The sequence below is a fragment of the Aulonocara sp. 'chitande type north' Nkhata Bay genome, linkage group LG11, assembly GCF_057382095.1.
Source record: "Aulonocara sp. 'chitande type north' Nkhata Bay isolate Kocher_YH1m ecotype deep benthic linkage group LG11, A_spYH_male_GT1.1, whole genome shotgun sequence".
In the NCBI taxonomy this organism is placed as follows: domain Eukaryota; kingdom Metazoa; phylum Chordata; class Actinopteri; order Cichliformes; family Cichlidae; genus Aulonocara; species Aulonocara sp. 'chitande type north' Nkhata Bay.
This window is the reverse complement of record NC_141354.1, coordinates 40,228,191-40,458,190: the sequence shown is the minus strand read 5'-3', so window position 1 is coordinate 40,458,190 and position 230,000 is coordinate 40,228,191. Positions and strand designations below refer to the sequence as shown.

General features: G+C 44.8%; 15 protein-coding genes and 2 long non-coding RNA genes across 43 annotated transcripts in view; 6 read left to right on the top strand and 11 right to left on the bottom strand.

The window, feature by feature from the left end:
* The window catches only part of tg (thyroglobulin), a 19,840-nt gene extending 336 nt beyond the window's left edge, over positions 1–19,504 (top strand). The window contains exons 2-48 of one of the 2 annotated variants that reach the window (XM_086312790.1): positions 519–627; positions 805–902; positions 1,709–1,864; positions 2,166–2,328; positions 3,289–3,395; positions 3,524–3,667; positions 4,090–4,275; positions 4,395–4,903; positions 5,091–5,475; positions 5,840–5,878; positions 6,419–6,649; positions 7,304–7,408; positions 7,492–7,569; positions 7,670–7,773; positions 8,418–8,529; positions 8,619–8,780; positions 8,953–9,144; positions 9,249–9,376; positions 9,536–9,686; positions 10,142–10,291; positions 10,525–10,668; positions 10,969–11,133; positions 11,260–11,364; positions 11,488–11,597; positions 11,686–11,791; positions 11,871–12,068; positions 12,152–12,322; positions 12,410–12,496; positions 13,405–13,470; positions 13,561–13,698; positions 13,972–14,148; positions 14,283–14,397; positions 14,506–14,585; positions 14,897–15,043; positions 15,183–15,248; positions 15,352–15,486; positions 15,566–15,956; positions 16,136–16,223; positions 16,310–16,460; positions 16,540–16,733; positions 16,880–17,035; positions 17,112–17,249; positions 17,332–17,519; positions 17,601–17,705; positions 17,928–18,068; positions 18,141–18,322; positions 19,287–19,504. In XM_086312790.1, the coding sequence (XP_086168916.1) occupies positions 519–627; positions 805–902; positions 1,709–1,864; positions 2,166–2,328; positions 3,289–3,395; positions 3,524–3,667; positions 4,090–4,275; positions 4,395–4,903; positions 5,091–5,475; positions 5,840–5,878; positions 6,419–6,649; positions 7,304–7,408; positions 7,492–7,569; positions 7,670–7,773; positions 8,418–8,529; positions 8,619–8,780; positions 8,953–9,144; positions 9,249–9,376; positions 9,536–9,686; positions 10,142–10,291; positions 10,525–10,668; positions 10,969–11,133; positions 11,260–11,364; positions 11,488–11,597; positions 11,686–11,791; positions 11,871–12,068; positions 12,152–12,322; positions 12,410–12,496; positions 13,405–13,470; positions 13,561–13,698; positions 13,972–14,148; positions 14,283–14,397; positions 14,506–14,585; positions 14,897–15,043; positions 15,183–15,248; positions 15,352–15,486; positions 15,566–15,956; positions 16,136–16,223; positions 16,310–16,460; positions 16,540–16,733; positions 16,880–17,035; positions 17,112–17,249; positions 17,332–17,519; positions 17,601–17,705; positions 17,928–18,068; positions 18,141–18,322; positions 19,287–19,387 (7,154 nt within the window). In that variant the 3' untranslated portion in view covers positions 19,388–19,504. Of the gene's footprint in view, positions 1–518; positions 628–804; positions 903–1,708; positions 1,865–2,165; positions 2,329–3,288; positions 3,396–3,523; positions 3,668–4,089; positions 4,276–4,394; positions 4,904–5,090; positions 5,476–5,839; positions 5,879–6,418; positions 6,650–7,303; positions 7,409–7,491; positions 7,570–7,669; positions 7,774–8,417; positions 8,530–8,618; positions 8,781–8,952; positions 9,145–9,248; positions 9,377–9,535; positions 9,687–10,141; positions 10,292–10,524; positions 10,669–10,968; positions 11,134–11,259; positions 11,365–11,487; positions 11,598–11,685; positions 11,792–11,870; positions 12,069–12,151; positions 12,323–12,409; positions 12,497–13,404; positions 13,471–13,560; positions 13,699–13,971; positions 14,149–14,282; positions 14,398–14,505; positions 14,586–14,896; positions 15,044–15,182; positions 15,249–15,351; positions 15,487–15,565; positions 15,957–16,135; positions 16,224–16,309; positions 16,461–16,539; positions 16,734–16,879; positions 17,036–17,111; positions 17,250–17,331; positions 17,520–17,600; positions 17,706–17,927; positions 18,069–18,140; positions 18,323–19,286 lie in introns of those variants that run through there. The other variant, XR_015131624.1, reaches the window with a different exon arrangement.
* A 2,496-nt stretch (positions 19,505–22,000) lies between these two features.
* LOC147319919 (uncharacterized) lies at positions 22,001–30,162 on the top strand. Its single transcript, XM_086310111.1, has 4 exons — positions 22,001–22,108; positions 23,014–23,525; positions 25,566–25,694; positions 27,893–30,162. Exons 1-4 carry the CDS (start codon positions 22,060–22,062, stop codon positions 27,914–27,916), a joined length of 714 nt encoding a protein of 237 aa, XP_086166237.1. The 5' UTR covers positions 22,001–22,059; the 3' UTR covers positions 27,917–30,162.
* Positions 30,163–34,963: 4,801 nt separating this feature from the next.
* nudt17 (nudix (nucleoside diphosphate linked moiety X)-type motif 17) lies at positions 34,964–40,594 on the bottom strand. Of its 4 annotated transcripts, none has more exons than XM_086312789.1 (9): positions 40,487–40,594; positions 37,614–37,726; positions 37,413–37,529; positions 37,111–37,294; positions 36,952–36,977; positions 36,733–36,825; positions 36,523–36,621; positions 36,111–36,244; positions 34,964–35,742 (listed from the first exon to the last, which is right to left on the bottom strand). In XM_086312789.1, exons 2-9 carry the CDS (start codon positions 37,686–37,688, stop codon positions 35,577–35,579), a joined length of 894 nt encoding a protein of 297 aa, XP_086168915.1. In that variant the 5' UTR covers positions 37,689–37,726; positions 40,487–40,594; the 3' UTR covers positions 34,964–35,576. The 4 variants fall into 4 exon arrangements, with proteins under 4 accessions (XP_086168915.1, XP_086168912.1, XP_086168914.1 ...); XM_086312786.1 differs by lacking the exon at positions 40,487–40,594 and adding an exon at positions 40,015–40,122; XM_086312788.1 differs by lacking the exon at positions 40,487–40,594 and adding an exon at positions 40,015–40,089 and having other exon boundaries at positions 37,614–37,749.
* Positions 40,595–40,982: 388 nt separating this feature from the next.
* Positions 40,983–46,687, bottom strand: LOC147319917 (membrane-spanning 4-domains subfamily A member 4A). 2 transcript variants are annotated; one of them, XM_086310110.1, is made up of 7 exons: positions 46,560–46,658; positions 45,327–45,569; positions 44,734–44,835; positions 44,587–44,643; positions 44,075–44,260; positions 43,821–43,943; positions 40,983–41,628 (listed from the first exon to the last, which is right to left on the bottom strand). In XM_086310110.1, the coding sequence occupies exons 2-7, from the start codon at positions 45,528–45,530 to the stop codon at positions 41,581–41,583; spliced, it is 720 nt and encodes a 239-aa protein (XP_086166236.1). In that variant the 5' UTR covers positions 45,531–45,569; positions 46,560–46,658; the 3' UTR covers positions 40,983–41,580. The 2 variants fall into 2 exon arrangements, with proteins under 2 accessions (XP_086166236.1, XP_086166235.1); XM_086310109.1 differs by having other exon boundaries at positions 40,986–41,628; positions 46,593–46,687.
* Positions 46,688–49,690: 3,003 nt separating this feature from the next.
* LOC147319916 (semaphorin-4B-like) lies at positions 49,691–66,456 on the bottom strand. Of its 2 annotated transcripts, none has more exons than XM_086312784.1 (14): positions 61,565–61,742; positions 59,693–59,853; positions 59,535–59,597; positions 59,075–59,173; positions 58,850–58,940; positions 57,703–57,825; positions 55,690–55,817; positions 55,421–55,602; positions 54,504–54,642; positions 54,045–54,234; positions 53,759–53,874; positions 53,337–53,500; positions 52,491–52,561; positions 49,691–52,381 (listed from the first exon to the last, which is right to left on the bottom strand). In XM_086312784.1, the coding sequence occupies exons 1-14, from the start codon at positions 61,656–61,658 to the stop codon at positions 51,672–51,674; spliced, it is 2,331 nt and encodes a 776-aa protein (XP_086168910.1). In that variant the 5' UTR covers positions 61,659–61,742; the 3' UTR covers positions 49,691–51,671. The 2 variants fall into 2 exon arrangements, with proteins under 2 accessions (XP_086168910.1, XP_086168911.1); XM_086312785.1 differs by lacking the exon at positions 61,565–61,742 and adding an exon at positions 66,275–66,456 and having other exon boundaries at positions 49,692–52,381.
* A 3,312-nt stretch (positions 66,457–69,768) lies between these two features.
* On the bottom strand, positions 69,769–96,527 carry adam15 (ADAM metallopeptidase domain 15). 9 transcript variants are annotated; one of them, XM_086312774.1, is made up of 26 exons: positions 95,921–96,527; positions 94,094–94,185; positions 86,647–86,723; positions 86,086–86,164; positions 85,920–85,996; positions 84,241–84,496; positions 83,582–83,647; positions 82,484–82,555; positions 82,226–82,395; positions 82,065–82,149; positions 81,743–81,891; positions 80,580–80,757; positions 80,337–80,429; positions 80,055–80,250; positions 79,535–79,643; positions 79,111–79,306; positions 78,696–78,773; positions 77,092–77,203; positions 76,851–77,004; positions 76,547–76,600; positions 75,526–75,634; positions 74,745–74,813; positions 73,726–73,794; positions 72,824–72,889; positions 72,265–72,416; positions 69,769–71,659 (listed from the first exon to the last, which is right to left on the bottom strand). In XM_086312774.1, exons 1-26 carry the CDS (start codon positions 96,069–96,071, stop codon positions 71,593–71,595), a joined length of 2,976 nt encoding a protein of 991 aa, XP_086168900.1. In that variant the 5' UTR covers positions 96,072–96,527; the 3' UTR covers positions 69,769–71,592. The 9 variants fall into 9 exon arrangements, 8 of the variants coding, with proteins under 8 accessions (XP_086168900.1, XP_086168897.1, XP_086168901.1 ...); XM_086312775.1 differs by lacking the exon at positions 76,547–76,600 and having other exon boundaries at positions 69,770–71,659; positions 95,921–96,526; XM_086312771.1 differs by lacking the exons at positions 72,824–72,889; positions 73,726–73,794 and having other exon boundaries at positions 96,160–96,527.
* LOC147319914 (uncharacterized) lies at positions 94,150–100,207 on the top strand. Of its 4 annotated transcripts, none has more exons than XR_015131623.1 (4): positions 94,150–95,230; positions 99,129–99,294; positions 99,403–99,742; positions 99,958–100,207. It is a non-coding gene; the product is annotated as an uncharacterized LOC147319914 (long non-coding RNA). The 4 variants fall into 4 exon arrangements; XR_015131621.1 differs by lacking the exon at positions 94,150–95,230 and adding an exon at positions 98,053–98,310; XR_015131620.1 differs by lacking the exon at positions 94,150–95,230 and adding an exon at positions 98,053–98,398.
* On the bottom strand, positions 99,054–110,727 carry dcst1 (DC-STAMP domain containing 1). The gene is made up of 16 exons (XM_086312782.1): positions 110,405–110,727; positions 110,172–110,297; positions 109,702–109,776; positions 109,492–109,620; positions 107,938–108,077; positions 107,656–107,824; positions 107,298–107,441; positions 106,520–106,641; positions 106,279–106,433; positions 106,106–106,205; positions 105,930–106,025; positions 103,592–103,718; positions 102,908–103,024; positions 102,387–102,529; positions 99,466–99,564; positions 99,054–99,204 (listed from the first exon to the last, which is right to left on the bottom strand). Exons 1-16 carry the CDS (start codon positions 110,433–110,435, stop codon positions 99,121–99,123), a joined length of 1,857 nt encoding a protein of 618 aa, XP_086168908.1. The 5' UTR covers positions 110,436–110,727; the 3' UTR covers positions 99,054–99,120.
* Positions 110,113–127,376, top strand: dcst2 (DC-STAMP domain containing 2). Of its 6 annotated transcripts, none has more exons than XM_086312776.1 (17): positions 110,113–110,299; positions 110,557–110,695; positions 111,653–111,912; positions 114,413–114,583; positions 114,812–114,913; positions 115,664–115,858; positions 116,140–116,205; positions 116,278–116,491; positions 118,285–118,442; positions 118,571–118,735; positions 118,814–118,981; positions 120,810–120,910; positions 123,291–123,424; positions 124,313–124,440; positions 125,226–125,319; positions 126,128–126,304; positions 126,441–127,371. In XM_086312776.1, exons 2-17 carry the CDS (start codon positions 110,589–110,591, stop codon positions 126,628–126,630), a joined length of 2,430 nt encoding a protein of 809 aa, XP_086168902.1. In that variant the 5' UTR covers positions 110,113–110,299; positions 110,557–110,588; the 3' UTR covers positions 126,631–127,371. The 6 variants fall into 6 exon arrangements, with proteins under 6 accessions (XP_086168902.1, XP_086168904.1, XP_086168903.1 ...); XM_086312778.1 differs by lacking the exon at positions 110,113–110,299 and having other exon boundaries at positions 110,308–110,695; positions 111,653–111,710; positions 111,789–111,912; positions 126,441–127,373; XM_086312777.1 differs by lacking the exon at positions 110,113–110,299 and having other exon boundaries at positions 110,308–110,695; positions 116,290–116,491; positions 126,441–127,373.
* Positions 127,377–129,166: 1,790 nt separating this feature from the next.
* LOC147319911 (uncharacterized) lies at positions 129,167–137,909 on the top strand. The gene is made up of 3 exons (XM_086312766.1): positions 129,167–129,423; positions 134,482–134,610; positions 136,706–137,909. Exons 1-3 carry the CDS (start codon positions 129,412–129,414, stop codon positions 136,874–136,876), a joined length of 312 nt encoding a protein of 103 aa, XP_086168892.1. The 5' UTR covers positions 129,167–129,411; the 3' UTR covers positions 136,877–137,909.
* Positions 133,959–142,838, bottom strand: LOC147319910 (uncharacterized). The gene is made up of 3 exons (XR_015131618.1): positions 142,703–142,838; positions 139,839–140,109; positions 133,959–139,729 (listed from the first exon to the last, which is right to left on the bottom strand). It is a non-coding gene; the product is annotated as an uncharacterized LOC147319910 (long non-coding RNA).
* A 3,711-nt stretch (positions 142,839–146,549) lies between these two features.
* Positions 146,550–152,632, bottom strand: LOC147319909 (macrophage mannose receptor 1-like). 2 transcript variants are annotated; one of them, XM_086312765.1, is made up of 6 exons: positions 152,560–152,632; positions 152,231–152,284; positions 150,907–151,266; positions 150,495–150,821; positions 147,670–147,767; positions 146,550–147,279 (listed from the first exon to the last, which is right to left on the bottom strand). In XM_086312765.1, exons 2-6 carry the CDS (start codon positions 152,265–152,267, stop codon positions 147,142–147,144), a joined length of 960 nt encoding a protein of 319 aa, XP_086168891.1. In that variant the 5' UTR covers positions 152,268–152,284; positions 152,560–152,632; the 3' UTR covers positions 146,550–147,141. The 2 variants fall into 2 exon arrangements, with proteins under 2 accessions (XP_086168891.1, XP_086168890.1); XM_086312764.1 differs by lacking the exon at positions 152,560–152,632 and having other exon boundaries at positions 146,551–147,279; positions 152,231–152,531.
* Positions 152,633–166,590: 13,958 nt separating this feature from the next.
* LOC147319908 (C-type mannose receptor 2-like) lies at positions 166,591–172,659 on the bottom strand. 2 transcript variants are annotated; one of them, XM_086312763.1, is made up of 6 exons: positions 172,596–172,659; positions 172,267–172,320; positions 170,943–171,302; positions 170,531–170,857; positions 167,706–167,803; positions 166,591–167,315 (listed from the first exon to the last, which is right to left on the bottom strand). In XM_086312763.1, exons 2-6 carry the CDS (start codon positions 172,301–172,303, stop codon positions 167,175–167,177), a joined length of 963 nt encoding a protein of 320 aa, XP_086168889.1. In that variant the 5' UTR covers positions 172,304–172,320; positions 172,596–172,659; the 3' UTR covers positions 166,591–167,174. The 2 variants fall into 2 exon arrangements, with proteins under 2 accessions (XP_086168889.1, XP_086168888.1); XM_086312762.1 differs by lacking the exon at positions 172,596–172,659 and having other exon boundaries at positions 166,592–167,315; positions 172,267–172,567.
* Positions 172,660–186,700: 14,041 nt separating this feature from the next.
* On the bottom strand, positions 186,701–192,686 carry LOC147319907 (putative C-type lectin domain family 20 member A). Of its 2 annotated transcripts, XM_086312759.1 has the most exons (6): positions 192,628–192,686; positions 192,299–192,352; positions 190,975–191,334; positions 190,563–190,889; positions 187,739–187,836; positions 186,701–187,348 (listed from the first exon to the last, which is right to left on the bottom strand). In XM_086312759.1, the coding sequence occupies exons 2-6, from the start codon at positions 192,333–192,335 to the stop codon at positions 187,211–187,213; spliced, it is 960 nt and encodes a 319-aa protein (XP_086168885.1). In that variant the 5' UTR covers positions 192,336–192,352; positions 192,628–192,686; the 3' UTR covers positions 186,701–187,210. The 2 variants fall into 2 exon arrangements, with proteins under 2 accessions (XP_086168885.1, XP_086168884.1); XM_086312758.1 differs by lacking the exon at positions 192,628–192,686 and having other exon boundaries at positions 192,299–192,599.
* Positions 192,687–196,106: 3,420 nt separating this feature from the next.
* Positions 196,107–197,628, bottom strand: LOC147319906 (uncharacterized). Its single transcript, XM_086312760.1, has 2 exons — positions 196,357–197,628; positions 196,107–196,163 (listed from the first exon to the last, which is right to left on the bottom strand). The coding sequence occupies exon 1, from the start codon at positions 197,626–197,628 to the stop codon at positions 196,699–196,701; it is 930 nt and encodes a 309-aa protein (XP_086168886.1). The 3' UTR covers positions 196,107–196,163; positions 196,357–196,698.
* A 14,461-nt stretch (positions 197,629–212,089) lies between these two features.
* On the bottom strand, positions 212,090–219,818 carry LOC147319905 (C-type mannose receptor 2-like). Of its 2 annotated transcripts, XM_086312757.1 has the most exons (6): positions 218,085–219,818; positions 217,760–217,826; positions 216,439–216,795; positions 216,027–216,353; positions 213,204–213,301; positions 212,090–212,813 (listed from the first exon to the last, which is right to left on the bottom strand). In XM_086312757.1, the coding sequence occupies exons 1-6, from the start codon at positions 218,136–218,138 to the stop codon at positions 212,676–212,678; spliced, it is 1,041 nt and encodes a 346-aa protein (XP_086168883.1). In that variant the 5' UTR covers positions 218,139–219,818; the 3' UTR covers positions 212,090–212,675. The 2 variants fall into 2 exon arrangements, with proteins under 2 accessions (XP_086168883.1, XP_086168882.1); XM_086312756.1 differs by lacking the exon at positions 218,085–219,818 and having other exon boundaries at positions 212,091–212,813; positions 217,760–218,060.
* A 5,246-nt stretch (positions 219,819–225,064) lies between these two features.
* Positions 225,065–227,644, top strand: LOC147319904 (putative C-type lectin domain family 20 member A). Its single transcript, XM_086309817.1, has 5 exons — positions 225,065–225,143; positions 226,048–226,401; positions 226,635–227,003; positions 227,074–227,174; positions 227,507–227,644. Exons 1-5 carry the CDS (start codon positions 225,065–225,067, stop codon positions 227,642–227,644), a joined length of 1,041 nt encoding a protein of 346 aa, XP_086165943.1.
* The last annotated feature ends 2,356 nt before the right edge of the window (positions 227,645–230,000 follow it).

The following is a 230,000-nucleotide window of genomic DNA, read 5'->3' as shown; positions in this document are numbered from 1 at the left end:
GGGAGGTGAAACTGAGATTAGATTTTAAGGACAGACGGGCACAGCTGAACTGTCCAAAAGGACGTATTCTACCAAAATTCAGATCCACCTTTTAATCAGACTGTGGATCCAGCAGTCTCACCTGCTGCAGGTGCTCGTTTATCAACGTTTAAATCAGTGTTTATGGCTGTTACAGAACACAAGGTTTAGTGTTACTGACAGTGAACAGCAGAGAGCCGGTTGTTAGCGAGATGTGGACGACTGCAGTAACTCTCTGCTTCTGGCTTTCAGCACAGCTCCTTCCTTCTGTTAACCTCTATCAGAACCAGGCTGTGGCAGATTTTCACCTCAAATTATTTTTCAGGTGAACTGTAATCAAAGTTCAGGCAAATCCACTTAAAGCCTTCTTCTGTGTTTTTAGCATTTTCCCTGTTTTGCACGTCGTCCCCGTCACGGTTGGACAGACGGCGCTGCTGAAGGCGCTCCTCTGTCCTTCCTGTTGCTGTTTATTGATGACGATGTTTCCTGTCGTTGTTCAGAGTACCAGCTGGAGTCAGAGACACTGAGCCGATGTGAGCTGCTGAGAGGCGTCGCTGTTGCCAAAGAGCGAGATGAGATCCCTCACTGCACTGAGGACGGCAGCTTCAGGTGCTGGATTTGTTTTTTTTATAATCGTGATGAAGAAATATCAGCAGCACCTCTGAGCCACAATATGAACGCTCATAATATTTAAAAAGTTCAACTTATGAAGCACGAACAGCCTCAAACGTTTTATTTTTACCAGCCAGATTAACAGTTTCTGTGTGTGTGCGCGTGTGTGTGTAGACCTGTGCAGTGCAGTGGGCGGGGTCAGGAGTGTTGGTGTGTCGACACTGAAGGTCAGGAGGTCACTGGGACTCGAACCAGCGGCTCAGCTCCTCATTGTGAGAAACACCAAAACACACACGTCTGACATCACAGATCACATGATGCAGGAAGTCTGGAAATCAGCTGTAAACCTTCTTCTCTGCTCTTAACATCACGTTTAATTCTCGTGCTGGAGATGTATGATGGTAATAATTATAATTGTGTGGAAAATAAATGAACATATAACAGCACAGACAGGCCCAAATAAGCTATAAAGTAGGAAAGTATAAAAATAATAATAAAACAAATTACGTCATACTTTTGAAAATTGCTCATTCATATAAAAATAAACATAAGTAGCTTAAACATTACTGTAATCTTTCTTAACGTGTTTTTTCTTGCATATTTCAATATTTACCTTCAGGAAAATGAAGCTCTGAGAATCTTTTATTTATAATCATTAAAGGATTAAAGGACATTTGGATTTTATATACACAAATTTACAATCCTAAACACATTTTTCTTAATAATATCCTGCTTTCTTCTCCTTTTTTTATTTTTTAATAATAATACATTTTATTTGTGCCTTTCAGAACACTCAACAACACAGCAGAATAATAAAAGCAACATAAGAGCAAGCGGTATGCGACATAAAACAAATTTAAAATAGCAGAGTTTATGTGGGATGAGCTATTTTGCTATTATCGCAGTTAAAATTGACACTTTATAAAAATTTCAATCTATATAAATAAAAACAGAAGATGAAGAATAAGAAATTCACGGATCTCCATTCAGAGAAGCAGTCAGTGGAACAAAAGAGCATACAAGACACCAAGAACAAGAAGTTAGGAGGAGGAACAGTAACGCGAGTCTGTGTGCGCAGGCCCGTCTCCCTGCCAGCTGCAGGCCGTCCTGCGGTGTTCACCTTCAGGCCTCTTTGAGCCAGTTCAGTGTGACTCCAGCAGGGGGCAGTGCTGGTGTGTGGATCAGGACGGCATGGAGCTCTACGGGACCAGACAAGACGGGAGGCCCCGCCGCTGTAAGTTTTCCAGAGTGGGTGTGAAATCGGCTGCTTAGCGCTGCAGCTCTGAGTGTTCGGGTGTTGCTGGAGCTCTGTGGGCTGTTTTCTCTCTTCACTGGAAGCTGGAATGAAGTTTAAAGCACGTGGTGCATGTGGCTAATCTTTGTTTATCTGAACACCAAGTTTTTAACTTACCAGCTTATACAAACCTGTTACTCTGTCTCCTCCTCCCGCCTCCTGCTCTGATTTCTGTTAAACTGCGTTTGCTGGATTGTCTGAGATCATCAGACTCATCGACCTGCTGACCTCTGACCTTCAGGTCCCGGCGGCTGTGAAGTGAGGTCCAGGCGGCTCCTTCACAGCTCCTCCAGGTCGTCTTCTCCTCCTCAGTGTGCTGAAGATGGCAGCTTCCTCCCGGTCCAGTGTCAATTCATCAACACCACAGACAGAACAGAGCTGGACCTGCTGCACGCCTTCAACAGGTAACGTACCTGCCTGCACACCTGCCCGCACACCTGCCTGCACCTTCACACAAATGCGATGATGCCTGGAAGCATTTTAAGTCTTGCTCTGTAAACAGTGATGAGCCGACTGGTCACATGATCTGTGACCTCACTCATCCTCCTGATGAGTTTATGGTCTCAGTCGCTGTTTTAGTTCTTATTGAATAAAACTTGATGAGATTTTGGAAATGATGCTTCCATCAGAGCCAGAAAGGACCAGGAGGCGGGCGCTGGGTGAGGGCGGAGCTTGTGCGCCTGTGCAGTTGTCTTGGCTTCTTTCCACATTTGATCAGTTTCATGTTTTTATCATCTCTGTAAATATGAAACATAAATATGTAAAGATGATTATTATGTAAATATTATAGGTACAGTAACAATGAGCGTCCTGTTGCTGCGGCTTTGAAGACGTGACACTAGTTCAAAATTAACGTTGAAGGTTGGCGTTTAAACTGAAAGCAGCAGCTGCTGACGTCATCATGCTTTTGGACTGGATCTCCTGCGACCTGCAGGCGGAGCTTTAGCTGGTCCTGCAGCTGCTTTTGTTTATTTCATTAAACTTTAAGTGATCTTGTGAGCTGAACTCCTGTTAGCAACATTAATCCTTTTGAAAGAATGTTTCCTGCTGTGGTTAAAGGATCAGTGATGGTTTTATTGAAGTCGTGTCCTCATGTCTACACCAACAGTGTGAGACAAGTCAGACAGTAGAGAGCAGAAAACCCTTGAATCCATGTCTGAGGTCATATAGTGCATATAAAAGATCATAACGGGACAGTGAGGGAAACAAAGCCAAACATGAAAACATGGGAAAGCAGAGTGACGGGTGGTGCAGAAAACTGGTGGTGAAAAGAACAACTGGTGGAATTAAAGCCCCCTGTGCAACAAAACAAAGATTTCAAAATAAAACAGGAAGTGGTGCTGTGAGTGTGTTTGTTGTTTCAGGTTTCCAGAAGCCTTTGAGACGTTCAGCAGCTTCAGGAAGTTTTTCCCGCTGGTTTCCTCCTACTGCTTCTGCTCAGACAGCCGAGGCCGAGAGCTGGAGAACACAGGTACACACTCAAACTAACAAAATTTATTTATTCATCAAGAAAATCTTCATCAGACAGAATCATCAGGTCCGTAAGGATGATGATGATAACAGCGGTGACTGTGATGAAGGTGTGCTCTTTCTGCCCAGGTGTGGAGCTCCTCCTGTCTGAGGTGTACGACTCGGCGTTCTCTGGTCTTCGCTCCGGTCACTCCTTCTCTCAAACCAACATCTACCGAGTCCTGCAGAGGAGGATGCTGGGAGTCCGCCTCGCCCTCACCGGACACTTCAGATGTAAAATTATTTAGAAAAACGTCTCCTGCTGGTTCAATCTTTTCAAACTGAGTTATGGCTGCTGTACGGTGGAGACACTGGTCAGAGCTGGTTGGGTTAGCTGGATTGGTTTGGACTGTGATTTAGTTTAAAGTAGTTTTATTGTAGGTTAACTGTGACGTGTCCAACTGTGTAAGTCAGGCGAGTGTTTCATGTTGTTGTGGAGGTCAGGCCATTGTTGCACCTGGACAAACACCTTGCTGCGATATCAGAGCTTTCCTCCTCCACTGGCAGTGTTGGAGGTAGAATGGAACGGCTTCATGGAAAGTTTGCTGTTCGTGCATCATCTCGTTTTAAAAAGTGTAGAAGGAGGTGACGGCTGGATCAGATAACACTGGTCTAAACACGCATGTGACCTCCACCCATCCTGCTCTCTGTCTCAGGCCCATCTCCCTGTGAGGAGGAGCGGCGAGCAGCGATGGAGGCGAACAGCGTATTCATCCCATCCTGTGAGAGCGGAGGAGCCTTCGCCTCCAAACAGTGCCAGCAGGGGGGGCAGTGCTGGTGCGTTGACCCTGCGGGGAGAGAGCTTCCTGGGACTCGGCAGCACGGAGACTCCCTGACCTGCAGTGAGTGTTTGAGCTCTGTGTCCAAATTTTTCTTACACTTCTTCTCATTTGTCTCAGTTTCTGCATCTGTCTTCAGAGCTCCTGATGCCTTATCTCGTTTATCTTTTCTCCTCCTCCAGGTTCAGGTCCGGCTGACTGCCGCTCTCAGCGCCGTCTGGCTCTGTCCCGTCTCTTCTCTGGTCCCGTTGAGCCTCCTTTTCAGGCCTCCTCTGGTAGCCCTCCAGCCTCCTGTCTCTCCCTCCTCCAGCCTCTCAGGGACCTCCTCCCAGTGGACTCTGACCCCACCTCTTTTCTGTCTCAGCTGGTCAAAGTCCTGCATGGCCTGTTCCCCTCTGTGGGCGGGGCTCTGCAGGCTCTGACTCGCTCCTCCCCCCGGCGCTTCCAGGAGAATCTGTTCGGAGGGAAGTTCCTGAAAAACGCAGCAGCTTTCAACTTCAGTGGGGCGGTGGGATCTCGGGGAGCTCTCAGTCTGGACCCGCCGTCCTCTCAGAGCCTCGCTGTCCGCCTGCAGCGGAACCAGGACCTGGTCCAATCTGTCAGCAGAGCCCTGGAGGACCCCGCCTTCCTCTCCACCCTCCAGCAGACGCTGACGGGTCTCAGCAGCTCTCAGTCTGCCTCCGTGGAACAGGTGACGTTTTTACGCTGCCGTGCATTTGTGACACACACCTGAACATCCTGCCTGGTTCTGCTTTTAAAGAGAAGCTGGAACAACATCAGCGTCTAACCTGCCGATCCAGTTCATCCCATCATCTTCTGGTGACTCGTGCGCATCTAGTTTCTCTCCATCATCACTTAAAAATGTTGATATTTTCCAGGTCCTCACTCCTCTGCTGCGCTCCTGCTCCACGGATGATGACGATGACCTGGCGGCCATCTTTGTTCCCAGCTGCACACAGAGCGGTGCTTTCCAGGAGGTCCAGTGTCAGGGTGCAGAGTGTTGGTGTGTTGACCCTCAGGGGCGGGAGGTGAAGGGGTCTCAGACCGTCACTCGACGACCTCGCTGTCCGTCCCCCTGTGAGAGAGCGCGAGCGGCGGCCCTCGAGGTGAGATCGAACATGGCGGCCAGTGCTGAAATCCACATCCCGGCGTGCTCGCGGGATGGAGACTTCCTGCCGCTGCAGTGCGTTGGCTCACGGTGCTTCTGCGTGGACACTGAGGGGAAGACAATGACTGTCGGGCCAGCAGGGGGCGCTGTCACCTGTAAGACTCAGAAATATTTCAGCTCAGAGATATTTGTATTTTTTATGTTGGAATAAAAAAACAGGAAGAAAAATAAATCTTTTTAAAGTGCAAGAAGAAGCGTAAAAGCAGCAGGCGATCATTAAACACTCGCTCATCATCAGATTGAATTCTGAGCAGCTGCTGTGCACGGACGCTCTAACCACGGACTCGCTTTTTCCTCCAGCAGTGCTTCAAGAGTTTTACCTTGAAAAAACTCAGATTGCAGCAGTTCTAAACTATAAGTAGTTCTTCTGTAAAGATCCGGTTTTGTCTTGTTTTGGGTTTTTTGTATTTTATACTTTGTGTTCACAAAGTTACAGGATGCTCTGTTGTTTCGTTTCAGGTCCAGAGAGAAAAGCAGAGACGCTTCGATCCTCTGCAGGTCAGATCAAACCTGACGCCTGAGTCCAATCAGACCCAAAGTTCAGCCTCAATTTTGGGACATTAAACATAAACTGTTTCATTCATTTATGTGACAAATTGTTTTTGTGCTTAATGAACTTTGTCTTTCACGTGAATTTTCTTTCTTTCTTTCTTGGATTGTTTAAATTTCCTGACTCACAGTCAGGCGGTTACAGTTATTTTAACTCGGCGCTTCATCTCTCTCGCTGTCGTCTGACTGAACGACGTGTCTGTCGATACGTTTGTTGCAAATCAGGCAAAAAGAACAAAGAATGTTTTAAAAAATAAATAGAAAACAGTGAAAAAATACAGAAATACAAAAGTATTTATAAACGATAAATGTTCTATAAATGAAAACAAAGATAAATAAAAGTAAATGTCAGCTTATGTCGCACTAAAGTGATAAAAAGTCATTTTTAGGTCATGTGACATACATTTATTTGATGAGTTAGTTATTTAGTTTTGATTTTGGCAGTTTTTGTCCTCCACCGTCTGGACGAGTCTGTTGTGGTCTCTGCAGGTCGGTGCTCGCAGGCGTCGGCCGAGGTCGAGACCTTCAGACAAGAAGTGAAGAGCATCGTCTCGCTCTCTAACTCCTCCCACATCCCTCTGGGATATGGATTCCTACTGGCCGAAGGTCTGCGTCTGACCCGTGAGGAACTCCAGATCAGCCAATCAGAGGAGGAACTGCAAGTTTCTGAGACGCTACTGAGGCGCCCCAGAGCTGCTCTGCGATTGGCTGCTTTCTCCAGTGAGTCACAGACTTTCAAAAGGATTTAAATCAATATATAAAAATACTTTTATTGTGGAATAAAAATGTAGTTACGGTCGTGCTTCCTGTAGTCCCAGGAACTGTTCTCAAGGCACTAAAACAACAAAACAAAAGAAAAGTTTGATCATTTTCTAACTGGACCTGAACCATGTTCAGGTTTTTAACCCTGGAGCCGACCCCATTGGTTCTCCAGGGTTAAACGAGAGTCACACAAGTCTAAGGAGCTTGCAAAGAAAAGCGTCTGGACTTCTTTAAGTTGCTTGAAGACGTTTCACCTCTCATCCGAGAAGCTTCTTCAGTTCTAAGGTCAAATGGTGGAGAGTCCCAGATTTAAACCTAGTGGGAGTGACCCCCCACAGAGGGACAAAAGGACCCCTGATGATCCTCTAGTCGCCTGAGCCAAGGTGTGAAACTGGGTGTGGGTCACAATCAGCCAGAGTTTCGGGTCACACCGAGAGTCACACAAGCACAATTTTAAAAAAGGCCTCAAAGGATCCAGATGAACAAAATGACAAAGAGCTGAAAGACAGAGAAAACGTTCCTCGAGCACATTTTCCTTAATTATCTGAATAAACAAAGAGGCGTGTCCCGCCTTCGTGTCGTCGCACTGACGCTGGTCTTCTTCCTGCTCAGCTGTTCAGATGCTGCTGCCTCGTCAGCGTCGCTCGTACCAGCCGTTTACTCCTCAGTGTGACGCCGACGGACGCTGGCTGCTCACGCAGTGTTACCACAGCACAGGTCTGTCTCTCTGACACACACACACACACACACACACACACACACACACACACACTTTTTTACAGAATAAATGTGTTTTTCAGGTCAGTGTTGGTGTGTCGATGAAGACGGACAGTACATCTCTGATTCTCTGACCAGCCGCTCGCTCAGCCTGCCCAAATGTAAGACACACACACACACACACACACACACACACAAAGTTCACTTATCCACCTCAGTCTTTGTTGCAATCATAACCTTTGTGTGTTTGTTTCCCTGCAGGTTTGACTCGCTGTCAGAGAGCAAAGGCTCGCTCCCTGCTCTCCGGTTGGATGAAAGGCTCTGACATCACCATCTCCTCACCTTACCACCCAACCTGTGAGCAGGTATTAGCCCACAAACATGCATACACCCTTTTCCCAGCAAGCTGACAGGGATTAAACTTTGTCACATCTGTCTCAGCAACTGTGAGATTCTGATGAGAACAACAGAGCTACTGCAGGTGGGGCGTAAAGACCAGTGAAACCACTGAAACCACTGAATATGACTTTTGTAGAGAAACAAACCAAGAAAAATACTTTCTGGTTGGATTCCAGCCGGAGACTCAAATCCTCGTTGGGGTGTTGTCAGGAAGGGCGTCCGGTGAAAACAAAATCAAAGATGCGGAGCTGACGTCTGTGGCAGGAGAGCAGCTGAAAGTAGCTTTCAGTGTTTTCCAACCTTCAGCTGCTCAAACTGCCTTTACTTAGATAAAGTTGGATTTCATCTGAGGGCTCTTACTCTTATCTGAAAACACATTTTTATTTACTGGCTTTTAATACAGCATGAGAGTTATTTGTTAATTCATATTTGGTGTTATTTTATTAGGTATGTTGTATTCTTGTGCAGCACTTTGGTCAACGCTCCTGTTGTGATTAAATGTGCTATATAAATAAATAAGCTCTAACTGTAACCATCTAAACTCTGTGTGTGTGTGTGTGTGTGTGTGTGTGTGTGTGTGTGTGTGTGTGTGTGTGCATGTTTGTTTCAGGACGGTCGTTTCTCGGTGCTGCAGACAGGGGGCGCTGCAGGCTGGTGTGTGAACCCTCTGACTGGAGGGACGATACAAACGGCAACACCAAACGCAACAGGACAGCTGACATGTACACACACACACACACACACACACACACTCCTCTTAGTGATGCATTCACTGTCTTGTTTAACGCTGCAAACTGTGTGGTGCGTTCAGGTCCCAGCTGGTGTCAGCTACAAGGACTCCAGTGTCGCCCTGATGGCTCCTTCGCTCCTCTTCAGTGTGATGTCACTTCCTGCTGGTGTGTCTCCGAGAATGGACAAGAAGTGGGCGGGACGAGAACATCTCGACAGACAGGCCGCACGCCATCATGTGACCGTAAGAACTAGCTAAGCTCTGTGGCGGGATGGTGCATTTCCTTCCTGTGTCAGTTTGCGTTGATGAACCTCACTCGCAGCTCATCAGCGCCCTCTGCGTGAATTGTTACTATCACAGTAACCGTAGGATCAACAGGAAGTGGCTTGGCTCTGATGGTATATGCCTTCTCCAGGTCCTCTGTGCCCCACCCCCATCATTACCCATGGTGCGCTGGTGTGCCGCCCACCAGCTGATGGACGCCAGAGCTGTGACCTTACTTGTTACCATGGCTACCAGAACTCACTTGCTATCAGCAGTTTCCTGTGTGAGACTGCGAGTCGGAGATGGGATGGAGACCAGAAGCCGCTGAGCGGAGCCTGTCAAAGTGAGACGCCTGACCTCTGACCCCCTTGAAGGGCTACACTGCTTTTAAGCAAACCCGTTTTCTATTTTGCTCTTTTTAAAATCAACCTTTATTCTGTTGTTCAGTCTCTCGGCCTCCGCAGTCCGTGTCCTCCACGCAGCTCTGGGTGTTGCCCTCGGCCTGCTCTCAGATCAGCCGGTTACAGTCTCTGCTGTTCAACACAATGACCAGCAGGGGGCTCTGTTCTGCACAGGTGACCTTACCTGCACTATGCCTTCTTTTCCTAATACTGACTGTTTACAGTCTGTATATTCATTTTCTCTAGTGTTGGTGATGCAGAATGCAGGTCTCATTGTGTGTGTGTGCGTGTGTGTGTGTGTGTGTGTGTGTGTGTGTGTGTGTGTGTGTGTAGCTTCCCTCATCAGGCCGCGCTGTGTCGCTATGTGACGACTCCTCGGTGACTCTGCAGTGTGACGGTGACGACTCGCTGAGGTTGATGGTGAGATGGAGCGCTGCTCTCTATGACCTCCCGACCTCTGACCTCCCAGACCTCCATGACGTTGGTGAGCAGACCATAGACTGTATACAAAAGATGGCCATAACCACTGTGACCCATTTGTTTTTGGACTTTCACATGATTTCACTGTTTTTTTTAGCGCAGAGGTCAAACTCATATTCTTTTCAACCCTGACATTTACATTTAATAGCCAATCAGGAGACAGTTGGGAGGAGCTTAAACAGCTCATTTCAAATCGAGGACGACGCAAAGCTGCTCTAGTTGAGCCCAAGAATAAAAGCATGTAAATAAGACGGAGACATCCACTGGAAACTTTTTAGCTCATCGAGTATTTAAATTTCAATTCAACGACCTGTTGACCTGTTACGACCTTTGATGGCATCACAGGGTCTAAAGTTTAGCACAATGAGTGAAATCGTTTAAATGGCTACAAATTTGGTTTTATTCTAGAAAACTTTTTTCTCATAAAATTACATTTTGAGTTTATTTTTATTATTGCAGGTGTCTTCCTGAATGAGTCCAGACTTCTGGAGGGACTTCAGGGAATTCTGCGCTCCGTGTTGTCATCAGAGCCCAAACTGGTTTCTGTGACTACACCGAGCTTCGGCTGTTCCCGTGGTTACCATCTGGACAGCGACAGCGAGGGCTGTGGTGAGTCTCTGTTCAGCTCAGACATCCAGACTCTGGACCGCAGAGTGTTTCAGAGTGTGGGATCTCCTTCACTCAAACTTTGGTGCCCATAGTTTGAGCCACGTTTGATCCTTGTGGCTTATATCAGAATAAAATCAGGTGTGTCTTCACCTGGAGCTCGGTAAGAGGTGTGCCCCCCCGTCTCTGCAGTCGTCTGTTTGTCCCGTAACTCAGTCTAGTTTCTCTGTTTCCAGTCGTTTGTCCTGCTGGCAGTTTCTCCCAGGAGGGGGTGTGTCATCTGTGTCTTCAGGGGACCTATCAGGACGAAGAGGGGCGGGACTTCTGCAACAGGTGTCCCACAGGGTCGTCACCTGCTGGAGCATCATCTGTCAAGGAATGTGAGTGTTTTTAAACCAGGATTCATTTATTACGTGACTGAAACCAAACCGGGAGATTTCGTGTTTTAGGCGAAAGTTTAAACTACATCATGAAGCCACTTCCTGTTAATGTGTTTATTATATTCATGTTTCATTCTATCTTCCTCAGATGGCTCAAAATATTTCTGTCATTTTATTCTAAAAGTATTGAAAACTGCATGTTTTACAAACTCGTTAAAGATCTCTTAAGTCTGACCATCAAACCTTAATAGAGAGACGCGTGAGTGTCGAACACTTTGTGTTTGTGTATGCGTGCATCAGGTGTGACCGAGTGCCAGAGGCGGGGCCTGCGGTGTTCGCAGCGAGGTGACTTCCTGCCAGCGCAGCCGGATGTCCTCGCGGGCAGGTGGAGGTGCTTCAACAGCGAGGGGGTGGAGCTCGAGTGGAGCAGCAGTGACAAGGTTCTGACTGATGACGAGTGCTCAGGTGAAGATGTAGCAGCCAATCAGAGAGCAGCTGTTCACAAGTTTGTTTTTGAGCGTTCTCTTTAGTGTGTGTGTGTGTGTGTGTGTGTGTGTGTGTGTGTGTGTGTGTGTGTGTTGCGTGTTGCAGTCCTCAGCAGGTTTCAAGCTGTTCCCACATCAGACCTGATTGTTGGAGCTGCAGATGCTGAAGTGCTGCAGACGATGACCTCTGACCTCCCTGCCTGTGTCCGGGGTAATGCACGTGTCTCTTATTTTCCTGCTCTGGATCCAGCCTCAGCGATCTGACCTGTAACTCTGGAGGATTTTTGGTTTGTGGTGTAAAAACTCATCAACACTGCTGCTGTTTCTCTCACAGCGTGTGCAGCACAGCCTTCCTGCCACCATGTGGCGCTGTTCAACAGCCAGACTCAGTGTGAACTGTACAGCACACACAGCCTGAACACACACTGCAACACCTCCCAGCAGGTACACACCTACACACACCTGCACACACACATAAACACACATCCTTAGAAATAACAGATTTACATAAATAAACACAAATTTTTTTTAGTCCAGAGGTTTTCTGGGTAATGCTCAGGCTGAGCTGTTTGATTCGCTAAGCTGCTATCTGAGAGTGAGGGGCGGAGCTTCAGATCTGCTGGTCATCAGGAAGAAAGGTACTGCTATCATCAGAGCCATGTGAGGTGTGCTGCAGCTGCGTGTACCTGTGTGCTCAGTCTGGTGTGTGTGCTTCAGGTGCAGAGTTTTCCTCGCAGCAGCAGCACAGTTTTGTGAGGATGAGGATGATGAAGGCGGTCTCAGGTGTGTTCAGGACTCAGGTGTTCTCCTCCAGGCGGACCTCTCTTTCCGACGCTCATCGTTTCTGTCAGGACGGCTGCAGCCGCGACACCTGCTGCGACGGATTCATCCTCAACCAGAACAGCCTGGAGGGAGGTATGTTACCATGGAGACCATGGAGACACGGACAGGTGATAGCTGATGAATGAGAGCGCCTCGTGTCGTCTTCTCTCTGTCAGGGTCCCTACTCTGTGGCTGGTTGAGAGCTCCATCAGTGCTGACGTGCGGGGACCGGGACTGGGATGTGATTGGTCAGGGAGCGGCCAAACGCACTTGCGGGGCGGGGCTTACCTACAACGAGCAGCAGCGCAGCTTCATGTTTGACTTTGGAGGACAGGAGTTCACCATCAGTAAGAAAAATCAAGTCACGGCTAAAATCCGTCACTCATAAAACAGGTAACCACGCGACTAAAGCACTTCCTGTTTCCTCCTTCCAGCTGATTCTGCTCTGCCAGCTGGCAGCAAGAACAGGAAGGACTATCAGGCCTCCATCATCAGCTTCCAAGCCATCTACCTGAACACTGGTACCTGTTAGAGGACATATTTTAGCACTTCATGACAAATGCATACAGAGACCTATGATCAGCTGTCTCTCCAGCTCTGCTGTCGGGTGTCTGATAGAGAGGCGGTCCTCATTCTGTGAGCTGGGTGAACCACAGGCCACAGCAGATCTCCAGAGCAGGACTGGCTATAAACCAGCTGCAGGACGAGCTCCTCTCTGAGGAAGCAGAGCTGCTGTGGGAGAAACTGGCTACAATTACACCAGAATAATTATTTACACCTGCAAGAAAAAAAGACCAGACTGGCAGTACTGAACGAGTTGAGCAAAGTTTGAGTTACGTGACTGTTTGGTTTCACTTAACGCGCCTTATAATCCTTTGACGTCGACACTGTTGTGTTTGTCGTCTTCTGCTAGCGAAGATTTATGTAAATTTGACAAGCTGGGTGGATTCTGTACTGTACAGGAGACACGGCACGAGACTGATTGAAAATGGTCTACAGCCAATCAGGACGCAAAACACAATGTGCTGTGAAAAAAAAAAAAATGTGCAAAATTGCACCAAAAAAAATCTGTGAAACAGTGAAGCTGTGAAAAGTGCCCACTATGTATATACATATGTATTTATACTGAAACAGCAGTGATGGCTGAATAAACTTAAACAAGCTCAAGAGCGCCCCCTATGGAACAGGTAGACCAGATATTAGAAATGATTATCAGTTCTCAGATCAAAAAGGACCACCACAAAGAGCTATCCAGTAATGAAACCATGAGACAGGAAGGGACAACTAAAGTTTCAAAATAAAACTGAGGCGACTGTCACTTACTGTTATTCTCTCAGAAAGACTCAAAAATGTGCTAAAATAATTTGTTTAAGTCACTCGCTGACGACACTGTTTGTCTCAGTTCTGCTTGTTTGTTGTTGTGATGCAGCTTCGGCCGACGGCGGTTCTGGTTCTTCTTCGTGTGCTGCAGCTGAGCTCAGCCCTCCTCTGGACGGTTTGTACAAACAGAGCAAAAGTCTGAAGTTTCTGTTGGATGGTTGGCGACGTGTCACTGATGCTTTTATGGGCTCTGTTTGTGTTGCAGCTTCAGTTCAGCTGAAGTTTGCGTCTCTGTCTGAGGACGACGTTCTCGTGGATCCTCAGAGGAAGCTCCCCGCTCTCTCCTTCTGGCTCAACAAGAACAACTACAACTCCCAGCAGGCACAGCTCTGGTGTCTCACGCGTATGTGAAGCTGTCTTCTCGTCCTGAATACAAAAATGGAGATTCTGGTTTTCTGGGTTCTGCTTGTTGTAAAAGTCCAATTGACCAATAATGTAGCAGCTTCAGTTCTCTGCATGTGGAGGTCATTAGCCATGCTGTTTATACGCTGGAACCCCTGAAAAATGCTCGGACGGGTTAGTGCCTGTGTCGGGACAGCTGCCTCAGTCTTTCAGGTCACGCTGGCATCACGTCGGCGGTTTCCTCCATCAGTCCTGAGACGCTGTGTGGTTTCAGGTTGTGACGAGGAGCCGCAGTGCTCGGTTGCTGACCTCAGAGATGCTGACTCAGCAGGTTTCTTCAGCTGCTCGTTGTATCCGGACAGCAGAGTTTGTGGAGCTTACGATAAACCTCTGAGACGACCCTGCAGCCCCCTGCTGGACAGAGCGCCCAACAACACCTACAGCAAGAAGGGTAAAGAGGGGAGCTCAGAGAGTCACTGTCATGACTTCATAGCTGCTCCTGCTGTTTTTAAACACCGTGTGTGTGTGTGTGTGTGTGTGTGTGTGTGTGTGTGTGTGTGTGTGTGTGTGTGTGTGTGCATTTAGTCGCTCTGTCTGGACCAGTGAAGAGCTTCTATGAGAGGGTTTCCTTCAAGAAGATGGTTTCTTACTCTGTACGCAGCCGAGTCAGCCTGGGAGAAAACACACCGCTGTCTGAGGGGTAACCCACACACACACACACACACAACAAAATGTGTTTGGTCTCGTGTTGAAAGGTTTCAGAAAATACTTTAAATAGTAAAACCTCAGTGTGTTGGATCTGCTGCAGGTTCATGGAGTGCGAGCGCCGTTGCGACGAGGATCCCTGCTGCCGTGGCGTCGGCTTTGTCGGTGACACCAAATCCAGAGGTATCCATAAAGCTGTATGAGCGTTGTTTTTTAATCTTCATACTTTATAACGGTAACTCTTCTGGTTGCAACATGACTTTGTAGAAGTCTTACAGCTTAAGCCGTCTGTGACCTCAGTAAACTGAATATAACACGACGAGCATCCAGTAAATTATTCACCTCAGTGGAGTCAGACCAGTCAGACCCACTCTGTGCACAACGTCGGCAAAGAGCAGGCAAAATGAGGGACATCAACGCTGGTGTGTGTGTGTGTGTGTGTGTGTGTGTGTGTGTGTGTGTGTGTGTGTGTGTGTGTGTGTGTGTGTGTGCAGGAGGCTCTGATGTGGTGTGTTTAGCTCTGATTAGTCTCGGGGTTCAGACCTGCAGCGAAGACGACGTGACGACCTGGAGGACTCAGGACTGCAGACCATCAGCAGTGAAGACCACACCGGACCCCTTTGGCTGGTACCAGAAACCCGGTACTGAAAACACACACACACACACACACACACACACACACACACACACACTTTAAGGCAGCAGGCCTTCAGTTTATCTGAACATGAGGCTGAAGGAGGCGAAGCTCTGTGTGAATAAAGGCTGTGTTCTGCTTTGCAGTGAATCAGTGGAGTTCGTCTCCTGCTCTCTGTCCTCCGTTCAGCCTGCCACCGACCAAAACCAACAGTAAGACTCCACCCACATGCAGATACTCGCAGTAATACTGTCAAAAGTACTTAAAGTACTGCCATTACTTCTTTTATCGCTCACCCCTGAGTATTTTTCACAGTTTCGCTGGACGACTGGAGTCTCCTCGCCGACTCTTCAGTCCTCGTCGACCCATCTCTCTCTACCTATGATGTCATCCACGTGAGCGGTGATGTCGCCAATGACAGAGATATGACCAGGGACTGGTGTCTCCATGGTAACCATATGTGGGGGTTTTTAACTACTCTTTGGTGTACCTCACTGTCAGATCCTGACTCTGCTCTGCTTCCCATCAGCCTGCCAGGAGGCGGAGTCTTGTGCAGCTGTGTCACTCAGTGAGGTGGAGTCCGCCACGCGCTGCGTTCTGTACCCTGACACAATAGTCTGTGGCCTAAGCTCCGCCCCTGAATCCCCCGCCTCGTCTTCCTGTCGACTGGTCGTGAGAGAGCCCGCCCCCCAGGTGTACCTGAGACGCGGTGTTTTCTCAGAGCTGTCACAGACGTCCGTTTCTATCCCGGGCCAGGGGGTGCTGCAAGGCGTCGCCGTGGAAACAGCACTGGCATCAGACAGGAGGACAGTCGTTCAGTTCCTCGGAGTCCCGTACGCTCGTCCTCCAATAGGATCGCTCCGCTTTGAAGCAGCTCAGCCGGCTGAGTGGATGGGAACCTGGGACGCCACCAAACCACGGTAACTACCCGTGTGACCACAAACGCCTGTCCTACAGCACGTGGTCACCCAAGGCACCCACAACCAGGATATAGTGAAAAACAGCGGCCTCACCTGTACAGGAAGTGGCATTGTCCATCGGCAGATTCCAGATATGAATTAACCCGATCAATGATCATCTTTATCTCTTCACCCGTCAGCCCCAGCTGCATCCAGCCTGGTGACGTAGCCTCTGCAGCCTCCAGTGAGGACTGTCTCTACCTCAACATCTTCACTCCTGCTGACCTGGTGAAAACTCAGCGCACTCGTTATTTCATTTATTCACGTTTAATTTTCTTTGATCACATTTTTTCTGTTGTTTGCTGTTAAACCAGAGGGGGCGTGTTCCAGTCCTGGTTTTCTTCTTCAACCCTTCAGCCAATGAGAACCCAGGACTGTTGGATGGCTCCATCCTCGCTGCTATGGGTAATATCGTCGTGGTAACAGCGAGTTACCGGACGGCGGCGCTGGGATTCCTGAGCACAGGTGACTTAAAAACAAAGAAAGAGAGAAAAACGTACACGCTAAATGACTCACCTGGCCTCCTGTCCACCCCTTTCTCCAGGTGAGTCTGGTCTCCATGGTAACTACGGCCTCTCGGACCAGGAGGCAGCGCTGCGCTGGGTCAAAGACCACATCTGGCTGATGGGCGGAGACAACAGCAGAGTGACGGTGGGGGCGGAGCGTGGTGGTGCTGACATCACCAGCCTTCACCTCCTGTCTTCGTCTCGTCCTCTGTTCCAGAGGATGATGCTGATGGTGAGACCTCGAGTCGTCCTTCCTTCCTCCAGACAGCAGGCGGAGACTAACAGTTGTTTTATCAGCAGTGGAGCAGATGCTCTGAAGAGGAACGATGACCACGAGCCAACCTCAAAGTTCTTCATCGCTTTTATCTCCTCCTGCAGGGCGGGTCAGCGTTTTCTCCATCACTGGTTCAGACTCCGTCCACCTCCAGACGTCAGGCCCTCGATCTGGCCAAGGAGCTCGGCTGTGTGACCTCTGACCTCGCGGCCTGCCTCAGAGCGTCATCTGTCCACACGCTCAACGCCGCTCAGACAAAGGTAGACGTCCCGGACAGTTTGCGCTGGTGCAAGTCCTCGTGTCACGTGTCTCACCTGCGCTGTGTTCGCCCCGCAGCTGTTGGCGGTCAGCGGGCCGTTTCAGTCCTGGTCTCCGGTCCGTCAGTCCGTCTCTCGGTCGTCCTTCCACAGAGTGGACCTGCTGCTGGGAACATCAGAGCACGATGGTCTGATCAGCCGTGCTCGCAAGATAAAGGTCAGAGGTCACGCTTAAACTACCTGTAAATCTACTCAAGAGGTTCAGTTTAAGAAAGTAACGGCGGCATAATTTTCATCAGGACTTTGAGTCTCTGCAGGGCAGAGCTGACAGCAAGACGGCGTTTTACGAGGCTCTGAGCCGCTCGCTGGGCGGAGCCACGGGAAATGAGCTGCTGAAGGAGGCGGCGGCGTGGTTCTACTCGCTGGATCACAGTCCCTCAGCTGCTGGATACAACCTGTTCTCCAGAGCGCTCAACAACGCCACCAGGTCAGAACCGACACGCACACACGCACGCACGCACACTGTTGTCGTGTTTCTGGTGAACGCTTTCATGTGTTTGCTTTGCAGAGACCTGTTCATCATCTGTCCCACGCTCCAGATGGCGAGGCACTGGGCAGAGAACAGAGCTAGCGTCTTCCTGTACCACCAACCGGCCTCCAGCGCTCACAACAGGTGCGCATTTCTACCTCAACGCTAAACATCAATGTTCCTCCGTCGCCTCTAACACAGAACATACTTGAAAGGAGGGCGGAGTTGTACAGATAAACCCTGGATGTCACTTCCTGGACCATCCGTTCCTCACAGCAGACCTCACCCAGCGTTATGATGGTGACCTACACTGTCTGCATCAGAGGGGCTGTTGGGTGTAAAAGGCTCTCCTGTGTGTGTCTGCAGGGCCGACGTGTACCTTCCTCTGGATGTTCAGCTCGCCTTCGGGACACCTCATCATCCAATGAGCTCTCAGCGCTTCGCCTCCTCTGATCGGCGCCTCTCTCTTGCCATGATGACCTACGTCTCCAGCTTCATACGGAGCGGGTGAGGCTAACGCTCGAACCTCCGAGTCCTGCGTCTGGAGCCGATTTATTCATTTTTTTTTTTTGCTCTCAGGAACCCAAACCCATCCCAATCGTGGGCAGAGTCAGTTCTGCCCCGCTGGCAGCCAGTGCTGTCCTCAGAGGCTCCGCCCACCTACCTGGAGCTAAGCACTAACCTCCATCATCAGCGGGGTTTGAGTCAGAGCTCCTGCTCCTTCTGGACCCAACTGGCACCCAAACTGACGAGTCTGACAGGTGACAGAGATTTCTACTGGTTTCTACTGGTTTCACCTGTGCCCTCAGTTTGCTCCTCTGCTGTCTCACCTGAGGTCCTTTCGCCTCGTTCAGCGCTCTGTTCGATTCAAATCTTCCTGTTTCCTGTTTGTGACGGAGTGACCCGTCTCAAGGCAGAGTCCGCTGAGTATGGCACCGCCACCATTAGATCGCCACCATTAGTTCGATTTGGCACCCGGGGCGGCGTATCTTTCTGACGACCGAGTAGAGGAATAAAAGGGGTGAGGAGCAAGTTGTGAGCCGCATCGGGGGTGGCTAGATTTTGGTTCCCACTTACTTGTTAAGGGTGTCGGTCGGGGAGACGTGCGGGGGATCGCCAATCGTGCAGGGTGACGCAAGCCGATGGTATGGGGGTGTGGGGTTTAAATAATGAGTTCACGTGTGTCTGGACCGTCATGAGAATGGCCTCATTACGTGGGCCGTTAATGTGTATATGAAGTCGGGTAGACTTCTGGGAAATAGTTGAGAGCCTGTATCAATGTATATGTTTTGTGAGTGTATAATGAAAAAGAAATTCTGGGGGAGGGAGACGGGGATTAAAGTTAGAATAAAGAATTGGTGGTGACGCCAAGGGGGAGGGGTTACGGGATATAAGAGACGGCGAGCCGGATATGAGGGGGAGTGTGTTGTAACATACAGGCTGTGTAGCGCGGATCTCAGTTTTATGTCTTTGCAACCATCTTTTTATGCACTGGGGAGGCCATTTCAAATAAAGTATCCACACTAATACCTTACCGACTACGCCTGTGTTTGTCCGGGAGAGGTCTGGAAGGGGACCCCGTGACACTGTTAAATCTACTTTTCTTCACCTTTACAGAGTTTATCGGATTATCATTGTAAACTTTGACTCACAGCTCAGAGCAGTGACGCAGCAGAGAGTAAGGGAAACCATCTTTCTGACTTTTCTTTTTCCTTTGGTTTCCAGGTGCATCGGGGGCGGAGCCTGTTCAGCCTGCACTGACCCCTGAACCCCCAGTGGCTGCTCCATCCAGCCAACCCCAGACTGAGAAAGATGCCTACAGCTAAACTAATGACATCATCACCCACTAAGGGGACTTCACAGTTTCATCTCCCATAATTCACTTTGATTCAGATGGTTGCTGTTGATCAGTTTTGCTCATAATCATTAATAAAAAGCATCTCAAACTCTCAGCTGTGCTTCTCGTTTGATCAGGGTTCAGTGTTGAGTTGAGTTCAGTCATCCAGCTTTGTTCAGTGTGAGGTTTGTTAACTCAGGCTTTCTGCCTCCGGTAAAAAGGGGCTTGCATGGCTAAAGTAGCATGAAAGTCCAATCGTGTCAGACATCTGTGGAACGGGTGCCAGAGATTAATGCAGAAAAACCCATAAATAAGTCATTTATCCCCTGCAGATATTAGCATATGTTTATGTTCTAGCATATTTGAGCACATCATAACTCATTCGTCTGCTTCGTTGCGCACCCCTGTGAGGCCAATGACTTCCTGTGTAAGACGAGTGTGTGCTGTGTTTACCTGTGGATAATCAGCCAATCACAGTCAGCTGCTCTGCGGCTCCACCCTGTTCACCTCACCTGAATCAGGCAGCAACATGAGACATGGACACTTAGTGCAGCTTTGTTTCAAAGAACAAAGATTTTGTGACTGCGTCACAATTTTCAGGCAGTATGTCAAAAAGGGAACGACCTGCATTCTTTCTCACAGCCAGCAGGGGGCGACTCCTCTGGTTGTTTAAAGATGTTTGATTGTGAATCTGTGAAAACGACTGCATTTCTCACCAACCTTTGACCTCAGTTGACGCTTTGCTGATGTCTTTACGCCCTCGGTGTTACTAAAACTGCATGAATGTTATTTTGCACCTCGTTGTCTCGTTTGGAGTGAAGCTGCGCGCGTGATGATGCATGTAGACATTTTAAGACTTCACTGTGGGGTTTCACAAATTAAATCCTGACTTGATGGTGGCCACAGCCATCTTTAATATACAGTCTACAGTTAAATCAGCTTTCAGTTTGTACTGATTTAGTTTAATACTGTAATACTAGTTACAGTATTAAACTAGTAGTTACAGATACAGAAGCAAGTCTAAAGAGGAACACGGGCGCACTGCACCACATTTACCTCAAAGCTTTAGTAACTTTATTTTTCATGAGACTTATTGGTTATACTAACTAAATGACACTAATATTTAAAAAATCTAAAAATAAAAAGCTTGTTTTTTCTTTGTAGGCAGGGAAAATATTCCTGGGGGAATAAAACGGTAAGCATCTGACCCGACGCTGTTAGCCGCAGGTCTGCAACCAAACAACTGCACATGATTTTCTTGAGTGTTTCTTACAGATTTTTACTCCCTGAAACCAGAAAAATATTTTTAAAATCCTCGTCAGGATTTCTCGCAGGTTTCTAGTTTAATTAAGCGTACAGTTTCCCTTTTTAAACTGAAATCTGTGTTCAGAAACAAAGACTTTTTCATTGCTGTTGTGCTTTATTAAATGGAAACTCTTCACGTTTGCAGAAAACCCTGTACGTGATGGAGGGAAATGGAAATTTTTTGGATTCAGCGCCCTAAAAAACACCAAATTTACCAAAAAGATCCCACGCAGCTGCAAAATGTTGTTGCAGAGCTGTGACACCATCATGTCTGCTTTCTGCAGCATTAAACATTTCATCCAAGCACGGCACACACCTCAGCTCACACACACACACACACTTCATCGATGGACTCACAGCTAGCTGAAGCATTAATGTCCACTCGTTTTTCTTACGGTGGAAAAATGGAAACACGTTTGAATGTCAACATTTCTTCTGAGTTATTGTTCGAAGCACTGAAATGTTGTCTTCCACCTTAAGCTTGAAAAGTGAAGTGAAATTGCTCCTTGACTAAAAAAACAAACACGTCCTCATAAATGTACCAGTTTTGTGTGATGCATCAATCACAGCTACACACAAAACAGCAACAATGTTCCAACGTTTGTTAACTTCAGTGAAACTGGAAAATGTCCTTTATTGAACAGTTTGTGATGTATAAATGCAAACAGACGACTCGGCTGCTCTTCGTCCAGCTAACCTCCCGTCTGTGAGGGGAACACCCCGCTCAGTGCGGCCACGCATGCCCGAAGCATCGACTCAGCCAGCCGGTGAAACCTGGCAACCTTCAGTCTGTGTCGAGCGACAGTTTCTCCTAAACCGACTGTTTTAATCAGAAGGTAAAAATTCATAGAAAGTAAACAAAGATGAGTTGAAAGATAAACAGAAGCGTTTTTCCGCATGCGTTGACACAAATCTGAAAAACTGTGTGGCACAAACACACTTCTGTACAATCTACACTTAACGGGCTGCTGACGCTGGTGAGTGTGCGATTATTTCCATATTGATCTATGACGTTATGGATCCATCCCTAAAGCTGCAGCGCTCCGTGTCGGCACACTCGGATCACAGATTCCTCGTTGGGTTTGTTTTTATCTCTCGGGTTTAAACAGCTGCACAAACAGGCAAATAAGAATGAAACAGGAAACTGAGCTGCGACCACAGAGTGGAGCTCTGCTGTTGCTGAAACCCAAAGGCATGTTGGGAGGCGGAGGAACGCAGCCCCTCCCCCCTCTCTCTCCCCCACCTGTGTGCAGGTGAGGCGGGTGTATAAAGGAGTCTTTCTCTGGATGGAAACAGACTCCGGCGGCCGCTCACACTGAGATCTTTGTCACAAACTTTCGGATTTCCTGCAGAAAGATGGAGAAACTGCTCGCGCTCTGCTTGGCTCTCAGCCTCACCGCCTCAGGTTGGAAAACTACACCTAAACTACACCTTTTTAGATCTTCTGTTTTACTCTTTTCTGTTCCGTCTCAGACTCGAAACAAAATAGAAATCGAGCATCAGAGGAACACAAACATGTTAAACAATGGAAACTAAAGCTGTCAAAGATATAAAAGAGAAAGAATAGTCCTTTAGTTTAGCGACGGTCTGCAGCTGAGCTCACTCGGTCTGATTGTTTCCATCATTTATTAACCTGCTGATTGATAAACTGTCCAGAAATAGTTACATTCAGATTTCTAAGGTTTTCTTTTGTGTGTGAGTCTCAGCCTCGAACCCTGAGATTCGCCTTGCTCATGTTTCAGTGCAGCACAGAGCGCCTTTCTATGGTCTGTTGTCTTCATCATTTACTTCATCGTTAGTATTTTAACCTCAAAAATCAGCAAACCTCAGCATGTGAGAGATGCATCAGATATTTTGGGAGGCTTCACGTGTGGTGGTGAAGCCTCGTCAGGAGGAAAGATGCTACAGACTCGATCTCTGTTTTATTTGGTGTTTAACAGCTGTTAGTGTGAAAGAAGTGATCTGACGGAAGCAACACAGGATGTTATTTTGCAACAGTCGGTGAGATAGATATTTTTTTCGCTTTACCTTGTGGGAAGATCTATCTAAAACTTCTAAAGTTCATCATCCTCCATGATCACGTTTTCCCTATAATTGCAGCATGATTTCATGTTGTTTTATTCATTAAAACTAGTGATTGTTTACTGAGCTCACAGGTGAGGTGAGCAGAGTGAAATGAAGGCAGTGGAGTAGCATACACGGCACTTTGCAGCCTCATTAAACTCCCACATCGATACCTTTGATTCCTGCCTCGGTCACAGTCATCATAAGATTGACTGAGTTTATTTAAAACTGTTCTTGTTCCATTAGTGGCCTCTGGAACAGACTCAAACAACACAACACCAACCCTCAGCACCTCTTCTAACAACGCAACAACATCTGCTGGACTCAACACCACCAGTACATCTGTTCCCAGTGCCACCAACACCACCAGTACATCTGTTCCCAGCGCCACCAACACCACCAGTACATCTGTTCCCAGTGCCACCAACACCACCGCAGTGACGACGAACCCGACAACCGCCTCTCTGAATGTCACGACCCCGCACAACAGCTCTTCAGCAAACAACACAACCTCTACAACCGCTTCGCCCGGTAACGGCACCAACACCAATTCCTCCGCGACATCCCCCCCTTCCACAGAGAGCAACGGAACGGCCACAAACCAGTCGACCACAACTCCGAGCACGTCCACGAGTACGACCCAGAGCACAGCGGCGTCTGCGGCCGGCAGCAGTGCGGGGGTTCCTGGGTGGGGCATAGCTCTGCTGGTCCTGGCGGCTGTGGTTCTGCTGCTGCTGCTCCTGCTGCTGATCGGACTGGTGAGTGCACACATTTCACCTTCACTCCAGGAAGTCAAATCACATCTTTATAGACACCCCACAATCCATCTCAGCAAATATGGAGACCAACACACTGCCTCTGGTTCGCGGTGCGTTCAGGGACTGCGCCACATTCGGTAACCGCTGCGTTGCCACTGCCAGGGTTTCAAATAGCAGCATTTTATCAAAGCTGCATCTCACAGACACACCCGAAGCATCCTCCGCATCATGTTTCTGGCCTCATTAGGTCAGGGCATCATCACAATTTGAATTCAGTCAATTCAGTCGTTCAACATTTATTTTCGTAAACTACGAATCAAGTGTTTCCTTTACAGAGGTGCACTTTGGTCCTGCAATCCCAAACACAACACAAACCCAAAAGGTTGACTCTGTTCACCTGGACGTTTTCAGTGGGAGAAACCTTTCGTCACTCATCCAGGCGACTCCTTCCCCAATATTATAAACTGTACATTTGCACAATGACTGAAACTGGCAGCCCTGCATGAACAATGTGCTGGGAGGTCAGTTCCTTGATCATTAATATGAAAATCCTCATGACCACTGATCAATGGTCATGAGAACCACAGAGTTGGGAAATGGCGGCAATCACAACCCAACTTTTCACAAAGGGTACCCACGGTCACAACACTGCTGCCTCACAGTGGCTGCTCTAAGACGTCGGCCTGTACAAACTTTAAGTATTGTTGAAATAATATTTTTTACACTCTAACAGGAACCGATCAGCAGTAAAGTTTGCATCTCGTCTTTTCAGACAGAATCTGGACGTTTCGTGTATCCATGACACCCGACTTATTATTTCCATTTGATCTACTGCCACTGTCACATTTACCATCATAAATGCCATTATAGTTCATTGTTAGGTGGTTGCCGGGCAACATGCCAGCATTAAAATGTCATATATCATAACATTAAAGTTAAATTAGACATTAATGTTACGAAATTCAAATAAAATGTTTCTCTAATGTTTTCTATCTGAAGAATTGCTAAATAAATGTAATGTTATCCTGTTGGTCGGTGGTTGCTGGGCAACATGGTGACATTGTTGTAATTAGAGCACAAATTGAACAATCTGTGCAGTGTATCAGATCCTCGGGCCCGAGACCAAACCAGTTATTACCTTACATGCTTCTAGCAGGTCTTTGGACTTCTCCGCTTTCTTTCCGTCTAGTTTTAAATATCCTCTTTGTCTTCAGAGTTACTGCAGTCAGCTCAGGGTTGCCTTTTTTTAACCACTAAGAAATCAACACAAATTTGCTGAGCTTTCATCCCAGTAATCAAAGCGTGTCTGAAAGGTGCGGGTGACATCTGCAGCCTGCTGCGGTCTCAGCACATTCTTCCTCCAGAGTAACGTGCTCGTTATTTGAGTCCTGCATGTTCTTCAGGACTTGCTGCTTAATTCAATCATTGCTCACCCTGTAGATTTTTATCAGCACCAACTTTACATTTTAGCTTTACATCCTGATTGTTTTGCTGACTGAGAAATCTGAGGCAGCAGAAAAAAGAAAGAAAAGAAAAAAAGGCAAATGCCCCCGAGGTTTGAGCGATTATAAGAAACACCACACTTCTGACTCATGGACGAGGACTACAGGACTTTTATTCTTCGCTGCCAGAGCAATGATCAGCAGTGAAACGCGACACCGGCATTTAGCGTTTGCCCCGGAGCTGGACCAAAGTCAGAGCGTTTTCCATTAGGGGATAAAATACTGACTCAGAGTTCACTGAATTCACACAAATCTGAGACTGAAACAGCCACTCCCCATAGTGGCAGCAGAAATGCTTCTTTATTACTGAGGAAAACTTCAGATTCTGTGCATTTATGTGGCAACAACAATAACAAACACTGATCGGAGCACATGATTGGCACGAGCGCCCTCAGCAGACAGTCTAAGTTTCTGCCTGATGGCCATGTATATTTGCACGCAGCAAACATATGTCGTGTTTAATAAGCTTCCTCCTTTCATCATCACTGTGGATTTTAAACATTCAGACTGAGTCAGGCTAATTGTTTTGTCTCTCCAGCTGGTGTGGTGCTGCTGCTACAGGGGGCGCTCCCAAGGCTTCAGTCCCTACGACCACCTGAACAGCAGAGACGACATCCCTCTCTACACCACTCACGGGCGCTTTGAAGCCACCAATGGGAGACAATACGTAAGTCCAAACGTACAAATATTTGAAGGGTTCACGTAAAATTAATCATGTGCTCACAAAGAGGGCCACAGTAACCTCTCGGAAGTCCTCAGAGGCCACCCGCCTGTTCGCCCCTGATGCTCGTGAGGACATGTCACACTGTGTCCTCACATTGGATATTTGTCACTGGTTTTTCGTAGGCCAGCTCAGAAGTTAGCATCATCCTGGATCCCTGAGCAAAGACCCGACAGGCTCATGCAGAAAATAATCTGTGTACAAGTTCCTCCACGTTCAGTGACATTAAACACATGAATGAACACATTTCATCACCATACATCAACATCTGTCATCATGTTACGTAAGGCCCAAAATGGCCTCCATACGAGGAAGTAGTAGCTCTAACATTGACCAGTAAGGAACCACCACACGCACACTGCAATGGGGTACGCAAGATTTATTTTTTCTTTCTCCTGGTCAAACTACTGGCTGAAGACACAACTCTGGCCAGGAATCCAAGGCCCAAAGCCACCGCGGTCAGGGTTCTTTCAGGGATCGTTTCCATTAAAATGTGCAAACTTCATCCTGGAATCTTCGAGGCTTCCCTGCTGCACCAGTGTCCTACTAAAAGACAACAACAACCCCCACTTCCTGTTTCCTCTCCCCTTCATAGAGAAGGGCTCCAGTCCTCCCCAATCAGCTGCTCCCTGTACTCAACTCCAAACAGCTGGCAGCTGGACTAGAGTAGAGTCTGCACTCCCACGTGGGTGTGGCCCACACCTCACACCAAACACAAAGAAACGCCAAAGCATGCAATTAATACAAAAAAAGTCTAAAGTAATGCCAACCCAAAAGCTTAGTGGGGATTCTCACCATGCTGTACTCCGTAACAATCACACCTCAGGGACACGTCGCATGTTCCAACTTTAGGTCCCGGTATCTAAAGGTCTCTAACCTGTTAACTACAGACCTTATTAGCACACAATGACCTGAGACAGCGGACACACATGTGACATCATCGATCGGCCCGTCCATCAGAGAGAGAAGGTGGAGTTATCGGCTCGTGCTACGCAGGCTATGTTAACCTGTAAACGTCTTCTCGAGCTGCTGGACAGATGTTAGGTTTAGGATATTAGCGATAGAGACATTTTTATGGAAGCCCGTTTCCGCCACTAAAAAAAAGGATCCATAACTCAAAATTTCGAGTTACTTTCTCGAAATTTCGACATATTAACTCAAAATTTCGATTTATTAACTCAAAATTTTGAGAAAAGCAACTCGAAATTTCGAGTTAGCGCTGCTAATCAGTAATCTACGTGAATGACGTCATTTCCTTGTTACCCGGAAGCTGAAGCCCTCAGCTACAAATGCTACAGCTAAGCTACCGGTAATACATCCAGTCGTGAATGCACAGATTGCTGAGTGTTTTCAGCCTGGCTTCAAATGATGAAATCCCCGTGTTATTAGCTGAATCACACGGTGTTACTATCAGCAAACGTACTCGCCAAAGCGCCAATTTGTTGGGATCCGTTTTTGAGTGCGCTCCTCTGCACCATATGCTTCCGGGTAACAAGAAAGCGACCTCATTCACGTATATTTTTGATTGGCAGAGCTAACTCGAAATTTTGAGTTATATTTCTCGAAATGTCGAGTTATGGATACTAGCTTTTTTGTTTTTATTTAGTGGCGGAAACGGGCTTCCATACATTTTGTATCACGCACTAAACAGACTGACTCACTGCTGGCACCTCTAGTGGACGTTAGAGAAACTGCAGATTGTGGACTGGGATAGTCACAGTCAACTGAAGTTTAAACTGGAAATGTAAAAAATCCAGGTCGAACCTTCCCATAATTTAATAAAGTGACTATGACTGAAAGGAGTTGGACAAACAAGGGCTGAGTGAATATTGGTTTTAGTAAATATTTTAAAAACCCAGCCACTAAAATACTTTAGCTTTTGTTATCAGCGCTGGGTAAAGTGACGCCTTTTCATACGTCTGTAAATCATTCCTGCCAGTCACAGTTTACATTCTCCACCTTTTCCCCCTTTATGACCCCGATGACGGTGCAGGATTTATGACACTTATTGTCACTTTCCAAAATCAATAACTAAGATAATATTCACTGCTTCCGCCCACAGTTGTTGTGTTATTGGTGAATAAGTGAGGAACGAGTGCTGCTTAAATAATCTCGATGCTCATCCCGTCGTCCGTCTTTTCCAGGAGCAGACCGAGCGGCCGAGCTAGACGCCCACTCATCGAGGATCAGACCAACGCAACACGTTTACTTTGTATCTCTCAGTCTTTTTTACAAACATCTGTCATAATTACTGTTTTAATGTCATGAACATTAATTTATTCTCTGAACAAAAACTGTTGTTGTTGCTTTGCTGTTTTTTTAAAGGTCTCAACAAAAAGCAGAAAATACAATTTTATTTAAAGGGAAACAAAACAGAAAAATCAGAAACGCAGTTGCACTGATCGGTGGATTTAGGCGCATTTATATTTTACTTTTGTTATCATATTTTTATTATGTTGTCACAATTATAACACAAATTTTACATGTATCTGATTTCCATTCCTTCCAGTCTGTCACATTTTGCAATCTTTAGAAAAATCTTCCATATTTACGTTCCTATTTGACCAGTATTACTTTGGCTTTGTTTCCTCTTACAAATCAAAATCATTTCACATTAGTTTTAATTCCTAAGTTGATGTTGTGACTATCGTGAGGCTAGATTACCTTTTATTTCTCTTCTTATTCTTTATCTTTTGTCATTTTTTGCGACAGGATGTACCCTCACTTGCCATTGCATTAGGTACACCAGTTAGGCTCATCCAAATATCTAATCAGCCAATCACATGGCTCCAACTCAGTGCGTTCACACATCTGGACATGCTCAAGCCAGGCTGAAGTGATTTAAGTGACTTTGGTCTGAGCATTTCAGAAAAAGGAGATGTGCTGGGATGTTGCCACACCACCATCTCCAAGTTCACAGAGAACGGTCCAAAAGCGAGAAAACAGCAGTGAGCAGCTGGGAGACACCGCCAGAGGTCCATGAGAATGGACACCTCTCAGCTGATAAAAGCAACAGTCTCTCCAGCGTCCACACGTCGAAGCTCGAAGCAGATGGGCTTCAGCAGCCCACACCGGGGGCCCCTTCTGTCAGCTAAGAACAGGAAACAGAAGCTACAGCTCACAAACACTCACCAAAAACAAAAACACTGATCTACCGAGTCCGTAGGATCAGAACTGGGTGTAAACAGCATGAACGCATGGATCCGCCCTGCCGTATTAACGGTTCACGCTGCCGGTGGTGTGATGGACTGGGGGATATTTTCTGGGCACACTTTGGGCCCCTTGGTACCGACCGAGCATCGTTTCAACTCCATGCCGACCCGAGTCTTGTCACTGACCGTGTCCAAACCTTTATGACCACATTCACCATCTTCTGATTGGCTGCTCGTGTCACACAGCTCAGATCGTCTCAAACTGGTTTCTTGAACATGACGATGAATTCACGGTGCCCAGATGACGTCCACAGTCACAGATCTCAGTCCCACTGAGCGCCTTTGAGATGTGGAGGAAGCTGTACGATGATGTCACATCGACATGGACCAAAATCTGGTTTCCAGGAACGTTTCCAGGTGTACCTAATGAAGTGGCTGCTGAGGTGCAGTTCCAGTGCATAAATACACTTTAAACATTTCATACATGTATTTTCCCTCCTTACTGTTGGAGAATTAATGTCTCACCTACTCAGCAGCCATTTAATTATATAATTATTGATATAAAAAGCTACAGAATACAAAACGTGGTTTTCTATACAAACACACTGTTGTGCCTGTAATTATATATGCTCCATGTTTTCACTGTTTCTATAGCTGCCAGTGACACTGACAGTTCACATGATATGAAGCTGTTTCCACTTGTGTCCCATGGTACTCTTCTTTTTACACCTAAATCAATTCTTCGTGTTATTTTTCAGACTATTGAGGGTTTTTGAAAAATGTTCGTGCTTCTTTTTCCCACTGTTTTTCTTTCCTGGTAATAACTTTGCTATTATTTGTAGTTTTATTGCGTGTGTTGGTTTGGCAGCGGCTCCAATGTCCCACTTTTTTTGTTTGTTATGTTTGCAGCAGGACAATCGTGGCCTGAAAGCAAATCCTCATTGTTGCAGGTTTGATTCATCTTTTCAAACCAAAGTCTAAGTTTATTCTTTCCAACAAAGCAGCTCGGTCACAAAGACAGAAAGAGAATGCGGGCGTGGAGCGGGCGGAGCTGTGGAGGAATGTATGAACTTGGGAGCGTTTAGCAGGAGTGATAAAGCCGATATCAACATAAAGAGGCTGGGATGGGCTCTGAACTGAGTCAGCATCACAGCAACCGTTACCAGCAAAGAGAAACACGCTCACTCGTTTTAGGTTTCCATTTCTCTGGGCTTTTTTAAAATCTTTTATATTTTATCTGAATAAACAAATCTGCAAAAGTTTATTGTATCGTTGTTTGTCATCATGTGTATTTATCTTGTTACAAATTTGTCTTTGTTTAACTTTAACGCATCGTTTCCACAGCATCAATATCTTATATTCATCTAAATGTAGAAGGTACCACGTTACAGATGAAGCCTTCAGTTCAATTCAATTTTATGTACACAGCGCCAAATCACAACAACAGTCTCCTCAAGGAGCTTTATATTGTAAGGTAGATCCTACAATAATACATACAGAGAAAAACCCAACAATCATATGATCCCCTATGAGCAGCACTTTGGCGACAGTGGGAAGGAAAAACTCTCTTTTAACAGGAAGAAACCTCCGGCAGAACCAGGCTCAGGGAGGGGCGGGGCCATCTGCTGTGATTGGTTGGGGTGAGAGAAGGAAGACAGGATAAAGACATGCTGTGGAAGAGAGACAGAGGTTAATAACAGATATGATTCAGTGCAGAGAGGTCTGTGAACACATAGTGAGTGAAGAAGAAACACCCAGTGCATCATGGGAATCCCCGGCAGCCTACGTCTATTGCAGCATAACTAAGGGAGGATTCAGGGTCACCTGGTCCAGCCCTAACTATATGCTTTAGCAAAAAGGAAAGTTTGAAGCCTAATCTTGAAAGTAGAGATAGTGTCTGTCTCCTGAATCCAAACTGGAAGCTGGTTCCACAGAAGAGGGGCCTGAAAACTGAAGGCTCTGCCTCCCATTCTACTTTTAAATACTAACATATTTCTGACATATGTAAGTGCCATAAACATCAGCCATCAATAAAAAATATAAAACAGCATTTGAACAAACAGTCCTGCCAATGGCAGAATTGGTTCTCTGACAGCAGCACAACTTTTATTTCAGAGCTGTTTTTAAACCGAGACGATGCTGAGAGACGACCTCAGCTGACGTTGGTCAGGGTGGAAATGTTTGCTGGGTGGGTCGTTCGGGCAAATCTGGACTCTAAATCCAAATCCAGCTTTAACATCTCATAACAGGAAACATGTCAGGCCCTCTGTAATCAGTGCTATAAACGCCCTTAGATATAACACATGTGTAATGCGCTTGAGGGCTCGGGTTTCATGATGACTGACAGGCTGATAGGTATTCATCTGCCTGACTCACCTGAGCGAATGCTTTGAAAGGAAGCTCGTATGACCGCGACAGGGCTCGGCCGTTCTGTTGACTTTTACTTTTTATTCACCTCAGGAACACAACAGCCCGAGCTCGGACAGCTCGGGAGTGTCTGCCTTTCCACAAACCTCCCTATGGATGCTGACGTCAGGGCAGGAACTTTGTTACACAATCGAATTATTTTCTCTTTTCAAAAAGTCACATTCAGTTTATTGAGCAGCCAAAAGTCGCCCTTTACCTTTCAAGTACCAAACTATGAACGAGTATGTAGGACAAATCCTTTTCATCTAAATGTTAAAAACAGCTAGCTATAAATAAAGCTATTAGTGTTCCTTATTATAAGAAATAACACAAAAGATTTCGGTGGACGAGAAGATGTAGTGATGTTGGGTTAATGTGGAGTAATCATATACAGATATCTACAAGGCTACGTTCACTCTGCAGGTCTTGATGCTCAATTCCGATTTTTTGATCAAATCCGATTTTTTTGTCTGCTCGTTCACACTACAAATAAAATGCGACAGCAAACGCGCTCTAGTGTGAACGCTCAAAGCGGCCGCATGCGCAAAAGAAGATGTCACACACAACGCGCTCTGTTTAGACCCAGAGCAACAGTATGTTTGACTGATGGCCCTTAATATAAAGACTTCGGACTTCACGTTTCCCAATTTTTGCTTTAAGTTATTTTGTTATTTACATAATGATGTAGATAACCTAATAATGATCCTTATTGCTGTTTTAGAGGAGCGCTGCTTCAAAGGATAGCTGCAGATTTCTGTCAGAATCTGCAGATTATGTAGTACAAATAAAATGTTCACGTTTCTCCAACGTTGTCTTCCCAGCAGTTTCACGGGATGGACAGGAAGCGTTCGCGATGTCTTCTCCGGCGCTGATAATTGGCGTCTGTCTTGTGTCAGTGACGTAAAAGACGGATTTAATGCGACATGACCATCAAACAGCAGTCGCTTTCTGAAACATCAGATATGTATCGGATTCAGCACCACATACGAAAGTGACCCAGATCAGATTTGAAAATATCGGATTTGTGCCGTTCACACTGTCAGACCATGATCGGATAGATGGTCGCAGAGGGTCAAAAAAATCGGATTTGATGCGCTTTCGCCTGCAGTGTGAACGCAGCCTAAGTGGTGTGATTTTAAAAATCCATCATCTTTGTGTTTCTGCAGATTTTTAGGAGCTTTTATGTGCCACGCATGTAGGAGGGAGCATGAACACACATACAGCCACATATGATTGTTCTCATCAGCATTTCCTGTTTTATTTTTCTTCTTTATCACTTCAATGATTTCCGATTCTGCAGTGATGCACCTGAACGCCTCGCACTGTTGAACTTGATGCTCTCTGGCGTATGGAACAATGATGCTTTATTCAAAATGGAAAACAATACAAAACTATGAATCGAAATGATTTCGGTGGATTTAAGTGCTAAAAATAACTTCTTGTAAAATACAAAATATTCTGCCAGGAACATCCTGTCGTGTTGTCCTGTCACCTGACCGCCAGAATCAGCTGACGTGTTTTCTACAGTAACTTTAGTATATTTACTGAAGCCATGAAAAATGTCACCTTCACACTTTGAACAGTTTCACAGTGACGGCTCATCCAGGTCTAGACTGGTTCAGCTTCTGACTTATAACCAAACTTTCTTATGGTGTGTTCAGTGCTGCTCAGAAATCAGTTCATCCTCAGACAAACTCTTATTGAACACGTGACCATCAATGTTGCTGTTGCACAGCTGTGAGCTTTGTTAAAAGAGGAAAATCGAGGGATTTATGACCAGGAGCCATCAAATATGACACAACTTGATTAAGCAGCCACCGAGGCCACACGATGTCTCCTCAAAGTTTACCCAAGTTTGATTGATTTTACATGGAATGAACCTGGAACACTTCGGGTTTATTCCTCCTATGAAGCTGGGCTTTGTAACAGTTTTTCAGACTTCCCTGTTGGATTCAAGGTCATTATTTAAGCAGACTAATGAGATTCGACACATGCTGAGCGACGCTGTGTGCGGTCTTACTCTCTCCGGCCTCCTCTCGGCTCTGCTTCTGTGTCTGATCAGAATTGAACTTTCTCCATGACTTTCCACACCCACCATCCCTGCTGTTCTCCTGTGGGACAGGAGCTGGGAGTATCACAGGTTGCCATTTGTTTGAGATCGTGCTGTCATGCCATTGTCTCCATTACAACACCACACAGAGGCCAGTGGTTGCTCTTATTACTGCATGAATAAGCGATGCACCTGTACCGCGCACTGGGACACTTTAAGGAAAAGATATAAACATAAGTTGGTCTGTAGCCCGGCTTGAAATCACACGTGGGTGTCCCCAAATCTGGCTCAGGCGCAGCTCTTTCTTGGCAGCAGTGTGAAATTTTACTCTGGAGCTTTTTTAAAAACAAAATGTAGGTCAGGACTATTGAATCCCAGTGAGACCGGTCCAGGTTAGACAGGGCTGCGGAGTCACAGAGTCATGTGTGACAGCGGCGTCTCCTGCAAAACATATGAAAGTAGTGAAACACAGAGTGGGAGGGTGGTGCACCTCAGGCACTGTGGATGGAAAGGCTCCACCCTGGGAGGGAAGTGATAACACTTCTGATCCAAACTGATGTCATTCCTGGTTTCGTTGGTTAAAGGTGTGGCCAACCACCGCAACCACAGCTGGTTATCTGAAACTGAGCCAGGTCACAAACATCGTGCTTAGTACACCTGTACAGCGCCGCGTGTTCACAGCGCACACAGGAAGTCACTTATTCTCAAGATTCATAAAAGAATTTTAAAGCAGCTTTACTTGATTCTCACCTCTTTACTTAATGTCTTGGGCTCTACTAGAATAAATATGCAAGATTCAGTTTAAAAAAAAAAAAATTATCATCCAACAGCAGGACTTGAGTTGATCTCAGTTCACCTTCCATGTGAACTTGAGGTCTCCTTATAAACCAACTTCCTTCTGATTGGCTGCCCCTCACAAACAGAAGGTTTGGAGAGCAGGTGGGGCTTCTTTTTGAAACAGGAAGTCAGCTCTTGTCACTGTCTTGATCGAGTTCACCTGGGCCTCATTCTCTCTGCAGTCTCTTTAGTCTGTTGTACTCCCTCAGTCTTATTCGGGTTCCTCCTTCATATTGTCTACCTGCTTGTTTTGCTTTGAAGCTGATGGAAACAACAGAAAGCCAAACAGAGAGGCTGTCAGGTTTCCATCCTGTGCGACAGGAAGAAGATATGATTCATGAAAAAGAGCTGAAACTCTGCACGTCTGCCTTAGAAACAGAAATTAACTGCAGAAGATGGTTGGAGGGACGCAGTTTTAACTCTTCGATTTCCCCCAAACTTTACTGATATAGTCACAAATTAAAATAGTATATAAATGTAAATCGTTCAGCTAAAACGTCTACGTTCAATCTGAATGGAAATATAGAATTTTACGTGTCAATAATTTCAGATCAGATATTCTCCGACTCTGTTCTTTGCTTAGTTGTCACAACACTGGTTTCCATGCGTTGGCTCCTGTTTTATCCTTGAATGAGGTCAGCGTGGTTCAACAAAGACAAAACACTGGTCTGTAACTGCTCAGGCACGAGGACTGACAGTGAGTGAAAGAGCAGAGAGGCCGGCTCTGAAAAGCTAAATATTAAAACAAGAAATAAATATAACCAGAAGAGTTCAGGACAGAATATTTATTGCAGTGTCAAAAAACAAACTAAGCAAACATCCAGTTTTTACGTTTCCACAGTCCACGAGCTTCCTCTGCCCGTGATGAGGTATGCTGTGCAGTGCAAACTACTAAAAATCGAATTTATGTGAAAAGGAAACAGATTTTCATTTGAATGACATGATCGTTCCAGATAATAAGTCCAGGACGTCGTACTCCGAAACAGGATTTTGGAAAACTCGTCTTCTCGGACGTCTCTGAGGAGACGCCACAACCAAAAATACGGGTTTATTATATCATTTCTACAGAAATGTGACGCTGCGAACACGAGCACCTTCAGAGTGACACCTGATAAAAGTTTGTACATTAATATGTTTTACTGTTTTTACATGAGACTGAAAGATGAGCTCATTAAACAGCCACCTGTGTGACCCCCTCCTCTCCTGTGTTAAACAGCCACCTGTGCACTGGCCTTCACCGCCCCCTGCTGGCCTGAAGTAAAACACACATGACTTGCAGTGTTTCAGTGAAGAACAGCAGTGGGATCCACAGCGGCACCATTTTTCTCGTCCCTGTGCGTCCTTCTTGATGTCTGCAGGGTGGGCTTTTACAGGGGGTCGGGGTCACAGGTCAGGGACATCGAGGCTCCTCAGCCACAGCTCCAGGGCGAACTTGGTCCCGGTGCTGACCCGCTCCACGTCGGGACCGCTGGCTGGAGCGCGACTGGTGAAGACCGCCAGAGGCATCGAAGACTCGGTCAGAGCTCCGTCTGCAGAGACCTGCGACACGCTGGAGACACAGAAGGGCTCAGAGAAGAAGCACATGCCCGTGCCGTGACACATCCAGCTCGCAGTTTGTGCTGCATTGATGTCAGTGTCTGCAGGTTTTGTGAGGGCACCATGCTTTTTTTGTCTCTGAGCTGTCAGGCCAGGACGCCACACAAAGCCTCACATACATAACAGGCAAGAACACAATTTACAGGATGCACAGCATCCTCTCTGTTCCTGTAGAAAACAACTACAAAACAAGCTGTGCTTCATAACACAAGCAGCTGAGCTCTAATGGACTCACAAGCACATCTCAGGTATTGACATCAGCACAAACTCTGTGAGCTGGAAGCTTCGTGGCGTCCAGCTCTGCATCTAAACCCGTGATACCTGATGCTGCTCGGCAGGTCGTCCAGCTGAACGCTGGCGTCGTCTCCGTCCACAGCAGACACGATGGCTCTGACCAGCCGGCTGTCCGCCCACAGACACGCGCTGACCTCAGCAGGCGAAGGCCTGAGAGAGGGCTGCGGGTGCAGACAACGAGAGGAATCACACAAGAGGCCAGCTCACTTTAAAATAACAGCAGAGGGGATCATTCACAACGAGACAAATGTTAGAGACAGAGGGGCAACCTCACAAAAACATTAAAGTAACAGCCGAGTTGTGCCTGCTGGGTCCATTTTATCATCATCCAACATCAAGTAGACAAAAGATCATGTCAAATCATTCATTAGGTGCCAAAATGATCCAAAATCACATCCACCATGAGAGGGGAGGCAGCCCGAGCCCCCGTAGCTGTTACCTGTAACTGCAGGTGAGTGAGAGACGAGTGCAGCAGCATGTAGACGACTACGTGGTGTCTCTGAGGAAGTCCTCTGGACAGCATGGGAGGAAACGCCGACTGACGGTCAGACAGAACACACAGAGGGCTGTGACATATATAACCTCACAGCGTACGATGTAAATAAGAGCAGCAGGCAGTGACTAAAAGACACTCGGGTCACCGTCTCACCTCCCACAGGCCCAGCACTGTTGGAGACACCTGCTCCGGCTCCAGTTTGAGTCCAGTTTCCTCGTGCAGCTCTCTCAGACCTGCACCCAGCAGCTTCACATGTTACAGGAATAAAGTTCACACAGTTACTTTGTGTTAACCTCGTTTGCCTTGTTGTAGAAGTCGTCGCACTGACTAAACGACACGTAAAATGATGCTGGGAGCAAAGGAAACATGTACCGTCTCATCTAGCTCCACGTGACCTCCTAAATATCAACACAATACATGAAGAGCGTTACAAAACAAGAAAACCCGTAACAACGAGTGTGTGTGTGTGTGTGTGTGTGTGTGTGTGTGTGTGTTTAATAATGTGTGCAAACACAGATCTGTGTGCTGAACCTGGAGGAACCCAGACGTTGGGAAATATGCGAAGCTCCTTTGCCCGCCGTGTCAGCAACACTCTCTGATTGGCTGTCTGCAGGAGGATAGCCACACCCACATCCACTCCACGCTGTTGGATGTCCAATGGGATTGCAGCTGCGTCCGTGGCTGACAGGTGTTTGATGGGACAGAAAGCAGGCCTCTGAGAGAGAAACAGCAGGAAACCCTGAGCTGTTGTTGTGAAACTTGCCGTATAAATACAACCGAATTAAATTGAACTGAGTGTGGATGCAGAGGAGCGAATGCTCAGCGTGTCTGACCTTCAGCGGGACCCCTCGCCCTCTGTCTCCTTTGTAAAGAATGAACTGATTTTTCTCCAGCGTGCAGCTCACCTCCACCTCATCCTCGCCGCTGTCAGTGAAGTGACCCGTTACACTCTGACACACATCAAGAAGAAGAAAGATGAGAACAGCGCCCCCTCTGTTGCTCTAAAGATGGTGTGAGACGACATCTGCACCAACCTGAACAAACTGAGCTCGCTGTGGAGCCGCTCGCTCTTTGCACACACACACCAGGATCCTCCTCACTTTATCCATGGCGACCCCTCGACCCCGACCACGTCCGTCTGCGGGAGCTGAACACGTGACCACAACACGCCTTGAAAGGACAGTCCACTCCCTTTTAATCAGTGTTGGGCAAGTTACTTTGAAAAAGTAATTAATTATAGTTACTAGTTACTTCTTCAAAAAAGTAACTGAGTTAGTAACTGAGTTAATTAGTTACTTGAAAAGTAACTATTGCGTTCCTCCACATTTCACCTTTAAAAGCTGTTTCCTTTGCCTTGTTTGGTCTCATCAGCACAGCCTCACGTGTCTGAATCTACAGGCATGTTTTCATTTTGACAAACTGTAACACAACTGATCTCAAATCAGACAAAAAACATAAAACCCGAGTAAAAAAGTGATATTTTTACTGTAACAACCACAAACATGTTTAATGAATCATATTTCACAACTTCAAATGCAAACATAAACTGACAGTTTTAAAATTATATGCACACGTTTTGCAAACAACATCACAGCCTGATGCCTGCAGGTCTGACAGCAGCAGGTGTGTCACTCCTGTTTCTACCTGGAGACAGCAGCCGCCTCATTGTTCTGACACACAACACAGAACTATCCACAACACTAACTACACAAGACAACACGTCACTCCTAAAACTTCCCCTCTTTGCTCGTGATCGCCATCCGCGGGAGCGCAGCTGCTTAAAGCTGCAGCGTCCAGATTACTTACAGCTACTTCCTGCAGCTGATATAAGCTGCTGTAAACTGAACACAGCTTCAACCGTCTGTTGGTTGAAAAATAGTCACGGACCGCGTTTTCTTGTTAGTAACTGTAACGGCATTGTAACGATAGGAATAGTAATTAGTTAGATTACTCGTTACTGAAAAAGTAACTCCGTTACTTGTAACGCCGTTAATCCCATCACTGATTTTAATACATAACACACAGAGTTTAAGCTAAAATGACCGTAAACATGTAATAAATCCAAAAACATTAACATGTTTGTCCCACCTGACGCCTCACAATCAGCTGATCTTTGCTCAATTTCACCTCTATACTCCAAATACTAGAATACGAAGTGCATAAAATGGGACGAAATTTAGAGTTTTTTAAATTCATTAAGTTTTCAGCATTTTTGATCTCTCATAATATCATCAGTGCAGAATGTATCCACACAAAAACACATTGCAGCTCCGCTAAAACGGTTTTTGGTTCATTATTTTTTCTGTGACTCAGTTAAGCATCCACATCCTGATGGACGCATCAATAACTAACTGCACCGATCCCCAGGATATTTGATCTGCTGATCTTTCACTGGAGAAAGTGCATTTTAATTAAACTGGAAGGATCATATCACTATGTGGGAGACGTGGCTGGTCAGAACATATTCAGGACTCCTTTTACTTTTTTAATGTAGTGGCAAAAGTAAATCATCAAAACACGAAAGCATCAGACTGTGAAGATCTACAGATCCTGAGAGCCTCGGTGATCCTGCAGGAAGCTTCTGCAGGACCTCGAGGTGTTGGATCAGTGTCATGTTTCCAAACTATCACACAGCACAGCAACATTGCTTCTCTATGTCAGGGCCTAGAAATGCTGGAATGACTCACACTCAGCACAAGTGTGAAAAGGGAGAAAGAGAAATATTTAAAAGGGCAGCGAGATCGCGGTGTTGTGCTAAGAAGGGATTTGTGACGGTTCTGTGTGTTTTTAGTGTATTTTAAATATCTGATATTGATAACTTCTGAGAGCGTTTTATATAAAATAAAGATATTACTTGTTTTGTAGGTGTCTTCATGATTCTGATTTACTGTAGATCCGGTCTTTTTTAGCCACTCAAACACCTTTATTGAAACGGTTAATGTTATATTTGTTGTCATTTGTGCGGCCCTCTTGGCCTGGTCTGTCTTGAATGAGACATGTTTAACTTCAGTCAGTTTTACGTTCGTTATTAAAGGACGTATAAAAGTACTTTGCGAATAAAAACATAGCGCTGGGAAAAAGCAGACATGAGCCATTTCAAAAGAAAACACGTTATATTATTGATTATATTCATTCAAACAACCAAGTGTTCATTAAGCAGCTCATTTTCATAACTTTAGTGCCGAGTCCAGCTGTTTAAACCAGACAAATACAGACCGCCTGTTAGCAGAACAGCTGTCAACAGCTGGGACTTTGGGCTCAAACTGTGCACAAAGCTAACTAACTTTAGCTAACACCCTCGTTTAGCGGAAGTAAAACGCTCTGGAAAAAACAACTTCCTGCACATTAACCTGCACATGTGTTAGTGAAGGGATTACGGGTTAACCCCGATACACAGGCTCGCTCAGAAACACAGCAGAAGAAGCAGAAACCTACTGAAAAAGAGAAGAAGGCGCTCGCTAACTCCTGCAGGTCGTTTCAGTCGGATCCAACTTCCGCTTCCATACTTCAAAATAAAAGCCTTCCTTCTTCGTTTTGGTCGAACTGATTCAATCTTCGTATTTTTTATTGTTTATGGAAAAATCCTGAACCATTAATTTCCCCCATCATGGTATTATACAGAAACTTAATGTTTTGGGGATTTTTTTGTAATTGAAGTAAAATGTTGTGTGCGCCAGATTAAATAAATTATAATAGTTAGCAGCTGCTCGCCTGCTAACTACCAAACAGAGAGCATATAACTAGGGGTGGGTTTTGATAATCGAATCGAATCGATTCTAGAAATCAGTGATGATACCCAGCCCTACGTATAACCCCAGTTTTAGCTTCTCTGCACTGGCTTCTCGTCTCCTACAGGATCCAATTTACACTTTGACTTTTTGTTTTTAACGCCCGAGCCCCTTCCTACCTGTCTGAGCTCCTTTCTGTTTCTGTTCCAGGAAAAACCCTGAGGTGTAGCTCAAAATTAATGCTGTCCATCCCACGGACTAATCTCAAATGCGATGGAGCCTTCTGTGGCAGGTCCCAGACTTTGGAATAGTCTCCCCTTAAATATTAGATCGGCACAAACACGTGATCATTGTACTAAAGACACATTTTTATGCCCTGGCTTTTAACACACTGTGAGTATACCTTCGTTGTTTATGAAATCCTGTCATTGAAACTTTTGTCAGAAAATGGAAAAGGTATATCGGGGAAACTTTTTTATTGAGAGCATTTTTTTCGGGGTGGCTTTAACTCAGGAGGTAGAGCTGGTCACCTACTGATCGGAAGGTTGAGGTTCGATACCTGGCTCCTCCAGGTATCCTTGGGCAAGATACTAATCCCAAGTTGCTCTCTGATGCATCCATTGAAGTTTGACTGTGTGTGTGAATGTTGTTAGCACTCAGTTTAGAGTCAGTGCTTGTGAGGATGGGTGTGACTGGGTGAATGTGGCATGTTGTATAGAGCGCTTTGAGTACTCCGGCAGAGTAGAACACTTTATAAGAATCAGTCCATTTCTCTTCTTGTTATTTGGCTCTAAAACAGCTGGAGACAATTAATCCTGTTACTGACATTCTGAAGGTTTTTTGCAGTTTGAAAGACAGAAAATGTATTCAGTGCAAATACTGTAAGTGACAGGTGTTTAATTCTTAGATGATGCAGAGAAATCAGAGACTGGGAGGCTGTGGAGGCTCAGCTGCCTCACATTCAAACATGACTTTGACTGGGTTTCCAGCCTCCCTTTAAAAAGTGCAATTATAATGCAGCTCTGTTGCATTATAATTGCATAAAAACAATTTATTGTAGTGTTAACGTTACAATACAAGAGTGTGATTTGAAATGACTGTCAGTAATAATGATGATTACGGTTTGATTACACTAACATGGCAGATTTCCCCCTAAATTACCCAGAATGCTGTGCAACAGTTGCCAGTGACACCTCAGTAAAAAAAAAGCAAGAAAAGACAGACGGAGTCAGACTCCTGCAGCATCTGAAGTGCTCTCAGATGATTCCTCCTCTCAGGGCGAGTAGGGCGGCAGCAGACCTCTGCGATCATCAGACTCCGCCTGCGGGTCAAAGGTCAGACGACATCAACATCGGCTGTTCTGGAAATGTTCTCAAAAACAAACATTTAAAATGCTTCATACCTGAGAATAAAGTTTTTTTCCCTTGTAAATGTTTGACTATAATTTTTGATATTTTATGTTTTCATGATTTTATTTCTCTCTCTTAAACCTGCAAAAGCCTCATTAACCAATCACAGATCATTTTCAGTTAAAGGGATTCAATGAGTTAATAAGCTGAATATTTCAGGTTTTGAATCCTTTAGGTGTGAATAATGGACGTTTCCATTCCTCCGTCACTGCAGGAGGCGTAGTTACACATTTTTGGTGATCAGACATCAAACCGAAACATTTCAATTTGTCGGCTAGTGGTGCAACGGATCACAAGTCTCACGGTTCGGATCGGATCGCGTTTTTTCTTCGTCGCGGATCGGATCAATTTTCGGATCAGCAGAAGAAAAAAAAAGAAGCCAAAAATTTAACTCACCATTTACTTATTTAAGTATTTTTTGCCTATTAAAAAACATTCAACTCAAGACTCATTCCGCACAAATTAAGATGCAGTATAGGGCAGTGCAGGGCTTTGTATCTACCACTCCGCTCTGATATAATGAGCGGTCACGTAGCTTTCCGTTGCCCTGGAGCTCCACCCATTTGTAGTTAGGGCAACAGAAGATGCCTGGGACAGCTCAGCCATAACTTTAAACTTTTCCTGCTCATGCATGCTTGGAAGGATCTTGTCACTGAAGCAGATGCGCGACGGGATATCATAGCGTGGCTCAAGCACGCTCATCATAGTTTAAACTAGTGCTGTCAGCATAAATCTAGTTAAAATGACGTTAATGCCATAACTGCATTAATGCGGCAAATCTCCGTTAACTAGTTACCGCGGATCGCCCGTGCATGGGGCTGCACGGCGTCAATGCATTAACTAACACGTTGACTAGTTTAAACCCCTTGTTTTGCACAACAGAATACGGCCTCCGTCTTCAGCCAAACACCCCAACAGCTTTTGTAACAGCTTTAACCCGGTCGGATTGGGTAGCAAAGGGCTGCTTAAATCAACCGTGATCCGTTGCACCACTAACATCGGCCCTTCAGTCTTCTTGTGCACCATGAGATCAATTTTGATGCTCTTGATATTTTTTAATCACTTGCTGAATTTCGCGTTCTGACCGCGTGCACATCAGCGTCTGTGATGTGCACGCGATTTCTTCTACTGCGTCAAAATAGAAATCTTTCAACTTGAATTTCATTTTAGGAAATGAACCTGCGGCGATGCCTTCAGGCTCAGACACACGACATAAAAGTCGGGTCTGTTTGAGACGGGAGCTGAAAGGACCAAAGTAAAACTTATTCTATATATAAATCATTTCCTGACAGTCCAGCACGTCAGCGTGTCAGTAATCTGTATAAAGTTTTCTGGGTGGTGAAAGCGCTCTGCACTTCAGTTTTATCTCTGGCTATCTGATAATTCATCCATCCATCCATTCACTTCCGCTTATCCTTTTCAGGGTCGCAGGGGGCGCTGGAGCCTATCCCAGCTGTCATAGGGCAAGAGGCGGGGTACACCCTGGACAGGTCGCCAGTCTGTCGCAGGGCCAACACACAAGGACAGACAACCATTCGCACTCACATTCACTCGCACATTCAAACTTAGTGGCAATTTGGATTATCCAATTAACCTATCCCCACAAGCTGCATATCTTTGGATGGTGGGAGGAATTGATAATTCAATTCAATTTTATTTATATAGCGCCAAATCACAACAAAAGTCGCCTCAAGGTGCTTCATAGATACAGAGAAAAACCCAGCAATCATATGACCCCCTATGAGCAGCACTTTGGCGACATTGGGAAGGAAAAACTCCCTTTTAACAGGAAGAAACCTCCAGCAGAACCAGGCTCAGGGAGGGGCGGGGCCATCTGCTGTGATTGGTTGGGGTGAGAGAAGGAAGACAGGATAAGAAAAAATATATTTAAAGCAGGAGGAAATAATAATAATCCCAGTTTACAAAGACTGAAAATATTTTTCAGATTCATCAAATCTTTTTATGCAAGAAAAGCTGATATTAAAAATGTATTTCAGCAGGTCTTATTATTATTTTGCTAATTTTCTTTTTTTCTCTCTTGCGACTGAACACATCAGCATTTCTTGAGAGGCGGAGTTAATATTATTGGTAGGAGGAGTCTTACGCTGAGAGAAGAAGGTGTGCGGAGCCTGATGGCTTTGCCAGAGAAAACACAGACGACGATGGTGACGCAGGTCTGCAGGACGAGGAGAACCAGGAAGAGGCCGAGCAGCCCGTAAAGAACCACCTGAAACAGGAAATATGAAACAGGAAATACACACAAAGAACAACCTGCTCCTGTGCTCAGGGAAGACCCCGGGACCAGATCTGAGGTGCACCGAGAGTCCGGCCTTGAAGACCAGACAGAGATAAACTTACATTCAGCATATAAACATTTTGGCTGCATTTCCTCCTCAGGCCTTCTACGTCCTTGAACTCGATGAAGCTCTGTCGGTCACAGAAGCGATCGGAGGGGGGGCATTCGGCCAGCAGCCAACAGGTGTAGGCCACACCGACCAGGCCAATCAGGACGCTTATCACGTTGGACACCAGGGACCCCCAAACCTGCACAAACACCAGATATGGCTAAACTAACAGCGGCTAACAAACTACAATGGCTTCATCCATCTTTGATACACAGTCTGTGACTTTAACCGAAGCTCCAGAGGAATCACACCGCTGCAGCTAACCGTCCCTGAAATGGACCATTTTTAATGACATCATCTGACCAACAATATGGCTGCTGTGAGGTCACGGCACTAACAGACGGTCCAAGAAGGAGGAGCTGCAGCTTTGGTATTTCATTAGTTTGTCATTCAGCTGTAATCAGCAGGTCTGAGTTTGCTGACCTGTCACTCACACATCCTCTTTCTGGTTTCTCTAAAACTCACCAGTGAGATGGAAGTGCGTCTCCCTGCCGCCACGGCCACCGAGCCGGAGACGACAAACTGCACGACAGCAGAGAGGCGTGGTTAGACGACACATGACCCCTGTGAGGCTTTACCTGAAGATTATTAATCATGTTTGTGTGTACGTACAGCGGCGCCGAGGGCGAATGGAGAGTAGGCGATCATGGCCCACGAGGAGATGGCGGTCAGACTGAACAGGATGCACAGCAGCCCGATCATGATCTGAACGACCTGAGGACACAGACGGAGACGCAACATGAGCAAAGATGAAAAATAATGCAGATTTTAAAGTTCTTGTTAAAACACCACCAAACTGAAAAACAGCATCAAAGATGACCTGTGTGCAGGCTGAGAGCAGCCTGTGGTGTCACAGGTCACAGGCGCTTCTGGCAGCTTCATTAAACCTTTATTATTACAATAAAATCTGATCCATGTGCGTCTTCCTTTAGCTCAACCTACCTTTAACGATTTAAAGTTAAATAAAGCCAAAGCTTTATTTAACTGAATTACGTAGATTTACCATAAGCCATTCTGATCACATGACTTAGTGAGCCTCCTATTACTCTGAAACTGAAGAACAGCTAAAAACTGTCAGGAAAGTTTATTCTGGTTGGTCAGAGGTGATGACATCATCATGACGTGTAAGTCGCTCTGACTGTGAAAACGTGTTTGTGTCTGTGCTTTGTTGCGATGAATATGATGGTCAGAGTCCAGACGCTCACCCCGAGAGCGTGCGGCTGTCCCCGCATGAAGGCGACGGTTATGTCGTCCATCTTGACTGGGATGGGTGTGGTCTTTTTCACAGGGGGAGGGGCCGGTGCAGTGGAGCTGCTGGCATTCTGGAGCTGGATGGAGCCGTCATCCTTGGGAATGACCTGAGTCACGACCATCACTCCCCCGATGGTGGTGATAGATGTGGATGCCATGATAAAGGTCAGAGGTCACAGAAGCTCAGAGGGAAAATTCTGGAAAAACCACAAGTGCAAACAATGAGGGAGGGGCCAACAATGTTTGAGTATTAGGGAGGAGAAGGGAATTTGCAGCAGCTGATCGACTTTAGCTTCCAGATGTTCTTCAGACAGACTTACAGGAGAAAATGATTCTGGTTTAGCAATAATTCTCTGAATTTTGCCTTTATGACATTTTAAGAATCTAAAAGAGCTCCACATTCAGGGGTGGCCAAATGGGGGCCACCAAAAACACAGTTTTCAGGTTTATGATGCTGGTATCAAATATCGATAACAAACACAGAGAAAGTTAACTTCCTGCTTTAAAGTTGATGTCGGTGAAAAGAGGTATTTACGAAAACCCGAAAGACTTTGAAATCATTAATAACCTGTTTTAATTGATTGACTGGAAGTCTCGCTTTAATGATTCAGCTGAAGCAGCTGAAGGGCGACTGAGGAGCTGAAGAGCAAAGACAACACGTGTAAGGACGCGCGTCTTACATTATCACCAGTATTACAGTCAACACGGGAATGATAGCAAACTAATAATCAAATGAAATATGAGCTTATGGCTGCTGCTCAGCGCGCTTCTTCCTCTTTGTTTGACATTTTAAGATGATAACATGTATCCACTGGTCACTCATCAAACTTTCAAACGTTGCTATAAAATCTTTTGTTAAACAAAAGTCCCCGAATTTAACGCGGATTCTGGTTCGGAGTTTCTCACTGCGTGATAAGGAAGTGCGGTTACCGGAAAATAAAACGGCTGTTTGTTTTTTAGTTCGACGCTAAATATCAGACTTTTGAAATCGCAGTTATGTCTACACGAGAGCTTTTCAACGTTTTTCTTTGTTTTATTTATTTATTTATTTTTAAGATAAGAATCGCGCGAACAAATCTCGATAAACTAACCGGAAATACATCTGCGCATTAGATCAAAAACATCGACTAACAATCATCTCGAGGCTGAGCTGCTCTCTGAAACATCTGCAAACACGCACGGATTACCTGACCACGCTGAGGATTACTCCTGAGCATTACCTGCAATCAGGTGGACACGCGGAAGTTCTCTGACCTGAACAACAGCTGCTGTTGCTTCTGTTCAGGATCAAGTTAGGCTGCCTTCAGGAGCAAACTGTAAACTCGGAATTCTGATTTACCAAACACTTGTCGGAAAGACCATAATGTGATAAAGTTCCAGTCCAATTTAATTAAACGATGAAATATTGCTTCAAATACAATAACATAAATAAACTGAGCTGTTTCTTTGGATTTTCTTTCTGACCTTTTTGAAAAACATTAGAAGGAATGATTTCAGAAGATTCAGTCTTCAATCACTGTGTGTAACTTTTAAAAAGACACTTTCAGGTGTTGTTGTTGTTGTTGTTTTAAATAATTAAATTATAACTTTTAAATCACGAACATGCTTTTCCTGTGTGCGGATCTGCTGGATATGAAGGGAAATTTCGGCATAATTCCAACAACACCTGAAGGCAGCACAAGGAAACCACAACATTTCCCATAATCAACGTGAAAAAGCAGCTTTGCAACAACCTTCCCTGCCTCCTTTTAAGGGGACCTATCGTTTTTATCATACATTCACATGCCACTTCATTAGTTACACTCTTTAAACAGCCCCCACAGTTCTGCTCGGATTCAACAGGGTGCTGCAGACACTCGTGGGAGATTTTGATGTTTCACAACATCTCAACATCTGAATACACAGCCACTGCCACTGCGGCTGTGTATTCATTCCCAAAGATGTGTCTCACACTGTGAAAGTATTAACCCAAATTTCTGGTCCCAGACAATGAAAGGTTCAGGATCCCAGCGGAAAAACCTCGAAGTGAGACTCCACAGGCTGTTTCAGCGACAAACAGCTGATGACCCTTTAGTTTGGGGGCACCCTCTGTGTACAAGTAGTGCTGCTCATAACAACTGCCCCTTGGCTGGCTTCCACAAGTTGGCCAATCACAGGAACGCAGACTTTTAAAGGAGCAAATCATGAAGGTAAATATGCTGCAAAAGGCGAGAGCTTGAACTTGAGACAGAAGCTAAATACAGGGCCCAGATACGCTTTTAAATTAAATAAAAACACAGAGCAGGAACTGAGCAGAAGAGCGCCCCCTTTCACAGCCTGTTTGTCTGTGACAAACACACAAGTCAACACTCACATGCTTCTGGGGAAAAACAAGACGGCGTGTTTGCACAGGTTTAACAGACCTTTATTACTGACGAGCAGATGACAGCATCGGAGCTCTTATGTGCTTCTTCTCCTCCAGGATTCACATACGTGTCTTGGGATCAGGACGCAAAGGTTTCACACTCTACAAGAGCCAAACATTGCCTTTAGAATTTTATTCAATGAAGGTATTTACAAAAACAGAACAAAGTCCTGCTCGTGATTTATTGATGACTGTTCACATTTTGGAGATCAAATATTGATGAAGGTGATTTCAACTCATAAAGGACATTCAGCATCATTCATTCAACATCTTAACTCAGTCTCGACAAGTTCACGTGTGTAGTTCACTTACGCCACAAGGGGGCGACATTCATTCATACCTACAATCATAAAGCATGGATTTATTGACTGTTTTATTGAATCTTAGCCCGTGTTACATTCAAAGCAGGTTTCACATTGTTTAATACATTTTTTTGTTGTTGTTGTTGTTTTACGATTGTTTGCAATATTTTATTTTAATTTTTCAATATAGAAAACCCCATCAACAAACAAATACAGCTCAGATGCTAAGGCAAGAAGACAAGAAATATCACTGTGATGATAAGAACTACCAGTATCCAGAGTACATCAAATATCATAAATACGTAACAAACATGGTACATGTTCATACAATCGGAGCTTTCCCAAGTTAATTCAAAAATGGAGTCCAGGATTTTGAGAAAACATTTGCTGCAGAAGTTTGTAGGTATAGAATATTTTCCATTTTATGAGTGATAGCATGTCATTGAGCCAGACAGTGAAGGAGGGAGGAACAGCAGACTTTCATTCCTTTAGGATACGTCTTTTTGCAACCATCATCATCGACTGACACCTGCATAGTTGCAGGAATAGTTCTGGAACATACGCAGCCAAAAACTGCAATTTCTGGATTGGGTGTGATGAAGATTTCATAAGCTTTAGAGTACCAATCAAATATTCTGGAATTAGTCATGAACCAATGTGCGATCTGTCACATACGGGGGAAGTCGAAGAACAAATTTTGTGTAGTCCAACCTTGGAGTAATGGAGCCGATGGACAACTTTAAATTGTATTCATTAATGTCAGCCGTTAACAGAGCAGGAATGAATTTTTGATAAGCATTTGTCCCACATTTATTCCGGTATTTCTATACCCAGTTCCTCCCTCCGGGCGTCTCTTATCCTCGTAGTCCGCGCCTCAACACTTTCATCAAACAAATGTACAACTGCAGAGATCCGATGTTTGGAGTAAGGACGGCTCAGGAGCACATTAAAGAAGTTGTGTTCATTCGGAATATCTCGATAATTCTTGATATTGGATTGCACAAAATGCCTAATTTGTAGGTAACGGTAAAAATGTGAATGCGTTAAAATGAAATTTTGCCCAAGCTGATAAAATGATGCAAATTTTCCAAATATATAAAGATCTTTGAATTTGATTAAGCCCTTCTCCCTCCAAACGTGGTGGATTTATCACCCAGGGGAGGCAAAAGAGCATATCGGTGCCTGCACAGAGGAGTTTGACAATTCAAGGACACCTCTAATTGGTTTAAAATACGCACAGATTGTTTTGGAACAAACCCTAGTTTCTTAAAAACCTCAGCTTTCCCCACTCTGGAGAAAAGCAGGGCCTCTAAAGAGGAGTCCCTTACTACGTCAGCCTCCATTATAACCCAAAGGGGGGTGTTAGAATTAGTAAGATCTGGGGATGTCTGGTGCCAGAAGGTCAACGCTCGTAGATTTGTCTATTCTAGGATTCTTGTTGTTCCATATGTAAGACGTGATAATCGAGTCCAATTCCTTAAAGAAAGAGGAAGTGAGATAAAGAGGAAGATTCTGGCAAAGATGCAAAAATCTAGGAAGAGAGACCATTTTTATGGAATTTATACGACCAATCGTGGATAAGGGAAGAATTTTCCATGACTCCATATTATGCTTTAATATGGATAAAAATAATTTGGGATCATTAGGGACAGTCAATCCAAGATATGTGAAATTGTCATTAACAGGTTTTAGATGAAGGCATATCCTGAAATTTTGCCAAATGAGGTGATCAAATTAAGATAAATCTTCTGCTCGCGATTTATCGACGACTGTTCACATTTTGGAGATCAAGTAACGATGGAGGTGATTTCAACTCATAGAGGACATTCAACATTAGGCCTGAGCAACACCAGATTATCTTACGCCAACATACCAGGAAAGAAATGACCAGTCGCCTCATTTCTTAACCTCGACAAGTTCACGTGTGTAGTTCACTTACACCACAAGGGGGCGACATTCATTCATACCTACAATCATAAAGCATGGATTTATTGACTGTTTTATTGAATCTTAGCCCGTGTTACATTCAAAGCAGGTTTCACATTTAACAGTTTACATACATTCGTTCACATACAGTGACTGACAACTGTGCACATTCATTTAACACAAATATATTCTTCTAGTAGCCTAAATCTTTGCAATGCATATAGATGATTTATCCGAGTATTCACACATAAAAACATCAGTCCTTCAACATGCATCGGATTCACTAACACTAGATTCAATTTTGCCTGAGTTACAGAGAAATTCTGTAGCGTGCAAAAAATCCACACGGAAATCACGTCACTGAGAAAAATAACCAAAAACTAAAATACAACTTAAAACAAACAATTAAAACATCGTCTCAAGAACAGGAAGAGGAAATGTTAAATAGAAAAAAGTGAGCTTTTTCTTGATATGAGGCAAGATTTTATAAAAACTGAACAGTTTCACACAAAAAATAAATCCTTGTCCTGGTTAAGTCGACCTGCCTTGTAAATTCAAAAGAGATCTTATTAAATAAAAAATGTAAAAGATTAAAACGAGTGCGTGTAAGCAGGATGATTTGTTCAATCCATTCTTAAAGACATCGTTAATGTCAACTAATAAAACACACCCGCTGCCTTTATCACCGTTTTCAAAGCCCTGAGTTAAAACAGAAAAGTGGTTCCACAACCGACATTTAAAATCAAAGAATATTAACAGACACAAAACACAAAACTCCTAAAAACATCAGGAAATAAAAGGACCCTGAAACTCAAGCATCAACAGAAACAATTCAAATGTTTTCTTAAATTTCATATCAAGCAGCAGATGCATTAAAGGTTCCCGTGGACCTCAAGAGACAACCTCAGAGAACGTGTCTGTACCAAACTCTGCAGTTTCTGTGGTAGCTGCTTGCTTCTGTCGGCACAGGGGGGACGTGTTTGTATACCAGCCATTTATAAACTGCACTGAGACTCAAAGCTTTACACTTTACACCACTTTAAAGAAAAGCAGGTACCTCTTTGTCTTGTTCAGCAGGCAAACCTTTGCCAAAATGAGCGTATTTAATATTAAAGTAAATAAGAAGAGCTAGCTTCACAGCATTAGCCTCTGAGACCTCAGACTTCAGACTTATTCCATTTCCTCTATAATTATTACAGAACTGTAGCTCATGGGGCTGAAAGGTGCTTTACGCCTGCAGTCTTTTAATTCGCCAGCAGGGGGTGAAAACGAGTCCAATCATGTAGACGTCTGAATCATCTGAAAACAACGCTCTGTTCCGTTGATATGTGAGCTCAGCCAACTCTTTCCTGATGAGTTTACGGTCTTATTGAATAAAACACGATGTTCACTTTGGAAATAAAGGTCCCATCATTATGCTTTAGCTTGGAGCCATCTTGGGTTAAGGTGCTGCTGTAAGACTGTGAGGTATCCCCCTGTGTCTCAGTCACATCTGCGACACGCTCGCGACGTTTGGTTTTAGGCTGCGGTAAAAACACGACTCAAATACTGAGGTAAACATTAAAAATCTCAAACTGCTTTCCAAGGATTCTTACACTCTCCTACTTTCACGATGTCTTTGGCGATAACTGTCCGGCTAAACCAGCTGCAAGTTAAGGCGTCTTCAGTTACTCCACCACCTTCAGCTCAGGCTCGAGCTCCGCCCGGCTGCTCAGAGAGCAGATCTCCACAGGCCTGTTTATGCTGGCGCCCTCCTCCGGAGTGACCAGTGGATCCTTCCCGAGACTAACTTTCCTTTTTTGCCACATGTGGAGCGATCCGAGAATCATGATGCAGATGCACAAGGCCAGCATGAGTGAAACACCTACGAGCTCACCGTAGTAACTCTTCTCCTTCGGAGTCACATCGTCGAGCTGCACTCCGTACTGTGTGTCAGAACTACTGCTCTGAAGGTTCCTGTTTGTTCCGCGATGTTCTTTGGAGGTCACCTTGCCCGTAGGACTGGTTGTAAATCCATTCTTTCTGTCATCGGTGGTGTATTCATTGGTGTGTATGAGCCGTGTCGGAGACATTGTTGGATCGTCGGTAACAATGCTCTCGTAGGTCTCGTCCGGCCCTGCAGTTTCATGGGTTCTTGGGGTCAAGTTAGAGCGCATCAGCTGTACGTCATAGCTTTCAACTACTTGTTTGTACCCGGCTTCCTCTGCCTCACAGCGGTAGACCCCTGAAGTGTCGTTAGTGACGACGAAGCTGAGACTGCCGTCATCTGATTGGATGAAGAGCTTCTCTGACTGAGGGAAGGCCCAGGTCAGAGTGGCCAAGTTGGAAGGTGTCAGACACGAAAGCCTCACCACTTCATTCATGTGAGCGCGGACCACTGCAGGCAGCAATGTTACAGCATCAAGGTTAAAACTCTGAGCTTGTTTCCAGAATACGTTCAACAGAATTTCTCAGTCTCCGTATCTGCCAACAGATTTGTACATCACCTGTGATCTTCTCGGCCTCGGTTTGCCCCTGACATTTGTCGTCCACATTACTGTCTTCCAGGTTCTGAACCCTGAAAAGGAAAACAACATTGTGTGTGAACCTTTAGCTTCTCACGACAACAAAAAATCCTCGAACATTTTTTACATCTTCATGTTTTGCAGATTGTCCGTTGGTTGTAGAGCTGTTGGCCCTTTGCTTCCACATTCATCCTTTCACAGGACATGCTCCACCTGCAGCTTTAAGCATGGTCGAAGCTCCAGCTCACCCATTCATCACCTAATTTAATGTCCCCACATTAAATAAAGCCCTCTTTCTCAGGTGGTTGCAGCTTTGTTAAATTAGAGAATGTATTGCTTTTGTGCAGTTTCTTTAAATGTGTACAATGACAATAAAGGGCTATTCTATTTTACTCTAGTCCTAAAATAAACACAGGTGATAGTTTTCGAGCTGCAGCGACGTGTACATTTTGATGGTCTACGTGTCAGAAACACCAGAGAGTATCTGCTATATGTGGCATCACTCTCAGCGCTGCAAAGACAACTCCGATGAATGAATAGCGACAATTACAATTATTACAACAACGGTTGCCAGAGTCCTGCGGCTGAATTGTTGCTGAAATAATTTTAACTAAAATCAGGGTTTCAGAAATGTTAGTGTTATTTATCCAGGGCTGAAAAGCCGGCGATGGTTTCATCTAAAGCATCTAATCATTTCAAGACTCATTTCTTAAAGTGTAGTAGATAAAAAGACAAATATCAATCAGGAATCTTAAAGAAAGCTGATGGTTTATTTTGTATGTGCAGGTCACATCTGTTCTGGACTATCTCAGAGTGAGTTTTACTTACATGTCCTCATGACCACCATGCACACGGGCACAGGCCCTGCTAGCGCGGCTCCATCCACACAGAGGATCTCTGGCCAGGAGACACTGACTGCAGGTTGTGTAGGTCGAGCAGTTGGCCACGGGTACGGCAGTCACGCCTTCAGATGTCCCCACATAGAGGACTCCCTGCAGGAGCAGAGAAACAGTCAGCCGGACGAATGCGAATCTGACAGATCTCTCAGGTTTCAGAGCGCAGGTGTTCAAATCTGTGAGACGCAGTCGTCCTGTACACATCTCTACCTGCACCCGCGTGAAGGCTCGTGCTTCCCAGTAGTTCTCTAAGATTAACTTTTGATCTTTTTATTTTTTGGGTGCGAGTCAAAAACATTTGAATGTGAACAGGATGCTTTGTTTGCTGATCAGTCAATGAATTGTGCAGTTTACCTTGGAGGTGGAGAGGACCACGCTTTGGACCGTCTGAGGCTGGGCGAAGAGCTGAATCTCCTCAATGACCCAAGGACCCTGATCAAGCAAAACCACTTTGTGGAGAAATCCAGACTCTTGGACAGTAGAGAGAAGCGATAAGTCGTTTTAAGTCATGCAAGAACCACAACAACCCTTCAAAGCTCGTTACTACAAGCAGGATGTGACCGTTTACATCACTGAACTATCATTTTGATCACATGTCCATGCACTGACTGCTTGGGCTCGTCTATGTTCACAGTCTCACCTGTGATGAGGAAGAGGAGGGTATGCTGTTCATCGTTGGCTGCGCGTGCTCTCATCACAGCCACGCGACTGTACTGCTGCTCCGATGAGACGACGACCGGACCTTTGTCGACAGGCGTCACAGGGTTTGTGGTCAGGAAACTCTTCTTCACTTCCCCCAAAACAGCGTCAGTAGAATTGCCAAGTCCACACTGTCAGGAGAACATAGAGGGTCAAACAGTAAGATCTGGAAACACAGCTCGTTTTATGACAAACGGCATTAAATCATTTTTGTTTTTATGGCATTTTCTGCTGCATCTTATTCTCCTCGAGCAGGTTAATGAAGAAACGTTTTTAGTAAAGTGCAGATGGAAACTTGAAAGGTGCTTACAGTATGTCTGACATAAATTAGCAAATCTATCTTTGATTTTACGATTGCTTTGAGGATTCAGGAAGTCTAGAAAGAAATGAACCCCCCCACCGTTCCCAGGTAGCTGTGCGTTTCCTGTTGCGTACTCCACTGGTGGGTCCCCGTTACGAAGGTCCTGTAGCTCCCCTTGAACACGTCTTTGATGTCCTCAAGTCTGAAGACACAAACTGCAGACTCTGGACCTCTGGACCTGAAATAAACCAGATTGCAGCGGTTACCTCGACGTCCTTAAGACAGATTTGAGACGTCCTGACTTGAACAGGTACGTTTAGAAACAGAGCTAACGTGCTAAAGTTGTGGGTTTGTTTTATTTGAGTCAACAATGATTGGCCTAAAACCAGGACATACACGAGATCCTGCTGAATTTGATGGTTCTGTTGCTTTCGCTGCCATGGTTACCAAATATCCCATACATTAAAGGAAAATGTGCCCAAAGACGCAGTTCAAGAAAGAATCTCATGTCAGCCCAGCGATGATCCAGTGAAGACTCCTCTGATCTTCCACTGTTTATTTTAACGTGACTGTCTCTTAAAAACTTGGTTTATTGAAATTGTCTCACGCATGAACATAAAGACGGCACAAATTTGCTCTTGTACAGTAAATCTCTCAGCTGTGAAGGGGGTCTCTGGGGTATCGGGCCCCCTGGGCAGGCAGGAAGGGACCATTTTTCTTTTTCTGCTACTAGTTTGTGTTTGTCGACCATGGAGCCATGCCACCCTGGCTCATGTGGTTTTCATCGCTCAGTCCCAAATAAGTAATTGGCAGAACCACAGCATGGAAAACGCTTTGTAAGAGCAGCCACCAATCACTCATCTGAACATCCAAGCTGGGAAATTCGGGGGTTGACCCTCAGCTGTTTATTTGGCAGTAACTAGATGTAAACATGGCTTTAATAAAAAATGTGACAGTTAAAACATTTAAGACCAGAACAATCCAAACATCATCCCTCTTATTTCCTGTTTACCTACCACTGAGTCGTGAAGACACCGTAGAACAGAGTGTCAGCAATGTCGCCGCCCTCTGGTGGCGGGAGGGTGAACACATCCTGGAGAATATTGAAGGGAAGCTGTTTCTCAAACTGACAGAGCAGAGTGGCTTTGGTAAAGGACGTCCATTTCTTCTGCAGAGTCCTCACTCCACCAACATCATCCTGTAAAACCAGCACAGAACAATCCTTCATGTAATATTAATGGTAATACGCACATTCACATTATGCGCTCTCGCTGTTTGCTGTCACCTTGCAGACTTGAGCCACCCGAGCGGTTTTCAGATCCTCTACGTAACTGAACTCTTTTCCAACTTCACTAAAGAAGAAGTAGAGTTTCCCCTCTGCTGGGTCCAGTGATGAGCTGACAAATGTAGGCTCTGAAATACAGAAGTGCAGGAAGTGAGTACAGAACAGAGTCTGTGCCATGTGGTCTGAATACATCTGGAGGGTACAAAGTGTCTGAATACATCTGGAGCGTACAAAGTACTCAGCTGACAGACCGATGGGTGGAGAAAGAGTCAACACATAATATGATGTGTTTATGTGCAGCAGACATAACTTTTTAAAACGACAAAGACACTGCGACGTCTAAGACAAAGAGGAAATGAGCAGCTGGAGACAGAACGCAGGGAATTCTGCAGACCTCACAGCTGTGGTTTGGTTGAAAGTATTTGAGCTGACACAAACATGTCTGATCCATGTTTACGAGGTTTTTGTGGTTTTTCCATGTCAGTGTTTTAAAGAACAGTAGTTATGACCAACATCTAAGTGTTGGCAGAGTCACTGCCTCGATGTGTAAGACGCTGATTCACATCGAGGCTACTGCAGCAGGTTATGGGAAGCTTTTTCTGCTTCTTCATTAATAAAAATGTAGTTTAAATGTCAGGAACACGTCTCTTGAGTTACTTCACAACAACCTCATCACAGGAATATCCGAGCTTTAGTAGGCGGACCTAATAATTGAGGATTTTGCTTGTGGATGCTCAGGAGGAGCAGCAGCTCCAACAAAGACGCAGAGTAGCTTTGAACCGGACAGAACCTTTGCTGTTTCGGACCCCATAGACCCAACCTCCAAGGGCCAAGAAGAGTTTGTCCATTTGTACAAAACCTGGCACTGAATGTGCAACGATTTATATTTGCCACTAAGGCTTTGGCCTCCCTGCCCTACCATGCCCATGCAGGATGCTGCAGCATAAACACTGTGCCCTGGCTGACATTGGTCAGCTGGATGTGTAGAAGAGTGACGTCCTTCATCCTGGTCTTTAGTGGCACCAAATGTTATATGTGGAACCTGTTTAAACAGGAACAATGAAGAGACACCTAGGCTCCGGTAACTGGACAGGTGCTTTGGTTTGTGCGTCGAGTGGACAGTTTTACTGAGATGCTGACGAAGACTCAGATATGAGAAGATGAGACCTGAACACCAGTGTGGATGACTCCAGTCCCATCTTTGCACAGTTCTGAGTCCAGGATAGATTATAAAGCTACTTTTTTTAACATATTAAAGATCGGACACCCCAATCATTACACTGCATATGTCAACTGCACTCCAACTTGAGGCTGGAAACCAAGGCCTGAGTTTCACCTGCTCAAAAACTAAAGTAATCCCACACACGTGGCTTTTTTAAATAATTCTCTTTCACCACCTTGAGTTTGGGGGTGTGACAGGACTCCTACGCGTGCTCCTATATTAGTGGTGGTTTCAGCGGTGAGACATATCACATTATCACAGATATGCATTTAGGTGTGTGAGACAGATGTCAGTAATTATTTTTACCATTTGTGGCCAACAGCCCACATTCGATGACACTGATGCAGATCCATGAGTGTGATATGGACTAAAGCGTGATGCAGTTACAGCCACACGTGGTGACATCTACCAAACATCAGGGTAACAGCAGAAGCTTACACATAACACTACACTTAGATTAGTCCTTCTTTAAATATATGAGTTTTCTGCTTTCCTTGCTTGATGAGCTAAGAGGTGAAAAAGGGGCGGAGCAAGCCTATATGTAGACCTGCAAAGTGGGTCATACCACAACTCTGGGTCATCGGGGGGAAATGGAATTTGTTACGCTAGTTTCAGTCCGGTTCTTGTGTGTTTGTGATGCCATATTTTAGGGTTTTTCATTTGCCTGAAATTGCAGTGAAATTCAGGTGTAAAGCAGAAAAGTCCAGTTTGTTCTTTTAGTTTCTGCACCCATTAGTTTCTTTGTGACAAAGCTTTTTACAGCTTGATTTATCCTGATCATGTTCGCTCACCTTCCAGTAGGCGGATCGACGTCTCCAGGCTGACGTCTGGACGGCCGTCTTTGCTGAAGTATCGCAAAATCTGTGGTTTGATTCCTCTGAAGTCGGTTTTTGTGGCTGTGAACAGCTCGCCGTCTGCACATAAATAAACAGGAGAGCTCCGGGTGTTTGTTTTAAAGCACATATTAACGTGAGAACATACAACAAATGCTGCTCTGCTTTGGTCAAATAACAACACAGTACACATTATGTACTGTGTATTATTCATGTGTGCCAACTCGCACATCAGTGTTAATATTCCTCGCATTAGTGATCGTAGTAACCAGTGTGTCGTGAAAACAGCCGTACATCTGATACATTTTTAAATATATTTTTGGCTCTTTTATTAGATTGATGCAGTGCATGCAGGAGATAACACAGTACGCGCTGCTGTGCACAGGGAAGGACATGACGCTCCGTGTCAGAGAGTAAACCCTGCTGCTGTTTGGTTTGTGGGTCACAGCCAGTGACACCATGCCACCCACAGATGCTGTGCTTCATATGAAATTCTCTCATGCAACTGTGGTTTGTGCAAAAGGTGAAACAAAACTTTTTTTATTGCAACTGACATCCAACGTGAATCAGATAGTTTTCCACTTGTTTTTGAAAGCATTGCATCCTACACATTAAAGGTCACAAAGTTAAGGCTACAGATTTCTCCACTGAAACTTATATTGCAACAAAAACACAAGAAAATATGGAAATTAAGTGAGAAATAACGTTTCATTTATAATGTAATTAAAGCTAAACTTTTGGCTCAAACTGAATACTCCATTACTGCGTTTTTATTTTAAAAAAAGAACCGAAGTAAAACTGTGACTGAAACTTAATAAAAGCTAAACATTCACTCTCAGTTACTCTGAAACTAAACTGAAATGTGTAAAAAAAAAAAAAAAAACTCTGGAAAGAACTGAAACTAAACTTCTGCAAAACAAAAGGAAGATAAAAAACAAAATAATGAAAAGTAGTTTAAATTCAGATTCAAATTTTGCAGCACTCCTCATCCCCAAAATATCAACTCTGCAAAGATTCTTGCTGAGTTACGTGCAAACAGCTTGAGGTTTGACCACTTTATCGCTGAATGCGAGCCCAGCGGAAAGTTGCAACTCAGCACACTGACCTGCGATGACGACGGCGCTCCTCTCGAAGGGGCTGAACGGACAGCGACCTTTAGCGCTGACTTTTTTGACAATGGAGAAGCTTTGGGTGTCCTGATGAAGACAAACAAAAGCTCAGCTGAACATCCAACTGTGTCTGAGCTGTTAGGAAGCATTTATATAGGACATAAGATTTTTCTCATCTGGTTAATAGACTTGGTTGAAGCTGACAGCATGTATGAACTTACAATGTACGCTTCTTGGGGGCTGTAAGCGTAGCTGCCACAGGTGTAGAGATGGGTGGAGTTTAGAGGTTGCAACACGTGGATAAAGTTTGGACATTCATTCTGCAAAACAACAGAAACTGAATAAAATCTCTACATTTTTCCTTTACGTCCTCTCCCATACGTACTCCTGTTGACTCCTCCGCAGCTTTAAACAGTACGAAGCTCTTCTGGTTAAAATATCTCAAAGTTTTATCTTTGGTGGGTGTTCTTGCTTTTTTATATCCAGCTACATTAGGGCCAGGTAGAAAAGGGAGGGACCAACGTGGAGTGAAGCGATGTGGTCCAGGAATCGGGGTTTCAATTCTCTGCAGCGTTAAATACATTTGGATTGTTCCTTACTGGTGAAAATTCACCATACAGTGAAAAGAAAAAGTGTTCATATTCATACACAATTGCTGCTGTGTGTGGATTTTATATTTACCATTAAATCCTTTCCTTTCCCCGTGCAATCCGATGTCTCTTTATCAGACGGACTCCACTGCACCTGAACAAAACACAGACGAACTGTTGGGCATCACGGGACCTCAGCAGTAAAAGTAATAATATTTCAGTAAAATTCAAACAGTTTCTTCTGAGCACCTTCTTGTTCAGTCTGATGACATCACTCTGGTTAACGTCCAGTGACAGGATGGCGTTTTGTGCACCAACGTAAAGAGTGGAGCTGTCGCTGCTCAGCAGCAGAGCGGTGGTGTTGTGGAGGTCACCGTGGCCAAAGTGGAGCAGAGGTCTCTCCGTGGAGTCTGGACACAAACACACAGAAACCACAGCAGCTGTTACCGTCTGAGGAAACTCCAGGTTGCACAGGAGCTGGACTCAAGACGACACTCGGGGCTGGATGCACAGCAGATTCAAAGAGAAATCTAACCTGAGGATCTCAGCAAACACTTGGAGGAAGCTAATATTAAGCAAACATAAGGGCCTTGCTCTACAAGCTCACACGCAGGGTGATTCAGGCGCAGCGTGTCTGAGCCGTGTGTGGGAAAACGCTCTGTAACCTTTAAGGACGCCGCAGAAGGGTCATTACACGGGGCGGGTCAATTTAAAGAGATACGTTTAGATAAGTGTTAGTCAGAAGTGCAAACAGAGCAAAGAAAGCAAGTTTATCAAACATGAAAACATCGAAACAAAGTTCCTGCGATTTCTTTTGAAGTTTTACAGCTTCGCTCTGCGCTGTGGTTTCTGCTGAGCTTATCTTCAGACAGGGATAAATAAAGACGGAGACTACAACAGGAGGTGAGAGGACGCAGCTCAGCGAGCACCCGCAACATGTGTGCACTTCACTCACCAGCTGACCGGCACAGAGACAGCAGCACTGCCTGTTTGTGAGGCTGCAGGTTTGGAGAGGATGTGGTTCAGAGCTGCAGAGAAACTCTCCACATATGAACGATAAGATTTAAAAATAAGAAACATCTCAGCAGCAGATTTCTCAGTAGACTTGTTTACAGTGTCTCAGTCGCACTGCTGCCATCTCTGCAATATTTCTGATCACGTGACATTTTATTGATTTACTCCTTTAAGCTTGAGTAAAGATGGCCCCTTCTTACTGACGTGACTCACTTGTACTGCTTTCTGCTCGTTAGAGTTTTGAATGTTACATCTGAACGCTTTTAAGAACTTAACAGGAAGCTGGCTCAGTACTTCCTGCGCTTCCTGGCTATTATTTATGAATGCAGATATATTTGTGCAAAGGCTACGTCCACACATAAACGCCAAAAACGAAGGAAAACGCTGCCAGAAACATACCAAGCAACAGGTGGCGATATATTCCTAACCTGTAGAAATGTTGGCCAATCAGAAACAGTAAAACAAGTAAACAAAGATGGCGCATAGAAGCAGCACTGAGTCGTTTAAACGCTGCAGAGAGTAAAATTAACAGTATTGTAGAAATTCATTTCACCGAAACAATAACGTGGTGCACAGCGTGACGTCACAAAAGGCGCACACCTTTGACGCTGCGTTTTCTGCGTTTTCCTCGTCCGCACGTAAACGTGAAAACAGTTTTTTTAAATCTCCATCCTGGCAGGAGTTTTTAAAAATCTGTTTTCAGTGACCGAAAACGCCGTTTACGTGTGGAAGAAAGCTGCGAACGCATCAGAAAAATCAGCTTTTTCAAAAATACGCGTGTAGGCGTGGACGTAGCCGAAGACAATAAAACGTAAAGTCGCCATCAGCTAACGGGACCCTCGTTTGCGTCGCAGACTTTTAGCCTAACAGGGTGACCATATTTGGATTTCCAAAGGCACGAAGAGCTTTAATACTATTGTTTGCTTAAAGAAAACGTTAACACACCTAAACAATGCTTTCTCTGTGCGGTTAATGAATAAAAACTGTCATGTAGGCTTTTTGCTCAACAATTGCAAAAAAAGAGGCCGGTTGGGGACGTACTTTTAGCTTGCATGCAACCAAAGCATGACTCACACTCGCAATGTAACGAGCAACCAGAAATCTTACCAGATATTTCAATCTTTTCACAGAGATTAGTTTGATACCAACAACTCAAATAAAATAACTGAACAGCAAACTGCCAGGAGCCACTGAAGGTCATAAAACCTGAAAATTATCTGAAAGCTGGAGGATTTGAGAATCTGTGACATACAAAATAAGGAAATGTTTCTGTCAGCAGAGAACCTGAAGCAGTGACCACGTTAACTTTGTCCTGAAACAGCCGTCCGACGATCGACCCACCGGAGGCTTGTTCACCTCAAACGTGCCTGATCGATGACGTCACCTTCACAGGATATTCACTAAAACATCAACGCAAAACCACAGATGTGTGTCCATTCTGTGTTTCAAGAGAAATATAAAGAAATGAGGGGCAGCTCAAAGACTTTTGCACAGTACTGGGGTGAAAATGTGAGCGCTGATGAATTCCTGCAACCTTTCACAGGTTTTTAAGGACTCTGCACCCACTGAACTTGTTTTTAATAGTTCAGCACGTGTGCTTTTTTAATTGTTTTTGTTTGTTTGTTTGTTTGTTTTTTGTTGTTATAATCTGAATGCTTGAAAGTAATAAGAAGCATCAGAAAAAAGAAAAAGTGTCCGATTTTATTCTGACCGAAGAGGGACGGTCTGAAACTGCTCAGTGGAGCCACTTCAGGACCAAAAGAATGCTCATCATCTGAACACCAACAGATCAAACTGACAGAAAAGCGTCTCCTAATCACAAACACCAGACTCCGATCAGCAGAAGTCCTGTCAGAGGAAGTTTGTCTGGTCTCAGAGGACGAGGAGCGCCGGTGAACAGCTTTCCAAGAAGCGCCGCTCAGGGCAGCTCAGACATGTCGCAATTCACAGCGAAGGACAGAAAAGTGAAGCGAATCCTTGCTGAGGATCAGTGACGGCAACAAAACGCCTCTCACTGTTTTCTGCTTTTGTTCGCTGTTCCCTTCACAGCTTCTTCCTTTGTGTTTTCCCTCGACTTCTCTCTTCTTTAACTAAATCTGCTTTTTGTTTGAAGCCTCACTCTAGCTCATAACCTGGTGAAAATATAAACCCTCTCATTATCACACATGCCACAGAGTGGTTGATTATGGTTTTTAATATATATATACGTTTCCCCATGACAGCGACCGCGAGAACATGCAGTCATCTCAGCCTCAGCTGACCTCATTTTGTTGTGATAGAAGAACTAAATAAACCAGATCCGAGTTCTGAGTTGATCCGATTGTTGGAGCAGTCGCAGAGAGGCCTGGCAGGATCAGTTCAAACAACTTGATCACCTGGAGGAGGGGTGGGCAACTCCAGGCGTCAGGTTTTAGGTGTTTCAGCTGATTTAAACGGCTGAATGAGCTCCTCAACATGTCCTGAAGTTCTCCAGAGGCCTGGTAATGAACTAATCATGAGATTCAGGTGTGCTGACCCAGGGTGATCTCAAACCTGCAGCATGTTGTAACTTGGAGACTGTTGACAGGTGACTTCATTAAATTTAGTAAAGTGGCTTATCGAGTTTCACAGTTTGAAACATTAATGCTTGGCAGTGAAATCTTCCTTAAATCTTGCTAAACTGTGTCTTATACGCAGTTCTGGTTTCATCACAACTTACTTCTGCTTTCCAATCTCACCGCAGGCATGAATGAACGTCTGTTACCATAGTTACGCTGACTCAGACTGGTTTTTATGGGTTTTTATGTGTCACTAAATGCCCGCATGAATAACGATCTGATGGCCACAAAAGTCCCGAAAACACTAAGACGAACGGCTTGATGTGAGGTGTGCTGCAGTTTTAGGAGCCAGCGTGCGCTGACAGATTTATGATGTCATAGTGTCCCCCGCCGTCCTCTCCAGCATTCACAGCAGAGCGTTTAAACACACCTCATCTAATCAAAGACATTAAAGAGCCGCTGAAGGAGTCCTGAGTGGAAAACTAGAGAATTCTGCAGCAGTTCTGCAAAGAGCCAATCAGCAGCCTGACCGGGAAACTCATGAGCCAATGGCGTGGCTGCAGCGATGCACCCCACACGGTCACAGGTGTGTGTTGGCAGAGAGAGGAAAGATGTTTAATGTGCTCATCCACTGATTGCTGTGCCGTCGTCCTCGTTGATCTGCTCTCCTCTGATTCGGTGTTGGTGCTGAGTCCAGCGCTTGGTTTCTGCTCTTCGTTTTTCTCGGGCTCCCTTGTTTGTGTTTGACCTTTATAACAAATTTGTTGCACATTCAAAAGTTTCTTAAAGTGCAGCATTGCTCCAAGGTTTTGAATATGGATTCAGGAGCTTAACAGATGTACAAAAGTTTTCTCACCAACCTTTTCTCAGCGTGCTTTAATTAGCCGTTTGTTGTTGTTGTTTCAAGCTCTGGGGGGAGATGTGAGAGACTTTCATCACGTCGTCACTGTGGCTGCGTGAGGCTGTGTGAAACACGGCGCTAGCCACCATAACCAGAACCATAACCATGTGAAAAGGCTGTCAAAGTCGCAGGCTTTTGAAACTGGCCGAGCGTGAGACAGAAGAGACTGATACAGGCCGGACGAGCCAGCCATCGGTGAACTGCAGCCAGTCTGGAGAGGCTGGAAGATGATCTAGCAAATGAGAAAGTCACCATACCTTGCTGCTGCGCACCAAGCAACACTGTAAAGGAAGAACTTCTGGACAGACTCCAGGGTTGTACTTGGGTACATCAACAACATGTATATGTGTGTGTATATATATATATATATATATATATATATATATATATATATATATATATATATACACACAGTATGTATTGCAGTTGTCAACTCACTGTGGGATGTTTCTAGAAGGGATCTGAATGTTTGGTGACAGTCATCGAACAGGCAGGAACAAGTGGAGATCAACGATTTGACTCGTGGACCAGAAAATGAGAAAGGAGGGAGGACGATGTGACAGGAAGTGTATTGTTGCTCTCAGGGGCTGTTTAAGACAACGACTACATCCTTTACTGAATAAAGGCTTCATGCACAGATTATTCTGTTTCCATTTTGTAAAAAGCCTCAGGCTTTAAGGTCATTCTGAGTTTAGAAGTCATCAGTGTTACATTTCTCTTTTTTGTGTAAATGGCCTTTAAATGGTCAGACATATTTGAGATATATTTTCACATATATTTGTTTTAAAAAGTTTCTGCTTCAGTTTAAAGTAGGAAAAAGGAGAAGCAGAAAGAAACGCATGTTACCTGTTAACAAGAAGCTGGCTGGCAGTGGCACGAGCTTCATCCATCCTTTAATAAGTGATAGCAAACTGTTGTTTAACAGAGTTTATGTGGAGCTGTAAACTAGTGAGATGATATAGTGACGCTTTGGGATATAATAAATTTACCAATAAATCGATTAACCAAAGCTAGTGGTTTACTTGATGCCATTGCTCAACTCGATAAAGGCCCAACTTCTTTTCTGAAATGGAGAAGTGACTGTTGCACCAAGCTCTGAGTGCAGGCCTCCTGCTGAAGGTGCCGGGGGTCGTTTTGCACCCACACTGCTGTTACTGAGACTCGGAAGCTGTCGTGTGCCGTTCAGCCCGACGCTTCTCTCCGCAAACTTAGCCTGTCTCCAACTTCTGGAGCCTGACAGGATGCTGTCACGTCTGTCATCCTGCCTGTCAGCAGCAGTGTTAACTTACGTGACTGGTTCCAGTGAGCTGGAGCTGGCGGAGGTGCGAGTCTGTCCTCCAGCAGCTGTGTTTTTACACTGAAGGTGACAGAGGCTGCTCCCGATGGGGTTTGCATCATTTACATATGAATCAGAAGCAAAGAATGGAGAATGATGAAGTTCGCTCGGATTACGGGTTTGGGTGGGAGAATCTGGAAGTGCGGAGGTTCCCGCGAGAGTTGATGATGAATCCCAGCTGCTTCGATCCCACTGCTGTAAACACGTATACACGTTTCCAGCGTGCGAAGCCAAACGATTGCACAAACTCTCCTGGAAAACTCGCGGCCACAGCTGCAGCCTACAGAAAGCGATAGCTCTGAAAGTCCGTCCAGCTGACACAACATCTGGCACGACTCCTCTGTGCGTCCACGCCCCGCACAGCACAGCTTTGACCCGGCTGCATGTGACTGCACAACAGAAAAACACTGTGTGGACCGAGTTGGTGTCAGAAACGTGAAATACATCAGTTTGCACGCAGCGTGGGTGAAGTGCGGCGCCGGTGTAAGACAACGAAGGATTATTCCGCAGTGCGCGCTGGTGCGTTAATGTTTGCAACATGCAGCTATGTGTGAAATCTTTCCTGTTAGATCATTTTCCTGTTTTCAGACAAACTCGTCATATTCACGAGTCTCAGCTGAACATGTGACCGAACTCTGTTTCACAAGCTCGGAATGAGGACAGATCCCCGGGGAAGTGAACGCATCACAGCAGATATTACAAAGATAAGACCTTAGATGGTTCGTGCAAAGCGCCATCAGGCCGAACAGACGCATCTCTGCCGTGCAGGCGGACAGAAAATCAGCTGACTTTGAAGCAACAAAAAAAGCTTTTACATTGTTTTTCCAAGACAAACAGATGTGAAAACATCACCTCTCACATCACAGTAATCATTATTAACCCCGCACTGAGAAAATCTGCTTTTGGGAGCAAAACTAAAAAACATCCAAAGATTTCATAAACTTTTTTCCCTTTAAAGAAAAAACAGAACCGTCCAATAAAAAAGGAGGGACGGAGACTCTGCGAGACTCAAGCACAAAATTAAAACAAAGCGTTGGACTTACTGAGAGCGAAGGAGATCCGCGGAGGAGAGAGGGAACCCTCGGAGCTCAACAGGAGGTGGAGGAGGAGGAGGAGGACGGCTGGGAGAGCCATGATGGATGAGCTGGTGAAGGTGATGGAGCAGAGCTTTGTTAAACGTGCAGCTCGTCTGTCGCCTCTGCCGAGCTCTGAGTCAATGCGGCTCTGATCACTGAGCAACACGACCACAGCTTCCTCCTCGCAGCGGTCGGAGGTCAGAGGGAGGAGGGTGGAAGCTTCTCTGCACAGCCTCAGTGCTGGGCTGAGCTGGCTCGAGTCACGCTGTGCAGATAACACTTATTTTCACCAAAGACGCCAAAATGAGAGTCTCGTTTGTTCCTCTGAAAGCTGATCAGGAGACTTTGGTTTTCTCTTTGCTTCTCGTGTTCCTCTGCGGTGCTTCACCTTATTTCACATCCGCCCTCATCAACTCACTGCTTTTCCGTTTCACCCCATGGGGCACGCATGTACAGGAAGAAAAAGCATTGACCTACAAACCAGCGCGGTGGAGACGAGCGCTGAAGACCACTTCAACTAGTTTCTGCTCCAACGCGAAGAAGCCACCGAGCACGAGTGATGACCTTTAAAATGCAACTTACAACACTCACACGCCAATTTGTTAGTTACACCTGGTTTGAGTCCTTCCACCTTCAGACCTGCATTAATTCTTCATGGCAGAGATTCATCTAAACGCTGGAAACATCAGCAGAGCACCACGCAGCTGCTGCAGTGCTCTGCTGGGCAGGCGTCTGTTTGAGGTGCTGTGTGCTGGAAGCGCTCATCAGAAGATGTGCACACTGTGTGGTCTTCTGCTGCTATGGCCCATCATGCTGTGCATTCAGACATGCTCTTCTGCAGACCCGAGCTGTAACTTTGTTCCCATCAGCTCATTTTCTCGTAAGAAAACCGCTGCTCACTGGATCTTTTTGTCTTTTGTGGATCTTTCTGTGGAAACTCTACAAATGTTTACGAGGGGAAATCCCAGCAGATCAGCAGTGTCTGACTCCAGCTAACACGCCACACTCACCTGCTGCTCAGTTTGAACTTTATCATTTCCACATGGATGGAGTGGCTTCCATTAGATGTTTTCTTTCACGAGCAGTGGAACAGGTGTACCTAACAAAGTGGCGGGTGACTGTGAAGTCATGCGTGAAGCTTTGCGTTCACCATCTGATGTTGAAAACAGAGCCCTTCACGAGCTGAATCTGAGACTCGAGCGTGTGCTGGGAGGTAACACAGGAAGGAAATTCCTGCTTCCGAGCTCGTTTGTGTTGGACGGCAGTGATGCGGCTCGGGGAGGGAAGTCTCCGGTGGGACCCGAGCCCGCTGTAAGTGCTCTTTGCTTGGTTTTCCTGCGGCAGAGGCGAGAGAGAGACTTTCACAGTCTGCTGGACTCTTTAATGGACGTGAAGATCGATGTGAGGATGCTTTCAGTCAGACCGGGAGATGTTGTCTTGCTCCGAGGAACCGAGGAGTTCTATTAGATGTGGTAGGAGAGGAGGCGGTGATGGACGGAGGTGGATGTGGGGGTTTACAAAGTTACAGGTCGCCGTGGAGACAAACATGGTAAATGGCCTGTATTTGTATAGCGCTTTACTAGTCCCTAAGGACCCCAAAGCACTTTACATATCCAGTCATCCACCCATTCACACACTGGTGATGGCAGCTACATTGTAGCCACAGCCAGCAGAGGCGAGGCTGCCGGACACTGGCGCCACCGGGCCCTCTGACCACCACCAGTAGGCAACGGCTGAAGCGTCTTGCCCAAGGACACAACGACCGAGACTGTCCAAGCCGGGGCTCGAACCGGCAACCTTCCGATTACAAGACGAACTCCCAACTCTTGAGCCACGATCGCCCCAACATGTGCAATACAAACAAATCTTAGGCTGTTTCCCCCATAATCTCTTTAACCCCTCATAATTACAGCAGCTCACGGCATCTGCAACATGATCAGTGTCATGGAGTGATTCCACACTCTGTAAATACTCTTAATATCAGCCAGTTTTCAGTCTGCAGCCAACATCTAATCTAACATCTGCAGGAAGTCTTCTGATGTCCGAGCATTACAGCTGTTTTTATTTATTTATTTGAGAGAGATTGAATCTGACTTTTTCGTCGTTTTCACATCCTCCATGAGACAGTTTATTTACAGTGGAGTTCATAATTCTGCAGAAAGTCGCCCGCGTCAGGAAAAGCGAGAGCTTTTGTTCCCCACGTTATTCAGATTCACTTCTACAAAGAAGCCAGACAAACAGACGCTGCTGTGAAATTCAGGGGAGACAGAAAAATCCCTCTGGAAACAAGAAAAAGTACAGACGACGAAGAAACAAACGAGCCAGAAACTGAGAAAGGAGAAGCTCGTCAGTGCCTGGACTTCACCTTCCTGCCTTTGAATGTGAGCTTGTTCTTTTTCTTGTTTTTATTCCCACACTTTTAAAGAAAGTGATCTGGATCAGCAGACCTCAGAGGTTTCATGACGTTTGGCTTCATAAACATTAACGAGGCTTCAGCGACCTGCAGGGCTGAGATTTATTTAAGGCTTAAAGTTTGCATTGCAAAGGGCGTGGCCTCTCTGAGTGACTCTGTTTGTGCTGTCCAAGCATTTTAATGTAATTATTATTGTAATGTACTAACAAGCAGTGACATTCAGGGATCTCTGCACTGATCAGCAGGAGTCAGTGTCTGCACCCTTTGTCCAGATGTGGTCACTCAAGTCCAAAACACTCGCAGTAAAGCTTCAAAGTGCAAAAACCAGTGGGTGACGTCACATGAGTGTCACCCACCCGTCGCCTACTGGTGGTGGTCAGAGGGCCCAGTGTCCTCTTTCATATACAGTCTATGTATATTGGGGGGCGACAGTGGCTCAGGGGGTTGGGAAGCACATCTGTAACCAGAAGGTTGCCGGTTCGATCCCCGGGCTCTCTGTCCTGGTCGTTGTGTCCTTGGGCAAGACACTTTACCTTTCTGCCTACTGGTGTTGGCCAGAGGGGCCGATGGCGCGACATGGCAGCCTGGCTTCTGTCAGTCTGCCCCAGGGCAGCTGTGGCTACAACTGTAGCTGCCTCCACCAGTGTGTGAATGTGAGAGTGAATGAATAGTGGCATTGTAAAGCGCTCTATAAATGCAATCCATTATTATTATTCTGTGTCGACAGTCCGTGGTTCCTGCGGTCGCGCAGGAGGCTTAGAGATGATCTGACCTCAGCGACACTTCCTGAGTTCAGGGTCTCAGGTCAAACTGAGAAAAGCAAAGTGCATTTTGTAGCTTCTGCTCGTTCTAGTGAAGCAGGAGGAATAACCAGGTTTTTCAGTCACTTGGTGCAGACCGAGTCACTCAAACCCGACGACAGCCCGAGGCTTCAGACTCGGGGTTTTACCCTCCATGCTTCTTGCGTTGGTTTTTCATAATAAATGAAAAAAAAAGTGCACATCCGCTCTTACTCTAGAAGAAAGGCCAGGCTGTTTCAAATATATATATCTTTTATTGATATGTTTATTTTACTGTAGGTTTATGTGAATCTGCTCTGAATACAGCAGCTGTCTGTTCTATTGAACACCACCTAGAAACATTTATTCACTGTGGGGACAAAATAACTGAAGTTGAGGCGTCAGACTTTCTTTTATTCACATCACTGCAGTTTAATCTAATAGCAGGCACACAGGCTGGACAGGAATCAACCCCCAGCCCTCTCGGGGTGACTGGGGACCGCTCGGTCCACCTCCAGGATCCAAGGACAGAAACTACAAAAAGGCAACAGTCACGTTTTCTCAGATGTCTTTAAATTGAAGCACGTCACACAGCTGCAAGCGAGAAGGCGACGAGGCGATGGTTAAACTGCAAACTGCTCCTTTAGCAGCTCACATCAACCTTCCTCTGAATCTTCATCGCTTTAGTCTCCCAGCGTTTCTTTGGTGTCACGTTACAAACGATCGGCGCACATTCCTGCTGTCTCTGCTCTCAAGGCGGGTTCAGAAAATAAAAAAAACACGAGCCAGCAAAATTAAACACAGTCAGCAGGTGTAGAAACATGCGGGCGAAGGCGAGAGAGGTGTGGCGAACATTTAAGAAAAGAACAAAAACCTCAGATTTTCACAATAAAGTCAAAGTACACACGTACATAAAAAGCACTAAAATAAAACCTGCAAAGCTGAAAAGACCGACGCCATCAGAGCAGCGTTTGTACAGTAGAAACCTTAAAAAAACAAAAGCTCACTGACATTACGTAACAGCATAAAGTCCTGATCCTTTATTGTGACATTTGGAAAATAAAGGCTGAAGCTCTGAGATCAAAGTGATGACGGCCAAAAGCCTCGTCTTACTTTATTCCTGTGAATACGTGAAAGTTAGGATGGAGACATTTTCAGAATAAAGTCAGCACAGTTAGCAGCGTTACAGCTTTATTCGCAGTCGCTCTTCCTGACAGCGGCGTTTCCTGCACAGTGACGCTGCATATGCGGCATCAGTGAGGCAGGAAGTCACGCATGGATCACAACGCACCGGACCGCTGCTCTGTGCCCACTCTGTGCCAGGAGGAGCCGTCGTCAGCCGCCTCTCCTCTGACTGTGGCGGAGCTCAGCTGGTGATTGCACTTCCTGTACACCTGCTGCAGGGTGTGATTGGTCGCTCGTCCAGCTCACTGTGTATCCCAGGAGAGGGAGGAGCACAGAGTCATCGCCAGCTGCGGACGCAGAGACGGCGTCTGTAGGGAAACACGAGCTGGGCTCGGGTCAGCAGCAGTGCAGCTTTCAAAATAAGAGCGAGGATGTTGTCCAATAGCGACTCGAGCCTGTGTGTGGGAATCTTCATAAAAATATTCAGAGCAAAGTGGAAAAATCTGTTTTCTCTGTAAAAGAAAATAAAACGTAGCAAATCTGTGACTCATCTCCTGCTGCCCACTCGAACATTCATCCAAGTCTTTGTTGATCAGAAGATCCTGGAGCAGGCAGGAAGTCTGTCCGGGCGCATACGCGTTTATTTAAAAAAAACAAAGTTTCACTAAAAACAACGTCTTAAAAAAAACAACCGAAACGTCTGCAGATGGGCCGCGGACCACAGTTTGGAAACCACTAATCATAGGTCGGTGCGAGGGTCTTTAAGCAAGGCACTGAATGAACGTGACGTCACCCAAACATCCACATTAACCGCTGCCGAGGTGCTGCTGAGCAAGGCACTGAACTCCAGAGATACAGCAGCGCTCATTAATACTCGTGAGGATGAAATCCGGTGACAGCGAGTCTCCATCATCTCCATCATCTCCACCTTCAGCTGCTCTGTGATCAGTCAAAGGTCACCCGGGGGGTCAGAGCGGAGGAGAGGACTCCACCTTCAGAGGGACGGCGGGTCGCAGCGGAGGAAGAGGAGGCCGTCTGCACAGAGGAGAGAAGACGTTACTGCTCACGGCTCACTTTTACATTAAGGCTAACATCAGAGACGGCCTTCGGCGGAGCAAACAGCTCCTGCACACGTTTCAAATTCAGTTTCAACACGTTTACATCTTCAAACCGTTTCAGGCCTAAAAATCTCCCGCCCAAAACTGGCGCCTGTGACTCTGGTTTCTCAGGTTTTATTGTTTATGCTTGACGCTGTTTTAGTTTCATGTGCTGAGAGGTGTGATGCTGAATCAAATTTGCAGAGATTCCTGCGAGTTCAGCGCCTCCGCCCTGCTGCATACCCGCCACAGGAAGCCGCCACCCTCACTCGCACGTTTTCACGCCCTGGCATTTGTGCAACACTTTACAAAAAGAGCAGCTTCCTGTTAAAAAGTCACAACTGTACATGTTGAACGATTAGCTCCACTCTTCGTCTGCTGGACGAGCGGATTGGCTCAAACACAGCTGCAATTTCACTCATGATGCAAACATGTCCTCGTGTCTCTTCCTGTCAGATTACAGGAAACCTTGAGGAAGTACACTTACGTCATCATCTTAGATCAGAAAGCTTTAAGAAAGAGACAAAAAGCTGTCGGGTGTACCTGTTGGGTCCGGCAGCAGCAGGTGCGACTGCCCCGTGTGGCGGCGGTTTACTGTTGGAGTTGTAGACTGGGTGTGGCGGAAGGTAGGGGTTGGACGGCATGGCTGGAGGGCGGGGCTTTTTTGGGACTAGAGGTTTGAGTGGAACAGAAACCTGCAGAAAGAAACAAATGAGTGTCACCTGTAACTGCTCGGCTGGCTCAAAGGAAATGTGACATCACGGAGAAGCTTGGAGGATTTTTTAAATCAAAACGGCTGATTGGTTTCCTCTTTACGAATGAATCAGCTGCAGCTTTGAAACTTACCAAGTCTGAAATGATAAAACAGGTGATTCTATCCAATCAGGAGCCTGCATGCCCAACGCTCACCTGCGTTCCTGAACGCCTCATTAATGTTGGGCATGATTCCAGCCAACCAATCACATCACACCCTCACACAGCCAGTCTGACCATCAGCTCTCAGTAATCACAGTGATTGATCCATCTCATCACCATTTCAGCTCCTAGCACTACTATATGCTCTCTATGTACTAGCAGCTAGCAGCATGCAGGTAGGGCGTACCTGTCCAGGTGTGATGGGGTCAGGGGGGAGAGGCTTGTTGGGCGGAGCTGGTCGACTCACCAGCTGCTGGAGGGTTAGCGAGGAAGAAGAGAGGAAGAAGAGTGAAGCTTCAGCAACAAAGACGAGGAAACGTGAGGAGGAAACAGAGCACAGCAGGTGGCGAGGACTCGAGGTCGTTGAGCTTTATTTTGAAATTCTCTGTTGACTGACGTGAAACCGAGAGGTCTGACTCACTAATGAGATGTTATTTCATATCAGACTGATAGCGCAGCATGCAGGCAGGAAAGACATGGGTCAGACAAACTAGGCTGTCAGGCAGATGTTTCACCTGCTGATTGGCACCAACAGTTTCCTGGAACTTCAGATTAACTTGACCACCTGCTGCATTAGGGGAGGTGTGAGGGGGTATTTCTATTTCTTATTTGTGTTTTTCGATTTAAATATTTTAGAGTTTTATGACTCGACTGGAGCGGCGGGACCTGAAAATGAAGCACCAGCAGCTGCAGTTCCTCTGACATCCAGCAGAGGCAGCAGTGAGTCAGTCCAGGGTGAATTCTGCTAATTTGTATTTAAGGATTAAAGTTTGCACTTTTAGGGGCGTGGCCTCTTTGACTGACAGGTATCTGCTAGCTTCACCTGAACTGGACCTCTGGACCGTGTTTGTGCTGCTGGCGCCTTTTTATTGACATCATCCAACCAATAACATGGCTGCTGTGAGGTCACTGTACTAACAGACCAAGAAGGCGGAGCTCCAGTTTTGCTGAGTGGGGTTCTGTTTTAACTTCAGCGCTACATCAGCAGTGACAACACGTTCCAACAGACGACACACACACACACACACACACACACGTACTGCAGACAAACGGGACGGACAGTAACACTACACACTACAGGTAGCGTACCTGGTTGGAGGGGGCGGGGGGGTCAGGGGGCAGAGGCTTGGTGGGGGGGGCCGGTCGCTGTTTGACCAACTGAAGCAGCAGAAATATAAAGTCAGAAGAACATCGAGTCAGTGTTTGGAGGTGGAGACGAGGCCGAGCTGAGTCAGCGAGGAAGAGTTCAACATTTTAGGGAATCCTCAAAATTCCTCGTTAAGGCTGCTCTGCAGGTGAGCATCCACCTGAGCTGACGAAGTCGGCTTCTGTACTTCAGCTATGAAAATTAATAACGTGCTCCTAATTATGTGGCATTTGTGGCGGCTCACACCCAAAACACTTTCGTGCTAGCAAACAAACACTGAAGTCGTTCGCAGTCCTGGAGAGTTATTGATCGACTCCTCAGAAAACAACACGCCGTGTTTGGCTGCACTTCTGCTGGGAAGCTTTCGCTGCTGCAGGAAAGGAGGGAGAAGCAGCAGCAGATTGCAGCGCGTTTGGTTTGTCCAGGATCCACTTCAGCTGAACACCTCATCGAGCCAACACATCTACCTGTGCAGGTGTGTGAGGGCCTGAAACCGGGCATGAAGAGCGCCTTCTCAAGCCTTTGCTGTTTGGAAATGCAGCTGACCGCCATCCTCCGGCTGCTCAATTAGTGTCATGTTTAAGGAAAAGTAGACGAGTCCACACGCACCAGCACGCCTCACTCTCCTCACGTAGCCGGTGCTTCCTGTCGCTGCTGCTCGTTGTGTTCACTGATGCCGTCTTTGGTTTATTTTCCCTGCTGACCGTCTCTTACAGAGTCCCGCCCAGAGCGACACGTTAGACGACCTCAGCTGATTTTATTTCTGAGGTCTCGGGGACGCAGAGAATCTGAGGATCTTTTAAAATGCTGAACTTTTCCTGCTTTTCCACTGAACACTTAAATCTGCACGAATGATTCGCTACGACTAAGACGACACGACTCACACACATCATGCATCACGACGACACGCAGACACACTCAGGACACCTGAACACGCACACACCTAGAGGGGAGCGGTTACCTGCGGTGGAGGTTTTAGAGCAGGGTCTGGGGGGAGTGGCTTAGTGGGAGGAGCAGGTCTGTCATGAACCTGATTGGAGAGGAAACAGGAAGCAGAAGCAGAGTGACAGCTGACAGACTCAGAGGTCAGAGGCCAAACGGGCAGGTGTGTTAATGTCAGACAGAAGAGGAAAAGGTGCTGGAGCGTGCCACTTCCTCTGAGCCGTCGGCGACGTTTCACTTCATGTTTCTGCGAAGCCTCGCTCGCTTCTGCTCGAGTCTCAGTATTAATTTTACTCACTGCAGACAGGAAGTTTACTCAGAACGGAGCAGGGCGAAGGAAGCGGCGCCACAGCGCACACAGTCATATATGCTCAAAGTAACACCGTCTGTGATGTCATTCGATACAAGAAGAGAAATATGGAAATATATTTTGGGAGCTTACAAGAAACCTTTTCAAGAGATTAAGGGCGATGCCTTTGAAAGAGTCTAATATTTAGCAGGATGAGGTTTAGAAGAACTGGGTGCGTTTTAAAGGAAACGTAGGAGGTGTTCGTGGATTAAAATAAAGAAAAACCCCAAACCACGAGTGGTAGACCTCACTCACAGAAAATCAACAAAACCTCCACAGTTCGCTTCAAATCTTTACTATTAAAAAGACCGATTTCAAAAATACAAAATTCGCTCTCCACACACACATCTTAATTCCCTTAATGCTCGCTCAGGCGGTTTGCCATGGCGTGCTGCACCTCTCCAGCTGCAAACAGTCAGTGTCGGCGTGTCTGTGCGGTTACTCTGGTTACCTCTTTTTGGGGCGGGGTCAGCGGGATGTCCGTCTGAGGGTTCAGGTGGTATCTGAGAGGTCGGACCTGCTCTCCGTTCCTGCCGTCCACTCGCTCCATCGCCGGAGTCCTGGACGAGAAGGTGAGTAAATCAAAGAGACACGGGCAGCTCAGGTGTGGACTCGTCCTCAGAATCTCTGTGATGCTCTTATTTTATTACAGTTTGTATGTTTTAGAACAGCTGATCTAAAGTCACCGCACCTACAGGCCACAAACACAACACCAGCCGCACCAGTTCAAGCTGCTGCAGGTTTGTGGAGGGTGGACACGAGGAGCTCGGGGTTTTTTACATGTGTTTAATCACCTGAGCCGCTCTACAGGCTGGACACTACACCATCACTCTGCTTTGTGTTTGATTCCTGGCTGTGAAAATCAAAGCTCTGTGTTTACACAGGCTTTCCCATATATGAGAAGTTTCATTTAAAAAGTCTGTTTACTGAGCAGCTCCAGCTGTGCAGCATCATAGACAACCAGACGTTTCATTGGGTGTTTGTTTTAATGAAGGTGATTTTGGCCAAATTTAACAGCACAACGTTCGTTTTTTAGATCTATAAATCATCACTAGAACAAACATTACGAGGCCCTGCTGCTCAGTTTGCTGACTGGAAAAACAGATTTTTGAGACATTTTTCACGTCAGTGCTGAGGAAAAGAAACAGCTGATTGTGAGGAGTCAGGTGGGAAGGATCCAGGTAAGACTTAAAGCTGCGCCAGGAAAGCGCGTCCTGAGACGTGCTTGAAGGAGCCTCAAACTCTGACTTTGTTTAGTTTCTGCAGGAGGAGACGTGGACCCGCACAGCTTTAAGCCCTGACCTGGTTCTGCTCCACAGGTGAGAGCAGACAGTCAGTGAGGTGAAGGAAGCGGGCGAGCATGTCAACGACAGCAGAGACACTTTATCAGCATCCATCGGTCCAGCGCTTCATCACCTCTCTGACTCTAACGGGACAGAGCACAGAGCAGGACCCTGCAGGTCCAGCAGTACCTGGAGACGTGAGTGGGCGTTACCTCCAAACCCCACATCTCACAGTCAGCCACACTGCATCGTGGGTAAGAAAGAGCACATCAGAACCAGGCTGGAGGTGGAGAGAGGCGGTACAACTGAGATGAAGCTAACTGTTTCACATGAGGAAGACTGCACTGGTTTAACTGATCTTCATCAGTAACACACACACACACACACGCACGCACGCACGCACACACGCACGCACACGCACACACGCACGCACGCACGCACGCACACACACACACGCACGCACGCACGCACGCACACACACACACAGGGTTACCGGTTGTGCTGTCGAGCTTTATGAAATGGGCTGTTCGGTCCCAGGCAGAAGAGACGCTGACGGAAACCAGGGAACCGAAGAGCGAGGAAGAGGAGGACCACCGGCAGGATGAAGAGGAAGATGACAAGCAGGGCGACTCGAACGGGATCCGATTCTGAACGCAAAAACACGAAGGATTAACGGGCGCTGCGGAGAAGACGAGGATCGTCTCATTTTTGGATGGTTTCTCAGAGCGAAGCACCTCGAGGCGCTCGGGCCGGGCCGCTGTCCACGCTGCCGCCGTGACCCGAGTACCTGCAGTCGGGCGGAGCCCAGCCCACCTCGCAGTGACAGTTCCTGTTGCTGTTACACACCTGCAACACAAACACACAAAACAGACTCACACTGTCACCAAGAACAGCAGGGACCCGGTTGTAGTTACAGTCTGTGGTAGCAGGCGGAGGTCTAACTGCTGCTTCTGCCTCCACCGCCTCAGCTGGAGGTGTGCAAGGAAACAGAGCTCATCGAAGGACACTACGGTCTCATCTGGATCCAAGTTTCTGGACCTTGTTGGTGGAGTCGGTGGAGTTTTTCATGTGATGGGGGGTGTTCACCACTAGGATGGTGGCGAGGTGGAAATGTTGTAGGTGGCTGAGTTTATGCTAACAATGGGACTCCTTCTTTTATGGGACTTTGGAGGTAAATACCATATTATCCATCGTTGATCAGCACACGTCTGCTGCCACGGACATCGCTGTCACGAGACACTCTCACAAACATAAATCAGTTTAGTAACGCAGCGTGCTTATGTGAAAGTAACAGTAATCTAATTACTTTTTTGCAATAGTAATCCCTTAGTTTACGTGTTACTTGAAAAAAATAATTTGATTACGCGTTACTGCCCATCGCTGCTCCTGACCGTCTCTGGCGGTGGCGTCTCCCTGTTCTTGTCTGTACGGCCGACGCATCGACTCAGAATTATAAGATTGTGTTTAGAATTACAGAGTTTCTGAGGTTGTTGTTCTTTTGCCTCAAAACTGTAAATACAAAAAAGTTGCACAAACTAGTTTCCCACCACAGGAAATTTATTTTGAGTGTCTTCATAGTTTTATTTTTGAAATACACCAATTTTTATACACTGCAGGAAAAATGAAAATAAATATTATAATGCAAATTTGCAAAAAAAACAGCAAATGCATCAAAATAAACTATTTCCAGCAGTGCAATATGAGTCCTCAGCATCCCAGAAACGACACAGGAAGTCATGAAGTCAAACATAACTTTTAAAAACACCAGTATAGGCTCATGAGATCCTGGTGGTAAAAAACTACATTTCCACAAAATGACGTCACTTCCGGTTTCGGGCAGGTCATGGCGGACATGCGATAGTTCGCGCTGATGGATGTAGGAAGTGTTACAAACAGCTGATCAGATCACAAAGCCTGTTTCTGGAATATTATGTTTTTGTTGCTGCAAGTGCTTTTATGCAGTTTTTGCAAAGCTACATGTGGAAGGAAACCGTGACCGAGGACAAGCTGATGGCATAAGATGTAAGTACAACTCCTCCGGTTTCATATGCAAAAAAATTTATTGCGCTAGCTTACAGGGTTGCAGAGCTACTGGGATTTAAAAATAGTTACGCAAACTGGAGCGTGCTGCTCCGACCGGCTTTAAAGGGTTAATGTGAAGGATCCTCCCAAAGTGCAAGGCAGTACGTCTTTCTCATGACCAGCAGGGGGCGACTCCTCAGCACATAAATCATGACCTCAGTAAACTGATGAGTTTATTTGGTCTCATGTGAAATTATGGTGGAAACCTCTGTCTTTGTGCCAACGTATACCTCACACATTTTTAAACGTGACTCACCCCGTGGCCGTTGCATTTCCTGCGACACTCGTCCACACCGAACACTGACACATCCTGACACTTCTGGTTCAAACAGGCCTGAAACAGCAACAAAATCACACTTCTACAAAAGTTTGTTTCAAGAAATTCTCACAAAAATCTTACAAAACTCGGAATATTTGGAACTTCAGTGGAACATTCGGTTTTATCTATCTAAGGAGCTTGGAGAGAAAAGCCACTGGACTTCTTTAAGTTTCTTTGAAACTTTGTTTTTCTTTCCCAGCTGCTTCGATAACCATGACCTGGAAGACTGCGAACCTACACAGACGCTTTGCTTTTAATCCTTTTTTGTTGTTGCATAATTAAAATTACTGCAACTAAAGAGAATTAATTCAAATACAAACTGTCCCCCAGCCTGTAGGAGGCGCTGTCTGACCTTGCCGCGGCCGCATGCGGTGCCGTGGGCCACGGTGGCGGGGTCGGACACGTCGTCACCCAGGTGGAAGAAGGTGCCTCTGCAGACCAGGTCGCTGTTGTTGAAGTGGACCCTGGTGGTGAGGATCTCTGCGTTGGTGCCCAGCAGGGGGCGGTCCCTCCCACCCTGACACTGGATCCTGCCGCAGTGAACGTCCCTGCATCGGCAAGCAAACGTGACAGGAAGTGAAGTGCGGGAAAAGCTGGAATTTTGGTTCCCATAAGCATAGCAAACGTCCAATTTTTGGTCTCCAAAAGAAGATATGAACACACACACACACACACACACACACACACACACACACACACACACGGGCATGATGGGATTTGTAGGCCTGCAGTACAGTAACGCAGCAGTGACCGTGACAGTGCCCCTGTGGACTCACGAGTTCCTGCAGGGGATGTAGGAGCCGTTGGTCAGCTGACCACAGTTTCCATATTTGTTTCCCTTTTTGTTCACAGACGAGAAACAGACGGTGGGAGCGCTGGTGGCATCTGAAGACAGAAATAAAAAGCAGTCACAAATGCACGTTTTAAACTGGTTTAAACCAAAAGAGCCAAAGTTTAGTCAGAGTACAACAGAAACCAGGCTTCAAACAGGAGCTGGCTCAGTGCAAACTGGTTTAAGCTTTGTTGGCTTCAGTGTTGTTCACTGTGCGGGTCAAACTCACTCCAGGTCGCTGGTACGTGAGGTGCAATCAGATTTAGGCTAAAATAAGCTGTGACAAATTGTGATTGATAGGAGATTTAGACTCGGTTTAAATCTATCTGCTCATTCTCAGCTGTGTCGTCCTCACACAGCTTTAAGTCCTCATTTGTGGCTCACAGTGATCATTTCCTCCATGTTTAATATAAACATCCAGCACAGGACAGGAAATGAGGGACAGGTACAGACTGGAGTCTTACTGGGTCCCCACAGCGTCTGGCACTGGCTGTGCATGCTGGCGCAGACTCCTCCATAGCAGTAGGAGGCGCCCTCCTCACAGGGTTCCCCGTTCTGCAGAAATACATTGGGGGGGCAGTAGGGGGAGGAGCCTGTGCAGTACTCAGGGAGGTCACATTCCCCGAGAGGCTCACGACACACCGAACCCGCCGCTCGCAGCTGATGGAGGAGGAAGAGGAGGAGTTAGATGAAAATACTGCAGGAAACATTGTTTTTATATTTGTGGGCATCGACGTCAGCCTGACCTTACAGTCCTGGCAGCAGATACCATCAGATGAGCACTGAGCTCCAGGAACCAGCTTACAGGTGGAGGCGTTACAGCAGGGGTCCTCACACTCCTGACCAATCAGAGCACAGCAGCACATCATCAAGAAGGAGAACAAACCAAAGTAACGTGTGTGACCTTCATCACTGCTAGGAGTGACGAAGAGTAACTGTGACTGAAACTGAAGCAAACGTGCTGCAGAAGCAGGTGAACAGGCGAGTACCTCCAGCAGGCCGCAGTCACACTCCTCTCCTTTCTCCACGTAGAGGTTTCCACAGCGAGGTCCTCCCAGCAGGTGCTCCGGCTGTGGCACGTTGAACAGACACATACCGCCGCCGTGCAGCAGGCTGACGGACAGATCTGCAGCGCTGCAGCTGCTGAATAGCTGACCCGGCATGAACCTGAGGTCAGAGGTCACAGGACACTGGTATTACACGGCTAAAAACGAACCAGGAAAGCCTCAGGACTGAAAAATGACACCGAAACTGAACCTGCGGCTCCTCTAATGGCCACTTGAGGCTCCAGCAGAGAGCCAGTAAACAACAGACACATTAAGGCTGCGTCACACGCAAACGGCGTTTTCGATCACTGATAACTGAGATTCTTTAAAACTCCTGCCACGGTGCAGATTTTCAAAAACTCAGTTTTTGCGTTTACGTGTGGACGAGGAAAACTGAGAGTTAGTCACGCAACGTCAAAGCTGTGCGCCTTGTTTGATGTGGCGCTCTGCGCCACATTGTTGTTTACATCAGATTATTTCTACAATGGCGGATAGAGACAAAATACGATGGCTGTTAATCCGACTATCTGCAGTTTTGTCGTGCTTACATTTACACACACAAAGAAACAAAAACGGAAAATCTGTGTTTTCAAAAATACCCGTGTTCATGTGGACGTAGCCTAGGAAGTCCAACTTTACAGCATATTTACAGCCTGATGCAAAAACCAAACGCTTTGGTCTCTGTGGATAATTTCATTTAGGCTTTATCGGGTTTTTTAAACGACAGACTGAGCTGATCGAACAGGAAACACGATCCAGCACCGGAGCTAAGGTCACGGTTCACCTTTGTTTTCAGCCTGAAGTGCGAACTCTGACCTGACGGGTCCGAGGGCGTAATAAGAGGTACTTATTGAAAATGAATAGAAAATTCAATAACCTTATTTAACTTTATTTGACCGGGCGAGACATTAAGAGCACATTCTTTGGGAAAAGGGGGAACGACTAAAAGCAGCTGTGCTCCTGCTGAGACGAGACCTTTAAGACTTCAGAGATGTAAAGCAGTTAAAGCACAGAGTAAAGAGAGAAGCAGGACTCGAGCGATGAGTCTCAGCAGGGTTGGGGGTTCTGGTCTGATGCTGACCCGGGTTAAACAGTCTGGCACTGACCCGGTTGAGGGCTCCATGATGCAGCCCCCGAGCCGCGGCTCGTTCTGGCAGGAGCAGTGGCGCTCCGCGGTGTCGTGGCTCATCCCGAGGTTGTGACCCAGCTCGTGAGCAACAGTTGAAGCCACGCCCAGAACACTGACCAGGTGATCCTGACAGGAAGAGAGAAATCGCTTCGTTTTTATGGAGCCAAGTATTTTGTCAGTAAAGTGTAAAAAGATCAAAATGTTTTACACTAAAATCTTGTTTGGCTAAAAATGTAAACGAATCACTAAATCACAGTGACACAGGAAGTAAACGGAGCTCGACGCGAAGGCCGACTCACCACGTTGACGCCGCCCGACCTGTCTCTGGAGCACATGGATGACTGAGACGCCATCCCCACTGTGGTGCCGTCAAAGGACCCGCCCCTGTGAAGAAGAAACGAACACGTGACGACCCGAACCAGGAGCGATGCGAGACTTTTATTTTGGTAAGTGCTCCTACATGACGAGCTGGGCGTTGTCATGGCGAAGGCGTGGCAGCAGGTCTCTGGTCCTCCACTCCAGGAAGTTGCTTAGGGTGTCGGTCGGGCTCTTCTCCACACGGATCTTGTCGCGGTCGCTCCAGATCTCCAAACCCGTGAGCGCCACGCGGACGTTCAGGGGACGGTAGAACTGAAACAGGAAGAAGAGGCGGTTCAGGTGCGCTGCTGCTGCTGCAGTGTTACAGAGGCCGGCTGTGACAGGAAGTCAGAGATCTCACCCAGTCCACCTGGTTGGCCACGTCCAGCATGCGGTAGATGATGGTGTTATTGTTCTTCTGGTAATTCAGAAACTGTGGAGCAGACTGCAGCTTTAGTCACATCAGGATGGAACAACCAACATGTTAAACTGCAAATCAAATCAGCAAACGACAAAGAATCAGTCGGCACATTTCAGGGTGAAACAAACTGCTGCCATCTTGTGTCGAGAACGCGCTACTGCAGGTTAAAAACCCCAAACAGCTGAAACTCTTTAAAAGACATTTGTTTGGCTCGCTGCAGCACGCCCCTCCTCTCTGCTCCAAACGCCAGGCCATGTTAATTGTCAAATCACATGACCTTTGCAGGTCAGAGGTCACCGCTCTGCTGCATTGAGCCGGGTCCCATCAGACAAACCTGTGAAATCCTGCTTTGAAGAGGTAACTAAGGCTACGTTCACACTGCAGGCGAAAGCGCATCAAATCCGACCTGGGTCACTGTCATGTGGTGCTGAATCCGATACATATCTGATGTTGTAGAAAGCGACTGCTGTTTGATGGTCATGTCGCATTAAATCCGTCTTTTACGTCACTGACACAAGACAGACGCCGATTATCAGCACCGGAGACAAACGAGAAAGCATGGCGGCCATTGTTAAAGCACGGGCCCTTTTTTCTCAGTGTCCTTCTTTCTCTAATTAATTTGTCAAAATTCTGTCGGTTACGACTCTGCAGAAATTGATAGACTGCTGCAACAACACCTGCTAGCTCTGTAGCCGCCATTTTTCCTTCCGCAAACAGAGCGCGTCATGTGTGACGGCTTCTTTTGCGCATGCGGGCCGCTTTGAGGGTTCACACTGGAGCGCGTTTGCGGTCACATTTTATTTGCAGTGTGAACAACCAGACAAAAAAATCAGAAGGAGCTTTAAGACCTGCAGTGTGAACGTAGCCTAAGAGACACACCAACAATACACACACACACACACGCACACACACGCACACGCACGCACGCACGCACGCACACACGCACACACACGCACACACACACACACACACACGCACACACACACACACACACACGCACACACACACACGCACACACACACGCACACACACACTGACCTCCTGGTGATCGGCCACCAGCACCAGTTCGATGTATTTGGTCTCAGACAGGATGTCTCTCTTCGTCTGCAGACAGAACACACACAGAGGTCAGGTCAGAGGTCAGGTCAGAGGTCAAATGGGAGTAAAAGTTTGACGTATTTGTAGTTTATCAAACTTCTGCAGTTTAACGACCCCGTCAACAGCTGCCGCACGAGGGCTGACCTACAGTTTGAAGCCTCCAGACTCGCTCACCTTAAAGAGAGTCGCCTTCTCTGTGAGGTGAGTTTTACTCACATAAAACAGGAACTGCTGATCTGACTTTAACACGTCATCTAACATCTTAAAACTCTTTAAAATTCCTGCTTTATTGAACAAAGTCTGGGGAGAGGAACGGCTTCACTTCCTGTTTGACTGCAGGTGAAATACTGGAACACTTAAACACGCGGATTGTTTCAGGTGTGTGAGATCTGTGAGCACAGCACTGCATCACTTCACCCTCCATGTCCGTGGGGGCGTGGCTCCTGTCACTGACTGTGGGCCAGAGCCTCTCCAGATCTGACCTCCTGGGGGCCCTAAGCCTTACCTTTGCAAACACCTGTAACACATTCCTTGTAAGCACTTCCTGACTGTGCAGACTATAACTCAGCTCTCTATAAAAACATGGCGGCCTGTCTCACCCTGTGTGTGTGTGTGGAGCTGTGGATGGGGGGGACGGCGGTGTGCGACACTCCACAGCCTCCTGCAGCGTCATCCTCCAGGGGGGTGGTGGAGAACAGCAGGTGGACTCCTCCTTCATCATCCTCACCTCCTCCTCCACTCTCCCCTCCTGCACCCTCCTCCTCCTCTTCCTCCCTCGCCTGGTGGTGGTGATGGTGGTGCTCCTCCTGTGGCTGCAGCTCAAAGCTCAGGGTGGCGTTCAGGGCGACGATGCCACTGCAGGAGGAAGCAGCTGATTAACAGGGGTCCTATTCATATTTCTAAGCACACACACAGGAGTGTTTACCTTTGACCTCAGAGCTCCACTGTAAATATTTCTATCACATAACAATAAAAAAACAGAATAAAACTGGTTTTTATTGATTTGTTATCATGATGCTGACGACACAGGAAGTAGGATGGGCGTGCAGTTATGAAATCATATCGAGGGAAATGATGACTCCGGTTTTTTTGTGCAGTTAGAAAATAAATTTGCGATTCATTTCAAAAACCAGACTCGGTTCTTTTCACGGCGACCTACAGGCTGCAGGAAACCACCACAGAGCTCGCTGAGCTGCACAGAAAATCTTTGTTTTTACGTTCTCAGTAATCCAACCTGATGAATAAAGGTTAATACAGCTTGTGTATAATCTGAGCTCAGCGATTACTCTCGGGGCCGGACCCTCCCTCTTCACGTGCTGATAAATAAACCTGATAATCGTCCTGCAGCTCGAACGTTTTCTGTGTCAGGTCAGAGGCCGTTGATCCGGATCAGTTCGGCCGGCTCTGGAACGCTGACGCTTCACTCGGGTTTTCTGCCAAGAACACTGCCTTAAACACAAAGACCTGAAACATCGAGTCCTGGACTGAGCGGATTGGAGGTTTTTAGGTTTAAGGAGCTTTCTGACATGTTTTTGGTTTTTGACGTGACGCAGCAGTGAATCCCACCGACTGAACGTGAACATCTGTCAGTCTAAACACAGACAGCTGTCAGCGATAAATATTCATATTTCAGAGAGCAGCTGCCTGCCTGACACTCAGCTTCGACCCGTCAGCAGAAATCTGCAGCTTCTGTTTTTGCAGAACAGGATGAGCGTTTGGAAACCAGCGCTGTCTAAACACGACGACTTCCTCCTGAACCGTGCGTCTCCGTTTGTCAGGCTTCACGTCCGTTCGAGCGTTTAAGCACAGAAACTCTTTTCTTCTTCCTTCCTCTCTCACACTGAAATTACTGTATTTTTATAGTGTCTGTATTTAATACGTACAGGAACCTCTAACAGCTGTCTCCACCTTAAACTCAGAACAGGTGACCCTGAACTCTCCTGCAGGCGTCCCAGGATGCAGTGGGGCGTTCTCCTCCACTCTCTGTGGCATGTAAAGGTTTATCTTCTCTCAGCTTTAGTTTGTTGTGTCTTGCTCTTAGTTTTTCAGAGGAAAGGAGGATTCAGGGTCACCTGATCGAGCCCAAAGAGGAAAGTTTCAAAGCTAAAGTTGAAAGCAGAGGATGTCTGTGTCCTGAAACCAAGCCGAGGATTCACAGAAGAAGGGCCGAACGCTCGACTTTTAGAAACTCTGAACCACAAATAAGCCTCCAGCTGAGAGCGAGACGCGCTGTGATGGGCCTGAAAGGTTGTCCTTCCTGTTGGGGGCGGGTACTGACCGGAGTCCCGAGCAGGTGCTCAGAGCCACTCTGGACTGGGGGAATCCTCTGACGCTGCCGTGGTAATAACAGTGAGTCTGCAGGCGACATAAACACAACAGCATCTGTCACAGCTGGACGACTCCACGGGGAAGGTCTGACGGCTGCGGTGCGTTCGCTGACTCACCACAGGGTTGGCCATTACAGACACTCCGGTACCGTTGGGGAGGTAGTAGAAGACGTTTGGCGGTTTGGGCAGCAGGTCGCTAAAGAGACACGACAAAGATCAAAGTGTGTGAGAGACGGCGAGAATCAAACAGCAGCATTAACAGAATCACATTCAAACGAGTGATGTGACGCGCCCTCACGTTACGGCCTCTCAAACAACCTGCGATGTTCGCTGCCAGGCTGGTGTCAGAGCACGGCTTCCCAAAACAGTTAAATATTACAACACCAAAGGACAGCTGATAGTTGGGAGGGACTCAGAATAAAGTCTCTGACTATCCCCCACATATCAGCTGTAAACTAATGTCAACAGGAAGTGATTGAGTCAGAAACGGCGAGTGTACGCGACGACGACGACTGAGAAAGAATTCAGAATCAAACAGCAGCGATAAAATTAAAAATGTCTCCTCAATCCGACACGATCCGCAGTGACGGCTGCGACATCTTTATTTATATCAGCTCAGATTAACGTCACAGGAGGTTCGGTACATGTGGTGTTTAATGTCACGCCGCTCAGACTCACTGGTTCTTCTCCAGCTCCAGCAGGAAGAGTCTTCCTCCCACCTCCAGCCCACACTGCAGCCTGTCAGGGTGGCCATCCTGGGAACACAGGAAGAACAGTTCCTTCATTTACTGAGCCGATTAAACTCTGGAGGCAGGAAAGAAAAGAACAGGATGGAGCGCGTCCAAACGGCACAAATACCCGAGGCTAACGAGACGGATTTGCACATTCAAATTACTGCTGAGGGCACCTGTGGAGGTAAACAACAGGGGCATAAATGATTGGCTAAGATAACAGAAACTAACAGAGCTGTGGAGGGGCGGAGCTTCCTCATTGCTCTATATCCAGTCACCTGCAGCTCTAACAGCTGTCTGAACTTTTCCAGGTACCACAGAGGGCCTATGTGTGCCTGAACCAATCATCATCTGGATTTTTATTATTAAACGCACTTACTGCTCAACTTCATCATCATCATCATTTCATACCCTGAATTAAAAGCACCAACTCTCATAATTCAGCGAGCCCACTCCCACTCTCATTGTTCCGCTTCCACCATTTTTACTTCATTCCGGTGACTTCCTTTCTTCTGCTCCTTTAGGATGTGGCGGTGCAGAGTACATCCGCCATCTAATCAATACACCTTCCTGTCTTAATGGAGCTTCTCTCTGAAGTGCAGGCACTTCCTGTCCAGCGGCTTTCTCCTCTCAGCTCTGGAGGAAGTGTAGGAGTGTGTGTTACTGGGTGTAGCAGCACTGTTCCTGTGAAACCCCCGTCATGGGGAGCAGCCACGTGGCCGTTCCTGTGGCTGATGACGCCCTGCTTTTCCTCATAAACCTTCGCTGCGCACCGAGGCTCAGCGACTGAATCGGGCCCCGCTGTGTCGGAGCTAGAGCTGGACGTCCTGTTAGAGCCACCTGACACATGCTTTGAAATCCCCTCCATCCACATGTTTCTGACATCAGCCAGATGTTGTGCACTGGGCTTCTACACTTTTCCCACTGCAATGCAAAACGGGATTTAAGTTTCCTTTGTTAAAACATCGTCCCGGCAGTGCTGGCCGGGACGATGTTCATGGTGTATCCCAAGTTTACCAGAGCTCTTTCTTGTGTCATATCAGCGGTCCCCAACCCCCGGGCCCCGGACCGGTCCGTGAGTCGTTGGGTACCGGGCCACGAGAGCTGAGGCTCGGGTGTGAAATTTATGGTTTTCAGGGTTTTTATCGTTAACTGTTTCCCTGGGTCTTTTCCCGCGTTGTAGTTGCGTGTCTTATTTTGAAAGGGATATTTACACGTTACCATAGCGACCTGAGAGCATTAAGGGGCAGAGAGGAGGATGTCACTCTCATTGTTGTCGTGGCATTTCAGGAGGACGCTGCTAATAAAGTTACACACTTACACAGTGAATTCCCGTTCATTATTATATTTACCACCGTTTTTGTCTCGGTCGTGTCATTTTACTTTGTGTTTATTTATCCGCGACATCTTAAAGGCCGGTCCGTGAAAATATTGTCTGACATTAAACCGTCCGTGGGGCAACAAAGGGTGGGGACCGCTGATCTATATCATACTCAATACAGAACATGTCCTGTTCGAAAACAAATCAAACAAATCAGTAAACCACAGAACTTTTTGCTGTCTTTAAACTAAATGAACATCTGGATGGTTGTGTTCGCGTTTCCTCAGCACGACTGTGAAGCTCTTCTTTGAATTTCCACATGGACTCCTCCGTTCTCTCTCTCCAGGTAGAATCACCGGCTAGCCCAGAGTAACGCCTGATCTTTGCCTCACCTGGTTCCCCATCACTGTGTGTGGGCGGGGCTGCCTGTAGCCCCACCCACAGCAAGTCCAATGCAGAGGCGGCAGCAGAAGTGTTTGTTTAAAGCTGCAGACACAGCTCTGCTCTCTTTCCTGTCCCAGGTGCATTTACGGTTCCTGAACGCAGCACGGAGCCGCTCCAGGCCGCTGCCGCGCTGCGATCGTGGAAATGTGCAGTTCTTAATATAATCTGGGGTTATGTTGATTTCTGGATCATATCACGTCACACTGGGGGAACTGTGGGACCTTCACACAGCTCTGGTCTCACAGCACACAGTCAAACTTTGAACATCTTTAATTTTGTTACACTTACAGTTTACAAGAAAAAAAAAAGCAGCTTTACAACTCACAGCTGACTCATGAATAGTCAGCGTGAGCATCTCTGCTCTCCTCCCACTCGATGATTAATAACCTTCAGTTTCGTTTTTCTGGAAAGCTGGACTAACATGTGACCTGGACCGCCCTCGCTCCGTTCGGATCTTTCGTTTTAGTGGTGATACTAAACAACAACACGTATTCCTCACATCATGGGCTGCAGTCCTGCAGGGTTTGAAGGGGAGATTTTGGGTGAAGTTCTCCTTTAAAAGTGAACAGAATTCCCCTCTGAGGCGTGCTTGTTTCCCCACCCTCTCTGAACTTTGTACTGTGGTGGGGTCAGATTATTGTGCAGCAGGATGTGTGTGTGTGTGTGTGTGTGTGTGTGTGTGTGTGTGTGTGTTGGCTGAGTCATGATCGTTGCAGCTGGGAGGGTCCGACTCTGAGAGGCAGCGCAGAGGAAACTGAATCAGCGACATACTAAACTCTGCGAGCTGGAAACATGCAGCTGTTCAGACCTCTGATTGGTTCCTCCAGACGAGCATGACAGCGCCCCCTTTAGGTTCATTTCTAGAGCACGCAGCTGATGTACAAAGATTTTCTTTCACCGCTAAAAGAAACAGGCGTGACTCGAGTTGCTCTCGTGTGCATTTTTTTTTTTCCCCAAACGGTCCAAATAATTCCCTGAAAGCAGACGAAGCAGCTGGAACAGATGTTACTGTTCATGTTACTAAAAATGGCGAGCGTGTTATTGTAGCTCTTAATCTGAAGAACAAGAATTATTAAAGCAACAAATGCATTATAGATGTAAGATGGTTCATAGACTGACGTCAGTATTTAGAACTGCAGAGACAAACTCTGGGCGGAGAACGGCGTCGTCGTCGCTGCTGGGTCGTTTTTGAGTCGGCTTAATTCATCGCTAATCAAATCAGAGTGAAACACAAAACGTAATTAGCTCCACTGCAGGAACTCTGCTTTTTAAGCCAAATCAGAAGCTCCACAGTGCTGTGGTTCAGGAGCTCCACCCGGCTGGAAAATCCTGATTTTGATCTGAAATAAACGACTTTCTTATTGGCGAATCGTTTAATAATCATAGATTTAGGAACTATGATTAAGTACTGCAAACAGTAAAACTGGACACTTCATTATTATCAGGAAGTCCTAAAAACTCCCAGAAAAGCCTTCAGCTGATCCAAAATGCTGCAGCAAGAGTCCTGACAGGGACTAGAAAGAGAGCAGATTTCTCCTGTTTTGGCTTCCTGTTAAATCCAGAATTCAAAATCCTGCTCCTCACATACAAGGTCTTAAATAATCAGGCCCCATCTTATCTTAATGACCTTGTAGTACCATATCACCCTATTAGAGCACTTCGCTCTCGCTCTGCAGGCCTACTTGTTGTTCCTAGAGTATTTAAAAGTAGAATGGGAGGCAGAGCCTTCAGTTTTCAGGCCCCTCTTCTGTGGAACCAGCTTCCAGTTTGGATTCAGGAGACAGACACTATCTCTACTTTCAAGATTAGGCTTCAAACTTTCCTTTTTGCTAAAGCATATAGTTAGGGCTGGACCAGGTGACCCTGAATCCTCCCTTAGTTATGCTGCAATAGATGTAGGCTGCCGGGGATTCCCATGATGCACTGGGTGTTTCTTCTTCACTCACTATGTATTAACAGACCTCTCTGCATTGAATCATATCTGTTATTAACCTCTGTCTCTCTTCCACAGCATGTCTTTATCCTGTCTTCCTTCTCTCACCCCAACCAATCACAGCAGATGGCCCCGCCCCTCCCTGAGCCTGGTTCTGCCGGAGGTTTCTTCCTGTTAAAAGGGAGTTTTTCCTTCCCACTGTCGCCAAAGTGCTGCTCATAGGGGATCATATGATTGTTGGGTTTTTCTCTGTATGTATTATTGTAGGGTCGACCTTACAATATAAAGCGCCTTGAGGCCACTGCTGTTGTGATTTGGCACTATATGAATAAAATTGAATGGAATTTCTGTGATTTTGGTCCTGGATGTGTCTCCTTGTCTCACTTGGTTCCCTTTGTGTCCTGCAGTCTCTCTGCATTTGTGAGTTGAAGCTATCGTGCTTCCACTTCCTTCTCTCGTGTTTGAACTCCCATCAGCCTGCACAGCTGAGGTTCACAAGGTCGTCCCCTGCAGGTCATCGACCTCGGCTCGCTTCTCCTCTGCCAGGTCGTTGGGCGTCGCTGAGACGCTAAGACCTTTGTGATTGGTTTTGCTAAATTTGCTCTGGGTTTTTTTTGCCCCCTCGATGCTAATTGGATTCTCCCGTGCTTAGATTCACCATCGCCTGTCGGCTCAGCCGCTCACCTTCAGCTCATTCAGCACTTTGAGCCACGCTCAGTCTGCCCTCACCATCACTCCTCCATCAGCTCGACTCACTCCGAGATTTCAGCCAGAAACAAGTGCGAGTCACACAAAGGAACATAACAGTCAGAGATCACGGAGTTCTTCATATAACAGCAGTGCAATTCACTGAAAATATGGAAACATTAATGAATGGACTGGACCCCGTCGGACACTCCGGTGGGACAGCTCTGGTCCTCTTGCTTAAGAAACCTGACGTCTTGCTATCTGCAGACATAAGCGAGAGGCAGTCACCTGAATATATGCTATATGTAGCCTCATTTCCACACAGTGCAATGATGATGTTCCTACAGACTAACTTACAGGGCATTTAAGGGGAGGCCTGCAAACTCCTGAAACGCGGCCCGGTGACACGTACAGCTGTGCCCGCCCTCTCAGCCTGCTGATAATCAGCCCTCCTCGTGTGTCTGAGCACATACATGTGTTTTAATACTTCAGGAAAAGTTCATTGCATCACTTTTTTCTTTCACTGTTGTGATTGTTTCTAAGGTTTTTATTGAAAGTACATTTCTGTTCCACAAACCTAATTATAACCTCATCCTCCCCTCGCTGTGTTTTTCAGCCTCTCTCGCCCACTCTCACCATCTGTTACCACCCTCCCTTCTTGACAGGTTTCTCCCTCTTCGCCCCTAAAACTCGCTCTCCATGCAGTGAGGTCATGTCTCTCGCCCGGCCTCCAGATGATGTCAGAGCTGCAGAAACTCTGGGCGAGGCCGAGAGCTGCCGACCACAACAGAGCAGGAAGAAAGGCCGAAAAACAAGGAGGAGTGAAACAGCAACAACAGGGAGAGAGCTGAGGCCTGGTTTACGTCGCGTGTCAGGAAGACACAGGGGAAGCACGACGTCAGGCGCCGCCAACGACAGCCAAACACAAACAAGAAGGCCAGAGATGAACTTTGTTCCAGTTCTGTGAAAGCCGAAGAACGGCTCGCGTGAAGGAAAGCAGGACTGATCCCACCGGTGTTTGATGTTCTCTGAGCCACAGCTGCGACTGCGTTACACGACATCCACGATGTTGCAACATCTGCTGAAAAGATCCTCCCTCAGAGGAAGGCTGACGGTGGGGGAGCCGGGTGGGAACGGTCTGTGGCTACTTTGTGAACGGATGGATCAGGTGACCCTGAGCCATGTTAAATGGAAGTTCTTCCTCCCCACCATCACCATATGCAGTTTATATGGGACCATCTGATCACTGGAGATCACAGCTGTAAGGTCGTCAGCTTGCAGCACGAAGCAACTTAAGACTGTTGCCATGGGGAGCTATGGGCAGAGCACCACCGGTGATGGTTTTGCTGGTCAGAGCTGATGGTCTGGGGTCCTTCAGCCCCGCTCTCCTACTCTCTCTTCCTAAACTCCACGTTCGCTCCTGGTTGGGTGGGGGTTTCTACAGGAAATGATTTCAGAGCTTCTCTCAGCAGCGCAGGAAGTGTCCATCCTCTAACAACGCTCTTTCCCCAACTTCCCCTTCTTCCCTCCTGCAGTCAGGTCTCAGCGTGCCTACAGGAAGCTTCTGGTGAAAACCATCAACGCTGCGGCTTCCTTCCTCTCTCAAACAGTCACAACGTCTCAGAAGTTGGACTGAAACTGAGACAGAGAAGGTAAAGCCGCCGATTCCTGCTGCTCGTCTGCAGAATAAACTCCGCAGCTCTGCCGTCAGTCTTTGTGGAGCGCTCAAGTTTGAGGGTTTCCGTTCAGGTCAAACGAACTTTATCCAGCATTATCAATAAAGCTACACACGCTTTTCTCACCGTCACTGTAAACGATACCTTCTTTACAAACTACACCACAAAGAAACAGCCTCCTCACAAACACCTGCGACTGTTAGCTAACGTGAATCATCCAACAGCATCTCAGACGCGTGTGCAGCGCGTCAGTGTATCCATCGAACACAGACACAGTCCAAGCAAGAGTCACGACTTTGCTCACTGCTCCCACACTCGCTGGATGAAGACGCAGTCAAAGCCTGGCTAATATGTAGCGTGTCCTCCATAAATGGAGACTTCTCCAGAGTCTTCAATGATTACTGCAATCAGCTGTTTCTCAGAGGAGTCTCGTGGCCTGCTGATGCACTCCACAGTGGACTTCAGTCTCAGTGAGCTTAGTGCAGATTCTGGTCTGAACCTACGATTAGCAGGAAGGTCTACGGTCGCTGGCTGAAGTCCACGATGGTGGAGTTGGACAATGCTCACCTAAGATTGTCTCTGTGGGAACTGACTGTGGACAGCATCGGCCTCTCAGAAGGACAGTAACATTCAAAAACGTGCAAATATCATTTTTCTGGCTCAGAGTGGATCTCTGTGGGAGGACTGCACATGTAAGTCCACGCACAGAGAAAGGCAATCAGGCAGCATTAGCCTAGCTGAAGGATCTCATTTGTGTTGTATCATCACCTGAAGAACAACATGTTGTGTTTGTGCAGATGATTTCTGTGTGCAGGAAAGACCCTGTAACCTGTCCAAGTAACGTCAGTGTGGAAACACACAATCTGTGCTGACACTTCCACCCCCACAGCCCGGCCACGTCTGCTGGAGATAATCTAGTGCCGGGCAACACAAAGACTTCATGATTTGATGTTTGACAACAGAAAAAATATTACAAATGAGGACTGGTGAATATTGAAAAAGTGAAAAACATGATTTAAAATCTCCTCCTCTTGTGTTTTCAGCTGTCTCTGTCCTCATAACGCTGCCGTACATGCAGTTTGTGGAGGCAGAGCTTCACGCCCTTCATGTCGTGCCCAAAATACTCGCATCAGGTAACCGCGATAACAGATGGGCGGGTTAAATCAGCTTTGTTTTCTCAAATAGGGAAGGGAAGTGTGTGTTTGAATGTGTTTCCCACCCATCCCGAATATCCAGTTCCAGCTGGAAACCAGACTGAGCTCAGGACCACTGCACCAACACAGATACTCCACCCAAACAGCAGCACCACCTCGAAATGACATTTTCATCCTACCCGGAAAGCTTCCTCGAGGCTCCGTCTCCGCCCGTCCACCAGAACGAATGGGCGAGTTTTTGCCAGCAGTGGGCGTTGGCGTCTGTCCACACCTGAGAACAAAGACAGACGGTGAACTCCAGCAAGCTACTGGGAGAACTGGGAACACGGGGTTCCACACAGAGGCTACACGATCATGTTGTTTCTATGGCAGTTTTATACTTGCTAATTATTAACAATTGATCTGAGAACCAAGTGTGTGCTGTCTGACAGCCAATCAGAGGCCGTCCGCCGTCTGGACGCTCTGTCGTGTTCACGCTACAGCAGGTTACAGAGAGGCAGTCCGATTAGCTACCACAGCAACATGCCAAGTATTAAATTAGAAAGGGGTCAAAGGTTACACCCGTTTGTATTGCCATCTTTGAAAGCGCCCTCATTAGCATCACTGTTCTCTGTGATGTCATGAGGATGCAAATATTTTTCACATTTATTTTTAACTTTAAATTTATGTAATTATATAATCAGTTACTTTCTTTTTTTAAAGTTAGCCCAGACTTGTGAAAAGTAGCAGATCCACAGTGATCACAGATAAGAGTGATTGTGAGTTTTTGCCATTCTTCAGCACAAATGTCTCCACCTTATACGAGCAGGGACACTATTGGGTGATGCTTAATTAAACAATCTTAATTGTAGGCACGTACATAATCGTGATGGACGTGATTCTGGAACATCTGGAGTTTAATGTGTAAGTAATCTTCCCATTTTCTTTATGGTGTGAAACGAAGAAACGAAACTTAAATTCTTTTATTGTAATTTACAGAATTATAAAACTCTATGTGACAAAATAAAGTCAGACAGAATTATTCAACGTTAGAAGCCACATAGCAGCCTTTCCTCGGCTGCCATAGTGGCGTGGTCACAGGTTTGAGTCTGTCACGCAATCTTCCAAAACTCAACAAAAGTGCTTCCAATGAGGTCCGCCTTCAGGATGTGTTGTTATGGCAACAATGGCAACAACACCAAGAAATCCTAGATCGATCCAAATGGTCATCAGTTTAATCCAGACAAAGGGTTAATCCAGCTGCGGACAACTGGCACCACCACCATCACCTCACTGCCCACGAGGACCTCACTCCCCACGAGGACCTCACTAACCAGGTTAAAAACTCACACTGGTCCCCACAGAAACATATTTATAAACACAATAATACACACGAACAGGCTGAAAACTGAAACAATCCTTGATTAAATGTTTTTAATGAAATATTTCTCCTACATTTTCTGTCTGTAGAGCACATTTGTTCTCTTTTATTTAATTATTTTTTAAACCTCTAATTTTGGTTTTTCCTGATGTAAAAATTGACATTTTGGAGGACGACTTTGCACATAACCAGGACTAGTCTCCGTATAGTTATATTATATTACTTATCACAGCTACATTCATTGTTTCCTGTTCTTTGATTAAGTAACTACTTCATACATAAATAAATAAAATGTAAAAATATTTTTGAAAATTAAATTAATGTTTTTATTTTAATCCCAGTGATTTTTCTTTTTACCCAGACTTCTTGGGTTTTGGACATGTTCATTATAATTTTAAAATTTTCATATTACCAAGTTAATTTAAGTAGAGATACAGTATGTTCAGCTTTATGATTCTTTCTCTGATTATTGTTTACACATTTCTAATTAAATGTAAAGAGGCTCCTTTATTTTTTTGTTTTATTTTCAATAAAAATAGGTTGAGGAGACCAGATTCAGTGATTTTTGGATGAATTACATGGTTACTTTTTAAGCTCCGGGTGTATTCCTGAATGACGGTCGGCCCCATCAGTCGGTTATCGTTACCTGTCACCGTGGCTGTCAGACTGTCGGTACCGTCCGTCTGTCCGTCCCGAGGCAGACTCCCCACATCCTGGGGTGCGTTCAGGGACCGGCAGACGATGAACGCAGCACGGCCGCTGAGCAGTAGCAGCAACAGCCCGGTAGTCCCGCTCATCCTCTCTGCGTCACCGGCAACCAGCAACAGGTTGCTGCTGTCTGATGTGTGTGTGTGAGGCAACCCCGTCCCGCTCCCGTTACCTCACCGTGTCCGAGCTCTGGGAGAGGCTCCGCTGAAACTCCATGGCGCTTCTTTTCCATGTAACACCCACACAAAGCGGCGTGTGCTGTCCCGAATCCCGGGCGGGGGAGTGTCCGTTACTGTCGGTAAAGTAGCGGGAAATCACGGCTCTGGCTCGGACCGTTATCTGCGCAGCTCCAGCCAAACGTGTCATACAGTCCCAGACTGAGCGCCAGTCCCGGGAGGACCCCGCCAGCTCCTCCGGCTCAGGGCGTTTGTTTCCGGACAGCTGGGTTCATCCGTGTTTGGAGGCCTGAAGCTGCTCATTAACATAGCGCTCAGGACCGTCCGTGTTTATACTGGGACCGACGGTGACGTCAGCAGGCTGGCCGAGGAGACAGGAAACACAGCGAGAGACCCTTCAAAGTAAAACAGCGTAAACCTTTATGTACGTGTTGCAGCTATTTTAAAGATTATTATTATAATTACTAGAAAATGCTAGCTGTTTTATAAACGATTTAGCTTTTGATGAGGAAATTGTAGTATTTCTTATCAAATGCTTAACATTCAAATTTATTAAATTCACAATATTCTTTTTTTTCCTGCATTTTTGTGCCAAAATTGGAGAGAAAATGATTTAGCATTAACTGGAAAAGTGCTGGGTTTGTACTTTTATTTATTGCCTTTTTTAAATAAACAGATTCAGATTAAATAATTGAAATAATGAAAATTATTTTTAATTTTTTTTTTTACCTTTTTCAGAATCAGAATCAGAATACTTTATTGATCCCTGGGGGAAATTATTTAATGAGCAAGATAAAATAAAATAAATAATAAAATACTTCCCCAAAAAAGTAATCCCGTTACTTTACTGATTACTTATTTTCAAAAGTAATTAATCACTTAGTTACTTAGTTAATTTTTAAAAACACGATTTACAACCTGAATAGTTTATAAAGTGATAGATCTTTCAGCCCAATTCTACATTTTTACACTCAGTCTTTCAAATAGATGCAAGTAAAACGCAGCAGAAAATAAATAAAGTCAAAGACTCAGCGGTCCTGTTGCTCTATTTTCACCTGTAAAGCAGGAGTGGGGTAGGCGGAGGTTTACCCTGGTGCAGGTGTGCCGCGGTCAGTGGAAGAATCCGTGAGTTTCTCTGTGAGTTTCCCATTACGTCGTAGCTACTCGGTGCTTGTTGGAAGTTTAGGGGTTTTTTTCGCTGTAAAAAGAAGTTTTCTTCCCACGCACAGCGGACACTAATGTTTGTGTCACTTTTTATGGAATCAAACTCAAAGTAAGGTCAGTACTTCCACGCTTTAAACGCTGCACGCTCATACTCTCTCTGCACTCCATATATGATCCATTGTTGATCTGCACACAGCTGTTGTCTCAAACGTCGCACTCGCTTACGTCACTGTCATGAGACATTCTCGCAAAAAAATCACGGTTTTAGTAACGCAGTAACGCAGCGTTCCTACGGGAAAGTAACGGTAATCTAATTACCGTTTTTGCAATAGTAATCCATTACTTTACTCGTTACTTGAAAAAAGTAATCAGATTACAGTAAGGTGTTACACGCGTTACTGCCCATCTCTGGTGGGAACGAAGGCAGGCAGTAAAGTAAGACGGTGAAAAATAAACCTCCCAAAAATGCATAAAAAGTTAAAAAATAAAATAAAGACACACCAACACACACAGATGATAACTCTTCAGTGGATTTGAACACTTCCTGTCACCTGTTTGATGTGACGTCCACAGGTTGAACCAGGCTGTGTTATTAACCATTCAAGCAAAGACATGCAAACATATTAGAGTCCTCCAACAGTGTGGAAATATGTTGGAGCTTTCACAAAATCACAGAGATTTATTTTGCTTTAAATTTAATTCTTTTGTTTTGTTTTAAGCATCCCTCCAACCGAAGGAGCTTCATAGAAGGCTGTGGTGGTGTTGAGCCTGTTGGTGTGGTTCAGCATCTTGTAGCATACCTCCTGGATGTCTCCTACATGCCCGGGGCATGTTGGCTGACCTGAGGAGCAACAACAGATGCCTCGAGGTGCTTTATCGTTTAATGCAAACATGAGCATTACCCCGTAGGAGTCAGAGGAGGTGGCTGAGAGTCTCCTCTCTGTTTAAACTACAGGAGAAGACTGGTTTCATCTGCAGTTCTTGGCAGGTTGATGCTACCTACAGACACCAGAACAAAAACCCAAAGACTCTTAAGCTCACAGACATGTTTGCGTTTGTCTAGTTTACTCTTTCAGGTAACTGAAATGACTTTTTTTGTTTTACTTGCTGCAGCCAGAGGAGAGAGGAAAGATGCTATCTCTTTCTTATTTTCTTTTCTAATCTGCTTCATGAAAAAGAGAACATGACAGCCATGTCTGTTTGAAGGACTAATGTGAGTTTAAAAGCAGTGTTACTGGTGTTCCTGTGGTCCACATGGAGCTGAATAATTAGTGTGTTCGGGAGGATTATGAGTCACTGGGGTCAGAAACAGTTCAGGGAGCGCCTCAGAGGTGCACCGCTGTAAACTGATCCAGAGTCAGATTGAATCTGAGCGAACGCGGCACGTGCTGCTGCCGCTGCAGAGGATCAGCTGCTTACATAACTCCTCTGTACATACGGCGAGTAATCGGATCATGTGATCACACACAGTGCTGTATATCAAATGTACTGACTGTACAGTTTAGTTAATGACTGATTGTTCCGTCGGCTCAGTTTGACCACACTGATGGTTTCACAGGGTTTAATGGGAGACGGATACATTCAGCAGTGGGTTACCACGGTAGCAGGATGCAGCTATTCAGGCTGATTCAGAAAAATAAAGCTTGCAATAAATGCAGCTCAGAGAAACCTCTCACAGAGTCAAATCCACTCTCACTCTCACACTAAAACATAAAACGAGCTTCAGTCCAGTTTGAACTGAATGTGTTTTTATTGCCTGAAGCTCGAGTCTGCCACGAAAAACTGGACGACTTCTTCTTCATCCAGGTGGAGCTTCCTCTCTCTCCTCTCCGTGATGATGCCAGCAAAGGCGGTGCCCCCACCTGAGCAGGCGCTGGAACACCTGAAGGCAGCAGAGGAGACGTGAACACACGGAGACGTAGCACAAAGAATCCAGAACTGCAGTCTGTGTGAGAACTTTGCAGCTGCAGAGGTGAAACTCCAGGACAAGAAAACATTTTTAAAACTTTATGTTGAGTCAAAAATCGGTAAAGTTTAAGCAATGTGTCGAATCAGATTTGACTGATGTTTTATGTCCCAGTGAAAAACACCTCTGAGAGCAGACTTCCGTGAAACGTGGTTCTACAGGCAGGAAGCCACTCACCGTCCTCTGTCCACGGCTGATGATGCGTTTCCTGCTGCTGCTGGAAATCCGGCCGTGAATGTGCAGGTTGTAAAGGAACAAGATCCTCGTCTTCTCCCTCTGACACACAGACAGAGACGACGTTTTGTTTTACATGCATGGAAAGTCTTTATATGCTTCACATTTCTGTCTGAAGACCTGAAATCTAAAACGCGATTCAGTCGCTTGGATCAAAGCTGAGAGAAGCTTAACTGGGACCGGCCTGCTCTTCATCACCTGGTGCTGACTGTGTGCCCAGGTGAGTGACGCTCTGCAGCAGAAACATGATATATTCTCTGTATGTGCAACAACACACATTATTATTATGTCACTGATTTAGTTTAAAGCGATGTTTTCTTGCCAGTGTTGCATTAAAATGACTGTCACCTGATCTCATCTGTATACAATGTTCACGTGTTTACACTTCTGTAAAAATGTGCAGAAATATAACACAAAGCTGTTCTCCTGTTACAGCTGCTGTCGGCGCAGGTTGGAGGTCAGAACCAGAGCTGCAGGACTGGAAGCTTCCTGAGGAAACGGCCTGAATGGAGCAGATTTAAATAAAGTTTGAGGATAAAGGAACGTCTCGATCACGGCTGTATCCGAGTACTCTCTGATCCTCCGTGTGAACGCGTCAGCAGCAGCAGCTGATGCTGGACTGCAAAGTGCTGAGTGTGAATGTGCAGACCACGTGTGCACCTGAAGCTCATTCATTCGCAGCCTCGCTCGCTCTCTCGCTCTGAATGTCTCTCGGCCACAGTCAGCTCAGCTGTAATGCTCTTACACTAATCTGCTCTCAGATCAGATTTACAGCATCTCCCAGGGTTTAAACAGAGCGTGCGTGCTAATGAGTTTGAGCGGTTTACTTCTTCATCAGTTCAGGAGAGGAAGTGACATCACGGCGTGCACTCAAACCAAGACAAACACTCGTTTCATGTTTCTTTGTTTACTAATAAACACAACAAATACTGCTATTGTCGCTACAGACGGCACAGCGACCCGGCCGCTGCACGCGCTCCATCCGAATCTCTGTTTGTCTGTTTGTGATCAGTCGTGACCAAACACAACAAACACCGCCATGAGGAAATGGACACACACACACACACACACACACACACACGAAGGAAACGCTTTGATATTCACTGAAGTCTGAGCTGAACGATCACCGAAACACAGAGAACTCGAAATGTTAACGCCACACAAACTTCTGATTTTACACAAATCAGAGATGCAACATCAGTTTTGTTCTCATTTAATGTCTCTGTATTTTCAGTCCTTTATTTATCCTGGTAAAAAATCTCTTTGAGATTAAAAATCTCATTTCCAAGAGAGACCTGGCATCATGGCAACAAAAGTAAAGATACACGTACCACACAAGTGTATAACATTTAAAACAAATACAACATCCTGTACGAACATGTGAAAAATATACAATAACAGATCGAATTAAGAGCGACATTAAAAACCATCACACTGAGTAAAAGAGTTATTCTCCTTTAAGACGGACTTAAACTCCCCGAGGGAACCAGCTCTGATCATTTCAGTTCCTCCTGCAGATGATTCCAGGAAGCAGGGGCGGCGTGTTTAAAAGCCTTTTTCTCCAATTCTGTTCTGATTGTTGGGACAATCATTTGTATGATATTGTGAGAACGCAGGCTGTATTGGTTGTGGTTTTTACACATATAAACACACAGATAAGAGGGAACCAGCCCAAGCAGAGATTTATAGATAAAGATCAACCAGTGGGAGAGTCTGAATATGCAAAAGGTGGATTTCCATAGCCAGTAATAAAACATGAAGCACAATGGTACACAGTTTCCAACCTCGTAGGCGGTGGGCAGGTGCATTCATAAAAAGCAGGTCACCATAATCCAATAAAGGTAAAAAAGTTGCATGAATCAAGCGTTTTCTCACTTGGAGGGAGAAACAGGAGGGATTTCTAAAAAAGTAACCTAGTTTTAGTTTTAACTTCGACACAAGCCTTTGAATGTGAGTCTTAAATGACTAATTCTGATCTATAATGATCCCTTGATACATGAGACCATTTAAATTTCAGTTCCTTGAATTGTTTTAATCTTAGGAGACGTAGCTAGCGACTCTTTGCCATTCGAGAATAACATGAACTTGGATTTATCTGGATTTAACACCAACTTAAGTCGAGTTGACACATTTGATTTGTTCTCACACATGAAGGAGCTTCTTTATATATTCATGTGGCAGGAAAGGAGGGGGGAGGAGGGCACACAGCACTTTACAGCCAAATGTATGTGGACAGGCCAGAGAGGAATTACCCAGAAACCCTGCATGATGATGTCTCAAAGTACAATTTTAATACATAACTATGGGTTGTTTTGTTCTCCATTCTGTTGGCTCCACATATTTGATTCCCAGGTTTTGGTGCTGGATGTCCTCAGGAGATATTACAGCTACTTCTGGTCTCGATCCTGTTTCATGTTAGATGTTAGGTGAGCGTGTAAACTGCAACATCGCAGAGCCACCTGTTTACTCTGTGTTCAAGCACTACTGTGTTACTGTGCCAACATTAATTTGGATTATGAAAAATTAGCATGTTAGTGTCATACAATCATATGTTTGCTTGCAGACGATGTTTTACTTTATTTTATTCCACAGGCAAAAGTGTGCGTGCATGTGTGTGTGCGTGCGTGTGCGTGCATGTGTGTGCGTGCATGTGTGTGTGCGTGCGTGTGCGTGCATGTGTGTGCGTGCATGCGTGTGTGTGTGTGTGCGTGCGTGCGTGTGTGTGCGTGCGTGTGTGCGTGTGTGCGTGCGTGCGTGTGTGTGCGTGCGTGTGTGTGTGCATGTGTGTGCGTGCATGTGTGTGTGCGTGCGTGTGTGTGTGCGTGTGTGTGCGTGCATGCGTGTGTGTGTGTGTGTGCGCTCACCTTGGGGTTGTAGAAGGCAGCAATGACATGCCGGAGCCGGTTGGTGTAAATCTGAAGGCAGCTGAACAGCGCCACCAGCAGGACACAACACACACATCTCACATAGACCTCAGCAGAGAGGGTGGAGGGGGGGGACATGCACTCTGAGGGGGGAGAGGAAGAGGTGTGGGACACTTTTGTGTGTAGTTTGAGACAAACTGCGCTGTCAGCAAAAGTTCGGCAGTCGAGACTGAAACTTTCAGCATCCAACAAAGCAAACGTGGACATTTACTCCCGTGTCAGAGATGTAACTGACACACATGGACACATAGTAAAATCAGTCTGATTTAATTAGCGCCTGTGTTCATCAACATGAAAATCGGAGTCATTAAAATGTGCTGTCAGGACGATGCATGTGTAACAGTACTGTGTACTGCCCTCTGGTGGTCATCTTTTAGGCCTGATTCTCTGGTTGTTTAATGATCTGGTGAATTTGAATATATGCTAAACAAATCCTGTGTGACCTTTGACCTATGACCCACCCTGGTTGTCACTTTGGATATTGAGGGTGGACGAGCTGTTGAAGGCTGAAATTGTCGTCCTCAGGAGGCGGGCCATCATGGTGTCCCCTTCCACTCTGATGTCCACCTGGTGACTACCTGCAGAGAAGGGGCGGAGTCACAAAGTGAAACTCCCTGCAGTCAGCGAGTTCAATCTGCAGCATTTCTGTAAGATAATCCTAAACACATGAGATAAGAGCAGAGTAACATTTATTATGGGACTACCTGTATAAATAAAGGTTAAATAAAATATTTATTATTTATGGGTCGCGGGGGAGCTGGAGCTACCACGGGACGAGAGGCGGGGTGCACCTCGGACAGATCGCCAACCTGACGCGCGGCGAAAACAGAATATATCATGTCCAGTTTGTGTGTTTCACAAAGTTTCAAACACAAGTGTTGATATCAGCTCCACTTATATGAAGTGTTACTTAATACAGGTTTTAAACCTCTTTCACTCCAGTCATCCTGCTGGTCCTTCAGCAGGACATCGAAATGACCCCCAGCAGCTCCAAACAGCTGATGTTCAAATCACCTGCCCTGCACACAGCTGACCCGTGTGTGGGATTTAAGACTGGAGAGTGGTGTGTGTGTGTGTGTGTGTGTGTGTGTGTGTGTGTGTGTGTGTGTGTGTGTGCGCGCGTGTGTGTGCGTGTGTGTGTTTACTGGTGATGTTGAAATGGGTGAGGGTGTGTCTACTGATGATGTCCAGTACGTGGGACAGCGAGAAGTCGACAGTCAGCAGGACAACGGACAGCAGGAAGACCGTCAGCACCTGAAACACACCTGACATCTGCCAACACACACACACACACACACACACACACACACTAACTTTAGTCTGCTGTCTTGGCTCTGAGCTCTGCTACACACAGACAGGTGGGGAGTGAAAGGTGGGGTTAATGAGGGGTTGAAACAGGAAGTGGTGCAAAGCAGCAGTAAGACTGGAAATTCTGCAGCTACAGTGGGATGCAAAAGTTTGGGCCACCTTGTTCATAGTCATTATTTTCCTGTATAAATCGTTGGTTGGTACAATAAAAACTGTCAGTTAAATATATCATATAGGAGACGCACACAGTGATGTTTGAGAAGTGAAATGAAGTTTATTGGATTTAAAGTGTGCAAGAATTGTTTAAACAAAATCAGGCAGGTGCATAAATCTGTTGTCATTTTATTGATTCCAAAACCTTCAGAACTAATTGCTGGAACTCAAATTGGCTCGGTAAGCTCAGTGACCCCTGACCTACATGCACAGATGAATCCAATAATGAGAAACAGTATTTAAGGGGGTCAATTGTAAGTTTCCCTCCTCTTTTAATTTTCTCTGAAGTGTAGCAACACGGGGGTCTCAGAACAACTGTCAGATGACCTGAAGACAAAGACTGTTCAGCATCATGGTGGGAAGGACACAGAAAGCTGTCTCAGAGAGTTAAGCCGTCTGTCTCCACAGTTAGGAACAGATTGAGACAATGGACCACAGGCTCAGTTCAAGTTAAGGCTGGAAGTGGCAGACCAAGAAACATCTCGGAGAGACAGAAGCGACGGTGAGAACAGTCAGAGTCGACCCACAGACCAGCACCAAAGACCTGCAACATCATGTTGCAGCAGATGGAGTCGCTGTGCATCGTTCAACCATTCGGCGCACTTTACACAAGGAGATGCTGCATGTGAGAGTGATGCAGAGGAAGCCTTTGCTCCGCCCACAGCACAAACAGAGACGCTTGAGGTTTGCTGAAGCACATTTGGACAAGCCAGCTTCATTCTGGAATAAGCTGCTGTGGACTGATGAAACTACAATTGAGTTATTTGGGCATAACAAGGGGCGTTATGCACGGAGGAAACAGAACACAGCAGTCCAAGAACAACACCTGCTGCCTACAGTAAAATATGGTGCTGGTTCCATCACGCTGTGGGGCTGTGTGACCAGTGCAGGGACTGGGAATCCTGTCAAAGTTCAGGGACACATGGATTCCACTCAGTATCAGCAGATTCTGGAGACCAATGTCCAGGAATCAGAGACAAAGCTGAAGCTGCGCCGGGGCTGGATCTTTCAACAAGACAACGCTCAAAATCCACTGAAGCATTCATGCAGAGGAACAAGTACAACGTTCATCTCAGCCCAGACCTGAATATTATTGAAACCTGTGGTGTGAGTTAAAGAGCGCTGTTGATGCTCGGAAGTCATCAAACCTGAATGACCTACAGATGTTTTGTAGAGGAACAGTCCAAAATACCTTCAACCACAATCCAGACTCTCATTGGAGCCTACAGGAAGCGTTTAGAGGCTGGAATTTCTGCAAAAGGCAGATCTGCTAAATATTAATTTCATCTCTTTTTTTTGTGGAGCCCAAATTTATTCATCCGCCTGATTTTGTTTAAACAATTCTTGCACACTTTCTGTAAATCCAATAAACTTCATTTCACTTCTCAAACATCACTGTGTGTGTCTCCTATATGATACATTTAACTGACGCTTATATTTAACGATTTATACAGGAAAATAATGACTATGAACAAGGCCGCCCAAACTTTTGCATCCCACTGTAAATGAAAAACCTGCCCGGCACGGGGACAAGGTTCAAAGTCACAACCTCAAATACTTTTTTATCTTTATTAAACTAAACTGTGATCATCAGCTATAAAAACAGTAAAATGTGTATTACACCTTTTCTGGGTGTATTTGGCTGAACACAGACTGTGTCCTGAAATTGCACCTTGAATTTATAACAGCACAGAAATCTGCTATTGCTGCATACCTGTTTGTGAGAGTGCTGCACTCTGATTGGACCACGTCTAAACACGTTATTTATAAAAATAACTTAAACTTAAAAAGATGGAAAAGTGGTATTTAGGGTAATGATCCTTTAACAAATCTGCAGATTTTTAGGTGAGTGCAAAGAACTGAGGAGTCGCGTCACTGCTGCTATTACAGTGGATTATTTCCTGTGAAGCACTTTGTGAAACACTACATAAATACTGCCAGAGTTACTGCTCTTGAACGCACCACTTGTTTGACCTCTTCGGGGTAAATTTTCAGACTGCAGGGGTTGATCAGCTTGTTTTTCTCAGATTTCCTCAGAGGCAGCAGGCAGCGCTTCCCCTAAACGCAGCGCAGGAGAGGACAGGACGGTCAGACCGTGGACTGTACTGAAGTGAGGATGATGAGGATGAGAATGATACCGCTTTCCGTCTGCGGGCATCGATCTGTCTGAAGTAGGTGGTGATGTAGACGTTGTCGAAACAAATGTCCCTGTTGTACTGCCAGAGGTACCCAAACGCCCTGCAGAGGAGAAAAGAAGATGGAGATAAAGGTGTGAATCTTAACGGGATGAAGGTGAAGGTGAGACTCTTACTGGGTGAAGAAGGTGATGAAGGTTAAGGAGAGGAGCATCTGCAGGATGTTCAGCACCCGTCCCGTCGTTGATGTCAGTTTCTGGAAGGATGTTTTGACAGCGTTGGTGAACTGTTGGTCCAGCAGAGCTTCGCTCAGCGCCGGCTGCTCCTCCTCCTGCGAGACGACACGCAGGTTACATTTCAGCCGACTCTGGGTTCGTCCTGTGGGTGGTGCTGGAGGACCGGCGGTGCAGGTCTGACCTCTACGGTGAGCTCGGCGCTGAACTCTCTGGACAGCAGGTCAACCGAAACATTCAGCCGGTCGAAGAGTTGACCAAAGTTTCCCTCCACGGGAATGTTGTCCCTGCACCACGGAGTCATGACTGATGGGAGGAGGAGAAGAACTAAAGATCACAGCAGCTGCCTTTTCAGCACCACAGAAGAGTCACCAAAACACCAAGACTATCAACCCTGAAATAATAACTCAAAAATAATCTGCCGTTTACGTTTGAGGACACTTGAGTACGATATACCGCTCAGAACACTGAAGCTAATGTTTGCACACCTTCAAATTTAAAGGTGCTTTTTGCAAAACCTTGAGCTAAATTTAATAAAAACTTCCACCACAAGATGGCAGCGTTTACCAGAAAGGTTTAGTGTAGTCGTTTTTTTACTATTTAAAAATATAACTGCTCGTTTTTACTCTTCGAGCTCCCAGAACAAGTCGCTAAATATTACTTTAATGTGAATTCTGTACAAATGTCAAACTAGCACCGAGCTAACAATAATAGTGTTGTCATGCTGTGTTGTGATTGGATGCTAAACTCAGTGTCACCTTGTGGCTCAAAGTGGTATTACACCAAAGCGCCGGAGCCCAATTTCAGTTTTATTTTTTAAAGCAAAGACTTTCTGGTGACAGTTTAAATGTATTCTGATGCTGATGTTTGTGAGTTAGAAATGTCTGACTGGAAAGAGTAGAGACCGCGGGGTCAGCTGGATGTGGATATTTCATAACGCCGTGGTACGTATAACCTTTTACCTTTCATGATGTCACACAGGAAGTGAAACTTCATTGAAATGCAGAGGATGTAGTTGATGACGGGGACGGGGATCGCCTCCAAACACGCCGTCCACCTGTTGGCGAACCAATCGACGCACCGCTGCACGCCCTGAGCCACCACACCTGGGGATCAAACCACGCGCGAGTTCTCATCTTTAAATGACGTTTGTGAAGCAGGTGTGAAATCATTTTGAATCACATTAGTGACGACATTTAAAGCGATTGTTTTCTCGTATTGGTGACACGAGGATGATGATCAACAGTTTCCTTCTGTATTGTGTTTCCTGCCTGAAACCTTTGAACTTCACGTCTGGTGTTTCTGGTGTTTCTGACTTACTGTCGCACTGCTTTAGGGTCTTGGCGGTGAACTCTTCCTGGGTGCTGTTACCGCCGCCTTGTTTAGTTTCGAATCGGTCGTATCCGTACTGAAGGACCATCTCGTCTCTGATGTCCTGAAACTTCTTGCTGACATTTAAAGCCTCCAACTCAAAACCTTCTTTATTATCCTGGAAGAGAAGCAAAAGATCTGAGGCCCCTCAGCTTCATGTTCATGGCAGTAGGTAGGGTGATAATTATTATTATGTTAAACTAGAGGAGCTTTGAAACATGTTCCTCTCACCATGAGCTCCTGTGTGATGATCAAAAATGGCTTGATGGCTTCTCTCCACAGTAGCTTGCTGTGACGGACCTGCAGGTCCAGGTTGCAGCTCACAGACACGGCGGCGGCCTCCACGTTACGCTGGATGTTTGAAACTGGGCCTGCAGACGGGACGCAGCATCACATGACACAAAACTCACCTGAAGACATGTTAATCAGGCCCATTCAGCCGCTGAGGTAACCAATCGTATCTGCATGTTGTATTATGTATTTAGTAAAAGATTTAATCAGCCACAGACCGACTGGGTCCAGTGAGGCCTCTGGACCCAGTCTGTCTGACTGTCTCAGTGCACTTTAATGTTGGACGACTCAGACTCATAAATGTTACTGTGCAGGCTCACAGGATCAGTGACGTCCTTTAAACCAGCGGTCTCCAACCTTTGTTGCGCCACGGACCGGTTTATGCCCGCGATATTTTCACAGACCGGCCTTTAAGGTGTCGCGGATAAATACAACAAAATAAAACCGGTACCGAAAAAAAGAAGATTTATTCATAACAGACGTGAAAAGACCCAGGAAAACAGAGTTAACGATAAAACGATAACAAAATAACGCTGAAAACCGATAAAAACCCTGAAAACCAGACATTTCACACCTGAGCCTCAACTCTCGCGGCCCGGTACCAAACGACTCACGGACCGGTACCGGTCCGAGGCCCGGGGGTTGGTGACCGCTGCTTTAAACACGTTCCAACACTCGCTTTTATGTCACTCCATCACATGAGAGGTCTTTGTAGTCTTTGACATTGTAGCTGTTAATTCATTCATATGTATTTAGTATTCATTCATCCTAAGTGGTCGAAATGAAGGTTTTTGGTTCATGAGGATGAAACATTTCACCTCTCAACAACATTTTTAAAACTGAAGATGCCTGAAGTGAAACGTCTTCATGAACCAAAAGGAAGTGCAGCCGGCCTCAGCCTGAGCCCTCGGGACGACGCACACATTGATTGTTGCCGTTGGTGTCGTCTGAACTCTTTAACACTGATCAGTATATCAGCCTATCCCAAAGTCACACGGGAGCAGGTCTGTGTGACTTCAGACAGCACTGACCTCTGCTGGTTTGATTGCTGCACTTTGTTTTTAACAGTGTTTAATGTTTGCTGATAAAGTGTTATTAAATCTGTCCTGCTGATCAATATTTTGCTGACATGAAACAGTGGAGCTTGTAGAAAAGTTATTTGTGGGTTTTATGTTTTTTTCTAAATGACGCATCAATGATTTGGTTTCAGGGATTCTGACCAAACACACGAGCGAGGGGAGCAGAATGAAGACAGTTTGGACATCTGTGCTTTCACAGGTACAGACGAGAGGAGTGGATCCTCCCTCCATCTCCTTCTGAGCTCATTATTTTTGTTTTTTCAGTTAAAAAGCCAAATATGTGCCGATTCCTGCAGATTCATGAAACTTTGGACTCACTGGACACGAGAATGTTTCTGATACGACTCCATGAAAAAGATGACGGCACTGACCACACTGTGAGCCGTGTGCACACTCTGCACAGGCGTCTGTTTACCTGCGTACAGCACAGACAGGGCCAGCAGGATCAGGTAGGAGCGGCCACGGGAGCCGAGCATGCTGGGAAACACGAGGAGGACCGAACACCTGAAGGACGAAGACAGGAGTCCGCCTGCGAGACACACAGCTGAAACACACACTCGGTCAGATCTCCACGTGTTTCAAACGTGTTTCAAAGAACAGATGTGAGTGTGCGACCTCGCCTCACCAACAAACAAACATCCTACTGCCACCTTCAGGTCAAAGGTCAGCGGGAGGTTGTGGGCAATGCCCAGGAACAAGACTGTTGGTGAGACAAACAACAACAGGAGTCAAACATCACATCGGCTTTTTTCTAACAACCTTTCAGAATAATAATAAAAACAGCTGGAAAGTAAAAGAAGAGCTTTGCATTCGTTATATTTATAGTAACAAATGATAAAATTACACAATATTAAAAATAAAGACAACAACAATGTGACTAAGTCATAATAACATCAGCTAGTATTTTACAATGAATGAAATTATTTAATGAGAGGCTGATTCTGTGCGCGCTCCTGTTTCCTCCGAACAGCTGATCGGCCCCAAAATGAGCGCAGCTCTGCGGCGTCTTTTCGCTCTGATGCCCGCGCTGGTTTCCAACATGTGCGGATTGAAGCTCAGAGATGAACCGCCCAGGTGTGTCGCTGGAGGTGTTACCTGTGCCGGTCGCTACTCCAAACAGCGCCCTGAAGAGCGGGCGAGCCACCGGAAACTCCTCTGATTGGCTGAAGAGGAACCGATGGACAACTGGAGGCAGGATGGTCTGAACGCACCTGTGCGCCGCTGTAAGGAAGCACAAACACCTGGAAACAGGTTTTGACCGTCGGCTGGCAGCCTCAGGGCTGATCAGCTCCACCACCTGAGTTTTGAGTTGTTGTGGGTGAACTCACAGCTGTGACGTGTCCCGGTGTCAGCCATCATTCACCACAAATCGCTCCTCTAACCTGCGTTCAAGCGCACACCGCTTACAAACGTATCGTCGTTTGACTGTTGGAGCTTCTGTTAGCTTCGGCCTGTCACGTGATGTGTCTCTGGTTTCCAGGTGACGCGGAAACGTTTCCCCTGGTGTAAAAGATGAAGATGAGGAGTGAAGAAAGGAAACAGCTCCTGATGAAAAGTGACATCTCAGTCCAGGTGAAGAGGGGCGGAGTCACAGAGACTATCCGAGGAGCTCTGAGCAGGTAGAGGGACCAGATTCACCTGAGTGCTAACTGTTAGCTTTTGAGCTAACACATTCTCATTTAGAGTGACCTGGATGTTAACCTTTCACCTTTTTAAAAAATGATTTGTGCTCACATTTATTGCCCCACAGCCTCATCACAGAACATTTTAACTTCCCTCCTATTCACTTCCTGCAAATTATTTTACTGTATATAAAGGATGGAAGCATCTGAAAGTGAACCCAACATTCATCCGTGGGGGCGGGGCTCCTCTGGCTTTATTTGGGGAAACAACCCCAGAGTTTTCACTTGGCTTGACGTCAGTGGACTCTGATGAGTTTACACAACAGGATGGTATTTTGTAAGTTACGACCTGCATCAGGGTGAAAGGCGAGGACAAACAGACGTGTGCTTCGGGGCAGCACACGGGCTTATCATCTCTGGTTTCACACCCAGCATCAGACCTCGCCGACGTCACCGTGTCTGTGCAGACCTTTACTGCACAGCGCGCACTCACAGCTGACATTGAAACTCATCGTTTCTATTCCATTAATCCAACATTAAAACGGTGTAACAGAGACACGTAGCTGTTTATTCTTACTCAGAACTCACAGATAGTTTTAAAGTCTGTTACTCCGTTGTAGTCGTCTCTGTTTGTCCACCAGCGCGATGCAAACAGGAACAACAATCAGGCTTTTCAGCCTTTTGTGTTTGAAATGACGAGTCTCGGGGAAAAGGCAGGTAGAAGGTGAGGTAGTCCTGAGACATGTTTGTTAAATACAATAAGACAGGGCTGATGTTTTAAACTTTTATTAGTTTTTTATTTAATTTGTCCTACAAAGACGGATCTTTGATAAATATCCCAGCCACTGTGAATCCGCCTGTACGTCACGGCCTGCAGGTGGCAGCACTGTAGCTTCATGTCTATGTGGTGCTGCAGGTTAGTGAACATGTCGTTCACTGTTTTTGCTTCCACAGACCGGCGGGACGCTCTCGACTCAGCGGCAGGAGGAAGCTCAGAGCTCACCTGGTGGAGGTGGGGCAGAGGATGGTGGCGTTTGTATCCGGGCTGCTGATCGCGTCTCTGTACGGACTCATGACTCTCTTCCTGCAGAAACAGCCGCTGTGGTTCTGCGCCCACACCACGTTGTGCTTGGCTGGTCTGGCAGCGTTCGGTATGGGGCTGTCGGTCAGCGTCAGGGCCAGCATCATGGTCATGCTGCCCTCCATGTGCTCAGGTTTGTCAGCGACGCGCCTTCAAGGTTTTATACCGATCCTCTCTTTGTTCATCGATATAAATCTGACATGCTGTAGAAGAGAAAAACATCCCAAAAATGACAATATTGTGTGTTGTAATAAGTCCTCATCGTTAGTGCTACTACTACTAAAGAAACTTATAAACTCTGTAAATTAAGAATAAAAATAATTTAAAAACAGACATTTCTTGGATGACATGAGGATGGTAGTGATCCCGTCAGCCCAACTTCTTTTAGTCTCCAAACAGAGGACGAGCTTCCGATAACAGCCAGAGCTCTGAAACAGACAGCAGAGCTTCTAACTGAAGTCAGAGCTCTCAAAAAGCTCCTGAATAAAGTAGAGATGGACCGATCCGATATTACGTATCGGTATCGGTCCGATACTGACCTAAATTACTGGATCGGATATCGGAGAAAAATAAAAAATGTAATCCGATCCATTAAATATCACGAAAGCACCTCGCAAAACTTGCAACACGCCGTAACTCACCTCAGAACGTTAGCACGTCGGAGCAGTATGCATCACGTGATAGAGCGGCTGTGGCATGCGGGACCTGTCGGTGGTCTGGATAGCATGTGGAGCTTCGCTAGCAACCCGGCATTTCATCTCCGACAAAGTTATCCCCGAGAGAAGTAAAGCAAGTGTGTAAGTCCATCTCTGAATGTTTGTAAAGCATTCCTGCGTTAAGCTTAACAAACGATATATGGAGTGACTGCCTCTCCTGCTGCTACTTCAATCATGAAACTGCTTAATGATCAGCTGATCAGCTTTTCTGTCGTGAGTCCGTCTCTCTTGTTTGTTTTTGGCCCACTTTGCACCAGAAAGAGGAAACCAGCGGCTGAACAACAGCAGCACGTTTAAGCTTGATAAGCTGTTGTTAGAATGTATTTAATATTACTTTCTACTCGAGGATCTTTTTCTACAGCTGACGGCTGGTAACTGTGCAGGGGCGGATCTAGCAAAGTTTAGCCAGGGGGGCCGATAGGGCATTAACAGGGAAAAGGGGGCACAAAGACATACTTTTCTTTCTTATTCTCATTTAAAATGTCGAGCTTTTAATAAATAATTATCTGACACCCAAAGTTTTAATTTGATGCAAAATGAATAGAAGTCCATTACTGTATATAGTGACTATTAAGTCTAATATACCCTAGTAAGCTATAGTACTTTTTACTTTGGGAAGGTACCATCTGTGCAGTCTGCAATTTTGTTGAAGAAAGATGTTGAATCTATTTAATATTTCTTGAAAAATAATTGATTTCTGTGCATTTTTTTTCACACTGCATCAAATTAAAGTTGATTACGTCGATTAAGCATCATGAGGTGGAGCGTGGGGGGTGGTTCCCTATTTTTTATTTATTTATTTTTGTTGTTGCTGGGAGTTGGAACCCTATTAGTTATGTTGCTTAATATTTATGCTAAGTACTCTTTAAAATACCAGAATAGGGAGGATGGTGCAGGTTTAAGTTTATTAGATTGATCAGTATTGCTGAACTATGAAATATTTTTTTTTGTATACAGGTATAACAGAATAGCTTTAGTGTAGTTGTTGTTTTAAACTTGAGTATGAACTTATAAAAAATGCAGCAAGATATTTAAAAAACAGTTTTGTTGATTAAAAAACACTATATCGGATTCATATCGGTATCGGCAGATATCCAAATTTATAATATCGGTATCGGACATAAAAAAGTGGTATCGTGCCATCTCTAGAATAAAGTTACGACCACAGGTGACGCCGTACAGAGCTCTCAGAGACTGCGCGCCAATATTCAGATGGTGAAAACTCTGAGAGGTCGAGCTGTTATTGCCCTTTAAAGCTCTAAATAAGACACTTCTGAGCTCCTGTACAATTCAGTTTGAGAACTTCTGCTTTGAAATGATCAAAATGACATCGTCACACGCAGGTCTCCATCTTTGTCCACGACGTCACTCGCTGTGTTAAAGGGAACAACTTTAAGAAATTCAAATTCATCATGCTGTTCTTGTGCAAAATCTAGATATGAAGTCAAGTAAACCGTCTTCTGGTATTGTGGCGCTTACACTACCGGTCGAGTAAGATGAGCTTCCAAAACAGAGAAGCATTTCTAAATGACGTCATAGCTCAAAGGGATGAGTTAGGACTCATAAATCAAGTTAGAGCCTCCATGTTGATTCAGAAAAAACGTGACTCTCTCCACTTATGAGCTTCCAGGTATGAAATCTCTGAGCAGACTTCTACAACGGCACAAATAGAGTTCTCAGATTTGAAGCAACACACACTCTACGTGCTCCCTAACCTTCAAACAGAGTTGGACCTCCTCCCAAACGCAAATGGACCTGATGCAGTACGAGCTCTGAAGTGGAGGTTGAATCCCAAGGTCCCAAATAAACATGGAGTTCCCAGCAGAGTCACTATTCCCGATTAGAGGTGGACAATCAGAGCTTCTGAATTAGACGCCAGGTCCACGCCGTCACAGCGCTTCTCTTCCTGTGTTTCAGGTCATGGCAGGAACTTCCTCCTCCTCATGTTCGTGTCGCTGCTCGTGTCCGGTCCGCTCAGCAACACGTTGGAGAACACCGAGCGAGCCGCCTCCAGCCTGCTGTGTGGAGCTGAGCTGGCAGCCAATCAAACGCAGGAACTGATGCAGAAAGCAGCCACGCCCCTCTTCTGTAAGACCCGCCCCCACACCCACTGCAGTTACAGCCGCCAGTGCTCCTAAAAATTTACCACTCGTGTTTCATATTGAAATTTAATAGAATTTTAAACAAAATATGAATTTTATATCAGTTGCTGCCGTTTTTATCCAGTTTCATGGATTCATATAATTCTTTCTGATCCAGTCACAAATCAGATGAATGTGGCGAGCTGTGAGCGTCAGTGTTTTTGTTGGTTTGCAGCCGTGTTGGACCACATCAGGGAGATCAGCAGAAACGCGTACGCCGTCGCAGGAAGAGTCCAGAACTTCATCTACGCTATGACAGACAGCATCCGCCATGTTGGTAAGGCAGCCTCTTTAACCAGCTGATATGGGACAGCAGTTCCTGCAGATGCAGCCACCAGATCCAGTGCATGGTGCGACAGTGGTCAGCACTATATCCTCACAGACAGAAGGTTCCTGGTTCAAATCCCAGCCGGGGCATGTCTGTGTACAGTTTGTACGTTTCTTTCTGTCCCAAAGACAAGTTAGTCATTCGAAAGTGGCCGTGACTGTGAAACAGATGAAGTGTACATGCAATATAAATGCAAGCTTTGCACCTGTGACATAACAAAATGAACCAATTAGAAAACACTTTCACTGAGCTAACAAACATCAAAGACGCCTCAGAGGGTCATAAGATTGTAAAAGCATGTATTTATCTCAAATAGGCTCTTCAGACTTTCTCATTTGGTGTAGATGAAGGAAAACTGACCCGAACCATGCTGTGAAGGCAGGAAGTGCAGCCCTGTGTTAAAGAGGACTGATGGTTTCACCCACAGTCATTTACAGTTGGCTGCAGTTTCACACCTTCCATGTGCATACCTGGGGATCCACACTCTGAGCTGCAGGCCCCGCCCAGAACAGAACAGGTGTCGCTGACATCAGATTTTAAGTTGAGTTTCTGTGTTTGGTAAAGGGAGGAGGCTGGGCCTGAGGTGTGTAGCACTGTGGGCGGGCTGAGGCCTTATAGGAGACAGTGTGTGTCAGACCGACCATGTTTGCCATACGCCTGCAGATACTCACCTTACACCTCTGACCTCTGACCCTGCAGCTCGCGCGCTGAGGAATGTCCTACGCTTCCTGGCCGATATCGGGGACATCTGTAACGAAAAGATGGGAACTCCGTACAGGAAGTGCCGGTCACTGTTTGAGGAAGCTCGAAGCGACTGCTCTGAGCTGCTGGGCGACTTCAACTTCCTGTGCAACATCGTGGACGGCTTCCTGCCGCTCTGCAACCTGGCCCGCGGTGCGTCCATGTATCCCGGTCCTTGTGTGGACGTTAACCCTCAGAGGCACAAATATCAAAGTTACAGAAGGTCAGGCTGTAATCTCTGAGACTTAAAGAATAAAACGTGGAAAAGGAGTGTCGGACAAGCTCTACTGTTCACGGTCCAGGACACTTTTCACTTATTTCAATGATTTTATTCTAATGTCAGCGTGGCCTTAAAAACCAAAGAGTCCAAACTCTGTATTTGCTCTCACGTTCATCTTTACGTCTCTGTAATCGTCTCACTGTTGGTCTTTCAGCTGGCGAGTTCTTCTGCATCGTCCCTTCCTACATCGCCGACCACCTGAGGAAACGTCTCGCGGCTCGTGAGTCCATTTCCTCTTTATTGTTTAGCCTTTACTGCCGGGCGCACAGAGGCTGACTCCTGCCTCTTTCAGCTGTCATTGCAGTGTTTCAGAAGATGAAGCGTGAGTTTGAGTTCAACATCTCCGCCTCACTGGACTTTGACCTGGATGCCAACAGCAGCCAGTCTCTGCACCAGATGTCTCAGAGCATCATGTCGGAGATTTCATCGGAACTTCAAGTGTTTCAGAAGCTGAGTGGACCGCTGGCGTACATCGGCCTCGTCCTGCTCGCCTGCTCCTTCCTCAGGTCGGGACTCTTCTCACATCTACACACTTGGTTCACTGAATCTATCTAATGTACAACAGCTGCACACTTCAGTTGCTCCACACAGTGCACATGCTTCAGTTCATCTAATAGATGCAACGCAACACTTTAAAATCCTTCAGTCACACCACAAGTATTCGTCCCCTCCTTGAATCTATTTATTTAAAAGGGACAGCGCAGCTTAACTGAGTCCAAGTACAAAACAGGAAACTGATGTAATACACAAGTTTATAGCTATTGCTAATTTTCAACAATTGTCCCTTGTTGGGCTTACAATCAAAATAGATGCATTTTACAATAAAACAATAAAACTTAACTCATGAGTTCAGTTTCACGGCCACACCGGGGCTGATCACCTAAACCAGCGGTGTCCTTCAGAGCTACCATCCTGCAGCGTTTAGACGCATCCTTGTTTCGACACACCTGAATCAAATGAATGGCTTGTTATCAGGCCTTTGCTGAACTTGATGGCGTGCTGAAGAGATGATCCAAGCAATTTGATTCAGCTGTGTTGGAGCAGGGATGCATCTAAAAGCTGCAGACAGTAGACTGGAGTTGGACACCCCTGACTTAGACAAAGCGCGTCTGACAGAGCGAAGCACGCCAAAAGATCCCAAACAGCAGCAAATCATTCCTCGATTGAAAGAAAGAGCTGAGACACAAAGTCGCTGACATCCATCAGTCTGGAGAGGGTTGCAGATCCGTTTCTAAGCCTGTAAAACTTTGGTCGACCAAAATTACTTTGGGAACGCATCAGTGGCTCATCTGGGAGGTCACAGAAGAACCCAGAACAACATCTAAAGAACCGCAGGCCTCACTCGCATCAGGTGAGGTCAGAGTCGCTGTAACTGGTGGAACCATGGATTCTGCTCTCGACCAGGATGAAGGAGAACCTTCCACCATCAGGACGGTGATCAGGAACACGGCATCGTGTGGCGCCTAAAATGCTTTGAAGAGGCTGTTCCTGCTGGAAAACCCTCTAATGTGACTGAATTCAAATAATTCTGCAAAGAAGAGCGTGGCACGCTTCCTCCACAGCGACGTGAAGCACTCATTGCTCAGCGTCAGTTATGGTCGCACAACCAGGTGTTAGGTTTAGGGTGGAGTTACTTCTTCACACAGGTGGGTTTGGAGAGCTTCCTCCCTGTAAACCAAATCATTATTGATCACATTAAAATCTGTTTGATGATCTGCAAGTGTGAAAAATGCAAAAAATAAAATAAGCAGGAAAATGTTTTATTATTTCTCTGTTTTCGCTCCACATGCGCCGCTCGGTCTCCCTGATCCACAGGCGTCAGCTTACTTGAGCTGCCTGATTCAGTTTGGTTCATTTGCGCTCTTTAGTTCATGACATCTGCACATACTCTGCATGCTTTAGGTCACTTTAGCCAAATGCAAACCACATGCTTCAGTTTACTTCAGCTACACGAGGACGATTCAGGAAGTCTTTCATAGCTCACGCAGCAACATCTGTGCAGCAGAGACTCATCTGTAATCTCATCGCTGCAGTTTTTCAGCTCTGCATCGTCTTCTCACATCGCTCTGCTCGTTTCCTTTTTTATTCAGTTTCATTTCGCTTTTTGAGGTATTTTGCTTCATCGATCCACTTTATCATGTTCAGCTCTTTGTGGCATTTTTACTCCACGAGCTTCCTTATTTGACTTTTTCCCCTCGTCTCACTCTTTACACTTCACTTTATTTCCACGAGCGTTGCTTTGCATTAACCTCGATGCTGATTGTTGCTGATGGGTGTTGATGTGGTTGTGTGTCTGCAGGGCAGTGCAGTACAGACACAGGTACCTCCACAATATTAAATTTGATAACAACTACATCACTGCTCAGTTTAAAGACCTTGACCAAAGGGTGACCTCAGTAGGCGGAGCCTCTGTGTTTCCAATCACGCGCAGAGAGGCCAAGACCTACATCACACCACGTGAGTACATCCGTGTGTGTGGGTTTGTTTGTTAGCTTGTGTGACAGGTACACAGCAGGTGCTGGACGAGGTCATGGTTTGTGGATCAGCGATGTTCATCAAAGCGATCTGACGCGTCTGTCCTGCAGTGTCATTTCAGCTGACGTACAGAGAGCGGCGGGCGGTGATGGCGGGCTTGGTTTCGGTCTTCAGGCACCTGATCATAGGCAGCCTACTGGTGGCGCTGGACTTCCTGGTGTTCTGGATTCTGGATCAGGTGCACCACCAGGTGACGGAGGACATCGTGGCCAGAGGTGAGCCAGCACACCTGCCAAAAACAGCCCTGCGTTTTCACTGTGAGCGGTGACCAGCGTGACGCTCTGTCCCGATAGTTCCGGTCACGGTGGCGGTCCAGGTGAACGGGTCGGGTTACGCCTCAGACATCTACAGAGACGTGGTGGCCTCGTTCAACATCCTGCAGCGGGGAAACATCACCGTGATCAGCAAGAAGTGCCTGCTGGAGCCGTCAGAACCAAACTACAACACGTGTTTCATCCTCGGTATGACATCACACAGGAAGCGAATCACAATTGGCCTCATTGAACTTTAAAGGAGGACAAACCACGTAAAGCTTAGAATAAATCAGTGCGTGGCTGCAGTGACGCAGGTGGCTGTAGCTGCCAGCTGTCTGCTCAGTTTCAGCTCTTGTAACCTCTGCAGTGTCTGTGCTGTGGAGCCTTTGGACGCAGTTTTAATGCAGTCATCTAATGAATAACATGATTTTGTACTAATAGATCGATAGGTCTGCACTGATTACAAGATCCAGTTTATGCATCTGCAGCTTTTTGAATAATCTTCCTAGTTTTAGCTGTTAACGGATTCACAATCTACCCAAATGATCCCTGAACAAAAGAGGACGCTGCCATGAAGGGAAGATGAATGTGGTCTCAATCTAAGGACCTATACTTTCCCCGCAGACACACACACACTTCCTGTAGTACATCCTGCTTCCATCTCCTCTCCAGGTAAACAATGGAAAAGGAAAAGTAATTCATCAGACCGGGACACCACCTTGGCCTGGCTCTGTGCTCATTGTAGGTGGAGGTGGAGTGATCTGGCTCCTTTGTGCTGCAGTAACCCTTATGTGGGCTCTGAGCATACTGGCTGCTTCACCTGTCATCCTTCCTTGGATCACTGTGTGCAACGTGACCCCTGCCCTAATCACTCACTGGCCTTTTACCTGCCTCCAGGGCATCACCTCGAACAGCTGACTGCTCACCTGCTGTGTTAAAAATCCCACACAAGGACACACCAGGAGGCTGATTGTAACGAGATAATCGGTGTTATTCATCTCAGGCATCAGTGGTTTCATTTTGTTGCTGGAAGCAAAGTCGTAATAAAATAAAAGCCAGATTCCTGAGTTCATAGAAGCTTCCTGTACTGGAAACGGGCCAGTAGCAGCAGAGGAAGAGGATTTAAAAAAAACAAAAAACAAAAACTACCCAGGAATGTGGAATCCGAGTGTCAGAGCGACTGCGTTGTTTTGTCTGAACACGCAGATGACTGGAAGCAACGTTTTGAGTGACTGTTGAGAGAAGCTGTGACGACAGAGCGTCTCTGACACAAACACGTCCTGAGCTCAGGAGCTTTAATCCAGCTTTGACCTGCAAACATCACAACAAAGATGAGCAGAGGAAGAGGTTGTGTTGTTTTGAGCTTAGCAATGACTCATCAGTCACTGATCCGTCCAGAGCTTTTGGAATATTTGAGTTTCATTAAAACTGAAAGAGCAGACAGTCAGATTTCTAACACTCATATGACGTGACAACATGGAGTCGTAGCATCCTTCATCACTTTACACGCTCCACTTACTCAACTATTCAGACCACAGCATGAGCTTCAAACCTTACAATGAAATAATTAGATACTGAGATCAATAAGAACTAGGGCTGCCACAAACCATTATTTTGATAGTCGACTAATCAGATCATCATCCATTGGACGTAAAACGTACAGCTTATTGCACCAGCAGCATCTGCTCTTATATAACTATCATTAGCTTACAGCTTTAAGTGTTTACGGTGCTAACTAAAAATAAAGACAAGATGATCGTTTATTAAATTTTAATGAAGTTTGCAGATTGTTTCGGTGAAGTTTAATAAACTCCTTGCTATCTAAAATCTAACAGGACACCGGAGTAAATTCTCGAGCATCTCACACTTCTGATAATCAGCTGTCCGTCCGATATCTGTGTTGTATGTGTGTTATTGCCGTCACACCGTGAAGACGGGGTCGGTGTTTCAGCCACACACATTTTCACCTTTCTTTTTTAACCACATTGAGACAAAGGGACTTTACTGGTTTTACTGGTTGTGGTCTGTGTTGCAGGCTTCCTGTTGGGTTTGGCTCTGCTTGTGTCTCTGACCAGCGGATTCATGCAGCGCTGCAGACGCCTCATCTGTGCTTCATATCACCCTGAGAGAGAGCAGGTACTCACACACTTAGAGTCACATGATTCGGACGACGCCTCTCGCCCTGTGACAGCGGGGACGGGCTCCAGCTGTCACAGGGCGAGAGGCGTCCCCGAAATGGAGAAATGGGAGAAAATTTGTGGGTGGGTGGAAACCTTGTCGCAGGTTATTGCTGCGTTTTTGTTTAAACCAGTTGAACTGAAGCTGGAAGTCTGCACCTGAGTCATGCCTCCTGCCCGTCCGTCGACACTGTGTGAGTTTTAAATCCACTGCAGTGGTGTGGATTTACAAGGAGAACTCTGATTTAAACCAGCTCTGAACCCTCTAACAAAGCTGTCTGGCAGCGCACGCAGCCGCTCCTGGGTGGCTCGCATTTTTTCAAACCTGGGCTCATATTCTCTTCGTGGATTTTGGACGCCGGCCAGCCTCGCAGAGATGATGTAAACCGATCCTCTGACAACACGAGGATCAGGAGAGCTGTGCCCCAGGGCAGGTTTTTTTATTTCACCTGCATGCCCCGCCCACTCCTCCTCTCCGAGTGAAGGTGTGCTGTTTTGGTGAGACGAGCGAAGAGGAAGAACAGCTGCTGCTGTGGGTGAAAGGTCACGGAGCAGAGAGGCATCTGAAGAATCTGCAGAATGAAAGAGTGAGAGGAGGAAGGAGGAGGCAGGTCCGGACTGCTCGCAGAGACCCGAGCCCGGGCGAGGCCGAAAGTCAGGAAAACACGCTGCTGCCACAAACCAGCCCGGCAACTCCGTCACATAGATCCGATCTCCAGTTTAAAGGCCAAAGCTTTCCCAGTCTTAGACGATTCCCCACAAAAGGAAATCAATAAATCAATAAACAACCACCAAATAACACCAACGTTTGACTTTTGCCAAAACACTTTCACAATGAAGGTTAGAAACATTTCCCAGCATGCCGCTGGGCATGAGACCGAGCGGCTGGCTTCATGGTGGCGGTGCCATCTTTTGTAAATGCAGCCTGCGGTTTAGGAAAGGATTATTGTCAGGATTCAAATAGATCCACGTTCACCGCATGTTAGAAATCCGGGCGATGACCCAGCTGCAGCCTGCACTCACTCTGAGGTCGTGCCCGCTGCTCGACAGCTGGCGCAGGTTTAACGGTGTGGAGGTGCTCGCCGCTTCAACCTCATGTATTTTGGCAACGCCTTTCTGCGCGACCCTGATTGTTCGGGTTACAGGAACCAGAACATCCTGTGCCGCCCGGCTGGTCGACGGCTCTGAGGCGGGGGCTGTGTGTCTAATGTTGATCACAAACTGCTGTGGCAAACGGCGACTAGTGTGTCTGTTAACACATCTGTTTTCTGTGCTTTGGTCGTGGTGGTTGTGAAATTTCTGGGAAATGACCCACTGCCGTCGGCCGCTTTCAACTCTGATTTCACAAAGAGTTCAGTTGGTGTTTGCTTTTCCTCTGTCTGCACGTTAGTGTGTGTCTGCTGCACGTGTCGTTCGCTCTGCAGGCTGGATGCAACTTTCACGCAATAAATCACACCAATGTTGCTTTCTGGATTCCTCCTCTTCTTCTGTTTGTAGTGAAATATAATCAGCCGCGTGTTCTGGGCGTGGTTGCTTTTCTGACTGCCAGGAGTGCGTGCCGGAGATGCGATTGGCTGGAGGACGCCGGGTCAGATTTAGTGTCACGCCAAATCTGAGCCCAGCGCAGCCTCATGGGCTCCGTTTAGATGACTGGGAGAGCTGCTGGGATGCTGCTGGGCTGAGTTTGGCCTGTTGATTTTTCTGTTAGTGTGGAGTCGGAGCCTCGACAGATTAGATGTGAGTCCTCAGTAACATGACAGCGTGGGTTCATTTACGGCCCCGTGATGTTTTATATAAGGATGGTTAGTCGGTTACTCCGTGTTCGTCTCACTGATGCTGTTTCCTTAATCAGTGTGTTAGCCGCGGTTCACTGCATGTTAAAACAAACCCACGACGAGCTGCAGGAGAAGCAAACGGACTCAGTGGGAATCTGAGCGGGACACCAGCAGGTCACTGGAGTGTGAAACTAGCTTAATTTCTTTAACGTGGAATTTTCTGATGATTCCAGCTTCATTGTGCTGCTTATGTTGAAATGTTCCCTCACAAAGCGTAAGAAGCAGCACGTTCATCTGTCGGCCGTCAGTGTGTCGTTGCAACATGTCCGATTATCTCTGCATCGCCTGACAGCGGACCTGCCCTCACCCTCCCGCCGAGCGGCATGTTTTAACTCTCCGTGACAAACGCTGAAACTCTGCCAATGTTTCTGATTTTGCACAGAGAGCAGGAGGTTGTGTTGCTGCTGTGGTGGATGTTGATCACAGAGCGTGACATTCTGGATGTGTGAGGGAAAAGTGAGACATGATTGTGACGAGCTGGGCTGTTGTCGTTGCGCTCGACAGGAGAGGATCCGGTTCCTCCGCCAGCAGATCCTGGATCAGAGGAGGGGGGTGCGCAGAGCCCTGAGGAGGTCTGTGGGCAGGAGCACAACCGACCCGGGAGGAGGAGGAGGACGTCTCCATGCTCTGCTGATACGGTACAAAGACTGACCTAAAGTCGTGTCCCACAAACACGTGCACGCTTTAGGTGCTGTAGGAGTGAAAAACATTTGTATTTCCCTCAGAAACTGTTGAACACAAATTCAGTCTGATTCAGTTTTTTTTTTTCTTTTTTCAAATGATGATTTCATTCGTGAAGGGAAAGACACTCGCTGCTGTGTTTGCGTCCTGATGGGCCGACATCCTCGCTCACTCGTGGTTCCCTCAGAGCAGCCCGGACCATCACACCACCGAGTCCGACTGTAGTGGTGGCAGGTTGATGTTCTGCGTGCAGGTTGACGCAGACGTAACGGGACTCAAACCTTCCACAAAGTTCAGCTTCTGCCTCGTCAGTCCACAGAATATTTCCCAGACGTTTCTGGGATCTTCCAGATGTTTGTTGGCAGATGTGAGACGATCTTTTCGGTCTGCAGTGGTTTTCATTGGACTCTCCCACGGAGGCCATTTTTTGCTCACTCTCATTTTGTTGAATCGTGACCTCTGACCTTAACTGAGGCCTGCAGGTCCTCCTGGATGAATTTTGGTCAGCCGGTCGCTCCTGGGAAGCTTCCAGGACTGTTCCAGGCTTTCTCCATGTGTGGATAACGGCTCCCACCGTGGTTCGCTGGAGTCCCTGATGTCACTGACTTTGTGTCTTTAGATCGTGGCCTGATGTGATGATCCTTTATGCTGCTTCACTGTCACAGCTTGTGGTTAATGCGATGCAACAGGTCTGACAGGGATGAGCAGAGTAGATCGACTTCAGCCTGTTTAATGTTGAAACATTGTGTGTGGTTACATTAATAACAGGGTTGGTATTATTCATTGAAACTAAGGGACCAGAACCTTCAGAAGGTCAGGATGCGATCTGTTTGCATTACTGTCAGGTTACCTGGAGGAGGTCGCCTGTCTCACCTGCTGGGCTTGTCGACACCTGCCTGCTGTCTGGTCTGTGGAGAGGTGCTGCGCCTGCCTGACCTGAGCGCAGTCATCTGTGATGCCCCGCACTGTTCAGGTAAACCCACCGAGGGCGCTCCCTGGTAAAACCGTCCTGAGGTTTTTAGTTTTTATTGGGTGGATTGACCTTTAACCTCTCCACGTGGCGCCTCTTCCTGTCCAGATTCTTTGCAGATTTTCTGCACATTTGCAACAGAAAGTAAGCACAGGGAGCCACGTGCCGGATATCTGCATCAACCCTGAAAAGTCTGTTTGCTGGACATAGCATCAATGTTCAGCCCTGATGATGAATGTGATGTGATTTAGTCTCTGAGGTGTGTCTTTCCCTTTAAACAGTGAGGTAACGCTTTACATCAAAAAACAGCGAAAGACTGAATCATTTCTCACACCAGGACAAATACCTGCAGTGTGACGCCGTAAACTGGAGCGCGCGCGTGTGTGTGTGTGTGTGTGTGTGTGTGTGTGTGTGTGTGTGCACGCTGAGGGAGTGTCCTGCAGCACTCAGTGTTGTTGACTCAGCTGAAGTGAGAGATAACTGTAACTGTAGCAGATTTAACTCTTTAGCTTCTGTTTAGGTTTCACAGAGCCAAGAGATGCTTTTAAAAGGCTGCAGAGAGGATTACATTGAGCTGGTTAATAAAAAAACACCTGTTATCTGTGACACTGAATCAGTCCACCCAGCAGGAGAACTTTATATCAGACTGCACCCAGTGATAGCCTGGGTCACTGTTTCACTGGTCCTTTCATTTCCTCATAAGTTCGTAGTGAGCGATTTAAAACGAGCAGAGTTTGTGTCATGAATGAGGATGAATGCTCTTTTTACAAGCTGCCGTCTCTTTGCAGGCGTGTACTGTCGGCCGTGCTTCCAGAGTTTGGGGAGCACGTGTGTCATCTGCGTACGACCTCTGACCTTCCAGGAAGACAGCGAGGAGGAGCTGTGAGTGAACGCCAGAGAAGGGCTGTAAAATTGAGCCAGAGCGGTGTCGCCATGTGTCTCATTGACTCTGTTTTAAGTGATTTATAAAGCAGAGAAGCGGCACTGGATTTGAGTTCTGACGTTATCCAGTGACAGGACGTCACAGAGACGCAGGGTGACGAAGGGTCCAAACAACTGTAACGAGGCAGAATTACAACGGTTTCCATGGAGATGCCTGCTGTCACTGTTTAAAAACAAACAGCTGGCAGCGACAGCTGAGGCCACGCCCCCACACAGGCTGACTTACCGCTGCAGCCTGCCTCAAGTGGCCATCAGAGGAATTGCGGTTTTTGTATTAGCTACATTTGTCAGTCTCTGCTGCACACGCCTCCCCGTAGACTGATCGCTGTTAACAGAAACCTAGCGCGCAGCTATGATCTGTTACTCTTCAGCGTTTCTGAACTTCTTTCAGTGATAAATGTTTCCCAAAGCTGTTGGAGCAGCTGAGAACGGCACCGGTTCTCCTTACTTTCCTTGTCAAGAGTCATGTTAAAGATTTAAATTCTTTGCACTTGTGCTCGGGGCCCATCAACAAATATTTGCTTCTTAACATTATTTTCCAAATTAAATTTAGTGAAGGAGCAGATGAGCGATCCAGATGTTTCAGCACAGAAGTGCTTCCTCTAAATCAGTCAAACATGTTCTTCCCTGCCCCGGATTCAGAATCTGGGGTAAAGGTTCCCCTCCATCTTGCAGCTCTGTGTCCCCCAAGAGTGGCTTGCCCCACAGTGGCACCCACTGGTCTATGCTCTCTGTCTGGTTCTCTCAGAGACTCCACTGATGATGAGCGGCCCAGTTTGTCGTCGACCCGCCAGACAAACGCGCAGATAAAGAGGAGGATCCCCACAGCGAGGCAGCAAAGTCCGAGTGGCTGCTCAGGAAGGGAAGCAGAACGAGGAGAGCGCCCCAGCAGTGATGACAGTGTTTACCTGGACTCTGAACTCAGGTAGGACACGTCTGAAGGAGACATTGATAGAAGCTGATGGTAAACGTAAAGGATCGCATGTCCACATGTAGATATTTTTAAATGTGACCTGCTCGGAGGTTAAAAGTCTTGAACATCTGTTTCCCCCTCTGGCCAGTGAAGCAGACCTGATGTACCAGGACCAACCCGGGTCAGGCGAGTCCGACAGCGACCACTCCTTTAATTCTGCTCTCTCAGAGCACGAGTCCCTCGTCTCAGTCGTCATTCACCAACCCGACCGTGCTCAAAACCTCCAGGACCTTCCACAACCATCGGGTTCTCTCTGGGCTCCGTCTCCCGGACCATGAAGCTCAGCCAGATGTTCCACTTTGTGATTAAAGCTAATAAAGCAAATTTACACATGAAATACCTGATAACAAAACTTTAGCTCAGCTCCACTTATCGACTTTTTCCACAGAGAGACAAAAATACGGGCTAAATTCTGAAGTCCGAGTCTCGTCTCAGTGAGGCGGAGAATCCAGATGTGCTCCAGATAAACGGATCATAGAGAAAACAGACGGTAGCGGTTCGTGGACCCACATCCTGAAGCCTCGGGTTTGTGCTTTTGAGACCGCCACAAAAAGGCGGGACACAGGAGAACGTCTGAGATCTAAAGGGCTCATCCCAGTAGGGCAGGTGTGTCAAACATAAGGCCCGAGGGCCAGAATGGGCCTGGCAAAGACTCCTGTTGGGTTTGGAAAATGTGGAGCAGGCGATAAATTTTGGACTTACTTGTATTTTTTAAAAGTTTTACGACTTTCTTGTGTTTTTGTTTTTGCTGTAAAGCCACATTTTAAAATTCTGTGAATTAGAAAAACTTTTTTCTTATAATTTTATATAATTATCTATTTTGTTTATTAGTACAAGACAGTCTGAGCAAAGATTTACCTGAGCTTGTTCTGTAATTTTACATGTTTATTTCTTACAGTTTAAGGTGTCGTGATTTCTTTATCATGCAAACTGAACTGAGCCACACTGTTGGAGTATATTTATTTTTCTTATAATAAGAAATCTGAGGGTTTAGTTTAATTTCTTCAAACTGACAGAATTTCACCGATCCGGGTCAGTTAAGATCCAAATATTTGGCCCACTGTGTAAAATGAGTTCGACATCCCTGCAGTAGGACAAACGCTGAAAACCTCCAAGGTGAGATTGCCTGACATCAGCTGACACCACCAAGCAGCTCCTCGCCTTGTTGAGCTCAGTCACCTTACAGATGAATGATTATCTGCTGCTTGATCCTTCGAGCTCACCTGTCGACCCAACGGCCGTAGGTGATGGTAAGAATGTAGACTGACTGTCTTCTGGTTCCTCTGTTTTACCCAAAATGGTCCACGTTAGTCTCAACACTGCACTGATCCTCTGATCCGTCCACGGTAAAGCACAGAACGTGAAAGTGTTTCAGTGACAGCGGAGAAACAAAACCTGAGAATAAAGAGCTAAAAGAGACCAAACGAACCACACAGACTTAAAACGACACAAAGGAACAACAGGAACCGACAGAAGTGAAAAGACAGTTTCTAATGAAAAGCTTTGATTGGTGTGAAAGTAAAAACACATACTGCCAAAGCATCAGATAACATGATTGTTGTGTGTTTGCGTGTAGCGTGAGGCGTGCTGAGCACACGGAGTAATAAGTCGCTCTGAAATCTACAGACTGAATGTTCTTTGTTTCATTGAAAGTTTTGCTCTGCAGGAGGAAGTAACTGCCAGCCTCACCTGTCGAGGCCTGACCACACTTACTGACTGCTTCCTGCTTGCTGCCACGATCATTACGCGTCTTCCTTTTTTGATTTGTGGTTTCAGACAGCAGAGACTTTTTTTCTTCAGATCATCTTTTACAGCAGGACTGTGCTCGCTGTGTTCTTTCCAATAAATAAAGTTAATTATTGGTTTTATCCAAAAGTGATCAGAATAAAGTTTATTTATAAAGCACTTTTGCTAAAAGCATCTGGGAATCTGGGTCTTTTCCAGGATGTCAGTAGACGCCACGACCGCCAGCGTGTAAAACTGCACTCCACCTTATCTTTTGGAAGAAAGGTGTTCATCCACCCACTCTCAGAGACTTGGAGAATCGGTGTTAAGGCGGTCCATATGTGACATTAACAAACTTTGTTAGTTTTTCCTTTAATTTGTCACCTCTAACAGGATTCAGTCGAGTTCACGGACCACGTTTAAAACTGGAAATAAGACCCACCCTCCATGTTCTCTTATCTGTAGCTAAACAATCTGAAGATGTTCACCTGAGCACAGGTAACCGAAAGTATTTTGTCAAATAGTTTTGATCATTTAATGTGTCATCTTTGTAAAAACAGCTGAGAAATCTCATGAGTGGAATCTCACAAACACGTCACAGTGGAAACGCATAAAAGTTATGTTTGGCAGGTCCAATCAGCATCTTGTCTCACGTGTAGCATTCACAGTCATTTGGCCAATTTATGCACACAAACAACGTCGCTGACGTCACTGCAACTTCCACACTTTGCAAAACGTCCAGGGGCGGACCGGACGCTTTGGCGGGCTGGATCTGGACCCCGAGCCGCTTGTTTGTCTCTCCTGTCCCAACAGAAACACCGTCAGAGATCTGCTTTTACTCTAAACGTAAGAATGACTTATTCAGGCCCTCGGAGACACACCCGGCTGGTCCGGTCCAGTTCCCTGTGACGCGTCTCCACTGATTAACAATTATAAGAATTTGAGAACAAACCTGAACAGGCTGTTCCAGAAAGCTCATCTTACGCTGCTGTTAGTTGTCAGTTTGGACTGGTCACGTCCCTCTGTGTGTGTGTGTGCGCGCGCGTGTGGGTGGGGCTGATAAGAGCTCAGCGCTGACAAACAAAGAGGTTACACAAAGTTTAGAGGGTCTGAAAGCAGCGGAGGCTCACACGTCCGTGTGTGTGTTCAGTGGGTGTGTATTCGCGCGTGTATCACTGTGTGTGTGGTGAGTGGGAGGACTTTGTGTGACTCTCAGCAGGAAACGTGTAAATCCTCCGGCACTCTCCGCTCGGTGCTCCTCGGTTTCGGTGGTTTTTCAGTTATTAGTTGTTCTTGTTGTTTTTTTACTCGTTTTTTGGGACCGAACTTCTGAGATGGAGACTCAGGTAAGATAATCGAACTCCCCGGCTGGTCGATCAGAGCGATCGGCTGAGACGGGCTCGGCGGGCGGAGCGCAGGACTGCTGGGTGTGATCGGGCGCCCAGAGCTGCGCGATGAAGCTGCTGGAGAGAGAAATGATCAAGTTTATGAGGATGTGTGAGACAGAGATGAAGGAAACGGGTCGAATCAAACGGGAACACTGATTTACTTCCAGGTGCGAGAGGTGCAGATTCTCTCCTCTGTCCGGTGTTTGCGTCTCCGTAGAGTTTATTTCTCTGAAAGTAATACAGTAAAAGTAATATTTATGAGAATAGCCCAGGTTAGAACTATAATACCTTAAAGGCTAATTAATGTTCCATCAGTGTGACTGATTATTTTCTATAAATAAGCTTAAAGGCGCTTTAATGAAAGCAGCGCAGTGAAACGTGAAATAATGAGGCCGGCGACCTGAAAATGAAAGCAGCTGCTGCATGCAGATAAAGGACAGCAGTTACTGGAAGCCGAAGCTCTGAAATTCTAGTCAAACTTTTCTTTCCTGGCTCAATTTGAATAAAATAAATGTGGGTTGATGGTATCAGCAAACCTTCCCCATTTGGTTTAGTTTTAAACAGACTGTACATAAAAGATGGCATTGGGCTTTTGGCTCTTCCTGTTGAGTACGTGATGTTTGCCTTTGGGGTTCTGGGGACAGACCTGACCATAGAGCGCTGAGTTATCAGCTAAATGTAGCGAGCTTGGTTCAGCAGCTGCTTTCATAAACTGTACAGGTGCAAAACATGAGCACAGGTACGTGCTGACTGGCTGCTGAAATTTCATTCATCAGAATGGAGCTCAGACTTCAGTCTGTTGTTACACCTAACCACACAGCAGCCATGTTGTTGGTCAGATAACCACATTAGAGATGCTCCAAAACACGGCCCACAGGTCCAGTGAAGCCGAACAGACGGCTGTGTGGACTCCTGTCAGCCAAAGAAGCCACGCCCCTAACTTAGAGCCTCAACAAGTCAATTCACCCAATAAATAAGTTCTTATTTCTTTTTATTCATCTGTGATGAAGGAGGAAATCAGCTACAGAGACTAAAACTGTTTTGTTTCAGCTCTAAAGTTTAACCTTGACTGACTCTTCTTTGGAGCCAGCAGAGCTTTGGTACTTTTGCTCTGACCTCTGGTGCTGCAGCCGGGCTTTGGCCTGGATTTGACTTTGCTCATCCACGCCCCGTCTGCAGTGGCGTTATGCCCTAAGAGTGGGGCTTTCCCACACTGCGTTGGCGTTATTCGTTTTCAAGCTGATATCATTTGTACAGTTAGTTTTATGTCTACTGTTTTTCTGCACACAGTATACAGCAGTTCCTGCAAAATAAAATGGATGGAAGGAAATCCATTACAAGCTGTAAATCCGCCTGAATGAAGCTGTAGTTGGTGCATTTGGCCTCTGGGAGGCAGTGTTGCATTCAGCTTCTACTTTGGACCAAACGCTGATGCAGATTTGAGCTCAGGTTAAACTGACTGAGAATGCAAAAATACAGGTGGAGCCGACAGCAGACCCTTTAAGTGCTCGTCTGCTTCAGCTACACCCACCATGCACAAGCAGCTCACATGAACTGGGTGAAGGAGGCTGGACAATCGCATGAAGTGGGTTTTCAGAGGATCTCTGGACTGAGCTGAAGCAGTTTGGACCCTCTGAGTAAAAACACATAAAAGCTGGTTGACACGTTCTGAGTCTCGGCTCGTGTTCAGTCATCTTTTCTCTTTAATTCGCCTGTTAAAGCAGGAGAAATAGTTTTTCTGGTTTGGGATCAGGCAGACTTCTGCAGCCGCCGCCCTCTTTCACAACAGCAGCTGAGCCCTCAGAGGGCCGCTCGGTCTGATCTCATTCAGCTGTTTAACACTTTCTGCTTCGGCCGAGGCAAAGCAAAGCCAAACAGCTCAAACCCAGCCCCGCACACTGCAGGAACCTCATTATGTTTCATTAGAATTTAAAGATTACTGCCCTTATTTTTGTGATCCTGCCCAATCTTAATCAGTTTCGAGCTCGGAGGAAACTTCTGATGTTAATATTTTTGTGTAGCGAACAAATAAAATCCAGGATGATTTGTCCCAGTGTGAAACTTAATATTGTTACTGAAGAGCGTAAATCAAAAGATTTGGTTCAGAAATCGAAGCTTGTGTCAGTTTATGGGTTTATTTTTGTCCACTAAAGAGTAACGACTGATCTCTCACTCAGGAGTAAATGATTAATGCTTCATAACAACTGCAATATGAACATTGGACATTTCAAATCAAATCGAGCACCTTATCAGTCCAGATTGTGATTGGCTGACAGATCCTCGTCCTGTTAGTGACGGGGTGAGGCGCATATGAGTAACAGCAGAGATCCAGTGTTGACACAATGAGTCTGTACAGAGAGGGTGGAATAAAACCCCGGTGCTTGTGAGGAAACACGCTGTGGCTGGGTCGTCCTGTTTCTTTAAACGTGTGCAGAGACCTCGCTGCCTCTGTTCTTTAGCACTGCTGGATTTATCACACGAAACATCATCCCGCTCAGATTGGAGACGCTGATCTGTGATGCTAGAAATTCTTCAGATTCCAGCTTTGTGTGTCATTTAGCTGCACCCTGTAGTTACCCAGGAAAAGAGATATCTTTCTAATCTCCTGCATGTTTTAGTCCATTTGACAGTACTAGTGTACTTGTAGCTGTAATTTACACACGTTCCTTAAATACATCAGATGCTGCAGTCACAGAGGGTGAGTATCAGGACAGATTCTGGCTGTTAAGCCTCAGTTTTAGGGTTAAAGTCAGAGTTTGGGTCAGTGTGGGGGTTGTGGGCGTAAGAAGTCAGTGGAGGTCGTCACAAAGAGCCCTTCCCCGCACACTGAGTGGAGCAGGCACTGCTAACAGATGCAAACTTAAAACCTAAAGCAGGAAAACCCCTGAGTGCCCAGAAACATACCTGCCATGTTTGATGTGCGCTGGATAAAGGCTTGGTGAAACAGAATGTGTCATGGAGGGAACAGGAAACCAGTTTATTTAACAGACCAGCGACCCAAAGTCCCAATCAACACGTTTAAGGAAACGTCACAGTTATATATGCACAGACAACTGAGGGATGAGATCCAGGTGAAGAGGAAGGACAGGTGAAGGGCGTCAGAGTGGAGCGGTAGAGCAATTGTTCTTTATCTGTTTTATATCTGTAAGCTGTCGCTAACATCGGGGATGAAGCCCACCTGTAAAATTACAGCAGGATGAACTGTGTGTGGAAATGTTCGTATCTGCTGCTGACTTTCTTCTTTGGCTCTCGGAGGAGGCGGACGCACTTTTTCTCCTCTCCCTCATCTTCCCTGCTTATGTCCTTGTCTAGTCTCGTGTTTTTTGTATTCCTTTTCCCTGGAACACTCTCTCACAGTCTGTTTCTAAAACATAAAGAGGAATTATGGATTTGATCAACTGGTCCCTAAATGCAACTGACACCCCTTCCTCAACGAGAAGTTTGGGCTCGGGTGAGCCTGAGTGCTGAAGATATCGACCTATTCTGAACCATGGTAACAGGGTTCTGGCTGGTCGGAGCTGGCTTGGCCCTGACTTATCGAAGAATTAAGAAAGCGGAACCAGCTGTTCAAACCCCCACAAGGCTGCCCGCTGGGATTGAAGCGATGGGAGAGGCGTGAGTTTCTCAAAATGGGCTCATTGAGTGCAGCACGGATAAGATCTTGGAGAAGCTACGGCTGCTGTGAACACTCAGAATAAGATCTCTGACTGCAGACTGGATACATCTCGGAAGGGCTCGCTCGGAATAACATCTCTGGGCACAAATTGGATGACATCTCAGGGAGGCACACTGCTGTGAGTTCTCAGAATCGGCTCCTTGAGCACAAGAAATGACAACATCACAGAACGCAAGTATGGTGAAGCTCGCGGCTCTCCAACGGGAGATTGAGAGACCGGTGTTGGACTGTAGAACTGCTTTGAAATTCATATGAGCTGTTCGCACTAAAGTAAAAAATACCATCACTTCATGCGGATACCCCTTTGGCACCAGCTGCAAGGCCGGAGCCGAACAACAACTCCCTGATGACGACTGTGTTTAGTCTGTTCCTTCCCATCCCATGCAAGGCCACCTGGGTTGGCTGGAAGACTGTTTACTTAGCCTGGCAGGACGAAGGACACTGTCTCAGCTGAACTCTGGACACGCACACACATACATATACTGATAAGCACTCACCGACGCATCACCCTCCCTACCCCGGATCCAACGCCACCTCCAACGCTTACCTCCCCTCTGATGTGGACATCGGGTCAGCTGGAGGCGCAGTCGAAGATTGTAGCGGTCCCAGATCAGATGTACACACTGGAACTCTTCCCCATGTTGCTGTCTGTGTTTATTGTGCTGTGGTGTGTTGATATCTGTGCATTCCTGTATTATCCTTCTGTGTTACACATTTCAATGTTTTTTCCTGCTACCTGGCCTGACCTGTCTCCCCAATGTGATGTTTCTGTATTATATGTACGGTCGGCAAGGTCTGTCATCTCGGTTGTGGGCAAAAGACCTGCAACTGACAAATAAAGGCTATCTCATCAATAAGTAAAGTTCAAATCATCAGGATCACAAACACTGGACCAACACAGAGCAGACAGACATGAGGCTTCTTTATTATTACAAAGATGGTTTCATGCAGTTTGGTTGTTGTTACATTCAATAAAGTGTAAAAGTGTTCATGTTTGACATGAGATGGTCAAACACACGTTTATCATCGGTATTCGTCTTCACTCAATTTTCTCTCAGGAACAGATTTCAAGATGTTGTCTTGATATCCTGACATTTTTCACGATGATTAAAATCAGCGATCAGCAGCTCTCACTGATTTTTACGTTTGGGAACAAAGTTTCCAGGAATATGAAACAATGTGACTCTGGTTCAGACGTAATCTTTGCCTTTTTATTAAGAAAGAAAGAACGGTTAATTAAAAATTGTTGGTCAAGAGCTTTTGTCAGTCTCCCACTGATTATTGATTCCTGATGATTAATAACAGTATTGCTAACAGCAGCTGTTTTGCTCCTGTTTCAGTACTCAGAGCTGGAGTTGGCCCTCAACACGTTGGTCACCGAGTTTCACAAAGCTGCAGACAACGGACCGACCATGAACACCACCCAGTTCCAGTCCATGATCTCCAGTCAGATGCCGGCAATTGCCAAGGTACTGATGACATCACAGCTCGTCTTCCAATCACAAATCATTTAACTCGGTCTCCAAACAAAGGCTGTTTAACCAAGTAAGCAGACTGCAGGAGAACATGCGTCTGTTCCTCGTTAATTAAGCGTGGGGGCTGGAATAATATGCGTCCTCGGTGACGTCTGACGTGTTCGGGAATGCTCACTGCAGATCAGAGACGTTATGATGGAGACAGTCCTCAGAAAGTCCTGAAGGGAAATCTGCACAGATGGTAGAAGTTGAAGTGTTTTTGTTGTGCTTTGGGTTTAAAACCTTATTTGGAACAAAGTCAGCAAAACTCAGATTTTTCTGTCACTTATTTATCCATCCCAGTCCACGCTGAGGGCTTCAACTGAGAAACAGACTTTGTTTTTATACTCCCAATCAAATCATTCCTAAAATAAAAAAATCCTTCATGTCTACAACCGAACTAGATTTCACACTGATCCTCCAACATGCTTTTATTAGAAATGACCAGCGTTGGTCAAGTTACTTGTAAAAAGTAATCAGTTACTAATTACTTCCCCCCAAAAGTAATCCCATTACTTTACTGATTAGTTATTTTCAAAAGTAATTTCTTAGTTACTTTTTAAAAACATGATTCACAACCTGAAGAGGTGATAAAGTGATAGATCTTTCAGCCCAATTCTACTTTTTCTGCATAATCCATCATACAAAATGTAATCAAATGGAAAAGTCTTTTTAAAACTTGTTTTATTAGTTTTAATCTTTTAATTTTATGCATCAAGCAAACATTTAATTATATGCAACATTCTCTGAGTTGAATAAATTAGTTTAAGATTTAAACCTATTTTCTGCACATTCCAGCACATAAAATAAAATATTTTGTGTGTTTACACTCAGTCCTTCAAACAGATGCAAGTAAAACACAGCAGAAAATAAATAAAGTCAAAGACTCAGCGGTCCTGTTGCTCTATTTTCACCTGTAAAGCAGGAGTGGGGTAGGCGGAGGTTTACCCTGGTGCAGGTGTGCCGCGGTCAGTGGAAGAATCCGCGAGTTTCTCTGCGAGTTTCCCATTACGTCGTAGCTACTCGGTGCTTGTTGGAAGTTTAGGGGTTTTTTTCGCTGTAAAAAGAAGTTTTCTTCCCACGCACAGCGGACACTAATGTTTTTGTCACTTTTTATGGAATCAAACTCAAAGTAAGGTCAGTACTTCCACGCTTTAAACGCTGCACACTCATACTCTCTCTGCACTCCATATATGATCCATTGTTGATCTGCACACAGCTGTTGTCACGAACGTCGCACTCGCTTACGTCACTGTCATGAGACATTCTCGCAAAAAAAAAAAAAAAAAAAAAAATCACGGTTTTAGTAACGCAGTGTTCCGACGGGAAAGTAACGGTAATCTAATTACCGTTTTTGCAATAGTAATCCATTACTTTACTCGTTACTTGAAAAAAGTAATCGGATTACAGTAACGCGTTACTGCCCATCTCTGGAAATGACAAAGCAACTGATTCCTTTAGCTTAAAGTTTGATGATATTTCTGAAAGTTGTCGTAAAGAATTCTGCTTTTTGTTGCATCACCTGGAAACCAACTGTAAATGCAGTCATCTGCACAGCAGAGGGCGCCGCAGAGGTGATTTAATTATGGGCTTCTCTTCAGCGAACTGCCATCAGTCAGCAGAACGTCCCACGTTAGGTAACAATCAGACTAATCGAGTCTTTGTGCACTGACAGCTCAACGTTGTTTTTAAAGTCTTAAAACAAGCTTAAAACACACTTTGCATGAAAAGAAAGGAAAAAGTGATTAGAGTCAGTATTATGTTAAAAATATTGAATTAACATTACAGCTGGGATAGGCTCCAGCCCCCCCACAACCCTGAAAAGGATAATGGGAAGAGGATGGATGGATGGATGCTTAAGCATACAAGAGAAGCAAAAAAATATGAAATAAAACTCTTTCATGCTAACAGTAATGAAGCAGGTCACATCCTCCTCTCTGTTATTCTGGACCAGAGTTGTTGGAGTGCTTTGTGCCTGAGATCACGCTCCCCTGAGTTTCCACTAAGTGTTTCCAGCAGTGCTGACTGACTTGCTGTTTCCTGCCTGCAGACGGTGGAGAATGAAGAAGGCCTGGGTAAGGTCCTGGAGCAGATGGGTGTGCAGAGCGGCCAGAACATCTCCTTCGACAACTTCTGGAAGCTGATCAACAACCAGGCCCTTCAGCTGTTCGGCACCATGCACAAAGAGAAAGGCACCAAGTGCACCTGCCTGCTGCAGTGAGCTCTGAAGCCAAAACGCCACCACACCTGAGCCCAGAAACACCACACCTGCCGGGTTTCTCTGTGCAGACCACAGGGGGGCGCTGCAGGGTAACAGTGGGACATGAAGACACAAAAGAAGAGTTTTATTGGTGATATTCAAACTTTGTTTGCATTAAAGACGAGTTATAACCTGCAGTCTGTTTCAAACCCACCGAATATACGGAGGACCAAAGGTGACTTGTTGAAAAACAAACAGGCCAAATGAATAAACACATTTGTAAATGACAACATGTGTTTAGAAATAAATATAATTTAAACTTTCATAAATGAAAACGATTTACAGAGCTAAGACGTTCTTGACCAAATACATCGCAAAATATATGTAACACTGAAAAGTAACAAATGAATAATAATATGTCCACAAAATACTCAAATAGTAAATTTATTTATCAATAATAATACTAAAATAACACAACATGAAATAGGGAAAATGGATAAAAGGAGAATTATAGTCACTGTTCTGCTTGTATGGAAGTTGAAGTCTGACTCAAACTGATCTCGAATCATAAAATACTGAAATAATATTTTCAAGGTTCTCTAAAGTTAATACATGAATTTAAAATGATGAACACAGACCATGAAAAAGTATTTAAAAGGAATTAAATTGTGTATTTTTTCGTTTGTATTTCAAAGTGTTTTATATGAGTCGTTTTTATCAGCTGTATTACTTTATTTTCATGAAGTCAGCTTTGGTCCTCCGTAGGTGAAGTCGAGCAGAGGGAAAGGTCACCGACATGACTGCACTCTAACAAAAACATGGAACAAGGATGTTTTTAGCTAATCAATGTCTTTTTTAATGTAATCCTGGAGTTAACACAATCTTATAAATTACTTCTCATTTAGACTTCATCTCTTAGCTGAAACTGTGATGTTTTGTTTTTAACATCATTTATATTCACTCTGAATATTACTAACATGTTTTTATTGACTGTAAACCATCTGATCATCTCAATGTTAATAAACCTGTGACTGCTTTTAGTATAACAAACCTACTGCGGTGTGCCGACTGAATTATTATTTTTATAAGAATAATTATTTGTGAGAAAATCAACGTTGGTGTGTATCGGCTCACTGAGTGGACAGGAAGGATGGGCCTACATCCTCAGTGGTGGAGGGGTTGGAGTTTGCTGAGCCCTCACACTTTTATAGGTGGACACGTCCTCTGTGGACACAGCGAGCCGAGGATGACTTATTGCAAAAAAATTGGCTAAATGAACAAAAATGGTGAAAGATGCTTTTATTCATTTATATACATATTTATTTGTAGTCCACATGCATTGACCAATCACGTCTTTGGTTGCATGTAGTTACAGTCCTGTTCTTCTTTTTGTTCACATGTAAACAAAACTGTAAACACACTGATACCCACTGCTATGGCGGCCAAGTCACAAATAGGCTGTAAAAAAAAAAAAAGGATGGACGTTGGCGCATCTGAACGTGAAGCTTTGAATCTGCATTCTTTCTACAGGCCAGCAGGGGGCAGCTGGTCTGGTTGGAAGAAATCTGACTGTATAGAAGTGCAGTCTCTAATTTCAGGTCTTACTGAATGCAACAAACAAACAATCTGTACATTTCCACACAGTATATTAGAGTCTGTAAACAAGCCACAGTTACCAGGATGCACACTACATAGTCTTTATTCTTGTAGTGCAATGTGAAGGTTTGGCCAGCAATCAGTAACTAATTACTGATTACTTCCCCCCAAAAGTAATCCTGTTACTTTACTGATACTTATTTTCAAAAGTAATTAGTTTTTTAGTTACAACCTGAAGAGGTGATAAAGCGATAGATCTTTCAGCCCAATTCTACTTTTTCTGCATAATCCATCATACAAAATGTAATCAAATGGTTTTTAAAACTAGTTTTATTTATTTATTACTCATCTAACTTTATGCATCAAGCAAACATTAAATTATATACAACATTCTCTGACTGGAAGAAATTTGTTTAACATTTAAACCTATTTTCTGCACATAAAATAAAAATTTTTTTTGTGTTTACACTCAGTCTTTCAAATAGACTCAGCGGTCCTGTTGATCTATTTTCACCTGTTTAGCAGGAGTGGGGCAGGCGGAGGTTTGCCCTGGTGCAGGCGAGTTGCAGCAGTCATGTCAGTGGAAGAATCTGCGAGTTTCTCTGTGAGTTTCCCATTACATCGTAGCTACTCGGTGCTTGCTCGGACGTTTGGGGGTTTTTTTCACTGTAAAACGAAGTTTTCTTCCCACGCACAGCGGACACTAATGTTTTTGTCACTTTTTATGGAATCAAACTCAAAGTAAGGTCAGTACTTCCACGCTTTAAACGCTGCACGCTCATACTCTCTCTGCACTCGATATGTGATCCATTGTTGATCTGCACACAGCTGTTGTCACGAACGTCGCACTTGCTTGCGTCACTGTCGTGAGACATTCTCACAAAAAAAGAAAAAGAAAAATTTATTCATTTCATTCTCATGAAAGCCCCTCCCACGGTAAAAGAGAAAATAACAAACAATACAATTATTCAAAACACATGATCATTATGAAAAGGAAAAATAAAGACTGTTATTTTATAAAAACAGTCTTAATCCGGGTCCAAACCCAGCCAAGAGTCAGAGCCAGACTCCAGATCTCAGAGTCTCAATCACAATTGTTGTAACGCGAGATTCTCAGGTCTGAGAAATAAGAAAGACATATTTGCTCACCTTCGAAGAACCTCCAGAGTGGAAGCCAGATAATGGATGTTAAAATTGTAGTAGCTCCCGAACACGATGTGCTGACGAGGTTCCGATCAAGACTCAGCATGTATCATCTTAAGGAATAGCAGGACTGACCTGAGAACAAATTATTTAACAGGTTATATTAATAAGCACTGCAGTACATGAGATTCTATAAACAGTGCAATTAAAAAGAGAGAGAGAGAGAGCTATGAAACAGACTTACCAAAGACAATAATCGTGGGTGTCAGAGACACTTGCTCCAGTTGCACCTCATCTGCCAGACATGCATCTTCTACATGGAAAAGCATGAACTCCTTCTCTTCAAAGTAGCTGAGCAGAAGCAGGACCACCTCTTTCACATCATCTGAGCAGCCACTCTGCCGTCCCCGTATCCTCTGAAGCCTTGCATCAGTCTGAAGGAACGTCTTGCTTTTGCTGACACCAACTGTGGTCATGTAGTCCAGAAGACCTTTTCCCCTTCAAATCCAAGTAATCTGTATTATAGAGGCAGGAATTAGCAGCTGTCCTTGCAGTTTAAGGTAAAAGAGACACATATTTCTGAGATAAGACCGACTATCATTCTCTGGCATATCAGTGGCTGAATTAGCAGATGACATGGTTTTATGTGAGTTTTCTTAATAATCTGTACTGTCATTTGGGGGCTGAGGGTGAGATTGTACATGTCATCAATACCATCTGGGGAACATGCTTTATGCTTCCTACACTTTCTTCTTTTTTGTAAACACATGCAACCATTCTATAATACTGGACTCATTTTTCTACAAAGGTTTGAACTTTGAGAGAGTTTAAACAAGAGAGAAAAGTGTGGAAATGTTCATGTCTGTCTGAGAAAAGTGTGTAGTGAGGGGTTTTACAGCCTTAAAACATCTATAATAACTGTAAAAAATAAAGCTGGCTACTTCGGATTACAGCTATGGCGGGTTATTTTTAGAACGTAACTCCCGCCATAAATGAAGGACCACTGTACACTAGGGCTGCTCGATTATGGCAAAAATGATAATCACGATTATTTTCACTGAAATTGAGATCTCGATTATTTGACGATATTTATTTAACCCTCACGACCTACTATAGAACCAAGTCCGCCAGAGCTTATATTATTATTATTATATTTTTTTTTTTTTTTTTTTTTTTTTTTTTAAATATACCTGCTGTAGTGCCATTTGTGGGAGCATTTCAAGTTGCTATACATCAATACAACTGTTATAGCCCATATTGTAATAATATGTATGCATTAAGTCCATAGTAATTACATTAATTGCAAAAAAGTACAATAAACTACAAAAAAATTGAAAATCGTTTTTGGTTTTTTTACATATATTTCTACTTGGAGAAATTTAAGAGGTTTATCCCTCAAAACTTGAAATACAAAAAAAGTTGCAAAAAATAGTTTACAACAGCAGGAAATTTATTTTGAGTGTCTTCATAGTTTTATTTTGGAGATACACCAATTTTTATATACTGCAGGAAAAACGAAAAAACAATCCTATGATGCAAATTTGCAAAGAAAACAGCAGGTGCATCAAAATAAACCATTTCCAGCTGTACAATTCGAGTTCTAAGCATCACAGAAACTATTCAGAAAAGTATAGAGTCAAACATGACTTATAAAAACACCAGTATAGGCAATTAAGGCCTACAAGTAAAAAAACTACATTTCCGCGAAAATGACGTCACTTCCGGTTTCGGGCAGGAAATGGCGCACATGCGATAGTTCGCGACTTCCAGTGTTGCCAACTTTGTAGCTATATTTAGCAAGTTTTCAGACCCGCTAAAAAAAAAAGACGTGAAAGCCCTTATTGCTTTTACTCTCAACAAGCAGCGGGTGCTGTAACGCAGTCAGTTCTTCTTTTACTCTTATGCTGTTTTGTGGATCACAAGGTTTAAAACTACTTATAAACACACACACACACAAAGTAACTCCACCAGAGCGCCTATTTCGGGTCACTTTTGCCGGTCCAAGCCCAGGTAAAGGAGCAGGGTTGGAATTGTGACATTAAAAAAAACAATAATTGCTAAAAGAAATTTAATTTGTAGTTCTAAATAAATTCTAAATGCATTTAGGAAGTTTTTTACTCACTTTATGTCTCTTCCACGATGTTATTTCTCTCTCCAACAACATAGGTTACAATTAGATTAGCATGACCTATTATGCAAATTTGGCGATGCCGTCATTTAGCGACTTCTAGCGACTTCTAGGACAACCAATAGCGATTTTCCTTACTGAGGAGTTGGCAACACTGCTGACTCTGTTTCACTGTGGGAAGTGTTATGAACAGCTGATCGGATCACAAAGCGTGTTTCTGGAATATTATGTTTTTGTTCCTGCAAGCGCTTTTTATGCAATTTTTGCAAAGCTTTATGTGGAAGGAAACCGTGACCGAGGACAAGCTGATGGCATCAGATGTAAGTACAACTCCTCCGGTTTCATATGCAAAACAAATTATTGCGCTAGCTTACACGGTTCAGATTCTACAGGGATTTAAAAATTGTTACACAAAACGGAGTGTGCTGCTCTGACCGGCTTTAAAGGGTTAACGATGACAACGTATTGAATAATGACTTTAAAAAAAATAATATAAAATAGTGTGCAACACCACTGAAGTTTTTTTTTACCTCTCTTTTCAACCAACAGCAGTCACTCTCCTCTCCAAATAACTTCTGCTTAGCTTTCCGAGCTTCCCTCGGGTCCTCTTAATCAGCGGTCTCCACCCTTTTTTGCACCACGGACCGGTTTATGCCCCACGGACCGGCCTTTAAGGTGTCGCGGATAAATGAGGGAGGGGCCAATAATCGGCTCAGTCATTTTTAATGATGTTGAAAGCCCAGATCGTAATCGTGATTAAAATTCGATTAATTGAGCAGCCCTACTGTACACAGCCTCTTAATGTGACCAATATCTTTTTACAAAAGACGCAGGTGACCATTTTTAGTATTTAAAAAGTTTGCCAGTGCTTTTCAGCTGAACTAGCATGCTAGCGCCAAGTTATCAAGTATTAGTCTAAATATCAACTGGTGCTAGTGATGTTTTGGTCTCGAAAAAAGTAGCCTAGATGTTAAACTTACCGTGCAAACTTTCAGATGAACCACAGATCGCATATTTGTGATTTGTCCTAAAAACGTCCTTGGTAAAAGCTCGACGTTTTCTGTTCTCTCTCCACTCCGCAGACTGTGCACGCTGCTGGTTCGTTAGCTGTAGCCGTGAACTAGCAGCTCTTCTCCCGCTCCTCCCGCCCTCACGTCATTATCCAATCAGAGACGAGCTACAGATGCGCATTCAAAATTAGGCGCACTCAGTGTTATGGCAAATGCAGATGGACCCAGGGAGCAGAACGCACGGAGGCAGAGTTGCGGTGAAGACAGTTTATTTACAGTGATGGGGAGGTTTGACAAGGACAAAGTATGTACAATAGCGTATGAATGGGGACGCGGAGCCAGGACGTGCAGGTGATGGAAACACACACAGGTACACAGGTGCACTCGATCTAAAAAAAAATGATAACCGATAACTGAGAAAAGCTTAAAGTAGACTTTACAGAGAGCTTACTTGGTACTGTTTATTGCCAAAACCTCCAGACGAGGCGAAATCCTGGGGAGGAAACAAAACTTCTTACAGTCACCAGAAATAATCCAACGGCTCCAGCAGGCAGGGGCAGAATTACAGACTCTCCAAAAACGTCAATACTCGGACACTAGTCTTCTGTCAGGTAGCTCCTAAAGAACACTTCTGAAGAATGCAGCTGATGAGTAACAGGTGTGCCAGGTTCAGTGACTCACTGCCCCGCCTACCTATACAAAAAGGGAGGCACCAAAAACACATACAGACAAAAACACCATATAAGCAGAACCCAGCTCCTAGAATAGAATAGCCTTTATTGTCATTGTACAGAGTACAACGAAATTGGAGTGCCACTCCCTTGGTGCAAGTTTCAATGATAAATATAAATGTAAAATATAAAAAGTACAAAAAAAAAAAACAATCGTAAGTACTCAAACAATAGTATGTACAATATATACAGGATAGCAGCATTAATATAATGACAGTATGAATAGCAGCATAATATAATGACAGTGACGGTATGGAATAGGTTCAATTGTTTTTGTGCTTATTTACTACGGTGATAGCTCTGGGAAAGAAGCTATCCCTAAATCTGTTTGTCCTGGTTTTATGTGACCTGTACCGTCGGCCTGACGGTAATAGTTCAAACAGTTGGTTGCTGGGGTGAGAGTAGTCCTTGATGATATTGCCAGCTCTGCTGAGGTACCGAGAGTTTGCAGTGACCTCCAGGCTGGGCAGAGAGCAGCCAGTGATCTTCTGGGCTGTGTTGATGACCCTCTGCAGTACTTTCCTGTCTGCAGCTGAGCACCCTGCATACCATGTTGTTATGCCGTACGTTAGGATGCTCTCTATGGTGGCTCTGTAAAATGTCACCAGCAGCCTCTCCTCCAGGTTGTTCCTCCTGAGCACTCTCAGAAAGTGGAGACGCTGCTGGGCCTTTTTAACCACCGCCGTGGTATTTGCAGTCCAGGAGAGGTCATCAGATATCTGCACGCCCAGAAACCTCATGGAGTGTACCCTCTCCACACAGCTCCCGTGAATGTAAAGTGGGGCCGGGTCTGCTCTGCCCTTCCTGAAGTCCAAGATAAGTTCTTTAGTTTTCGTGGTGTTCAGTTGGAGGTTGTTAACTGAACACCACTCAGTCAGTCTGTTGACCTCATCTCTGTAGTCCGACTCATCCCCCCTTGAGATGAGTCCAACCACTGTGGTGTCATCCGCGAACTTTATGATGGTGTTTGAGAGATGGGTAGGGGGAGCAGTCGGATGTGTAGAGCGTAAACAGGAGGGGACTCAAAACACATCCTTGTGGAGACCTGGTGCTGAGTGTGATGGTGCTGGACCGGTGGGGGTCGAGTCTGACAGACTGTGGTCTATTTGTCAGGAAGTCCTTGATCCAGAGGCAGATGGGGGTGGAGAGTCCCAGGTGAGACAGTTTCTGGACCAGGATCTCCGGGATGATATGATTGAATGCTGAGCTGAAGTCCAGAAAGAGCATTCTCACATAGCTTCCTCGGTGCTCCAGGTGACTCAGTGCAGTGTGGAGCGCTATGGTGATAGCGTCCTCGGTGGAACGATTTGTCCTGTAGGCAAATTGGTGGGGGTCCAGAGTGGGAGGCAGACCGGCCCTGATGTGCTGACAGACCAGTCTCTCAAAGCACTTCATCACTACAGGCGTAAGTGCAACAGGCCTGTAGTCATTTGGGCTGGCCACAGCTGTCTTCTTGGCGATGGGGATGATGGTGGAGGTGGAGGCACTCAGTGCAGGCTACAGTAGCCTACAGCTCTGTGGAGAGGAGGCACCATAGACATCCTATGGAAGGCACCGTTAGGTTGTTTAGCCTGTGATATGATACATTGCTGACCTAACCCAAAAACAGTAGTCTAGTCTAAGTATCACATTACAATTAAAAGAAACATAAAGAATATCAGGATTATGACTGAACAGAAGTTTTACTTAGGCTATCGATAAATAATTTCTTATAGGTTACTGTACAATAGGCTGCAAATAGCCTGAATAATTAAAAAATGTCATTATAATTGCATATTTTTGTATAGCATAAAAATAGAGAAGTAACCTCTCAAGTTCACAATGGCATTTTCTGTGAATACATTTTTATTAGCCGTATACCTGAATTTGCATAATTTCATGAATCATGTTTAAAGTAGGTCCGTTACAGGCCTACGGTATAAACTTGTAAAGTGACTTACATATAATTCGTGTATTTTAAAAACAACTGACTAAAACTATAGTTTTTACAATATTTGCATGTCAAATTAACATAATTGTTTTGTTAGAATATTAAAGTATTTCACTGTTTTTGTTCCCAATATTTGTAGTTTTAACAAATAAATTTGATTATAATCACACATTGATGTTGTAAATGTAACAAAAACATTCTGTTTAATAGTTTACAAAAATTCACTGTGATTGAGACAGACCTCTCTGCATTGAATCATATCTGTTATTAACCTCTGTCTCTCTTCCACAGCATGTCTTTATCCTGTCTTCCTTCTCTCACCCCAACCAATCACAGCAGATGGCCCCGCCCCTCCCTGAGCCTGGTTCTGCCGGAGGTTTCTTCCTGTTAAAAGGGAGTTTTTCCTTCCCACTGTTGCCAAAGTGCTGCTCATAGGGGGTCATATGATTGTTGGGTTTTTCTCTGTATCTATGAAGCGCCTTGAGGCGACTTATGTTGTGATTTGGCGCTATATGAATAAAATTGAATTGAATTGAAACAGGAAAAATATGTTTTGGGGTTTACTATACATTTCTGTAGGGATTTTACATGGTTTATATGTCACTGCCATTTTTTACAGTGCAGAATCTGTAAACACATCAGCCACGTCCATGTCAGGGCAGCGACTGCTGGAAACTCATTTTATAGATGAGCTTTAATCTGTTTCCTGTTGTTTTTGGCTTTTGTTCCTCTAATGTGTGTGTGTGTGTGTGTGTGTGTGTGTGTGTGTGTGTGTGCAGCAGTGAATGCACCGCTGTGTGGACAGGTACTCTGGTCTTGATGTGGAGTTTTATCAGACTGTGAAACACTTTGTGTTTTAAAACAGAAAATATTTGATCTGAATTTATTTTGAAAATCACCGTCACACAGCCGTCTCGTCGCTTTCACAGATTTTTCTGTGAACAGATGAGCAGCAGAAGTTTTCAGCATTTTACATTCAGATGTTTCACAAACTGTTGGATTGTCTGTCTGGGATTTCATAGCCAGTCATGTGACTGCTGTCCCGCCAATCAGCTTCACTGTATGTGAGACTCTTATTGTTTAGCATTAAACTTCATGTTGTCTCAGCCTTTATGATGTGTGTTACTGCATCAAATTCAAAATAAGAGCATAAAAATGAAGCAACTGAAAGTTCTGACAGGACAATAAAATATCAATAGACTTTATTGAATAGAGTTTACAATGAAGATGGATGCAGAGCCATGACTGTAGTTTACAGAATCAAACAGCAGCAGAGACATTTCTGAGACAGAAAAATGTATATTTAATATGATAATAGAGAGCATAAATGCGCGATTCACTGACATATACGGCATATCTACTGTTATATTGCTGGGTGCTCATTTGAACTATAAAGTATGAAGTCAAAAAGCTCAGACATCAGGCTGCTCTGAACACTCAGTTTCACCTTTTTCTCCTCTTGAACTTTCATATGTAGAGACAGGATATCATGAACATTTATATCTGAGACACAGAAGGTCCGCCCACCCGCTCACCTGCAAACTTTAGCTTCACCAATCAGAAGAAACAAAGAGGCATAAAACAGCTCATCAGACACTCTGATCTGAGCTTAGGATAAAGAAGGATGATTTCCAACTGTCAGTCATGCAAAGCTACGCTGTTACAGTCCAGCAGTCAGAGTACAGAGATGGAAATAAGTTGAATTACACAGCAGATCATCTGAGGAACATCAGCCAATAACGTTCAGACTAAACCGACCCACAGTCTTCCTTCTCACTGTAAGCGGCTGTCTCCTCCTCTCTGTGGAAAACCTTCCCATCAGGCTGCGTCCTCCACCTCAGCTTCACCTCCTCAGTGACTCCTTGCTCCACCAGCTTCTCCCTCACCTGAAACACAGTTTTCACACATTAACAGAAGCTCCTCATTAATCAGCCGTTGTTTCTGTAGTGAGCAGAAAACGTTGTTGGTGCTGTTTCTGGGGGAAATGAACTAAATGAACTGGCTGGGGATGAAACTGAAGTCTGGAATTAGGCCTCATTGCCTGTCATTGGTTCACGTCGTCTCCTCACAGTAATCTGAAATTAAGTGACTTCTTCAAGTTACCAGTTAAAAAGGTTAAATAATACAAATGGATGGGATTGCATTAAACGAGCCCCGTATCTCTGCAGCTGTGTGCTGTCACGTGTCCCTGAACCTGCACAGACTCACTGCTCTCTATCATTTCACAGTAGTTATAGCGGTCTGTTCCTTGTATCGGGGCCCGTGTGACCTCTGACCTGCTGCAGGATGGATTCTTGCAGTGTGGGGTCGTTCAGGTCTGCAGATCCCGCCCTCAGCTGAACCTTCACTGACCTCGAGGCTGAAGGTTTGACATCTGCAGAGAAAGAAAAGGGCCATTCAATTCAATTCAATTTTATTTATACATCACTAAATCACAACAACAGTCGCCTCAAGGCGCTTTATACTGTGCGGTAGACCCTATAGTAATACATATAGAGAAAAAACCAAGCAATCAAATGACCCCCTATGAATAAGCACTTTGGCGACAGTCAGAAGGAAAAACTTTTTCCCTTTTAACAGGAAGAAACCTCCAGCAGAACTCAGAGCTCAGGGAGGGGCGCAAATGGAAGAACGCAGTCTTACATATTTGTTTAATATGTGCATTGAAGGACATGTCCTGGTCAAAAATGACTCCAAGGTTCCTCACAGTGTTACTGGAGGCCAAGGTAATGCCATCCAGAGTAAGAATCTGCTTAGATACCATATTTCTAAGCTTTTCAGGGCCGAGTACAATAACCTCAGTTTGATCTGAATTAAGAAGCAGAAAGTTAGCGGCCATCCAGGTCTTTATGTCTTTAAGACATTCCTGCAGTGTAACTCATTGGTGTGTGTTATCTGGCTTCATGCACAGATAGAGCTGGGTGTCATCTGCATAGCAGTGTAAATGTATGCTATGTCTTCTAATGATACTGCCTAAGGGAAGCATGTATAATGTAAAAGTGCTATATAAATAAAATTGATTTGATACTTTACTTAGGCAATCAAATTAAGATAGATTTTATGTTGTTGGTTTTAAAGAACTGGATGGATATTTTAATGTATTTTTTATTTCTATTTTTCAAGAGTTGGAGAAGTGCCCTTTTTTCATAACTTGGCCTACCCTTTTTAGTTTTGTTAATATTGGCAATAGTGAGAAGTACTATGGTTGGATTCAAATGTATTTAACATAGGGCATCTAATTAAGGTAAATGTCATGTTTTTAGTTGGTAGAATCTGATGAGCAATATTTTATTTTATTATTTTTTATTTTGTTTTTCAGTTTTCCTCCTGAGTGATTGCCACCTTAACGTGGTCAGGGGGTTTGTGTGCCTCAGTGACACTAAGATCTAGACCTGCAGAAGCTGAGCCTTCAGGGGGGACACCCAAGTTGGTCAGGTTTTAGGGTAGAGGTTTGACAAAGTGCAATCCAATTACATGACAAAAACAGTTATTCAGAGAACCCCACATTCGCCTCAGCTGCCACCATGTGCCCCCTTTACATTTCTGTCTGCCCCCTCATATATGCCTGTCTAGAACCAGCCCAGCACACCTCCCCCTCGGCCTGTGCTTCGAGATTTCTGGTAGTTAGAATGACTCGGGGGTGTTGATTCATTTAAACTAACATAATCATCCTGCTGCAACCAGGTTTCTGTAAGGCAGAGTAAATCGATTTGTTGATCAATTATTAAGTCATGTACTAACAGAGACTTGGAGGAGAGAGACCTAATATTTAATAATCCACATTTCACTGTTTTACTCTTTGGTTCAGATGTGGATACTGTATTGTTCTTTCTTTGTAATTGTTTATGTTTAAGTTGTTTGTTTCTGGTTTTTAGTTTGTTTTTTGTCTTTTTGGAAGCTGACACAGTCTCTATGGAGATGGGTTTTTGGGGGGGTAGCAGGAGGAGAGAAGCTGCAGAGAAGCGTGTAAGACTGCAACTCTGCTTCCTGGTCCCAACTCTGGATACTCATATTTTGGGGGGTTTAATAAATTTGTCCATATTTCTAGAAATGAGAGCTGCTCCATCCAAAGTGGGATGGATGCCGTCTCTCCTAACAAGACCAGGTTTCCTCCAGAAGGTTTGCCAATTATCTATGAAGCCCACATCGTTTCTGGGACACCACTCAGACAGCCAGCAATTTAAGGAGAACATGCGGCTAAACATGTCACTCCTGGTCTGATTGGGGAGGGGACCAGAGAAAACTACAGAGTCCGACATTGTTTTGGCAAAGTTGCACACCGATTCAATATTGATTTTAGTGACCTCTGATTGGCGTAACCGGGTGTCATTACTGCCGACGTGAATTATGATCTTACTGAATTTACGTTTACCCTTAGCCAGCAGTTTTAAATTTCCTTCAATGTCGCCTGCTCTGGCCCCTGCCGGTGTCTCTAGCTTCACATGTCTGAGAACAGAATCACCAATTACCAGAGTTTGACCCCCGGCGGGTGTGTCGCCGAGTGGGGAAAAACGGTTAGACACATGAACGGGTTGGTGGTGTACCTGGGGCTTCTGTTTAGGACTATGCTTCCTCCTCACCGTGACCCAGCCGCCCTCTTTCCCCAGCTGCTTGGGGTCTGCCGGGGAACAGCTAGCGGGGCCTACGCTATCTTCGGCTGCACCAGCTACAGGGGCCTGGCTAGCTACGGGTGAATGAAGGGTGCGAAGCCGAGTCTCCAATTCAGTAATCCTGGCCTCCAGAGCTGCAAATATGCTACATTTGTTACAGATATCATTACTGCTAAAGGAGTAACTAAACATCTGACACAATGAGCAAGAAAGTGCAGGAGGGACAGGTGAAGTAGCCATGGTGCACGTGAAGATTATACTATGAAAACAGAAGTTATCTAAAGGTTTTTAATTAAATTGCTACGCAGATAAGCTACTCAACTACTACTTCCTGTTCCTGTGTTGAAACAGGAACAGGAAGTGATACTCTACCGCAGACAGAGCAAACACTAAATGACAGCGCCACCCAAAGCATCGGCAGTGCTGTGCCAAGAGTGTCCGGATGAGCCCAGGAGGACCAGACTGTGCAGAAACACAGAGGACAGACTCACCTCTGGAGCAGAGGAAGGGGCGTTGGTCACTACAGTTATGACTGTTGAAGGAGCCTGTTGATCCGACTAATGTGGCACAGTTTACGCTGTCATCAGGCTGCCCGGGCCCCCACGGCAGGTTGGAGGCTGTGCTCGAGTTTGACCACGTCCAGTATTTTCTGTACAGTCCAATCCAGGCTTGATGATAAAATAGTATCATAAAAGCGACCTGGCTGTTGTCCTGCATGTTGGTGATGGTGCTCAGGTCTGTGTACGTCTGTCTGCAGTGAGACTGAGCATCAGACCAGGTCATTGAGTTCTTCACCAGGATGTGTTTGTTAGTCGCAGCTGAAACAAAAGATCAGACGGATTCAAACCTGCAGCTAAAATGTTCAGTTTGTCAAACCCTGGTACCAAAGTCTGAAACACTCACCGTCATAGCAGACAAAGTAATAAGTAGCTGAGCACGGTCTTGTGGACCATGATCCATCACTAGATATTATCACACACTCATCAGTCCCTGGGTGCCACCATGACCACATGTTAAACCAGGATGACTGAACTGGACCAGTTTGAGACCAGGTCCAGCCGCTCTTGGAGAGTCCAATCCACGCCTCGGTGCTCCCCGCCCTTTTCTGGGCTTCCTGGATGAGAGCTGAGCTGTTAACGATGGCGAGGTCAATGTACTCATCTCTGCAGTATTGCTGAGCATCGTTCCAGGACTTCTGCAGGTCAACCAGGTGGAGCTGTCTGACTAACTGATCAGACTGAAGATGGCAGACCATCACGTAACCTGAGAGGACACGAGTCAGTCAGCGCGGTCACAGACTCACCTCAGCTCGACTATTTTAGTCATCAGGAGAATAAATTCTTTACATGCTACCACAACGCAAACTTTTTGTTGACATCTTTAAAGACGTGAATATATGTTAATATATGTGTCCTTCAAAGGATGTGTAACTCGTGTACTGGTTAAAAGCTGTTTTACGGTGCCTGTGGACACCTACACACTGGTTTCCTGCTCCAGGGCGAAACTCTCACATCAGCTTAAAAAGCTGCTTTAACAGTGCTAAGTTTGTTTTTCACTCTGGCCTTATTGCACATGTATTTGGACGATTTTTCCTCTTCAGTGTGCACAATGAAGGAAAACGACGTGTTAGTGGTCGAGGCTCAAAGCTGAACAACACGTGCACTAGGGCTGGGCCATATTATAGCGTTCACGGTAATACCGGTACAATGTTAGGCAACAATAAGAAAATGAAATATCATGATAAATATTTTTGGCCATATCGCCCTGCTCTAACGTGCACACGGACGTGGTAAAAGCAGTCAGGATCTTTTTCAGCGAGCTGACGGGTTTGCAGCGTTTCAGGCTTTCAGTCAGATTTCTACACAGAAAATAAAATCAAGACGTGTTTTTCTCAGCAGTGCACACAAACAGCCACGTTCATGCACTGACTCTTCCCTCCTTTCTTTCTTTACTCTTTTACTTCACTTTATACAAACTCTTACAAACTACCGACCATTAAACTGTCAATCAAACTTCTAACTGGACCCAAAGAAACCTTTAGAAGTTTAGTTGACATGACAAAGGTCTTTGGAGATTGTACGAGTGTTTCTGTGACTGCTTGAAGCTCGTTTACAGACACCTTTAAAATAATCCCTATGGAGCAGTTCACTTTGTGCTTTCTTTGATTTTCTGACATCAAAAGTTTTATTCAAACTGTAAATGAGGCGACTGAGATGAGTTCACAGACCTGAGAGCAGCAGCAGGATCAGTCCACACCTCTTCATGACTGAGAGCTGAAAAACTGTGAAGACGTCCTCATGAATCTCATCTGCAGCTGCTCGTTCATTATTAATCATAACACTTAAAGCAGCATCAACAAAGAGGCAGCTGTCTCTGTCATTCACTCCATTTCTATCTAATCTAATCATTCAAACAAAACTATCAAACATATTCAACATTTGAAACGTTCAACTTTAAAAATGTTGTCTTCCTTCAATTATCATCATTTTGTTTATTAGAATACCAGACAATGAATGTGTGAGATTATCAAATAAACCAAACATATGCAGAACATACCCGACACGATGAGACGTCTGTGCAGCTGTGACACAGTCAGAACTCTTCATCTGATATAAATGTCATCCTCGCTCCTCCTCCCACGTCCATCAGAGACTTTGTAAAAGTGGTTTTTTAGAAAGCAGCCCAGTGTTCATTACAGTGCATTTGATTAAAGATGCTCAGAGTCGTTTAACTGAAGATGACTTATTCAAAGTTATTACAGATGCAAACAGACTGACGTCTGCCCGACCACTTCAGTCTTATTTGAATAATGTTGTCATTATTAGAATTGGGAGAAAAGAGCGTTCAAGCTCAACTCCTCCAAACAAATCAGTGATGATGACGACACAACCCGACACATTTCACATGTCAGTTCCAATCATAGAGAACAAACAGTTTTTATTTTGTTCTTTGTTTGTTTGGCTTCAGCGTCTTTTTAATGATGTTACAGTTTTAGTGCATCTCCTCTAAAAGTGCAAAACGTGCTTTGAGAGTCTCACACAGCACCACTCCCAAAGATGGAGGCTCAGTCACAGACAAATAAAATGCACTGATTTTAAAGTCACCACTAAATTTCACTGAAAGAAGAAGCCAGACCTGCCCTGGATCATGAAAAAGGTGCAGTTTGAGCACTGTGGGTCCTTTTAGTCATCAGCTACAGGCTAAGCTGCTGGTTTGCTGACGCTGAACAAAGATCTGGTTTCCAGGAATTACTGAGTTCGATCCTTTATTTCTACTGGTCACGCTCAGTCAGGTTAAATGAGCGCAGCTAATGAGCTGCAGAGGTAGCAGAATCAAAATGCTTTATTAATACCAGAGGAAATAATGTGGTCACAGTTCCTCCAATACAATCAATAAATAAAATATAATATGCTACAAAGTTACAAAATATAATAAAGTAGCTCCGATATATAGCTTTATTGTAAATATCCCAGTTTGTTACACAAAATTTAATATAGATAGTTAAATTAAGGCGCCCCTCAACAGATTTGGCATGAAAAGAAGGGAAGTAACATGGGGAGTCCACCTTAACTTTATTCACTGTAGTGTCTCAGTGCTCGTGATGCAGGGGCAGTGTAAACGGAGGATGGATGGAGGGGGGTGGGTGCTCCACCTTGGATATGACGATGATGATTACACTCCTGCTCACTCAGTGGAATTTTTCTGCTGCTGGGCCCAAACTCATCCTTTCCTTTTACTGAGCTCACAGGTGAAACAGGCTCTTCCTCGCTCCACGCTTCTGTGTAAATGCATGTAGCCCCGCCCCTTCCAAGGTCACATGATGTTGCTCACTTCCTGAGTGAAAATACAAGATTTTTTACACTTGGCAAGTAATTTGGAGGCAGAATAAGGAAGCCGTATAAGTATTTAATCTTGTCTGTAGACTGTATACTACAAAGTTCAACACAGCCAGACTTTCTTTGAGTCAGCTGCCTCAACAAAGTCTTAAAGAGATAATAAAGACAGCGGTTATCAACTTTCTCTGTTGAGATGGGCTTTTTAACCCTGTGAGGTCATCATCACTGATGACCCTGAACCTAACTGTCCCAAACCCTGTGTTGTGGTTAGTGTCAGACGCAGAGTCAGTATAATAAAGATAGCCATGGACGACTTTCAGGACATGCTTACTAATCTACAGCCTAATAAATCAAATGAATATTTCCAGAAACTGATCACAGGTGACCCCTCACATCCTGCCCACCAATTCTTTGACCCGCTGCCCTCTGGTCAGCACCCCAGCTCAATCAGGTCCCACACACCTCCCCCCACACCCCACCCTGACCACCCACCCACAAATCAGAGCCATGGTCTGGGTAACCCTCATCACTCAGGACGCTCACACACAGACTCAGTTTGCACTACTTCAAAGCACTTTGCAACCTGTTCTTCCAAATTGTTTATTTCTGCACAGTTGTTGTCGAGCACCCACAATTTCGTTGTACATGTTCAGCGACAATAAAAAGCTATTTTGTTTAATTCTATTTAATGTGAGGAGCAGGGTTTTTCAATTCAGTTCAATTCAATTCAATTTTATTTATATAGCGCCAAATCACAACAAAAGTCGCCTCAATGTCTTTTTTAATGTAATCCTGGAGTTAACACAATCTTATAAATTACTTCTCATTTAGACTTCATCTCTTAGCTGAAACTGTGATGTTTTGTTTTTAACATCATTTATATTCACTCTGAATATTACTAACATGTTTTTATTGACTGTAAACCATCTGATCATCTCAATGTTAATAAACCTGTGACTGCTTTTAGTATAACATCCTACTGCGGTGTGCCGACTAAATTTTTATAAGAATAATTATTTGTGAGAAAATCAACGTTGGTGTGTATCGGCTCACTGAGTGGACAGGAAGGATGGGCCTACATCCTCAGTGGTGGAAGGGTTGGAGTTTGCTGAGCCCTCACACTTTTATAGGTGGACACGTCCTCTGTGGACACAGCGAGCCGAGGATGACTTATTGCAAAAAATTGGCTAAATGAACAAAAATGGTGAAAGATGCTTTTATTCATTTATATACATATTTATTTGTAGTCCACATGCATTGACCAATCACGTCTTTGGTTGCATGTAGTTACAGTCCTGTTCTTCTTTTTGTTCACATGTAAACAAAACTGTAAACACACTGATACCCACTGCTATGGCGGCCAAGTCACAAATAGGCTGTAAAAAAAGGATGGACGTTGGCGCATCTGAACGTGAAGCTTTGAATCTGCATTCTTTCTACAGGCCAGCAGGGGGCAGCTGGTCTGGTTGGAAGAAATCTGACTGTATAGAAGTGCAGTCTCTAATTTCAGGTCTTACTGAATGCAACAAACAAACAATCTGTACATTTCCACACAGTATATTAGAGTCTGTAAACAAGCCACAGTTACCAGGATGCACACTACATAGTCTTTATTCTTGTAGTGCAATGTGAAGGTTTGGCCAGCAGATGGCGCCATGCAACCAGTAACTAATTACTGATTACTTCCCCCCAAAAGTAATCCTGTTACTTTACTGATACTTATTTTCAAAAGTAATTAGTTTTTTAGTTACAACCTGAAGAGGTGATAAAGCGATAGATCTTTCAGCCCAATTCTACTTTTTCTGCATAATCCATCATACAAAATGTAATCAAATGGTTTTTAAAACTAGTTTTATTTATTTATTACTCATCTAACTTTATGCATCAAGCAAACATTAAATTATATACAACATTCTCTGACTGGAAGAAATTTGTTTAACATTTAAACCTATTTTCTGCACATAAAATAAAATATTTTTTTGTGTTTACACTCAGTCTTTCAAATAGACTCAGCGGTCCTGTTGATCTATTTTCACCTGTTTAGCAGGAGTGGGGCAGGCGGAGGTTTGCCCTGGTGCAGGTGAGTTGCAGCAGTCATGTCAGTTGAAGAATCCGCGAGTTTCTCTGAGTTTCCCATTACTGTAGCATTCCAGCCGGACTTTATTCAGACGATGCACTCAATGATCATTACGGATGGACCATGGTGGGGTATTCCAACCCATTTATTCACAAATTGCCATAGACACATCGTAAGAGCTGTAATCATAACATAAAACAAATAAACATTCACTTGATATAACCACGTTTCTGTTATGCTAATCAATTCACAGAAAAGGCACAGGAGGTGCTAGCATCAGCCTGCTAGATCGCTCATAAACTTATTAACAATCAAGTAATACATTTACAAATTGTCCGAAATGTAAACAACAAGTACAACACACAAACATACCTGTTCGCCTTCCAGCTAGATGCTAATTTTAAGATGGATGGAAAACGATAACCTTCTCATTTAATCCTTTCTGCGGCAAGCAGTTGCGGTACGATCTTCCTTCCCGGAAGTTGCCCGTTCCGAATTTCAAAATAAGAGTCTAATCTATATTATAAGGTATAATTCGTTCAGGGATTTAACTGTTTGAAAAATATCAAATAAACAAATAATCTGGGTCATTTACAATTACATCGTAGCTACTCGGTGCTTGCTCGGACGTTTGGGGGTTTTTTCGCTGTAAAAAGAAGTTTTCTTCCCACGCACAGCGGACACTAATGTTTTTGTCACTTTTTATGGAATCAAACTCAAAGTAAGGTCAGTGCTTCCACGCTTTAAATGCTGCACGCCCATACTCTCTCCCATAATCGATATGTGATCCACTGTTGATCTGCACACAGCTGTTGTCACGAACGTCGCACTCGCTTACGTCACTGTCGTGAGACATTCTCACAAAAAAAAAAGAAAAATTTATTCATTTCATTCTCATGAAAGCCCCTCCCACGGTAAAAGAGAAAATAACAAACAATACAATTATTCAAAACACATGATAATTATGAAAAGGAAAAATAAAGACTGTTATTTTATAAAAACAGTCTTAATCCGGGTCCAAACCCAGCCAAGAGTCAGAGCCAGACTCCAGATCTCAGAGTCTCAATCACAATTGTTGTACCGTGAGATTTTCAGGTCTGAGAAATAAGAAAGACATATTTGCTCACCTTTGAAGAACCTCCAGAGTGGAAGCCAGATAATGGATGTTAAAATTGTAGTAGCTCCCGAACACGATGTGCTGACGAGGTTCCGATCAAGACTCAGCATGTATCATCTTAAGGAATAGCAGGACTGACCTGAGAACAAATTATTTAACAGGTTATATTAATAAGCACTGCAGTACATGAGATTCTATAAACAGTGCAATTAAAAAGAGAGAGAGAGAGAGCTATGAAACAGACTTACCAAAGACAATAATCGTGGGTGTCAGAGACACTTGCTCCAGTTGCACCTCATCTGCCAGACATGCATCTTCTACATGGAAAAGCATGAACTCCTCCTTCTCTTCAAAGTAGCTGAGCAGAAGCAGGACCACCTCTTTCACATCATCTGAGCAGCCACTCTGCCGTCCCCGTATCCTCTGAAGCCTTGCATCAGTCTGAAGGAACGTCTTGCTTTTGCTGACACCAACTGTGGTCATGTAGTCCAGAAGACCTTTTCCCCTTCAAATCCAAGTAATCTGTATTATAGAGGCAGGAATTAGCAGCTGTCCTTGCAGTTTAAGGTAAAAGAGACACATATTTCTGAGATAAGACCGACTATCATTCTCTGGCATATCAGTGGCTGAATTAGCAGATGACATGGTTTTATGTGTGTTTTCTTAATAATCTGTACTGTCATTTGGGGGCTGAGGGTGAGATTGTACAGGTCATCAATACCATCTGGGGAACATGCTTTATGCTTCCTACACTTTCTTCTTTTTTGTAAACACATGCAACCATTCTATAATACTGGACTCATTTTTCTACAAAGGTTTGAACTTTGAGAGAGTTTAAACAAGAGAGAAAAGTGTGGAAATGTTCATGTCTGTCTGAGAAAAGTGTGTAGTGAGGGGTTTTACAGCCTTAAAACATCTATAATAATTGTAAAAAATAAAGCTGGCTACTTCGGATTTCAGCTATGGCAGGTTATTTTTAGAACGTAACTCCCGCCATAAATGAAGGACTGTACACAGCCTCTTAATGTGACCAATATCTTTTTACAAAAGACGCAGGTGACCATTTTTAGTATTTAAAAAGTTTGCCAGTGCTTTTCAGCTGAACTAGCATGCTAGCGCCAAGTTATCAAGTATTAGTCTAAATATCAACTGGTGCTAGTGACGTTTTGGTCTCGAAAAAAGTAGCCTAGATGTTAAACTTACCGTGCAAACTTTCAGATGAACCACAGATCGCATATTTGTGATTTGTCCTAAAAACGTCCTTGGTAAAAGCTCCACGTTTTCTGTTCTCTCTCCACTCCGCAGACTGTGCACGCTGCTGGTTCGTTAGCTGTAGCCGTGAACTAGCAGCTCTTCTCCCGCTCCTCCCGCCCTCACGTCATTATCCAATCAGAGACGAGCTACAGATGCGCATTCAAAATTAGGCGCACTCAGTGTTATGGCAAATGCAGATGGACCCAGGGAGCAGAACGCACGGAGGCAGAGTTGCGGTGAAGACAGTTTATTTACAGTGATGGGGAGGTTTTACAAGGACAAAGTATGTACAATAGCGTATGAATGGGGACGCGGAGCCAGGACGTGCAGGTGACGGAAACACACACAGGTAGTGCACTCGATCTAAAAAAATGATAACCGATAACCGAGAAAAGCTTAAAGTAGACTTTACAGAGAGCTTACTTGGTACTGTTTATTGCCAAAACCTCCAGACGAGGCGAAATCCTGGGGAGGAAACAAAACTTCTTACAGTCACCAGAAATAATCCAACGGCTCCAGCAGGCAGGGGCAGAATTACAGACTCTCCAAAAACGTCAATACTCGGACACTAGTCTTCTGTCAGGTAGCTCCTAAAGAACACTTCTGAAGAATGCAGCTGATGAGTAACAGGTGTGCCAGGTTCAGTGACTCACTGCCCCGCCTACCTATACAAAAAGGGAGGCACCAAAAACACATACAGACAAAAACACCACATAACCAGAACCCAGCTCCTAGCACTCAGTGCAGGCTACAGTAGCCTACAGCTCTGTGGAGAGGAGGCACCATAGACATCCTATGGAAGGCACTGTTAGTGTCATGGTCTGGGTGGGTACCTGCAGGTCTCCAACAGCAGCCCCAACTCCTTTAGGCGGAGTTCGGTTGCTCCTCCCTGGCTGAGGAAGAACTATATATATATATATATGGATAGCGTAGTAAGCAGCTGGATAGCGTAGTGGTTAGACTACACGCCTTTGGAACAGAGGATCGCAAGTTCGATTCCTGCCTGGGGCGTCTGTATCCAGTAAGGGTCCTAAGGCTAGACCCCCTATGCTAAGCAAGCCTACTGCAGACATGAGCGAGACAGATAAATATGAAGGCATGCCGGCTCGGACGTCGCCCGGATCAACAAGGTCCGCGTCAGGTGTTGAGGAACCAGGGCACCCTGACGAAAAGTGGGCTACTGGAACAAGAAGGCATCGGTGGGCAAGAGACGAAAACAGGGCATTGTTGGAATGCTACTACGCAAGTAACCCTGGCGGAAGGGGCTACATGAATAGGATGAGGGACCTATGGATTCTTCGATACCCAACATCCACAATGACGGCGAAACAACTAGTAGCTCAGTGTTCCAACATTTGAAAGAAGGGACTGCTCTCACAGCTAGAGATTCACGAGGTACAACACAAATGCTACGGCAAGGAGGAGTCAGGACGCCAGGTCAGGGGGGAGATATCATCACCCGAGATTGGGTACATAGCCCCAAGTGCGATAGGAGAAGGATCGTTGAGTGCGAGAGGAACTGACCTGAAAAATAGGATCATGGCCAAGCTTGAAACCTGGATCCCCCGTAGCCGGTTACCAAGATTACGTGAAGTACCCTCAGAAGGTCTGCTAGATGATGTTAATGCAGCACTACGGGCAATACCTACAACCATGATTACCGACACTAACAAGCTCATCTACAATACGGCAACAGTGATCAGTGAGATGCTTGGCTACAAGTTGAACAGCGACAAGGGGCAGTACCCTCCATGGAGAAGGAGGCTAGAGGGCAAGATCAAAGTAGCACGGAGGGAGGTTAGCCAACTAACGGAGTTGCAGAAAGGTGCGACAAATAAGGTGCCTAAGAAATACAGCAAGCTGTCCATACCTGAGGCCTTGGAAACTGCCAAGCAAAGACTCACAGCCTTGGCCAGCCGCTTGAGGAGGTACACCAGAGAGATAGAAGGCAGGAGAATAAACCAGCTGTTCTCCACAGAACCAGCAAAGGTGTACTCTCAGTGGCAAGGGAACAATAAGAGAACAGCACCACCAAGGCTGGAGATGGAGCAATACTGGAAGAGCATATGGGAGAAGGATGCAACCCATAACGGCAATGCTCAGTGGCTAGAGGATCTGAGGGCAGACCACAGCGACCTCCCTGAACAGGGTCCAGTAACCATCACAGTGGCAGATATCCAAGAAAGGGTCTCCAGTATGAAGAGTTGGACAGCACCAGGGCCCGACATGGTTCACGCCTACTGGCTGAAGAAGCTGACTGCACTCCACGAGCGTCTGGCAGCACAAATGAACCAGCTGCTAGTTAACGAGAGACACCCGGAATGGCTAACTGAAGGCCGGACGGTCCTGATCCCCAAGGACCCCAAGAAGGGACCGGTCCCCTCCAACTACCGACCAATAACCTGCCTCAGTACTACATGGAAGCTCCTGTCAGGCATCATATCGGCTAAGATGAACAGGCACATGGGTCAATACATGAGCGGGACACAGAAAGGAATTGGCAAGAATACCAGAGGCGCAAAACACCAGCTACTGGTAGACAGAACAATCAGCCGAGACTGCAAGACCAGACTGACCAACCTGTGCACTGCCTGGATTGATCACAAGAAGACCTATGACTCAATGCCCCACAGCTGGATACTGGAATGCCTAGAATTGTACAAGATCAATGGGACCCTAAGAGCCTTCATCAGGAACTCAATGGGGATGTGGCGTACAACACTAGAGGCCAACTCCAAGCCCATAGCACAAGTCACCATCAAGTGCGGGATCTACCAAGGAGATGCTCTGTCCCCACTGCTGTTCTGCATAGGCCTGAACCCCCTCAGTGAGATCATTAACAAGACTGGCTACGGATACCGACTACGGAACGGAGCAGTTGTCAGCCACCTCCTGTACATGGATGACATCAAGCTGTATGCCAAGAGTGAACGAGACATCGATTCACTGATCCACACTACCAGGCTATACAGCAATGACATTGGATGTCGTTCGGACTGGAGAAGTGTAGTCGGATGGTAACAAAGAGAGGGAAGGTAGTCAGAACTGAGGGGATTGAACTACCAGAAGGCAACATTGCAGACATAGAGGACAGTTACAAGTACTTGGGGATCCCACAGGCGAATGGGAACCATGAAGAGGCCGCTAGAAAAGCTGCAACCACCAAGTACCTGCAGAGGGTCAGGCAAGTCCTGAGGAGTCAGCTGAATGGTAAGAACAAGATCCGGGCCATCAACACGTACGCCCTGCCCGTGATCAGGTACCCTGCTGGGGTAATAGGCTGGCCAAAGGAGGAGATAGAAGCCACTGACATAAAGACAAGAAAGCTCCTTACCATGCATGGAGGGTTTCACCCCAAATCCAGCACCCTGAGGCTGTACGCTAAGCGGAAGGAAGGGGGCCGGGGACTGGTGAGTGTCAGCACCACAGTCCAGGATGAGACAACGAACATCCAAGAATACATTGGGAAGATGGCCCCAACTGACCGAGTGCTCAGTGAATACCTCAGGCAGCAGAAACCCAAGAAAGAGGAGGGAGACGAGGAACCATCATGGAAGGACAGGCCCCTGCACGGTATGTACCACCGGCAGATAGAGGAGGTGGCTGATATCCAGAAATCCTACCAGTGGCTGGACAAAGCTGGACTGAAAGACAGCACAGAAGCACTAATCATGGCAGCACAAGAACAAGCTCTGAGCACAAGATCCATAGAGGCTGGGGTCTATCACACCAGGCAAGACCCCAGGTGCAGGCTGTGTAAAGATGCCCCAGAGACAATCCAGCACATAACAGCAGGGTGCAAGATGCTAGCAGGCAAGGCATACATGGAACGCCATAACCAAGTGGCCGGCATAGTGTACAGGAACATCTGTGCCGAGTATAACCTAGAAGTCCCGAGGTCAAAATGGGAGATGCCCCCAAGGGTGGTGGAGAATGACCGAGCTAAGATCCTGTGGGACTTCCAGATACAGACGGACAAAATGGTGGTGGCTAACCAACCGGACATAGTGGTGGTAGACAAACAGAAGAAGACGGCCGTAGTGATCGATGTAGCGGTTCCGAATGACAGCAATATCAGGAAGAAGGAACACGAGAAGCTGGAGAAATACCAAGGGCTCAGAGAAGAGCTCGAGAGGATGTGGAGGGTGAAGGTAACGGTGGTCCCCGTGGTAATCGGAGCACTAGGTGCGGTGACTCCCAAGCTAGGCGAGTGGCTCCAGCAGATCCCGGGAATAACATCGGAGATCTCTGTCCAGAAGAGCGCAGTCCTGGGAACAGCTAAGATACTGCGCAGGACCCTCAAGCTCCCAGGCCTCTGGTAGAGGACCCGAGCTTGAAGGATAAACCGCCCGCAGGGGCGTGCTGGGTGTTTTTTATATATATATATATATGTATATATATGTATATATATATATATATATATATATGTGTATATATATATATATATATATATATATATATATGTATGTATGTATGTATGTACACTGGGTGAATGTGCAGTAGTAGCAGCAAGCAGGTGAATTCTGTACATTAATATGAATAGACATCTGACTATTTTACAGGATAGACAATATAAACATATTTAAAATTAAAGGAATTGAAATGTACATTGTCTGGGATTTCATAGCCAGTCATGTGACATTTTAAAAAACTGTATCACCAACGGAGCCTGAACAAGATTTGCTTGTTAGATGAAGTCAGCTATCTCATCGTAGCAAGAGAGAAGCACCACCTACCGTTCTTTATGCAACTTCAACTGTCGGAGAAAGTTGGAAGCTGCTCCATCTCTGTCTGTGATTCTCTTCTTGCATGTTTTGCATATTGCATTTCGGTTTTTTGTTGACTACTTCATAGTTTATGTACCTGGAAAAAAAAATGTCCTTGCAGCATTTTTGAGCGTTTTTTTTTTTTTTTTTAAATCTGGTTAATTTGATTGGCTGTGCTACAGCTCACGCACACATACGTACGGAGTGTGGTTTGAATAAATGAATGAATTGAATTAATGGTGCACACTTTCTATATAATATGCATGTTAAATTTTATATTTGGGGTGAAATATCAAGTCTTTTCAAGTAAACCGGTTCAAGTCCAATTCAAGTCCCAGGTCATTGGTGTAAAAGTCCAAGTCAAGTCACAGTCTTAGAACATTTTTTCAAGTCAAGTCTAAAGTCATAAAATTAATGACTCAAGTCTGACTCGAGTCCAAGTCGAGTCCACACCTCTGATTATGACTGAACAGAAGTTTTACTTAAGATATCGATAATAATAATTTCTTATAGGTTACTGTACAATAGGCTGCAAATAAGCCTGAATAATTAAAAAATGTCATTATAATTGTATATTTTTGTATAGCATAAAAATAGAGAAGTAACCTCTCAGGTTCACAATGACATTTTCTGTGAATACATTTTTATTAGCCGTATACCTGAATTTGCATAATTTCATGAATCATGTTTAAAGTAGGTCCGTTACAGGCCTACGGTATAAACTTGTAAAGTGACTTACATATAATTCGTGTATTTTAAAAACAACTGACTAAAACTATAGTTTTTACAATATTTGCATGTCAAATTAATATAATTGTTTTGTTAGAATATTAAAGTATTTCACTGTTTTTGTTCCCAATGTTTGTAGTTTTAACAAATAAATTTGATTATAATCACACATTGATGTTGTAAATTGTTACGTGTCTGCAGGCTGTATGTGTTCTTTCCCTCTCCTTTTGTTTGCCGTTCCCTTAGGTCGCAGACTGCAGGCTGATGTCAATCTGGGGATGTCCAACTAATTAGAGGAGGGAGACCCTGATTGGACAATCCAGGAGTGCACACCTTGATAAAGAGACTCACCTGTGGCTGGGCGCGGCTCTCTTCCCTCCTTTGAATTGTTTGGCACATGTGTGACGGGTCGCTACTGTCTTTCTTTTGTTTGATGATTGTGGTGGGAGTAAAGTGGACTAGGTAAGTTTGGGGACCCCATACACTTACTCACGTAGAGTATTTTTGTTAGAAACACTAGGTAAGTAGGTTGGTGCCACCCATGTAATTTTGAGCTTGTTTCGAGTTGAGGTTTAGGGTCTTTCCCTCTTGTTTTTGCTTTTCTAGGATAATAGAATCAGCTAAGTTTTGGTTTTGTCTTTTTGGTGTTTTTTTTGGCACAACCTAACTGTCCCTTTCTCCCCCACATTTGTTGTTTGAATCTGGGTTATTTAATCTGTGAGAGCGCTGCCATTAAACCTTTTTCATAACACCTGTACCGAGTTTCCGGAGTTGTTGTGTTATCCCCTCCTGCCCTCGAGGAGACGTAACACAAGTGGGGGCTCGTCCGGGATTTATTTTCCAGAGCTATAGACAACGCTGGTGCTTGGTACAATGTTACTGCCTTGTAATTAAGTATGGATTTTGACTTAGAAGATTTCATTCATGCGCCGAGACCTGAGAAGTTTGAGTTATGTCGTAAAGATGACTTATTGAGTACTGCGGCACACTTTGATATTCCAGTAAAGAAATATAGTGCAAAAAAGGAAATTAAGGGTATTATCTTACAACGTTTAGTTGAGTTGAAAATCTTGACTGGTTCAGAGGTATGTGATGGTAACGTTCTTTCTGCTGAGCAAGGTGTCGAACCTCTGAAGGAGGATGTTGGTGCTATAGCTACTCCCCCCAAAGTCCAGGTGGAGCCTAAGGTGCCTCCTACTCTACCTCGTTTCGATCCTCTGTCCCCAGACTTCAGTGGGTCAAACGGACATGCTAGACTTAAGGTGCATCTAGCTCGCCTTTGGCTGGAGGCACGTAACATAAATGTAACAAAAACATTCTGTTTAATAGTTTACAAAAATTCACTGTGATTGAAACAGGAAAAAATGTGTTTTGGGGTTTACTATACATTTCTGTAGGGATTTTACATGGTTTATATGTCAAATTCACTGCAATTTTTTACAGTGCAGAATCTGTAAACACATCAGCCATGTCCATGTCAGGGCAGCGACTGCTGGAAACTCATTTTATAGATGAGCTTTAATCTGTTTCCTGTTGTTTTTGGCTTTTGTTCCTCTAGAGTGTGTGTGTGTGTGTGTGTGTGTGTGTGTGTGTGTGTGTGTGTGTGTGTGTGTGTGTGTGACCATCTTCTATAAACCGCATGCAAGTTATAACCAGCTGTTTATAACTTGCATAGTTCATATTGATATCCTGTTCATAGCCTGTATACTCACTACAGCCTGCACATACTTAGAGCTTATTCATGACATACCTTCATACCATGAACATTGTAACAGACCCATTTCTGTAATACATCTATATTGTGGCTAAAGCACTTTCTGGATGGATGCAAACTGCGTTTCATTGCCTTGTACTTGTGACGTGTGCAATGACAATAAAGTTGAATTCTATTCTATTCTCGTGGTGCAATGTGAAGGTTTGGCCAGCAGATGGCGCCATGGTCTTAAACTCCTTAGAGTGTTACTGTGGAGGTGAAGGGCTGGACTTTTAAATGGTCAGTCACACATTTTCAGGAAGAACGATGAAGTCCTGAAGGAAAACTCGATCATTACCACTCAGACCTTTTCTACTGTTAGCATCTCTGAATAACAAAAATGTTATTGTCCAACAAAACGAGCATTTTTCTAAAGATAAAAAAAAACAGCTCCCAACTTTGGAACAGCTTTCCTCAGCCCATCATTTACTTTATCTCATTCTCACGAAAGCCCCTCCCACGGTAAAAGAGAAAATAACAAACAATACAATTATTCAAAACACATGATCATCATGAAAAGGAAAAATAAAGACATGCATCTGTAAACACATCAGCCACGTCCATGTCAGGGCAGCGACTGCTGACAACTCATTTTATAGATGAGCTTTAATCTGTTTCCTGTTGTTTTTGGCTTTTGTTCCTCTAATGTGTGCGTGCGCGTGTGCGTGTGCAGCAGTGAATGCACCGCTGTGTGGACAGGTACTCTGGTCTTAATGTGGAGTTTTATCAGACTGTGAAACACTTTGTGTTTTAAAACAGAAAATATTTGATCTGAATTTATTTTGAAAATCACCGTCACACAGCCGTCTCGTCGCTTTCACAGATTTTTCTGTGAACAGATGAGCAGCAGAAGTTTTCAGCATTTTACATTCAGATGTTTCACAAACTGTTGGATTGTCTGTCTGGGATTTCATAGCCAGTCATGTGACTGCTGTCCCGCCAATCAGCTTCACTGTATGTGAGACTCTTATTGTTTAGCATTAAACTTCATGTTGTCTCAGCCTTTATGATGTGTGTTACTGCATCAAATTCAAAATAAGAGCATAAAAATGAAGCAACTGAAAGTTCTGACAGGACAATAAAATATCAATAGACTTTATTGAATAGAGTTTACAATGAAGATGGATGCAGAGCCATGACTGTAGTTTACAGAATCAAACAGCAGCAGAGACATTTCTGAGACAGAAAAATGTATATTTAATATGATAATAGAGAGCATAAATGCGCGATTCACTGACATATATGGCATATCTACTGTTATATTGCTGGGTGCTCATTTGAACTATAAAGTATGAAGTCAAAAAGCTCAGACATCAGGCTGCTCTGAACACTCAGTTTCACCTTTTTCTCCTCTTGAACTTTCATATGTAGAGACAGGATATCATGAACATTTATATCTGAGACACAGAAGGTCCGCCCACCCGCTCACCTGCAAACTTTAGCTTCACCAATCAGAAGAAACAAAGAGGCATAAAACAGCTCATCAGACACTCTGTGATCTGAGCTTAGGATAAAGAAGGATGATTTCCAACTGTCAGTCATGCAAAGCTACGCTGTTACAGTCCAGCAGTCAGAGTACAGAGATGGAAATAAGTTGAATTACACAGCAGATCATCTGAGGAACATCAGCCAATAACGTTCAGACTAAACCGCCACAGTCTTCCTTCTCACTGTAAGCGGCTGTCTCCTCCTCTCTGTGGAAAACCTTCCCATCAGGCTGCGTCCTCCACCTCAGCTTCACCTCCTCAGTGACTCCTTGCTCCACCAGCTTCTCCCTCACCTGAAACACAGTTTTCACACATTAACAGAAGCTCCTCATTAATCAGCCGTTGTTTCTGTAGTGAGCAGAAAACGTTGTTGGTGCTGTTTCTGGGGGAAATGAACTAAATGAACTGGCTGGGGATGAAACTGAAGTCTGGAATTAGGCCTCATTGCCTGTCATTGGTTCACGTCGTCTCCTCACAGTAATCTGAAATTAAGTGACTTCTTCAAGTTACCAGTTAAAAAGGTTAAATAATACAAATGGATGGGATTGCATTAAACGAGCCCCGTATCTCTGCAGCTGTGTGCTGTCACGTGTCCCTGAACCTGCACAGACTCACTGCTCTCTATCATTTCACAGTAGTTATAGCGGTCTGTTCCTTGTATCGGGGCCCGTGTGACCTCTGACCTGCTGCAGGATGGATTCTTGCAGTGTGGGGTCGTTCAGGTCTGCAGATCCCGCCCTCAGCTGAACCTTCACTGACCTCGAGGCTGAAGGTTTGACATCTGCAGAGAAAGAAAAGGGCCATTCAATTCAATTCAATTTTATTTATACATCACTAAATCACAACAACAGTCGCCTCAAGGCGCTTTATACTGTGCGGTAGACCCTATAGTAATACATATAGAGAAAAAACCAAGCAATCAAATGACCCCCTATGAATAAGCACTTTGGCGACAGTCAGAAGGAAAAACTTTTTCCCTTTTAACAGGAAGAAACCTCCAGCAGAACTCAGAGCTCAGGGAGGGGCGCAAATGGAAGAACGCAGTCTTACATATTTGTTTAATATGTGCATTGAAGGACATGTCCTGGTCAAAAATGACTCCAAGGTTCCTCACAGTGTTACTGGAGGCCAAGGTAATGCCATCCAGAGTAAGAATCTGCTTAGATACCATATTTCTAAGCTTTTCAGGGCCGAGTACAATAACCTCAGTTTGATCTGAATTAAGAAGCAGAAAGTTAGCGGCCATCCAGGTCTTTATGTCTTTAAGACATTCCTGCAGTGTAACTCATTGGTGTGTGTTATCTGGCTTCATGCACAGATAGAGCTGGGTGTCATCTGCATAGCAGTGTAAATGTATGCTATGTCTTCTAATGATGCTGCCTAAGGGAAGCATGTATAATGTAAAAGTGCTATATAAATAAAATTGATTTGATACTTTACTTAGGCAATCAAATTAAGATAGATTTTATGTTGTTGGTTTTAAAGAACTGGATGGATATTTTAATGTATTTTTTATTTCTATTTTTCAAGAGTTGGAGAAGTGCCCTTTTTTCATAACTTGGCCTACCCTTTTTAGTTTTGTTAATATTGGCAATAGTGAGAAGTACTATGGTTGGATTCAAATGTATTTAACATAGGGCATCTAATTAAGGTAAATGTCATGTTTTTAGTTGGTAGAATCTGATGAGCAATATTTTATTTTATTATTTTTTATTTTGTTTTTCAGTTTTCCTCCTGAGTGATTGCCACCTTAACGTGGTCAGGGGGTTTGTGTGCCTCAGTGACACTAAGATCTAGACCTGCAGAAGCTGAGCCTTCAGGGGGGACACCCAAGTTGGTCAGGTTTTAGGGTAGAGGTTTGACAAAGTGCAATCCAATTACATGACAAAAACAGTTATTCAGAGAACCCCACATTCGCCTCAGCTGCCACCATGTGCCCCCTTTACATTTCTGTCTGCCCCCTCATATATGCCTGTCTAGAACCAGCCCAGCACACCGCCCCCTCGGCCTGTGCTTCGAGGTTTCTGGTAGTTAGAATGACTCGGGGGTGTTGATTCATTTAAACTAACATAATCATCCTGCTGCAACCAGGTTTCTGTAAGGCAGAGTAAATCGATTTGTTGATCAATTATTAAGTCATGTACTAACAGAGACTTGGAGGAGAGAGACCTAATATTTAATAATCCACATTTCACTGTTTTACTCTTTGGTTCAGATGTGGATACTGTATTGTTCTTTCTTTGTAATTGTTTATGTTTAAGTTGTTTGTTTCTGGTTTTTAGTTTGTTTTTTGTCTTTTTGGAAGCTGACACAGTCTCTATGGAGATGGGTTTTTGGGGGGGTAGCAGGAGGAGAGAAGCTGCAGAGAGGCGTGTAAGACTGCAACTCTGCTTCCTGGTCCCAACTCTGGATAGTCATATTTTGGGGGGTTTAATAAATTTGTCCATATTTCTAGAAATGAGAGCTGCTCCATCCAAAGTGGGATGGATGCCGTCTCTCCTAACAAGACCAGGTTTCCTCCAGAAGGTTTGCCAATTATCTATGAAGCCCACATCGTTTCTGGGACACCACTCAGACAGCCAGCAATTTAAGGAGAACATGCGGCTAAACATGTCACTCCTGGTCTGATTGGGGAGGGGACCAGAGAAAACTACAGAGTCCGACATTGTTTTGGCAAAGTTGCACACCGATTCAATATTGATTTTAGTGACCTCTGATTGGCGTAACCGGGTGTCATTACTGCCGACGTGAATTATGATCTTACTGAATTTACGTTTACCCTTAGCCAGCAGTTTTAAATTTCCTTCAATGTCGCCTGCTCTGGCCCCTGCCGGTGTCTCTAGCTTCACATGTCTGAGAACAGAATCACCAATTACCAGAGTTTGACCCCCGGCGGGTGTGTCGCCGAGTGGGGAAAAACGGTTAGACACATGAACGGGTTGGTGGTGTACCTGGGGCTTCTGTTTAGGACTATGCTTCCTCCTCACCGTGACCCAGCCGCCCTCTTTCCCCAGCTGCTTGGGGTCTGCCGGGGAACAGCTAGCGGGGCCTACGCTATCTTCGGCTGCACCAGCTACAGGGGCCTGGCTAGCTACGGGTGAATGAAGGGTGCGAAGCCGAGTCTCCAATTCAGTAATCCTGGCCTCCAGAGCTGCAAATATGCTACATTTGTTACAGATATCATTACTGCTAAAGGAGTAACTAAACATCTGACACAATGAGCAAGAAAGTGCAGGAGGGACAGGTGAAGTAGCCATGGTGCACGTGAAGATTATACTATGAAAACAGAAGTTATCTAAAGGTTTTTAATTAAATTGCTACGCAGATAAGCTACTCAACTACTACTTCCTGTTCCTGTGTTGAAACAGGAACAGGAAGTGATACTCTACCGCAGACAGAGCAAACACTAAATGACAGCGCCACCCAAAGCATCGGCAGTGCTGTGCCAAGAGTGTCCGGATGAGCCCAGGAGGACCAGACTGTGCAGAAACACAGAGGACAGACTCACCTCTGGAGCAGAGGAAGGGGCGTTGGTCATCACAGTTATGACTGTTGAAGGAGCCTGTTGATCCGACTATTGTGGCACAGTTTACGCTGTCATCAGGCTGCCCGGGCCCCCACGGCAGGTTGGAGGCTGTGCTCGAGTTTGACCACGTCCAGTATTTTCTGTACAGTCCAATCCAGGCTTGATGATAAAATAGTATCATAAAAGCGACCTGGCTGTTGTCCTGCATGTTGGTGATGGTGCTCAGGTCTGTGTACGTCTGTCTGCAGTGAGACTGAGCATCAGACCAGGTCATTGAGTTCTTCACCAGGATGTGTTTGTTAGTCGCAGCTGAAACAAAAGATCAGACGGATTCAAACCTGCAGCTAAAATGTTCAGTTTGTCAAACCCTGGTACCAAAGTCTGAAACACTCACCGTCATAGCAGACAAAGTAATAAGTAGCTGAGCACGGTCTTGTGGACCATGATCCATCACTAGATATTATCACACACTCATCAGTCCCTGGGTGCCACCATGACCACATGTTAAACCAGGATGACTGAACTGGACCAGTTTGAGACCAGGTCCAGCCGCTCTTGGAGAGTCCAATCCACGCCTCGGTGCTCCCCGCCCTTTTCTGGGCTTCCTGGATGAGAGCTGAGCTGTTAACGATGGCGAGGTCAATGTACTCATCTCTGCAGTATTGCTGAGCATCGTTCCAGGACTTCTGCAGGTCAACCAGGTGGAGCTGTCTGACTAACTGATCAGACTGAAGATGGCAGACCATCACGTAACCTGAGAGGACACGAGTCAGTCAGCGCGGTCACAGACTCACCTCAGCTCGACTATTTTAGTCATCAGGAGAATAAATTCTTTACATGCTACCACAACGCAAACTTTTTGTTGACATCTTTAAAGACGTGAATATATGTTAATATATGTGTCCTTCAAAGGATGTGTAACTCGTGTACTGGTTAAAAGCTGTTTTACGGTGCCTGTGGACACCTACACACTGGTTTCCTGCTCCAGGGCGAAACTCTCACATCAGCTTAAAAAGCTGCTTTAACAGTGCTAAGTTTGTTTTTCACTCTGGCCTTATTGCACATGTATTTGGACGATTTTTCCTCTTCAGTGTGCACAATGAAGGAAAACGACGTGTTAGTGGTCGAGGCTCAAAGCTGAACAACACGTGCACTAGGGCTGGGCCATATTATAGCGTTCACGGTAATACCGGTACAATGTTAGGCAACAATAAGAAAATGAAATATCATGATAAATATTTTTGGTCATATCGCCCTGCTCTAACGTGCACACGGACGTGGTAAAAGCAGTCAGGATCTTTTTCAGCGAGCTGACGGGTTTGCAGCGTTTCAGGCTTTCAGTCAGATTTCTACACAGAAAATAAAATCAAGACGTGTTTTTCTCAGCAGTGCACACAAACAGCCACGTTCATGCACTGACTCTTCCCTCCTTTCTTTCTTTACTCTTTTACTTCACTTTATACAAACTCTTACAAACTACCGACCATTAAACTGTCAATCAAACTTCTAACTGGACCCAAAGAAACCTTTAGAAGTTTAGTTGACATGACAAAGGTCTTTGGAGATTGTACGAGTGTTCCTGTGACTGCTTGAAGCTCGTTTACAGACACCTTTAAAATAATCCCTATGGAGCAGTTCACTTTGTGCTTTCTTTGATTTTCTGACATCAAAAGTTTTATTCAAACTGTAAATGAGGCGACTGAGATGAGTTCACAGACCTGAGAGCAGCAGCAGGATCAGTCCACACCTCTTCATGACTGAGAGCTGAAAAACTGTGAAGACGTCCTCATGAATCTCATCTGCAGCTGCTCGTTCATTATTAATCATAACACTTAAAGCAGCATCAACAAAGAGGCAGCTGTCTCTGTCATTCACTCCATTTCTATCTAATCTAATCATTCAAACAAAACTATCAAACATATTCAACATTTGAAACGTTCAACTTTAAAAATGTTGTCTTCCTTCAATTATCATCATTTTGTTTATTAGAATACCAGACAATGAATGTGTGAGATTATCAAATAAACCAAACATATGCAGAACATACCCGACACGATGAGACGTCTGTGCAGCTGTGACACAGTCAGAACTCTTCATCTGATATAAATGTCATCCTCGCTCCTCCTCCCACGTCCATCAGAGACTTTGTAAAAGTGGTTTTTTAGAAAGCAGCCCAGTGTTCATTACAGTGCATTTGATTAAAGATGCTCAGAGTCGTTTAACTGAAGATGACTTATTCAAAGTTATTACAGATGCAAACAGACTGACGTCTGCCCGACCACTTCAGTCTTATTTGAATAATGTTGTCATTATTAGAATTGGGAGAAAAGAGCGTTCAAGCTCAACTCCTCCAAACAAATCAGTGATGATGACGACACAACCCGACACATTTCACATGTCAGTTCCAATCATAGAGAACAAACAGTTTTTATTTTGTTCTTTGTTTGTTTGGCTTCAGCGTCTTTTTAATGATGTTACAGTTTTAGTGCATCTCCTCTAAAAGTGCAAAACGTGCTTTGAGAGTCTCACACAGCACCACTCCCAAAGATGGAGGCTCAGTCACAGACAAATAAAATGCACTGATTTTAAAGTCACCACTAAATTTCACTGAAAGAAGAAGCCAGACCTGCCCTGGATCATGAAAAAGGTGCAGTTTGAGCACTGTGGGTCCTTTTAGTCATCAGCTACAGGCTAAGCTGCTGGTTTGCTGACGCTGAACAAAGATCTGGTTTCCAGGAATTACTGAGTTCGATCCTTTATTTCTACTGGTCACGCTCAGTCAGGTTAAATGAGCGCAGCTAATGAGCTGCAGAGGTAGCAGAATCAAAATGCTTTATTAATACCAGAGGAAATAATGTGGTCACAGTTCCTCCAATACAATCAATAAATAAAATATAATATGCTACAAAGTTACAAAATATAATAAAGTAGCTCCGATATATAGCTTTATTGTAAATATCCCAGTTTGTTACACAAAATTTAATATAGATAGTTAAATTAAGGCGCCCCTCAACAGATTTGGCATGAAAAGAAGGGAAGTAACATGGGGAGTCCACCTTAACTTTATTCACTGTAGTGTCTCAGTGCTCGTGATGCAGGGGCAGTGTAAACGGAGGATGGATGGAGGGGGGTGGGTGCTCCACCTTGGATATGACGATGATGATTACACTCCTGCTCACTCAGTGGAATTTTTCTGCTGCTGGGCCCAAACTCATCCTTTCCTTTTACTGAGCTCACAGGTGAAACAGGCTCTTCCTCGCTCCACGCTTCTGTGTAAATGCATGTAGCCCCGCCCCTTCCAAGGTCACATGATGTTGCTCACTTCCTGAGTGAAAATACAAGATTTTTTACACTTGGCAAGTAATTTGGAGGCAGAATAAGGAAGCCGTATAAGTATTTAATCTTGTCTGTAGACTGTATACTACAAAGTTCAACACAGCCAGACTTTCTTTGAGTCAGCTGCCTCAACAAAGTCTTAAAGAGATAATAAAGACAGCGGTTATCAACTTTCTCTGTTGAGATGGGCTTTTTAACCCTGTGAGGTCATCATCACTGATGACCCTGAACCTAACTGTCCCAAACCCTGTGTTGTGGTTAGTGTCAGACGCAGAGTCAGTATAATAAAGATAGCCATGGACGACTTTCAGGACATGCTTACTAATCTACAGCCTAATAAATCAAATGAATATTTCCAGAAACTGATCACAGGTGACCCCTCACATCCTGCCCACCAATTCTTTGACCCGCTGCCCTCTGGTCAGCACCCCAGCTCAATCAGGTCCCACACACCTCCCCCCACACCCCACCCTGACCACCCACCCACAAATCAGAGCCATGGTCTGGGTAACCCTCATCACTCAGGACGCTCACACACAGACTCAGTTTGCACTACTTCAAAGCACTTTGCAACCTGTTCTTCCAAATTGTTTATTTCTGCACAGTTGTTGTCGAGCACCCACAATTTCGTTGTACATGTTCAGCGACAATAAAAAGCTATTTTGTTTAATTCTATTTAATGTGAGGAGCAGGGTTTTTCAATTCAGTTCAATTCAATTCAATTTTATTTATATAGCGCCAAATCACAACAAAAGTCGCCTCAATGTCTTTTTTAATGTAATCCTGGAGTTAACACAATCTTATAAATTACTTCTCATTTAGACTTCATCTCTTAGCTGAAACTGTGATGTTTTGTTTTTAACATCATTTATATTCACTCTGAATATTACTAACATGTTTTTATTGACTGTAAACCATCTGATCATCTCAATGTTAATAAACCTGTGACTGCTTTTAGTATAACATCCTACTGCGGTGTGCCGACTAAATTTTTATAAGAATAATTATTTGTGAGAAAATCAACGTTGGTGTGTATCGGCTCACTGAGTGGACAGGAAGGATGGGCCTACATCCTCAGTGGTGGAAGGGTTGGAGTTTGCTGAGCCCTCACACTTTTATAGGTGGACACGTCCTCTGTGGACACAGCGAGCCGAGGATGACTTATTGCAAAAAATTGGCTAAATGAACAAAAATGGTGAAAGATGCTTTTATTCATTTATATACATATTTATTTGTAGTCCACATGCATTGACCAATCACGTCTTTGGTTGCATGTAGTTACAGTCCTGTTCTTCTTTTTGTTCACATGTAAACAAAACTGTAAACACACTGATACCCACTGCTATGGCGGCCAAGTCACAAATAGGCTGTAAAAAAAGGATGGACGTTGGCGCATCTGAACGTGAAGCTTTGAATCTGCATTCTTTCTACAGGCCAGCAGGGGGCAGCTGGTCTGGTTGGAAGAAATCTGACTGTATAGAAGTGCAGTCTCTAATTTCAGGTCTTACTGAATGCAACAAACAAACAATCTGTACATTTCCACACAGTATATTAGAGTCTGTAAACAAGCCACAGTTACCAGGATGCACACTACATAGTCTTTATTCTTGTAGTGCAATGTGAAGGTTTGGCCAGCAGATGGCGCCATGCAACCAGTAACTAATTACTGATTACTTCCCCCCAAAAGTAATCCTGTTACTTTACTGATACTTATTTTCAAAAGTAATTAGTTTTTTAGTTACAACCTGAAGAGGTGATAAAGCGATAGATCTTTCAGCCCAATTCTACTTTTTCTGCATAATCCATCATACAAAATGTAATCAAATGGTTTTTAAAACTAGTTTTATTTATTTATTACTCATCTAACTTTATGCATCAAGCAAACATTAAATTATATACAACATTCTCTGACTGGAAGAAATTTGTTTAACATTTAAACCTATTTTCTGCACATAAAATAAAATATTTTTTTGTGTTTACACTCAGTCTTTCAAATAGACTCAGCGGTCCTGTTGATCTATTTTCACCTGTTTAGCAGGAGTGGGGCAGGCGGAGGTTTGCCCTGGTGCAGGTGAGTTGCAGCAGTCATGTCAGTTGAAGAATCCGCGAGTTTCTCTGAGTTTCCCATTACTGTAGCATTCCAGCCGGACTTTATTCAGACGATGCACTCAATGATCATTACGGATGGACCATGGTGGGGTATTCCAACCCATTTATTCACAAATTGCCATAGACACATCGTAAGAGCTGTAATCATAACATAAAACAAATAAACATTCACTTGATATAACCACGTTTCTGTTATGCTAATCAATTCACAGAAAAGGCACAGGAGGTGCTAGCATCAGCCTGCTAGATCGCTCATAAACTTATTAACAATCAAGTAATACATTTACAAATTGTCCGAAATGTAAACAACAAGTACAACACACAAACATACCTGTTCGCCTTCCAGCTAGATGCTAATTTTAAGATGGATGGAAAACGATAACCTTCTCATTTAATCCTTTCTGCGGCAAGCAGTTGCGGTACGATCTTCCTTCCCGGAAGTTGCCCGTTCCGAATTTCAAAATAAGAGTCTAATCTATATTATAAGGTATAATTCGTTCAGGGATTTAACTGTTTGAAAAATATCAAATAAACAAATAATCTGGGTCATTTACAATTACATCGTAGCTACTCGGTGCTTGCTCGGACGTTTGGGGGTTTTTTCGCTGTAAAAAGAAGTTTTCTTCCCACGCACAGCGGACACTAATGTTTTTGTCACTTTTTATGGAATCAAACTCAAAGTAAGGTCAGTGCTTCCACGCTTTAAATGCTGCACGCCCATACTCTCTCCCATAATCGATATGTGATCCACTGTTGATCTGCACACAGCTGTTGTCACGAACGTCGCACTCGCTTACGTCACTGTCGTGAGACATTCTCACAAAAAAAAAAGAAAAATTTATTCATTTCATTCTCATGAAAGCCCCTCCCACGGTAAAAGAGAAAATAACAAACAATACAATTATTCAAAACACATGATAATTATGAAAAGGAAAAATAAAGACTGTTATTTTATAAAAACAGTCTTAATCCGGGTCCAAACCCAGCCAAGAGTCAGAGCCAGACTCCAGATCTCAGAGTCTCAATCACAATTGTTGTACCGTGAGATTTTCAGGTCTGAGAAATAAGAAAGACATATTTGCTCACCTTTGAAGAACCTCCAGAGTGGAAGCCAGATAATGGATGTTAAAATTGTAGTAGCTCCCGAACACGATGTGCTGACGAGGTTCCGATCAAGACTCAGCATGTATCATCTTAAGGAATAGCAGGACTGACCTGAGAACAAATTATTTAACAGGTTATATTAATAAGCACTGCAGTACATGAGATTCTATAAACAGTGCAATTAAAAAGAGAGAGAGAGAGAGCTATGAAACAGACTTACCAAAGACAATAATCGTGGGTGTCAGAGACACTTGCTCCAGTTGCACCTCATCTGCCAGACATGCATCTTCTACATGGAAAAGCATGAACTCCTTCTCTTCAAAGTAGCTGAGCAGAAGCAGGACCACCTCTTTCACATCATCTGAGCAGCCACTCTGCCGTCCCCGTATCCTCTGAAGCCTTGCATCAGTCTGAAGGAACGTCTTGCTTTTGCTGACACCAACTGTGGTCATGTAGTCCAGAAGACCTTTTCCCCTTCAAATCCAAGTAATCTGTATTATAGAGGCAGGAATTAGCAGCTGTCCTTGCAGTTTAAGGTAAAAGAGACACATATTTCTGAGATAAGACCGACTATCATTCTCTGGCATATCAGTGGCTGAATTAGCAGATGACATGGTTTTATGTGTGTTTTCTTAATAATCTGTACTGTCATTTGGGGGCTGAGGGTGAGATTGTACAGGTCATCAATACCATCTGGGGAACATGCTTTATGCTTCCTACACTTTCTTCTTTTTTGTAAACACATGCAACCATTCTATAATACTGGACTCATTTTTCTACAAAGGTTTGAACTTTGAGAGAGTTTAAACAAGAGAGAAAAGTGTGGAAATGTTCATGTCTGTCTGAGAAAAGTGTGTAGTGAGGGGTTTTACAGCCTTAAAACATCTATAATAATTGTAAAAAATAAAGCTGGCTACTTCGGATTTCAGCTATGGCAGGTTATTTTTAGAACGTAACTCCCGCCATAAATGAAGGACTGTACACAGCCTCTTAATGTGACCAATATCTTTTTACAAAAGACGCAGGTGACCATTTTTAGTATTTAAAAAGTTTGCCAGTGCTTTTCAGCTGAACTAGCATGCTAGCGCCAAGTTATCAAGTATTAGTCTAAATATCAACTGGTGCTAGTGACGTTTTGGTCTCGAAAAAAGTAGCCTAGATGTTAAACTTACCGTGCAAACTTTCAGATGAACCACAGATCGCATATTTGTGATTTGTCCTAAAAACGTCCTTGGTAAAAGCTCCACGTTTTCTGTTCTCTCTCCACTCCGCAGACTGTGCACGCTGCTGGTTCGTTAGCTGTAGCCGTGAACTAGCAGCTCTTCTCCCGCTCCTCCCGCCCTCACGTCATTATCCAATCAGAGACGAGCTACAGATGCACATTCAAAATTAGGCGCACTCAGTGTTATGGCAAATGCAGATGGACCCAGGGAGCAGAACGCACGGAGGCAGAGTTGCGGTGAAGACAGTTTATTTACAGTGATGGGGAGGTTTTACAAGGACAAAGTATGTACAATAGCGTATGAATGGGGACGCGGAGCCAGGACGTGCAGGTGACGGAAACACACACAGGTAGTGCACTCGATCTAAAAAAATGATAACCGATAACCGAGAAAAGCTTAAAGTAGACTTTACAGAGAGCTTACTTGGTACTGTTTATTGCCAAAACCTCCAGACGAGGCGAAATCCTGGGGAGGAAACAAAACTTCTTACAGTCACCAGAAATAATCCAACGGCTCCAGCAGGCAGGGGCAGAATTACAGACTCTCCAAAAACGTCAATACTCGGACACTAGTCTTCTGTCAGGTAGCTCCTAAAGAACACTTCTGAAGAATGCAGCTGATGAGTAACAGGTGTGCCAGGTTCAGTGACTCACTGCCCCGCCTACCTATACAAAAAGGGAGGCACCAAAAACACATACAGACAAAAACACCACATAACCAGAACCCAGCTCCTAGCACTCAGTGCAGGCTACAGTAGCCTACAGCTCTGTGGAGAGGAGGCACCATAGACATCCTATGGAAGGCACTGTTAGTGTCATGGTCTGGGTGGGTACCTGCAGGTCTCCAACAGCAGCCCCAACTCCTTTAGGCGGAGTTCGGTTGCTCCTCCCTGGCTGAGGAAGAACTATATATATATATATATGGATAGCGTAGTAAGCAGCTGGATAGCGTAGTGGTTAGACTACACGCCTTTGGAACAGAGGATCGCAAGTTCGATTCCTGCCTGGGGCGTCTGTATCCAGTAAGGGTCCTAAGGCTAGACCCCCTATGCTAAGCAAGCCTACTGCAGACATGAGCGAGACAGATAAATATGAAGGCATGCCGGCTCGGACGTCGCCCGGATCAACAAGGTCCGCGTCAGGTGTTGAGGAACCAGGGCACCCTGACGAAAAGTGGGCTACTGGAACAAGAAGGCATCGGTGGGCAAGAGACGAAAACAGGGCATTGTTGGAATGCTACTACGCAAGTAACCCTGGCGGAAGGGGCTACATGAATAGGATGAGGGACCTATGGATTCTTCGATACCCAACATCCACAATGACGGCGAAACAACTAGTAGCTCAGTGTTCCAACATTTGAAAGAAGGGACTGCTCTCACAGCTAGAGATTCACGAGGTACAACACAAATGCTACGGCAAGGAGGAGTCAGGACGCCAGGTCAGGGGGGAGATATCATCACCCGAGATTGGGTACATAGCCCCAAGTGCGATAGGAGAAGGATCGTTGAGTGCGAGAGGAACTGACCTGAAAAATAGGATCATGGCCAAGCTTGAAACCTGGATCCCCCGTAGCCGGTTACCAAGATTACGTGAAGTACCCTCAGAAGGTCTGCTAGATGATGTTAATGCAGCACTACGGGCAATACCTACAACCATGATTACCGACACTAACAAGCTCATCTACAATACGGCAACAGTGATCAGTGAGATGCTTGGCTACAAGTTGAACAGCGACAAGGGGCAGTACCCTCCATGGAGAAGGAGGCTAGAGGGCAAGATCAAAGTAGCACGGAGGGAGGTTAGCCAACTAACGGAGTTGCAGAAAGGTGCGACAAATAAGGTGCCTAAGAAATACAGCAAGCTGTCCATACCTGAGGCCTTGGAAACTGCCAAGCAAAGACTCACAGCCTTGGCCAGCCGCTTGAGGAGGTACACCAGAGAGATAGAAGGCAGGAGAATAAACCAGCTGTTCTCCACAGAACCAGCAAAGGTGTACTCTCAGTGGCAAGGGAACAATAAGAGAACAGCACCACCAAGGCTGGAGATGGAGCAATACTGGAAGAGCATATGGGAGAAGGATGCAACCCATAACGGCAATGCTCAGTGGCTAGAGGATCTGAGGGCAGACCACAGCGACCTCCCTGAACAGGGTCCAGTAACCATCACAGTGGCAGATATCCAAGAAAGGGTCTCCAGTATGAAGAGTTGGACAGCACCAGGGCCCGACATGGTTCACGCCTACTGGCTGAAGAAGCTGACTGCACTCCACGAGCGTCTGGCAGCACAAATGAACCAGCTGCTAGTTAACGAGAGACACCCGGAATGGCTAACTGAAGGCCGGACGGTCCTGATCCCCAAGGACCCCAAGAAGGGACCGGTCCCCTCCAACTACCGACCAATAACCTGCCTCAGTACTACATGGAAGCTCCTGTCAGGCATCATATCGGCTAAGATGAACAGGCACATGGGTCAATACATGAGCGGGACACAGAAAGGAATTGGCAAGAATACCAGAGGCGCAAAACACCAGCTACTGGTAGACAGAACAATCAGCCGAGACTGCAAGACCAGACTGACCAACCTGTGCACTGCCTGGATTGATCACAAGAAGACCTATGACTCAATGCCCCACAGCTGGATACTGGAATGCCTAGAATTGTACAAGATCAATGGGACCCTAAGAGCCTTCATCAGGAACTCAATGGGGATGTGGCGTACAACACTAGAGGCCAACTCCAAGCCCATAGCACAAGTCACCATCAAGTGCGGGATCTACCAAGGAGATGCTCTGTCCCCACTGCTGTTCTGCATAGGCCTGAACCCCCTCAGTGAGATCATTAACAAGACTGGCTACGGATACCGACTACGGAACGGAGCAGTTGTCAGCCACCTCCTGTACATGGATGACATCAAGCTGTATGCCAAGAGTGAACGAGACATCGATTCACTGATCCACACTACCAGGCTATACAGCAATGACATTGGATGTCGTTCGGACTGGAGAAGTGTAGTCGGATGGTAACAAAGAGAGGGAAGGTAGTCAGAACTGAGGGGATTGAACTACCAGAAGGCAACATTGCAGACATAGAGGACAGTTACAAGTACTTGGGGATCCCACAGGCGAATGGGAACCATGAAGAGGCCGCTAGAAAAGCTGCAACCACCAAGTACCTGCAGAGGGTCAGGCAAGTCCTGAGGAGTCAGCTGAATGGTAAGAACAAGATCCGGGCCATCAACACGTACGCCCTGCCCGTGATCAGGTACCCTGCTGGGGTAATAGGCTGGCCAAAGGAGGAGATAGAAGCCACTGACATAAAGACAAGAAAGCTCCTTACCATGCATGGAGGGTTTCACCCCAAATCCAGCACCCTGAGGCTGTACGCTAAGCGGAAGGAAGGGGGCCGGGGACTGGTGAGTGTCAGCACCACAGTCCAGGATGAGACAACGAACATCCAAGAATACATTGGGAAGATGGCCCCAACTGACCGAGTGCTCAGTGAATACCTCAGGCAGCAGAAACCCAAGAAAGAGGAGGGAGACGAGGAACCATCATGGAAGGACAGGCCCCTGCACGGTATGTACCACCGGCAGATAGAGGAGGTGGCTGATATCCAGAAATCCTACCAGTGGCTGGACAAAGCTGGACTGAAAGACAGCACAGAAGCACTAATCATGGCAGCACAAGAACAAGCTCTGAGCACAAGATCCATAGAGGCTGGGGTCTATCACACCAGGCAAGACCCCAGGTGCAGGCTGTGTAAAGATGCCCCAGAGACAATCCAGCACATAACAGCAGGGTGCAAGATGCTAGCAGGCAAGGCATACATGGAACGCCATAACCAAGTGGCCGGCATAGTGTACAGGAACATCTGTGCCGAGTATAACCTGGAAGTCCCGAGGTCAAAATGGGAGATGCCCCCAAGGGTGGTGGAGAATGACCGAGCTAAGATCCTGTGGGACTTCCAGATACAGACGGACAAAATGGTGGTGGCTAACCAACCGGACATAGTGGTGGTAGACAAACAGAAGAAGACGGCCGTAGTGATCGATGTAGCGGTTCCGAATGACAGCAATATCAGGAAGAAGGAACACGAGAAGCTGGAGAAATACCAAGGGCTCAGAGAAGAGCTCGAGAGGATGTGGAGGGTGAAGGTAACGGTGGTCCCCGTGGTAATCGGAGCACTAGGTGCGGTGACTCCCAAGCTAGGCGAGTGGCTCCAGCAGATCCCGGGAATAACATCGGAGATCTCTGTCCAGAAGAGCGCAGTCCTGGGAACAGCTAAGATACTGCGCAGGACCCTCAAGCTCCCAGGCCTCTGGTAGAGGACCCGAGCTTGAAGGATAAACCGCCCGCAGGGGCGTGCTGGGTGTTTTTTATATATATATATATATGTATATATATGTATATATATATATATATATATGTGTATATATATATATATATATATATATATATATATGTATGTATGTATGTATGTACACTGGGTGAATGTGCAGTAGTAGCAGCAAGCAGGTGAATTCTGTACATTAATATGAATAGACATCTGACTATTTTACAGGATAGACAATATAAACATATTTAAAATTAAAGGAATTGAAATGTACATTGTCTGGGATTTCATAGCCAGTCATGTGACATTTTAAAAAACTGTATCACCAACGGAGCCTGAACAAGATTTGCTTGTTAGATGAAGTCAGCTATCTCATCGTAGCAAGAGAGAAGCACCACCTACCGTTCTTTATGCAACTTCAACTGTCGGAGAAAGTTGGAAGCTGCTCCATCTCTGTCTGTGATTCTCTTCTTGCATGTTTTGCATATTGCATTTCGGTTTTTTGTTGACTACTTCATAGTTTATGTACCTGGAAAAAAAAATGTCCTTGCAGCATTTTTGAGCGTTTTTTTTTTTTTTTTTAAATCTGGTTAATTTGATTGGCTGTGCTACAGCTCACGCACACATACGTACGGAGTGTGGTTTGAATAAATGAATGAATTGAATTAATGGTGCACACTTTCTATATAATATGCATGTTAAATTTTATATTTGGGGTGAAATATCAAGTCTTTTCAAGTAAACCGGTTCAAGTCCAATTCAAGTCCCAAGTCATTGGTGTAAAAGTCCAAGTCAAGTCACAGTCTTAGAACATTTTTTCAAGTCAAGTCTAAAGTCATAAAATTAATGACTCAAGTCTGACTCGAGTCCAAGTCGAGTCCACACCTCTGATTATGACTGAACAGAAGTTTTACTTAAGATATCGATAATAATAATTTCTTATAGGTTACTGTACAATAGGCTGCAAATAAGCCTGAATAATTAAAAAATGTCATTATAATTGTATATTTTTGTATAGCATAAAAATAGAGAAGTAACCTCTCAGGTTCACAATGACATTTTCTGTGAATACATTTTTATTAGCCGTATACCTGAATTTGCATAATTTCATGAATCATGTTTAAAGTAGGTCCGTTACAGGCCTACGGTATAAACTTGTAAAGTGACTTACATATAATTCGTGTATTTTAAAAACAACTGACTAAAACTATAGTTTTTACAATATTTGCATGTCAAATTAATATAATTGTTTTGTTAGAATATTAAAGTATTTCACTGTTTTTGTTCCCAATGTTTGTAGTTTTAACAAATAAATTTGATTATAATCACACATTGATGTTGTAAATTGTTACGTGTCTGCAGGCTGTATGTGTTCTTTCCCTCTCCTTTTGTTTGCCGTTCCCTTAGGTCGCAGACTGCAGGCTGATGTCAATCTGGGGATGTCCAACTAATTAGAGGAGGGAGACCCTGATTGGACAATCCAGGAGTGCACACCTTGATAAAGAGACTCACCTGTGGCTGGGCGCGGCTCTCTTCCCTCCTTTGAATTGTTTGGCACATGTGTGACGGGTCGCTACTGTCTTTCTTTTGTTTGATGATTGTGGTGGGAGTAAAGTGGACTAGGTAAGTTTGGGGACCCCATACACTTACTCACGTAGAGTATTTTTGTTAGAAACACTAGGTAAGTAGGTTGGTGCCACCCATGTAATTTTGAGCTTGTTTCGAGTTGAGGTTTAGGGTCTTTCCCTCTTGTTTTTGCTTTTCTAGGATAATAGAATCAGCTAAGTTTTGGTTTTGTCTTTTTGGTGTTTTTTTTGGCACAACCTAACTGTCCCTTTCTCCCCCACATTTGTTGTTTGAATCTGGGTTATTTAATCTGTGAGAGCGCTGCCATTAAACCTTTTTCATAACACCTGTACCGAGTTTCCGGAGTTGTTGTGTTATCCCCTCCTGCCCTCGAGGAGACGTAACACAAGTGGGGGCTCGTCCGGGATTTATTTTCCAGAGCTATAGACAACGCTGGTGCTTGGTACAATGTTACTGCCTTGTAATTAAGTATGGATTTTGACTTAGAAGATTTCATTCATGCGCCGAGACCTGAGAAGTTTGAGTTATGTCGTAAAGATGACTTATTGAGTACTGCGGCACACTTTGATATTCCAGTAAAGAAATATAGTGCAAAAAAGGAAATTAAGGGTATTATCTTACAACGTTTAGTTGAGTTGAAAATCTTGACTGGTTCAGAGGTATGTGATGGTAACGTTCTTTCTGCTGAGCAAGGTGTCGAACCTCTGAAGGAGGATGTTGGTGCTATAGCTACTCCCCCCAAAGTCCAGGTGGAGCCTAAGGTGCCTCCTACTCTACCTCGTTTCGATCCTCTGTCCCCAGACTTCAGTGGGTCAAACGGACATGCTAGACTTAAGGTGCATCTAGCTCGCCTTTGGCTGGAGGCACGTAACATAAATGTAACAAAAACATTCTGTTTAATAGTTTACAAAAATTCACTGTGATTGAAACAGGAAAAAATGTGTTTTGGGGTTTACTATACATTTCTGTAGGGATTTTACATGGTTTATATGTCAAATTCACTGCAATTTTTTACAGTGCAGAATCTGTAAACACATCAGCCATGTCCATGTCAGGGCAGCGACTGCTGGAAACTCATTTTATAGATGAGCTTTAATCTGTTTCCTGTTGTTTTTGGCTTTTGTTCCTCTAGTGTGTGTGTGTGTGTGTGTGTGTGTGTGTGTGTGTGTGTGTGTGTGTGTGTGTGTGTGTGTGTGTAACCATCTTCTATAAACCGCATGCAAGTTATAACCAGCTGTTTATAACTTGCATAGTTCATATTGATATCCTGTTCATAGCCTGTATACTCACTACAGCCTGCACATACTTAGAGCTTATTCATGACATACCTTCATACCATGAACATTGTAACAGACCCATTTCTGTAATACATCTATATTGTGGCTAAAGCACTTTCTGGATGGATGCAAACTGCGTTTCATTGCCTTGTACTTGTGACGTGTGCAATGACAATAAAGTTGAATTCTATTCTATTCTCGTGGTGCAATGTGAAGGTTTGGCCAGCAGATGGCGCCATGGTCTTAAACTCCTTAGAGTGTTACTGTGGAGGTGAAGGGCTGGACTTTTAAATGGTCAGTCACACATTTTCAGGAAGAACGATGAAGTCCTGAAGGAAAACTCGATCATTACCACTCAGACCTTTTCTACTGTTAGCATCTCTGAATAACAAAAATGTTATTGTCCAACAAAACGAGCATTTTTCTAAAGATAAAAAAAAACAGCTCCCAACTTTGGAACAGCTTTCCTCAGCCCATCATTTACTTTATCTCATTCTCACGAAAGCCCCTCCCACGGTAAAAGAGAAAATAACAAACAATACAATTATTCAAAACACATGATCATCATGAAAAGGAAAAATAAAGACATGCATCTGTAAACACATCAGCCACGTCCATGTCAGGGCAGCGACTGCTGACAACTCATTTTATAGATGAGCTTTAATCTGTTTCCTGTTGTTTTTGGCTTTTGTTCCTCTAATGTGCGCGTGTGCGTGTGTGTGCAGCAGTGAATGCACCGCTGTGTGGACAGGTACTCTGGTCTTAATGTGGAGTTTTATCAGACTGTGAAACACTTTGTGTTTTAAAACAGAAAATATTTGATCTGAATTTATTTTGAAAATCACCGTCACACAGCCGTCTCGTCGCTTTCACAGATTTTTCTGTGAACAGATGAGCAGCAGAAGTTTTCAGCATTTTACATTCAGATGTTTCACAAACTGTTGGATTGTCTGTCTGGGATTTCATAGCCAGTCATGTGACTGCTGTCCCGCCAATCAGCTTCACTGTATGTGAGACTCTTATTGTTTAGCATTAAACTTCATGTTGTCTCAGCCTTTATGATGTGTGTTACTGCATCAAATTCAAAATAAGAGCATAAAAATGAAGCAACTGAAAGTTCTGACAGGACAATAAAATATCAATAGACTTTATTGAATAGAGTTTACAATGAAGATGGATGCAGAGCCATGACTGTAGTTTACAGAATCAAACAGCAGCAGAGACGTTTCTGAGACAGAAAAATGTATATTTAATATGATAATAGAGAGCATAAATGCGCGATTCACTGACATATATGGCATATCTACTGTTATATTGCTGGGTGCTCATTTGAACTATAAAGTATGAAGTCAAAAAGCTCAGACATCAGGCTGCTCTGAACACTCAGTTTCACCTTTTTCTCCTCTTGAACTTTCATATGTAGAGACAGGATATCATGAACATTTATATCTGAGACACAGAAGGTCCGCCCACCCGCTCACCTGCAAACTTTAGCTTCACCAATCAGAAGAAACAAAGAGGCATAAAACAGCTCATCAGACACTCTGTGATCTGAGCTTAGGATAAAGAAGGATGATTTCCAACTGTCAGTCATGCAAAGCTACGCTGTTACAGTCCAGCAGTCAGAGTACAGAGATGGAAATAAGTTGAATTACACAGCAGATCATCTGAGGAACATCAGCCAATAACGTTCAGACTAAACCGACCCACAGTCTTCCTTCTCACTGTAAGCGGCTGTCTCCTCCTCTCTGTGGAAAACCTTCCCATCAGGCTGCGTCCTCCACCTCAGCTTCACCTCCTCAGTGACTCCTTGCTCCACCAGCTTCTCCCTCACCTGAAACACAGTTTTCACACATTAACAGAAGCTCCTCATTAATCAGCCGTTGTTTCTGTAGTGAGCAGAAAACGTTGTTGGTGCTGTTTCTGGGGGAAATGAACTAAATGAACTGGCTGGGGATGAAACTGAAGTCTGGAATTAGGCCTCATTGCCTGTCATTGGTTCACGTCGTCTCCTCACAGTAATCTGAAATTAAGTGACTTCTTCAAGTTACCAGTTAAAAAGGTTAAATAATACAAATGGATGGGATTGCATTAAACGAGCCCCGTATCTCTGCAGCTGTGTGCTGTCACGTGTCCCTGAACCTGCACAGACTCACTGCTCTCTATCATTTCACAGTAGTTATAGCGGTCTGTTCCTTGTATCGGGGCCCGTGTGACCTCTGACCTGCTGCAGGATGGATTCTTGCACTGTGGGGTCGTTCAGGTCTGCAGATCCCGCCCTCAGCTGAACCTTCACTGACCTCGAGGCTGAAGGTTTGACATCTGCAGAGAAAGAAAAGGGCCATTCAATTCAATTCAATTTTATTTATACATCACTAAATCACAACAACAGTCGCCTCAAGGCGCTTTATACTGTGCGGTAGACCCTATAGTAATACATATAGAGAAAAAACCAAGCAATCAAATGACCCCCTATGAATAAGCACTTTGGCGACAGTCAGAAGGAAAAACTTTTTCCCTTTTAACAGGAAGAAACCTCCAGCAGAACTCAGAGCTCAGGGAGGGGCGCAAATGGAAGAACGCAGTCTTACATATTTGTTTAATATGTGCATTGAAGGACATGTCCTGGTCAAAAATGACTCCAAGGTTCCTCACAGTGTTACTGGAGGCCAAGGTAATGCCATCCAGAGTAAGAATCTGCTTAGATACCATATTTCTAAGCTTTTCAGGGCCGAGTACAATAACCTCAGTTTGATCTGAATTAAGAAGCAGAAAGTTAGCGGCCATCCAGGTCTTTATGTCTTTAAGACATTCCTGCAGTGTAACTCATTGGTGTGTGTTATCTGGCTTCATGCACAGATAGAGCTGGGTGTCATCTGCATAGCAGTGTAAATGTATGCTATGTCTTCTAATGATGCTGCCTAAGGGAAGCATGTATAATGTAAAAGTGCTATATAAATAAAATTGATTTGATACTTTACTTAGGCAATCAAATTAAGATAGATTTTATGTTGTTGGTTTTAAAGAACTGGATGGATATTTTAATGTATTTTTTATTTCTATTTTTCAAGAGTTGGAGAAGTGCCCTTTTTTCATAACTTGGCCTACCCTTTTTAGTTTTGTTAATATTGGCAATAGTGAGAAGTACTATGGTTGGATTCAAATGTATTTAACATAGGGCATCTAATTAAGGTAAATGTCATGTTTTTAGTTGGTAGAATCTGATGAGCAATATTTTATTTTATTATTTTTTATTTTGTTTTTCAGTTTTCCTCCTGAGTGATTGCCACCTTAACGTGGTCAGGGGGTTTGTGTGCCTCAGTGACACTAAGATCTAGACCTGCAGAAGCTGAGCCTTCAGGGGGGACACCCAAGTTGGTCAGGTTTTAGGGTAGAGGTTTGACAAAGTGCAATCCAATTACATGACAAAAACAGTTATTCAGAGAACCCCACATTCGCCTCAGCTGCCACCATGTGCCCCCTTTACATTTCTGTCTGCCCCCTCATATATGCCTGTCTAGAACCAGCCCAGCACACCACCCCCTCGGCCTGTGCTTCGAGATTTCTGGTAGTTAGAATGACTCGGGGGTGTTGATTCATTTAAACTAACATAATCATCCTGCTGCAACCAGGTTTCTGTAAGGCAGAGTAAATCGATTTGTTGATCAATTATTAAGTCATGTACTAACAGAGACTTGGAGGAGAGAGACCTAATATTTAATAATCCACATTTCACTGTTTTACTCTTTGGTTCAGATGTGGATACTGTATTGTTCTTTCTTTGTAATTGTTTAAGTTTAAGTTGTTTGTTTCTGGTTTTAGTTTGTTTTTTGTCTGTTTGGGAGCTGACACAGTCTCTATGGAGATGGGTTTTTGGGGGGGTAGCAGGAGGAGAGAAGCTGCAGAGAGGCGTGTAAGACTGCAACTCTGCTTCCTGGTCCCAACTCTGGATAGTCATATTTTGGGGGGTTTAATAAATTTGTCCATATTTCTAGAAATGAGAGCTGCTCCATCCAAAGTGGGATGGATGCCGTCTCTCCTAACAAGACCAGGTTTCCTCCAGAAGGTTTGCCAATTATCTATGAAGCCCACATCGTTTCTGGGACACCACTCAGACAGCCAGCAATTTAAGGAGAACATGCGGCTAAACATGTCACTCCTGGTCTGATTGGGGAGGGGACCAGAGAAAACTACAGAGTCCGACATTGTTTTGGCAAAGTTGCACACCGATTCAATATTGATTTTAGTGACCTCTGATTGGCGTAACCGGGTGTCATTACTGCCGACGTGAATTATGATCTTACTGAATTTACGTTTACCCTTAGCCAGCAGTTTTAAATTTCCTTCAATGTCGCCTGCTCTGGCCCCTGCCGGTGTCTCTAGCTTCACATGTCTGAGAACAGAATCACCAATTACCAGAGTTTGACCCCCGGCGGGTGTGTCGCCGAGTGGGGAAAAACGGTTAGACACATGAACGGGTTGGTGGTGTACCTGGGGCTTCTGTTTAGGACTATGCTTCCTCCTCACCGTGACCCAGCCGCCCTCTTTCCCCAGCTGCTTGGGGTCTGCCGGGGAACAGCTAGCGGGGCCTACGCTATCTTCGGCTGCACCAGCTACAGGGGCCTGGCTAGCTACGGGTGAATGAAGGGTGCGAAGCCGAGTCTCCAATTCAGTAATCCTGGCCTCCAGAGCTGCAAATATGCTACATTTGTTACAGATATCATTACTGCTAAAGGAGTAACTAAACATCTGACACAATGAGCAAGAAAGTGCAGGAGGGACAGGTGAAGTAGCCATGGTGCACGTGAAGATTATACTATGAAAACAGAAGTTATCTAAAGGTTTTTAATTAAATTGCTACGCAGATAAGCTACTCAACTACTACTTCCTGTTCCTGTGTTGAAACAGGAACAGGAAGTGATACTCTACCGCAGACAGAGCAAACACTAAATGACAGCGCCACCCAAAGCATCGGCAGTGCTGTGCCAAGAGTGTCCGGATGAGCCCAGGAGGACCAGACTGTGCAGAAACACAGAGGACAGACTCACCTCTGGAGCAGAGGAAGGGGCGTTGGTCATCACAGTTATGACTGTTGAAGGAGCCTGTTGATCCGACTATTGTGGCACAGTTTACGCTGTCATCAGGCTGCCCGGGCCCCCACGGCAGGTTGGAGGCTGTGCTCGAGTTTGACCACGTCCAGTATTTTCTGTACAGTCCAATCCAGGCTTGATGATAAAATAGTATCATAAAAGCGACCTGGCTGTTGTCCTGCATGTTGGTGATGGTGCTCAGGTCTGTGTACGTCTGTCTGCAGTGAGACTGAGCATCAGACCAGGTCATTGAGTTCTTCACCAGGATGTGTTTGTTAGTCGCAGCTGAAACAAAAGATCAGACGGATTCAAACCTGCAGCTAAAATGTTCAGTTTGTCAAACCCTGGTACCAAAGTCTGAAACACTCACCGTCATAGCAGACAAAGTAATAAGTAGCTGAGCACGGTCTTGTGGACCATGATCCATCACTAGATATTATCACACACTCATCAGTCCCTGGCTGCCACCATGACCACATGTTAAACCAGGATGACTGAACTGGACCAGTTTGAGACCAGGTCCAGCCGCTCTTGGAGAGTCCAATCCACGCCTCGGTGCTCCCCGCCCTTTTCTGGGCTTCCTGGATGAGAGCTGAGCTGTTAACGATGGCGAGGTCAATGTACTCATCTCTGCAGTATTGCTGAGCATCGTTCCAGGACTTCTGCAGGTCAACCAGGTGGAGCTGTCTGACTAACTGATCAGACTGAAGATGGCAGACCATCACGTAACCTGAGAGGACACGAGTCAGTCAGCGCGGTCACAGACTCACCTCAGCTCGACTATTTTAGTCATCAGGAGAATAAATTCTTTACATGCTACCACAACGCAAACTTTTTGTTGACATCTTTAAAGACGTGAATATATGTTAATATATGTGTCCTTCAAAGGATGTGTAACTCGTGTACTGGTTAAAAGCTGTTTTACGGTGCCTGTGGACACCTACACACTGGTTTCCTGCTCCAGGGCGAAACTCTCACATCAGCTTAAAAAGCTGCTTTAACAGTGCTAAGTTTGTTTTTCACTCTGGCCTTATTGCACATGTATTTGGACGATTTTTCCTCTTCAGTGTGCACAATGAAGGAAAACGACGTGTTAGTGGTCGAGGCTCAAAGCTGAACAACACGTGCACTAGGGCTGGGCCATATTATAGCGTTCACGGTAATACCGGTACAATGTTAGGCAACAATAAGAAAATGAAATATCATGATAAATATTTTTGGCCATATCGCCCTGCTCTAACGTGCACACGGACGTGGTAAAAGCAGTCAGGATCTTTTTCAGCGAGCTGACGGGTTTGCAGCGTTTCAGGCTTTCAGTCAGATTTCTACACAGAAAATAAAATCAAGACGTGTTTTTCTCAGCAGTGCACACAAACAGCCACGTTCATGCACTGACTCTTCCCTCCTTTCTTTCTTTACTCTTTTACTTCACTTTATACAAACTCTTACAAACTACCGACCATTAAACTGTCAATCAAACTTCTAACTGGACCCAAAGAAACCTTTAGAAGTTTAGTTGACATGACAAAGGTCTTTGGAGATTGTACGAGTGTTTCTGTGACTGCTTGAAGCTCGTTTACAGACACCTTTAAAATAATCCCTATGGAGCAGTTCACTTTGTGCTTTCTTTGATTTTCTGACATCAAAAGTTTTATTCAAACTGTAAATGAGGCGACTGAGATGAGTTCACAGACCTGAGAGCAGCAGCAGGATCAGTCCACACCTCTTCATGACTGAGAGCTGAAAAACTGTGAAGACGTCCTCATGAATCTCATCTGCAGCTGCTCGTTCATTATTAATCATAACACTTAAAGCAGCATCAACAAAGAGGCAGCTGTCTCTGTCATTCACTCCATTTCTATCTAATCTAATCATTCAAACAAAACTATCAAACATATTCAACATTTGAAACGTTCAACTTTAAAAATGTTGTCTTCCTTCAATTATCATCATTTTGTTTATTAGAATACCAGACAATGAATGTGTGAGATTATCAAATAAACCAAACATATGCAGAACATACCCGACACGATGAGACGTCTGTGCAGCTGTGACACAGTCAGAACTCTTCATCTGATATAAATGTCATCCTCGCTCCTCCTCCCACGTCCATCAGAGACTTTGTAAAAGTGGTTTTTTAGAAAGCAGCCCAGTGTTCATTACAGTGCATTTGATTAAAGATGCTCAGAGTCGTTTAACTGAAGATGACTTATTCAAAGTTATTACAGATGCAAACAGACTGACGTCTGCCCGACCACTTCAGTCTTATTTGAATAATGTTGTCATTATTAGAATTGGGAGAAAAGAGCGTTCAAGCTCAACTCCTCCAAACAAATCAGTGATGATGACGACACAACCCGACACATTTCACATGTCAGTTCCAATCATAGAGAACAAACAGTTTTTATTTTGTTCTTTGTTTGTTTGGCTTCAGCGTCTTTTTAATGATGTTACAGTTTTAGTGCATCTCCTCTAAAAGTGCAAAACGTGCTTTGAGAGTCTCACACAGCACCACTCCCAAAGATGGAGGCTCAGTCACAGACAAATAAAATGCACTGATTTTAAAGTCACCACTAAATTTCACTGAAAGAAGAAGCCAGACCTGCCCTGGATCATGAAAAAGGTGCAGTTTGAGCACTGTGGGTCCTTTTAGTCATCAGCTACAGGCTAAGCTGCTGGTTTGCTGACGCTGAACAAAGATCTGGTTTCCAGGAATTACTGAGTTCGATCCTTTATTTCTACTGGTCACGCTCAGTCAGGTTAAATGAGCGCAGCTAATGAGCTGCAGAGGTAGCAGAATCAAAATGCTTTATTAATACCAGAGGAAATAATGTGGTCACAGTTCCTCCAATACAATCAATAAATAAAATATAATATGCTACAAAGTTACAAAATATAATAAAGTAGCTCCGATATATAGCTTTATTGTAAATATCCCAGTTTGTTACACAAAATTTAATATAGATAGTTAAATTAAGGCGCCCCTCAACAGATTTGGCATGAAAAGAAGGGAAGTAACATGGGGAGTCCACCTTAACTTTATTCACTGTAGTGTCTCAGTGCTCGTGATGCAGGGGCAGTGTAAACGGAGGATGGATGGAGGGGGGTGGGTGCTCCACCTTGGATATGACGATGATGATTACACTCCTGCTCACTCAGTGGAATTTTTCTGCTGCTGGGCCCAAACTCATCCTTTCCTTTTACTGAGCTCACAGGTGAAACAGGCTCTTCCTCGCTCCACGCTTCTGTGTAAATGCATGTAGCCCCGCCCCTTCCAAGGTCACATGATGTTGCTCACTTCCTGAGTGAAAATACAAGATTTTTTACACTTGGCAAGTAATTTGGAGGCAGAATAAGGAAGCCGTATAAGTATTTAATCTTGTCTGTAGACTGTATACTACAAAGTTCAACACAGCCAGACTTTCTTTGAGTCAGCTGCCTCAACAAAGTCTTAAAGAGATAATAAAGACAGCGGTTATCAACTTTCTCTGTTGAGATGGGCTTTTTAACCCTGTGAGGTCATCATCACTGATGACCCTGAACCTAACTGTCCCAAACCCTGTGTTGTGGTTAGTGTCAGACGCAGAGTCAGTATAATAAAGATAGCCATGGACGACTTTCAGGACATGCTTACTAATCTACAGCCTAATAAATCAAATGAATATTTCCAGAAACTGATCACAGGTGACCCCTCACATCCTGCCCACCAATTCTTTGACCCGCTGCCCTCTGGTCAGCACCCCAGCTCAATCAGGTCCCACACACCTCCCCCCACACCCCACCCTGACCACCCACCCACAAATCAGAGCCATGGTCTGGGTAACCCTCATCACTCAGGACGCTCACACACAGACTCAGTTTGCACTACTTCAAAGCACTTTGCAACCTGTTCTTCCAAATTGTTTATTTCTGCACAGTTGTTGTCGAGCACCCACAATTTCGTTGTACATGTTCAGCGACAATAAAAAGCTATTTTGTTTAATTCTATTTAATGTGAGGAGCAGGGTTTTTCAATTCAGTTCAATTCAATTCAATTTTATTTATATAGCGCCAAATCACAACAAAAGTCGCCTCAATGTCTTTTTTAATGTAATCCTGGAGTTAACACAATCTTATAAATTACTTCTCATTTAGACTTCATCTCTTAGCTGAAACTGTGATGTTTTGTTTTTAACATCATTTATATTCACTCTGAATATTACTAACATGTTTTTATTGACTGTAAACCATCTGATCATCTCAATGTTAATAAACCTGTGACTGCTTTTAGTATAACATCCTACTGCGGTGTGCCGACTAAATTTTTATAAGAATAATTATTTGTGAGAAAATCAACGTTGGTGTGTATCGGCTCACTGAGTGGACAGGAAGGATGGGCCTACATCCTCAGTGGTGGAAGGGTTGGAGTTTGCTGAGCCCTCACACTTTTATAGGTGGACACGTCCTCTGTGGACACAGCGAGCCGAGGATGACTTATTGCAAAAAATTGGCTAAATGAACAAAAATGGTGAAAGATGCTTTTATTCATTTATATACATATTTATTTGTAGTCCACATGCATTGACCAATCACGTCTTTGGTTGCATGTAGTTACAGTCCTGTTCTTCTTTTTGTTCACATGTAAACAAAACTGTAAACACACTGATACCCACTGCTATGGCGGCCAAGTCACAAATAGGCTGTAAAAAAAGGATGGACGTTGGCGCATCTGAACGTGAAGCTTTGAATCTGCATTCTTTCTACAGGCCAGCAGGGGGCAGCTGGTCTGGTTGGAAGAAATCTGACTGTATAGAAGTGCAGTCTCTAATTTCAGGTCTTACTGAATGCAACAAACAAACAATCTGTACATTTCCACACAGTATATTAGAGTCTGTAAACAAGCCACAGTTACCAGGATGCACACTACATAGTCTTTATTCTTGTAGTGCAATGTGAAGGTTTGGCCAGCAGATGGCGCCATGCAACCAGTAACTAATTACTGATTACTTCCCCCCAAAAGTAATCCTGTTACTTTACTGATACTTATTTTCAAAAGTAATTAGTTTTTTAGTTACAACCTGAAGAGGTGATAAAGCGATAGATCTTTCAGCCCAATTCTACTTTTTCTGCATAATCCATCATACAAAATGTAATCAAATGGTTTTTAAAACTAGTTTTATTTATTTATTACTCATCTAACTTTATGCATCAAGCAAACATTAAATTATATACAACATTCTCTGACTGGAAGAAATTTGTTTAACATTTAAACCTATTTTCTGCACATAAAATAAAATATTTTTTTGTGTTTACACTCAGTCTTTCAAATAGACTCAGCGGTCCTGTTGATCTATTTTCACCTGTTTAGCAGGAGTGGGGCAGGCGGAGGTTTGCCCTGGTGCAGGTGAGTTGCAGCAGTCATGTCAGTTGAAGAATCCGCGAGTTTCTCTGAGTTTCCCATTACTGTAGCATTCCAGCCGGACTTTATTCAGACGATGCACTCAATGATCATTAAGGATGGACCATGGTGGGGTATTCCAACCCATTTATTCACAAATTGCCATAGACACATCGTAAGAGCTGTAATCATAACATAAAACAAATAAACATTCACTTGATATAACCACGTTTCTGTTATGCTAATCAATTCACAGAAAAGGCACAGGAGGTGCTAGCATCAGCCTGCTAGATCGCTCATAAACTTATTAACAATCAAGTAATACATTTACAAATTGTCCGAAATGTAAACAACAAATACAACACACAAACATACCTGTTCGCCTTCCAGCTAGATGCTAATTTTAAGATGGATGGAAAACGATAACCTTCTCATTAATCCTTTCTGCGGCAAGCAGTTGCGGTACGATCTTCCTTCCCGGAAGTTGCCCGTTCCGAATTTCAAAATAAGAGTCTAATCTATATTATAAGGTATAATTCGTTCAGGGATTTAACTGTTTGAAAAATATCAAATAAACAAATAATCTGGGTCATTTACACTCCCACCAAATCATTAGTGTTCAAAAACATAACTCCATAAACATAGGAAGAAAGAACACAATGATTTCATAATACAAATAATGACCAAACAACAGAAGCATAGTATGCAAGGAATGGACTAGTCACCTTCCAACAATAAGACTAGTTTTTGAACTGGCCGTTCGAGCACTGACCGCTTAGTAAGACGTTCAACATTTTTGCCAAGTTTCCTGTCACCTAGACAGAGCTTCACTCTCCTAACCAGTCCATCTCTGTCCATTGTAGTCTCTACGACTCTTCCCAACCTCCATTCATTTCTGGGCAAGTCTTCATCCTTCATTATGACTATATCCCCGATCTGCAGGTTTCTCTTTGGGGTGTGCCAGCGTTGTCTAAAGGCAATGTTGGCTAAGTACTCTTTTTGCCAACGGCTCCAGAACTGCTCGGCCAAATATTGTACGTGGCGCCATCTCTTTCTCGCATACATATCTTCCCTTATGAACTTGCCGGGGGGAGGAAGGGCCATGGTAGACTTCAGGGTAAGTAAGTGGTTTGGTGTCAGAGGCTCAAGACTGTTGGGATCATGTAGGTTTTCAATAGTGAGAGGACGACTATTAACTATCGTCATTGCTTCATAGAAGAATGCTCGGAGGGAAGCATCAGGTAGGTTTCCAGGTGAGAGTCCAAGGGTCGCGTTGAGAACACTCCTGACTGTTCTAATTTGACGCTCCCACACTCCACCAACATGACTTGATCCAGGAGCATTTAGGATGAAGTCACACTGCTTCTTAGAAAAGAAGTTCGTCAGTTTATCACCATCTAATTCCGTGAGAGCTTCCTGCAGTTCATTCTTGGCTCTTAGGAAGTTACTGCCTTGGTCAGATTTGATCTGGCGTACGGCTCCACGTATAGCAATGAAGCAGCGCAGTCCAATTATGAATGAGTCTGTAGATAGATCCTCCAGCATTTCAATATGGATGGCTCTGGAGGAGAAGCAGGTGAAAAGGAGACCATATCGTTTTCGCACACTACGTCCTTGCTTGCTATAGAAGGGTCCAAAGCAATCCATTCCACAGTAGGTAAAGGGTGGAGATGGATTTACTCACTCTGGAGGGAGATCGGCCATTTTCTGTTCTTCTGTCCGTCTCCGAAGCTTCCGACAAACTACACATCGGCGAAGATAGGATGCAACCGTCCTGCCAATTCCTGGTATCCAGTAACCTCTTGTCCTAATTGCACTGAGAGTCATCCCCTTGCCTTGATGTTTGACTTCTTCATGACAGTATGCTATGATCATCCTTGTAACATGATGTTCCTTTGGAATGATGGTAGGGTGTTTAACTGAGAGAGGAAGGTTTGAATCACGGAGTCGACCTCCCACCTTAATCACACCATTGTTGTCCAAGAAGGGGTTGAGGTGATGTAGCTTGTTATGAGGTGGCAGCTGACAACCTTTCTTCAGTAGCCGCACTTCCTCCGAATATGTTTGTCTCTGCAGATCTTTGATGATGAGGCGCTCGGCTTCTTCTCTTTCCTGCACTGTAGAGAGGCCGATTGACTTATCCTTGTTGATCCTTCGAAGAATGCGAGCCACTGCACAGATGGCGCGAGTCCAGGATGAGAACTTTGCCAGCCGATAAGTAAGAGAATCTTGTTCTACAGTTTCCGTGTTTAGAGTCCGTGTTTCCTTAACTTCTGGATCTCCGACTGACAGTTCCGGAGCCACCTCTTCTGAGAGGTCAACTCCCTTTTCCCATAGAAATGCAGGGCCGGTAAACCAGTCCGATGATATTAGCTCACGGACAAAACAACCTCTAGAAGCACGATCCGCAGGATTCTGGTCAGTAGGGACGTATCTCCATTGCCTTTGATTCGTGTAGAGATGTATCTTCTGGATACGGTTGGCTACGAATGTATGAAAACGTCGAGCCTCATTATTGATGTACCCTAGTACAACCTTGGAATCGGTCCAAAAATGCTCTTCAATGTCCGCATATCCAAGTTCTTCCTTCAAAACATTGCTGGTTTTCACAGAGATGACTGCAGCCGTCAACTCTAATCTTGGGATCGTGGTGACCTTTGTTGGGGCGACGCGAGATTTGGCCATGACTAAAGCACAGTGGATGTCTCCTTCTTCATTGCTAAGCCTCAGATATGAACACTGTCCATAGCCAGTAGTGCTTGCGTCGGAGAAGTGATGTAACTCACGTTTAATAACCCTTCCGAAATCTGCCGGGGCATAACTTCGGGGTATATTTATCCTCTCCAAGTTGTTGAGGTCGTTTTTCCATTTCTCCCACCGTGGACAAAGTTCGTTGGTTAGAGGGTCGTCCCAACCTGTTCCATGGCAGCACATCTGCTGCAGCACTTCCTTTCCAATGAGCAAAAAGGGGGCTATGAGACCCAAGGGATCGTACAGGGATGCAACAATGGACAATATGCCTCGACGTGTTGCAGGCTGTTCCTTAAGGTTGGTGCTGATCTTCAGGCAGTCTGATTCGACGTGCCATTGGATACCCAACGCTCTCTCTGAAGGTAAGTTATCAAAGGCAAGGTTGAGGTCTTTAATGTCTGATGCACGTTCAGTTGCTGGTATGCTTACCAGGACAGCTTTGTCATTGGACACAAACTTGTGGAGCCTAAGACCACCCAGGGCACAAAGTTTTCTGGCTTCTTCTGCTAACTTGATAGCCTTCTCTGAGCTGTCTGTACTTGTGACTCCATCGTCGACATAGAAATTTCTCAGAATGAACTGAGAGCCTAATGGGTATCGGTCTTTATTTTCTGTAGCCAAATGCTTCAATCCGTAGTTCGCACAGCCAGGCGATGAGGCTGCGCCAAAGATATGCACCCTCATAAGGTATTCTTAGGGCTGTGCACCGAGATCTCCTTTCTTCCACCAAAGGAAGCGCAGGTAATCCTGGTCTGACTTCTTCACATGAAATTGGTGAAACATTTTCTCTATGTCACACATCAATGCAGTGGAGTGCAACCAGAAGCGAAGAAGTACACCGTTGAGATTGTTCATCATGTCAGGACCAGTGAGCAGATGATCATTCAAACTGGTTCCCTTGTACTTGGCAGAGCAGTCGAACACCACGCGCAGTTTGCCTGGCTTCTTGTCGTGGAATACACCGTGATGAGGTATGTACCATTTTTCGCCCTCTTTCCCGGAAGTTGCCCGTTCCGAATTTCAAAATAAGAGTCTAATCTATATTATAAGGTATAATTCGTTCAGGGATTTAACTGTTTGAAAAATATCAAATAAACAAATAATCTGGGTCATTTACAATTACATCGTAGCTACTCGGTGCTTGCTCGGACGTTTGGGGGGTTTTTTCGCTGTAAAAAGAAGTTTTCTTCCCACGCACAGCGGACACTAATGTATTTGTCACTTTTTAAGGAATCAAACTCAAAGTAAGGTCAGTGCTTCCACGCTTTAAACGCTGCACGCTCATACTCTCTCCCATAATCGATACGTGATCCATTGTTGATCTGCACACAGCTGTTGTCACGAACGTCGCACTCGCTTACGTCACTGTCATGAGACATTCTCACAAAAAAAAAAGAAAAAGAAAAATTTATTCATTTCATTCTCATGAAAGCCCCTCCCACGGTAAAAGAGAAAATAACAAACAATACAATTATTCAAAACACATGATAATTATGAAAAGGAAAAATAAAGACTGTTATTTTATAAAAACAGTCTTAATCCGGGTCCAAACCCAGCCAAGAGTCAGAGCCAGACTCCAGATCTCAGAGTCTCAATCACAATTGTTGTACCGCGAGATTCTCAGGTCTGAGAAATAAGAAAGACATATTTGCTCACCTTTGAAGAACCTCCAGAGTGGAAGCCAGATAATGGATGTTAAAATTGTAGTAGCTCCCGAACACGATGCAAAGTGCAGAAATGAATGAGGATATGTTTGTGCTGACGAGGTTCCGATCAAGACTCAGCATGTATCATCTTAAGGAATAGCAGGACTGACCTGAGAACAAATTATTTAACAGGTTATATTAATAAGCACTGCAGTACATGAGATTCTATAAACAGTGCAATTAAAAAGAGAGAGAGAGAGAGCTATGAAACAGACTTACCAAAGACAATAATCGTGGGTGTCAGAGACACTTGCTCCAGTTGCACCTCATCTGCCAGACATGCATCTTCTACATGGAAAAGCATGGACTCCTTCTCTTCAAAGTAGCTGAGCAGAAGCAGGACCACCTCTTTCACATCATCTGAGCAGCCACTCTGCCGTCCCCGTATCCCCTGAAGCCTTGCATCAGTCTGAAGGAACGTCTTGCTTTTGCTGACACCAACTGTGGTCATGTAGTCCAGAAGACCTTTTCCCCTTCAAATCCAAGTAATCTGTATTATAGAGGCAGGAATTAGCAGCTGTCCTTGCAGTTTAAGGTAAAAGAGACACATATTTCTGAGATAAGACCGACTATCATTCTCTGGCGTATCAGTGGCTGAATTAGCAGATGACATGGTTTTATGTGTGTTTTCTTAATAATCTGTACTGTCATTTGGGGGCTGAGGGTGAGATTGTACATGTCATCAATACCATCTGGGGAACATGCTTTATGCTTCCTACACTTTCTTCTTTTTTGTAAACACATGCAACCATTCTATAACACTGGACTCATTTTTCTACAAAGGTTTGAACTTTGAGAGAGTTTAAACAAGAGAGAAAAGTGTGGAAATGTTCATGTCTGTCTGAGAAAAGTGTATAAAGTGTGTAGTGAGGGGTTTTACTGCCTTAAAACATCTATAATAATTGTAAAAAATAAAGCTGGCTACTTCAGATTTCAGCTATGGCAGGTTATTTTTAGAACGTAACTCCCGCCATAAATGAAGGACCACTGTACACAGCCTCTTAATGTGACCAATATCTTTTTACAAAAGACGCAGGTGACCATTTTTAGTATTTAAAAAGTTTGCCAGTGCTTTTCAGCTGAACTAGCATGCTAGCGCCAAGTTATCAAGTATTAGTCTAAATATCAACTGGTGCTTGTCGTGTTATTCAATTATACGCGGGTCCACTGTGCGATTCATAACCACACTTTATTTTCTTGTTCTTGCTCTGCCCCCACATAACATAACATTCTATACAGAAACACACCGGTCTCGCCCTCTAGCTGCCATCAGCCTAACTACACTGACCGGCTGCATTAACATCTACTGTACAATGCAATTACGCCACATCTCCCCTTTCTAGAATCAATGGGTAGACTACCATTGACTCACCAGACCTTAGAGGGTTATTCTGCCTCTGTGGCTGGAAGGTCTGGTCCTGCGCTTACCTGTAAGGAATACTATATAATGAAAATCGTAACTCTAATTAACCCGTTAAGTAACACAAATTCTTACATGCTAACTTGTCACACCCCCTGCATTTCCCAACTTCTGAACATGCATATTTGAAAATGACAACCTTTTAGCTTTTACACTTTTACCCATATTGTGCAAACAATACTACGAAAGAGGGGTATTCTTGTATAAAACAGTCCTTTCCATCTTATCCGTTATAAGTCCAATCTGGTTGGTCTCACAACCACTCTTCCGGATCTGGTTCTGGGTGTAGATGGAAGCTCTGGAGAAACTGTCTCTGGCATGTCCGTGGAGCACTGCTCCCCGGCTTCTGCAGATTCTGGCTCCCCATTATTGCTCTCAGTTTGGTCTGGAGAGTGTTTCATGGGAACAAGATGCCGACGATTCCGCCTAATTGTCCCACGAGGTCCCTCCACGAGATATGATCGTGGTGTGGAGTGGCTGCCAATAACTGTGCCGCTGGCTCTCTGGTCTGTTATCCACACTTCTTGGCCTGGAGTGAGCCTGTTGAGGCTGCGTGCGCGATGACGAAGGTTATATGACTGTGCCTCTTTAGTCCTCCTCTCCTTTTCCCTCCGGGTGACAGCCACACTATCAGGAAGTGCGGGGTCTAGCAGAGATGGCAGTATTGGCACTGTGGTGCGAAGCCGTCTCCCCATCAAGAGTTGGGCTGGACTATAGCCATTCTGCAGTGGGGTGGCTCTGTAAGCGAGCAGAGCCAAGTGTGGATCAACAGCTTTCCGCAATAGATTCTTGACAGTCTTAACTGCTCGTTCGGCTTCGCCATTGCTTTGGGGATATTTCGGGCTGCTTGTAATGTGACAGAAGCCATACACTTTTGCAAATGTCTCAAAAGCTGCCCCTGAAAACTGTGGCCCATTATCTGTTACCAGCTGCTCGGGGATCCCATGTCGTGCAAAAATCCCTTTGAGATGATGGATCGCGTCCTCTGACCTTGAAGGTGTGAGAGGGGCAATCTCAACAAATCTTGAGGCATAATCCACGACAAGAAGGTAGGTTTTCCCTCTCAGCATAAACAGATCGGCTCCTAGCTTTTGCCACGGCCGCCCCGGATACTGTGATGGCATCAGCGGTTCTGTGTGGTTTTCTCTTACTTGGCAACATGTCCGACAGTTAAGGACAAGCTCATTTATCTGCTGGCTTAGCCCTGGCCACCAAACCGACTGTCGTGCTCGCTGTCTGCACTTAACCACTCCCTGGTGACCTTCGTGCAGTCTGGTGAGCACATCAATTCTCATAGTTGCAGGTATAACCAACCTGTCCCCTTTGATTAGCAGACCATCATGTACGGTGAGGAACGCCCGTTCTGCCCAGTACAGTCTTAGCGCTGGTTCGCTGTTGAAATGTGTGGGCCATCCTTCCTCACACAGCTGCATCACGCGAGCACATACGCTGTCCCTCTCCAGCTCTTCTCTCAGCTGCTCCAAGAAATTGTTGCTAGCTGGCAGATTGTCCATCAACATGTCCACGTAAATATTTGTGCTCTCCAACAACTCCTTGTCTTGAAGTGTTTCTTTTGCTTTCACTGGAGATCGTGAGAGCGTGTCAGCTGTCCACAGGTGTTTGCCTGGTACATGCGAAATCGAGTAGGAATATCGCATGAGGCGCATCCTAAAGCGTTGAATTCTGGGAGGGAGCGCATCCAGAGTTTGTGCCCCCAGCAGACTTAGCAGCGGCTTATGGTCTGTCTCCATTTGAAAGTGTTTGCCAATAAGAAAGTTGCGGAACCGCTCACAAGCCCAGGTCAGACCTAAAGCCTCCTTTTCAACCTGAGCGTATCTCTGTTCCGTTGCAGTGAGGGAGCGTGACGCGTAGGCAACGGGTCTCCACTCCTCGTCCCATCTTTGAAGCAGCACACCCCCTAAGCCATACGATGATGCGTCCGCTGACACCTTGCAGTCACGGCTTGGGTCATACATGGCCAACACTGGCGGTGATGTGAGTGCATCCTTCAGGTTCTGAAATGCTCTAGCCTGGTCAATGTCCCATCTCCAGCAGTTTCTCTTAGACAGTAAGTCTCTTAGAGGTTTGTCCTTCTCTGCGAGCTGTGGGATAAACTTTCCAAGCTGGTTAACCATTCCCAGAAAGCTCCTTAACTCACTCACACTTTGTGGCTCCTTCATCTCCCTCACAGCCTGGGTCTTGCTTGGGTCAGGGCTGATACCGCTGGCTGAGAGAACATGCCCTAAAAACGTCACCTGCTGTTTCGCGATGTCGCACTTGTTAATGTTCAGGGTGATGCCAGCTTTTTGGATCCTGCCCAGCACAGCGTGTAGGCGAGAGTCATGCTCTTCCTGCGTTCTGCCCCAGACCAGCACGTCGTCCATGTGGCAAACCACCCCTTCCATACCATCTGTGACCTCTGTGACCATCCTGTTCTGGAAATGCTCCGGTGCTGAAGCAATCCCGAAGGGCAGTCTCTTGAAGTAATAACGCCCAAACGGTGTGATGAAAGTGGTGTATTTGGCTGAGTTTTCCGTCAGAGGTATCTGCCAAAACCCCATGTTAGCGTCCAGCTTGCTGAATATGCTGGCACCAGCCAATCTGCCCAATGTTTCCTCCACCGATGGCAGTATGTACTTCTCTCGACACACAGACTCATTGAGGTGTGTAAGGTCGACACATATGCGTACATCTTCTGTCTTCTTCGGTACCACCACCATGCCTGAGCACCAATCAGTTGGCTCCTCCTCCTGCTGATCACCCCTAGTTCTTCCATACGGGCCAGCTCCTGCTTAACTTTGTCCATCAGAGGCAACGGGATTCTCCGTGGCGTCTTCAAGGAAAAAGGTTGAGCTCCAGGTTTCAGTTTGATGTCGTACGGCTGACGTACTTCACCGAGACCACTGCACAGCTTTGGGTAGCACTTTTTAAGCGTCTCTATAGTTATGCTCTCCAGACGAGCCACAAGCTCCAGCTTGCTAATAGCAGGTCTCCCCAGCAAAGCAGTGTGCAGGTGTCTGATGACAAAGACATCCTCAAGTATTTCTTTGTCTCCCTTCCTCAGTGCAAGCTCACTGACACCAACGACATCCAAACGACTCCTCCCGGGACCCAGCAGAGCCTTGGTTGATTTGTGGAGACTGGGGGGGTGGTTGTGTCTGTAGAGCTCCTTAAACACCTTAAGGGGTAGGACTGTCACATCGGCTCCTGTATCAATTTTAAATGACACGTTTTTGTTGTTTATGCTTAAGTCGACAGTCCACGGCTCACCCTCACACTTAACACTGCCCAGGAACAAACCGTGTTCATCCTCTTCAAGCTCATGCACTGTTTTTGGTGCCCTGCATACACGCCTGTAATGTCCTTTCTTTCCACATGCATGGCATTTCACTTCATTCGCTGGACAATCCTGCTTTGAATGGGATGGAGCGCCACCACATTTCTGACAGGTTGGCCCTTTTCTGCCATCTTCTCGGAATCCACGTGTTTTAGCTTGACGACTATCAGTCTGGAGCAGTTTGGTTCTAACAGGCTTACGACTGATTTTATGCACTCTATCTACTGACTTAGCATCGCTAGCCTCACCTCTAGAGTCACCTCGCAAGGAGGATTGTTGTCGCTTTACCTCTTCACTTTGCCTCGCCATGTTGATAGCCCTCTGCAAAGTCAAATCTGGGTCAAGCTGCATGCGTTCTGACAGCCGTTTGTCCGTGAGACCGACAACGAGCCTATCACGTATCAGCTCATCATGTAGCACTCCATAGTTGCAATGTTCTGCTAGCGCATACAGTGCTGTCACAAAAGCATCCACTGTCTCATTGTCTCCCTGTCGGCGCATATTGAATTTGGCGCGCTCATAGATCACATTTTTCTTCACAATGAAAAAAGCCTGGAAACCATCACGTACCCCCTCGTACGTTGTCCTTTGCTCCGCTGTTAAACTCAGACCGCGAAGCACATCGTCCGCCTCATCTCCCATGCAGTAAATCAACGTGTTGACTTGGTTTTCCTCCGAGCTGACGTTCAAATTACTGGCGAGACGGAATCTCTCGAACCTCCGTATCCATTTGGACCACTCCTGCGGTTTTGAAAAGTCGAAGGATTCCGGTGGCTGGATGCTGAATGTCGTGCTCGGCCCCGCCGGTGCTCTCTGTGCAGTCTCATCCGCCATATTCTCCCCTCGTTATCCCGCGAGCTCCGCCAGACACAGGTTCGTTCAGTCGAGGTTATATGGATCAGTACAGGACTTCTGACACCATGTCGTGTTATTCAATTATACGCGGGTCCACTGTACGATTCATAACCACACTTTATTTTCTTGTTCTTGCTCTGCCCCCACATAACATAACATTCTATACAGAAACACACCGGTCTCGCCCTCTAGCTGCCATCAGCCTAACTACACTGACCGGCTGCATTAACATCTACTGTACAATGCAATTACACCACAGTGCTAGTGATGTTTTGGTCTCGAAAAAAGTAGCCTAGATGTTAAACTTACCGTGCAAACTTTCAGATGAACCACAGATCGCATATTTGTGATTTGTCCTAAAAACGTCCTTGGTAAAAGCTCGACGTTTTCTGTTCTCTCTCCACTCCGCAGACTGTGCACGCTGCTGGTTCGTTAGCTGTAGCCGTGAACTAGCAGCTCTTCTCCCGCTCCTCCCGCCCTCACGTCATTATCCAATCAGAGACAAGCTACAGATGCACATTCAAAATTAGGCGCACTCAGTGTTATGGCAAATGCAGATGGACCCAGGGAGCAGAACGCACGGAGGCAGAGTTGCGGTGAAGACAGTTTATTTACAGTGATGGGGAGGTTTTACAAGGACAAAGTATGTACAATAGCGTATGAATGGGGACGCGGAGCCAGGACGTGCAGGTGATGGAAACACACACAGGTAGTGCACTCGATCTAAAAAAATGATAACCGATAACCGAGAAAAGCTTAAAGTAGACTTTACAGAGAGCTTACTTGGTACTGTTTATTGCCAAAACCTCCAGACGAGGCGAAATCCTGGGGAGGAAACAAAACTTCTTACAGTCACCAGAAATAATCCAACGGCTCCAGCAGGCAGGGGCAGAATTACAGACTCTCCAAAAACGTCAATACTCGGACACTAGTCTTCTGTCAGGTAGCTCCTAAAGAGCACTTCTGAAGAATGCAGCTGATGAGTAACAGGTGTGCCAGGTTCAGTGACTCACTGCCCCGCCTACCTATACAAAAAGGGAGGCACCAAAAACACATACAGACAAAAACACCACATAACCAGAACCCAGCTCCTAGCACTCAGTGCAGGCTACAGTAGCCTACAGCTCTGTGGAGAGGAGGCACCATAGACATCCTATGGAAGGCACTGTTAGTGTCATGGTCTGGGTGGGTACCTGCAGGTCTCCAACAGCAGCCCCAACTCCTTTAGGCGGAGTTCGGTTGCTCCTCCCTGGCTGACCACCTGTGAGCAATTATTCCGGCAGTATATCAGACCTGCGCTCTCAACCGTTCATCGCCTGAGTATCTGCTATCCCCATGTTAGTCAAGTGGAGCATCATAACTCTGTCCAGAATCCGTGTGATGACTTACTTGTTCTTCTTGTTCTCAGAGGTAGCACCTGGAGTGGAGGTCTTGTCTCCCTCACTCCCGCCTTCCTGGACCTGGGCCGCTTGCTGCTGATACGACGTGGCCTGCCGGCCCACCACTCACTTGCCTGCCTCCCCACGCCTCGACCGCTTCCGAGCCTTCCGCCCCACCTGTCCCCTCCACCTGAAACCAAGTAAGGCAACTCAATTCAACTGTGGAGGATCGTTGATTGTCTGCTGGATCCCACTGACCGTGATCTCCTCTTATTCCAGTGCCCCGGCCCCTACCTAGTCCTGTTTCCACCTCCCCGCTGCCTCTGCTGTTCAGCCGTCTCCTAGAGGTGTCTAGGTCACCCTCCATTATCTTAGATTATCCTACGCGCCACTAGTGTGGTGGCGTCGTTTTGTTTTTTTGCTTGTGTTTGCCTGTGGGCGGAAATAAATCCTTTGTTCCCTTATCGTCTCGCTTCCGGGTTGGTTTCTGCACCTGTGTCCATCTTCAAGGTTCAAGGTTTAAGGTTCTTTATTTGTCACATGCATAGTTATACAGTGAAATGTAGCCTGACACGCTCCTCGACATGTGCAAAAATTGGGGGGGGGGGGGGGGGGTGTGTAGAGGAAGAACTATATATATATAGATATATATATATATCTATATATATATATATATATATATATATATATATATATATATATATATGTATATATATATATATATATATATGTATGTATGTATATATGTACACTGGGTGAATGTGCAGTAGTAGCAGCAAGCAGGTGAATTCTGTACATTAATATGAATAGACATCTGACTATTTTACAGGATAGACAATATAAACATATTTAAAATTAAAGGAATTGAAATGTACATTGTCTGGGATTTCATAGCCAGTCATGTGACATTTTAAAAAACTGTATCACCAACGGAGCCTGAACAAGATTTGCTTGTTAGATGAAGTCAGCTATCTCATCGTAGCAAGAGAGAAGCACCACCTACCGTTCTTTATGCAACTTCAACTGTCGGAGAAAGTTGGAAGCTGCTCCATCTCTGTCTGTGATTCTCTTCTTGCATGTTTTGCATATTGCATTTCGGTTTTTTGTTGACTACTTCATAGTTTATGTACCTGGAAAAAAAAATGTCCTTGCAGCATTTTTGAGCGTTTTTTTTTTTTTTTTAAATCTGGTTAATTTGATTGGCTGTGCTACAGCTCACGCACACATACGTACGGAGTGTGGTTTGAATAAATGAATGAATTGAATTAATGGTGCACACTTTCTATATAATATGCATGTTAAATTTTATATTTGGGGTGAAATATCAAGTCTTTTCAAGTAAACCGGTTCAAGTCCAATTCAAGTCCCAGGTCACTGGTGTAAAAGTCCAAGTCAAGTCACAGTCTTAGAACATTTTTTCAAGTCAAGTCTAAAGTCATAAAATTAATGACTCAAGTCTGACTCGAGTCCAAGTCGAGTCCACACCTCTGATTATGACTGAACAGAAGTTTTACTTAAGATATCGATAATAATAATTTCTTATAGGTTACTGTACAATAGGCTGCAAATAAGCCTGAATAATTAAAAAATGTCATTATAATTGTATATTTTTGTATAGCATAAAAATAGAGAAGTAACCTCTCAGGTTCACAATGACATTTTCTGTGAATACATTTTTATTAGCCGTATACCTGAATTTGCATAATTTCATGAATCATGTTTAAAGTAGGTCCGTTACAGGCCTACGGTATAAACTTGTAAAGTGACTTACATATAATTCGTGTATTTTAAAAACAACTGACTAAAACTATAGTTTTTACAATATTTGCATGTCAAATTAATATAATTGTTTTGTTAGAATATTAAAGTATTTCACTGTTTTTGTTCCCAATGTTTGTAGTTTTAACAAATAAATTTGATTATAATCACACATTGATGTTGTAAATTGTTACGTGTCTGCAGGCTGTATGTGTTCTTTCCCTCTCCTTTTGTTTGCCGTTCCCTTAGGTCGCAGACTGCAGGCTGATGTCAATCTGGGGATGTCCAACTAATTAGAGGAGGGAGACCCCGATTGGACAATCCAGGAGTGCACACCTTGATAAAGAGACTCACCTGTGGCTGGGCGCGGCTCTCTTCCCTCCTTTGAATTGTTTGGCACATGTGTGACGGTTCGCTACTGTCTTTCTTTTGTTTGATGATTGTGGTGGGAGTAAAGTGGACTAGGTAAGTTTGGGGACCCCATACACTTACTCACGTAGAGTATTTTTGTTAGAAACACTAGGTAAGTAGGTTGGTGCCACCCATGTAATTTTGAGCTTGTTTCGAGTTGAGGTTTAGGGTCTTTCCCTCTTGTTTTTGCTTTTCTAGGATAATAGAATCAGCTAAGTTTTGGTTTTGTCTTTTTGGTGTTTTTTTTGGCACAACCTAACTGTCCCTTTCTCCCCCACATTTGTTGTTTGAATCTGGGTTATTTAATCTGTGAGAGCGCTGCCATTAAACCTTTTTCATAACACCTGTACCGAGTTTCCGGAGTTGTTGTGTTATCCCCTCCTGCCCTCGAGGAGACGTAACACAAGTGGGGGCTCGTCCGGGATCTATTTTCCAGAGCTATAGACAACGCTGGTGCTTGGTACAATGTTACTGCCTTGTAATTAAGTATGGATTTTGACTTAGAAGATTTCATTCATGCTCCGAGACCTGAGAAGTTTGAGTTATGTCGTAAAGATGACTTATTGAGTATTGCGGCACACTTTGATATTCCAGTAAAGAAATATAGTGCAAAAAAGGAAATTAAGGGTATTATCTTACAACGTTTAGTTGAGTTGAAAATCTTGACTGGTTCAGAGGTATGTGATGGTAACGTTCTTTCTGCTGAGCAAGGTGTCGAACCTCTGAAGGAGGATGTTGGTGCTATAGCTACTCCCCCCAAAGTCCAGGTGGAGCCTAAGGTGCCTCCTACTCTACCTTGTTTCGATCCTCTGTCCCCAGACTTCAGTGGGTCAAACGGACATGCTAGACTTAAGGTGCATCTAGCTCGCCTTCGGCTGGAGGCACGTAACATAAATGTAACAAAAACATTCTGTTTAATAGTTTACAAAAATTCACTGTGATTGAAACAGAAAAAATGTGTTTTGGGGTTTACTATACATTTCTGTAGGGATTTTACATGGTTTATATGTCAAATTCACTGCAATTTTTTACAGTGCAGAATCTGTAAACACATCAGCCATGTCCATGTCAGGGCAGCGACTGCTGGAAACTCATTTTATAGATGAGCTTTAATCTGTTTCCTGTTGTTTTTGGCTTTTGTTCCTCTAGAGTGAGTGTGTGTGTGTGTGTGTGTGTGTGTGTGTGTGTGTGATCAACCATCTTCTATAAACCACATGCAAGTTATAACCAGCTGTTTATAACTTGCATAGTTCATATTGATATCCTGTTCATAGCCTGTATACTCACTACAGCCTGCACATACTTAGAGCTTATTCATGACATACCTTCATACCATGAACATTGTAACAGACCCATTTCTGTAATACATCTATATTGTGGCTAAAGCACTTTCTGGATGGATGCAAACTGCGTTTCATTGCCTTGTACTTGTGACGTGTGCAATGACAATAAAGTTGCACCACGAGAATAGAATAGAATTCAATGTGAAGGTTTGGCCAGCAGATGGCGCCATGGTCTTAAACTCCTTAGAGTGTTACTGTGGAGGTGAAGGGCTGGACTTTTAAATGGTCAGTCACACATTTTCAGGAAGAACGATGAAGTCCTGAAGGAAAACTCGATCATTACCACTCAGACCTTTTCTACTGTTAGCATCTCTGAATAACAAAAATGTTATTGTCCAACAAAACGAGCATTTTTCTAAAGATAAAAAAGAGTCAAATCAACCTGTGAACATCAGCCATTAAAAATCAGCTGATCAGTCACTTCCTGGTGGGCAGACTAAACCGACCCAGAGTCACAGCTCCCAACTTTGGAACAGCTTTCCTCAGCCCATCATTTACTTTATCTCATTCTCACGAAAGCCCCTCCCACGGTAAAAGAGAAAATAACAAACAATACAATTATTCAAAACACATGATCATCATGAAAAGGAAAAATAAAGACATGCATCTGTAAACACATCAGCCACGTCCATGTCAGGGCAGCGACTGCTGACAACTCATTTTATAGATGAGCTTTAATCTGTTTCCTGTTGTTTTTGGCTTTTGTTCCTCTAGTGTGTGTGTGTGTGTGTGTGTGTGTGTGTGTGTGTGTGTGTGTGTGTGCAGCAGTGAATGCACCGCTGTGTGGACAGGTACTCTGGTCTTAATGTGGAGTTTTATCAGACTGTGAAACACTTTGTGTTTTAAAACAGAAAATATTTGATCTGAATTTATTTTGAAAATCACCGTCACACAGCCGTCTCGTCGCTTTCACAGATTTTTCTGTGAACAGATGAGCAGCAGAAGTTTTCAGCATTTTACATTCAGATGTTTCACAAACTGTTGGATTGTCTGTCTGGGATTTCATAGCCAGTCATGTGACTGCTGTCCCGCCAATCAGCTTCACTGTATGTGAGACTCTTATTGTTTAGCATTAAACTTCATGTTGTCTCAGCCTTTATGATGTGTGTTACTGCATCAAATTCAAAATAAGAGCATAAAAATGAAGCAACTGAAAGTTCTGACAGGACAATAAAATATCAATAGACTTTATTGAATAGAGTTTACAATGAAGATGGATGCAGAGCCATGACTGTAGTTTACAGAATCAAACAGCAGCAGAGACATTTCTGAGACAGAAAAATGTATATTTAATATGATAATAGAGAGCATAAATGCGCGATTCACTGACATATATGGCATATCTACTGTTATATTGCTGGGTGCTCATTTGAACTATAAAGTATGAAGTCAAAAAGCTCAGACATCAGGCTGCTCTGAACACTCAGTTTCACCTTTTTCTCCTCTTGAACTTTCATATGTAGAGACAGGATATCATGAACATTTATATCTGAGACACAGAAGGTCCGCCCACCCGCTCACCTGCAAACTTTAGCTTCACCAATCAGAAGAAACAAAGAGGCATAAAACAGCTCATCAGACACTCTGATCTGAGCTTGGGATAAAGAAGGATGATTTCCAACTGTCAGTCATGCAAAGCTACGCTGTTACAGTCCAGCAGTCAGAGTACAGAGATGGAAATAAGTTGAATTACACAGCAGATCATCTGAGGAACATCAGCCAATAACGTTCAGACTAAACCGACCCACAGTCTTCCTTCTCACTGTAAGCGGCTGTCTCCTCCTCTCTGTGGAAAACCTTCCCATCAGGCTGCGTCCTCCACCTCAGCTTCACCTCCTCAGTGACTCCTTGCTCCACCAGCTTCTCCCTCACCTGAAACACAGTTTTCACACATTAACAGAAGCTCCTCATTAATCAGCCGTTGTTTCTGTAGTGAGCAGAAAACGTTGTTGGTGCTGTTTCTGGGGGAAATGAACTAAATGAACTGGCTGGGGATGAAACTGAAGTCTGGAATTAGGCCTCATTGCCTGTCATTGGTTCACGTCGTCTCCTCACAGTAATCTGAAATTAAGTGACTTCTTCAAGTTACCAGTTAAAAAGGTTAAATAATACAAATGGATGGGATTGCATTAAACGAGCCCCGTATCTCTGCAGCTGTGTGCTGTCACGTGTCCCTGAACCTGCACAGACTCACTGCTCTCTATCATTTCACAGTAGTTATAGCGGTCTGTTCCTTGTATCGGGGCCCGTGTGACCTCTGACCTGCTGCAGGATGGATTCTTGCACTGTGGGGTCGTTCAGGTCTGCAGATCCCGCCCTCAGCTGAACCTTCACTGACCTCGAGGCTGAAGGTTTGACATCTGCAGAGAAAGAAAAGGGCCATTCAATTCAATTCAATTTTATTTATACATCACTAAATCACAACAACAGTCGCCTCAAGGCGCTTTATACTGTGCGGTAGACCCTATAGTAATACATATAGAGAAAAAACCAAGCAATCAAATGACCCCCTATGAATAAGCACTTTGGCGACAGTCAGAAGGAAAAACTTTTTCCCTTTTAACAGGAAGAAACCTCCAGCAGAACTCAGAGCTCAGGGAGGGGCGCAAATGGAAGAACGCAGTCTTACATATTTGTTTAATATGTGCATTGAAGGACATGTCCTGGTCAAAAATGACTCCAAGGTTCCTCACAGTGTTACTGGAGGCCAAGGTAATGCCATCCAGAGTAAGAATCTGCTTAGATACCATATTTCTAAGCTTTTCAGGGCCGAGTACAATAACCTCAGTTTGATCTGAATTAAGAAGCAGAAAGTTAGCGGCCATCCAGGTCTTTATGTCTTTAAGACATTCCTGCAGTGTAACTCATTGGTGTGTGTTATCTGGCTTCATGCACAGATAGAGCTGGGTGTCATCTGCATAGCAGTGTAAATGTATGCTATGTCTTCTAATGATGCTGCCTAAGGGAAGCATGTATAATGTAAAAGTGCTATATAAATAAAATTGATTTGATACTTTACTTAGGCAATCAAATTAAGATAGATTTTATGTTGTTGGTTTTAAAGAACTGGATGGATATTTTAATGTATTTTTTATTTCTATTTTTCAAGAGTTGGAGAAGTGCCCTTTTTCATAACTTGGCCTACCCTTTTTAGTTTTGTTAATATTGGCAATAGTGAGAAGTACTATGGTTGGATTCAAATGTATTTAACATAGGGCATCTAATTAAGGTAAATGTCATGTTTTTAGTTGGTAGAATCTGATGAGCAATATTTTATTTTATTATTTTTTATTTTGTTTTTCAGTTTTCCTCCTGAGTGATTGCCACCTTAACGTGGTCAGGGGGTTTGTGTGCCTCAGTGACACTAAGATCTAGACCTGCAGAAGCTGAGCCTTCAGGGGGGACACCCAAGTTGGTCAGGTTTTAGGGTAGAGGTTTGACAAAGTGCAATCCAATTACATGACAAAAACAGTTATTCAGAGCACCCCACATTCGCCTCAGCTGCCACCATGTGCCCCCTTTACATTTCTGTCTGCCCCCTCATATATGCCTGTCTAGAACCAGCCCAGCACACCGCCCCCTCGGCCTGTGCTTCGAGTTTTCTGGTAGTTAGAATGACTCGGGGGTGTTGATTCATTTAAACTAACATAATCATCCTGCTGCAACCAGGTTTCTGTAAGGCAGAGTAAATCGATTTGTTGATCAATTATTAAGTCATGTACTAACAGAGACTTGGAGGAGAGAGACCTAATATTTAATAATCCACATTTCACTGTTTTACTCTTTGGTTCAGATGTGGATACTGTATTGTTCTTTCTTTGTAATTGTTTATGTTTAAGTTGTTTGTTTCTGGTTTTAGTTTGTTTTTTGTCTGTTTGGGAGCTGACACAGTCTCTATGGAGATGGGTTTTTGGGGGGGTAGCAGGAGGAGAGAAGCTGCAGAGAGGCGTGTAAGACTGCAACTCTGCTTCCTGGTCCCAACTCTGGATAGTCATATTTTGGGGGGTTTAATAAATTTGTCCATATTTCTAGAAATGAGAGCTGCTCCATCCAAAGTGGGATGGATGCCGTCTCTCCTAACAAGACCAGGTTTCCTCCAGAAGGTTTGCCAATTATCTATGAAGCCCACATCGTTTCTGGGACACCACTCAGACAGCCAGCAATTTAAGGAGAACATGCGGCTAAACATGTCACTCCTGGTCTGATTGGGGAGGGGACCAGAGAAAACTACAGAGTCCGACATTGTTTTGGCAAAGTTGCACACCGATTCAATATTGATTTTAGTGACCTCTGATTGGCGTAACCGGGTGTCATTACTGCCGACGTGAATTATGATCTTACTGAATTTACGTTTACCCTTAGCCAGCAGTTTTAAATTTCCTTCAATGTCGCCTGCTCTGGCCCCTGCCGGTGTCTCTAGCTTCACATGTCTGAGAACAGAATCACCAATTACCAGAGTTTGACCCCCGGCGGGTGTGTCGCCGAGTGGGGAAAAACGGTTAGACACATGAACGGGTTGGTGGTGTACCTGGGGCTTCTGTTTAGGACTATGCTTCCTCCTCACCGTGACCCAGCCGCCCTCTTTCCCCAGCTGCTTGGGGTCTGCCGGGGAACAGCTAGCGGGGCCTACGCTATCTTCGGCTGCACCAGCTACAGGGGCCTGGCTAGCTACGGGTGAATGAAGGGTGCGAAGCCGAGTCTCCAATTCAGTAATCCTGGCCTCCAGAGCTGCAAATATGCTACATTTGTTACAGATATCATTACTGCTAAAGGAGTAACTAAACATCTGACACAATGAGCAAGAAAGTGCAGGAGGGACAGGTGAAGTAGCCATGGTGCACGTGAAGATTATACTATGAAAACAGAAGTTATCTAAAGGTTTTTAATTAAATTGCTACGCAGATAAGCTACTCAACTACTACTTCCTGTTCCTGTGTTGAAACAGGAACAGGAAGTGATACTCTACCGCAGACAGAGCAAACACTAAATGACAGCGCCACCCAAAGCATCGGCAGTGCTGTGCCAAGAGTGTCCGGATGAGCCCAGGAGGACCAGACTGTGCAGAAACACAGAGGACAGACTCACCTCTGGAGCAGAGGAAGGGGCGTTGGTCATCACAGTTATGACTGTTGAAGGAGCCTGTTGATCCGACTATTGTGGCACAGTTTACGCTGTCATCAGGCTGCCCGGGCCCCCACGGCAGGTTGGAGGCTGTGCTCGAGTTTGACCACGTCCAGTATTTTCTGTACAGTCCAATCCAGGCTTGATGATAAAATAGTATCATAAAAGCGACCTGGCTGTTGTCCTGCATGTTGGTGATGGTGCTCAGGTCTGTGTACGTCTGTCTGCAGTGAGACTGAGCATCAGACCAGGTCATTGAGTTCTTCACCAGGATGTGTTTGTTAGTCGCAGCTGAAACAAAAGATCAGACGGATTCAAACCTGCAGCTAAAATGTTCAGTTTGTCAAACCCTGGTACCAAAGTCTGAAACACTCACCGTCATAGCAGACAAAGTGATCAGTAGCTGAGCACCATCTTGTGGACCATGATCCAGATCCAGTTATTATCACACACTCATTGGTCCCTGGCTGTCCCGGTGACCACATGTTAAACCAGGATGACTGAACTGGACCAGTTTGAGACCAGGTCCAGTCTTTGGAGAGTCCAATCCACGCCTCGGTGCTCCCCGCCCTTTTCTGGGCTTCCTGGATGAGAGCTGAGCTGTTAACGATGGCGAGGTCAATGTACTCATCTCTGCAGTATTGCTGAGCATCGTTCCAGGACTTCTGCAGGTCAACCAGGTGGAGCTGTCTGACTAACTGATCAGACTGAAGATGGCAGACCATCACGTAACCTGAGAGGACACGAGTCAGTCAGCGCGGTCACAGACTCACCTCAGCTCGACTATTTTAGTCATCAGGAGAATAAATTCTTTACATGCTACCACAACGCAAACTTTTTGTTGACATCTTTAAAGACGTGAATATATGTTAATATATGTGTCCTTCAAAGGATGTGTAACTCGTGTACTGGTTAAAAGCTGTTTTACGGTGCCTGTGGACACCTACACACTGGTTTCCTGCTCCAGGGCGAAACTCTCACATCAGCTTAAAAAGCTGCTTTAACAGTGCTAAGTTTGTTTTTCACTCTGGCCTTATTGCACATGTATTTGGACGATTTTTCCTCTTCAGTGTGCACAATGAAGGAAAACGACGTGTTAGTGGTCGAGGCTCAAAGCTGAACAACACGTGCACTAGGGCTGGGCCATATTATAGCGTTCACGGTAATACCGGTACAATGTTAGGCAACAATAAGAAAATGAAATATCATGATAAATATTTTTGGCCATATCGCCCTGCTCTAACGTGCACACGGACGTGGTAAAAGCAGTCAGGATCTTTTTCAGCGAGCTGACGGGTTTGCAGCGTTTCAGGCTTTCAGTCAGATTTCTACACAGAAAATAAAATCAAGACGTGTTTTTCTCAGCAGTGCACACAAACAGCCACGTTCATGCACTGACTCTTCCCTCCTTTCTTTCTTTACTCTTTTACTTCACTTTATACAAACTCTTACAAACTACCGACCATTAAACTGTCAATCAAACTTCTAACTGGACCCAAAGAAACCTTTAGAAGTTTAGTTGACATGACAAAGGTCTTTGGAGATTGTACGAGTGTTCCTGTGACTGCTTGAAGCTCGTTTACAGACACCTTTAAAATAATCCCTATGGAGCAGTTCACTTTGTGCTTTCTTTGATTTTCTGACATCAAAAGTTTTATTCAAACTGTAAATGAGGCGACTGAGATGAGTTCACAGACCTGAGAGCAGCAGCAGGATCAGTCCACACCTCTTCATGACTGAGAGCTGAAAAACTGTGAAGACGTCCTCATGAATCTCATCTGCAGCTGCTCGTTCATTATTAATCATAACACTTAAAGCAGCATCAACAAAGAGGCAGCTGTCTCTGTCATTCACTCCATTTCTATCTAATCTAATCATTCAAACAAAACTATCAAACATATTCAACATTTGAAACGTTCAACTTTAAAAATGTTGTCTTCCTTCAATTATCATCATTTTGTTTATTAGAATACCAGACAATGAATGTGTGAGATTATCAAATAAACCAAACATATGCAGAACATACCCGACACGATGAGACGTCTGTGCAGCTGTGACACAGTCAGAACTCTTCATCTGATATAAATGTCATCCTCGCTCCTCCTCCCACGTCCATCAGAGACTTTGTAAAAGTGGTTTTTTAGAAAGCAGCCCAGTGTTCATTACAGTGCATTTGATTAAAGATGCTCAGAGTCGTTTAACTGAAGATGACTTATTCAAAGTTATTACAGATGCAAACAGACTGACGTCTGCCCGACCACTTCAGTCTTATTTGAATAATGTTGTCATTATTAGAATTGGGAGAAAAGAGCGTTCAAGCTCGACTCCTCCAAACAAATCAGTGATGATGACGACACAACCCGACACATTTCACATGTCAGTTCCAATCATAGAGAACAAACAGTTTTTATTTTGTTCTTTGTTTGTTTGGCTTCAGCGTCTTTTTAATGATGTTACAGTTTTAGTGCATCTCCTCTAAAAGTGCAAAACGTGCTTTGAGAGTCTCACACAGCACCACTCCCAAAGATGGAGGCTCAGTCACAGACAAATAAAATGCACTGATTTTAAAGTCACCACTAAATTTCACTGAAAGAAGAAGCCAGACCTGCCCTGGATCATGAAAAAGGTGCAGTTTGAGCACTGTGGGTCCTTTTAGTCATCAGCTACAGGCTAAGCTGCTGGTTTGCTGACGCTGAACAAAGATCTGGTTTCCAGGAATTACTGAGTTCGATCCTTTATTTCTACTGGTCACGCTCAGTCAGGTTAAATGAGCGCAGCTAATGAGCTGCAGAGGTAGCAGAATCAAAATGCTTTATTAATACCAGAGGAAATAATGTGGTCACAGTTCCTCCAATACAATCAATAAATAAAATATAATATGCTACAAAGTTACAAAATATAATAAAGTAGCTCCGATATATAGCTTTATTGTAAATATCCCAGTTTGTTACACAAAATTTAATATAGATAGTTAAATTAAGGCGCCCCTCAACAGATTTGGCATGAAAAGAAGGGAAGTAACATGGGGAGTCCACCTTAACTTTATTCACTGTAGTGTCTCAGTGCTCGTGATGCAGGGGCAGTGTAAACGGAGGATGGATGGAGGGGGGTGGGTGCTCCACCTTGGATATGACGATGATGATTACACTCCTGCTCACTCAGTGGAATTTTTCTGCTGCTGGGCCCAAACTCATCCTTTCCTTTTACTGAGCTCACAGGTGAAACAGGCTCTTCCTCGCTCCACGCTTCTGTGTAAATGCATGTAGCCCCGCCCCTTCCAAGGTCACATGATGTTGCTCACTTCCTGAGTGAAAATACAAGATTTTTTACACTTGGCAAGTAATTTGGAGGCAGAATAAGGAAGCCGTATAAGTATTTAATCTTGTCTGTAGACTGTATACTACAAAGTTCAACACAGCCAGACTTTCTTTGAGTCAGCTGCCTCAACAAAGTCTTAAAGAGATAATAAAGACAGCGGTTATCAACTTTCTCTGTTGAGATGGGCTTTTTAACCCTGTGAGGTCATCATCACTGATGACCCTGAACCTAACTGTCCCAAACCCTGTGTTGTGGTTAGTGTCAGACGCAGAGTCAGTATAATAAAGATAGCCATGGACGACTTTCAGGACATGCTTACTAATCTACAGCCTAATAAATCAAATGAATATTTCCAGAAACTGATCACAGGTGACCCCTCACATCCTGCCCACCAATTCTTTGACCCGCTGCCCTCTGGTCAGCACCCCAGCTCAATCAGGTCCCACACACCTCCCCCCACACCCCACCCTGACCACCCACCCACAAATCAGAGCCATGGTCTGGGTAACCCTCATCACTCAGGACGCTCACACACAGACTCAGTTTTGGGAAGGAAAAACTCCCTTTTAACAGGAAGAAACCTCCGGCAGAACCAGGCTCAGGGAGGGGCGGGGCCATCTGCTGTGATTGGTTGGGGTGAGAGAAGGAAGACAGGATAAAGACATGCTGTGGAAGAGAGACAGAGGTTAATAACAGATATGATTCAGTGCAGAGAGGTCTGTTAACACATAGTGAGTGAGAAAGGTGACTGGAAAGGAAAAACTCAATGCATCATGGGAATCCCCGGCAGCCTACGTCTATTGCAGCATAACTAAGGGAGGATTCAGGGTCACCTGGTCCAGCCCTAACTATATGCTTTAGCAAAAAGGAAAGTTTGAAGCCTAATCTTGAAAGTAGAGACAGTGTCTGTCTCCTGAATCCAAACTGGAAGCTGGTTCCACAGAAGAGGGGCCTGAAAACTGAAGGCTCTGCCTCCCATTCTACTTTTAAATACTCTAGGAACAACAAGTAGGCCTGCAGAGGTACGAGAATTCATGAACACATAACTCCAATTTTAGCCAAATTACATTGGCTCCCTGTTAAATATCGTATAGATTTTAAAATTCTTTTGTTCACTTTTAATATTTTGAATAATTTAGCGCCCAGTTATCTTTCTGATTTACTCCATTCATACAATCCCAACAGGGCACTTAGATCATCCAACCATAGGCTCCTAGCACAACCTAGGACTCGAATGAAGTCGAGAGGCGACCGGGCCTTTGCATCCGTGGCACCCAGACTCTGGAATAACCTCCCCGTTCATATTCGCACTGCCGAGTCTATCCAGTCTTTTAAATTACGTCTTAAAACTTATTTTTTTACTTTGGCTTTTGATTCTGTCTAGTTGGCTGTTTTAGCTTGTTGCGTTGTTACCTATTGTTTGTTGTCCTCTTCTATTGTTTGTTTTAACTGTCTCGTGTTTTTATTGACTGTGAAGCACTATGGTCAACACTGTTGTTTTTAATATGTGCTATATAAATAAATTTTGATTTGATTTGATTTGATTTGATTTGCAGAGCGAGAGCGAAGTGCTCTAATAGGGTGATATGGTACTACAAGGTCATTAAGATAAGATGGGGCCTGATTATTTAAGACCTTGTATGTGAGGAGCAGGATTTTGAATTCTGGATTTAACAGGAAGCCAAAACAGGAGAAATCTGCTCTCTTTCTAGTCCCTGTCAGGACTCTTGCTGCAGCATTTTGGATCAGCTGAAGGCTTTTCAGGGAGTTTTTTGGACTTCCTTGAACCATGCCACCCTCTTCCCAGGAGGAAGGGCAACAAACTGGCTATTATATTAAGATTTGTAAATTGAAAGCACAAGAACACGCTGCTGAAACAAGGAAGAAAATTAAAAGGATCTAATGTCTTTATCAATGAACATCTAACCAAACACAATGCTGAAATAGCCACAAAAGCACGACACCTTAAGAAGCTGGGAACATTTCAAAGCACTTGGACGACAAACTGTAAAATATTCATTAAACTAAACGGATCACCAGAGGAAGCCAAAGTTCTGACCATTAAAAACATGGCGGAGGAGGAGTTGGCCGTCCGACTGCGGTCTGGAGTGTGGGGCCTCCCTGCTGCTGCGGAGTCGGGGCGGTCTGCCTCTCCCCACCGCAGGGAAAAGGGAAACACCACCTGGGTCTGGGTGCAGTTCCCCCCTCCAGGGGCAAGGGTACCTAGACCCGGTTCGTAGAGTACGCTTGGGGAGTGTGATCGTGTGTACAGCGTCTCTTTATGTCTGTCTCCACGTTGGTTGAGTGTGGAGTGAGTGCACATGAGAGTATGAGGGTGGGAATGGATGTTTGTGTCTGTGTGTGCCTGTATGTCTGTGTCTATATGTCAGGTTGGGTATCAGACGCCACCTCTCTGGGGACATCTCAGGCCCTCCAAGGTTTGGAGGCCTATCTCCACCCACCACCACTTCCCCTGCCAGTGGCGGACTCCCTCAGGTGTCGGTGCGTTGGTGGTTCTTTGTGTCTGGGGGTGGGCGTCCGGGTACACACCGGCTCTCTCCTGGTGGCCGCTTATCGGGGCCTGGAGCCTGGGGCTCGCTCGGGCCACTTCGGAGGTGGGGTGCCCCCGGCCTCTCGGCCTGGGGCTCGGTCACTCAGGCGCAGCTGGCTGCCGGCGGAGCTCACGGGCGCGTCACTGCAACCCCCCCTGGCTTCTGCTCCGCGGCTGCTGAGTGAGCCCTCATCTGGGACTCTCCTCAGCTCTTTCCGGGACAGTGGCGTGGCTGCCCCTCTGTTGGTCTTCCTTGGTCTCTTGTGTTCTGGGGGCCTCTGGATGTCTGGAGTTTTGATCTCCTCCATACCTGCTTCACACCCTGGAGGACGGGGCTGTGGCCCCCCCACACCCTCTAGCAGATCATTACATGAAGGAACCTTTTAAAAAAAACAAGCGCGTCCATGCTCACAGGTGTACACACGGGTGATCACACCCACAAACTACACCCTTTTTGGCTCCTACCTCAAAGCACACTGTGTTCTGTTGATCTTATGTGCTGCACAATAATGTTTAACATTTAGTATTTACTGTCATATTCCCATATATCATTGTGATGTTGTTTATTCTATTACTCTTGTTCTCTTCTGCTTGCTTTCTTTTTTCTTTCTCAACAGGTGAAATTAAAAAAGTATCTACTGTTATCTACTGTTAGCTACTTTATTGTGATGGTGTTGTTTTTATTATGTTGCTCTTTGTTGTTTGTTTTCTCTTCTGGTTTTTTTCTCCATACAGGTGATCCAGGTGTTTTGTTTGCTTTTCTGTTTTTTTCTTCCCCCCTTCTCACCGTCTCTTCTCCCCTCCTCTGTTTTTCTTTCTCTCCCTCTCTTTCTTTCATTCTTTCCCCCTGTCCTATCCCCCAGTCATGTCTGTCCCGTTTGTAGCAACTGAAAATAAAATAAATTCATAATTATAATAAAGGTCAATCAAATGGACCAATATGGCAAGGCCATGATGATCCACCTGGTAAAGTAAATCCGCTTGGCATCTTTCTTGGCCTTCAGACAACAATTCTGATGGCTAAAGATCTGGGACAGGCAAAAAAAACATGGCAGATCTCGAAAAATATCAGTGAGCAACACGATCTGGATGACAAACAAGGTAACAGACAACCACACACTCACTTATGACACACACTGGAAGGAAGAACTCAGATACATCTGGAAGAAACAGCTGCATCAGTCAGACAGTTGCAGAATATGATCAAATGGAACTGAAAACATTTAACTTTATGGATCACAATACACAGACCCAGACAACAACTTCTTCTCATCTATCAATAACAGCTGCTGTTACTATACAAATGAAGACTACAATCAGAGGATTCAAACTGAGAATAAACGATCAATTATCCACTTTAACTGTAGAAGTCTCTATGCTAATTTTAATCATATCAAAGAATATCTTAACCAGTTTTCACATCCATTTAGTGTCATTGCCTTATCAGAAACTTGGATCAATATGGAAAAAGGAACAGACTTTGAACTGGAGGGTTATGAATTCACATTTATAACCAGGCGAAACAAAGGAGGAGGAGGAGTGGCCTTGTATGTGGACAAATCTTGAAATTCAATGTGGTGGATAAGATGACGATGGTGATCGATAATGTACTGGAATGTACTACAGTTGAAATTTGTAAACAAAAAACAAAAAAACAAACAAGATATGATACAAACCACTGCAGTGCAGTACCTGTAATACCTACAGCTGCTCTAATCGCTCTAATAGGATATTATGGTCGACAGTATCGAACGCTGCACTGAGGTCTAGCAGGACAAGCACAGAGATGAGTCCACTGTCAGAGGCCATAAGAAGATCATTTGTAACCTTCACTAAAGCTGTTTCTGTGCTGTGATGAGCTCTGAAACCTGACTGAAACAAAAGATGCCAACGTGATGATTACTACAGAGAATTGTAACAATCAAGAAGCAGGAAAAAAATAAATTCTTAATATTAAATATTTGTAATATAAAAACTGCCAAATCAGTACAATTAGAAGTTAGATGTAAAACGTGTCTTCAGTCGGTCAGCACAGATCATTTTAGATGAAGAGTTGAATCTGAACACTCTTTTATCAGAGTTATAATATAATTACAGCTTTACTCAAATAACCACAAAGTGGTGAGGCAGAGAGACTGTGCTGTATCCATGCAAACACGCGAAATGCTTCTGCTTTAGATTCAAATGAAGATGCCAAGATTTCCGTCTGTACTGACAAATGATGATAAGATTCAAAAGCTTTTAATACAACTTCATTTTAATGGAGTAAAACTGAAGAGAGAAGTAAAATAAATCAACTGACCCAACGTCCTGCTCACAGTTTCTATCTTCCATCTCTTTGATTTAACAGCTTCACACTTCAGTCACAGCCTGTTCTGATCGGCGAGTCGTTTGCATCTGAAATGAGTGTGAATAAGTCAACTTCAGATTTATATGCCTGTTTTTGCATTCAGAAACGACTCCATAAATCTTTTAACCAAATAGACTTTAATGAACACTTCTATATGTCTAAGAACATGTGCCGGGTTTTTACATAGTTATTGATGACTTTCTGAGAGAGGAGGAAGAGGAGGGAGGGACAGATGTATATTTAGAGAGACAGTCTGGGTGTCTCGTGGACAAACACGCTGACCCCATCTCCTCACTGCAGGTACGTTCTGAGATTCTCTTTTGTCTCATATTCATGTGAAGTGATGAGTAATAATTCATGTTGATGGAAGAATCATTCAGTCTGTAATATCTGTACATTGGCTTCATTGGGCCACATTGGTGCATTGGTTCTTCAAGTCTGGTTTGAGTGATTTAACAGGAATTTAACACTGTTTCAAGTTCATGACAGAGCTGGTGCTGTCAGCCGGTGGGATAGGTCAGTGTCACTGTGGAACTGTAGACTAGAAGGTCCCATCTATCATTAATCGTCCCAATTTGGAGAACAAACAGGAGTAATGCCAGGGTTGATTTAAGGCCTGTGATTATCCTCCTTCCTGTATCACAGGAATGTGATGCTAAACACATGAAAATAATGTCTTCAGACTCCCACAAAGGAACACGCTGACAGTTTACAGTGAGAAATAACTCAGTAACAATAAAGAAGTGTCCCTCTATGCTGATGACGTTTTGTGTCCATGATGAAATGGTTGCAGAAGAAGTGCTTACAGTCTCCGAGCTGTCCGTCATGAAGTGTGGTGAAGCGCTCCTCCTGCTGCTCTCAGGTCAGCAAACATGTCTCACTCTCACACATTTAGTTACAAGGATATGTGGCGACCTGTCGGCCTCAAACCACAATAAACTGAAACTGTGTGCTACGAGGTGAGAGTGTGATTATCAAGCTTAAAGTCAGTTTCTTGTTTTCATCTTTTCACCTGCTAGATCACCATAGCAACTGATGATAAACACATAACTTGGTCTGGAGCAGGTTATGTGTGGCGTCTGTGTAAAGTGCCACGTTTTACTGATTCTTTTATTTACAGCCTGATTTCAGTGTATCTCACCAACATGACTGAATGAAGCTGTGACGTTATGCCATCACAAACAGCTGGTGTTGTATTGCCACTGGAATTTATATAGATTCAGTTAGTGATGCAGAAATTGCATAAATGTTTTGAGGTTTACTCTGTTGCTGGAACTGCAGCTAATGTTCAGTTCAGTTTTATTTATACAGCACCACATCACAGCAACAGTTGGTTAAAGACTCTACAGTAACACAGAGAAACCCCAATAATCAGATGATCCCTGTGAGCAAGCGCTTTGGTGACAGTGGGAAGAAAAAACTCCCTCCAGTATAACCAGGAAGGTATACTGGAGCTAATTTTACTTTGATCTGGAGAAATTTTATTTTCACGACTTCTTTATTCGACTGCAGAAGAGTGGAATACCTGAACAGACATAAAATAATTAATTGCCAAAAATATCAAACTTTGTGTGGTTGATCGCCTGTGGACCACTTTGGTTTTTCAGATGTTAATAAATCAAAACGATTCACAGTTATCAGTGGAGACGAGCAGAGTTTGTTGAGTCAAAGCGATAAACGGAAGTTTTCCTGGCACAGAATAATCGGTGACGTTTTGGGTGGCGTGTGTTTTTGCAGTCAGGGCTGTCTCTTGTGTCGTCTCTCAGGTTATGTGGTCGTTTGCCAGTTTCAGTCTGGTCAGTGCGACAGACAGTTCCACTTCGTCACTCAGTCAAAGACCTGGACCGAAGCTCAGCTTTACTGCAGAGAGAAGTACACCGATCTCGCCACCTTCACCAGCAAAGACGAAACTATGGCGGCTCAACGGCTGGTGGGGAGTCAAAAATTCTGGATCGGACTCTTCAGGGTCTGGAAGTGGTCTTATACTGGAACAGGTAAATCAACCTTCACAAACTGGGGCACAGGCGAGCCTGGTGTGGGGAAGTGTGTGACGGTATCTGCATTGGGATTCTGGTCGACCAGAGACTGTTCAGAAGAGAAGCACTTCATCTGTTACAGCGGTGAGTGGCATCGGCACCTAAAAGCACCACGACGAAGGAACAATAGTCTCTCAGATAGATAGATATATTTATATATTTATATTATTATGTACAACTAAAACACATTTAGTCGAAGAAAAGATATCATGATCAGCATTTCTTAAAAATATCAGTTTGTAGTTTAAAAAAGGCGAATGTTGTTGGTGAACATTTCCAGCCTGTGCTCTGACTCTGTCTGCTCGTTTCTCTTCCAGGTGATGCTGGCCGTTACATCCTGGTGCAGGACTCGAGGAGCTTTCATGGCGCTCGGTCCTACTGCAGGGAGAGGTACACAGACCTGAGCACCGTCAACAGTGTGGTGAACAACACGGAGATCGTGACTCTGCTGGCGTCAGACATGTATGATAGTTATTCAGTGAATGGAAATAGATGGCTGATTCCCTCTTTGTCACTTGCCTGGATTGGTTTGAGCAACAGCTGGGAGTGGTCCGATGGCAGCGACGTCCAGCTCCTGCCTCTGACTTTGCAATCAGGAGATGGGGACTGTGTGATGGTGGACCAATCATCATCATCGTTGCTTTTCCAGCCATGCGATAATACCCACCCCTTCCTCTGCTACCAGGGTGAGTCTGTGCTCACTGTTACTGCAGAGCCTGATCCTCCAGGTCTGATGGGCTTGTTGTTTCTCTGCAGATGTCCAAACTCCAGTGTTGCAGCGCAGGGTGAAGGTTCAGCTGAGAGCGGGCTCTGCAGACCTGAACGACCCCGCAGTGCAAGAGTCCATCCTGCAGCAGGTCAGAGGACACACGACACCCTGTTCCTGCTGCAGAGCTGCAGCAGAGCCCCACCAAACTGCAGCCTCTTGCATCTTTAAACTAAAAAACCAGAGGATCATTTGGTGGCATTTTCCTCTTGTCTGCATGTCCTCAGTCAGCAAGAAAGAAAATAGTCAATGACAACAGTGTTGTCATGAATTCAAGAATTTAAGAATGAAAGTTCAGTGATCCTGGTATTTTCAGACTCCTCGGTGATTGTGCTGGTTATAAATCAGTCACTGTGTCTTCATCAGGTTTCAAACACTTGTTGATTTTACACACTGTCATAATGTGTGCAAACTGTGTTTCAGGTGAGGGAGAAGCTGGCGGAGCAAGGAGTCACTGAGGAGGTGAAGCTGAGGTGGAGGACGCAGCCTGATGGGAAGGTTTTCCACAGAGAGGAGGAGACAGCCGCTTACTGTGAGAAGGAAGACTGTGGGTCGGTTTAGTCTGCACACCAGGAAGTGACATCATCTGTGTATTCATTATTACTGGCTGATGTTTTAATGATAAATCGATTACGTCTTTTAATCTTTAGAAGTTATCTGACTGACAAATATCAGTAGCTAGCTCCTAAATTATTGTGTATATTAGGGTTAGTAATCGAGTATATGTATGTGTAATGTTTGAAAAGTAATTACTCTGTAGATTAGTGTTGCTGGACCTCTAATCACGACTCTCCTGAGCAGGGTGACGCTCTGCTTTGAGGGTCCTGCTGTGGTGTCAGGAAACAGGTGCAAATGATTTTCTTTTTAATAACTATGATTTTTCTTCTTCAGCTGTTTTTCTCAATGCATGAAATTTGTAATTTTCATCTTATTTTATGAACTAAATAAAAGAGCAACTTTACACGCCTCTACTTTTTCACAACTTACGGGTTATGATGGCAAACAGGGCGCCAATAAAACTAATTTGAATACATTTCATGATTTTGATTATTCTACTTTGATTCTTCAGTTAAATCAGAGCTCAGATTGTCAGACACACCTTAAAAGCCTGTGGTGCACAGCCTCTTAAAATAAATCAGTCAAATTTAAAATCAAACTGTTAAGTCAAATTGTTGAATGTTGTCATTGTGTTTCTTAAATTTGTAAAGTCTTAGTTTAAGCAGCAGGATCAAGACATTCCTTTGATCCTGACCACCTCAGCCTCTCTGTGCTGGGGGAGGTTTTATTGCAGATACATCCTGTCTGACAGATCTGCTTCTTGTGTTGTAAGCTTCCTGCTTTTATGACCCTTTTGGTGAGCAGGAGGTCACACAAACACACCCCCATCACACACATAGACACACATAGACACACACACACAGTGCCTTGTCTTAGAACCATTGGGGGGTTTTATGGTGGGAGGTGTTGTGTTGTATTGTGTAAACTGTAATAAATGCGACGCAGCTCTGACTCTCTGTCGGTCTGACTGCTGAACAGAAACCTGTCCCCGCTTCAATAAATGATGAATTTATTTAACTTAAAGAGGAGCTGTATATGAGTTGGCAATAAAATGTTGGGGAGACTGAAGAATGTTCAAAATGTTTAAAATGAACTCATCTGAAGCTTGGACTCAACAAAGGTCCATATGTCATCATTCAGCAAGAAGATAAGAGAAAATGCCTCATGGATGTATCCAGTTTCACTCAGTTATTAACAGTTAAGTTTGAACTAAACAACCTAAAGCTGCACTTTCTCCATCAAATTCCAGTCAGATCAGGAAAACAGTTATACTTTATATGATGTATTTAAACCAGTTTGTTAATGATTTGTTGCCCCCTCACATATAACTGAGTAATATGTTTACATGGAGCCTCTGTGGCTCTGGTCTTTTCTTGTGTGGACACCGGCTACATACAGAAACACAGTGAGGACTTGTGTACGATCACCTCTTTACTCGAACCCTCGGATAACCAAAAAAGGGAAATCTGTTACTGTTGCTAAATATCTTTTTTAATCATGCATTAAGCTGATAGCACGAGAATTACAGCTTTAATGGGTTCGATTTTTCTGAAAGAGATAAAAAAAATACAGTTAGTTGATAATAAGCAGCAACCATGAGTCCAAATGTTCATGGAAAAAGCACAGAAACACAGCTTTGTCGTATTTAAAGTATACCCAAACCTAAAAACAGATGATGATTGCACAGTATTTGAACAGTTTATTCCCAGAAATAAATCCAGAGGTTCCTTTGTTGGAAGAGACGGGAGCAGAGCAGACCTGGAGTTTAATCACAGAGTCGGGAGAGCAATGAGACCAGTGAGGGTTAGCGGTCCATACAGAACTGGTGTTTGGTGTCAGTGGATGAAGACCAGTGACTCCCAATCATCAACGCGAGTTTAACACGAGTACATAGTTTATCGTGTTCTCTGTTACCTCTCATAGACAGACTGATTATTCATGTTCTGCACTCTGTCCAGAGCTCTAACATTTTGTTTGACTGTAACATTATTTTAAATCCAGACAAACACTGAATCTTTACAGCTTGTAACCTAAAATAAAAAATCAGGGAATAAATCATTGATCCCGTCCTAGTGTGCAGACTAAACCATCACAGTGCTCGCTCTCACAGACGGAGTGATGAAGGGCCGTGTGGAGATACAGAAATTCTTTTATTGCTGCCATATAATCTGCATCATTGTAACTGCATTAATAACATTCTTTACAGCATTATTCCATCTAATAATATTTCCCACAGTATTGATACTGCATTACAGCTGTTTATTGAAGATGTCCATTTGAGGATCCTTCCATTATGTTAACTTTTATTACAGGTACGGTTAGAAGTATTTTATACACATTGCCTATCTGTGCTTATTTT

Coding starts and splice junctions, on each gene's coding strand:
- LOC147319907 (XM_086312758.1), bottom strand. CDS start 192,479: ATGATTAGATTAGATAGAAATGGAGTGAATGACAGAGACAGCTGCCTC. Junction 191,335..192,298: donor GATCCTGCTGCTGCTCTCAG/GTCTGTGAACTC, acceptor GTGTCCTCTCAG/GTTACGTGATGGTCTGCCAT. Junction 190,890..190,974: donor TTACTTTGTCTGCTATGACG/GTGAGTGTTTCA, acceptor CTTTTGTTTCAG/CTGCGACTAACAAACACATC.
- nudt17 (XM_086312789.1), bottom strand. CDS start 37,688: ATGGATAAAGTGAGGAGGATCCTGGTGTGTGTGTGCAAAGAGCGAGCG. Junction 37,530..37,613: donor AGCGAGCTCAGTTTGTTCAG/GTTGGTGCAGAT, acceptor GATGTGTGTCAG/AGTGTAACGGGTCACTTCAC. Junction 36,622..36,732: donor CAGTGCTGGGCCTGTGGGAG/GTGAGACGGTGA, acceptor TCTGACCGTCAG/TCGGCGTTTCCTCCCATGCT.
- dcst1 (XM_086312782.1), bottom strand. CDS start 110,435: ATGATGGCTGACACCGGGACACGTCACAGCT. Junction 109,621..109,701: donor AGTAGGATGTTTGTTTGTTG/GTGAGGCGAGGT, acceptor TGTGTGTTTCAG/CTGTGTGTCTCGCAGGCGGA. Junction 107,825..107,937: donor TCATCACACAGGAGCTCATG/GTGAGAGGAACA, acceptor CTTCTCTTCCAG/GATAATAAAGAAGGTTTTGA.
- LOC147319909 (XM_086312764.1), bottom strand. CDS start 152,411: ATGATTAGATTAGATAGAAATGGAGTGAATGACAGAGACAGCTGCCTC. Junction 151,267..152,230: donor GATCCTGCTGCTGCTCTCAG/GTCTGTGAACTC, acceptor GTGTCCTCTCAG/GTTACGTGATGGTCTGCCAT. Junction 150,822..150,906: donor TTACTTTGTCTGCTATGACG/GTGAGTGTTTCA, acceptor CTTTTGTTTCAG/CTGCGACTAACAAACACATC.
- LOC147319908 (XM_086312762.1), bottom strand. CDS start 172,447: ATGATTAGATTAGATAGAAATGGAGTGAATGACAGAGACAGCTGCCTC. Junction 171,303..172,266: donor GATCCTGCTGCTGCTCTCAG/GTCTGTGAACTC, acceptor GTGTCCTCTCAG/GTTACGTGATGGTCTGCCAT. Junction 170,858..170,942: donor TTACTTTGTCTGCTATGACG/GTGAGTGTTTCA, acceptor CTTTTGTTTCAG/CTGCGACTAACAAACACATC.
- LOC147319905 (XM_086312756.1), bottom strand. CDS start 217,940: ATGATTAGATTAGATAGAAATGGAGTGAATGACAGAGACAGCTGCCTC. Junction 216,796..217,759: donor GATCCTGCTGCTGCTCTCAG/GTCTGTGAACTC, acceptor GTGTCCTCTCAG/GTTACGTGATGGTCTGCCAT. Junction 213,302..216,026: donor CCCCTTCCTCTGCTCCAGAG/GTGAGTCTGTCC, acceptor CTTTCTCTGCAG/ATGTCAAACCTTCAGCCTCG.
- dcst2 (XM_086312776.1), top strand. CDS start 110,589: ATGAAGATGAGGAGTGAAGAAAGGAAACAGCTCCTGATGAAAAGTGAC. Junction 118,443..118,570: donor CAAGACCTACATCACACCAC/GTGAGTACATCC, acceptor TCTGTCCTGCAG/TGTCATTTCAGCTGACGTAC. Junction 126,305..126,440: donor TACCTGGACTCTGAACTCAG/GTAGGACACGTC, acceptor CCCTCTGGCCAG/TGAAGCAGACCTGATGTACC.
- LOC147319917 (XM_086310109.1), bottom strand. CDS start 45,530: ATGGCATCCACATCTATCACCACCATCGGGGGAGTGATGGTCGTGACT. Junction 44,836..45,326: donor GACAGCCGCACGCTCTCGGG/GTGAGCGTCTGG, acceptor CTGTGTCCTCAG/GTCGTTCAGATCATGATCGG. Junction 44,261..44,586: donor GACGCACTTCCATCTCACTG/GTGAGTTTTAGA, acceptor GTGTTTGTGCAG/GTTTGGGGGTCCCTGGTGTC.
- LOC147319916 (XM_086312784.1), bottom strand. CDS start 61,658: ATGACCTTCAGTGGCTCCTGGCAGTTTGCTGTTCAGTTATTTTATTTG. Junction 59,174..59,534: donor GGAAAGGAAAGGATTTAATG/GTAAATATAAAA, acceptor GTTGTTTTGCAG/AATGAATGTCCAAACTTTAT. Junction 53,501..53,758: donor TGGTCCTCTCCACCTCCAAG/GTAAACTGCACA, acceptor CTGCTCCTGCAG/GGAGTCCTCTATGTGGGGAC.
- LOC147319911 (XM_086312766.1), top strand. Junction 134,611..136,705: donor AGATGCCGGCAATTGCCAAG/GTACTGATGACA, acceptor TCCTGCCTGCAG/ACGGTGGAGAATGAAGAAGG.
- LOC147319904 (XM_086309817.1), top strand. CDS start 225,065: ATGGTTGCAGAAGAAGTGCTTACAGTCTCCGAGCTGTCCGTCATGAAG. Junction 225,144..226,047: donor GCTCCTCCTGCTGCTCTCAG/GTCAGCAAACAT, acceptor GTCGTCTCTCAG/GTTATGTGGTCGTTTGCCAG. Junction 226,402..226,634: donor GCACTTCATCTGTTACAGCG/GTGAGTGGCATC, acceptor TTTCTCTTCCAG/GTGATGCTGGCCGTTACATC.
- adam15 (XM_086312774.1), bottom strand. CDS start 96,071: ATGAGCGGGACTACCGGGCTGTTGCTGCTACTGCTCAGCGGCCGTGCT. Junction 79,307..79,534: donor TACATCCCCTGCAGGAACTC/GTGAGTCCACAG, acceptor TTGCCGATGCAG/GGACGTTCACTGCGGCAGGA. Junction 75,635..76,546: donor ACGCCCACTCACGTCTCCAG/GTACTGCTGGAC, acceptor CTTCTCGTCCAG/GACTCCGGCGATGGAGCGAG.
- LOC147319919 (XM_086310111.1), top strand. CDS start 22,060: ATGGAGAAACTGCTCGCGCTCTGCTTGGCTCTCAGCCTCACCGCCTCA. Junction 23,526..25,565: donor TCCTGCTGCTGATCGGACTG/GTGAGTGCACAC, acceptor TTGTCTCTCCAG/CTGGTGTGGTGCTGCTGCTA. Junction 25,695..27,892: donor CCACCAATGGGAGACAATAC/GTAAGTCCAAAC, acceptor CGTCTTTTCCAG/GAGCAGACCGAGCGGCCGAG.
- LOC147319906 (XM_086312760.1), bottom strand. CDS start 197,628: ATGGATTGCTTTGGACCCTTCTATAGCAAGCAAGGACGTAGTGTGCGA.